Source organism: Xenopus laevis, chromosome 9_10L (genome assembly GCF_017654675.1).
Source record: "Xenopus laevis strain J_2021 chromosome 9_10L, Xenopus_laevis_v10.1, whole genome shotgun sequence".
In the NCBI taxonomy this organism is placed as follows: domain Eukaryota; kingdom Metazoa; phylum Chordata; class Amphibia; order Anura; family Pipidae; genus Xenopus; species Xenopus laevis.
In genome coordinates, this window is record NC_054387.1 from 102,692,410 (window position 1) to 102,980,767 (window position 288,358).

The 288,358-nt window shown below is 37.9% G+C and overlaps 1 protein-coding gene across 2 annotated transcripts; it reads left to right on the top strand.

Annotated features, from left to right (window-relative positions):
• The first annotated feature begins 30,484 nt into the window (after positions 1–30,484).
• On the top strand, positions 30,485–231,195 carry xylt1.L (xylosyltransferase I L homeolog). 2 transcript variants are annotated; one of them, XM_018234364.2, is made up of 11 exons: positions 30,485–30,998; positions 136,514–137,039; positions 165,491–165,663; positions 166,835–167,037; positions 184,727–184,807; positions 200,458–200,674; positions 208,220–208,396; positions 212,800–213,062; positions 220,145–220,340; positions 226,906–227,239; positions 230,742–231,195. In XM_018234364.2, exons 1-11 carry the CDS (start codon positions 30,717–30,719, stop codon positions 231,062–231,064), a joined length of 2,775 nt encoding a protein of 924 aa, XP_018089853.1. In that variant the 5' UTR covers positions 30,485–30,716; the 3' UTR covers positions 231,065–231,195.
• The last annotated feature ends 57,163 nt before the right edge of the window (positions 231,196–288,358 follow it).

Genomic DNA, 288,358 nt, shown 5'->3' on the forward strand with positions numbered 1-288,358 from the left:
CATTATGTCATAATTGGTAAATTGGTCAACATATCTGCAGAGAGGATAAATATTATTAATCCACTAAAAACATACCCAGATCATGAGCCAGTTGTCCTTGGCAAACTCTTCTGTGCTGTATCTGAGGCACAACTTTTATTATAAACAGTAACCTAAGATCACCCACTGCAAAAAAAACATTTATCTCTCTTTCTCCCTTTTACATATTTACATTGAATTATAAAATAGCCTAGAAAGAGAGCAGAACAATGTGAAGGACAGATTTTTTTTCCTCCAGATACAACACTTTTTCCACATATTTATCAAGTCTTTGCAAGGATTCCTTTAGGCAGGTGTGATTATCTCCATCAATTACCCCTTATGTCACATATTTCTGACTATAAAAACAAAAGTACATCTCTTCTTTAGCATTAAAGGAGAAGGAAAGGCTACAATTAAGTAAGCTTTATCAGAAAGGTCTATATAAATACACCAGTAACCCCTCAAAGTAATGCTGCTCTGAGTCCTCTGCCAAAAGAAACACTGCATTTATTTCCTTCTATTGTGTATACATGGGCTTCTGTATCAGACTTCCTGTTTTCAGCATAAACCCCCAGGGCTAGGGCTTGAGCATGCTCAGTTTGCTCCTCTCTCCCTCATCCCCACCCCCTCTCTCCCCCCTCCTCCTCTCCCTGCTGTAATCTGAGCTCAGATCTATGAGTGAGCAGGAAGAGACTCAGGCAGGAACTGATGTCACACCAAGCTAATATGGCAGCTGCTATCCTAAACAAACAGAGAAAGCTTCTAGAGATGTTAACTCTGGTAGAGTAAAGCATTCTGCAACTTCAATTTATTCCTACCAAAGTTCCCTATGTATAGCTCTTTGAGGATGCTAGGAATTGCACTTCAAAAACAACTGATGATCTATAGGTTGAGCAACAATGATACAAAAAGTTGCAGTAACCATCTTTTTTTGTCTACTTTTTGTGTGAGCCAATAAAATCACCATGATTTAAAGTTGATTCATCTACACAGTGTGCTGCAGTTCCTTTTATTTTATCAGTAAAGATCTTGGTCATGGGGCCCAAATCAGCCAACCCTATTTGTAGCCCCCTAAAACAGCTGTGCTTATATATGTGCAAGTGATTAGATTTCCCCATAATCAGCTTTCCAATTCCCAAAGATATTGATATTATGTCCACTCTATAGCAATTGTCTCAGGAACAGCTCAAATGTCCCCATTTTGTCTTCTTTTACATAAGCTAAAATGCTCTATAATGTTTTACATAGTGATAATTAATTGCCATTTGAGAAAGCAGATAGTCTAAAGATATCTTCTGAAAAATCTAATAAACCCAACAATATAATATTTTCTGTAAGAGAATAAGCGGCAAGAGATTTTGCTCTGGGCTAAGTGAATTACTTCATTGTTGGATCGATTGTACCGCTAAGACAAACGAAGACAAACTATGTCACAAGAAGCAGCATTAAGAGGAGAATATCTTCTTTACAATGGTTACATCTCATATCCTCTTATTTACTCCTCAAAATACCACACTAGAAAAGGTTCAGTTAAATCATAACAATTAGGAAGAACATTGATTTCCTACAAAGTGATTTTACAACCCTGGACTTTAAATCTGTGTTATCCTATTCCAATTTTTTAGGAGAATTCAAAATGTTTCTGAAGCATTATTAGTAATTTTAGTTTTTACTTTTACTTCTTCTTGATTTGCTGATTCAGCCTTTCTTATACCTCTCTCTGTTCACTATACGTGTGCATACAAGCTAACCAATCACAATCCTGTTAAAACTTGGTTTATACTTTCTTATGCCCATATTATCCAGCAACACATTAGGTAAATACATGTAGGAGAGTAATCCTATGGACAAAAGTAGCGCTTTATAGGAGGTAGAGCGAAACAATAGGTATTACTTGTCTGTTTAACAGTAATGCAGCACTTGGTGCAGTAGGTCTTTCATCAAGCAATATCTTTGGGTCAGGATACCATGGTCATCACTTTGTTCTTGCCTCTACTTACATTTTCCCTGTCCTCCACATCAGCATCGCCTCGCTGTTTCCATCAGAAGGACCCTGTTTGTCCTTCTGCTTCTGCACCCATTGCAAGCAAGTTGCTTAGCACTGGGGAAGCATAATGCCTGACAAAAAGGCTTTCTACATACAAATTTTGGTCCTTGAGAAATGTTAATCCCACCAACACATTCCCTCATTTGCATGAAGTGTTCAGTGTTTTATCTTCTCTAGGTCAATGCATTTCACCCTACCAATAGAAACAAAGGTCAACACCCTAAGTGGGGAAGGAGGGGTATAAAATACAATAAAGCTCCAAAAGATAAGCTATTTAATATGAAGACCCTACATGGTGACTCCCAGGGAAATTCCAGCAGGCCATAACCTGATCTCTCCAGTCTAACCAGTCTACTGAGAAGTCCCTGATAATGAGCTGCTGAAAGGATGGGGCTTAGAGAGTCTTAGAGTTTGTTCGAAGGCTCAGAAGAATCCATTTCAATGCTTCTATTTATTGTACTCTTATTATTTAGCAAAGGTGTTTTAGGTGTATACTGTCCCTTTAATTTGGGTTGCAAAACAACTGTCCATCATGTTCAGTTTTTCAGTATGTCTCAGGTGAGGCAAAGATATTTTAATCTCTTGAGTCAAAACCTTGCACAATAACATACTTTACATGTCTATTGTTTCTCGTGTTTTGCAGTTTATCACATAAGCCTCCACTGCATGCACAATTTTCTGGTTTAATATCTGAAATACTGTCTGCTTGACTGGCATAGAAATTATTCCCTTTTGGTTTATTTAGAATTTGCAATTGTAAGCAGGTACTATTGTACTATTGTTGTTGCATCAAAGGATCATTTGTGAGACTCTGCCACATGGAGGGGAGGATTAGCTGCAGTAAGGCTCTCACTGGTGCCCATATCCTCCACATACCTGACCCAGCTCCATTCCAATCTGCTCTTGCTCCACCCCTGGTCTTGCCTAATCTCCACCTTTTGATGTGCAGCCTCTTTTGAACCATGAACTCCAGGCAACTGGACAGCAAGGTTGTACTACTAGCAGTTTAAAGTAACATAAACAACATAGAAATGAAATTGTTACCCTTCAATGATAAGTATTGTGTGTTTGCTACAGAAGCACTATTACGTGTAGCCATGGGGGCAGTCATTCAAGCTGAATAGGGCAAAAAAGCCCATAGTAACACAGCAGATAAGAGAGAAACTCTATAGAATACAATGGGTTCAGTTCATACAAAGGAAGATAAACAGGTGTCAAATGCTATTCATGGCTCTACAGAACTATAGAATGAAAACCTCTCATATAAAATAGAACATTTGTAGTTCTAAATCATGTATTGTTAGTTGCCTGATCAACTTATTCAATTTATATTAATGAATTTGGTTGAGCTTTTTTTATTGAAACAGTGGTCATTTATCAACACTGGGCAAATTTGTCCATGGGCAGTTACCTATAACAACCAATCAGCGATTAGCTTTTTAAAGCCAGCTGCAAGTAGAACAATGAATGTAGCAATCTGATTGGTTACCATGGGTTACTGCCCATGGGCAAATTTGCCCAGTGTTGATAAATGACCCCCAGTGAGAGTTTAGCAAATAACATTCCAAAATGTACTTTTAGACATTATTCAGGGGAATGTAATAAAAGTCGCAAAGAGCAAAAAAATTCGCACCAATAAGACTAAAAATCCACATCTCGCAATGTAATATTGTTCCTTAAACTGTTATTGCATTGTGAATTTTAATTGCGCATTGCGAATTTTAATTGCGCACTCATAAGAAGTGCTTGAAGGTGTCGTAATATTTTGGAGCAAACATAACTACTTTTTCAGTAAGAAGTTTTATTACATTGACTGCGCATTGGCGCAAACTATAAAATTCGCAAACGGTCTTTCACTGTCGGAAGTGGTCGCTAAACAGTTTCCGGGCTCGCAAAAGCTATATTAAATTCGCACAAAGCAAAATTTGTTCGCGCAAAGGCATAACTTTTCGCATTGCGAATAGTTTTTCCGTTAGCGATTTTTATTACATTCCCCCGATAGTCTTTTAAAGGTGGTCTTTACATGGGGTCTTGGGCTGTTTTGCAGCATCTGTGACATATAAATAAGTCCTGTTCCATACCTTACCATACCTCAATATAATCCACAATCCAATTCTACTGTGTTTTAGTGTCTATTGAGTTATATCACTACTCATATAGCCAGCAAGAGAGAGGCATTGTGGGCAATCAGTGTTAGTGGGAACACCAGCAGGTATGGTAAATTCTATGCATGCCTCTAATCTAATCAGATACCTGCATGCCTCTATCAGATAACTGCATGTCTGTCTTCCTTTGAGCTCAGTATACTTATTGAACTTATAAAGCTGTAGGCTTCGCTTTGCCCTTCAAAAAGGTTTTATGTGAGCTGGATAAATGTAACTGGCTTACAGTATGTTTGCACATATACAGGGACTGTTTATACAGTAATTTGCTCTTCCTTAGAGTATTTGAATCTTGCCTTCATCCTAGACCTGTCAGCATGCCTTCCCCTATATTTACATGGTCTTATGATGTTTGAATCATATCCACTACTAAATACCAGACCTGGTATAGTTATAAAAGAGCCAGCGCTGAACAGACTGAGTCCTGTATAAGGCAGAAGTGGATGATAAAAGCAATAAGAACACTTGTCTTACACCCAGGAATATATTTCCCAGTTCTCCAAAGGGTAAACAAAATAATTGAAACCTGACAAAGTTACAAAACTGCAGCTAAAATGATGGGGCATATTTACTAAAGCAGTGCTGCCCTACTGCCCCAAGCACTAGAATTTAGGATGCCCCCTCAGCCCTTGGTCAGTGGTTAAGAATCCATGTACTCTAGTCTCTTACCCCTTAGTGCACAATTCTTATTCACTATATAAGCATTAGAGGGACTGCCCCCTTAGGTTGCTGCCATAGACACTGGACCTTGGGTGCCTATAAATAAGGCCTTGCAAATAACCATGTTTCTCCCCAAAAATTCCAGCATAATAACAGGTGCTCACAAAATATCATTACATATTTTGCTCTGGGTTTACGAATGTGGATGCCAATTAGCATTTACTAGGGAACGCTAGACACATACCATGGCCATGTTTTGATGGTTCTATGAGTCTCTCAGAAACAATTAACACACAACACCTACCAATAAGCAAACCTCAAACAAGGTCCACAAGGTCTTGGGCAGTACACGTGCTACCCCACAGGAGAGATCTCAGCTAACCAAATGGAGACTCCAAGTTTTTATGGTCAAAAATAGTGATGGGCGAATTTATTCTGTTTCTTTTCGCCTAAAACTTTGCGAATTTACAACAAAATTGAGAAAATGGACATTTTGCCACCTGTGACAATTTTTATATGCTCATCTATCTTGTCCAAATGCATTAAAGTCAATTGGCATCTGAATAATTTCGACACGCAACAATTTTTATGTACGTGACGTGACTGATGCGTGACAAATTTGTTTTTTGAAATGGTGGATTCTTTGACTCAATTTCACAAATGTTTTTGCTGGCGGGGAAACGTGGAAATTCACCACAAAATTTGCGCCTGCCTAATTTATTTGCCCATCACAACTCAAAAGCAATGAGCTCCTACATTAAACCACTTGGTCAACAACATTTCTTGCTTCCCATGCGCTCATCAGGAGCTGGCCAGGCTCCCAGCAAGCACAGATCTTATCGTTTTTTAGTATTTGAGTACATATTCTGCCCCCAGCAAAAATGAAGGAAGCTTCTATGAGTTCTTTCAGAACTCAGAAACATATAAGGAAGTAAGAGAAGTCATAAACATATTAGGTAATTGACTAATTGAGTTCAATAGTTGCTCTCGCATAAAGCTTCTTTATACAAGATTATAGGTTATAAAACTGTCTTGTATACGATATTGGATTCAGCAGTTGAACAGTTCTTTGTCTTATACTGTATTTCTTATCAAAGTCTTATATTTATATCAAAGTATTACCATGAGCCATCATTGATAAAACTCCACTTATTACATTAAACCCTTTGGCTCTTAATAGTACACATCATAACAAACTCCTTGTTCCCCCCCTTTTTTTAAAGGAAAACTTCTCTTATGCTATGTGCTGGCTGTTGAAAATACATGCTGTGATAATAAATGGAACCATCTGGGCTGTTCGTATCATTATAATAAACAAATGTGTTGTCTTTATAATGACAGAACTTTCCTTGGCCATTATTGACTGCCCTTATAAGAGACAGACATTGCTTGGCTATTAATAGAACATTGTGGGCCCAGGTGTCAGGGGGCCCTCCTGCTTCTAAACATTTGGCATATTTCATTGCCATTCCCTATTTCAAGGGGCTAAATAGATGGAAAATAGATTATAGTATGTAAAGAAAAGAGAATAGGAGAATAGAGGCTGAGTGAGGAGAAGAAAAATAATACTGAATGTGGGCCCCTGGTCTAAGGTTTTTTGGTGGACTCCTGATTTGTTTTTTTTAGTGGGCCCCTGGTGTCCCAGTTCGACACTGGCTGGCAAACATTGTATCATGCAACACATTAAAGCAAACCCTTAATTATAAAAACCCCTACCCCCTACCCTACATAGACCCCCCTCCCTGCTCCCCCCAGTCTAGGTGTTACATCTGGTAAATGCCCCTACCTTTTTACTTACCCCTCAATGCAGATTCTGTGCAGTGGAGTTCACAGGCGCCATCTTCTTCTACATAGATAGATAGATAGATAGATAGATAGATAGATAGATAGATAGATAGATAGATAGATAGATGATAGATGATAGATGATAGATGACAGATAAATAGATAGATGATAGATAGACAGACAGACATTGATCGATCGATAGATAGACAGATAGATACAGATAGAAAGATGTGTTACAGTTAGATAGATTACAATATAACTACATTCATACAAGAACATGAAGTGCAGCTAAGCTAAATTTAATGGTTATTTCTAATATACCCATCAGTGATAAGTGTTGACATCTACAGTGTGTAGCCGAATGAATGTTACGTGCAGCACTTCCCAACCATCTGTATATTCTTAGATTTAAGACTCAGAAGCACTGCAAGTAACAGGAGGGATGCAGTCTGTCTGTGTATTATAAAACTCTAATCCACATAATCTCGATTTCATACAATAGGCCAGATTCAATTCAAAGAGAAAAACATTTTATAGTTTATCACATAAGCACTCCAGTGGGGTCTATAGGAAAATCTGTCATTCAACTAGCGATTTGCGAATCATCATAGAGAGAGTGCAAAGAAGGGAAACTAAGCTATCATAAATTAGGTATGGAAAGTCTCAGCTATTAAGAAAGACTGACCAAATTGGGGGTGTTCATGCTGGAGAAGAGGGATCATATAATAATCTCTCTAATGCTTTATTTACCAGTAGGTGTGTCCAGCCAGAAACAGGGGCACCCATTCCCATTAGAAGAAGGAGGTTCCCTGCTAATATTTGGAAAGGGTGTTACAGTGAGAGCTGTGAAGATGTGGAATTCTCTACCTGAATCAGTTGTACAGGCTGATACATTAGATAGCTTTAAGAAGGGGTTGGATGGCTTTTCTTCCCCAATGAGGCAAATTGGAGAGGTTTCAGATGGGGTTTTTCTCTGGATCAGCTAGCAGTTAGGCAGGTAAAGACATAAAGGTTGAACTTAAGGAACATGTCATTTCTAAGCTAAGTAACTATGATAAATAAAGTTTATCAATGCTACTTTTTCCATGATATATGCAGACAGTATCCTTGCACTAAATGGTGTGAAAGTGATTCTGTAACACCTGGGATGGCATGAAATCTTGGCAGGATTACTGCTGAGCGCTTTGCACCTGGGTAACATCCAACTTCTGCAAAGTGTCAGACTTTAACAGATGAGCAAAATTATTCTAAGCTGTGTTGGTAGCTTGAAAAAGTGACATGCTTTTCTAACTTACACCTAGATTCATTTTAAACAATTATTTTTTGATATTGGACTTATTAGCATACCCAGATGGTTTCTCCCAGAACATATGCTGCAGTGTCAGGCTTCTCTCAGACTGTCAGATCTCTGATTTGTCCATTGTAAGCGCTGCAACTGCCATACACTGCTGTAATGTTCCTTCTTCAATTCAAAGATCACAGCGGCAAAAACGCTTCATTTTATACTGGAAAGTAAGCCAAGTAACAAACAAAAATAATCAGGAGCTTTACAGGGGCTGTTCACCTTTCAGCACTTTTTCCAGTTACTTTCTATTTTCTATTTGTGACTGTTTTTCTAATATTGAAGTTTAATGTTTAATTTTTCACCTTCCGTTGTCTTTCTAAAGCAGCTCTGTGTGGGGAGGGGTCGCCGACTGTAAACTGTTCTAAATGGATACATATAGTTGATACATTTCTTATCTTTGTACCTGCGGAGAATAATCCCTGAGTTTCATTACAGGCAGCTGTTAGAATTGATACAATAGTTGCTAATATTCCAGAGACGCTGCTGAGAAATGTATCAACTAATTGTAGCAAAATTTAGTTGATACAGAACCTGCACCTGAATTGCTGAGCTGCCAGACTCAAACAACAGAATTAGGAAGATTAAATTTTAAATTTTAAAAAATACTGTAAAAAATAAAACAAAAAGGTAAGCAATTGAAAAAAAAAGTCTTTATTCCTGATAAACAATATGAAAACAACTTATATTTACCTCTCCTTAATATAGGCAGGTAGGCTACAGTACTGAACTTCTGGCTTTTGGCCATCCCTGGAAAGTTGCAAGGACTTTTTTTGGGGGGGGGGCTAGTGGGAGTTAATTGAAAGGGAAGTTCGACTGTACGGATAAAAGAGCCAAAAACGTTAAATAAATATTGACTACATATATAATATACAGAAGTGGCTCGTTTTATGTCAGTGTTAAGGAATGTATTGTAGAGAAACCCATAGACTTCTAACGCTAAACTTGTAAGAGAAGTAGGAGAGCCCAGCTAACCCTGGTTTTCTCCAACATAATTTTTGGGCACTTTCTGCTGTGAGATTGATAGGGATCCAACTCACAGCCAAGGTAAGTCCAATTATGCGGTACAAAGGGATCAGGCAAAGTCAATATCCAGGAAAAGGTCAAAGGCATCGCAGATTCATAGTCAGGAACAGTCAGGGTTTGGAAGTCGCAAAAGCCAGGAAGCAAACAAATTAGGAAGGCTTGATCAAGGTCAGGCACTGAACACTAGACACTGAAATTCTATTCACAGAACAATTTATTTTCGCCCAAATTTTCACCCAGGTTTCCTGTGCATCAAAAGGTTTGATTTTTAATGGGAGGCAGGAAGGACCTAGCAGTGCTGAGCTTAGCTACTGGAAGTGCAAATAGTTCATTTTGATGCAAGAACCTTTAATAAATAGGGTTTAATGTGCAAACGTCTGGGGGGAATCTGAGCAAACGCAACTGTGGTAACAGACTTAATGGCCACTAAAGTCTTTTCTTAGCCAAGTCTGTTGATTTTTGTAATGTCATGATTACTGAATAATTGTCCTAACTATTTTCGTACCATGGTGTTGGTCATTTAGTCGATCGGACAATTGCGTAGATTTCTGTTGGATACCGATAATATCTTTGCATGTATTGCCTATCTGTTGATATCCATGGGTGACCTATATAGTATAAACAAAATTCACACACCCGCAGAGGAGGAACCTTATGTACTTTTGAGCATTTGGGGATACGAACGTTCCTACAGTATGAGGAATGAATTAAGCTTTTGCATTTAAAAATCATCTATACAGGATATTTAATAATACACTTTCTTTATAGATGCTTATCAAATATTGACAACCTTTTCAGAATCTCTCATTCTATATGTTACATATGCAATATTATGTTATATGTGTAAAATTAGACAATGAGTATGATTCCGCTAGGATGATAATAATACAGTAAATAAATTTGAAGAAAACAAAAGCAAGCAAATGTTTTTTCCAAGACATAAGTGGCCAGAACATTATCCAATTTGTTACTTTTCTAACTTTAATACTACCATTTAAACCCGATTGTTAGTTTTAGCATGAGCTTCCACCATGTGATTCCTGTCATGTCCAATAAAAGCAGCTATCTGTTGCGAGTTTTACCCTTGGATAACAATTTCAAAGGCACAAATGAGATAAAAGTGAATGTAGGACTCACCACACTAGGGTTGAGTTGCCTTCAGCCTGGCCTAGCCTGTAAAATACTAGTCATGACAAATACATTCTGAACAATGCTTAAAGAATCAAATATCACTCGCACACCGGACACCAAAAATGTTGCTAGACTTCCATGCAATTGCATTTGATTTGTAATAAAATGTGTGCACAGTTGCAGTGATTTTGCCAAATCCCCCCTTTGCCACTGCAATGATGAATTCTGGGAAAGAAACTGCTGCATTTTGGGGGAAAGCATGTCGATTGCACTTAAGATGATGTAATGTATCCAAAAATGTATCCTATTGACTGCCTTTCTCTACTATAAACTACCAAGATACAAATGGTGAAGGCAGCATTTCCCCCAGTAGGTGGCAGTATAATGTAACATCACTGTTGCCTGTATATACATTTGTAGGGTTTAGGTTTCATCCAGAGCAGCATTCCGCATCTCCTGTGTGAGAGAACAGAGTAGCACTTGTGCTCCAATGTTATTCCATCCATTACTGATCGGCAAGCTTGACTCCCAGCCCTATAATTAGCAATTCATGCATGAGGGCTGCTACCAGACACATGAATGTTTGTTTTTTTGTTTTTTAAATGAAATACAGGTTTATCTGTGATTATGAACAAACACGTGCAAGAATATCGACCCTTTCAGCTCTATTAAAATGACATTTTAATGCAACAGGATGTTCTGACTTGGGAAATGAACACCACGCTGACCACGTTTCGTCATGCGTTAATGCACAGTACAGGATTTTTAAATACATTAGCGCTTAGTTAAATTGGTCTGACCCAATAGGTAAATACTATGAATGATTTATGAACATAGGCTTGCCGGTTGCTAATAGCAACCAATCAGCATTTGGTTTTGAAAAGCTTTTTGCACCTGAATACAAACAAATGTGTATTATTTCCATATGGGATCCATGCATTATTGGTCCTTGGTATTTTGCATTACATCTGTTGCACAGTGTTGTCAGGGGTGTCATCTCGCTGCAGTATTTATCGCTAGTGACGGAGATAGACGCTAGCGTTGCTTCGTTGCTTTGCAAGCGATTTTCGCTCTGGCGAACGGACGTAACTCCACAAATTCACTAAGATGCGGATTTTATTGAACGTTACCTCTTGCTCCAGACTTGCCATCGCTACCTCAGACCAGGCGAAGTGCAATTTTTTGTTAAAAACGCTGGCGTCTTTTCTTTTTTTCTGAGTGATAGCCCGCAAAAGACCGTAAATTTTTTTTTGGGTAACCGGGTTCCCCCAACATATGGAACATAAACTATACAGTGGGCTCATGTGCAGGGCATTATAACAACTCTATTTTCTTTTATTAAGGTTCCCTGGGCTTGTGTAATGTAATTTATTTGTTGCAACATATACGTCCATTAAACTTTCACTTCCCGCCGTATGCAAATTAACCAACGCTAGTTCAACTTCACTTTGCTTGCCGAAGTAACCACTAGCACAACTTCGCCAGCGTTCGGCGCCCTGGGCACAACTTCGCATCTTAGGGAATTAGCGTTGTCCTGGCGAATTTGCGCCTGGCGAAGTGGGAGAATCGGTCTCTATCAAATTTGCTCCACTAAGGGAATTTGTCCCTAGGGTTAACGTTGCCGTCAGGCTGGCCTAGCCAGTAAAGTACTAGCCAAGGCCATGGCAAGAAGTAGACATTTACCAGCATTGTACTTACCGGTACATGTGTAATATCCACATTTGCCATTACCTAAACCTGCCAATTCTGATTGTCAGCTGGAATCTCCTTCTCAAGTTTCCCTGCAAGAGTATTAGAATTTACAGGATTAATTCAGTCCTTGTGCTAAAGGCTGGCTGAATACCCTCTGTGTAGCCTGGAACTGCTCAGGTGCATCCAAGCATCCCTGCATTGGAAATACACCAATAATGTTACATTCCTGTTCTGTCACATGTAACAAACATGCAAAAAATACACAGACACTACATTTAGAATTAAATGTATAATGCATGTTATTATATATAAACACTAATATATTAAAACACACAAGAGACACATGGCACCCCACCATTCCAGTAATTGCCCCACACAAGCAAAAGGTAAGGGAAAGAAGTACTTCCTGGTAGATACAGATGGCTGTGCCAGTTTACTACATTTGCCTTGGTTTATGCCGTGCAGTTCACTTGGCAGTGCCAAAGCAGTTTACAGGGCCAATGCATCAAGGGTCGAATATCGAGGGTTAATTAACCCTCGATATTCGACTGGGAATGAAAATCCTTCGACTTCGAATATCGAAGTCGAAGGATTTTGCGCAAAAAAATATGATCGAAGGAATAATCCAACGTTCGAAGGATTATCCTTCGACCAAAAAACGTAGCCAAGCCTATGGGGATCTTCCCCATAGGCTAACATTGGGTTCGGTAGCTTTTAGGTGGCGAACTAGGGGGTCGAAGTTTTTTCTTAAAGAGACAGTACTTCGACTATCGAATGGTCGAATAGTCGAACGATTTTTAGTTCGAATCCTTCGATTCAAAGTCGTAGTTGTAGTCGAAGGTCGAAGTAGCCCATTCGATGGTCGAAGTAGCCCAAAAAACACTTTGAAGTTCGAAGTTTTTTTACTTCGAATCCTTCACTCGAAGTTAATGAATTGGCCCCCTAGTGTTTACTTTCGGTACAAATTCTGATGTAATTATGACATTTGCATGTTTATAGATTGTCACATCGCACCCAAAAGTGTATACATCAGTTTCTGCCAATTGATAATCATGAGAGCATAGCATTTCATTTTCCCAATATCTAATATTAGCAACAAAAATCTGTACACCAGTAATTAGTAGTGCATGCAGAATAGAACAAAATACTGTGTATGCATAAAAAAAGAATTTCGGGATGATAGTCTCCCTTTAAATGGTGCTAAAGAAACTGATGTGGTGCCAATTCAGTTAATGAAACTGGGAATTATTGGGAAATACGTCCATATGGTTCCCTGATTAGATCAGCAGAGAGTCATATCTATGAGCAAACACTGTTTTCTCAACAACTGCATTGTTCTGAGGCTATTTCTCCTTTCCCTAGGAAGAGATAAGTATTGGTTTCCCTTCCCATTCTGTTTATAGTCGCACGCCTTAGTTCCCCTTTATCCATATTATTTATAACACCAGAATGGCCTCATCTTTAATCAATCAGTGACCTTTCACTCTCTTTTGTTATGTTCTCCTCCGAATCCCCTTCTTTTCAGTCCATTCATTCACCATATCTTTTTGTTACAGCCAGTATTCTGCAACGTATTGTTCTAAGGACTGTGGGCATTTGTGGTCAGACTATTTTCACTTCTTTATGAGAATGTTACTGACTTTGTGAAAAGAAATAAACATGCCTTTTTCCCCCTGACCTCTTATGTCACCCAATAGACAAATCACTGGTTTCCTTTCTATTCTAATCTTGGTTTCTCTTTAGATGGAGGTGTTGATTTCCTGTATAAATGATCATTATGGTCACGGAGGAAAAGCAGCACCTTGCTACCAGTTAAATTTAATTTTACAAGTATTTTATCTGCATATTACATAAAAAAATGAGTAGAGGGAGGGTGTCAAGCTTTTGGCGAATTGAATTTGATGGACGTCGATTGTTTAAAACACCATTGTCAAATTCTTCATTTGTTTCTTTTCTTTATCCAAGATTTATATCTTTTCAATAGCTGAATTATCATATTGTTATTATCTGTTATTTATATAGTGCTGACACATTAATACAGGGATTATACATCATTCACATGAATCCCTGCCCCCGTGGATTTTACAATCTAAGGTCCCTATCACAATCTAAGGTCTGATTCACCCTATCAAGGGTTGTCACTTTTCTGCCTCTAAAACTCCAGGCAGGTCGCAGGATGGTGACATCACAGGGGCAAGTAGATGACATCAGAGGGTGATGGGGTGTGATCATAATGTCAGGGGATGGGCTATGTGTAATTCAACGAGAGACTTGGGAAACCCAGACAGTTTTGACCCTTACAGCCCTTTCAAAAACTGGTGGCAACCTTACTAGGGTCAGTTTTATCAGGACCTATTACAGCCTATTATAAAGGAATGCCAGGAACCTATTGATCAAATAATAAATTCCCAGATGGTCTAGGGCTCAGTCCATTTGTATGAGTTTTACCCCCATCATGCAGAGGTTTTTGTAACAGTAATCTTTGTATCACAGTTGGCAAACTTGCCCAGAGATTATGACTATTTGGGGGTCAGGGCCACTCTACTGTGAGGCCAGGTAAAAGCCTTTCCTCGGGTGGCAGCAAGTGGCATTACCAGGGTCGGCAAAAAGCTGCCTCTGGTAACTTTAAGAGCCAAATTTCCATTTTGTAAACCAGAAATTAGGTTCTTCTAGTGCAGAAAGCAAAATGGCGCTAAAACAGCAGCCCCAGAAACAGACTTCTCTATGGTTGCATGCTTAAAGGGTAAGTGCAACGAAGCATGATTGAAAAGTCCCCAGTAACCAATCAGATTTTATCTATTAGACCAGTAAATTCTACTTGTTATAATGGGCTGAAAGATCTCAGCAAACTAAGGTGGCCTTAAACAATTAATTAGCGTAACTGCTACTCCGGCTCACCACATGGATATCTAGCAGCATCAGTCGCCTGACGCATTTCACGTGCATTCTCCTTTAATCATAGTCATGGCATTACTCTATCATCTGACCCATTGGCTGCAGGCCGGACAGACATCTGCTGTACAAGCAGACATAATTCATATTCTGTGCAAGCTGAAAGCCTAGATGGTCAGAAATGGCAGGTCATATCAGTTCTAACCATTCAGTACTTTCACGACTTTCTGACAGCAGATGACATTGTCAAACCTGTCAGACCCTTCTGTTGGATTGCAGGATGGTCTGTGAAACGCTCTGCCAGCCTGGCATATGTGCCTACATAGTACATCAGAAATTAGCCAAACTGCATTAGCAAATTCATGTTTTCACATGAAAGTCACAAGCACTGCCAGTTGGAGCACTAAAATGTCAACTGCATGGAGGTGATGTGCATGGGAAATGGCAGCAAAATGGAAGAAAAAAAACCACTTAGAAAAGTATGTATCAAGCTATATTTCATAATTTTTTGCTGCAGTTATTGGCACCTTGTACAATTTTAATGGAAAAATGTTTGTGCTTGACTAAAATAAATACGTAAGCGCAGGATTACCATTGTACTTTCATGTCCTCTTATTTCTGAGTCTAATCATTTGTTAAAAAAATAAACTAAATAAATAGTCAGAGCTAATCTAATTAACTGAATGTTACACATCATTTTCAGTTTGGTAAATAAATATTTACAATTGAAATCATGCTACAGTGTAAAGTATATATTATATATATATATTTAGTCACTTCACTGTTTCATGTATAAGAGAAATGTAATTAGTTTTAAAGCACAAAGGCAGAAAACAATTTTAGTTTACTTCCAGGAAAATAATCTTTATAGACTGTCTCAGGGGAAGCACCAGGTGATTGTGGTACTAAAAGATTTTTGCTTGGGAATTACTAGCAATGGTTATATATGAATATGAGAATTCTCAACAAGTCATTTAGGAAGGATGTATGAAGAGATAGTAAAAAGCTCTGCAGGACAAGAAAGTGTCCAGAAGGAAGAACCTCAACCAAGGAACACACACAGCTCCTGAAAAATGTAGGGAGTCCACAAATATAATATAAAATATTTTAAATTATATTACAACTTAGCACAAGGATTGGAAGCACATCACTTATAGTTCAAGCTCTTCAAGACAAGGACCATCACCCTCCTGTACACATCATTTTAGTTCCTAAATATATTTATATCTATTTAATGCAATGCTTGTTCCCCTGTTTGTACTATTACTGTTTTATTAGTGATGGGCGAATAAATTTGACAGGCGTGAATTTGCAGCGAATTTCCGCACTTCACGGCCAGCAAATACATTTGCGAAACTGCTGTGAAAATCAAAATCCGCTGCATCAAAAAAATTGAATTTAATGCATTTGGACAAAATAGGTGCGCGTGTAAAAATTGTCACAGGTGTCTAAATTGATGCACATCAAAATAATTTTGACGCCCATTGACTTCAATGCGTATCGCAAAATATTCACCATTTTGCAAATTTCGCAGGAAATTCACAGATTTTATGGCGAATCTAAACAGGACAAATTTGCCCATCACTATTTTTTATACATAGCAACACCTCTTTCTGAGAATGGGTGGGGCATGTTTAGTATGTAACATTTTAAAGGAACAGTAACACCGAAAAAAGCATTTTAAAGTAATTAAAATATAATGTACTGTTGCACAGCATTGGCGCTAATATAGTCACATAGTAGTATATGTGGTGTAACTATTGTGGCAGCCACGCAAACAGACCAGTTTTACTGTGCAGGGCAACAGCACATTATATTTTATAAAACACATACATTTTTTGGGTTTACTGTTCCTTTAAGATTCACTTATAATGATAAAGGGAGAGTATGAAACTCTCTAAAACATTGATAGATGTGGTATAGCTGGATAAAACATAATATGTTTATATTTTGCATACGGCTTGTGCACAGTCCCTTTTGCTGCTCTATGGGGGCTGCTAAGACATTCAGTAGATAACTAAAATAGCACAGACTATTCCTTGTAGGATATTATATAAAATGATTCCTGTTTTTAACCTTGGTTCCCCAGGTATAGTAAATTAGCTGGACTACTACCCCCAGGATTATTTGACATTTAGGGGCATATTTATCAAGGGTCGAATTTCAAATTGAAAAAACTTTGAAATTCGAATTCAAAAAGACCAACCTTAATTAAGTCTAAGGTTTTTTTTTGGTTGAATAGGTCCGTTTTCGATCAAATAGGTCCGTATTCTGCTGAATTAGAATCGTGCGAATCAAAGGAATATTGCGTTTCAAAGTTTTTCCCAAAAAAATGTACATTTTTTACTCCAAATGGATTCTAAGAGGTCCCCCATAGGCCAAAACAGCAATTCGGCAGGTTTTAGATGGCGAATGGTCGAAGTTACATTTTTAAAAAGACAGTACATGATAAATTTCGATATTCAAGTTTTTTAATTTTTACGAATTTGTACTATTCCCTAGACGAAATACACAAAAAATAGCTCAAAATTTGAATTTTTTCATTTGAAAATTCACCTCGACTTTTGATAAATCTGCCCCTTAATGAAGAGGTAAAGCATGCTTGGAGTTGTAGTCCACCAACATATGGGGACCCAAGGTTAAAAAAACCAGAACTGTAGAAACCTATGAAAAAGATACATAGAGTGCTCTAAATTTGAGAAATGCATAAGAAAGAATTGAAATAAAATATTTGTATAGTGTAGATTAAGATACAATAGACTAAAGCCTGGTTTTACATATAGCATTGTTTTTGGAGTTCATTTTGGTTTAAAGGGATGCTGTCATGGTTTTTATGATGTCGTTTTTATTTCTAAATTACACTGTTTATACTGAAAATAATTCACTCTATCATATAACATGTCATTCCTGAACCAGCAAGTGTATTTTTTAGTTGTAATATTGGTGTGTAGGCGCCATCTCAGGTCATTTTGCCTGGCCATGTGCTTTCAGAAAGAGCCAACACTTTAGGATGGAGCTGCTTTCTGACAGGCTGTTGTTTCTCCTACTCAATGTAACTGAATGTGTCACAGTGGGACTTGGATTTTTACTACTGAGTGCTGTTCTTAGGTCTACCAGGGAGCTGTAATCTTGTGTAAGGGAGCTGCTATCTGGTTACCTTCCCATTGTTCTGTTGTTAGGCTGCTGGGGGGGGAAGAAAGGGAGGGGGTGATATCACTCCAACTTGCAGTAAAGTGTGACTGAAGTTTATCAGAGCACAAGTCACATGACTGGGGGCAGCTGGGAAACTGACAATATGTCTAGCCCCATGTCAGATTTTAAAATTAAATATAAAAAAAAAAAAAAAATCTGTTTGTTCTTTTGAGAAACGGATTTCAGTGCAGAATTCTGCTGGAGTAGCACTAGTAACTGATTCATTTTGAAAAAAAAAACGTTTTCCCATGACAGCATCCCTTTAAAATGAAAGTTGTTTGCATAAAGTAGAATGGCAATATCCATTTTAGATGAAACTATACTTGTTCTTAATATTATTCCTTCTCCAAGGGGTATTAATACCAAAAAGATTCAGTGAAGTGTGAGTTATTATGGCTATTTTACAAAGCGAATGGCAGGGCACAAAGTGCATAAAACTGCTGTAAGCTACCTGCATTACGGTTTTTGCACTTGGCACCCTGCCCCTCATATATCACCCAGAGGTGCAGGACTCTTTTTGCACTCCAGAAAGATATCTGTGTCTCCAATAAATATAGTGCTGCCTGCCTGGGGCAATATGTGGGCATCCCCTTGGAGTTATGGAGCATCTATGGGCACCCTGTAATAACCACCTGTCCAGACTGACTACAGCACTGCACCTTCCACCTTGTGCTGAAGAGGAATTATTTGCTTTAGGGATGGATCTCTAATAAGAGCTGAAGCGGTAGTCTTTGCTTTAGGGTGGATCTCTAATAAGAGCTGAAGCGGTAGTCTTTGCTTTAGGGTGGAGCTCTAATAAGAGCTGAAGGGGTAGTCTTTGCTTTAGGGATGGATCTCTAATAAGAGCTGAAGCGGTAGTCTTTGCTTTAGGGATGGATCTCTAATAAGAGCTGAAGCGGTAGTCTTTGCTTTAGGGTGGAGCTCTAATAAGAGCTGAAGGGGTAGTCTTTGCTTTATGGATGGATCTCTAATAAGAGCTGAAGGGGTAGTCTTTGCTTTAGGGATGGAGCTCTAATAAGAGCTGAAGAGTTTGTCTTTGCTTTAGGGTGGAGCTTTAATAAGAGCTGAAGGGGTAATCTTTGGGGGTAGTCTTTGCTTTAAAGATTGAGTTTTAATAAGAGCAGAAGGGGAATTATTTGCTTTAGGGATGGAGCTGTAATAAGAGCAGAAGGGGAATTATTTGCTCAAGGAGTCAGTTATAATTAGAGCAGAAGGGAAATAATTTACTTAGAGATGGCACTGTAATTAGAGCAGAAGGGGTATTCTTGGCTTTAGGGATGGAGCTGTAATATATGATGGTCACCCTATATGGGAGCAGTATCACAAGCACCATATTGTTCTTTTTGACTCTGGCATCACATTTGCTTGGTATCCCATAACTCCTCTGTGACTAGTGCAGAGACCAATTCTGCAATCAGCCCCCACCAATCACATGCTTGTAAGAAACTTACCCTGGTGGTCTAGTGGGCAGGGGGGACCACGCCGCATCCTTGGCGTGGACGCCTGCTGCGCCGCTCCTCTCCTGTCCTTGCCAGGGCCATTTTTGATTCCTAGGGCACGCCTGCACATCTCTTAAAGGCGCAGGTGCGCTGGCGTGACTGCGCCAGCGCGCAACAGCGCGAAATTGGCACGTTTTGGCGCCAATTGGATCCCTATTTAAGGCCCATTCAGACCTGTAGCTAGTGCCTGTTATAGGATCATATCCTGTGGTTTCCTGAGCTTTGTGCTACCTGTTCCTGAATTTGGTATTCTGACTGATTATCCGTGTTTGACCCTGCCTGTTCCTGACTACTCTGCATTCTGTATCCTGACCCTTGCCTGCCTACGACAATGCTTCCTGCTCAACCCTTTGATTGACAACCCGGTTTGACCCTTGCCTGCCTGACAATTCTGATATCCGCCTGCCTCGACCCAGCCTGTCTGACCATCCTTCTGCCTTATCCAGTCTGTCTGATTATCTGGTTTTGACCCCTTGCCTGCCTGACGATTCTGTTATCTGCCTGTCCTGATCCGGTCTGTTCCGTTTCCAACAGATGCCTTGTCCTTGACCTTCTGCCCAAAGACTCTTGCTATCCGGTCGTGCCCCTTTGCCTGCCAGAACTCCTCACCTTGTACCCCTCGTTAAGTCTAGGTGGCACCCAATTAACCTGAGTCCAAAGGTTAGTCACACTACTGGTGAAGCCAAGCCGAGACCAGGGTCCTTGGCATTTGTTCTGGTATTGGGTGCCGGTCGTGACATTGCTATTTTAAATCCATGGAAATTCACATTATATAGTACTGACTGTCCTATGTCAATCTGTTATTAGCCTTTAAACGTAACTTTATTAGGTATAAATAACCTGTGAAAATCAACTCATAATCCTAATTCTCTTTACTCCACAAATCAAACCAGGTTGAACTTCTCTTTAATTAAAGATATGTGGTTCTTACTAAGAGCTATAGATGTGACCTTTTAATGTGGTTATGTACATGTTTCCCATGCCCGTAGTTCTATATTTATATATTTTACCATAGACTCTTTCATGCACTGTAGGAGAAATGCGTATTTTAGTTTTGGTTCCCATTGCCTCATTCATATCAAGATTTGACATCTCTTGGCCTATTTAGTAATTGTTCCTGTTTGGGAAGCACCTTTACAGAAAAATACAAAAACCCTTAGAAATTACAGAGTTTCTATCTTTTCTCAAGTGTAAGTTCCAAGTAATTTCTCCAGCAGTTCTATTTTCTGTGATAATGGTTTCTATTGCTGACATTATTTTTCAGTATCTATTTACATTATTGAGCTCCGGTTTTCTTTTCCCCACTTTGCATTTATTCTTAATTCCTTTTTTAATTTATCATATCATACAATTCTTAAGAGGTACCGTAAGCTTTAGTTTGAAACAGTTTTGATTTAAGCTGTGGCCCTTATACCATGTGTGCTCAGGAAACCTTGTAATGAGATAATGAGATATGCATTTCATAAAAATTTGTTCTGATAAAGTCAGTTTTGTGACCATGAAATAAACTGCATTAATTTGGACTTTACACATTTTTTTCTGATAACAAACAATGGCCCATATAAATAAGCTCTTTGGAGACACCCAGTGCCGTCACAGCAAATAATTGGGTTGGTTTCCACTTATATTATAATATATATATATATATATATATATATATATATAAATATATATATATAAATATATATAACATATAATAAATATATATATTCACAGTTTAACTCATTTTTGTTTATATTCTGCATAGAAATAAACTTAAGACGCAAAACGTCTTCCATATGAAAAAAATTGAATCCTATCAGAATTATGTAGTGGTCTGGGATCCATTATTTGGCAAACCCCCAAACAGAAAGAGAGTCCAAATTAAGCACTACTTTTTAAAAACTATATCTTTTTTCTCTGTAATAATAAAACAGTACCTTGCACTTAACTAAGCTGCATAAATCCATATTGATGGCAAAACAATCCTAGTGGGTTTATTTAATGTTTAAATGGTTTTTGCAGACTTTAGGTATATGGAGATCCAAATTGCAGAAAGGTCCCTCTGGAAAAACCCAGATCTTCGAACATTCTGGATAATAGATCCTATACGTTTAAAACAAAAAAAAAAAAGAGTACATTTGTCTAATAAATATTAAAACCAGGTTGACTTACCCATAGCAACCAATCAGTCCTGTCACCAGTCAACTCTAGATGCAGTATAAAACATTAAATCAACCTCATTTAAAATGATGTTTTTGGGGCATTATTTCTTGATCTGTTATCATACCTTATAATTTTTAGGTTTAAAAAAATGTATAAGCTGCAGTAGATATTCTGGGCTTTATTTACTAACCTAAGCTAAGTGCAAAGTGGAAATAAAGCGCTCCAAGTTTTACAAGACTCACTGTTACTGTGGCTGCTGGAAGTTATTGCATCATTTTGCTCCTGCTGTTAGGCGCAAGCTGTGCTTGAATACAGATAACTTGCTCTTAAGAGTTCTAGCTACTTTGTGCATCAATTTCAAACAATAGGACAATAGAAATCCTGCTGCTTGGGGCACTATAGAATTGGTCCAACCACTTTATGCTTCTTGGCGTCTGTTGTGCAATAAAAAAAAACCCTAGTTGTTTTCATTATGTCAGTGGGACCAACGTGGTCAAAACTAATTACTAGTTGATTCCTATGGTTTACTGCACTTGGACAAATTTGCACCTTCATTAGTAAATCCTGTTGGTTTTAATTATTCCAGCAGCACAAGTGAAATCAATGGCAATTGTTCTAGTTATGGTTTACTGCACTTGGACAAATTTGCACCTGTGTGAAACTGAGCCGGTATTGAGCAGATAATGGCAAATTGACCACTCACACTAAGGGCTCTTACACATGAGCGTTCTGACCTGCGCTCCCCTGCATTCCGTTTTTTGGCGTTCAGCCGCAGGGGAGCGCAGGAATAGACGCAAGTCATTATTTGAAATGGGGCTGTACTCACTCAGGCGCGTGTAGGCGCCGAACGCAGGAAAAATGCAGCATGTTGCGTCTCAACCTGCGTTCGGCACCTACACGCGCCTGAGTGAGTACAGCCCCATTTCAAATAATGACTTGCGTCTATTCCTGCGCTCCCCTGCGGCTGAACGCCAAAAAACGGAATGCAGGGGAGCGCAGGTCAGAACGCTCATGTGTAAGAGCCCTAATACATTCAGTCTGGGCTGCAATGAGGGGGTTACAGGGTTCCCAGTTAAAGTGTCATTTGAGGGTAAAAGAGGCCAACTACTATCTGATACTCCCAAAAGAATAATTTCTGATACTACTTCCCTAGGCGACCATAAACATGATGGTCTGGTAACTAAGCCAATAATATTACTCAGTCATAGCACAATGGTTTTTGATCAGATTCAGAAATGAGTCCATTTAGCTTGTACATATGCAAATAATTATTAGTAAACAGGTATAGCGGAGGCTTGAGATCGTATTGTCCCTATGGGTGATTTTGAAACTTAAAGGGGTTGTTGACATTTAGGGGCAGATTTATCAAGGGTCGAAATGAATTCAAGGGAATTTTAGAAGTAAAAAAATTTGAAATTCGAAGTAATTTTTTGGATACTTGGACCATCGAATAGGATACTATGACTTCGAATTTACTTCGACTTCAATTCGAAATAAAAAACGTTCGAATATTTGACCATTCGATAATCGAAGTACTGTCTCTTTAAAAAAAACTTCGACTTCAATACTTCGCCAAATTAAACCTGCCGAAGTGCTATGTTAGCCTATGGGGACCTTCTAGAGCAGTTTTCTAAGTCTTTAGAGGTCGAAGGAAAATCCTTCGATCGATCACTAAAATAGTTCGATCCGAGCGATTTAATCGTACGTTTGAGCGATTTTACTTCGATCGTTTGATTGCCAAATTCGGTAAAAAATCCTTCGACTTTGATATTCAAAGTATTTTAATTCTATGGTCGAATTTCAGAATATTTTTTACTTCGAAATTCGACCCTTGATAAATCTGCCCCTTAAAGTAATTTTAGTATGATGTAGAGAGTGATATTCTGAGACAATTTGTAATTGGTTTTAATTTTTTATGATTTGTGGTTTTTGAGTTATTTAGCATTTTATTCAGCAGCTCTCCAGTTGGTAATTACCGCAATCTGGTTGCTAGGGTCCAAATTACCCTAGCAACCATGCATTGATTTGAATAGGAGACTGGAATATGAATAGGAGATGGACTGAATAGAAAGACGAGTAATAAAAAGTAGCAATAACTATACATTTGTGACCTTACAGAGCATTTGTTTTGCAGATGGGGTCAGTGACCCCCATATGAAAGCTGCAAAGAGTCAGAAGCAAGAAGGCAAATAATTAAAAACCTGTAAAAAATTTTTTACAAAGTACAAAAAATGGGCACCAGGTTCAGACCACAGACATGATGGGGTAAGATGTGCTTGCTGAATAAAGACTCTCTGAATAAAGCATCTTAAAGTGCTCTGAACAAAGTGCTGAACTTCTGCCTGTTATCCAAAAAGCTACACATTACGTAAAGGCCATTTCCCATAGACTGCATTGTAATGAAATAATTCACATTTTAAAAATGATTTCCCTTTAATAATAAAACAGTTCCTTTTACATGATCCTAACTAAGGTATAATCAATCTTTATTGGAGGTAAAATGGTTCTATTGGGTTTATTTAAGGGGTTATTTATTAAAGGTCTAGTTTGTAAGGTTTGTGAAGTTTTTTTCTACCTCAAATAAACTCACAATTTAAACAACTCGAATGTTTTGCTTATTTATGAAAAAATCCAAATGTGAAAAACGCTTATCTAATGCAATGGGGGAAAAAATAATTGAATACCTCAACTGTATCGACTTTATAGGGTAAAAAAACCTTGAATACAGAGTTTTCTCAAACCAGTGTAAAAACTCCAGAAAATCATGAAAGCAAAAAACATCTTCATATGGTTAAAGGAACAGTAACATCAAAAAATGAAAGTGGTTAAAAGTAAAGAAAATATAATAAACTGGTACCCTGCACTGGTAAAACTGCTGTGTTTGCTTCAGAATCACTACTATCATTTAAATAATAAAGCTGCTGTGTAGCCATGGGGGCAGCTATTCAAATACAGGATACATGGTAGATTCAGATAAGTACTGAAGAATCCCATTGTATACTGCAGAGCTTGTCTGTTATCTGCTGTTTACCCTGAGCCTTTTCAGATTTGAAAGTATGCTCTGTGCACACAGTAAGTTGTATGGCTGAAATATTGTCAGTGAAACCAGGTATGGGATCTGTTATCTCATATCTTTCTGTAATTTGGATCTTCATACCTTAAGTCTACTAAAATATCATGTATACATTGAATAAACCCAATAGGCTGGTTTTGCTTCCAATAAGGATTAATTATATCTTAGCTTGGATCAAGTACAAGGTACAGGTATGGGATTGTTATCCAGAAACCCGTTATCCAGAAAGCTCTGAATTACAGAAAGGCTGTCTCCTATAGACTCCATTATAATCAATCATTTTTGATATAATTAATCCTTATTGGAAGCACAACCAGCGTATTGGGTTTATTTAATGTTTACATGATTTTCTAGTAGACTTAAAGGGGGTTGTTCACCTTCAGAAAAACTAGTTGTTTTCAGATAGATCACCAGAAATAACGACTTTTTCCAATTACTTTCTATTTTCTATGTGTCACCGTTTTTCTAATATTGAAGTGTAAAGTGTAATTGTTCACCTTCTAAAGCAGCTCAGGGGGGTCGCCGACCCTGTAAACTGTTCTAAATTGGTACATTTGGGGGCAGATTTATTAAAGATCGAGGTGAATTTTTGAATGAAAAAAATTAGAATTTCGAGCTAATTTCTGTTTATGGGGGACCTCCTAGAACCTATTTGGAGTCAATAGGTGGACTTTGAAAAATCAAAGTTTTTGGAAAAACTTTGATTTGAATTCGCCCAAATATGGACCTATTCGATTGAAAACTGACCTATTCGACCAAAAAAAAAAAAACTTCGACTTAATTTCAGTTGGTCTTTTTTAATTCGAATTTCGAAGTTTTTTCAATTCGAAACTCGACCCTTGAAAAATATGCCCCTTAGTTGATACATTTCTTATCTTTGTCCCTGCTGAGCAGAATCCCTGAGTTTCATTAATGGCAGCTTTAAACTTAGATTTTGGAAAAACAGTAAAAAATAAACAATGGAAAGTAAATCTTTATTTCTGGGCAACAATTTGAAAACAACTGTAATGAAAAAAGTTTGGAAGGTGAGCAAACCCTTTATGGTATGAAGATCCAAATTACAGAAAGATACGTTATCTGGAAAACCCCAGGTCCCAAGAATTCTGGATAACAGGTCCTATACCTGTACTGTTTTATTATTAGAGAAAAAGGAAATTATTTTAAAAAATTTGGATTATTTGGATAAAATGGAGAGTTACATAAGGATACTTGGAATAGTTGGAAGATTTTAAGCTTAATTGGAATCTTTATCCTTTGACATATGTTTTTACTCTAAAATATATGAACTTTATAGTGTGGAAAGAAGAAAAAAAACTTGACATGGTGTTGCTGGTCTGTGTAGCTCGATGCCTTGGGAATGAATGAAGCCCCCCTGAGGGAATTCCATGGCTCCCATCCTGCCCCGGGAGTTTATGCATTTCTTTCTATGACATCATTGTTTTAATAGAATTCAGCTATAGAACCTGTGTTTGCCTATTGAGCAGTTCACTGTACAGTAACAACGGGACTTCCTCAACGACATACAGCAAGTTTCTCTGTGTTGAAGGGTCACTGAATTTGACACTGTATTGTCTTCCTTCCTATGGAACAGAGTAGCCCTGTTGTGCTTTAGGAATTCAATTTTCCCTTTAAAAAATGCTGCTAGTCACAAAGTCACAGCAACATCTGTTGCATCTACTTTTTTGTTGTTTGCACGGTTGCATTATAAAGAGGCCTTTGGTTGATGGCACGTGGGCATTTCCCCAGCTGAAAAGCACTCGGAACTGTCCTTAGGTTCAGTTGAATGGGAAATTTTTGACAGAGGTAGTACAGGTATGGGACCCGTTATCCAGAAACCCATTATCCACAAAGCTCTGAATTATGTTAACTTAAAGGTGAAACAACCCTTTAATTAAAGGCAGTTTCCAGACTGGCTATGAATGCCATTATCTATATATTATACCTAGTGGCACATTTACTAAGGATCGAATTTCCAAGTGCAAAAAACTTCGAAATTCCACCATCAAATAGGGTAGTTTGACATTCGAAGTCGAAGGATTTTTAAAATCGTACGATTAAATCCTTCGAACCGAACGATTTGAACGATTTAATCGTACGATTTTACCAAAAATCCTTTGATTTCTCAAAACTTGCCCAAAAACTCAAGATAGGTTATAGGAGGTCCCCCATAGGTTAAACAGCAATTCGGCAGGATTAAGATGGTGAAGTGGCAAGTCGAACTTTTTTAAAGAGACAGTACTTTGATTTTCGAAGTCAAAGTTTTTCACTTTGAACCGAAGTCAAAGTCGAATTTGGTCTATTCGATGGTCGAAGTATCCAAAAATTACTTCAAAATTAGTAGCATTTGAAATTCGAAAATTCACTTCGACCCTTAGTAAATGTGCCCCTAAAAGTGTAATTGCTAAGTGAACTTTTCTTTTAAATAATAATAGAATCATTACAACCATAGCACTTTAAAATACACCTTATGTAAACCACCTCCCTCTTACTTATCCAGCCTGGATGGAAAATAAAATTAGAAACAAAGATAAATGTTAAGTATGAATATGACTATTTTCAGAACTATGTTTGCTACCTCTTAGAATTGGCACAAGGGACACAGAGGAAAGAATATAAATGTACGATTCGCAGCAACCAGTACCATGGGCTGGTGCATTTTTTGGATAATAATCTAGCCCTTAGACCCTAGTGCCCCTCTGGTTTGAAGGGGTGTTGCCACACCCTACAATTATGTTACACATCGTACTACTCATATGTCAACTATAAGGTTACTGCCCCATGAGGCTGTTTCACTATAAACACAGCTGGAGAAACAGCAGAACGACTCCCATATCGGCACTGACAGGTCACTGACCAATAGGCCACCAAGAATTTAGTGGCTAAGGCCTAAGTTAAATGCTTCATTTTAGGAGGTGATGTCATTTATTTACTTTTCAAGTTTTGGATACTTTGCCTATCAGAGAATATGTCCTGAGTGCCGTTAGCCTAAAAGATACTATACTTGAACCTTAAGGGAAACTACCTTAATTTGATTCAGAATTCAGTAAATTAAGTTGATTATCAGAATGATTATTTTGTTATATTTTTAACTTGCTCATTTTGCATTTTTTTTGCAGGAACAGAAGAAAAACTAAATGTAGTCAATATTCCCATAAAAAGAGAACTAACACCCAAGTTAACATTTCTATTTAAGTTCTTCTTTTCTGCTTAAACAGAAACTTTTATTTTTCAAAAAAGCCCCAGGGTTTATCAGAAAGGATGTTTTACTTTACACCCAGAACAGCATCACTAACAAATATTGACTATAGAATAGCCAGCAGGGACAGGGATACATAACCAGAGGATAAAGCCACTCAGTGACAAGAATTTGGTGAAGTTGCCTTTTAATCTCCTTATTCCCTATGATACAGTATATATCTGGCATTATTTCCTATATCAGGTATCTGGCAGGCAACTGTATCTTAGCCTGAATCTAGAGCCCATTCAGTTACAGAAATGAGAAATTCTTGTTGAACCCTAGTAAGTGGCTTTATCCTCTGGTTATGTGTCCCTGTCCATGCTGGCTATACTACAGTCAATATTTGTCAGTGGTGCTGTACTGGGTGTAATATAATGTAAAACATCACCTGATAAACCCTGGGGCTGTTTAGAGAAATAAAAGTTTATGTTAATACAGAAAAGGAGACCCTCCTATGTAGAAATGTTAGTTGGGTGTTAGTGCATTGCTCAAAAGTAACAGCTTGCTGACTGTAAACACAGTTCTAACCATTTTTAATCACAGTTTGGCTATGGAAGGCCACTGCTTCTTTGGAGCCTATAATTACAATTTACAGGTTATAATAAAGGTGAAATATACCCCCTTTTTGACATGAGCTTATTCAGTTGGGCTTAATTAAAGAAGGACAGGGGTCTCTGACGGCAGCACCCCAATACTTTGTCAGCTTGTTACCATATGAAATAATACAGGCGGTTTTATCTTTACAAGATGGGAGTGCTGCTATCTTTTGACTTTGAGCACCCCAGTAGTTACCAGGGGTGGCAAGAAGTCACTCCTGGTAACTTTAAGAGCTGAATTTCCCATTATTTAAGCCAAATTCAGCTCTGCACTAGCAATGCATCCCCCCGAAATCCACTCTGGTGCAGGAAAGGTAGGGGGTGGCATCCCAGAAGCCTCCTCAGAGTTGCTCAGACCATAGAATCACCTTTGGAGAAGGTGCATTAACACTATCTGATTTCCACAAATGAATATAAATGTATTTGGTATTTTAAACAGATATACTTGATTCTACAGACTGATAGGAAACCATGATAAGACTCACAGGGACCAATTCCTTAGGCTCACATTGTAATGCAAGCCCCTCCCTCACTTTGTTCCATTGTGAAATGATGGATTCTGGACCTCTGCTATCCAGAGAATTTGTGTACCCTCCACTATGGAAAGCAGGGGGACGTCAAGTCTACATCTCCCCGCCAGCTTTCTGTATGGCCACTCATTTACATAGGAAAGGGCTATGTGCCTGGCTGTGTTTTGGGTGCCTGGAAGTTGGGGGGTAGACATTAGCAATATGGGGGGATGTAGAAATACTGGACCACAGTCTATAGAGATCTCTCTGGAGTCACGCCAGACCCTTTAAAAATGTTGTTGCAGTAAGAACGTTTCCCTGTATACACACAGTCACTATAGAACGCAGTATCTGTCTGGTATTGTCTATATTCATTCCTTCAGTCCTTGCTGTGACTTCAGAAAGAATGTAGCAGAACCAGCTAACAGAGCTCCTCAGGGGCCCACACTCCACTCTCACTCTAGCTGCAACTCAACTCAGCTATAGAGAAAGCAGACCCCACAGTCACAGGGAAGCCTGGGGAACAGGGGCCCCAGACTGTGGGGTCTGCTTTCTCTATACTTAACAAGAAACCCCACAAGTCGGCACGGGGCAGGGAGTGGGTGGCAGTGGGGCTGGAGGCTTGGCAGGATGGGGATCAGCCCCTCTGAAGATTATTTTGCAGGGGGGCCTGGTGCCCTCTAGTTACACCACTGCATCCAAAGTCAATAGGTGCAGCACCTGAAGAACTAGAAGCAGAGTCACTTGCACACCCAACACCAGAAGTGTCGCCAGGTGGACTTCTGTGCAATCACATTCAATTCCCAATAAAACCAATGCCCTGATTTGTATCATTTTGGTACATTTGACCAAATTGCAGCCACAATGACGCTGGAGTTGTGGGGGGAAATGCTGCATTCTGGGTGAAAAACACCAATAGCGATTGAAAAAATTGCAATAGTAAATGAACCCTAATAAGTGAAAAGTCGGTCACATGGTAAAAGTTATGGCAACTGGAATGGGTGATAGTGTTCCTTCTGTCAGGCCCCGAATTGGTGGGTTCTTGCAAATGTCAGAGGGGCTGCTGTAAGATGCCATAAACAGTCGCTTTTTATTGGGCTGGCGGGGGGCTGGTTGGGCCTAGGGTTGCCACCTTTTCTGGAAAGAAATACCAGCCTTCCTATATAAAACTCTTTTTTCCCTATTAATAACATTGGGATCAACCATCATTTTTACTGGCCAGGTGGCAACGCTAGACTTGGGCCTCTGTGTACTTGAAACGCCAGGGCCTATTTTGGCTCCTAGTCCAGACCTGGTCCCTACTATCCTAGTGGGCTGTGAACAAATGGCCATGGGGGGGGGGGTTACCTGTATCAGGGATGCCCAACCTACAAGTCTCCAGCTGTTGTTGTACTACAACTCCCAGCATCAGCCTCCTGTCCTGCCTGCAGTCAAAGCACCTTCTCCCAAATGCAGGTCCCTCTCCCCCCACCGGCAGAAGCAGCAGTAACACCTAAGGGGAAAGGAGGGGGGTCTTTTCCTTCGCCTGCTGCTCCTGCCACATTGCCACAGCCATCCCGGCCTTCCCCTGTTCCCGCAGCCCCGCCCATTCCCGGTGACGTCTCGCCCCCTGCCCGTGTGAGCCGAGACACACACAGAGACACAGCGAGACGGACGATTGTGCTGGGCTGGTGTCTCCGGGCAGTCGGGTGGCGGAGAAGCTGAACATGGTGACTGCTTCAATCCCTCGGCGGCTGGCCAGGCGCTCCCGCACGGCTATAGTGGCGGCTCTCACCGTACTGCTCATCCAGACTCTCATCGTGTGGAATTTTAGCAACCTGGATATCGGGGACGAGCAGCGGGCAGGGGGAGGCGGCGGCGGCGGCAGCCGGGAGAAGAGGGACCGGGGCAGCGACAGAGATGATGTTGGAGGACACGAGCAACGGCAGCAGCAGCAGCAACACCGCAAAGGAGCTGCGCCAGGGGCACAAGAGCACAGCCAGGCTATGGTAAGTACCACTGCACCCGGGCAGCTCCCAGTCTACTCCTGCCTCTGCTCTACACTCAACTCAATGAATGAAACCCCTACTCACCCAAACAGCTACAATATATATATATATCTCCACTTACTTTCCCCTCACCCAGTGTATCAGCTCCCAATGTGCCATGAATACACCCTGCTGTGATGCCAGTAGTACATGACTAGGGCACAGTTACTCTCACAGCTAAACCCACTGCCCAAATCAATCCCCCCCCAATATTACACAAATCAGCCTTTATTTTACATCTGTATTCAGCCTAGTACAAGATCTCATTCATAGCACACAGGCTGGATTTAATGAGCGCCTATTAAAGTGCCATGGCACGCTCACTCATTTATCTATTTATCTATGAAACCTTCTCCTTCACACACAGAAACAGTGGCAAAATTCACCAGCCTTGATACCCAACTGTGACAGGCACTGAAAAGAGTGTTTTGGGGGTACCCTCTCATTAAAGCCTATCCCTCTATATATTTAAATATATGTGCATGAGCAATGTTGTACTTGGCAGTAAGTCTGGCTGGATAGGTTTCTGCCAGATATGAAACAATGTAAGATTCTGTATGTGGTGCTCTGTCCGGAAACTCTGCTGCCTCCAGTCTCAACAATCCATGTATATACAAAAAAAATCAGATGCCACACACTCCAGCGATGGTGCTAAACCATTCTTGTCATTTACTTGAGATCTTCACACAACGTTTCGGAGGTACAACCTCAAAAGAGCACTTGAGAAAGGAGGTTGTACCTCCGAAATGTTGTATGGAGATCTCAAATAAACTAAAAGAATGATTTAGCACTATTACTGGAGTGTGTGCCATCAGATTTTTCCTATATACAAAGTTTCTGCCAGAGCTGCCATAGCGAGTAATGCATCTATTTAAAAAAAAAAAGAAAAGGCAATTGCTTTGCGAAGTTTGGATTTAATACAGATCATTTCCACCCCCATGGAGCACATGTAACAGATTCCTCCCCAAAAGTTTAACCTGTGACCTTGCATCTGTTGTTTCAACTACAACTCCCAGCGGTGGCTGTCTGGGGATCCTGACCCTGCAGTTCCACAAACACTGGAGGGCCGCAGTTCGACATCTATGGCTTACAGGGTGTAAGGAATAGACTGCGTCTCAATACCCCCGAGTGTGTACGTCTGTTTAAAGTTTTCAGCTGGTGGTGATATATTTATTTATGGTAACGGTGTGTATATCCTCAACTGCCAAGAATACACTTCCTATGGCTATAAAGGGATGCAGATGCTGTGCTTGTCTGCAAATCCCCGCATGCCGTTGCCTCGGATCTCATAATAGTGATGGGTAAAATAGGCATCCCTGCCACTTGGCTGAGTCTTAATGCCGAGGGAATTGAGACGGGCTGTCAGTGTGCATCTTGCTTTATTGATACTGGGTCGCATGTGTGGCCTCTTTCTTTTGCTTTTTTGTGGCCATCAGCACGTTGGGGAGACCAGACGCTTCCCTGTGACTTCCCCTGTGTGTAGGGAAGAGCCTGGAACTCACACCTACACATCATTTGTTTGTTTCAGCATGAGAATGAAGTGACACCACCGTGAGACTCCTTGAAACTCCAGCTCAAACAAAGACCCTTGCTTGCCGAATATGCTGTTGGGCATTTGTTCATCTGAAGTTGTTCTATGTGGCTGTGCCAGGAAGGCTTCTGATATTGTCTTTATTATTTCATGGCTTTAATAATATTCACTATCAATGTATTCATCATAATAGAGGTTTTTTTTTGGGGGTGCTGGAATATGGTGGTTCAGCTTACTTTTCCTCTTAAAAAGTTCATGCTCATAGCAATGTAACAATGTGCCTAATACATCATCTTCTATCCATTGGCCACTGTACATGTCACCGCTGTTCTGTCGTCTGAGATCTCTGAAGCCTGTATGTTGCAGCTATGGAATTATAGTTATTGTTGCTGCCTGTCATTTGCAAGGAGTTTATGGTCCAGTACAGACCTTCTTCATATATTCAGTTGCTACCAATGGTTCATGCATGGTCTGAGTTAGCTGAAAAAGAAATGATGTACTCTAGACGCACAGGAAAGGATACTGATCCAATCCTGTGTGTCTAGAGCACTTCAATAAACCTGGGAACACCCCACTTTTGACAGGTATTAGCATAATTTCTTTTTCAGCATACTTGTAACTGGCGAGGGAAGAGGCCAGCATCAATACCTTTATCCCCAATTGACTCATTTTTTTACCAATAAATGTTCTGAGTTAGCAAACATCAAACCCTGACACTATATGGCGCATTATGTAATGGACAGATGGTTCTATAACCACAGAAATACTATTTTAATTGTCATTTAGGCACCAGTTTAAGCAGCACCTTGATGCATGAAAACACTGCTCTGCAAGCGGGTGCCACTGAATATCACAGCCGGATAGGGTGATCACTGCACAAGGAGATTCTAATGAAATGTAATTCCGTCTCCTTTTTCTTTATAGAAATACTTGGTGCTGTGATAGTATCCCCCAGTTGAGGCTGATTTTGATGATCGCAGCATTACACGATTAAATGACTGGCTAGCACGAGAATAACCGAAAACATATGCCTTGCATGTTGCTTTCCAAATATGCAGTTGGAAGCCTGTTTTGCTTTGTGTTCTTTTATTTATACAAAAAAAGGGAAGGGAACAGTGCTCCCCCTTCCTCTAAGTAACATGGGGCTGTCACATTCCTAAGTAAACAATTCAATATTGCCATCCACCCCGCACTGTGAAATATATAGGACACACCTGCCTATACTCCAAACTGCCTCAGTACACGGGGAAAAACTGCAGTTAAGTGTCGATCCCTCCCAGACATTTTTAGCCATTTCCCCCCCTTACATTGTGCATTTGCTTCAAATATATTTATATATTATTGTAGCCCCCCAAAAAAGGATATTTTAGCCATGGAGCATTGTTCTATGTGTCTGTAGCTGTTTCAGTCTATACCATTAACCACAGAGCACTTTTGTTGGAGTGCAATTTTCCAATAGCATCTGACAGATGTTGTCTTGTGAGTGGCTTTGTATTACAGTAATTCTATTTCCTTTGAGAGGATTTAAGATTGCCGTGTTGCTCCTGAAGCCGGTGGCAGTGCCCTTACTTTCTCCGTTGTATAGTGAAAATACAAAATGTTTGTGAAGCGATTGTGTTTCCTTCTGCGGTAATGGTACGCCACTTCCTGAACTCTCTTATACAGGTTATCGTGTTATACAGACCATTCAGGATCTGTGTGATACAATGTATACTCTTCTTTGAATTACGTGGCATTGAGTCTGGCATATTTTTCTGTGTGCTTGATTTGCATTGAGGTATGCCTTTATACAAGGTGTTGTCATCTGCTTTTGGAGGTATTTCAAACACATGTATACATGCAAATGAAATGCAGGTATAGGATCCATTATCCAGAAACTCATTATCCAGAAAGCTCCAAGTTATGACAGCTGTCTCCCATAGACCCCATTATGATCAAATTTTTAAAAATCGTTTCCTTTTTCTCTGTAATAATAAAACAGTAACTTGTACTTGATCCAAACTAAGATATAATTAATCCTCATTGGAAGCAAAACCAGCCTATTGGGTTTAATTAATGATTTCATTATTTTCTGGTAGACTTAAGGTATGAATATCCAAGTTATGGAAAGATCCATTATCCGGAAAACCCCTGGTCCTGAGCATTCTGGATAACAGGTCCCATACCTGTAGTTTGTTTTTGCTGGATCTTTGCAGTTCATGAAGAAAATTGATTGTGGATTGTTGAATCAGGTCTTATGTCTCCCAAGTTGCTGCATAACCTCCAGATTGGGCTTGTGTATGTATCACTAGATGCCAACTGCTGGACATTTATATATTGAGAATTGGGAGGAGCAGTTCAACAACATGTGGGGGGATGCAGCAATCCCTGCGACATACCCCAATGCAGCCTAGGCATGAGTCCTATAAATAAAATGTGTCCATCAATCTGACCAATGAAGGACAGTATGTATAGTAGAACTCCACCCACATACAGTGCACTTAACCTCACCCCTTAAGGTGGTGGCACACCTGAAGATTCAAGGGAAAATCTACTTTTCTTCGGGTGACTAATCTCCTTGAAATGCCTTCCCGCCATCAAGAATGTGAATCACCGGCAGGATGGCATTCGGGTCGCTTCGTTTTCCAAAGTCGCCCAAAGTTGAAACTTTGGGCGACTTCGGAAAACCGAAGCGATCCATATGCTATCCTGCCGGCTATTCACATTCTAGCCGGCGGGAAGGCATTTCAGGGAGATTAGTCACCTGAAGAAGAGGAGATCTGTCGCTGGGCGACTAATCTCCCCCGAAACTTCAGGTGTGCCACCACCCTTATTTTCCCTGACACACAGGGGGGCACAGAGGAAATATGCAGACAAACTCATTGTTCAGCTTGGGATAAATTGACAGCAGGAGTTTAAATGTGTTGGTATCACTTTCTGGTAGACTTACCATTTAAAAAGGGCTACTAACTATGGATCTACTTATGGATCTGTTTTTGAATTTTGCTGTTTTTGTTTTCCTGCTATTTACTGTATTTTATACACTGTTTTTTTTAGGTCTCCTCCACCAGACTGGCACACACACATTTTTTTCTCCTTATTATTATATATAATCACAAACATACCTGGGCAGTTAATTACCCACTTATGACTAGTTCTGAATTTATGATCATATGATATACAGGTACTAAAAAAAAACAAATTAAATGTGTACTTTTTAAAAGATTCTTCCGTAGTAGAACTAAAGATTTCATTATCCATTCAGCATGAATTCTCTCCCCCTTCTAATAACCAATAGAAGCTCTTACAAACTGCTGGAACTGAACATATTTTTTATTCCCTTAAAAACAAGGCACCTTTTATAACTGGCACTCAAGCCTAATCCCAGAAACTGCCGGCCTCCTATAGGAAAACATAGTTATTGTGTACAGACTCCACTTTTTTGACATATTCGCTTTGACTCCTTGTTACTAAAATGGGTATCTTCAATATGTGCAAAGGTTAACATGTCATTAAACACGTAATGGGTTATTGTATCAATCATTCTTTTTATAGTTTTATAGTGTAATTGCTGAATTTCTTTAAGCATTTCAAAATCCCCATACCCTTGATTTATTCTGCTTCATTGATTATGTGATGCAAATTATGCCTCTTACACTTTTTGTGTATCAAATATATAGCAACCTTTTTTTTCCAGTCAATTAAAGGAGCATAATAAGGCTTTTGTGACTATAGAGAAGAATGACATTGTGTATCCTTGAAGAAATATCATGTTATTAATTTGTAGCACAAATGCTGGTAATCAAGCGAGCATATTGTTTTGGTGTAATCATACATGCAGTGGTGCAGTTCTTTATTTGGTAAACTGTAACTGTATAGGTAGAGGCTGAAAATTACTATAAAATATAAGCAATAAAAGTTGGGTGGTATACTGTTCAAAACATGTATTTTGTATGAAGTGCTCATGTTGACTTGTTTTCCTTTTTAGACTTTTTAGATAATTTTTTTGTGCATTTCTGTTTGTGAATACTAAGATATTACGATAAGGTATTAAGGGGGTTATTTATCATAAGTCGAATGTTAGCGGTTTTTATACCCCGAATGAACTCCATTGAACTCACAATTCAAATGGTATCTTATTTAAGAAAAACTAGAAAAGGAAAAAGTCGGTTCTGCGGAACCCTAAAACGTGAATTGATCAAGTTTTCAGTTGGAAAAAACTCAAATTGCTTGAGTCATTTCAGTTTTCAGGCAAAACCCTCCATAAACTCGTACATCATGAAGGCTATTAACATCTTCAAATGGTTCAAGAGACCTCTTCCATTGACTCCTACATGACAGGGGGTTGGGGTATAATAAATCTCCAAAAATTTAGGTTTTTTTTTTAACCCGGAAATGTGAGTCTTTAAGAAATAAACCAACTCGAAAACTTGAATTTTTATTTAAAACACAACTAAATAATCCCCTTAATCCTTTGAAAGATAATAATTCCAGATAATTATTCATTTGCTCCTAATGGTCATATATGTCTTGTTGGATTCTTCAGTTAGGTCATTCTGCCCCAGGTCAAACCAAGATTGTGACACCATGTTTGATACAGCTGAAAAAGAAAATCTATTTGGCTCTTTACCCACCATGGAGAAGAACTGTGGTCAATTTGAGCCACTCATACAATATGGGCAAACTGACAAGCACCTTATTAATGTCTGGCCATTTCATCTGTCTAAATCTAAAGCATCCCATAGTGACTGTTGTCATCACCATTACATTTTTGGATGTGAGGGCTCGTTTACAAATAGTGGGGCAAAGTGAGAGAAACATGGCCATTTGTGCCCTGCCCCACTGTCAGTCCAAGAACCAAATCCTACCCCATGAATGTTACACTGGGAGGCGGGTATGTGGAGGCAAGTAGGTAAGTGTGGTAGCACTTGTGTCTGGGGCATTAATAAATGAGGCCAGTGCCGGATTTGTGCCAGTGGCGCCCCATGGCCACGTGGTCCTACTGCCCGCCATCTGAGGCTTGGTGGTCCTAGTGCCCACGGTCCACGTGCGCCCCCTACACGAGCGCAGAGCAGGAACGATGCGTTCCAAATGTGGTTGGGCGGCATGCCGCCCCTATAACTTCACTGCCCTAGGCTCGGGCCTTTGTGGCCGCACCACAAATCTGGGCCTGAATGAGGCCCATAATCTGCAGCGGTTTGGAATCTGGTGTACAGGTATGAGATCTGTTATCCGGAAACCGGTTATCCAGAAAGCTCCGAATTACGGACAAGCTGTCTCTTATAGTCTGCATTTTATCTAAATAATCTACATTTTTAAATATGGTTTCCTTTCTCTCTGTAATAATAAAACAGTACTTTGTACTTGATCTAAACTAAGATATAATTAATCCTTATTGGAGGAAAAACCAGCCCATTTGGTTTATTTAATATTTACATGATTTTATAGTAGACTTAAGGTATGAAGATCCAAATTGCAGAAAGATCCATTATCCAGAAAATCCCAGGTCCCCAGCATTCTGGATAATAGGTCCCATACCTGCACAGGCACCCAGTAAATAACTGTCTATAACCTGAGATGGCTGAAGGTGAACCCCACTTTCTGTATAACAATATGCTGGGCTGGTCTTAAGCAAATCAGAAACCCCTCAGACATGTTTTCAACCCTCTAATCCGCTATTTGAATATGTCACATAGGATTCAGAACAAATAAGGGCAATGCTTATGCATATGAAGGATAATATATGATTTTTTCAGTTGCTTTTACAAAAGTAGGTTTCAATTAAGTTCAAATAGGAAGAGCTATGTTTTGTTGGAGGCTATTATATATTTGTGGATGGAATTGCAAAGTGAATAAAGAAATGGGGTTGAATTTCATTCACATTCACGTTTTATAAAATGATTTCCATTTGGTTTATTGGATGTTGCTCTAATTTGTTGTTATCTCTTCAGATGTTCCAAATGGCAGGATGAATTGCAATAATGTTCTGCGTAAGCCTGTGTCCACTCTGTAACAAACCATAATTAAAGGGATGCAAATGCAAGCAAAATATACATTGACATTTGTCTGTGTAATATGAAGTTGTTGTTTTTCCAATGTCGAATACAGGCTGGATGAAAGGGGTTAATGGGGACTGTGTCAGAGGTTTGCTTAAAGAGAAAAGATCCCCCTGTTGACATTCATTCAGCTCATTCAGTTGCGGTTATGTAAAAAGGAGCATAACATGTATCTGTGTTGTATTTCAAAAATAGATATAAATGTATTTATTTTGCCTGATTCTACAGATTAACCCTGAGGATATAGTACTGACAGCTCACAGTGTCATGCAACCCTTCCTCACCTTGCTCCACTGTTAAGTGAAAGATTTTGGGACTTCACAGAGTATCTGGAAACAGAGGCAGTTCCCAGAAGTCTGCTTTAGTATACGGATAGGAAATCTGTACTCAATCGGTACTCAAGCAAGTTCAGCGTTGGTTGATGACCCCCACATGCCTAGTTGTGTAATCAGTTGGTTTATTGACCACATTGTTTAGTAGGTGTGTGTATGGCCAGCTTAAAAAGCATAATATACACAATAAAATTATTATTTCATAAATCTTTAACGTTTTCCATCCCATAAAGTTGGTTATATAGAAAGGTGTCAATTGTAATGTAATAATTTTAGCTGACCGTTCCATCCCGCTTAGGAACCTTTATCTAACACAGACTCAGGTGGCAGTCGGCAAGGTGAATGCCACCCATACCCATGCTATCTTCCCATGGCACCTGCAGTTAAATAATCCGTCTGTCGCATCCTTCCTGAGAAGAAGCTGTCTTTCGGTCCATGGGTTCATATTAATGTCATGTGTCATGAATTATCATTGGGTTTTTAGCATTTACTGTAAAAAGTCAATGCACAAATGCCAACACATTTGTTAATATGTCTGCTCAGTGAAATGTAACTCGAGCCTGGTGGCGTTAAATAAGGTTTTTATGCAAGGCACATCTGTCATTTTAGTAGTTCTACAAACATGTATAGCAAAAGCCAGGCATTCACTGCACTCTTTCTAATTAGGACTCACTAATTGCTTTTGTATTAGCAAAATGTCTGAGGGAACGTATTTTTCAAACACTGGATACTTACAAATGAAAGGGAAATATCGGTTTCTCTTTTTGTAGCGCGTTTGCTTAATTTCGCAATTACGGAATGTGAAAACTGAGGCTTGAATGATTCTCACTACCCAAGCAATTTTCGAAATTGACTTTTCAGCAAATGATAATTAATGTTTATTCTAGAACGCTAACTACAGTTACTTTGTTACCATACCCAAAAATTATAGCTTTGAAAACTTATTGTTGGAACCTACATTTAGGAAACGCCACCAATGAGATTTTTCTTTTTAATTCTATTTCTTTTACAATTCATTTGTTATTCTGCTTAAAAGCCCTCTAAAGTTGCAGCAATCTTGTGCATGGATAAGTGTGAGTCAAATGGATACTTTTAGTAGAAACAAACACATTTGTAATATGTTAGAAATGATTGCTTGTTTTTAAATAATTTTAATTGCTAATGTAATGGTACAATCCTCTTGGGGTTGGCACTTTTTTAAAAATGTATTATGCAATTTATATTTGTAATGATCTAAAGCAGCAGCCCCTTTAAAGGGTCTATTCACCTTTAAATTAACTTTTATGGGTTTTTTTTATTAAAGGTCGAGTTCTTTTCTTAAGAAAATTTGAGTTTTGCCAGAAAAATACCCCGAAAACTCTAATTTTTCAGGGGTATTTTTTCTGGCAAAACTCAAATTTTCAAGTTAAAAAACCCCTCAAATATTGTTTTTTTTTTTAAAAAAAAACCTTGAAATTTTCAAGATGTATTATACCTCGAAGGTGGAAAGATCTCTCATCAGGAAATACTCTAAAACGCTAAAACCTGTAGAGGTCATGTAGAAGTCAATGGCAAAGGTCCCTTGAACTATTTGAAGATGTAAATAGCCTTCATGATGTTCGAATTTTTTTTTCTGCATGTTTTGCTTGAAAACTTGGTTGATTCAAGTATTTTTTACCAAAACCTCAGAGTATTCAAGTTTTTCACCCCGAATTCACTGATTCAAGTCTTTCCCATTCAAGTTTTTTCATAAATCAGAAAACATTTGAGATGTGAGTTTATACGAGGTATAAAAAAACCTCCCAAACCTGTAAAACTCGACCTTTGATAACCCCCTAAGTATGTTGTAGAGAGTGATGTTCTGAGACAGTTTGCAATAGGTCTTCCTTTTCTTTAATTTGTGGTTTTTTAAATTATTTAACTTTTTGTTCATCAGCTCTGCAGTTTGGAATTGTACCAGCAATCTGGTTGCTATGGTCCACATTACCCTAACAATAAAGCCTACAAACATATTTAGGTACATTTTGACTTACACGGAGCAAAAGGAATTAGCCATGTGTTCTTTAAAGGCACGCAGATGACACTGTATTTATCCTGCCATGTGTTCTGCTACTATTGCCACTATATTTATCCTGACATGAATTTTGGACTGTTACACTTGGACCTGGCACTTTATTTATCTTGCCATATGTTCTGGAAAGATTATTTATTAAATTCCCATTTCCTTTAAGTTGTCACATTTTTGGAGATTATTCATAGAATTAGCACTACATTTATGCCTCCATTTGTTTTTGGGGATATTATACATGAAACTGCCACTGCATTTATCCTTGCCTTGCTTTCTGGGGTATTATACATGGAAGTGTCTTTAAAAATGTCAACCCAAAATACATTGTAACTATGCAATATACATTTGTTACATTTTTCTATGGTTTTTAAATTATTTGTGTATATAATGCTACTGGAAACAGTGTTTGTCTGTCCCTGTCTATTCCCTTTCCTGGTGGCTCCCTGGTGATACAATGTAAGACAAACAGCTGATTAACAGACCTGACTTTGCAGTGGAACTAAGACTTTTGCAACATTGTTTAAAAAGTAACAACCAGGAGTTGAGCAAATACTGCTTTCAAGAGCAATTGTTTTTACAAATAACTTTAAAAGCAATGAACATTTTTAATGTATATTGGAAAGTTACTTTTTATTAGTCAAAAATAAGAACTAACGTGTCGGCTAGCACTCTAGCCTTTCTCAAGGAGGCGTGTGAGTGTGAGCCTTCTTCTGGTATATACTTATCTTTTTGGGCTTTGTTTGCACCCAGGCAATTTACACCTCTACACGAGTTGTGCCGGCATCCAGACAGCTATAAATAAAAAAATAATAATAAAAAAAAAAATATATATATATATATATATATATATATATATATATACTCTCTATTCCAAAATCGATAGATCGATATGTAGATATTAGAAAGGGTATATTTTGGTTTCCTCTTTCCCATCCCTACCCAAAGCAGCCTAACGTCCTATATCAGATTATACCCATGGTAGTGATAAAGCATATGTAAGGCAAATGTCCAGTAGGTGACCCTTATGCAGCTATCACGTTGCCCCTTTATGGATAGAATAAACCCACCTCTGTACTTAAAGGAGAAAGAAAGTCGTTTACCACTTGGGGGTGCCAAATGTTAGGCACACCCAAGTGAATGTATTTACTTAAAACCCTGGGCCGGTGCTCCTATCAGCAGAAAACCCCGGGGTTATTCCAGTGAGCACCACGGAGAGATCCTCTTCCTCTTAGATTGAAAAGCCGAACTTTAACTAAAAAGTCGGGGTTTTTTTTTCATTCTACTGTGCATGCATCTGCCCCAGGAAATTTGAAGAAAGAAGAAGGCCGAAGAGTAGCGCTCTGTGATGCTTGCTGGAATAACCCCAGGCGAGTGCAGTTTTCTGCTGATAGGAGCACCGGCCCGGGATTTCAGGTAAGTACATTTACTTGGGGGTGCCTAACATTTGGCACCCCCAAGTGGTAAATGACTTTCCTTCTCCTTTAACTGGAGGAAATTTTGGAAAGAAGCCTACTGTAAGTTGATGCTTACCCATTGTGTTTGGAGTAACAGCCAAGGGGTTCCATGTTGAGCAGATCCCTCCCAGAGATTGAGTCAACTATGTGACACTGGCCTAAAAGAGGGTTTTGTTTTTTTATAGTAAATGAAAGAATATTTCCAAAATCATTGGAGTTGAGGCTTACTGACGAATAGCCTATACCTTATAAACCAATTTGGCTTATGTGTTTGTGGTCTAACTTGCTTTACAGCTCTCCCTTTATGTTATTATTTTATTGTTAGAGTCACACAAATCCAGTTAAATATCAACTGTACCCGCTTCTGTCACACAGTGTTCAACAAGGCCTAATCTTTCACAAAATGGATTATAATTAATTGAGAATATTACAGCGTTGGACAATTTGTTTTGTATTTTGTGCGAGAGCCGATTGCAGATGTTCCATTTGCAATGAATGCCTATTCATTCCGCTGTTTTAGCCCCGGCGCCAGCTGTTATAGACAAGGCATATACAGATCCCATTTTCTTGTCATCAAGTATTGCAGATGGCTGCGTTTACAGTATGAAATACCCTCATTACCTGCCATTTGTTTAATTTATATTGAGAACAATTTCCTGCTATGGCTCGTTTTTTTTTTCGTAAAGGAAACAATCTGTATGATGTGTAGCTACCTGCCTAATTTTTCCAAGACAGATGAAAGCTGGGACAAGAGATGAGAAAGCTGTTTGGTAACTCTTGGATGCAAAGATAAGCTTTTCTATCTAGATCTGGCATCTCCGTATTGCTCCTTGCCTGCTGCCATTGAATTGACACTCTCAGTATACTTCAGCAGCTTCCTCCTTGGATTATTAGTCCAGCGAAAAAGGGAAACAATCATTCCCTTATTGGCTCATCCACCATTTAAATCTGCCTGTAAGTGGTGACTTCGGTGATGCATGCTTGCTCTTTTGGATCCCATATATTCCATATTAGTATGCCCTTTCTATAAATACCACAGTGAATTTCATGCCTTCCTAAAAATGCTTCTCTTTGCCTCCCTGGAAATATGTGTAAATGTAATGACAGCAAGCAGGAACTTCAATGTATTCAGTTTCTTCCCTGTTCCCTGCAGCAGTTATGAGCCTACATTTAATTAAAAATGCACCGAGTGTCATTTGGTCCTGTCTCAGGCTTGTGTGCTGAGCTGGGTACATGCTGTTAAATATTGTCAAATTATATCACTGCACACAAAGTTTTAAAGCAAATTAAAAGTGCATTTGATATCGAGGGAGTTGATGTGAGAGAAAAAAAAGGAAAAGGAAATGCGGAAAAGTTCATTCGCTGTCATTTTTGAGAAATATTGAATTTTAAATGGAATGATTCTAGAAGGGTTGACTAATGGTGAGGTTCAGGCTGGTTATTGTATCATAAAGGGCCATTTCCTTGAATTTAAGGGTATGTACATTATCCTTATTCTTGGGGTACAGTTGTTCTGGTGTATTATTAATGGGAGCTAGAAAATGTATAATTAAAGGTACAGTTAATCATTCAGACATGTTTGTCATTCTTGAATCCCTGCAATTCTTCGCAGGAAAATTCACAATTCCTAGAGGGGAGTGTACCAGAAGGTAATGGAGGTTGCCCCTGGTTTTGAAACTGGCCAACTGCACTGATATATATATATAACCAGAAATCTGTGTTCAGTGTCTGCTCTCATTGTTTTACCTATAGTTATTTGAAAGAGATGCTTAAAACACAGATTGAGTCATGTCATATAAGGCAGATGTGCAACTTTATTAGTAATATAATAACAGGTGCAAACTTTGTTCCATTTCTAGTAACCTACAACAACCAATCTTCATTGCTGTTTGAAAGCAAATATTAGTTTGGATGCTGTATAATACTGGGCTCCCGGCAATAACATTTTAAGGGGTCCCCAAAAGTTGACCTGTTTTACCAGTATGTATTGGAACTGTTCATCAATTATTGACCAACTGCAGCTACAGGATCTTCTGTACATCCCTGAAGTTAGGTTAATACATATGCACACACAAAGGATATCATGGGGGCTTTAACCCTCTCTACCCTATGACCCAGGGATATCATGGGTTCAATGTAGTAAAAGACTGAAAATAAAGGGAAAGTACATTTATAACTTGAGCATGGGTTTTAGCCTCCATTGCATCAGTAGTAAAATGTTTTACTTTTTACCATTAGTTTTTGGGGAGCTTTATTTGCCCCTAAAGACATTTTTTTTTTTTAATTCACTTGGATGTATTGTTACAGGTATGGGATCAGTTATCCAGAAACCCATTATCCAGAAAGCTTCGAATTACAGAAAGGCTGTCTCCCATACACTCCATTTTATCCAAATAATCCAAATTTTAAAAATGATTTCCCTTTTCTCTGTAATAATAGAACAGTACCCTGTAATTGATCCAGACTATGATATAATTAATCCTTATTGGAAGCAAAACCGATTGGGTTTCCCTAATGTTTTCATGATTTTGTAGTAGACTTAAGGTATCCAAATTAAAGAAAGATCCCATATCCGGAAAACACTGTTTCCCAAGCATTCTGGATAACAGGTCCCATACCTGTACTATATAAAAACAACATTAACTTTATTCTGATGCAGGTTGTGACATGCACAGAGGAAGAATAGAAACCACAGAAGGTTGTTTGTTAGTGTGGCATTTTAATTACTCGCCAGCATGTAATAAAACAATTAACACAGATGTATTTGGGCTTTGGAGATCAACATAACAGTTAAATGCCAGTGGGATATAAAGACTTTACTGTCTCATTGTATTTATCTGAGGATGGACGGGAATTTAACAGAGACTCTCCTAGCAAGCTTGCTTTTTAACAGCCATGCCCTCTGGTCATTGTATTTCTTATTTTTGTATTTTATTTCATTGAGGACTTGAATTCTACAAAACAATAGAAGTGGGAAATCCTGAAGGGAATATACATTGTTCAGACAACGAGAGGAGATATCTTCTACAGATATAGCAATTGGTGCCTTTTTGATGTGACAGTACAGTTCTGTAATGAGCATTCGTCAGACAGATAACTTCTTATGGATAATTCCTGTTTGATGTCCTATTTTTGGAATATGTGCTGCCGGAAAACAGGGATAACTGGGCTTTCATGTCCGCTCAGGATTAGTTAAACTACTTACTAATGCTGTTTCAGGATTTGCTTCCAAAGACAAAATAGCGCTCTTCTTGAGCCGTGACATAGTCCAGGGAAGCCCAGAAGGGGTTGAGCTTGTGCCGAGGGCCCGATTTTAGATAAACAGATGTTTAGAGCATTTTGCTGTGCTGACGCTACCTGCCTCGCGGCTTGTCCTTTAGCGCCTTTTGCTCTGAAGGACACGGTTAAATAAAGTCAGCCTTGCCTACGAGGAAATAGCAGTAGCTGTAGCTCTGCCATAGAAATCGTTGAGAGGGCTGCTCCAAGACTGCAGACTGAGGGCTGAACAGCTGTTTGCCTATTACAGACTTAGGAGAACACATTTATCTTGACTGCTATGAACCATTAGTATTCCGGCAGTCTCCTCTTGTGCTTCTCATTCCTTGTAGAAGGGATTTACTAGTAGTGCAGGGACGCTTCTGCATAGGAGGGCACATTGTTTCAGCAGATATAGCAATTAGCATTGCTTTATCGCACCCCTCCATATTTTTAATTTGTGGATGCCTCATGCGGCGGCACCATGCCGAAAAATAAATCATGTTGCATTTACAGTTTATGTTATGACTGATAGATATTCCCATGCTTCCTAGCTTCTTAGAAATGTCATTGATAAGCACTGAAGTCTGCTGTACCAGCGAAGCATAGTTATAATATATTCTAACGGGAATGGATTTCAATATACTTTACATTTAGGGTCAGTCCTCAAGGTAATTAAACTTTTTCTGCATTCTTTGGCTGCAGAGGGTATAAAATAAATTGGTGGCAGATAGCTGGTGCAGAACAAAATGGAATGTGCCAATGTCTGTCACCTTCATCCTGTTTGTGCCTCAGTTCTACCAGAGTTTTGAATACCCCCTGTAGCAACAGGGCATCTAGTGATACAAATAGTGTAACAGTAATATAAATTCACTGAAAAGAATTCTTAAAGGTCTTATTCACCTTTCACTGAACTTTTAGGGGGTTATTTATTAATGGTGGAATTCATACCTCTGCCATTGACTCCTACATGACCTCAACAGGTTTTTGATGGGGTGTTTTGTAGGTTCGAGCTATTTCCAGGGTCAGGGTATAATAAATCTAAAATAATTTGAGTTTATTTTAACCCAAAAAAATAAGGAGTTTTGACCAAAAAAACCTGTTGAAAACTTGAATTTTCGTGGAAAACACAATGGAAAACACAATTCTTAAAGGGCTTATTCAACTTTTACTGAACTTTTAGGGGGTTATTTATTAATGGTGGAATTCATACCTCTGCCATTGACTCCTACATGACCTCAACAGGTTTTTGATGGGGTGTTTTGCAGGTTCGAGCTATTTCCAGGGTCAGGGTATAATAAATCTAAAATAATTTGAGTTTATTTTAACCCCAAAAAAATAAGGAGTTTTGACCAAAAAAACCTGTTGAAAACTTGAATTTTCGTGGAAAACACAACTTGAACCTTAATAAATAACCCCTTAGAATGATGTAGAAAGTGATACTATGAAACAATTTACACTTGGTTTTAATTTTTTATATCTGTTTTTTTAGATATTTAGCCTTTTATTCAGTAGATCTCCAGACTGCAATTTCAGCAATCTGGTTGCTAGTATCCAAATGACACTAACAACCATGCGTTGATTTAAATAAGAGACTGAAATATGAATAGAAGAGGGCCTGAAGAGAAAGATGAGTAGTAAAAAGTAGCAATAACAGTACAGTAATAATCAGAGGATTTGAAAGCTGGAAAGAGTCAGATATAAGGCAAATAATTATAAAAAATGAAGACCAATTGAAAAGTTTCATAGAATTAGCCACTCTATAACACCTAAAATTAACTTAAAAGTGAACTACCGCTTTAATGTATTTTGGATGGACCCATAATACATTTAATAATGTGGTTTGACCTAGACTTGTGAGTTACAAAAGAGTCATGAAAATATTATAGTCTCACGGTGACACAAAGGCTTGAGTTGCATTCTCTGGTGTCCTGAGTTTGTTTCTATCCAGCACTCTATCTACAATGAGTGTGTGTGCTGTTGGCTCATATTTGTTTTCTCTCAACCAGCATCCAAAATCATACAGGGAGGTTAATTGGCTTGTGATGAAATTGACCCCAGTCATATGTTAATAGCTACACAGTATAGTTACATAGTTAAATCGAGTTGAAAAAAGACAAAATTCAACCCCTCCAAATGAAAACCCAGCATCCATACCCTTGCATAAATTATAAATGCCCATATCTCTACTATAGCTTTACCCATATCCTACTGTGGTAGGGAAATTACTATGTATGTTCACTTCTATGGGGATGGGACTGAAGTGAATAATTATTAATTCTCTCTCTATAGTCCTACGTATGCTAGTGTATATAGTTCTGTGAGATCAACACTATTATATTATCCCTTTAAATGACATGAAAAACCATAGCCAACTGGGATGACATTAACACCGTTACTGTTATATTACAGGTATAGGACCCGTTATCCAGAAAGCTCCTAATTATGGGCAGGCCATCTCCCATAGACTCCATTTAAATCGAATAATTCTCTATATAATAATGTATAATTTTCTCTATAATGATAAAACAGTAACTTGTACTTTATTCCAACTAAGATATTATTAATTAATCCTTATTGGAGGCAAAACAATCCTAGTGGATTTAAAATGTTCAAATGATTTTTTTGTAGACGCAAGATATGGGGATCCAATTTACGGAAAGACCTGTTGTCTGGAAAAACCTCAGGTCCCGAGCATTCTGTATAATGCATCCCATGCCTGTACTGATCCGAGCAGTTGATCAAAGTAATGGTATTAACTCTTTGTAAGAAAAGAAAGAATACATAACTTGTAATCAATTGTTAATGCAGTGAGACAGCACATCTATAATTTATTGTACCTGAGGTCTGTTTCTAATTGTTTTTTTTTAATCTTATGCCTTCAGAGTAGTGCCATCTTGAGTAGACTTGAATTCTCACAATAACCTCATTATATTACAGAGTTGTCTCTTCTGTGCAAGCGGTACTGTTTCCCATGAGTCATGACCATAAAATATTTAATTGACAGTTAATGACCGTGGTTTTACTCGAGCTTTCAGTTTCACAACAAAAAAAATTATAGCCAGAAGATAAAGTTTTTAGCAACAGGTGTTTCTTCCTCTGCTCATAAATTATTGGTGCGTGCACAGCTCCTGTCAGTGCAATGCGTGATGTATAAACATTATTCTTTCATAAATTATATTATAGTTTGGTATTATACTAGCATCCCTTCTTTGGTATCAGTGATAGGAATTGTAGGAGAATGGGTGGAGTATTAGAAATAGATTGTCTTCCCAAAAAAATAACAACCTCAATATATTGATATTATTTTATGCCTTCTATTATTCCAAATTAGTCAAAATAAATTGGTCTGGGGTACTTGCTAAAGTGCTGACATTTTGACCACAATTGCTGTGCACTCACAGGGCAGAAGTTCAGTTTAGTACTTTAACTAATGTTACTGTACTGCACATACATCTGCCCAGTGGGATGAAGGGAATACAGGTATGGGATCCGTTATCCAGAAAGCTCTGAATTACGGACTCCATTTTATCCAAATTTTTAAAATGTATTTCCCTTTTTGCTGTATTAATAAAACATACGTTGTAATTGATCAGAACTAAGATATATTTAATCCTTATTAGAAGTAAAACCAACCTATTGGGTTTATTTAATGTTTACATGATTTTCTAGTAAATTTAAGGTATGGAGATCCAAATTATGGAAAGATCTGGAAAACCCCAGGTCCCGAGCATTCTAGATAACAAGTCCCATACATGTACTTGGCTAATTGGAGTCAACCCGGCAGCATGGAATTCATCAAGAAAGTACCCCTATAATGTTAGTGATTTGACGTTTGATGCAAGAGGCAAAGTTCAAGGACAGAGACACTCACTCAGATTTCGGGAGATTAGTCACCCGGGTGACAAATGTCTTCTATGGGGCAACTAATCTCTCCCAAAGTTGCCTCATGAGGAACAAGCTCCGATTGCCATCCCACCACGAGATTTACATTCCAGCAGGAAGGCAGGGGAAGACAGTTCGGGGAGAATAGTCACCTCGAAGAAGAAGAGATTTGTTGCCGGGCGACTAATCTTCCTGGATCTGAGAGTGTGTCTGCCCTAAAACACCAAGGAGTCCCAATACTGTTAGCATTATACACAATTACCGACAGGGATTTTATCACCTTCCAACTGTGTATTTTACAACAATCGCTTAAACTTGGGGTTCCCTTTCTCTTTTATGTTATATTGTCAGAGATTCTAATCACATCTCTTTCAAATGTTTGTTCAGCTATATTTGAAGGATATGTACAATTGGATATTGTATTGTAGGGTGAGTGTACGTCCCACTCTCTGTGTGACCAGCACATATGATAATCACATTTTAAAACTAATCCTGTGTAATATGCCAGGACACACACTAAGAGGAGGAACACAAATTAATTTCTAGAAATGAAAAAAAAAGACTTGAAGTCTGTGCAGTTTGGAAAAACGTGTTGTTCTTTGCTTTGTGCTTCTTCCAAATGTGGGAACACGAGTCCCCTTTAAATAGCCAGACTGTTTAAGTACACTCAACTACTGTTTGTTTTCTTGCAGTCACACAGTGCTGCCACTGACTAAACCAAAGCACAACACTGTGTGCCTTTATGCTGGATCAGTGTATCAATCCCTCATTCAGCCCAGGCAGGAGACTGCTAAATACTTCAGAGGGATTGGGCAATAGTATACAACACAGTTAACCTAAAAGAAGACATAAAGGCTAGGCCAGAACGAGGGGTAGGCAGAAGAGGCACATGCTTAAGGTGCAATGGTTGGGGGCGATGGGCACTTACCTCTTCTCTCTACCTTCCCCTAATCTGGGCTATTGTCCCCAGCAGCAGGTAGTCGCCGCGCTCACCCTTCCACCCCTGTGACGCCATTGCACATGCTTGTGCTTGTCCATGCACACACTGGGAGAGGGGGAAGAGCAGGCTGCCCGGGTTGCCTAGGGTGCCCGTCCTGCATAAAGGTGTCTTGCTTACCGATATGTTCTCTGTGTCAACCCCGCCAGGCAAACCCTGGTATTGCTAAGTTGCATATAGCTACATCAATTAGGGCAATAATGAGACAAGTATCCCTTTGTCCCCTTGCATTATTTAAGTAAACAAGACTAGTAAAATTCTTCATTTCCAAAGTTAATGCTATGTAGTTGGCCCGACCATTAACCAGCACTGTAAGCTCTCCCAACTTTAAAGACCTGAATTTGCTACTCAAGGACCATTGTCCTTTACAAGCGTTTCATGTCAACTTATATAGTTTTGATTGCACACAAGCGCTTGTCAGATGCACTTTTCATCCAGGTTGCTGTTTAATACCAATATGTGGCCTTCTATGAACCCTTTAGTCAACCTTTTCTTTGATATCATTGACTTTCAACAACATGATCTAGACATGGCCTTGGTAGTTCTCCAAAATAGATGTAAGGCTTTTGATTTTATTTCTTCTGATCTGTGTCTTTCATCAACTTTGTCCTGGGGTTTGTAGCTCTTCGGTGTGTTCACAGTTGTGTCTCTGCTGTGAATGACTTTAGTGGGAGCCAGTTAAAGTGGTGCTTGTTTTTTAAGATCATTCGTTACTTTTTATCTGTACGAATCAGATCTTTATGTTACAAAGAATGTGTAATATAGAAAGTATTAGAGGAAAAAAAAGCCATCAGTGATTTCCATGTAGCATTATAATTTTGTAGGGTTTTTAATTTAATGTGCCTGCCTATTCATTTATACAGGTTCATTTAAAAGTAGGGGCTTTTGTTCTTGGCTGTACCTCCTTGGAGAAACTGCGATTCTAATTAAAAAAAGAATTATAATGAATGCAGTTAGGTATTGGCAGCGCCTTGTGAATGCGTGCCTGCTGCGCCGAGGATTGAACTTGTGAATCTCCTTGCTGCTGTGTGGCCAGATTTCCTCCAAGTGCTGCCAAGCTTGGGGCAAGGCAACATCTTACTAAACTTTTCAGGAAGCGCAGTAGTTACTGTTGTTTAGGGACTAATCCCAAGCTTTGGTTGCTGGCCAAGGATTCGGGCAGAAGCCTGAAATGTGTTTCTATTGAAGACACCTGTTCTAATTATGATTTCTTTGTGATGCTGCCCGGAAGAGTGTTCTGTAGTTTTGGGCATTTTTTTGCCTTTTTGCTGATAATGGTATTATATGACTCTTCTTTATGATGAGTAAAGGAAAATAAAATGATGCGGGTGCTGTATACAGTTCAGTTGATTTGCCTGTATAACCCAGTGGGGCAGTATGAAAATGTTTGCTCCAGAGCAATAAGTGTAAAACGGTGTGTGTAAACTCTGCTCTAAAAAATTACAAATAATTCAAATAAATAATATGCAGTATGTAAAGCCTTAATGGCAATATAATGGATGGTCTCAGTACATGAACTCCAGTCTATGGGGTACTGGTAATCACCTAGGAGTAAGTGCTCAGTTAGGCACGAAATGCGTTAGGCTGTTTTTGTCCTAATAAATTACTTTTTAACTTTCAAATTACTCTGCATTTTGATGGATCTCACATTTTACTTATTAAAGTTTGATCCAGGTACCCATAGCAGCCAGTCAGTAGAAGTGGTCTTCATGATTTAGAAACATGATGGCCAATTTAGTGCCAACTTCCCAGTTGTAGCTACATTCTGTTGAGAGGGATGTATTAACAAGCACAAAGATTGCTCCCCAATGTAGAAACTGATAGTTATTGATAAGTTATTTGTTTTTTTTAACTAGGGCAGTCCATAAATGCTTATCTTATTGGTTACTAGACTAGAAGCAATCTCTGGTGTCATACATGGTGTTAATTACTGTGTTAAATGTTACTTTAAAGTGCAGTTATGGACAACTATATAATTGTTCAGTTTATAGTCATGCTGTACAATTCTCTGTGTACATAAGCCTAATGAAGTCCTAACCACCCAGAATAGCTCACAACAGTATGGAAGTTGCAAAATGGTACTGCTGATTTGCATTCATTTAGAGCAGTGCAATTAAAGGCATATACCTAGTCCAGATCTAGTAACCCAAAGCAACCAATCAGATGTGTGTTTCTAACAGCTGATTAGTAAATGCTGCCTGCTGAATACTGGACCACTAGCAATGGTCCTGTTTACTTGGTATTGAGGCAGTAATTTGCTTGGAAGCAGAGCTATTCTGTATTCTGATACAGTTACTATTATGAAAATACGCAAAGGGGATGGAGCTTTGGTGTTTTTACTTTGCCTTAACTTGTATGTATATTGTATATTTATAAATGCTAACAGATTTCAAGTCATTTTGTAAATGTTATATTTAAAAATGACATTTGGAAATGTATCCATACCTGGTCATGTGATACTTTTACTATGTAAAATGTTTAGCGCATCTCCCAAATGTATAATTCTTAATCTTATTTCCTAAATTGATTAATATGTGTTCCTTAATATGTGTAAGATGTCCTTATTAGAATTGTTCCACCTGTATTTGCATCTCTTCCAGGTTTCACTCTGGTTACGGTAATACCTAATCCCCTTCCTTTTTTGATATCAGTGTTGCCTTCATTGGGAGAATCTATTGCAGTTGGTTTGAACAGCAGAGTCCAGCAATCTACACACGCATAGAAATCCTATTACTGATAATGGAATTGATTATGCGAATGTGTGACTTTAGCCTTGCTTTGCTGCTTTTAATAACAGAAAACATGAAATTGGAAATACTGGCATAAAAAAAAATCAAATGTCACAAGCGGTTACACTTTTCTAATTAATTATACTTAGCCTTTTTGCTAGCATGTAAGGCGTACGGCTCCAGCTAGAAGACAAATTAGAGACTTTAATCTTTCTTCTGTGGCTGGTTTTGATGTCTGGGTGCAAAGGGAACTGCAGGGAGGTCTAACCTGCATTTCCCTTCTGTTCTTGCTGAACTACATTTCAAAGCATCTTGTGAGGGCCGAAGGCACAAAAAATATATATGTACAAGAATATATAAAAATATATAAAAATGTCAAGCATGCGGCACTGTAAGGATTAGCTGTAAATGCTTCCACACTAGCGCTTAGAACAGCCTGTACTTCTAAAGCTATCACACTCCTATATGTGTGGAGCGAAAATCACCAAAACCCACCTCAAATCTTTCAAAGTGAAAAGGGACTCCTCTCACCACTGTAAGAATTATATGACCTGTCTCTTTTGCATGCCATATGGGACATAACCAGATATGAATATGAAAATGTATTTTTTAATGCCATTACCACCAGGTCATGCCTATAAAGCAGAGGGCCTCAAACTGGTCCACAGCCTGTCAACTGTTCAATCAGTAGCACTGGTGGATCTACCACTAATCCACCTAGACCAGACATCGGTCTGAAAGTCATCTCGGTGATGGAAGCTCATGTAAAAATCATCTGATAAAAGTACACCTCTCTAATATTCACCTAGGGGAGTGACATTAATGTAAACGTTATATACTACCAACCACTGTTTTCAGAACCATCTAGGAGTGCAACACTACTCTATGGACAGATTTAAGAATACACAAGCCTTCGTGGTTGAGCATTCAGGTCCAAAAACCATTCAAGAGTTACTAAATTCTTGAGTGCTTTCTTTCTTGGAATACCTTGGCTGTTTTTTCCAAAAAATAAAAAGCTTGGCACCTAAAACCTTCTGAGCCCCTTATTTTTTTGGTTGGGGAAAAGATACCCCTCTGGGCATGGTATTAGAAGGAATAAACCACGCAAGAGCTTTGGAACTCTTGAGTGTTTTTTTCTGAGTGCTCAAGCATTCTTAAATCGGGCCATAAAAAGTCACCTTATAGGGGTACTACAATTAAAGAGGCAACTTTTAAAGCGGTCTTGGAGAGGCATACTCAGGGAAAACTGTTCTCTGTTGCATTATTTAGACTTAATCATACCCCTTGTATTATACAATTGTCAACTAATTTCTATCTGTATCTTGATTTTCTTTTGCGACTGCATTATATTCTTAGATAATTCCTCTTCTGTTTTTAACCCCATTCCATCCTGTTTTCTTTTCCTATATGGCGTTTGCAGAACTACACATTTTAACTGTTCAGTACAAATAATTTTACCTTATATGGTCAAACCTGTGTGCCATTGGCTTTAATTCACCTGTTCTCTCCATTCTGCTGCTTGATAGAGCTGCAGCGCACCTGACAGGTATAAACTATAAAAACTATAAATCTTTATACAACTACTCAATGAAACTGCTGGGAGAATTTTGTGACTTTCTGTGTTGCAAATATACCTGAAGATACATCTATATCTCAAAGTCAAGACCACTGTACCAATACCTTTTCCTGCTGCAAGAGAAATCATTTTCATAATGTCAAAGTTCAATTTATTCTTTTGTTCCTGGTGTTTATCGCATCACTCAGTCTTTCTCCTTAACATACTTTCACACTTTAACCCTGGTTTTATACAAAATCTCCCACAACACAGGTATGATGTTAAATAATTATACCATACATATTAAAGTACAGACTGTAATAGGCAGGCTACAAATCACTGTGGCATTTCCTGACCTTTGTATCGGCACACATCTCTTGCCTTGTTTCTCCTGATTGTAGCATGACTCCTTACTCACCTCTAATATACTTATCTATAGCAAGAGTATTATCCGTGATACAAACCATCTAATAGGCTGATGTCCCTCTAATCTGTGTACAAATGAACTGCTTTATCTTGTCATGCTGGGGTATGGCCATAAAAATGGCACTGTTTATCATAAATAAATTTTATGCTACTAGTCCTGGGGTGTCTCTAGAGAATGTAGTGGCACATAATGAAGAAAGATGCCATAGATTCAGAGAGAACGCTCTGTGTGCTGTGAGTCTAGACTGAGAATGAACATAAACATATATTGAAAATCTCATTAAGCAATACGTACCGTCTATTTCCTCAAGGGAAAAATAAAGACCAATAAAAGGGACCCGCTGATATTTTTACAATACCATTAATTGGAAAAACAGCTAGGAAAAAAAAAATCCATCCTCAGAAATTATATTTGATAACATTCCACGAAGATTCAGCTGCGGAGGAGAAATCCCTTGAGCGACTATCAATCAAGCACATTGCTGCAAAAATAGGTGTAAATACATGGGTTGTTTTATTGCTGTGTAAAAAATATATTAAATAATTCATTTTTGTGCAGCAAATTGCATAGTTGAGATGATGAAATGGCACCATTCTGTTGCAAACACAACTCACAATTACATGTTGCAAATATTGACCATATTATGCTGTATTTTAATATCAGGCATATATTAGAAGTGTATTCATACACCTTCAATGACTTTTAACAGCTTGGTATACAGTATGTATTGATCTAGTCATCAAAGTCCGTTGGTACAGCTTTTTTGGGTTCAATAAATAGTTTTTCGTCATGTTAAATCTGTATCAACTCGCAGATGGAAATGAATGGAAACAAGCCATACAAATAAATCTGAGCAGCATAATAAATTCAGGGTAAAGTTGGCTAAATTGGTAGAAGTTACAAGTATGATTGTCAGCCATCCATATCACCCGTAGACTCCGGCGAAAAAATCTTCTCACCAATATAATATGTGCTACTTGAAAGATCCAGCCATTGCAAAGTAACTGGCAAGCCTATGGGATCATCTGTCGCTTCAAGTGATTAGGTCAATCAAAAAGTAAAGGTATTGATAGAAGAGCAGACTTGCTCAAGCTGTTTAGTCAATTTTGATCTTACTGTCCAATTATCTGAACATATATGGCCACCTCAGGGGAATGTTTTGACATACTGCTGATCCAGTTGGATCATAGGCAGCCTGTGCAGACTGAAAATATCATCTGGATGCACTGGTGGAACATTGGGAGAATCTAGAAGTGAGAGGAGCCACCAATCACCTATTAAAACAGCCAATGAATCTTAGTGCAATACAGTCAAATAAGACAATACCTGACCATCCGACCCAGGGGGCCAATTAGATGACATCACAGTCTGCTGATGTGTGTCTTAAATTATTATGTGTACCTCCAGGATATCATTAGTAATGCCCCAAGGCCGTTTTTAATGGCCCTCATCCTATTTGCTGGCACATGAGCACAGCAACTTTACAAGGAGCCAATTCAGATCTAATGTAAAGCAGGAGAAAATGCTATTCAGCTGTAGCAGTTTATATATTTGTATGGTTCTTTCCAAACTGAACGAGGTTTCTTGGTGTTTTAGTTTAGAAATTAACCACTGCCCTTGTTCCTTTTTCCAGAATTTTGCTGCTGAAGGCAACCTTTTTTTAGACCTATAACCCTCATTATTTAATGTGGGAGGATGATACTGATATTTTCAATTTCTACGGTTCTACGAATATGGACCATCACGCTAACGCCTTTTGAACTAAGCACTGCTTTGCAACAGGCTGTGATATATGCACAAGTGCTAAGCTTTATTGGTTGTTCTTTAACTAGTTTAGATACTCTTAACATACCTCTCTTGATTTCCAAGCGAGAATGGGTTTATTACGTATTTATCTTGCTAACCTTTTATTATGCATCATTTTCTGCTATACCAACAAATTACTTGCTACATTGTGTACATAAGACTTAATATTGATGTATTAATGTTATTTAGCCACTACTATCTTTTATTTAGCTGCTACTACCTTTTATTTATCGTGATTTAATTTCGTGCACCCCCTTCCCCTACTATGACGTCACCACCACACAGACTGCGATCCTATATATATTTTGTCCTTGACATCTCTGTCCAAATGTGTCCCTTGTCCTCAGAGAAGTGCCCAGTGATCTTTTAGGTGTCCCCCTTATCTCCTTAGCTCCAAATTCACTGCTGAGACACTGCAGCCACCTATAGCATGACTATATTATTTCTTGCTGCTTCACCTTGCTGTTATTTTTATGAAGACCCACCCTGGGTGGCCACGCACTTTCTCCTCTGTGATGTTTATATTCTGTGTTGTTAGACAGTGTTGGTTATCACATTTGCAGCACTTATAGCGTTTTATTGGGTGGTGGGAGTGTAACCATAAATATTCAGGCTTTGCTGTAGATCGCGTTGTTCAGAAAGGCCAGTTTATTGTCTTGTACATCATGGCTTGTAAACTTGATGTTCCCCTTTTGAATTAATGAGTACAGTGAAGGTTTGCGTTTTGTTTGTGTCCTATTTGTTATGTACAAAACTGAGCCATTCTCCTTTCCATTTCCTGTATGTAAAGGCAAGCTATCATGGGTGACACTGGTTAACCGTGCCATATTTTTGTCTATAAAAAATATCCTGATACTTGAAGTAGGTGTTTTTCAGATATATGTCCAGCAAAGACCATATTTGGTATGTTTTCAGCTCCTTTCAGAGTTGTATGCATTGTAGTTGTTTCCTCAGTGCCTGAGTTGCTTCTGTAGTAAGTATGCATAAAAAAACTGCGATGTGACATTATAGACACTGTCATCTCACCTGTCTCTATTTACACCACCCAAAGTTTGACAAGTTGTGCTGTTGAGGGTGGGGATGGTGTACAAGTAGACAGTTGGTCTCAGTAGGACTCCTTCCTTTTTTCATGTTAGAGATTCCATACAAACATTTAGTTTCCTGTTTTTCAAGATGTGAACTATGACTGTAAACAGTCATCAGCCTTTTCCTTGTAACTGCTGGGAAATCAGTCACCCAGTTAAACTAAACAAGCCACTTGGAAAAGCGGTTAAATGTTTTCAAAACTACTCAACAAGTTGGCCATAGATGTTGAGATTTTTAAAAGATCAGATCCTGATCGTTCGAATACCACTAACCGCACGATAATTTCGAAGGATTGTTCGGGCTTCCCTAAAATCGCTCGTTCGGCAAGAAGAATTGTCGCGTCTATGGGGAGCTTTAGACCCAGGAGCCCAAAATCAATGGGGAATCTAACTGGGAAATGGGCGTTGTTCATTATTCTCTCATGACCTGGATGATCTGTAACATATCCTTACAGACACAGGAGGGATACTTGAATTTCTTCTGCTAGAATAGATGAAGATCTGGGGTTTGCTCTTCTTGCATCCATGTATCAACCATGCTAGCCTGTATCTTCATTCTCCATATTTACCTCCCTCCTGTTCCACTCCTTTAAAAGTTGCTCATGTTTTACTGAGCTTTTTCATCTGATGATTGTTAATTAAGACGTTTCCACACTCCTACATTATCTTCATTTAAAATTCACACATTCCATCATTCTGTTCAGGTGCTGATGCACGTATAATTAAACACCAGGTTTCTTGGATAATGTGATTAAAATATTATTTGTGTTGTGCAAACAGGTTTGGATCATTGAGAGGCATAGATAATTATCAATAATGGTCAAGACATTCTGGGTGTCAGAATGTAACATCCTGGATGGAATTCTTATCTATACACTGCACAAGGGACAGGTTTAACACAATTAAATCTTTTACAGATGCATAAATGTGTGATTACAGTCCATGGAGTGCACCACCTTGCTTTACTGTATACTGTTTATGGTTCTGTTTGTTTGGAGCAATACCCTGACCCTGAACAACTGAGCATGTGTCTTTTCCAAATTCTACAGAAGTCAAGGTCAAGACCTATTTTTTCTGCCCCTTGTTGGTCAGTGCAACAGGTCCACATAGGTAGGGATGTAGCGAACGTCGGAAAAAAAGTTCGCGAACATATTCGCGAACTTGCGCAAAAATGCGAGCGGTTCGCGAACGGTTCGCGAACCCCATAGACTTCAATGGGAAGGCGAACTTTAACATCTAGAAAAGACATTTCTGGCCAGAAAAATGATTTTAAAGTTGTTTAAAGGGTGCAACGACCTGGACAGTGGCATGCCAGAGGGGGATCAAGGGCAAAAATGTATCTGAAAAATCTGCCTGTGTGTGCTTGGAAGAGATAGTGTAGGGGGAGAGCTGTTAGTGATTTCAGGGACAGATGATAGTAAGTTTGCTGGCTAGTAATCTGCTTGATACTGCTCTGTATTGGAGGGACAGAAGTCTGCAGGGATTTGAGGGACATTTTAGCTTAGGTAGCTTTGCTGGCTAGTAATCTACTGTTCTCTTTAAACAACTGCCATACGTTGACCTTGTAGGCATTGTTTGCCCAGTTTTTTTGGACGCAGCCACTGAAGCACAGTTGCCAGAAAAAATATGCCATATAAATGCTGAAAATAGTCATTTTTTGCCATACGTTGACCTTGTAGGCATTGTTTGCCCAGTTTTTTTGGTCGCAGCCACTGAAGCACAGTTGCCAGAAAAAATATGCCATATAAATGCTGAAAATAGTAATTTTTTGCCATATACGTTGAGTCAACGTATGGCAAAAAATGACTATTTTCAGCATTTATATGGCATATTTTTTCTGGCCTCTGTGCTTCAGTGGCTGCGGCCAAAAAAACTGGGCAAACAATGCCTACAAGGTCAACGTATACACTACTACAGCGGTGGATACGGATTACGTAAAATATATTATGGCTGCTTGAAAAAAGTCACTCCGGTGTTTTTTCTGGAGACGGTAATATTATGGATATTTAGACAGAATGTGAACAAGGTCACACAGCTAGATGGAGGGTTGAAGAAACAGTGTGCAAATAATGCCTACAGGGCAAATAATGCCTAAAAGGTCAACTTATACACTACTACAGCGGTAGTAAAATAAAAAAAAGTAAAATAAAAAAAAAATGAATATTAAAAAAAAAAATTAAAGTTGGTGCTGCTGAACTACTAGGAGCAGCAGATTAGCACACCAGTCCCACTCCCCAACACTGCTAGACTAATAGCACTGGGCTCTTATAGTAGTAGTAGTAGTAGTAGTAAAACAACAAAAAAATAAATAAAAGCAGTCCTTACAAGGACTACTGTTATTGCAGCAGTCAGCAGATGAGATCAGAAGCAGGACAGCTGCCCACTGCAGCTACATACAGAGCACTGCAGTAGAAGGTAGATTACTAGCCAGCAAAGCTACCTAAGCTTAAATGTCCCTCAAACCCCTGCAGACTTCTGTCCCTCCAATAACAGAGCAGTATCAAAACGATTACTAGCCAGCAAACTTTCAACTGTCCCTGAAATCACTAACAGGCAGCAGCTCTCTCCCTACACTATCTCTTCAGCACACACAGGCAGAGTGAAAAAACGCTGCAGGGCTTCGGTTTTTATAGGGAAGGGGAGTGGTCCAGGGGAGAGCTTCCTGATTGGCTGCCATGTACCTGCTGGTCTGGGGTGAGAGGGCAAAAAAAAGCGCCAACAATGGCGAACCCAAAATGGCGAACGTCGCGCGACGTTCGCGAACTTCCGGCGAGCGCGAACACCCGATGTTCGCGCGAACAAGTTCGCCGGCGAACAGTTCGCGACATCTCTACACATAGGATGAAATTGCAATGTTATTTGGCAGAACTTTATACTGGACAGCTCCATGTGGTAGATAAATGTTGGTGGGCAGAAATTCTTAGCAACCCAGAACTTATACGATTTCATATGCATTTTTCTTTTGCTGGTTTTAAATGCACAACTTGCTTTTTTTTATCTGACTGCTATAGGTTTCCAAAAAATATGCAATTTTATAAAAATATTTTGAATATGTCTTTTTTGTCCTTGGCAGCACCTGTTGAACTTGTGATGGACAATAACATTTACCCTTTGTTTATTGTCTGATCACAAGCCTTAACTCTATAAATAGCTTTCCCAATATATGAGCACGCTACTTATGAAATTCAGCCTGTTCAGCAGCACTTCCTAAAATATTCCTCTTGTGTAACAGCTTTAGGTCACTTGACTCCTGAAGCCCATTCAGTTACTGTCTTCCGTCAATGAAATAACAATCGCCTCACTGCCAGGCAGACCATACACCAATAATAATAACAACGATGAAAAATGTTTAATGCTTCCAATATGGAAAAAATCAAAGCTCTTTGAAATTAATTTGCTCTCTTATATTATAAAATATCATCTTCATGGTTTGGGAACTCAAGAAAAATTGAGGATATTATTTTGATCTGGTTGCAAGTATAAGGCCCAAACAATCAGATAAGTCAGAAATATCTCACCAGACTAGTGGTCATATCTGGTATAACTTCCTACTGTGTTAAAGGGGTGGTTAACTTTTAGTATGCTATAGAATGGCTAATTCTAAGCAACTTTTTAGTTGGCCTTCGTTTTTTCTTTTTTTTTTTTTATAGTTTTTGAATTAGTTCCCTTATTTTTCTGACTCTATGGGGGGTTGCTGACCCTATCTTGCTGACCCTATCTAAAAAAAACAAATGCTCTGTAAGGCTATTGTTAAAGGGATACTGTCATCGGAAAACATGTTTTTTTCAAAACGGATCAGTTAATAGTGCTACTCCAGCAGAATTCTGCACTGAAATCCATTTCTCAAAAGAGCAAACAGATTTTTTTATATTCAATTTTGAAATCTGACATGGGGCTAGACATTTTGTCAATTTCCCAGCTGCCCCCAGTCATGTGACTTGTGCCTGCACTTGAGGAGAGAAATGCTTTCTGGCAGGCTGCTGTTTTTCCATCTCAATGTAACTGAATGTGTCTCAGTGGGACATGGGTTTTTACTATTGAGTGTTGTTCTTAGATCTGCCAGGCAGCTGTTATATTGTGTTAGGGAGCTGTTATCTGGTTACCTTCCCATTGTTCTTTTGTTTGGCTGCTGTGGGGAAAAAGGGAGGGGGGTGATATCACTCTAACTTGCAGTACAGCAGTAAAGAGTGATTGAAGTTTATCAGAGCACAAGCCACATGACTTGGGGCAGCTGGGAAATTGACAATATGTCTAGCCCCATGTCAGATTTCAAAATTGAATGTAAAAAAATCTGTTTTGCTGTTTTCAGTGCAGAATACTGCTGGAGCAGCACTATTAACTGATTCATTTTGAAAAAATGTTTTTTTCCAATGGCAGTATCCCTTTAATGCTACTTTGTATTACTCATCTTTCTATTCAGGTACTCTCCTATTCATATTCAGCCTCTTATTAACATCAATGTGTGCTTGCTAGGGTTATTTAGACCCTGGCAACCAGATTTCTGAAACTGCAAACTGGAGAGCTGCTGAATAAAAAGCTAAATAACTTAAAAACCACAATAAAAATATTAACCAAAAAATAAAAAATGAGAACCAATTGCAAATTGTCTCAGAAAATCACTTGCTACATCATACTAAAAGTTAACTTAAAAGGTGAACAACCCCTTTAACCTCATTGTATTGATACATTTGCAGGGTAGGACTGACCCAACGGGAAACCGAGAAGAAATCGGGTGGGCACCTGGCCCTCATGGGCCCCTGCCAGGCCAGACCCCCTCTCCTGATGTCCTGGCTATACAAAAAGAAAAACAATTTGCGGCTTTGTGCCATCGCAGTGGTGGGGCCAGGGGGTCTGGAGAGGGGCCCTGGACTGTATTCCCGGTGGGCCCCGGGCCCCCCAGTCCAACCCTGCACATTTGTACTCACAGTCAAAAACTTGGGTACTTTTTTTTTTTTAAATCACAAACTTTTATTCATCACATGTTACAAAAGGGTCAGCGTTTCGGTCCACATGGTCTTAGGAAAGAACTGAAATGTTGACCCTTTTTTTAACATGTGATAAATGAAAGTTTGTGATTTAAAAAAAAAAGTACCCAGTGTGCATTTTGCCCTTTCTAGGTATATTTTTGTGTGCAATTTTGTTTGGTAGCACCTGGGTCATTTATCCAATTTTGGTGGAGTGCTGGAATTTTTTGGATTGTTTTATATATACATATACAGTATATGAATACTGTGTGTGTATGTGTGTGTACATGCGATTGTGAGGGATTGGGTAGAAGCTGTATCTCTGCTACAGACAACCCGTTAGTCGATCTCCGTGCAGCAATATTTTGCTAAGGAAAATAATCCTGCAACCAGATACCCAGCTCGTGTGATTTCCTCTTTTGTATGATCATTGCACACTGAGCGTTCCTGTGTTTTGCATTTGTATCGTGATTGTCACAGCACTCCAGCGCAGAATTTAGAGCGGTATTGTGAGAGTGTCATGGCATACCCTCATAGTCTCTTCAAAGAACAATAGCAAATATTGACTCATTCACAGTCGCTCAAAAACAACGTTGTCACAAGTGAATTGTTGCAGTGCGGAGCTATTAAAGGGAATGACAGAAAACAGTCACCTCGGTTGTGTCTGAGAGCCTATTAGTATGCTATCAGCGTGCGCTCTCATTTGAAAACACATCATTATGGGCTAGGAGCAAGCCCAGCTACCAGCAATTGTCGGACTGAAACACTCCATACAACGGGCCTTTTTTTGACACTGTAGCTGTAAAATTTGCACCTTTCAATCTTTCCTTCCCGTATCTTCTCTCTTGGTGCCCCCAATGTGCAAGGTGATTGTGTTGGTGTAAATTAACCCCTCGTGTTACTGCTGGAAACATAGTCATTGATCTGTCATTGATCTGCATAAATGTGTGAGGTCAAGCTGTTTTCTTTAAGGGTAAGGCCACACTAAGCGATAGCGCGGCGATTTGACTCGCCGCGACTATTCGCCGCGACTTTTAATCCTCAATCGCTGGTGAAACTTTGGCGCTGGCGTCTATGGGGAATCGCTGCGTAAAAACACACGCGGCGATCTTTTTTCTATTGTCGCTCGAAATCGCCTCGCTAGGCGATTTCGAGCGACAATAGAAAAAAGATCGCCGCGTGTGTTTTTACGCTGGCGATTTTGCGCGATTTCCCATAGACGCCAGCGCCAAAGTTTCGCCAGCGATTGAGGATTAAAAGTCGCGGCGAATAGTCGCGGCGAGTCAAATCGCCGCGCTATCGCTTAGTGTGGCCTTACCCTAAAGAGATACCCGAATTCAACCCGTTTTTTTTATATTTATCATTTCTTTGCATGCTATTTAAAATGTTGCCAAAAAAGTATTTGTCCTATGCTTTTAACATTAACTATCTGATCCCCCATGTTCCTCTATGAGGAGGCTGCCATATTGTGCAGCTGTGGCCTCTTGGCATAAACTCTAAGACTAAGAAGGGACAGTCAGATTTAAGATATTTAAGTAAGAATTTCTAACAAAAGCAGTCATATCAGCAAAAAACTGTCAACATGACCTATGGGTAATTTTTAGGGGGTTATTTACTAAACTCTGAATGCAAAAATCACAAATAAAAATCGTGATTTTTCTTTTTATAAAATCAGACTTTTTAAAAAAAAAAATCACAAATTTTTCGGAATTTATTAAACTCTGAGGATGGAAAACTCAGAATCTGAATATCCGGCATCTCAGACCTGTTGAGGTCAATGGGAGGAGTCCCAATGATTTTTTGATGTGCGCTGGGTTTCGTAATACCCCGAAGCTTTCAGGCAAAAATCTGATTTGTTCAGTTGAAAAATCCGAAAAAATCATAAAAATCGGGTGGAAAAATGTTGAAAATCGGACTTTTTCCTGCAAAGCAAATTTTCGGGAAAATGTAATAATAAATAAGCATAAAAAAAATGAGGGGATTTGACCGGAGTTTGTAGCAGAAAATATTGAGATAAATTCGGACTTTGAAGAGTCATTTTTTAGCGTCAATATCAGTTTAAGGGTTATATTCTGTTCAAGCATCTCATTACTTTGTGTTTTTAATTGCAGACTTTTTTTATTTAAAACTGTGTGGTAAATTAAATCAGGGAAGTTCAATAGTCCATCCAATCAAACTTTTATGAGACTAACTAGTACTGAACCAACCATTTGCTCCCCGTGGGTTACTATTTCTTTAAATTTGGCCCTATTGGGGTAAAGTGATCTGATTGGCCATGCTACTAGAAAACCTATTCGTTTAAAGGGGTTGTTAAAGGGGCAACAAAAGTATTAAACTGCATCAGTTTTTTGTAGCAGATCAGTAATAGCTCAAGTTAAAGGGATTGTTCACTTTTAAATTAACTTTTAGGCGCCGATTCACTAACTTCGAGTGAAGGATTCGAAGTAAAAAAACGTCGAATTTCGAAGTGTTTTTTGGGCTACTTCGACCATCGAATGGGCTACTACGACCTTCGACTACGACTTCGAATCGAAGGATTCGAACTTAAAATCGTTTGACTATTTGACCATTCAATAGTCGAAGTACTGTCTCTTTAAGAAAAAACTTCGACCCCCTAGTTCGCCATCTAAAAGCTACCGAACTCAATGTTAGCCTATGGGGAAGGTCCCCATAGACTTGCCTAAGTTTTTTTGAATGAAGGATATTCCTTCGATCGTTGGATTTAAATCCTTCGAATCGTTCGATTCGAAGGAATAATCCTTTGATCGTTTGATCAAACTATTTGCGCTAAAATCCTTCGACTTCGATATTCTAAATTGAAGGATTTTAATTCCCAGTCGAATATCGAGGGTTAATTAACCCTCGATATTCGACCCTTTGTGAATCGGCCCCAATGTATGATGTAGGGTGATATTCTGAGACAATCTGCAAATGGTTTTCATTATTTATTATTTGTGTTTTTGAGTTATTTAGCTTTTTATTCAGCAGCTCTCCAGTTTGAAATTTCAGCAATCTGGTTGCCATGCTCTAAATTACCCTAGCAACCATGCATCTATGTAATAAGAGGCTGGAATATGAAGAGGAGAGGGTTTGAATAGAAATATGAGTAATAAAACGTAGCAATAACAATAAATTAGTAGCCTTACAGAGCATTTGTTTTTTGATGGGGTCGGTGACCCCTCATTTGAAAGCTGGAAAGAGTCAGAAGAAGAAGGCAAATCATTTAAAAACTGTAAAAAGAAAAAAATGAAGACCAATTGAAAAGTTGCTTAAAATTAGCTATTCTATAATATAGTAAAAATTAACATAAAGGTGAAGAAAAGAAGGTTTAAATTGAAAAGTTGAGTGGAAATCTGCACAAAATATAATTGATCTGCAAGAGCATGGATGTAACACTATCTTTTTTCAGTACATACTGTGTTTCATACCTAGCATTGAAGAAACATTTCATTGTGTCTGTTACCAAGCTGTAAAATGCCTTAAAAGCTGTTCTTGTTTTTTTTTTGTGGTTAGTTTGTTAGTAGGAAGTATCTTGTGTGACAACCTTCCTGTTTTGTACCAGATACTGATAAATCCAGCCGGGAAATGACCTCTTAAAGGGCAAGTAACTATTACAATTCTTTGCTATATAATCTGATCTAATCTGAAATGAGCACTGGGAACTATGCAAAGATAAGCAATTTATTAAATAAAGATAATTACTGATACCACACTGGCAGCTTTTTTTGCTGGAGGATATTGTGTAATAATGTAACTTGGTTTAGATGATCACTGCATAAAGAGGGATGTAAGGAGATGCTGCATACTTGAGTAAGGGGTTGCTACCCAAGTGCTCAACTAAATTGATTACATGCTGGTCGGGTGTCTGTTATAATGCCTGCTTTACCCCTCAAGACAAATTATCATAGTATAGGTATGGGATCCGTTATCCGGAAACCCATTATCCAGATCGCTCCAATTTACGGAAAGGCCATCTCCCATTATAATTAAGTAATCCAATTTTTTTACAATTATTTCCTTTTTCTCTGTAATAATAAAACAGTGGCTTGTACTTGATCCCAACTAAGATATAGTTCATCCTTATTGGAAGCAGAACCAGCCTATTGGGGTTATTTCATGTTTACATGATTTTCTAGTAGACTTAAGTTATGAAGATCCAAATTGTGGAAAGATTTGTTATCCAGAATACCCCAGGCCCCGAGCATTCTGGATAACAGGTCCCATACCTGTACTCCAGAATTTAGTGAATACTGTAATGAACTGTGTGCCAAGCAGCCTGGGTCTTTTAATTGCAGGTGAGAAATGAAAACAGTCCTATTTTTATATTTCTGGATTGTGAGACAATAGGCTGCTATGTGGGGTCCTTTAGAGTGGTCACACACCGAGCAATGTTTTGGAACCAGTTTTCCTGTATCAGCCAGGTGTTAATACAGTTTTCCATACACATTGACGGCCAAATTGCATTGATCCACCAGATTGGTCAGATCACATAGTAAGTGAATAAAGGTGGCCATACACAGGGAGATCTGCTCATTTGGCGATCTCTCCCCAATATGCCAACATTGAGCTGGGCTCAACGATCGGATCAGAATGGAGGCAATAGGGGCAGTTGGATCGTGGGCCGCATCAACGGACTGATCTGATGGGATTTTTTACCCTGCACGATCAGAATCTGGCCGAATTTCAGCAAGATATGGATCGGGGATGCCCATCAGATGGCCCCACACACGGACCAGTCTGTCGGCAGCTTTTATTGGACCGTGTATGGGGGCCTTAAGGAATGCAGACCCGTGTGTGTGTGTGTGTGTGTATGTGTGTTTAGACTCAGATTGGAATTTGTTGAGGTGGTAATATCACCTTTTCCTCCTGACCAGGTCTAGGCCCGGTGTTGTCCTAGGCAGCACACCTCAGCCTTCCCTCTTCTACTTATGAATGGTCCATGGTGAACCATACAGGCACCTGCACCCATAAAGCTGCCGCTCTAGGCATGGGCCTAATGGTTGCTACATGGTAGGTAAGGTCAACGCTTGATTTTCAATCTGACGCAAGGAGCTTCAGCATTCCCAGGGAGGAAAAGTCTTGTTAGATAAGTACAAAATGAGCCTTTAGTGCTCTAGCACTTGCAACCCAGGGTGTTGCTAATTTTATAGCTATGACCTCATTATATGGAAAGCAAAACATGGAGATAAGGCTATTTTAAATTGAATGAGGTTTATTGAGATTAACAAAGAACATTTAATAGTATACTTTGGGAAAAAGATCATGTTGCACCAAAGTGTCCCATGAGCATTTTGCCAAAGACACTCCCCTTTTCACAAGCTTTTATAGGTCCCTCAGCCTTGCAGTTCTTTATCTGTTAAAGGAGAAGGAAAGGTTAAAACTAAGTAAGCCTTATCAGAAAGGTCCATCTAAATATACCAGTAAACCCTCAAAGTAATGCTGCTCTGAGTCCCCTGTCAAAAGAAACACTGCATTTCTTTCCTTCTATTGTGTACACATGGGCTTCAGTATCAGACTTCCTGCCTTCAGCTTAAACCTCATTGCCCTGGGCAAGAGCATGCTCAGTTTGCTCCTCTTCCCAACCCCCCTCCCTTCTCTACTGTAATCTGAGCCTAGAGCAGGGAGAGACTCAGGCAGGAAGTGATGTCACACCATGTTAATACTGCAGCTCCTATCCTAAACAAACACAGAGTTTCTAGAGCTTTTTACTCAGGTATGGTAAAACATTCTACAGAATAAATATAGCATTCTAGCTTGCACTATTGCAGCTAATCTATTGGCAATAAAATGCCTCCGTAGCTTTCCTTCTCTTTTAAAAACAGACACAGGGAGGAACTCAGTAAATGAAGAAAACACTTCTGTACAAAGGGGCCTCATCTAGTATCTTCTGTCAGTAACTTACAAAGTGGACTCTCATCACTGGGTGTCATTAATAAGAGAATAAATAAATGGGGGAACATCACCCATCCCTTCACCTTTCCTGCCTTGGGCATTTAGTTATTGCACCGTCAGAATGATAGGGGTATTTGTTATTAGACTTTATTATTCTTACACTCTGACACATAACCATTTGTCCGTCATTGGAATAGGCTGTTCTCATATAAATGTGGTCATATAAAAATATATTATCAAGGGAAAAGTAAATGACCCCTGTTTTCCCTTTAATAGCTTGTTTATATCTCTCCTTTTCACCTGTCTCTTGTCCTTTGTTAATATGCATATGATTTTGTAATTGTCATTTTTATTTGTCTGCCACGTTTGTGGAAAAATTACATTCAAGTGTATTTGTGTGTGAATCTTTATGTCTCAGGACCTGGTCAATGGCAGATCATCACTATAGGAGACTGGGCAACATTGTCACTATTGGGCCAAACTAGTAAACCTTGGTTCCATAAATCTTGCCTTGAAACAGATGCCGAAACCATCATCTGGTTTGCCCGGAGTTGTGGTATGTGACTGGCATTAAAGGGGACCTGTCACCCAGACATAAATAGCTGTATAATAAAGTATTTTTCACATTAAATATGGGATCCTAATTTTTTTTTCTAGTAAAACATCCTTGCCTGTTTTTAAAGTCAATCATATATTGCCTGCGCAGACTCCATGACTTTGGCATAAGGGCGGGGCAGGCAATTACTTTCACTTTCCTTTCTGCACTTTCAAGATTTAACTGCTCTCCTCACATTCCCTCTCCCTCCTCTCCAACAATTGTGTAGCATGGGCATCAGGTCCCTTATTCTGGATGAAGCAAAGCGTGTCTTAATAACAATGTCTACAAAATGGCACCTCTCTGCTTGCTCTGATTGTGAATTCCGAGAATAAAGGCGACAAGATATAAATCATTTATATTGTGTAAGAGAAGTTTATTTTTCTTGACAAACCCAATAGGAATGAATTTGGAATTATTATTTTTTATGGTGACAGGTCCTTTTTTAAAAAAACCTATATAACAAATATTTTGCTTATTAGAAATGAATACTGTTCTAGGGTTTACACTGACGGCAGGTATAGTGGTTTTTAAGTTTAGTTTTACCAGTGTGATTATTTATGGGAAATGTACTTGTACTGTCGCCCAGTAGACATTATAAATCAATTGCTGCATTCTTTAGCCTCATAGTAAAGGTGCACCACAGCTTCATATCATTTTCTGTCTACCAAATACTGCTTGTGGAATGTATAATTCCTTCTTCGGTTTAGAGGCCTCTTTAGCAAATGAAATTTTGTATCCCAAAGCGTAGACATAATTTAAACAGGATATGATCAGATCCCGCCAATATTGCTACAACATCAGAGGGATCATTTATGAAGAGTATCTGCAGTTACAGTGATAGTGCAGTTGCATCTGATAAACAGTATATGGAGACAAACAGCTACAAACTATAATTTGCATGTGATATATACTTTTTTGCTAATGTACAACTTTTTTTTTTTTTCCCTAGATATGTTTGTGGCTAACATGCTGATGTCTCGGATATATCTTGTCTGTATGTCTCAAAAAAATTGCCAATTAGAGGCGGGAGTTTAATAATGGCGTTCTGTCTGCACATCCAGATGGGGAGCCTCTGTCATGTGCCTTTATGACATTCAGTTCATCCAACACTTAATTAGAAGAGGCCTGTCAGCCTGGAGGCATTTAGGCTAGATGCTACCCAGTACCTACCATGGGATTACTCCTTAGGGAGCCTTAGACACCTTTGCATGACATTATGATTTTAATATAATTAATCATGTCAGAGAAAACGTCTTAAATAAGATATTCGACTTGCTACGTGGAAAGAGTTGGGTATCACTGAATTAGACAGAACTGTAACAGCACTATAAATGTGTCTGCCCATTGTTGTGCTATATTTTCCATTCTGTGACATGCAGGCATTGGCATGGATAGCTGACTCAATGACATAATTCAGACATAGGCAGTCTGGACCCCCCCAGCTGTTCTAGGATTTTAATTCCTAAGAGTTGAAGCTAAATTCTGGCTATTACTGCATTAGTGCTAGACATTGCCTGTCCTTGTATTTTTATTGGTCTGAGTCCTTACAGATGTCCCATGGCCAGATATTTTTTTTTTCCAAATGGGTCAAATACGCCAGCAGGATATATTCTTTTTCCATGGTCACCTGGCTCTTGTGTTTATGAAAACTGTACATACATTGAACAGTAGGTAATATGGGAACATTTTGCATCATGCTGCCGTTCCCATAAATAATGTCATAGGCCACTGAGTCATCGATGTCTCTGTTGGAAATAATAATCTGCCTGCTTCTAGGTATATTTCCCATTGGCAGGTATCTCTGCACATTTATTGTAGTGTAGCTTGGTTGGACCAGTTGGTAATAAATGGACTTGCTTCATTTAAAAGGCAGAAGTTGGCTGAGTAAGCATTTGGGTAACTTCTTGATGAACAAAACTGCTTCCAAGAAAAACAATCTGCGTTGATCCGCAGGGAAGTGACATATTTGAAACAACCATACCAGCTTTTCTATTATGTCATCCCAGAGAATAAAACTCTTTCACAGTATGTGGATAAGAGCAGGCTGAGCATTAACCTTTTCTGTGCTCTTTGGGCAGAGCACATTCTAGATGTGAATAGTCTTTAAAACGTGCATTAAAATACATGTTATGTAGAAACCCTAGAAAATATACATATACAGGTATGGGATCCGTTATCCGGAAACACGTTCTCCAGGAAGCTTGGCATTATGGAAAAGCTGCCTCTCAAAGATCTCATAGATGCCATTTTATCCAAATAATCCAAACTTTTTCTCTGTAATAATAAAACAGTACAGGTATAGGATCTGTTATCCAGAAACCCAATATCCAGAAAGCTCCAAATTTCGGAAAGGCCATCTCCCATAGACTTAAATTTTATTGTTTACATGATTTTCTAGTAGACTTAAGGCAGTGATCCCCAACCAGTGGCTTGTGAGCAACATGTTGCTCTCCGACCCCTTGGATGTTGCTCCCAGTGGCCTCAAAGCAGGTGCTTATTTTTGAAATCCAGGCTTGGAGGCAAGTTTTGTTGCATAAAAACTGTGTGTTCTGCCAACCAGAAACTCCTGTAGGCTGCCAGTCCACATAGGGGCTATTAAAAGCCAATTACAGCCCATATTTGGCACCCCTGAGAACTTTTTGCATGTTTATGTTGCTCTCCAACTTTTTTTATGTTTGAATGTGGCTCACGTGTAAAAAAGGTTGGGGACCCCTGACTTAAGGTATGAAGATCCAAATTATGGAAAGATCCATTATCCGGAAAACTCCAGGACCCAAGTATTCTGGATAAAAGGTCCCACACCCTTGTACTTGATCCAAACTAAGATATCATTAATCCTTACTGAAAGCAAAAGCAATCTTATTGGGTTTATTTAATATTTAATTGATTTCTTAGTAGACTAAAAGTATGGTGATCCAAATTACGGAAAGATCCCTTAATTGGAAAACCCCAGGTCCCAAGCATTCTGGATAGCAGGTCCCATACATGTATAGTTTTCGATAGAATAAATCAGGGACAGGCAACCTGCAGCTCTCTGTATTTTTTGGACTACAAATTGCAGCAGCTCTGACAGCGTTTGGCCATTGGTGTATAAAGATAGGAGTTGCAATAGCAGGAAGAGGGCTTCGGGGGTCTATCTCTTGATGGATTCATAGGCACCTATTATAAATGCAAGTTAAAGTGTGTTTCCTTGGCTTGAATCAAGTTCTCCATAATTACCTACTGTTTCCTTGCATTGTTTTTCAAGCAGATCTGCTTAAGCAAACTGTCTGCCCCAACGTGACGTGATTGTGTAGGAGACTTGCTCACCAAACATGCGTGAGGTCTAAAACAACAGTAAACATTTAAAGCCTTTGCCCACACATGAAAGAACGCAAAAGAAAATCCTATGTAAATATTTATATATATATATATATATATATATATATATATATATATATATATATATATATATATATATATATATACAGTATTTAGAGCTGTAACCTAAACGTATGGACAAAACATTAAATTTGACTCTGTTGTCTATGGAAGGATGTTGGGAACCCTTTACTTGAGCATATGTTGACAGTGTTAAGCCTGCTGTTCAAAATTGTGAAATTTTAAGTTTGTCCTTTAAATAGATATAATATTGCTGAACTATGAGAAGTCTCCTGAATCTTTCTACAGTACGGTATGGGACCTGTTATCCAGAATGCTCAGGACCTGGGGTTTTCAGGATTAGGGGTCTTTTTGTGATTTGGATCACCATACTTATAGTCTACAGGTATGGCACCTGTTATCCAGAATGCTCGGGACCTAGGGGTTTCCAGATAACGGATTTTTCCATGTCTACTAGAAAATCATATAAACATTGAAAAAAAACCCAATATGCTGGTTCTGCCTTCAATAAGAATTAATTATATCTTAGTTTGGATCAAGTGCAAGTTACTGTTTTATTATTACAGAGAAAAAGGAAATAATTTAAAAAAAATTGGATTATTTGGATAAAACTAACTCTACCGGATACAGCTATTCTGTAATTCGGAGCATTCTGTATAACGGGTTTCCAGATAACGGATCCCATACCTGTACTAAGAAATCATTTAAACATTAAACAAACACAATAGGATTATTTTGCCTCCACTAAGGATTAATTATATCTGATGTGGGATCAAGTACAAGCTACTGTTTTATTATTACAGAGAAAAACGAATTTATTTTTAAAAATTGGCATTATTTGATTAAAATGGAGTCTATAGTAAACGGCCTTCCTGTAAATCGGAGCTTTCCTGATAACGGATACCATACCTGTAAATTTTATTTTGTAGAATTTTGTATATATGGTTTTGCTGAAATGTTACTGTATATCGAATCATCTTGCCATACAGACATAGATTTTATAGATAAATGTGTACATTATATATCGGGTGCCATATAGGGCGTCGTTAAGTCCCAAGGCTTTTACATGTGATGATTGTACGGCACTAAAAAGCAGCAAACCTAGACGGGGTCAGTGCTATATTGCAGAATTTAATTTTAGTTTCCTGGCCTCATTCTGCCTTCATCTTAATTACTAATTTCAGTTGTAGTAATTGGGATCATTAACCTTAGGAACACGTACTCTAAAATATTGTTGACTGTTTAGCACAAGATACGGTATAATGGATGTACACATTCATAAAATGTTTTATGGCTGTTCGTTTTACTGCAAAAAGCCTGGCTGATTAATTCCTGTGAAATATGTGTTTTACTTGTAATAAATAAGAACTACTCCTCATCTCCGGGGGCCCCAAACTTAGAGCATTTTTATACGAGCTGATAAATGAACTGTGTCTTTCGATATCGTATATTACTGTGAATGAAGTCCTTTGTAGCAGCATTACTGCTGCTGTATCAGAATGTTTTTCATCCTATATACTGTATGGACAGAAAGATAATAAAACCACATACTAAAGCAATTGTATTCTAATTAAAGTATCTATTGTTTGTTATATAAAATGAACTCTACAAAATCTATATTGCAGCACCCACAGCTACTGTATATATGAACTTATTTACATTAAAGGTACAGTATTTCCACTTCCAGCCAGTGCCTTATGATTTCATAACTATTTTCGGACTACACAATTCATTTCCTGGCATAGATAAGCTTCCTGTTTTTAACTGTTGTTATTATCAAGTTCTTGTCTCCGTATACACAGAGCTACTGTACTGCTGGATATGTGGCATTTCTATTTGTGCTATATGCAGTTGTGCATCATTAAATTAAAGGGGTGGTTCACCTTTAAGTTAACTTTTATCATGTTATAGAATGACTAATTCTAAACAACTTTTCAATTAGCCTTTATTTTTTTATTTTTTCTAGTTTGTGAATTATTTGTCTTCAGCTTCTGGCCCTTTCCAGCTTGTAGATGGGGGTCACTGACCTCATCTAACAAACAAATGCTCTGTAAGGCTACAAATGTATTGTTATTGCTACTTTTTATTACTCATCCTCTATTCATATTCCAGTCTCTTATTCAAATCAATGCATGGTCGTTAGGGTAATTTGTAGGGATGCACCGAATCCAGGATTCGGTTCGGGGTTCGGCCAGGATTCAGCCTTTTTCAGCAGGATTCGGCTGAATCCTTCTGTTAGGCTGAACCGAATCCAAATTTGCAAATGCAAATTAGGTGGCGGGGAATGAAATTTCGTGACTTTTTGTCTCTAAAGAAGGAAGTAAAAAATGTTTTCCCCTTTTGTATATGCAAATTAGGACTCGGTTCGGTATTCGGCCGAATCTTTCGCGAAGGATTCAGAGGTTCGGCCGAATCCAAAATAGTGGATTTGGTGCATCTCTAGTAATTTGTACTCCAGCAACAAAATAGCCTGAAACTGTGAACTAGAGAGTTGCTAAATAAAAAGCTAAATAACTCAAAAACCACAAATAAAAAATGAAAACCAATTTCAAATTGTCTCAGAATATCACTCTGTACATCATATTAAAAGTTAACTCAACCCCTTCCCGTCTCCCCTTTAGTAATGAGTACTTATTGTTGTTTTTTTTTTATAGAAACCTGGAAGCACTGTAATAAACCATGAATGCCCTACGCTATGCCTTCTTGACCTCATAATATATTGGTTGCTTAAAATACAAGATATGAAAAATAAATCCAAATTATTTTGTTTTTGTTGAGGCTGAGGCTTCCGTATGAATCCCTAAAGGATGAGGAGTTTTCATATAGTACTATATCTCATATTAAAATACCAACATTTGTTACTGGTCTAGTAACCAACCAGGAGATAGCATTTACCATTCAGTTATATCTAACATGATCAGTAATGTTTTACTAAGTGTTAAAAATGACCAAGACATGATAAATTGGCCCCTAAGGCTGACAGTGCTTTATTTGAGTAATGTTCAACTCAACTGAAGTTCATAGTGTGAGATATTTTACTCTATGAAATGTGGTCCAGAGAGGAACACTGCATTATAAATTGGGTGTCAGGTGATGGCTAATGACCACAGGAACCACAGTCCATCAGTTTGACAGCATTGTCTGTTGCTCTTGTCCTGGTATGCCCCTGTATTTTCTGGGACTTGCTTATATTTTATATGTTCTTTGTTCTGCAAAAGATTTGTAATTGGTTATCTCCAAGTGTTTGCTTTTGGGAGGTACTGGAATGAATAGTAAAACCATAGGGCTGAAAGGTGGACATCATTGTTAAATACCGCTGCCTGTATATATCAGTTTTACCATAAACAAAATCATTGTCCTCTTGTCAGTTGTATATTTTAATGAATTCACCTTGACTAGATGCCATTGTCTTGTGCATGACTATGTATAATGGATACGTCATCATCATCATTTATTTATATAGCGCTGTCAAGATACGCAGTGCTTTACTGCAGTTATAGCAAACAGGGAATAAATGGTGGATAACAGACAAGGATTACAGAGTACAATAGGGTTTACAAACTAAAAGGTTAGGGTACAATTGAGACATTAGGATTATATAAACACTTTGTCATTTTTGATACAGCAATGATTAATTAAGGTACATCGAATAGGCCTCTTTAAACAGATGGGTCTTTAAGGAGCGCTTGAAAGTTTGGAAGGAAGGAGAAAGTCTGACAGCTTGTGGCAGAGAGTTCCAGAGAAAAGCAGAAGCCCGAGAGAAGTCTTGTAGATGAGAATGGGCAGAAGTGACCAGAGGAGAAGTGAGGCGAAGATCAGAAGCAGAGCGTAGGTTTCGTGAAGGAGTGTATTTGGAGATTAGAGATGAAATATAGGGAGGGGTTTCATTATTAAGGGCCTTGAATGTGAGTGTAAGTAATTTGAATTTGATTCTAGAAGAGATTGGGAGCCAGTGAAGGGACATGCATATGGGAGCAGCTGATGTTGATCATTGTTAATTTACTCAAGATTATGCCTGGTAGGCTATTTTATTGCTTTGTTGTTTGTAGGCTTTGAGAAAAACATTTCATTACTAAGCCTGAATGTTTTATACTTGAAGGATGGTTTATTAGGTCTCATAGTTAGTGACTTGATGTTCCTCAACAGAGAAGGTGCTCAGTGAGACATAACATGGTTTATTCTCTTATAGGGGTGGTTCACCTATAAGTTAATTTAAGTAAGTTATAGAGTATTTAGTATGTTATAGAGTGGGCAATTCTAAGCAACTTCTCAATTGGTCTTCATTAGTTACTTTTATTTTATTTTATAGTTTTTTTTAACTATTTGCATTCTTCTGAATCTTTCCAGCTTTCAAATAGGGGTCACTGACCCCATCTAAAAACAAATGCTCTGTAAGGCTACAAATGTATTGTAATTGGTACTTGTTTATCTTATTCAGACCCTCTCCTACTCATATTGCAGTCTCTTATTGTAATTAATGCATGGCTGCTAAGTTAATTGGATGAAATACTGTGAAACAATTGATCAGCACTCACCCAAACCCTTTTTAGTTTTCAAAAAGATTGGTGCTCAACTTGAAAAAAGGCTGTGTAAGGCCTGAAACATTGTTCTTTGTTTGAGAGCTGAGCCAATATACCAATAAAGGCTTTTTTAATACTGATCCATGGATGGTGCTGTGACTTCACTTATCAAGCTGCTAGGTTAATTGGACCCTAGCAACCAGTTTGCTAATACCACAGACTGGAGAGATGCCGAATAAAAATTTAAAAAACTCAAAAACCATAAATAATAAATAATTTAAGTCAATTCTGGATTATTTCAGAAAACCACTCTCTGCATCATAGTAAAAGTTAACTGTCATAGATATAGACCACTTATCATAACTAAAACTTTAATAATTACCAAATATGCTAATATGGTATAATAAATCATTAAAAAGTTGTATGAATATTGCACGTGCTAGTCAGTGAGGCAATTATTGTAGCGGATAAGGTCAAGTTGAGCAATTCAACTCTAATGGCTTTGGAGACCTCTGATATTTAAGAGATCCAAAGTTTTACCCTTTTAGACCTATGGAATCTATTCCAGATGGCAAACAGCTGTGGGAGCTTGACATGTGGCACCTTTGACAGGGTGGTATTGCATAGCATAAGTAGTTAGATGGTCATTTTCTCTAGGATCCAATCTGACCTACTCTACAATAGCTAGTAGAGCAGGAATTCTTATGGAGCAATCAAGTTTGATCATTAAATTCAGGCGCCTGGAGAAATATTTAACTGTTACCAAATCCCTTGCAAATTATTGGTTTTTTTTTTAATCAGCCTGGACAACACATCATTGCTGTAACTGTCCACCAGTCAGGGCTGATTACTATCCGCAGTCAACTTTTTGGAAATTAAGCTTATAAAGTTTGAGTCAGACAAGGGACAGCCACATGCACTAAAGGCATACATGCTCTCTTCTTCAGGCAGAAATGCTACCTCTACCACCTGTGGACTGCCCTGAACTCTCCAATTTAGTAAGAGGGAATATGGACATCTAAGCAATAGGGCAGGTAGATTCGGGCTTTACAATGATCCTTTTCCATTAAAGAGACATCCATCCTGAAGCCACAATTTAGAAAGCCTCACCTAAAAACCACATCCTGAAAGCTTTTGTAGTAATAAATTGAGGTTATTTTTAAAGTATATGTCCTTCTATATGTACAGCGCTGTGGAATATGGTGGCATACTGTCAATGCTTTTTAGACAATAATTGATTCCTTAAAAAAAAAAAAAAATGAAAGTAGTCACAGATTATTTAGTAGAATTTTTTTCTTGAAATATTTTTCCCCACACCTCATGGGTAATTATATATATATATATATATATATATATATATATATATATATATATATATATATATATATTAGGGATGCACCGAATCCAGGATTCGGTTCGGGATTCGGCCAGGATTCGACCTTTTTCAGCAGGATTCGGATTCGGCCGAATCGTTCTGTCCGGCTGAATCCGAATCCTAATTTGCATATGCAAATTAGGGGCGGGGAGGGAAATTGCGTGACTTTTTGTCAGAAAACAAGGAAGTAAAAAATGTTTTCCCCTTCCCACCCCTAATTGCATATGCAAATTAGGGTTCGGATTCGGTTCGGTATTCGGCCGAATCCTTCGTGAAGGATTCGGGGGTTCGGCCGAATCCAAAAAAGTGGATCCCTAATATATATATATATATTTATATATAAAGAACGTATATTCCAAAATGGCCTTATACATGACCGATCTGTACATACGTGTGTATCAGGAGAGGAGCCAACCATGAAAGGTTAGAATGGCATTGCATTGTAACGTGTTAATGAACTCGTCTTTCCCAAACTCTTTTATTGATTCTCAGCAGAAAATGGTTTGCTGTTTTATTTTAACAAAGAAATAAATATAAAACTGATGTTTAGGTAACATTTTCTGAATTTCTAGTAATACACCAAATATAATTGGTCAGGTAACAAAACATGATTGAACTCGTTTGACTGTAATGTGCATTTACATTCCTCTCGGTCTAGTCTATGCCATTAGCTGCCATTAGAATACATATTTTATAGACCTCTGAAGTTGGCTCTTCAGGAGCAATTAGTACAAGTTGCAGAGCACTATCTTTGTCTGCTTTTAGCTTTATAACCGTTGTATGTATTTTTCAGCGTGCTGCTTCTATTTGAAATGAGTCCCATAAATGCCCTTGATTTGTTAAGCAGCAGTGAGATGGAATCAAGAATTTTGCACATACAAGTTAGTTTATCTTTCCTTTACTGTTTGTAAACACAGGGACAGATCTCCTTAGGTCTAATAGCTCAAAGCAGCCATCCATGGGTTTCTTTGCTGTAGGTTTCTAGACCTGATGCATACTTTTTATCTTTTTATTTTATTACACCTTGTTTAAAATTGCCAGTGCTGGTGCTTGTCAGATGAGGTATTATTGCTCTTGATTGGCACACAATATTTATACCAATAATAAGGAATAATACAATAATTAACATATGCTTGAATGCTGGGGTTTTCAGATAAGGGGTTTTTCCATAATTTGGATCTCCATACCTTGTCTACTAAAAGATCATTGAAATATTAAATACATCTTATTTGATTGTTTTGCCTCCAATAAGGATTAATTATAACTTAGTTGGGATCATGTACAAAGTACTGTTTTATTATTACAGAGAAAAAGGAAATCATTTAAAAAAAAAAAAAATTGATTAAAGTGGAGTCTATGGGAGATGGCCTTCTTGTATCAGAGCTTTCTGGATAATGGGATTCCAGATAACGGTTCCCAGTGCTGAGCGATATACAAACATTTTATTTGGTGAAAACCATGAAAATGGGCAGGGAGCAGATATTCAGTGTTTGGCAGCCAGGATACCATAAACAATAACCAGTATTTCTCTCTGTGGGCCAGTCCTCCAACACAGCATACAGTAACTGCTTCTCATGGGACAGACCCTGGAAGTTCACCAGTAAGGCAATGCCTCATAGACTAGGGAGCTACTAAAAGGTTGTTGGGCTGCAACTTCCAGAATTCCCCATTAACCAAAGACCATTAGGTAGGGTTTCCATCTTTCCTGGAAAAAAATATTACCTTGCTATATTTTCATATTTCTTCCCTATTAATAACAACTGGCATCAAGCATCAATTTTACCGACCAGGTGGCAACCCTACTTTTTATGGAATCTTGTTGTTTTAGATGAACAAGGAGGCTATGGGTTGCTTGCCACTGCCTCAGATGTTTACTTCACTGCTGAAAATGCTGGAGCTTTATAAATAAAATAATAGTGTCCGAGATCTCTTAAAAGAAATATGACGTTAAGCTCTCTAGACACCTCCTGGAAAATATTGTGGAAGCTTTATACATACGACAGTCGGATTCCTAGTTGCACTTAGTCATGTCTAGTTTATTAAATGAAAGCGTTGCCTCGGGTCATAGTGCTCTTCAAGTTCTTTGCCCTGCAAAATGATGATTAAAGTGCAATATGCCAGGGATCACTAACTCAATGAAGTATTGTCTTTTGTAATTGCTAAAGGAGTTCTTTTTAATGAGTTCATTAACTGTCCTTAAGTAGCTCTTATGTACACAAAATCTGCTGAATATTTTCCAAACCACTGATTAATGAAACTCGAATGTAAATGTGAATGCCAGCACTTGGTCATTCTCTTCCTTGGCTTTAGGAATCTATAATTTAAGAAGACAATTTTATTAGGTACGGTTATGTTACAAAAACAGAGATTTTGTATATTTCTTTTCAGTGATCAAAGACCTAATTTTTCCTCAAGGGAATATAACACTTCTTATTTTACTTTATGAAAAGCAATAGAAAGATGAGCAGTATTTCATACACTTTATAGTCTAGGGGTTGTAGTCCAGCAACATCTGGGATGGATTGTTAAACAGGTAGATCACAGAGACAATTTGCATTTGGTCTTCATTTTTTTTAATATTTTTTGGTTTATGTAGCTGGCTTTCTGTCGTTTGTTAATATGATCATTGCTAGAGGCATTTGACATCTTTTCTAGCACCAAACACCTAAGGGATTATTTACTATTCTGCTACACTGTGGTAGGTACTAAAAAGTCAAAATGTTGCGGCGCATTTCCAAGGCCAAATGATCGCTTCCGTTTTCAGTTACAAAAAATCGCCTTTATTTGTTACATCGATAAAAGAATGGACAACAGCATACAACACTATAAATAAATCTCTTGCTTCTGTGTTTACTTGCACCTGGTGGTTGCGCCTTGAGTCCCAAGAGAGCCCTGTATGTAACATCTGCCTTGACCAGGTTCTAAATACAGGACTTCTTTTGTGCAGGTCACTTCTCTATGCTAAATTTGACCACATTAAATCAGACTCTGTGCATGTCCATATCCTGCCCACTTGCTGTCATGGAAGGCAGAAGTTGCACCAAAATGCAACTGGTGCCAGGCTTATTTGACTATAGGAGACCTGTATAGCTTTGCCATAGAACCCAAATGCATATCTGGTTGTAAGGCTTATGTCACACACAGCAGTTCTCTGCCAACCTATTCCAGCTGAATCTGGGGGGTTGTATTGACATTGTAAAATAATATACTGTATATGTATCACTAGTGAAAATAAATGGAGACCCCTGTGTATAATAAATGTTCTCCCCTCTGAAATCCAGTAGCATGCTTGTACCTTGTTTTGCCTAAAGGAAAATATGCTCTTTATATTTTGGCTTGTCCTCCAGGCCAGCATCATGTCTGTTCTTTAATACAAGATATGCCTTGTTTTGTGGCTCTGAAAAGATTGTAATTTATATACCCCGACAGAGATCAATAGAGAACTAAATGGCACAAATAATTGCAACCTGTAATATTTGATTGTGCACTTATTTCTTTGTTGGTGGATTTAAAAAGCACTGCTGTCACTTCATGAACTGAAATAATTGCAAGTTAAGATCAGCTATGCCTCTGTTTATGCAGCTAATAGCTTGGGGCTCATGCGGTACTTTCCTCCCTTGGTAGAAGACGTAAAAGCAATTTATCATCCTTATATAAGTTTCCGTTATGTCTGCTAGGAGGGGATTGGACGTCATTGTGTTGAAGGGCTAGCACTCTGTCACTGTTTCCCCTCCTACCATAACCATGATGATTGCTACCTTAATTTGTGATATTTGGAATCATATTGTTCCATTTGAGTTTTTTAAGTAGCTGTTGTCTTTTCTCAGCAACAGAATAAGAACCTCAATTTTTGCATCAAAGATTTCTATAGAAGTGAAGATCTGTGCCTCTGAAGATGCCCTCATTAGCTTCCAAACTTCTTTTCTGCTGATTCATACCATATGTTGTGGGCCACTATCTGTTCTCTAAGCTTAGGCACCAACCCACAATATACAGCAAATTAAAAACATAATATTTGCTAAACAAGCCTGTCTAGTAATTAGATCAGATTCACATTGCATGGCAAGATAGAATCCCCTGTATTCTGCATCTGAAATAATTAATCACCCCTGTAGCATAGCTTTTATGACAAATGTAAACTTACTTTCTGCTAACAATTTGATAATTTGTGACGAAAATGAACAGCATCCCAAAGCACACTGAGCATGTGCAGTGCCACTGGCACACACAAGATTCCCTTACAAGATCCAAGATGTGAACAGTTTTTGAAGGCATGGATTATTACTGTTTATAAAGCTGCTGAACCTCTGGACTGGTACAGTAAAGTTCACTGTATAAGATGATGCAGCATTTCTACCCATATTCTTTTTAAGTAGGGATGCACTGAATCCACTAATTTGGGATTTGGCAGAACCCCTGAATCCTTTGTGAAAAATTTGGCTGAATTCCTATCCAAATCCTAATATGCATATGGAAATTGGTGTCAGGAAGGGGAAAAGAGAACCACTGTGTGGCTAAAAAACATTTTTAATTACTTGTTTTATGACAAAAAGTCATGCAATTTTAAGGATTCAGATTTATACGAATCCTGCTGAAAAAGGGCGAATCCTGGCTGAATACGAACTGAATCCTGGATTTGGTGTATCCCTATTTTTAAGTCTTTAGTTTTCTTTTCATGTTATTGTTATTAGCCTGTAACAACTCAATGTCCAACTGTAAGGCTCTAAATAGCAAAATTTAAAATGCACTTGTAGGAAAGTGAAAACATTACAAACTGCCTGCGGTATAATGTGGCTGAGTAGAAGAATGTTCCACGCTTGTCATCACCATATTGAATGACAGTAATCCATGCCCTTCTACATGCAAATAAACCTTACTTCCGAACAAGGTGGTTTCTGTTTAAGCTTGATAGGACAAAAAAAAGAGGATGGGAAAGAATGTCAAAAAAGTTAATGGGAGCAGGGAGACAGTAGAAAAAACTATTTATAACACAGCAGATGCTGGTCTTTACTAGTCATTTGACATATTATGAAAGGTTGAATGTACATAACATTACCAACGTTGCTTTGTTTTGTTTTTAAGCATTCATAGAGGCAACTTGTTTTATTGTACTGCCAGAGGTTGTATATTCTGACTATATATAGCAGGGATTTTTGGATATAATAAACATCTTATCTCTGAAGAAACAAAACACAATATAAAACAATATAATTTTTTCCTTTGAAAGCAGCTTGTAACACGTGGAACATGCTTGAAACTGTACAAAAGTGGTGACCAACGTTTAGTTACTTTCCCTGTCTGATCCTGCTCTGAAGTCATGGGCAGTACTGTACATCAGTTTCAGTTGGCCAGCAGATAACATGTGACTAAATGCAATGTGTGTGTGTATGTTAGACAGACAACCTGATCTTTGTACTATGAATAGTCGGCCAGTGCCTTAAAGGGGTTGTTCAGCTTCAAACAACTAGTTGGTTTCAGATAGATCACCAAAAATAACGACTTTTTCCAATTACTTTCTATTTTCTATGTGTCACCAGTTTTCTAATATTGATGTGTAAAGTGTCATTTTTCACCTTCTAAAGTAGCTCTGGGAGGGGGGGGGGGTTGTCGACCGTGTAAACTGTTCTAAATTGATACATTTAGTTGATCCATTTCTTATCTGTGTCCCTGCTGAGCAGAATCTCTGAGTGTCATTAAAGGCAGCTGTTAGAATTGATACAATAGTTGCTAATACTCCAGAGATGCTGCTGAGAAATGTAATAAATAATGTTGCAAAATTGTAACCGTTCAGAGTCTGCACCTGAATTACTGAGCTGTCAGACTGAAATACCAGAGACAGAGACATTCAACTTTAAACTTGGATTTTGGAAAAACAGTAAAAATTAAATAATGGAAAGTAATTGAAAAAAGTCTTTATTTCTGGGGAACAATCTGAAAACAACTGAACTGAAAAAAAGTGTTTGGAAGGTGAACAACCCCTTAACAGATAAGGAAGTGAAGAAGAGCCGCAGCCTGCAAAGGGTATGACTTTTGGATGTGGGTATAGATGAGAGTTGGTGGGTGTGTGGATTTGCAGTTCTTATCTATAGCACGTTTGCTTAGAATTGGCCGTTCTATAACATACTAAAATTTAACTTAAAGGTGAACCAAAAGCTGAAGATCCTCTGCTAAACCCTGACATATTGAGGAGATTTGTCTGTCAAAGACAGCCTCTGACAGCTGCTTAAGTCATTCCTGAGACTACCCAGTCAGGGGATTTCAACGAAGCTTTTTTTCCTAACTGTTAACCTTAACAACAGATATACTACTTGAGAAATGAAATGGAGCATAGCAAAAACAGTTTATGGTTAGACAGCCTTCGTCTTTGCATTACCAGAACAGAGGCACGTCTCACGTCTCACTCATTGCACATGACAGTTGGTGTGTACTCAAGCTGTGGCCCTTTACCAACACTCTGCTTAGACCTCAGCTACTTGAACACCTTGAGCGGTGAACTATAAGGGGCTCTTTTATAGGTTGTAATATTAGGAAGATATTAGGACATCTATAAATATTAGCTGCTCTGGCTTTGAACTTCATACAATTTACCCCTAATTTTTACTAGTGATGGGCAAATTTGTCCCATTTGCCGAAAAATTTGTGAAATGCAATGAAGTCAATGGGCGTCAAAATAATTTTGACGCACGACAATGTTGACGCCTATTTTGTCCAAATGCATTAAAGTCGATGGACAATTTTTATGCTACTTACTAGTTACTCAAAACATTCAGAAAATTTGCTCTCATTTTGTTTTGGTAAGCCATTTGCCTGCACTTCCAGGTTACAGCAACAACACTTGGGGGCACATTTACTTAGCTCGAATGAAGGAATAGAATAAAAAAAAAACGTTGCATTTCAAATGTTTTTTTTGGCTACTTTGACCATCGAATTGGCTACTTCGACCTTCGACTACGACTTCGAATCGAACGATTCGAACAAAAAATCGTTTGAATATTCGTCCATTCGATATTCGAGGTACTGTCTCTTTAAAAAAAACTTCGACCCCCTACTTCGCCACCTAAAACCTACCAAGGTGCAATGTTAGCCTATAGGGAAGGTTTCCATAGGCTTTTTTTGGTCGTAGAAAAATTGTTCGATCGATGGATTAAAATCCTTCGAATCGTTCGATCTAACTAATTGCAGTAAATCCTTCGACTTTGATATTCGAAGCCGAAGGATTTACCTTCGGCAGTCGAATATCGAGGGTTAATTAACCCTCGATATTCGACCCTATGTAAATCTGCCCCTTGGTGTATATTGGTGGTCAGCTGATTGGGTTGAGTATAAGGCAGTTGCGGGTCCAGGTAGTGGGTCGAAACGGGTATTAAAGCAGTCCAGATGCAGCTTGTGGGATGCAGGTCCAGGTTTCCAAAATTGGTTCCACGCAGGACTCACCATTTGCTGTTTTATATGCAGCAAGTTGTCTTTTAGAAAAGAAAGAACTGGCGATGGCAGTGGCTAATATTTTCTGTGTAAGATAGTCCTAACATAGGAAAAACATTCAGCTATATATGTGCATGAATATACACACAGACATACAGAGATGGAATTTATCTTTGTTAGATGCTTTGATTTCTTGGAACAAAGCCTGTGATGGACAAGATGCTTATCTTAATGCGCAACAGCAAAGATCAGATACATTTGCTGCCTCGCCACGGTCATTAAAGGATACCGTCTGTATGGAAGAAAAGAAATGGAAATGCCTGTTAGCTTGTATTAACTTGTTGAGGAGAGTATCTTAGGAAGTTTCAAGTAGATAAAGAATCTACTGAAGCACAACAAGGGGAAGGCTGTATTAGCAAGCCCGAACAAAAAGGGCATTGTCTCGCTGCAAGGAAAATAGAAAGCATTGGTAAAAGGATGACATGTATATTGTATGCAAGTGCTACTGAGCTCATTTCTTCAGTGTATGATAGAGATCTATAAACTCACAGTGACAGTGTTTTCAGTGCACAACACATCTTTCTTTTTAGCAAGGTGGAGAGTTGAGGAAGGCAATTAACCCCTTTCTATCTTTATATATTACATACTGATGGCACCCCCTTTCTCCTTTGGGCTGGACAGCAAATTTTGGGCTGGACAGCAAATGCATCCCTGTGTTTTCAGAGGAAACAAAGCAGCAATTTGTACTTGCAAAGCAGTTAATAATCCATTCTGTGCTCTGTCTTAGAAAGTAAAGTAGACCCTTGTTTATGAACAGGACTTGTTCTCTCCAAACTATTTATAACGGAACATTTTAATAATTGAATGTAAAGTTTCCATTAGATATAGTAGATTTCCCAGCCAGAGGCTCAGACGTGTGGATAGTTCAAGCCGCTTTACGCTATCTGTAAAATGTTTTACTGTGCATTATTTTATCCATTAACATATTTATTGATTGCCATAACAACCGTGCTCACATCTTCATGTCCAACACACTATGGATGCAACTCATAATAGAAACACATTAATATAATCCGGAAGATTAACAGATGAGCTGTTATATTATATCGACTGGGGAAATCGTCAGAATAACAAGATTTAAAATTCATTTTTCAGCCAAATTTCACGTATCTGGGGTTGGTATTGCTAAGCAAATGTATAAATAATATGAGCCTTAAGTACATAACATGGACCCTGCTGATCTAATCGCAGGTGGTTTTTAGTAGTGTTTGCACTCATCACAGGCAAAATGGGTATTATGCTTCATCTACCAAGTGGGCTATGGAGCATTAATTACCGCACAATTCTTACAGTTACCAGGAAGTGGGAAGCATTTATTAATTAAACCTTAAGGAAAACAGTAGTTTCAGCTCAGGCAGTATTCACTTCATGCTGAACAAGGTATACTTTTCCTTAAGGAATGCTAGTACTTGTTCACCTTTGAGTTAGAGTTTAGTATGATGCAGAGAGTGATATTCTGAGACAATTTGTAACTGGTTTTCATTTTTTATCATTTGTTTTTAGCTTTTTTTTTTCAGCAGCTCTCTGGTTTGCGATTTCAGCAAATGACCCTAACAATCATGCATTGATTTGAATAAGAGACTGGGATATGAATAGGAGAGGACCTGTATAGAAAGATGAATAATAAAAAGTAGTAATAACAATACATTTTTAGCCTTACAGAGCATTTTTTTTTTTTGATTGAGATCAGTGATCTTCATTTGAAAGCTGGAATGCGTCAGAAGAAAAAGGCAAATAACAAAAACTATAAAAAAAAAAAAATTTTTAAAGTTAGCTTAAAGGTGAACCACCCCTTTACAAGCTGAGGATCCTCTGCTAAACATATAGGGGAGATTTTTTCGTCAAAGGCAGCCTCTGACAGCTGCTTAAGCCATTACTGAGACTACCCAGTCAGGGCATCTCAACAAAGCTTTTTTTCCAAACTGTTAACCTTAACACCAGATTTACTGCTTGAGAAATGAAATGAAGCATAGCAAAAACAATCCGTTTATGGTTAGACAGTCTTCGTCTTTGCATTACCAGAACAGAGGCTCATCTCAAGCCTGACTCATTGCACATGACAGTTGTTGTGTACTCAAGCTGTGGCCCTTTGCCTGCTGTGGAGCAACACTCTGCTTAGACCTCAGCTACTCAAACATCTTGAGCGGTGAAATATAAGGGGCACTTTTATAGGTTGCTATATTAGGAATATATTAGGGCATCTATAAATATTACAGCTTATTACAGCTGTATATGTGGATGCAAGTGGTACAATTCTTATTCATGCTCACAGGTAGATAAAACAAAATAACATCAGTTGTACTTTCCCATAAGAAATAACTGCTGGTTGGTTAATTTCCATCACATATTCCCTACAATTCTAAGAAAAATATAGGTAGGAATTTTAACTGACAACTGTCATTGTCCTTTGTAATTTTTATTAAAAGTTCACTGCTGATCCTGACTACATGTACCAATGAAAGAGTGTAGAAGTATTTGGCTCCCCTCCAGCCAAGACCTAATTCCTACAATGCCTTACAAATTGGCACCTTCCAAACACTTTTTTTCAGCTCAGTTGTTATTAGATTGTTCTCCAGAAATAAAGACTTTTTGCAATTACTTTCCATTTCTTATTTTTTTTTACAGTTTTTTCAAAATCTAAGTTTCAATTTATTGTTCCTGTCTCTGGTGTTTCAGTCTGGCAGCTCAGTAATTCAGGTGCAGACACTAAACTATTACAATTTGCTACATTTATTTGCTACATTTCTCAGTAGTAGCTCTGGAGTATTAGCAACTATTGTTTCAAGTCTAAGGGTAAGGGCACACGCTGCTATTTCGGCAGATTAGTTTTCCAGCGACAAATCGATTCTTCTTTTGGCAACTAATCTCCCTGAATTGTCTTCCCACTCTCTAGAATCAAAATCGCCGCGCGGGATGGCACTCAGAGTGCTTAATTTTCCAAAGTCGCCCGAAGTTGTCTCACGAGGAAACTTTGGGCAACTTCAGAAAGCCGAATTGATCTGACTGCCATCCTGCCAGTGATTTACATTCTAACCGACGGGAAGTTCGGGGAGAAATTTGCCCGAGGAAGAAGCGATTTGTCGCTGGGCATCTAATCTCCTGAAATAGCAGCTTGTGCCCTTACCCTAAGGGTAGGACTTCATGGTGCGCGTGGACCCGACAGATATTTTACAGAAAACGGAAGTGAAGGAGAAATCGCAGGAAACAACTACATTCACCCGACTGTCGGATGAAAACGCAGCGCGCTTCTATCTATAATTATGTACATATTGTGGATATGATCTCTGGCTGAAGTCGTTAACCAGCACGAGCAGTTGCAATTTGCGTAATTACAGTCAGAAATCTTGGTTGACCATGTGCATTTTGAGAAATTGATTCTATTTTTTTCATTAAAAGGAATAGTCTTTTTTTTTTTTTAATGACCTTTTGCAGCAAGAGTCTCTCTGGCACTGTAATAACTGTTTCCCAAAGATGAGAATAAATATTTTATTGGTTACCCCATAGTTGCAGTAGGTCATCTCTGTCCCTCAGTGAGTTACAATTCTGCAAAGGGGGTGCATTAATAGAAATGTATTATACAGTTGGGTTTGTGTATCTGAAATGTTGCTTTATTTGCTGCTAATCAGAAGCAGGTGAAGGGCAGCAGAGAAAATGTCAGTGATAAGAAATTACAGACATTTTTTTATTTGAAACAGACTAGGCTGTAAATTGAACAGTGGTAGCCAAACAGCGTGTGATATTTATAAGGAAGCAGAGAGCAGGAAACTCCATTTCTCATTATCATATGCAGAGTCCTTCAGAATCATCTCATGTAAATACAGCTGCAGCGGGGCCACATGAATAAATCTCTGATGGGAAAACCCTAGACTTCTGAACAGGACTTCTGGCAGATAGATGAGTCTTCCAGCGGTAACATTGGCTTGCCTTATATTAATTTGTTCTGACTGCTGCATTCCTCACTGACACCACAGTCTGGCCCCAAACCACTGGAATAAAGGGAATCTGTAGGCAACCATGGCTTATTAACACTTGAGCTTCAGAGTTAAGTTGGTCTAGACTCCTGTCACTGACCTTCAACCTGTGACCTTTTGATACCACTTTTTTTGGCTGAAGGGCAAGTGGTGATCACAGCACCTATGAACTATAAGTTTTAGCTATTCCCCTCTTTCTCTGATATTCCTTGATTCTGCCCTTGTTTTAATTGTATGACATGCCAAAAAGTAGCATCATATTAACTGGGTGTACTTCAGCATTTTTGGTATATATTTATATATATATATATATATATATATATATATATATATATATATATATATATATACTCTGTCCTTGGCGTCCACACTCGCTCATCTGGCCGTTACGATTACCAGGTGCAGTGTCAATGTTGAAACAATGTAAATCCAAATGTTGCAACACGCACTCCGGATATTTTCAATAGATTTTATTAAATATCATCATAAGAAAGGCATCAACGTTTCGGTCCACGGTCTAGGACCATTGTCAAGATGCATATACTCGTACAACAATCACGAAGCAAATACAACATTTATAAAAGTTTAAAATTCCCGCCCTCATGGTGACATCACACTTCCTGTTAATCATATGTAACCATTTAGATGTATAAGGTAAACAATTAAGGGATAAATGATTTGGGAAGTATTGAAGCACATTTATTTTTACATAAAAAGCATTCTTTTATCGTTTTGGGAGAAAGCAACTGTAAGAGCAATATTCATTTAGACCTTTTGGAGATATTGTGTCCAATGTTTTATGTTATATATATATCAAAAATCTTCAGACCAGCACTCCCTTTAAAAGTTTAGTCATTTTATTGTCATTCTGTAGTATCCTATATATATATATATACATAAAATAATTTTTTTTTTAAAATGATTTCCTTTTTCTCTGTAATATTAAAATAGGACCTTATACTTGATCCAAACTAAGATAAAATTCATCCTTATTGCAAGCAAAACCAGTCTAGTGGGTTTAATTAATGATTTTTTTTAGTAGACAAGGTATGGAGGTCCAAACTATGAAAAGTTTCATTATCTGAAAAACCCCAGGTCCCGAACATTCTGGATCACCGGTCCGATACCTGTACTGAACCTATGAGAGCAGGTTTAGAGCACCAGTTACAGCCCAACAGCCCTGTGGAGAGCACTGTTTTCACATCTCTAGCAAGAATTATAAGTAGGGATGCAACGAATCCAGGATTCGGTTCGGGATTCGGCCTTTTTCAGCAGGATTCGGATTCGGCCTAATCCTTCTGTCCGGCCGAACCAAATTCGAATTTGCATATGCAAATTTGGGAGGGAAATCACATGACTTTTGTCATAAAACAAGGACGTAATTTTTTTTTCCCCTTCCCACCTCTAATTTGCATATGCAAATTCAGATTCAGTTCGGTATTCGGCCGAATCTTTCACAAAGGATTCGGGGGTTTGACCGAATCCAAAATAGTGGACTAGTGGTCTAATGTAGGGGTATTGTACAAGTAGCCTTACCCCTACACAATAAGGATAACAGCCCAAACTATTGCAAGAGCAGAAAATGAAGAGGAACATTGGGTCTTGTTGTCTTTCTCAGTTGCCCATATGCCAAGCATTGGCTTCTGATGATTTTAGAACATGTCTAATTGATGAACTGACCCATATCCATGGTATAAAGATATTGGTTGGATCTCACCACCCAACATAAATCAAAAAACAAACATGTAACTAAAACTTGTCAACTGTCTTGATTGTTTGCTCTGCATTGCTCACTATGCAGCCAGTATTCCGTCCAGCTCATTGAATGCTTTGCCAAGTAGAGCTATGAAGCCAGGGTGAAACAGTGACCCTTGCACTGTTCATAGTATGGTTTACCTGTGAACATAAGTCATCGGACTCTTTCTTTGTATTCCACATAAATAAAACAAATATTGTCGCTCAAACTTTTTATAGCAAAGGGATAAAAGAGTGTCCATTACTTTCTCTAAACCACAGCTCCAGGTATCCGTAACTACATGGAATGCTGCAGAACATTTGTAGAAATGTATATCTTATTTGCAGGGTCTATTGTACCCCTGATGTGCTAAAAAAATGTTACCAACATCTAAACTTCTTGTGAAAATTGTGTAACGGGTCTCCTTTAAGACCAGCCATTTTTTAAAAAAATAAATAAAAAAAATAAAGCTCACATTTGCTTCATTTCCCCCTCTAAAATATTATGCTGTAAAAACGGCCTTTGCAGGAAAATTGCATTTTTCTGACCTTTTTTAATAACTTAGAAAAAGTACGTCTCTGTGACTCATCATTTTAAGATTTATGGATTTGTGAAATGGCTCTCTATAGACGTGATGTCACTGTGACTCATGGTGTAAAGGTTGCATAAAACAGCAGCTGGCCTAGAGGTGAGATCTTTTGTTCCATGCCTTATTTATTTATTAATCAAAAAAAAAAAAAAAAAATATATATATATATAACTTTATATGAAGCTTTAATCAAAGAGGGCATCAAAAGAAATCCATTGTAATTTTATACACACATATATATATATATATATAACAAGACAGTTTGATTATTCTCTTTACTATATAAAAACAAAGGTTCCCCATGGTGCACACACACACACACATATATATATATATATATATATATATATGCACCATGGGGAACCTTTGTTTTTATATAGTAAAGAGAATAATCAATCTGTCTTGTTGCTCAAGCAATTTATAGTTTAATATGTCTTCTTGGATATCCAGAGCTGTTCTTTGATCTGATTTATTTTGTCTGGTTCTTTAGCTACATTTATTTCTTATAAAATAATCTATTATTGAACTTAATTTTAGTACTGTATTGAATGCCATGCAATGTGAGCTACACCCCTTTGGGGGTTCAGAACCATGGCTGGGTCCCCAAACTGAATTTTAATTAGGCTAGGGCCAGATGACTGCGGGCGCAGGCCGAGAATCTGCTCCCCCACTGCTTCTCAGCTCCTGCTTCTGGGTGCAAGCAGACACAGCAGTTTTTGGCCTCAAAACACGTAATTTTGCATTTTGCTTCAAAATCCGCCCGCAGTTGGAACACAAGGGAATCATCAGGTCTGTGGAGTATCCACAATGGTATGCATCTTCTGGTCCTAACCTTAGAGTGAGATTGATCAGAAGTCCTTGATGGCCACCTTGAGTTAAGAATTATAAGATTTAAGATTAACACATATTTTGTACTGTAGATACTCTTGCAACTAGAACTGGCCTGTAAAAAGATGTATTCCTTTATCTGTAACCTTTTTTACATACCCAGAAATGTCTGGAAAACACTGCCATAGATCAGGCCAAAGTGAAGAGAAGACTGCCTTCTCTGAATTTTCTTTTATAACTCTTTGGGGGTATGTATTGTAATCTAAAGTATTTTAAGTGGTAATAGGCAGGGTTGAGAATAAATATAAATATGTTGCATTTATTTAAAAAAAAAAAAAAAAAAAGCATTATTTTTGAAAGCTCTTTATACTAAGTCTTTCAAAGCTGTTCCCTCCAGAGTATCTGTATATTCTTCATCAGTCACTCATGTAAGAATAGAATATTGTGGTGGAATGTCAGTAATGTGATCCATGCACGGCCTGAATTACCATAGCTGAGTGTTTCAGCAAGTGCTACTTAATTCAGACTTAAAGTGTTATGTTATGGATATTTGATTATCGTTAAATAAGAGGAAAGGAAATTCACACTAGTCCCTAAGCTAGGGAGAGGATTAAATATTTAAAGGGAAAGTGCCTCCGAGAAACACATGCTCTTCAAGACACTTTCAAGGAGAACTGGGAAATATAATACAGACGTGGACCAACAGGATAAAATCCATCTGTATGTTTTTATTCCACCTGTAGACTTGCAGGTGTCGTATAATAAAAGACATGAAGGATCAGGTGGAATATTGGAGCATGTTTATATTCTCCTAACACCAGAAGCACCAACAAACTGGATATGTGGCAGCCATTGTTAGGTTAAAGGGGGGGGGTTTCTTTGGCATATTATTTTGTGGAAAAGTTACGGTGGACATACATTGACAGGTCTGGAGAGGTCGGAAAACATGCAGAGCTTTCCCCGATATTCCCACCATGAGGTTGTCAGTATTGAGTTGATCACTATGAGGGGTCTACAGGCCATCAGGGCAAGGTTGCCTCAACAAGCTGATGAGATCAAATCTGTCAGATATTGGTCAGGTAGCTCCATTAGAGGACCACACACATGGGCCACTAAGCTGCCAATTTGGTCCATCAGAGGTGGGTGTATGGCCCCCTAAACAGCAGATTGCTGCTGATCTCTTTTTGTTGAGACAGTAGGAACCACTGGAAGAATGGACCTCCGGTGAGATCACTTACTAATAGTCAGCCTTGAGTAATGGAACTGTATAGTACATTAGACATGTAGATTTGAACTCCGATTTCTTATGAAGAAATCTCCTGATAAAGGATAGTGCTGTATTTGGAGAAACATTTATTTTACATTAATTGCATCTGGGGAAATCTTATTCGCTATTTGATTTATTACTATAAAAGTCTCTTTTTTTCCCACACGCAATTCTGGAAAATGTCTGTACGATCACTTTGTACTTTTATATCAGGTACCTGAAAGTCAACATTATGCAAATGTGTGATTAAAAAGGACTAATAGTGTTCTTGAATCCTTCCACTGAAAGCTTTGACATGACTCATTAATCTTTACAACAGAAGTCAACTAACTAGTTAAATGGAGGCTAATGACTTACATAACCGTTATATTGCGTTCTGGCAACTCTATTGACTTCATTGAGAGGTGCATTGTGGTGTTCCTTTGCTGTCTTTTTCACAGAGGTCAGAATGCTACATGTGCCATTGAGTATTAGACATGGGAAGGTTTATTGTATAACATGCACTAACTGCTTGTGCAATTAATTCCCTTAAAAAAATATAGGGGTCGATTTATTGCTTGTTAAATCCCACTAAAAAGAGGTAGAAGTATAATGTAGGTATTATAAGAGGCAGAGGTATTGGCTGGAGCTTTTTTGGATCTATATCTTTAGATTCCTTCCCCCATAATAAAAGTTATAAAAGGCACTAAGTTTGTCCATGAACAGTAACCCATAGCAACCACATGTTTTGCTAAGGTAACCAATAAATCTTACCTGCTGATTGGTTGCTATGAGTTACTGCCCCATGGCAAACTTATGGATTCTGTCATGATTTTTATGGTGTCGTTTTATTTCTTTAGTACACTGTTTGCACTGCAAATAATTCACTCTACCGTGTCAAATTGAATTCCTGAACCAGCAAGTGTATTTTTTTAAATTTATAATATTGGTGTGTAGGCGCCATCTCAGGTCATTTTGCCTGGTCATGTGCTTTCAGAAAGAACCAGCACTTTAGGATGGAACTGCTTTCTGGCAGGCTGTTGTTTCTCCTACTCAATGTAACTGAATGTGTCGCAGTGGGACCTGGATTTTACTATTGAGTGTTGTTCTTAGAACTACCAGGCAGCTGTTATATTGTGTAAGGGAGCTGCTATCTGGTTACCTACCCATTGTTCTGTTGTTAGGCTGCTGGGTGGGGGGGGGTTGAGGGAGGGGTGATATCACTCCAACTTGCAGTGCAGCAGTAAAGAGTGACTGAAGTTTATAAGAGCACAAGTCACATGGCTGGGGGCAGCTGGGAAATTGACAATAAGTCTAGCCCCATGTCACATTTCAAAATTAAATATAAAAAAATCTGTTTGCTCTTTTGAGAAACGGATTTCAGTGCAGAAGTCTGCAGGAGCAGCACTATTAACTGATGCATTTGGAAAAAAACATGTTTTCCCATGGCAGTATCCCTTTAAGGTCTTTTATTACATAACCCCAATAATGTTTCAGAATTAGCAACAGGTAATACCATCAAGAATGAGGTGTCGAGTGGCTACTCCTCTTATAAATAATACTTATGAAAGGAAGGAATATTCTGTGTACATAGTGATCTATGACCTCACACTTTTACTCTCTATTGGGGGGGGGCAGGATTCATCATTTGCCCCTTTAAGTAAAAATAATGGCAAGCCAAGGCATTGTATTGAAGTTTATTGAATCAGATATTGCTGAATTGAATTGGTTTCAAGGATGACCTTCATATGATTGAATAAAATTCTTTATATGTTCTGTCGCTATCTATCTATCTATCTATCTATCTATCATCTATCTATCATTATATCTAATATGTGATAGAGATATATGCCTTACCGTTCCAATATATTTCAGCTAAGAAAGAAAAAAGCAGGCAATGGTACAAAAAGGGAATGTGGAGGATTGTTATTGTGTCCAGTAAAAGTATTGAAATAATATGTGACATGACCCGCAGTAACAGGCGTACAATTCCTGTGGTGCAGTTTTTATAGAAGTACAGTCTTTGCTTGAATGCCTTTTTTGCAGGCGTGCAAGAGGGAGAGAGGAACCGCTGTGTAGATTAGCTGTACCTTTATTTTTGTTCCCCAGTGCCCTCTCTGCTATTAAATCAGTGAGGTTGAAGTAAAGACAAAAGCAGAGAGATCTTTCCTCTGTGCGGAAGGGGCCAGTGAATGGTAACAGCCTATTTGTGTTATAATTTTTTCTGTTTCACTGCCTTATTACTTTACAGATGTTTAATCACTCACATTGGCCCTTGAGCACTAGGAAGATGCCAGGGGCCCACCAGAAAACCATAGACCAGGGGCCCACTTTCCAAACTGTTATTCTTCCTCTCCTCACTCAACCTCTTTATACTCATTCTATTTTATACCTACTTAATATACTTTATTCTTCCATTATTAAGCTTCTTTTTTACTATAAATAAATAGAGAATGACCATGAAATAGGCCAAATGGTTAGAAGCAATAAGGCCCACTGACACCTGGGCCCACCGGGAGTTTTCCTGGTATCCCGGTGGGCCAGTCCGACACTTTACATAATCATTACCTTCACTTTGTTCTTGCAGAATTGTTCAGAAAAAAATATGGGTGGTGCCCTCTCTTTAGAAACCAACTTAGTTATATGTCTATGTTCTGATGTATGGGATTTGACATAAATACATCCTACACACTATATACAAAGGAATTATCTCTAGATTTCAGGGAAATTTGGTTTATTGTGGCCAGACTACCATTAAGGATCTAGACCTGTAAGTATACTTTAAGGAATACTTTAAGAAACTGAGTTGTTGCAAATTAAAGAAAACACACAACTAATTTTCTTAGAATCAGTGGCGTAACTAGATGTTACTGGGCCCCACTGCAAATTAATTTTAGGGCCCCCAACATATTCAGAGATTGTCCTTTTTTATCAATAAATCTTGAAATTGCTCATCAATTAGGGCCTCATGGGGCCCCCTATACCCACTGGGCCCCCCTGCAGCCGCAGGGTCTGCTTCCTCTGTAGTTACACCCTTGCTTAGAATAACAGCCTAGGTAATTTTACTGTCACCCAAATCTAAGCAGCGAATGGACTAATGGGAAAGGATAATGGCAGCCATAGTTTGTATCATTAAAAAAATGAAAATAATATATAAGCTTCCTCATACTGAAGTAAGAAACTTTCTAAATGCAATCAATTAAAAATTCTGCATTGTTTCTGAAATAATCAAGTTTATATTCACAATTCCTCTCTCAGCATCTGTTTCTCTTCATTCTGTCTTCATGCAGCAGTTGGGTGTCAGATGAATGATCCAATATATCTTATAGGGGGGGGGCTCCCTATTAGAGCTCACTCAAATAACTGATTCCAGTACAAACAAAATCGAACAAAATAGCTGCCTTTTGCACAAATTCTGCATGTAGAGAGACATGATTTCTAGTGATTTTAATAGAGTGAGCTCTTATACATCTTCTAGGCAAAAGGAGCCCCCTATAAGATATATTGGATCATTCACCTGACACCCAACTCTTGAATGAAGACTGAGGAGAAACAGATGCTGAGAGAGGAATAGTGAAGATAAACTTGAGTTCTTCACCTCTGATGGTGGCAATGCATATGAGCTAGTGGCCATGTGTTCTCACGTTCTCCCATAGGCTTGGATCATAAAATATTTAAGTCATAAAACTCAGACTGAGCCAGCTAAAACAGGTTGTGTGTTATTTGACCGTCACTTTACTATTGCAGAAGCACAAATGGCAATGTGATACTTAAAGAATTTCAGCCTTGCCTTGTAGACTAGAAGAGTGGTGGGGAAATAAGACCACGGTGGGCATGGTGCACTCTCAATATTTGTCTCTCTAATCTAAATACCCCAATGTACATGCCAGCCTGTTGTTTCCAGAGACATGTATGGAATCTCTTATCCAGAAATTGGATATCCAAAAAGCTCCCAAAATATGGAGATGCCACAAATTTTTTACTGATTTGATTTTTTTTTTTTGAATCCAGCACCTTGTACTTGATGTTAACTAAATTAGCATTAGTCTGTAGATGGCAGCTAATACTGTTGGATTCTTTTTTTTGCATCTGCTGCTGGAACCAGGGAGTTTCTGGGTAAGGGATCTCCCCATAATTTGGATCTCCTTGCCTGATACAAATCATATAAACATTACATACATAAACCTAGCAGGATTGTTCATTTAGCTTGGTTACCATCAAGTTCAAGGCACTGTTTTATTATGAAATAATTAATTGTTAGAATTATTTGCTTAAAATGGACTCTAAGGGAGATGGCCTCCCCATAATCAGAGCTTTCTATGGGTTTCCAGATATGGAATCACCTCTACTTTAAAGTAAATTTAGATTGACTTAACGTTAGACAAGGAACAGTTTTTCTTCTATACAAATTATGTTGCCTGCCTTTTTAACCTATAATTGTGCCATATATATATATGTATATATGTATATATATATATATGTATATATATATATATATATATATGTATATATATATATATACTGAATAAAGTATCCCTCTTGTAAAATGTAAGGATATTATAAGTTACCGAAGCGTTCCATTACCATATAAAAGCTTGAGGATGAAGGCCTGGGGGCAAATTTACTTATGGTCGAATATCAAGGGTTAATTAACCCTCGATATTCGACTGTCGAAGTTAAATCCTTCATATCGAAGTCAAAGGATTTACCGCAATTCGTTTGATCGAACGAAAAATCGTTCGATCGAAAGATTAAATCCTTCAAATCGTTCGATTCGAAGGATTTTAATCCATCGATTGAAAGATTTTTTTCTTCGACCAAAAAAAGATTGCAAAGTCTATGGGGACTTTCACCATAGGCTAACATTGACTTCGGTAGGTTTTAGGTGGCGAACTAAGTTTTTTTTTTAAAGAGACAGTACTTCGACTATTGAATGGTTAAATAGTTGAACGATTTTTAGTTCGAATTGTTCGATTCGAAGTCGAAGTCGTAGTTGAAGGTTCAAAGTTTTTTTTATTCTATTCCTTCACTCGAGCTAAGTAAATGGGCCCCCAAGTGTTTTTATACAGGTCATGGAACTCTGAGGTTACTTTGAATATCCTTATATTTTGCAACAGGGGGTACTTTATTTATTATAATACACCAGTATCAGTGAGTCATGTGACAGAAATGACATCACTAAGTGCCGTTTATAAGGAGATAAACTATAGGATATTCATGGCTCTTGTGTATTATATGGGTATATTGTATAGGCAATGGCATATTACATTTTCAATTAAAAAAACAAATGCGTATAAGTTCAGAATTTTTCAAGTTATGTTGTAAAAGTACTTGATCGTCTCCTGTTTCAAAAGAAATTGCAAAAGAAAGCTATTTTCAAGTACAGCAGAATGGAAATAATTTATCTAGCCAAGGTCAGTGCAATTATTTATGTCCAATAATCCTGTGCTTTTGATATGTTACACTGTACACAAGGCCAGTACTGACTACAAGTAGTTTGCTCACAATAAAGATATAGATGCCTGCATACAGAAAAATATGTAAATATGTACAATATACTGAGTTATATAAGGTTCAGTGTGTCTTTCTCAGACTGTGTATGTTTTGAATATTTATTGGGTATAGGATCTTGTGGTGACCCCATGCTTTTAACAAGGTTACCACTTTATATTTGTTAAAAAAAAATATGTGTGTGTAAATGTCATGCTCCCATAGATAAATGACAATATAATTGAGAAAATTGCTTCCCTAGACATTTCAGGCCTATACTATATAGGGAAATTAGGCAGTGCTACTTACAGCTTTCTAGAAATAGGTTTTATTATTTGTTATGAGGCAGCCAATCTATGATTCCCCCCCCAAATGAAGGTATGTGTACCCAACTACAAGAACGTGAAATTGGTCTTCAGTGGGGAAAGCTTTATAACTGGAGAAGTCTATGACAGGAGCATGAAGATTAGAAGGACCTCATTTCTGTAAGATCAGAGCACAAAAGGCCACTCATTACCCTATGTAAAATTCTCAGTCTTAAAAGTAACAGTAACATCAAAAAATAAAAGTGTTTTAAAGTAATACAAATATAATGCAGTGTTGCTCTGCACTGGAAAAGCTGCTGTGTTTGTTTCAGAAACACTTCTATTGTTTATATAAATAAGCTGCTGTGTAGCAATGGGGGCAGCATTCAAAGGAGAAAAGGCTCAGGTTACACAGCAGATAAGCTCTGTAGAACATAATGGTGTTATCTGTTATCCACTATTTAACCTGTGCCATATAGCCTATTTTCAATTCCATTGCTCCACAGCAGCTTGTTTATATGAACTATAGTAGTGTTTCTGAAGCAAACAGATCAGTTTTACCAGTGCAGGGGCAACAAGTACACAATATTCACTACTTTAAAATACTTTCATTTTTTGGTGTTACTGTTTTTTTTTATCACTTTTTGGTGACACTTTTGGGTACATCTCAAGCCATGATATCACTAGTGCTAAGACAAGAAAAATTTTTATAGGATAAATTAAAAGTTAATACCTTCTCAAATCATAATATCAGCACATTTTAAGCACATCGGTGGTCCTGTCTTCAGAAACAGTAGGTTTTGATTTCATTATGCTGTAGTTGAAATATAGCCAAAAGCTTCAGTTTCTATTTCACACCATCCACGTCCCACGCTGTATTTCATTTTGTTACTGGGCAAAGAAAAGGAAAACAGGATTTCTTACCTGCCCCTAGCTGGCCTTAGTCGGTTTTTAAAGATAGTTTGCAAATTCCTTGTTTCTTTTCATTAAATCAAACAAGACAGTCTTGTCAGAGCCGTGTGCAGCCTATATATTATTTATAATGTGCTTGCCACCTTGGCTTGGATTACAGCCTGACACAGACTTGAATGGAAAGTCTCTTCTGCAAGATGCTCTTGAAAGAAGCTCTTTCTGACCTGGGACACTAACTGCTTTTATTTATACATAGATATAGATTTGGGATGGTGATTTGTGGTCTTCACTTCTGTGTCTGTCAGTTGGGATAAAAAGTAGCCTTGTGATAAGCAAAAACAAAGCCTCATCTAAGCTTGGTTAAATTATTCAGGCAATAGTTTTTGTTGCTGATATATAATATTTAATGCAAAATAAAATATAAAAACACATGGAAGGTCTTCGATGGTTCTTAACCCTCAATGCCTTAGAAATTGATGGAACTCGTGTCAGTAGTTATTATTTTTTGCTGTCATCTAGTGATGCACAGAGCGGAAAAGATGTGTACTTAAAAAAAAATATTGATTCTTTCACATATGACATTAGCAATAGTAGTGGTCAGATAACAAGGTGAATGCACCGTGAACATGCTTTGTAGCAGGGTAATACTGGTACACATTTGTTCAATGAAGAACATGGATTCCTCAAGGGTACACCTTGCCATAAAACCGTTGCTGTGGCTCTAGGTTCCGAAATAAAAATAATGACCAAAAGTAGCCATTTAAAACCTCATTTCTTAATAGAGAAGAAGCTGTTAGCGATGAGTAGGTCAACCAGAAAACTGTCAGACCTAAAGATTTACTGATGAATGGGCTGGGTTTAAAGTATACTTTAATGTTCAGGTGACATGTCCAACTGCACTAATAAGGGAAAGATCACCTAGAACAGGAGTCCTCAAACCTTTTTTTACCTGTGAGCAACGTTCTAATGTAAAAGGAGTTGCGGAGCAACGCAAGCATGAAAAATGTTCCTGGGGTGCCAAATAAGGGCTGTGATTGGCTATTTGGCAGCCTCTATGTGAAATACCAGCATATAGGAGTGTCTGTTTGGCAGTACACCTGGTTTTTCTACAACCAATATTTACGTCCAAGCCTGGAATTTAAAAATAAGCACTAGCTTTGAGGCCACTGAATGCAACATCCAAAGGGGTCGGTGAGCAACATGTTGCTTGCAAGCTACTGGTTGGGGACCACTGACCTAGAAAGTCATTGCGAAAGTAACCCCTTTACCTTTTTTTGCACTTTCCCACTGCTTTCATCTGTGACATTTCTAGCTTGTTTAGTTTAGCCACAAATTACATTAATTTGAGTTTTTCTAATAGGCCGGCTAAGGCCATGTGACGTCCTATGCTTATCATTCTTCATATCACTAGAGTATATCCATAAATATACAATAAAGAAAAAAACTATCAAGCAAGTACAGCTTTATTCCAATTTATTCAGCCCTACTCCATGGTTTGTTCCTCTGCAGATACAGTTGAATTTTTTTTTTTTTTTAGAATAATGTTTACTAAAGCTGACGCACATGAATATGGACATAAGTGTAATAAGGAATACTAGTCGTATTACTACTATGGAAGCCAATCTCAGGCCACTAACACTAAACCCTTTTTAAATTGGATTTCTCTGCTAGCTTGTAAGATTTGGTTGCAGAATTATTTTCCCTTGGTTTCTTAGCTCATTTAAAATGGCACCACAGGACTATAGGATTTTCATTCAATAGGATTTCAAATATTTTACAAGCAGACGCTCTCTTTTAATTTTCTTCTGCTTAGGGCATCGTTATTTTTTGATTAAGAAGTCTGCGATGAGCTGGAAAATAGCCATTCATTCTTCCGTAAGTCTCAGGGGAACATTTCTCCAGCACACTGGATAGAGGGCCAAAAGCATGATCTGCAGTTAGAAACAATAGGATGGTGCACATATCTGCAAGACATTGCTCTTTCAAAGAGATGTTTAGATGAGTGAGATTATGAGTAGGTTAGGGTATGAGTATATGGGTGAGAAAGGTGTGGGCCAAAAAATGATGCAAACCCCATTCCAAGTGGAAGGGGTCCTTTGCTAAGGCTGTTCATACAAAGTATAAGGTCAGTTTGGCACACAACACTGGGGCTGACCAATGAGGCAATAATAAGCTGCTTTTGCAGCTCCACCAATCTAACTTTTTATGGCAAACTTTATTTTGTACTCCACTTCAACTCTTATAAACCACCTAGTGGTGCTAGGCCTTTTATGTTTAGTAGAGCTGGTGGCCTATGCAACACTGGTTATTTTTAATGGTCTTAGTCTCTATTATTCTCATTCTCTGAACTGTGAATATTAAGCCCAGGAAGGGGGGTGGACATAATCTGTTTGTATTATTGTTGAGTGTTCAACTGTGTATGCTGGTGTACTATTGGAAGCATATACCAGCTTATTGAATAGAGTTTTAGAGGTGTATTTAATTAGGGTTTTTAAAGTAGAACTAAAGCTTAACTAAAGAAATAGGCTAGAAATGCTATACATTATGGGGCAGATTTATCAAAGGTCGAAGTGAATTTTCGAATGAAAAAACTTCGAATTTCGAAGTAATTTTTGGATACTTCGGCCATCGAATAGGCCAAATTCAACTTCGGTTCGAATTGAAAAACCTTCGAAAATTCGACCACTCGAAAATCGAAGCACTGTCTCTTTAAAAAACTTCGACTTCAACACTTCACCACCTTAAACCTGCCAAATTACTGTTTAGCCTATCGGGGACCTCCTAAAATCTATCTGAGGCTTTTGGGCAAGTTTTGAGAAGTCAAAGTTTTTTTTTAGAAAACCTTTTGGATTGTTCGATTCGAAGGGTTAAATCGTTCGATCGTATGATTTTACTTTGAACGTACTTCAATTGAATATGGCCGTTTTCGATGGAAAAATTACTTTGACTATCAAAGTACTCAAATTTGATGGTCGAATTTCGAAGTTTTTTCACTTCGAAATTCAATCCTTGATAAATGTGCCCCTATGTTTTGGGCTTCTGTACCAGCCCAAGGCAACCATAGCCTTTTTGCAGTGAATATCTGTATCTCCAAAGATGCCCCAGTAGCTCCCCATCTTCTTTTCTGCTGATTCACTGCACATGCTCTGTGCTGCTGTCACTGAGCTTAGGGACCAACCCAAAATATACAGTACACATAGAATAGAAATGTCACAATATAAGGTTTATTAATAATTAATACAGATATTTACTACATGACAGCACAGAAACCAGTACAACGAACATCAGAATTTAATCAGCCTTGTAGCATCAGCTTATATCACAGTGCAACTTTTTTGCTTGATAATTTGTGACGACCCCTAAAGTTAGCTTCTCAACATCTGCTCAGAGCCCACTGAGCATGTGAGTGTCACAGACACTTTCCAAGATGGTGACCCCCTGTGATAAATTTGATGTTCTGGATCATTTCTGCTATTGACAAGCTGAAACTTTAGGCTGGTGCAATAAATTCAGTATATAAAATATGGCATTTTTAGCTATATTCTTTTTTAGGTTTTAGTTCTCCGTTAATTGCATTGAAAGAATTACCCATACACCTTGAAACAATAGAACCTGATAGCAAATAATTTGTATTAGGGACAAAACATAAAGTAAGACATATACCTAACTGTACAAAACATCAACATATGTAAACCAAAAAATAGTCTGAAAAAAATTTGTGAAGATAAAATTGATTATTTGTATCTCAGAAACATATTTCTGGTGCGTATTGTTTGATAGCGTGTGTTCAATACCACTGTTTCCTTTTCATTACACTTTGTTTTCAGACAATGCCCAGGTGACCTTTGCGAGCTCTGGATCTGATGAGGTTCTTTTTCTTTTCAGTAAGTGGTGAAAGAGGAACTGTAGAGGTCAGTGCAACAGAGTAAGGAATGTCATCTTTGCTTTGATTTGTCTTCTCTTGCCAGTCAGTTGTATTGATTTGTTCCAAATTGATATTTGGTAGCAAAATACGTGCTAAGACGTTTGTCAATCGTGCATTCAGTGGGTTCTACGTATATTCTGAACTCTGATATAAACAGCATTCCTGTATTTATATCCCACTAGTGCTGTTTTATAGCTGTATGAAGAGTCTTTATATACATTGGTACATTAATCTATTCATGGCACCAAATACATTTTGATACCAAACCCTCAGATGATGCCAAAGCACTTCCACCTCAAGAGAACTGTGTTTACTCCTAGGTGCTTAATATATGGCCCAAGATAGACTAACTCTAGCCCCTCTTGTTTTGCTGAATTTGTATACCCAACCTGAATTCTGAACATGGATGCGGAGTACATGACCCTGTTTATCCTATGTTTACTTACATGAGAATTAGGGTTCCTGACCTTTGGATTTTAACTTGGCCTGGGTCTACACTTGTTTGTTTGCTGCTGGTTCATAGCCCAGCCTGTCTCTGACTTTGAATTAGTCCTCTACTTTGTCTACTCAATACTGTTGTACTCTTGTACTTTGTCTGCTCTGTCCAGTCTCTGTAAAGGCCTGTACGTTGTCCATTTCCTTCTGTTTCTATCCTATCCTGTACTTTGTCCGCTCCATCTTGACTAGTCCTGTATTTCATCTGCTCTGTCTTGTTCAAGTCCTGTATTTCACCTGCTCTGTATTGTCTCTGTTTAATTATAAACTTCTCCCACTCTGCTCTGTACTTGTCCTGTCCTGAACTCTGTCCTTCCAAACCCTTTCCCTGGTTCATTTCTGGTCACTTTGTGTCCTTGCCTGAATGACTCCTAATTACACTATTTCTGGGGATTCCCTATTATTCTAAAGGTCATCTGTGACAACAAATTGTTCCTCAGTGAACTCCTTTTCTGTAGTAAGAAGTGACTACTGTATAAACACACCCCACCTAATGGTTGGGATTTGGTCCGGAACTCACTTTGGAGGGCTAGCCCTATGCCAGTAGCACGCAATAAATAGAGTTTTAGTCGCCATTTAGTCATATGGGCCACCTAACATTCTCTGTTCATATAAGGTACGTGACATAGTAGTCTCTAATTTATGTAGCACTGCGTATCTGGACAGCGCTATATAAATAAATGATGACGATGATGATGTTTAAAAGTAAATAAGTTGAGAGTTACTGTTTTCCATACTATGGCATATTTTATTAAAAGGCATCTATAACGTTATTTTCCCAATGGATTTCCTGAAATCTTTTTTATTTTCCATTCTTTGCTTCTGTTGAAGTATTACTGTCCCAGCTTGTAGATCTAGCCGTGCCTAAACAACCAATGTCTCACTGGCAGGCAAGCGTAAAACTTCTTTAATCTTCCTACAGACTTCTTTTTTTGTCTGGAGCCAGAATGGGGTGTGGCCTAGCAGTCCAATTAAACACAAATTTCAGTAAACGAATCGGGATTCAGTGGCCCTTTAAGTCCATAAAAATACATTTGTTAATTATCTAGCATATATTTGCTCTATTGAGTAGGATTTGGGATATTATTGAAATTTAAGTAGTTGGTGAACCATTGATCATTTGAGTTGTAGTTATTCAGTCTGGAGAATATTACTTTACTGCCTGTGCCAGTTGTCATTTTCAGATGTCTCTTAATACCCTGATACCCCCATGAGTCCAACGTATTGTAGTTACTTACTGGGCATCCAGGTCGACCTAAGGAATGCAGCCACTGTGTTTGTAATAAATCTGCAAACCATGCTATCCATCACTCCTTCTGCACTGCCGATTTATTGTAATAAAGATTGTGTTTTCAACAACTTGTTATTGTCATTTACAGTATTTGTCACTGCTGCTTTCCAATCCCCAGGATATTATGCAGAGCCACTGTGAATCTCCTGGCTTGTCAATAAAGTGAAATGACAATTATGAAACTCATTTATAGCGCTGGAATGCGTCCAAGGCCATTTTAATGCTCTGGCACAGTTTCCATGCTTTAACGGCATTAATAGGTTGATTAGAATGCAGCTTAGAAAATATCGCACCTTGATGACAACATGATATTGCCGGGATGTGCTGCTCTCTGGTTCTTTGTATTTTTCTGAAGTGACATAATGGGTTTGGAACTTGATTGCTAATACATTATACGGGCCAGGAAAATCTGATCTTTTCCCCATAGTGCATATAGTTTATTGTTGGTTACAATATATTTCCAAGTATATGATGGAAAATGCAGCTTATTAAGCCCTACTTAAAAATGTCAGTGAAGCAGACTCATTCTCTCTCTCTCTCTCTCTCTCTCTCTCTCTCTCTCTCTCTCTCTCTCTCTCTCTCTCTCTCTCTCTTTCTCTCTTTTTTTAAGTTTTTTAAATCTCACCAATATATAACGCAAAATACATATCCTTGATTTTCCTGGATTTTGGTCCTCTGAAAAATGTAAAATGGGGGTTCTGCTGTATGATGCAAGAGAGTGACAACCTCCTTTTGATTGGTGAAAAGTGCTAAAAGCCTGTCCCAGTCTGTCCCATTCTGCATATTAGCCAGTGACTGCTGTGTGAACTAACTTCATGGATATTTGTGATGGACTGAAATGCAATAGCGAGGATGAGTAGCCCCATCTCTCTATACTTTTCTATGACCGTCAAGTAGAGCCTTACCACAGAAACCATTATGTGTTTTAAGAGACTATGTAACATCTACTGCTATATAAGCAGGGACGTATTTATAGAAAGGCACTTGAGGGTCTGGGCCTAGGATGGCAACTTTGAGAGGGGCGACACTAGAGTGCCTGTGTAACAAATTACAATTTTTTTTGGAGAAAAACAAAATCTCCCCAACTGCTGCCGGAGACTTGCTGAGTAATTCTGTCAGCTAAGCAGCTGGGGGGGGGGGGCTAGGAATATGATTCCGGTTGCCACCTGGCCAGTATTTGACCGCCATTTACAATTAGCCAGATCACATTCTCGAAAGACATGGAAAAAAATTTCTACTTAAAACAATGGTGCAGCTATTTGTTTTTACAAATCCCACAGCTGATTATTCAGGTATTATTTCTTTAGACACTTTTCCTGTTATTAGGTGGCTCTTGGGTCTGCTAATTATTTTCTGAGGCTGACATTTAGTTTCCTAGTGAGACTGCGTCAGTGCTCAATAACCAGTTCCTATGAGCACTAGGCACAGTATTTGTAATTTCTGCAAGCTTTAGCACTTGTAAAAATGATACATTGCAGTGCATAGCCTTCTAAGCAATATTGGATTGGGCTGTCTGGAGAATGGCCAAAGGGCTTTCTGTATAGTAGCACAGGGTTGTGGAATACAAGTGAGAAAGCTGTATGAGCTCTTAGTGGCTGCTGTAATGGCCTGCGTTGCACATGCACGCACATCTGGAAGTCATTCTGCTCTTGGGATTTTTTCGTAATGATTTCCATTCAGCTACTGACAATATTCCCTATATGTAATAGTGGAGCAGTTTGTCTCAGAAGCCAGCATTGTTTGCCTTTCCAGAACTCTGTCTCGCATATTGTTTTGATCTCATATACTGTAGAATTATTCATCCTAAAAATCAGCTTTCTTTCTCACCAAACTTTGCCTATGCTCTACTTTGTGTTTTTTAAAAAAAAAAGCATATGGCATCCTCCCTATTCCAAGGGGAAGGCGAAAGTTGTGCTGAGGAAATCTCTAAAACTCATATAAATCAAAAGAAAATGAGTTAAAGGCGACTGAAACCCCCAAACATCATTTTGCTTGATGAAAGGAAATGTCAAAATAAGCAACTTTCCAATATACATTTCAGTGTACTTTAAATAAACACTTTCACTGGCTGTAAAGTTATTTGTAAATGTAATTACAGCTGACAATCAATAATTTAGTTTTGAAAACTTGACTGCAAGAAAATGAAAACAAAGAGCTGTGGTTGCTACTGGCAGTTGTGCTTGTGTGTATTGGCTTCTTAGTAAATGAACCCTCAATAGCATATATAACATATACATTTGGAATTATTCTGGCGCAGCAATTGCTTTATGTTTTTTGGAGTTTGTTTCTTTAAAGGAGAAGGTAATATATAATCACTAGGTGGTGTCAAATGTTAACTCCCTGCTCCCCCCAGTAGTGATTATATCGGTTACCCGATACCCAAGAACAGTGCTTCTGTTTGATTAAAACTGCATCAGCCTCGGCCAATTCTGTAGGAGCTAATTTGCGCAATATTCTTCTTTTCTCCAGGCCCAGGCAGGCACATACACAATAAAGTAAAAAAGCTGCTTTTTGCTTTGGAGTTTAGCTTACTCTACTTCACAGGCACCTGCTGGAACCGGAACAAACAGATGTAAGAAGTCAAAGACAATGGCAATGACAGTGTTGGACTGGGCCAGTGGGACACCAGGAAAACCCCCAATGGGCCCAGCTGAACTAGGTCCACTCCTCCGCCCAGATCTTGGCCTGCTCATGTCCCCTCTTCCAGCCCAAACCCAGGCTCGCACCTGCGCCCATATTGTCCCCTCCCCTGTCAAGAACTTGCACCTTTCCCTGATCAAAGGCAGAAATGAGGTAAAAATATAAATGGTGCAGTGGGCCTGGGAGCCAATCCCAGTCCAACCCTAGGCAATGATGAGCTTCTAAAGAAATGTCATGGTGACGTTTATAGCAACAGGATTGCCAACCCCGGGTATCAAGTAAGCAATTAGAATAATAATTTTGCACCTCCACTAATTATAATTGTTTTTAATCTTTCAATAACAAGAACTTCCATAATTGCTCTTATCTGACAGCCATTTCATAGTTTGACCTAGACCAGACACTGCCATTGTATGATGTTCCATACTGATACTGATTATAGCTTTACGTTATTGTGTCCATTAATCCAGTGGAATAAATGTCTGTCGTGATGAGCCTTGCTGTTCATTTAGACACTAACATGATAAATACAGCCTATGGTGGTTATTGTGGTGATTCACACCAGAAGTGCTAAACACCACAGGACTTCTAAAGCACTTATCATGCAGCTCAATAAAGACAACTATAATTACAGTTAATTACATTGATTAGGAGATTCTTGCTATGGCTCACATTGATAACAAAACATTGTGGTTTAGACTAATAAAACAATTTCCGGTAATTGGAGCAAGAAAATTTAGTCCGGCGCTACCAAAATAGCTCAGGCCCAGACCAGAAATGTTTAGATGAGGGTATGATATAAGTGCCATCTTTCTGGTTTCTTTTTTTTTTGCCTCCATGAGCTAAAGTATAAAGAGTTCTGCAGTAAAGCACAGAGCTATTTTTATACACTCATTGTAGAACTTCTCTTTATACAGGTCTGACAAATTGTAGGAAACTGGAAGCTACTGCTGCAGGTCATATATTTCTACACGCTGCCCAAGTAACCTAAATATAATTGTGAGTCTAAATCTAAAATTAGATTATTATTCTGACATCATTTTACCACTCACTTCATTAGCTGCTAATTTCAAGTTAGCATCCAAGTTTGATGCTTTTTAATAAAAAAAATAAATGTTATAAAAGGCTGTTACTATAATTTGCGTACAATAAAATGCTCAGCCGTGCAACCCAGCCCATAATAGTCCAAGATGAGATCCATGGTCAATGTTGTCCTGTTCAATACTTGTGTAATATCAACTATAATGTTGCCCTTTTTACATTGTTAACATACAAACAAGATATTTAAAGTGGCCAATATACAGCTTTATGTAACATAAATACCCAATTTGTAAAACAATATTGGTCTCCACCCCCCAACAATACTCCAAAATGACATCTCCTCTCCCAAACCCAGGAAGGGCACATTTACTACATTCTTATTGCTGAGTAACTATACATTCCCATTAATCACTGTCATTTATTATGATTTGATGAACATTGATTGGACCACTTGAAACACCTTTAAAATAGATGTTAGCCGTGGCCATATACTTCTATGGAAATCAACATCCTAACCATTTGGTATTTTGGTCTCTTTGAGATAACAACTACTGAAGGCTTAGGCAATAATAAATATTGAGATTGGTCTTTACTTATCACAATCAAAATAGGCTGTTGAATTGATCGGCTAGTTGGATATCAAATGCCTGGCAATCCTGCAGGAAACCAGAAACCAATACAGGCATAGGATAAGATATTGGGAAACTCATTATCCATAAAACTCTGAATTACAGGAAGGCTGTCTCTCATAGGGGCAAATTCACTAAGCACCGAAAATACGTTAGCAACGCCTTCGCCGCACTTCGCCAGGCGAAGTTTCGCCGGGGCGCTGCTAATTCACTAAAATCCGAAGTTGCGCTCAGGTAGGCGAAAGGCGCCAAGTTAAAGTGCAATGGACGTATATGTAGCAGCAAATACATTACACTATACAAGCCTGGGAAAGCTTTACAAAATAAAATAGAGGTGTTATATTGCCCTATACATGTGCCCACTGTATAGTTTAGGTGCCATATGTTAGGAAATGTAGGGGAAAGGAGGATACCCCTATCACCCTTAAAAAAGTAAAAGACGCTAGCGTTTTTTGGGACTTAGAAAAAATGTCAACTTTTTTTAAGAAAAAATGTTAACTTTTTTTAAAACAAGCCCTATCTACTCTATTGCATTTCGCCTGGTCTGAGGTGGTGAAGGCAAGTCTGGCGCAAGAGGTAACGTTCAGTAAAATGTAGTGAATTAGTGTAGTTATGTCAATTCGCCATAGCGCAACTTCACCTGGCGTAAGGGTGCAAAGTATCGCTAGAGTAGGTCCGCTTCGCTATCGAATTTACGCCAGCACCCGTTAGTAAATCAGTGAAGTAACGAAATTACGTCACGCTGGCAAATTTGCCCTAGCGTTAGCCACCTCGCTCGCGCTTTAGGGAATTTGCCCCATAGACTCCATTTTATCCTAATAATCCGATTTTTAAAAAAAGATTTCCCTCTTCTCAATAATACAATAGTGCCGTGTACTAAGAAATAACTAATCCTTATTGCAAGCAAAAGCAACCTTTTGGGTTAACGTGATTTTCTAGTAGACTTTTGGCATGAAGATCCAAATTACAGAAAGACACGTTATCCGGAATACCTCAGGTCCTGAGCATTCAGGATAACAGGTCCCATACCTGTAAAATTTGATGGGACCTTTAGAACACATGGGTGCAGTATGCTGTTTACATACTAGTAGGAGCCTACTGTACAATAGTTTATAGCTCCTATGTACGTATCTAATCCAAGTATAAATCTTTGGGTCTAACCCATTAGCAGAGGTTTGCAACAAACAAGGTTTCTATTCGCCTTTGATTCCAAAACAATTCGATTATAAATAAAGCAGGTCTCTAAACATGCCTACCATAATTCCCTTTAACTGCGAGTAACACTTGACGCATGCTAAATAGTGAAATGCGAGGCTCCTTGCCCAAAGTGACGGTTCTTTTGTCTGCTAAGCCCCATCACGCAGCAGAGTTTATGGCTTTCCGTTTGTTTTACTGGATGTAATGGAAAGAGGCAAGTGTGAATAATTACAGCCTGCATGTGTTGTTCAACTTGTAAAATATAGTTAGGAAGTAAGAATAAATTAATTATAATAGTTTGCAGGGAACAGTTTTAAATTAATCACAGAAGGGGGAGTTAAAGCATGCGTGTTTGAGCAACTGCTTATTTTGGCAAACTTGTAGAATCAAAGGGAATTGGTTTCCTTAGTTCAGTTCCACCACCCTAGCCTCCTTTGAATCTCCCTCCAAGCACATTCATCAAGCTACATATATATTTCTTTTATTCTGGTCACATGCCGTTATCCTAAAAAGTAATCTGTGTAATATAAGTATACCATATGGAGTTTATTTTATGTTTCTGTAAATGTGTGTAATACATATGGGCAAGGGTTATTAGTACATTGAAGGCACTTAGATGTAGATGTTCTTATAATTACCCTCGTGGTGGCTGCCCGTCGACTGGACTCCATTCCAGCCAAAATCTGCTGTATCCCAATGGAAAGTAAAGCCTTTTACAACCAGGGTGAAAATCAAAGAAAAAACGTTATTACCAAGTAATCATTAAAAACATGAACAGGTATCACTCTAGAGACCTTTAACTAAACCATGTTGTGTCTAGTCACCTGACGCGTTTCATGCCTCACTTTGGCACTTCATCAGAGGTGGAGTTTGGTCAAGGTTTACTTCCTTATATAGTACACTCAATTAAAAACATGTGTCAATTAAAAAATTTGCATATTACACTTGTGGTTCATCACAGGTTGACATATATCAATTTTAAATATTTTAAATGTTTTAAATACAGGGATTTTATATACATATAAATGTTTCACTGTTGCGGTTCTACCCTCTCTGGGCTTTTTTCACCTTTGTTTTCATATCTTTTTTTACTATCTTTTTTACCATGGAATTATAGTGCACATTTGGTTAAAAGAAACAGGAGACCCCCCACTATTTAACCCATGTGGATAGCGGGTTTTTAATGTATATATCCAATAAACCTCTCTCTGGTCAACTGCTCTAAGCAAATCATAGAAAAGTTTCAGCTATAGGTAAACACATCATGCTAAAACACAATGGCAATTTTAGCCAAGTCAAATTTCAAGGTATTGTGAGTATGTTAAATTGGGAGTGAGGGGAGGGGACTTGCTGAGAGCAACTTTGTTGGTACCAAAGTGCCCAAGATTTTCCTTTGTGCCCTTATCCTAAAAGTTTTTATCTTGTATAATAATCTACAAAGCCGTTTTGATTGCAGCTAGCATTACAATCCACAAATTTGATTAATGGTTTCAGCAGCCTAGCTTGTGTTTTCCTTCTCATATACCTTAACATATTGTTTTATTTTCATAACCCCATGCTAATATACTTCAGGACACACACCATATTCTCATTTAGTCTGGCATCAAAACCGTTAAGGGTTTTGCTTGTGAAACTGTTTTGACTTCACATTTTGCCTAGTGAGATGATTTAATTATCTTGATTTAGTAGCTAGTTTGAGAAAGCCAGAGCTGTTTTTTTCCCCTCTAATAATTATTTCTGCACTGAGTTAGGAATTCTCAGGAGTGCAGGCTGGGAAAAAGCCAAAAATATGTGCTATCCTTTAATTAGCCATTGTAATTGTTTCACACTAATCTGTGTGATTAGCTGCAGCATTAAATACAGAAGAAAGAATGGGGCTACCCTTGTAATGGTCATGTACAATATATATTTAATGGGCTCTTCCACTATAGATACTGGAGCTCACTTACTATTACTGGGCAAATTTGTTCAAGGTAGTAAACATTTTTGCTGTTAATTTTTATCTGGTTGAATGATGAAAACAAAACTCAATGGGGCACATGTGCCATTTGTTGGTAAACGAGCCTGTCCTGTATTATTTGGCTTCAATGCCAAGGGAAATTGGCGGAGTTGGTCAGGATATGTTCAGCACAATATGTAGTCATAAGAGGAGATAGGACTGTGGAAGAGCTTTAGCACCATGTATCCTCGTCTACAGCAAGGCAACATGACCCTTTGTATCACTTGGCATCAATTCCAAGGGGCATCAGGGAAGATGGAGTAACAAGAGAAGATAGACGTGTAGTGTAACCAAGAACTTTAGAACTATGTATTCTCTTCTACAGCAAGGCATTATTACCCCCTCGATCACTTGGCATCAATTCCAAGGGGCTGGAAGTTGGCTGGATATGTGCTACAGCAGTGCTGTCAAACTTTTGTGGTACCGAGGGCCGGAATTTTTCTGGCCTACTTGTTGGGGGGTCGACAATGGAAGCCATGTTACCACAAGACCATGTCTACATCAATGGTAGTAGCGCACCAAATAACCAAATGGTCAGTGTTCACTGCAGGGATATCACACATCGCTCATATGTGAAAAAAGTTGTCATATTAAAACATACCCTTAAATCCATATGCCTCATCCTACCCTGTGGATAACTCAGCCTTCCCCCAGCACATGATTAAACACCTTAGGGGCCCCCAACAATAATTTTCAAATGCTAACATACCCCCAGAACAAATACCAGGCTTATGTTCCACAGGCAGAGCAGGACACACAGGAAGCATAGTGCAGGCAGAGTATGGCACACACGGAGCATAGGGAAGGCAGAGTGTGGCACACACAGACAGAGTATGTCAAACCCAAGGACCTTAGGGCAGGCAGCAGAGCCGGGCCAGGGTGGGCAGGCGCCCTAGGCAACCTGGCCGGCTGTGGCGCCGAAGGGGGGCAAGAATAAGTGAATAGATGGTCATGTGCACAGACGCTGATGCGCATGTGCGAATCGACGCTGGCGCACATGCGTGAATCACCGCTTGAGCGTATTAGTGAACTGATGCTAGTGCGCATGTGCCAATCGACGCGGAAGCGCAAATTAACATGAGTGGACAGTCTAGACAGGAGAGAGGGGACCGGACTAGGGGGGTAGGAACCAGATAAGGTACCTTCCATGGCGCCCTCCACAGGTTTGCACCCTAGGCATGTGCCTACTTTGCCTACCCCTACTTCTGGCCCTGGCAGGCAAAGTATGGCACACACAGGGAGTGTAGGTCAGGCAGAGTATGGCACACACAGGAAACATAGGGCAGGCAGAGTACGGCACACACGGAAGGAGCATAGGGCAGTCAGAGTATGACACACACACAGGGGGCATAGGGTAGGCAGAACAGAGCAGGAGACAGGACCACTCTAAGATGTACTACATACAGTGACACAATGCTTGTGCCCCTCCAGCAGTTTGTACGAGTGTGAACAGGAGAACAATGTGGGCAGTTTCAATCTGGGTCTCAGGTGTGAACGGTAAAGGTCTTTAGGGTGTGAACAATAGAGGTGTTACAAGTGTGAACAATGCAGGGGGGATTACATGTGTGAACAATACAGGGATTTACAGTCTGAAATTGAGGGGTAAACAATGCAGGGTTCAGTTACTCTCAGTACTGATACCTTACTGATACCTTGTCTGCTTACACATGGTAAGCAGACACAGCAGGCAGACTTTCATGTGGGGGGCCAACAAGGGGGGCCGCCAGCTGGACAGCCCTGGTCTGTAGCCTATCAAGAGGAGATATGTATGTCTGTAGCATAACCAAGAGTTTAGCACCATGTATCCTCTTCTACAGCAAGGAAATATGGCAAGGAAACCTAGCTCTAGGCCTCAAGGACAGTTTTATTTTAAGGACAGTTATTAGGTTAAGCCTTTATTTAAGTTAGAAGAATTGATTAACTAATGACCTGACTGCATTTAGGCAGGGATATAGTCAGTTCCTGGCATGTTAAGGCCCTTGGGATCTGAGCTGGATGACCCAGTTGGATAATGTGATAATTAAAATAACATTCTGTTTAAAGCATTGTGGTTATTATAAAAGAGGTCAGATAGATTGTTGGTTATTTGTTGTGACATCATTTACCAAATGAGCCAGAACGCCAATCAACAGCTTGACTTGTTAATATTCTGCTCTGCGTTTGATATTCATGTAAATACATTACATAGATTTTACATGCTAAATCACACCTTGCACTATTATTATCCCACTAAATAGCGTAATATTTATAAGACCTTAATGTGCAGTGCAGCTCTGCTGAAGTGGAAGATATTATGAGCGTGGACAATGATGTATCTCAGTGCTTGATACAGACTGGTTTTCAAGAGCACTTCAGAATAAAATGCTTTGAGTTCTTCTAGCACCCAAATGATGTAATGCTTTCTCTGAGAGTTAATCGGAGCAAATTCAGAAACGCCATCTCTTCTTCAATCTATGTGATGCCGCGGAAGGCTCGTATTCACAAACCACAGCTTAATTGTCCTCATTCTACTTGAATCACAAAACCGGGCATCATTTTCTAATTTCACATAGAAAATCGGTCCACATGCCTCTGCTTATGTTCTTGAGTGTCTATGAAGTGCCCAGGCTGTTGCTCCTGGTTACGGAAAGGTATTTCAATGTCATTTTCGTTTTCTGAGCTCTAAGGAAGAGCCGAATTTCAGACAGAAATAATTACACAGCGTTGTGAAATTTACAGAATTTACATATGACGTTAACTCTCTTTTGTCCAATTTCACAACAACTTTTATTTATATATCATTTTGCAACATTGGCATTTGACCTTGTGAAAGTAATTTCACTTCTATTTTTGTAAGCTTTTAGTGAGGATTTGCTGATTAAGCCTTAAATGGACGCAGAGAAGATTTAGCATTGCAAAATACCCATATAAATATTTTTCACATGAGATTAAAATGTGTGTACGCAGTCAAATAAAACTGTGTGTTTATATATATATATTTCTACGGGTTTGGGGATTTTTATTTTGCTGTATTCATGCAAGAAATACAAAGAATGCATTTTTTTGGTATATAGTACAGGTATGGGATCCATTATCCGGATACCCATTATCCATAAAGATCTGAATTACATTTTAAAACAATTAATCCAAATTTTAAAAAAGTGTCTTCCCTTTTCCCTATGATGATAAAACAGTGCCTTGTAATTGATTTATATATAATTAACCCTTATTGGAAGCAAAACCAGCCTATTGGGTTTATTTAATGTTTATGTGATTTTCTAGTAGATCCAAATTAAGGAGAGATCAGATAACCAGAGGTCCTGAGCATTCTGGATAACAGGTCCTGTTCCTGTAATACGTCAATGAGCGATTGAAGTGGGTGTAAATACTATGGGACCTGTCATCCATAATGCTTGGTACCTGGGCTTTTGGGTAATAGACAATCTTTCAATAATATGGATCTCCATACATTAAGACTGCTTAAAAGTAATTTAAACAGTAAATAAACCCAATAGGATTGTTTTGCCTCCAATAAGGATTACAGTATCATAGCTGGGATCAAGTACAAGGTAGTGTTGTATTATTACAGCGAAAAAAGATGTATGTTTTGATTAAAATTTTCAGTTATTTGATGGGAGATGGCCTTCCTGTAATGCAGAACTTTCAGGATAACGGGTTTCCGGATAATGGAGCCATACTTGTGTATAAATCATCCTATCTGGAGGACTTTGTATGCATTGTAAATAGACGTAGGTACAAACCACAGGAGAAAAGAAAAAAGTAAGGGATCTACAATAAATCAATAGAAGACAAACCTAAAATAATAAATATAAAAGTTAGCACTATAATAATATTTATTATACTAAATGTTTGAGCAGTGTTAAGTGATGTGCTAGAGCTGGGTTCTAACAGAGTCCCAAGGAAGGGTTAATGGCAATTGTGGACTATTAATGTAAATATATATTGAAAGAGTAAGAACTGCTAAGACCTTGCGCATATTGATCATCCCTAAGAGACTCGGGATATCTACTGGTAAGACAAACCCAATAACTGTAAATGAGTACAATTTCCAATATTGCTTTTATAAATGTACTGCCCTGTATTGGAAAGTGCAAATGATACACTCAAGTTGGACATAATGCTGTCATAAGTACAATAACCTTGTGTCTTCTGTGAATACTTAATCCTGTTATTTATTTTTATGTTCTAAAAAGTGCAGAGCTAATGAGGAGATGTACCTTTCACCGGGAAATTGTAATTATGCCTGAGAATTACGTAGCTGCAAACTGCTCTGATAGGGTCAAAATGATCTCTGTTCTCCAGTATCTATCTATCTATCTATCTGTCTGTCTGTCTGTCTGTCTGTCTGTCTGTCTGTCTGTCTGTCTATCTAATCATCTATCTATCTATCTATCTATCTATCTATCTATCTATCTATCTATCTATCTATCTATCTATCTATCTATCTGTTATCTATCTGTTATCTATCTGTCTATCTGTTATCTATCTCTCATCTATCTATCTATCTATCTATCTATCATTTATCTATCTATCTGTCTGTCTGTCTGTCTGTCTATCTAATCATCTATCTATCTATCTATCTATCTATCATCTATCTATCTATCTATCTATCTATCTATCATTTATCTATCTATCTGTCTGTCTGTCTGTCTGTCTGTCTGTCTGTCTGTCTATCTATCTATCATCTATCTATCTATCTATCTATCTATCTATCTATCATCTATCATCTATCTATCTATCTATCTATCTATCTATCTATCTATCTATCTATCTATCTATCTGTCTACATCTATCCATCCATCCGTCCATCCAACTGGGCATTCATTTCTTTTAATAATAAGAATTTCCAATAGCACACAGTCAATGATGTGAAATAATAATAAGGCAATGATAGTTTTAAAGAAAGATTTGTTTTCATGGTTAAAGCAGTCTTATTTGGAAGACATTTTTCACAATTTTTTTTCTTTCTGCTCTTTCATAAAATAATGGATTCATTATATTGCTAAGACGAAATGTTTATATATCATTATTTAAAAGATGATTTGGAATGATTTATTGTTCAAAAGATTGTTTTCTAAAAATACATTATTATTATTTTTGTCATTGTTCTTTATTCCTTAAATCCAGTGGAATAATTGAGCAAATTATAAATAACAATGAAACATGTTGTGTGCAGCTATTGAATCAATATAAGTAAATGTATTAAAGATGCGCTTGTTTTTTTAAATGTTACAAATCAATAAGGCTTATTCCCTGCTGAATCTGACATTTGACTAAAAATTGATTGACCATCATATTTTGAGCTGCAGTAAACAAGCCTGGAATATAATACTAGGATTCTTTGTATTTTTCATTTGCCCCTTTTGCAGGGCATTTTTATATTGGAAACTCGGAGTGAACGACTTGCTCACATAAATAAAGCCTTTGGATGATGATGAACAACTAGGTGCTCTTTTTTCCCACCTGACCTCTAAATATAAGCAGATTCGTTGGCTTCTGATGAAACCTACCCTTTTGTGTATTTATGTAATTAAAGGACAATGGCAAGCATGTTTTGTTCCCACCTGGCATGTCAGCATTCCCATTGTTGCCATGTACCATTAACAAAATGAATTGAAAGGTAGCCTCACTATGTTTCTATGGGGTTACTCATTTATGGAGGCCATTTCTAAACTCAATATGTTCTCTTTCAAGTACAGGTATTGGACCTGCTATCCTTAATTCTTGGGATCTGGGGTATACTGGATAAGGGGTCTTTCTGTTATTTGGATAATTATAATTTGTTAGCTAAGAATCATTAAAATATGAAATAACCCCAATAGGATTGTCTTGCCTCCAATAAGGATTCATTATATCTTGGTTTGGATCAAGTGCAAGGTACTGTTTTATTATTACAGAGAAAAAGGAAATCATTTTTAAAAATTTGAGTTATTTGATTAAAATGAAGTACATGGGAGACTCAGAGCTTTCTAGATAACAGGTTTCCGGATAACTCGCCCCAACCTGTACTTTGGAACTGCACAATGCATTTCTTAATGCATTACTGCTTGAAACACTTTGGGGGTTATTTACCAAAGGTCAAGTTGTTTTGCCGAAAAATATTTGTTTTTCAAGGGTAGTTTTCAGTCAAGGCTCGAATTTTCGGGTTAAAAAAAAACTAAAATTTTTTGCGGTTTTAAAATAAAAACTCAAATATTTCAGGATTTATTATATCCTGAAGCTAGAAATAGCTTGAATTAAAAAAATATTACAGCTAAAACCTGTCAATATCATGTAGAAGTCCATGGCAGAGGTCCCTTGAACTATCTGAAGATGTCTGTAGCATTCATGATGTTCTGAGTTTTTTCCGGTGGGTTTCGCTAAAAAACTCGATTAATCTGGGCTTTTAACCCCAAATTCACTGATTCCAGTTCCTTCCATTCAAATTTTTTTCTTAAATTAGAAAACATTTGAGTTGTGAGTTTATTCGAGGTAGAAGAAAAAAAAAACCTTACAAACCTCTAAAATTTACATTTGATAAATCACCCCCATTGTGATAGAAGAACAGATAGTGGATATATACCTAATTTTTCTACCTTCTAATAACACTCGGTGCATTATGCTGTACTACACCTTCACAGGCAAAATAACAACCAATCATTTTGTTTGCCTTCTGTTAATTCATCTTTCGCCTATGAAGGCTGAGTGTATTTACTGACACATTCAACTTTGCTAAACAGTTTTTCTTCTGAAACAATGCGTTGCTTGTCCGAAGTGTTTTTGGCAGCCAACGATGTTTGAGCAGCACATCCTGTTAATCAGAGGCAGCCCTGTGTCCCGCTGCTAACCACAGATGTGGTGCTGAAAGCTGCCCTATGTAATATCACAGGCCCGTTTTGTCTGCATTGTGTCCTATTAGCATCCACAGAGGGTGCTGCTGGTAGAAAAGTAAACTAGCAGATTGATTATTGCCCTCTGCATGTTTGAACAGCCTTCTTTTCTGAATAATACATTCTTTCAGTACATATTCCAACCTCTCGCCTGGGTTTGCTCACTGGCGTCTGTGTACTGCTTTATAGGTAAGCAATGAAGGGAATTACTGTGAACAAACTGAGGCAGGACATCATTTTTTTCTTTCCTAAATCTACACATGGATAAGTGTAGAAAAAGTGTAGAATTGCCAGGCTGACTGAGGCTGCTGGGAGAATATATTCAGCTGGAAGGCAGCAGTTTGCTATTCTAGATACAAAATCTGCATGTCATCGTTATATCTGCCCTATGAATCTTAAAATCAGATTACATCTCTGATAAATGGCTTAGAGATGGCAGCATTTGGTTGACAAATGATCTGGTGTTTAATCTCCATCTCCAGTTCCTCCCCAGATTTATTAAGACACTAATGCCCTATCTATAACATTATGTTTTCAAATCAGGTCATAGGAGTGAGAGAGAGCAGAGTGATAGTAACATAAGGCGGTGCTTTAAAGTAGATTTTTTTTTTTTTGTATCTGCTGTTCCATTGCCAACATATAGCTGCAGGTCTGTATATGAAGACTTTAACCTTGTGTGTGTGTGGGGGGGGGATGAGGCAGAGACGGCCCCCTTGATAGAATGTATTGGCAGGCATATGATTGGACATGACAGCATTCAGTGTGGACCAGCCTGACAATTTCCCTGTACTGAGAGGGAAGACATTCAATAATATAGAGTGAAATATGACATTGAGACATTCCTTGAGCAGGCTGGAGCTTTAAACAGGCAAGTATTGGCTCTGGCAGCTGCTAAACACAGGAATAAGCCTGGGCGGAAGAAGGAGGCATCTTAACTTCTGTTCAAAGACATACGTTACCCTGTTATGTTCAGAGCACCTTAAGCACTTCAGCTCTTGATCTTAAATCCCTGCCACACATTATAAATACCCCCCCCCCATAGCCATCTCCAAATACATAGTAACACATAAACATGAAGCAGGTTCTAAACTGAAGTTGTGTCTGCTGCTTGGGAAGCTCTAATAGCATGTAAATAAATCAGTTCAGTAACAGTGGCAGCAGTCATGTCCATATTGTAAAGCAGATAACAGATAATCTGTTTAGTTTGCATCGGTTTAAGTGCTTAAAGTTAAGTGGTCAAAAACAGGAGTCAAACATCACTCATGCTTCTCTACATACATATAGGATTAAAACCTTTTTAAGACAGAATAAGACTTCCCGCTTAAAGACAATTGTTAGCCGTTACGAATTTTAATGGTACCTGCCCTTCCTCAGGACAACATTGGCCACCAACCTGGCCCAGTGAATCAGTCTCACCATGGATAGCCTTTGCAATATATTGAACTCTCTGTCCATCAGGTTACTGTAGAAAAACCTTTACAGATAAAAGTAAAACTTAAGTTCAACAATGAATTAGTCAAGACATGTTACACCATGTATGTTTTGTACCAGCTCATGGTCACCACAGCCCTTTAGAAGTGAAGATATGTGCCTTCAAAGATACCACTATTATATAATTCTTATTTGTTAATATACAATATCAGAGTGGTTATTAACCTGGCACCCATCTTAAGAAGGTATTTAAGGCCAGAAAACGCTAAAGATAGTTTGACTAGTAATTAACTTTAGTTAATTAGTTTATCTTATTGTTTACTTAAGGATTCTTCAACCTGGGGGCAATAAGCTTTTACTGCAACTTTCAGTGTTCCGCAGGCAAATGATGATTGTAAAGATGGCCATACAAGAGTAGATTTAAGCTGCTGATTCAGGCCCTGCAGACCCAGTCAGCAGCTTATCTGCCTGTGTATGGGGCCTCAGACGAGCCCACCCAACCGATATCTGGACGAAACTCACCCAATGTCTATTGGGCAGACTCAACCCCCCCCCCCCATCGGATCAAGGTCTGCATCTGTGTATTGATGCTGTCCTCTATCTAACTTTCCGGCATTACAGCAATTATGATCAAATAGTTGCCCCAAGGGCCAAACAGTCGGATGAGCCCAATCTTTCCCACCTCAGTGGTGAAAGTGGTGAAAGATCATGGCTAAACTAGTGGATCTGATAATGTATGGTTCTAAAAGTTGTAATACAACAACAACAGCTGAAGACTCAAACTTTCATCTCTCTGCATTGTCCTCTACCCTTCTTCTCTGGTTGAGATTTCATTGTTACATGCAAATGACCATATCCAGGCAGCTAAAGTTGGCCAATTAAGTCTGTGTATGGGGCTCTCTGAACTTCTTGCCTGCCCAATATCTGCATGAAAATCAGATATCTGACAGACAGGTTTGAAAATCCCATCAGGAGTGGATTGCATTGGCACGTTGATATGGTGCACTGTGCTTGTAGGCCTGCAGAATGATCTGATCCTTCTTCATGCTGTTGTTGATCTGCAGTCCCTACTATAAATAAAGAACACAGTTTGGATCCACTGGTGCTTAATCCTGAATTTTAAAGTACAAACACTGTACCCGTTGCCCTTTAGAGTGTGCTTGTACGAGAGGATACATTTAAAATAAAACAAAACCTAGAGAGATCCTATTTGTAAATGTCTAGGAGAATGGATAGTCTCAGCAGTGCAGAAAGTAGTCAGAAAATTGTCCTCCAAATAAAATAAATGGTTCCTGGACACTGAGAAGGCATTTGTGTTCCCAATTTGCTCTGCTGATGTTGTCACAAACTACTAAAAGCCTAAAGGGAAATAAACATGATTTGGGCCCCACTTAACTGCTGTATTGTATTCAAAAGACTTTTCTATACATATCCGTATTTGAAAATTTGAAATAAGCAGAGACTAGTATCTTTATACAGATATATGCTTTATAGGTACTAGTGGATGTTGCGCTTCTATTGCTTACATTTGCCTAGCTTAAAAGTTATATTGTATCATCTGGATCAATAAATAAGGTAGTTCTTATGCATGTAAAATGTCTGCAGGTTTATAACAAAGTTGTCCAGGGAAGTTGGGTATTGTAGTACATAGTCCAAGGGGCGGAAAGCCAGACTTTCCTACCTTTAAAGCAACGAGTACTGCTGTAAAAGGGAAAAGAAGAGTACAGCCTGGTGACAGGTTCACAATATCAGTTGCAGCCCCATGTTGCTTTTATTCCAACTACTCAGTAATGAAATGTGACTTTGCTGTTAGCACACTGGGAACTGACGCATGACTGGTCCCAGCTCAATATCTGCGGGAGCAAATTAACATACCTACACATTAGTGGTGCATTTCCCATGGATTTATAATGGCATCATTTTGTTCTAACCAGAGGTAACCGTGTATACAAATTGTCTGGCCGATGTCCAAATGGGATCTGGAAGTTAAGAAGTGGAGGGAGAGGGAAACCATCAGATCATAGTTGATGCAATATAATATTTAATTAAAACCCATTCTGTTGAGGAATAACATGATAATCTGAAAGTAATGCAATAGAGGCGACAACGATGCTGTGTACACAATTGAATCCCCTTATACACCGTCAGATGATATAGATAGTAAATCAGTTTGTAGGGCATTTATTTTTAACATTTTGTAAAAAAAATTGTAAAAAAGAATTTTTTAAAAATGAATTCTTGGCCCATGAAGCAGATTTTGCTCTCTCGTTTTATATATATATATATATATATATATATATATATATATATATATATATATATATATATATATATATATATATATATATATATATATATATATATAATATATATATAATATATATATATATATATATATATATATATATATATGTCTACAAATGCTTTAATTTATATTCCAAACCCTACTGTTGTATCCCAGAGGTTTAGCAGCCAAAAAGAAAGCAGGAACCCCTAAACTATAAGTAAAGACTCTCTAGTAGAAATGTTGCGTTTGGGTGCCATGCCCCAAACCTTCAGCAAGAGAGAGCAGACCACCTTAATAGCATATGGACTTTCACCCGAAAAAAACGCCAATGTAAAGGCCAAAGTTTTAAAAGTACAAAATGTAGTCTCTGTTCAAATCCCTTATTTATACAGGTATGGGATCCGTTATCCAGAAAGGCTGTCTCTCACAGACTGTATTGTATCCACATAATCCAAATTTTTTAAAAATGATTTCCCTTTTCTCTGTAATAATACAATAGTACTTGATCCAAGGTAAGATGTAATTAATCTTTATTGGAAGCAAAATTGGGTTTATTTAATGTTTACTTGAGTTTCTAGTAGACTTAAGGTAGGAAGGTCCACCGTATATATGTAAATGTATATATGTTAGTTGATTTATTTTTTTTGATATTCAGAATTAGACAGACCTGTAGGGTCTTGCAGAAATGTGTCATGACATCTCATAGTACATATGATTTCTTTCCATGTATATCAGTGGAACAATCTGGTTTTGAGCTTAAATTGTTAAAATATTGTTTGCAGCAATCATTACCTGTCAGCCTAAGGAGATATGTCTGTAAAATGCGGCTATAAATTAAAAGTCTGAAGTCTACATTTGCCTCAAGAGCCTCCTCAATGCAACAAAAAGGAAGACTTAATTGTCTTTGATCCTACGAAATGTGAATAATAACACCGCAACCTTATTTTTCGGTGCAGATAATATAGCAGGGAATTTCCGTCCCTCATGAATGTTATCACCTCTGGGTCAAATATATTAAAATTCACTCTTGTAATAGACTTAGCATTGACTTAACAAGGGCTGCAATGCACTCAGGAAGAGTTGGCTGTGTAACTAAGAGTCATCTTGCTTTCAGCCTTGCTGCCGATGTTTTAAGTGTTCTTGAAGTTTGCCAATGGTTTCCTGATCATTTCCTGAACATTTCTCTCAGATGCTGACCTTGACGGGTCAGTTGTTATTTAGGCTTACATGCCAAATTAATTTGTAGCTTTGGCATGCCTCTACTGCATCTTCAGAAAGTGTAATGTTTTTGTGTGTATAATAGGAAAGGCCTGCCTTTTCCTGGATGTGCTACAAAAAATATGAATTATTAATTTATTTTATGACATATTTTTTTTAGTGGGAAATTGCTACCATGGGTAGTAGCTGCCATTCATTAAGCCAGCAGTTAAAACAGCCACAGTCCATGTACATGGGTTCATCATTCTTCAGTGCCCCTGTGATTGCTTGGTAACATCATCCTCTTGTTAGAGGACTTCATGAAACCTTTAGGCATTATATATTACCTTCAAATACTTGGTTCTTAACTAAAAGTGTGATCTGTTCCTCAGTAGATCTCCACCAGATCCCTGCAACAATACGCAATAAGTGATGACACATCAAAGATGATTTATACTGCTATGGGACCTGTTATCCAGAATACCTGGGGTCTTCCAGTGAAGGGGTCTTTCTGTAATTTGGATCTCCATACCTTAAGTCTTCCAAAAAAAGTAATTTAAACCTTAAATAAACCCAGTAACATTGTTTTTACTCCAATAAAGATAAATTACATCTTAAGCTGGCCATAGACGCAAAGATCTGGTTGTACGAATCATTGTACGATCGGACTTTCCCATCTCCCGACCTGCCACTAACCATTCCGATCAAATAAAGTAGAAAAGAACAGATCAGCCGATGTTCTGCCCCTGACAGTAATTGTACGAAAGTTATGTCTGACCAAAGCTGGTGACAGTCTCCCACTGAAAATCGTACGATCGGCAATACATGCAGAGATATTATCGGCAGCCAACAGAAATCTTTTAACCTGTCCAATCGACTAAACGACCGATCTCCGCCGGACGAAAAATGACGGGACCCTGAAAATCATACGATCAGATCTTTGCGTCTATGGCCAGCTTTAGTTAGGATCAAGTACAAAGTACTGTTTTATTATTACAGAGAAAATGGAAATCATTTTAAAGAAATTAGAATTCTTTGGTTAAAATGGAGTCTATGGGAGATGGCCTTCCGTAATTCAGAGCTTTCTGGTTAATGGGTTTCCAGATGACAGATCCCATACCTGTTCCCCTCTTCAACATTTCTGGGTAAACATTGGCGGTTATTAGGGTTGTCAAGCAGAATGATAATTAGTAGTGATTGCTAGGGTAACCCAAGTGAATGAATGGCAAGCAATACGTTTCCACCTTTTTCAGCAGGATTCGGATTCGGGCAAATCCTTGTGCCTGGCCAAACTGAATCCAAATTCTAATTTGCATATGTAAATTAGGGGCCAGTAGGGAAATCACTTGACTTTTCGTCACAAAAGAAGAATTTTCGCACTTTTTCCTTTCCTGACCCATATGCAAATTAGGATTCGGTTGGGTATTCTGCCGAATCTTTCACCAAGGATTCGGGGATTCAGCCGAATCCCAAATAGTGGATTTGGTACATCCCTAATCTGTACCTGATTTATTTCAATGCTCAGTAAATGGCCTGTTACAATATATAATAACTTTCTTGGTCATACATAGACTTGACAGCTTTCATCCAGTCATCATCTTCACCAATGGCATTGATGCGAGCATGCTCAAAGATCCATTTTGAGATATCAAATGCTAATGCCGTATTAGTATGTATGCCGACAAGTAGATGCCTGCCATAGATATATCTGAGGCACTAAAGAAGAAGGTAGTGTACTGAACAGGGAATATCATTGTAACATAATGTGGAAGAATAATCAATTGAATTTTTTATTTTTCCTGTGAGCACCTTGATGAACATTTTGTGTCTCCTGCTTGATATTGCATGGCGGATTTTCACAGAATCTAAATCCACGCCAACGTTCAATTGGGAAGGAATTCTATTAGACTTTTGCCCTACAGGAAAAATTGTAAAATATTTACTTATTAAAAAGCCTGGATGGATTTTTGACAGGTTGATGGATGAAAGAAGGATTCCTAGCAAACAGTACAAAAGTGCATGACTAATGTATTATATGCTTCCTATTATATGCCTGACTTTCTCCCATAGCTGTTCATGATTTGGGGACAACATTTGACCAGTGCGAGAGGGATCCCTTACCAACCAATCTAAAAGGCCTAGGTGTCCTATGTTTTTTTATGGCTAGAGACAACCTCTCTTGTCTCCTGCTACAGAAGCAGACAGTTTGTACGTTATTATTGGCATCATATCAAGCTTCTTGTGGTGTTAATCACATGTAAGAACTAACAGCTACCATGGCTGAAGACAGAAGGGGGAGCTTCTTGTGGCAATGCTACACTACTTTTGAATGTGCTCGTTTTATACTATACTAGACTATAGACTACAGTAAAATCTCCATTTCTATTTCATTCTCTCATATCTACAGTAAGTCATGCACAGTTTCACCAGCGTGGCTACCGTAAGTCTCGTTGGGTCATTTGAGTCTTGCATCTTTTCTATGAAACCGCTACTTCTCTCATGGATACATGGACATTACATCCTTATTAATAATACAACTTAGCTGTCACATTACATTTTTCTGCCATAAAACAAGATAGAATATTAATTGTGCACAGAGAAACATAAAGTGGCAATTTATTCTCTTCTATTTCTCTTTGTATAACAGTAAAATATTCAAAGTACAACTTATTTATTACAGCCGCACAATAAAACATATGGAAGAGGCAAACTACATTAACATCTGCTGTCTTTTCGCCATCTGCTCCCTTTGGCGCTGTTCGTGCCCAGACTTGCCAAAACTGTTTGTTCTCCAAGGGTCTTATGGCATATTAATTGGTTCTTTTGTTTAATTTCAGATTTTATATGTGCTATCTGTCAGACCAAACCATATCATTCATTGTTGCATTCCAATTTCATTCTAATTCCTCACAATATGCCATGTTCCTTCTGAGCAGACACATGTACTTTATATCAAACGATTCTGGAAGTTTAAAAAGTCTTTCTTTGCATCTCATCATAGATAATGTTTAGTGTTGTGCCTTCCCCTTAAGTGTTTTAGAGAGCTTTATGTATTATTTTTGAGAGATGTCATCAAGAAGATATAATCTCAGCAGTAACAGCTGTTGGCTGTCCATGTGTCTTTAAAGAAAATGCTAAGCATGGGAGGTAGTGTGAAGTAGCCAGAATATGCTTCTTTTTGGAATCCAATAGAATTCTAATGTCTTACAAAAACAAGCATCTACTCTCTTAGTCATGTGGACACAGGGCCGATTTTGGACATTTTGTTTAAATCGTCCCCAACACAATCCTATTATGTTGAATCAGTGTCCATTATGAGGTTTGCCTAAAAAAACAGTGTTTTTCGGACTACAAATGCCTGAAAACTGCCATGGTTGGCAAAACATCAGACACTTGCCCTTTGTGCCTTAGGCCTCATAATGGAGCTTATGCATATTCCTATTTGCAAAGTATTCACAAAAATGGGAGCTAGTGAGTTGTTCAGTATAGCAATTGACAAGTGAAATTTGAAGACATCTAGAGTCATATAAAGTTTGAGAAATGTTTTATTTCACCAGCTAGCTACTGATTGAAGACAAATCTGATTTGCTCTGCTGGTGTGAGCAATGGCAATGTCAAAGCTATCAATCACACATCTATTAGTTGATGTCTGAGCTCTGTGCAGATGTTGGCTCCTCAAGAAAGAGTTATTGGTATTTTTTGACCCATCGGTCATTGTTCTTCTAGACAACTCAGAGCAGTTGTAACCTTGGGATCAGGGATTGCCCATGTGTTTATGGCCATCGACACAAAGGTTTCATCAAACTGATTATAATAATCAGATATAGATTTGAAATCCTGCAATATTTGCATTATAGTTTCCAATCAGTACTGTCTGATCCCTGTAAAAATAACTGCAAGAGATCCTAAAGACAATGTTAGTAAAAGCAGGTGATTATAACTCAAAACAAGCACTGCAACAAGAGACCTTAAAGGGATGATTTATCAACATTCCAATTCAAAAGTTTGCCGTGATTCAAGTTTTGTTGCTAAAATTCATGAATTTCAATCTGAGTTTTCAGAACTCAAACTTTAGAGTCAAGTCAGTTAATCAAGTCAGAAAAACTTGAATGTAAAACTTCTGCGTCTAAAAGCTGAACACTTTTTTTGTTTTCAAACTGAATTTTTCCAATTTTTTTGAGAGTAGGACAACCCATTTAAAATTATGTGAATTTGCCACATTCAACTGTTTTCTGACACACATTCAAGTTTACTAAGCTTTCAAGTCTATTTTAATTTTTAAAAAGAAGTCTAAAATTAACAAATTTGAATTTTGTCTTACTGGGCGATACAAGTAAATATTATCCAGAAAGGTTTTTTTTTAATGTATTATTTTCTAAAATTATATTATTGATAGCCATTATAAGAATCATCAGCATTTATTTGTATACGGCCAGCAAGTTACCCAGCACTTGTAAAACAAATCATTTTCTGAATTTGCCTTCATTGACTCTTATAAACCAAGAATTCTGCTGAAACTTAACATTCCATATGTGCCACATACAGTATACCACTATGGCATAAAAAGTTAAGAATCCTAGAATATTTTTCTCATTGTTTGTGGTCTAAACAAGCAGTGTCTAGTCCAGAACAAGAATATATTGAAATTTCTTAATATTGTCATAATTGTGACCAAGACTGAAAAAACAACCGTGTGTTGTGATGGCAACTACTGTTTCTTTGACTCTTATTTCTGTCTCTTTGATGGCAACCACTGTTTTTTTTACTCTTTCTGGTACTGACAAATATAAACTAATAATGTTTGTACCACCAATATGCTTTTAATGATACATTTAAAAACAACACACATTGTTTTCAGTAACATGTATTTATTGGCATATGCTTAATATAAAATGCGTAATAGCATTTAAATGACATAAAAAGAGCTATATATATGTAATTTCATAGTAAGCAGCTAATATGGGAAATAGATGGTATCTTACTCTCATGTGATGTAAACATAACTGAAAGGTTTGTATGGAAATTGCTTCCAGATCCCGAGCATAGCTCTGAAGCTTTTGAAGAATAGATTTCCCATACAATAACAAACATCACCCCTCCCGTCAACTACAGTAAACAGCATGACATGAAATATCAACGTTCTATATTATATTCTTGGTTCCTTATAATGAAACTTGGCATATACTGCATGAAATAGCACTGATACCTCTCAAGTCAAGCAATGGCTCCAACGCTCGCTCAAGTACAACATGGCCAATACAAGTATAATAGATAGTGAACACTGACCTTGTGCATTAACAGTAGACGTTCACTAGTACTTCTCATGCTATTAACATTGTCATTAGAAATCTTCCTTTGCGCACTTGGTTTCCATATAATTTAGCATCTTCAGTATGTTTGAGATTTTATTTAGAAAGGCTGGCATATCTGCACAGGACTTTGATGTGAAGCCAGCATGAAATGAATTGAGATTCATGCATTTTCAATCTTTCATGGCAGATAAACATTAGTAGAGTGTTAAAGTATCAAGTTTTAACTTCTGCCTAGTATTACACTTAGGGTTGCCACCTTTTTCCAAAAATAAATCCGGGGGAGCCGAGGCCATGACGCAGGGGTGTGGGGCCAGGACACAGTGGGGGCACGGCCATGATGCAGCAGGGGCGGGGCAGTGACATGACAGGGCAAGACAGTGACTTTGGGGCTGTGACATGGCGATTGGCCGATCGTTGTGTCAATCTCTGGAAATCCTTCCCAGTTTTCCTAATTTGGATAACTGAGCAGCCAGTTGTGACTTCAAAAAACTGGGCTGTCTGGGTCAAAACCAGATAGGTGGCAACTCTAATTCCACCCCTCTTGTATCACTTATTCCACTGCTCTTTGCTTCTTCAGCTATTCATCTGGATATATATATTAGAGATGCACCGTATCAACTGTTTTGGGATTCAGCCAAATCCGTTGTGAAAGATTTAGACCAATACCAAACTAATCTTAGTTTGTATCTGCAAATTGGGGTAGGGTGAAAGAGAACCGTGCATGCAGCGAGCAGTTAAAAATTTCTTTACTTTCTCTTTGTGTGACAAAAAGTCATGATTTTAAGGATTTGGATTTAGTTTGGCCAGGCTCGAGGATTCGGTGCATCCCTAATATATACAAAGTATCTCTCCAGGTGATAGGGCTATTATTAGTTTGACTGAAAAGCAGTTTTTGCATACTAAGTTTAGGAAGAGTCCATAGCATAAGCCATTTGATTTAACCATGCAGCAGGAGCTAGCTAAGCACCAAATTCATTTTGGTCAACTTCCTTCCAGATTTGATCTCCATGAGAAAACATCTTATGGGATGCTAATGATGAGATTTATTTTGCTGTGTAAAGAACATAAAGAACCATCAACTATCTTTGAGCGAGACTTTATTTTATGTCAAAAAGTCCCCAGCTTCATAGTTGTTGGTGTCTATAATATTGGTCCAATATCCAATTTAGACATAAAAGCATCCGTGAAGTGGCAGGGATGTGGCATCAGAATATTAGTTCTGAGATCAAATCATATTCTCTCTGTGTTTTATTGCTTTGCATGCATTTGCACGGAATTACCTGTGAGATTAATCAGTTTGTTTAATTGCTGCTAAGTGGAGAGAAGTGCCTCCTTAGTAATCCTCATTCAGATGACTTCAAAAGGATTCTTTCTTTTCTCTCTCATATTTCGCTGAAAGTCAACATTTTGTGCAATGATGTAACCTGTACCCAGAGTGGAAATAGAATTCATGACAGTTTATCCGAGGCGAAGTGTTCTCTTGTATAGGATTTTTAGATGTATATTTATAAAAGAGTGAAGCTAGGAGTTGCTCTATTTTTACTCTTTACAATATGCTTGGAAAATCCTCCCAAGTATAGAGAGAGAGAGCCATGGCAAACCATGCCCCTTTATCTGCAACCTCAATCATAATAAAAGTGTTAAAGCGGTCTTAACCATAAACCTGTCTGTGAGTGAATCTGTATCTAGCTATACAGCTGAATTTAAGGTATGGTTTTTAGATACCATATGACTGTTTTAAAACAGTCATAGTGCTTTGTTTACGGACTGTCCTGTCTTTTATTTCATTACCATAAAAAGAAATGCTTTTTACAAGTGTCCTTCCCTCTGCCCAATATTGTCCTTGGCACATTCTGCTTCCTCCCTGACACTGCAGCTTTCTTTTGTTGGTTAAATGACAAAGGAAGGGATGTTTATGATGGAGTGTGGTGCAACAGGCATGTTGTTATTCTAAAAATACAGCTATATTTATATATGGTTTTTTATAGCAAATCTATGGAGTGCTTGAGGAAAGGGCATTTAGGCTGGTCTAAAAAAATTTAATTAAGCTGCTGCTGACCGAGACCTGAGAATGTTTACAATATTCATCACCATAGTCAAGGAGCCCATTTCAGCTGTGTGGGAGGCCTTGATTTGGGTAGTGCCAGGCAGACCAACATCATGGTTGTTGGTATATATAATTGAATAATGTACATAATGTATATTATATACATTATAGTAATGTACATAACTCAATAAAAGTCATTCAGAAAGGCACCAGATGCAAGTGCAAGAGCACTAATTGCCACTAAATCGCACCCTTTATAGGGGCCTTGCTGTGCTCTGCATTTAAAGTCCATCTTGAGGTGAAGAGCAAAGCGCTGTCTGGAGTAAAACCAAACGGTCCTGTCCATCTGCCATTACATAAAAGTTAGGGGCAGGATATTGGACTTCTATGTGCTTCCTCCCAGTTCACAGTGCTGCAAGCTTGTGCTATGGGTAGAAACCCCCTTTATAGCAGGCTGACATTAAGCATAGAAATTTTTTTGGTGGTGGTGTGGTATCTCAGCCACACAATGTGACTGCATTACTACTGAGCTGCATCTTCTTCATCAGCAATTAGTTACACTCTCAATAATGTTTTTACAGTCAAGGTTTCCTTTTCTATCATTTCTTCAGCGAATTTCTGTGCTCTCAGCTTTTTATCCCTGTCTTCGACCTTTCTCTCCTCTCCCTGTTGCTAAATGTCACAACATTCCATTAAAAAAGATAATTGCTCAGAAACAATTTTTTTTACTCAGTATCATTAAGCATAACTCGTTACTTGGCTTAATACATTTAATCCTGAGCCGTTTTTGGAATGGACAGTGTGTCCAGCATCATGCCAATGCAAGAAGCCACAATAATACTTCCATTATGCTTTCATTTTGCCTTGATTTAAATATTCCTCACCCAATTCTTAGCCATGCACATTTGTTTAGTTTGTCGCTAGCATTAGAACCCTCTGAGAATTGCTGTACATAGAATAAACCTGAGTAACCTCCATTACTGAATCCATGGCATGTCATTTATTTCTTTTGCCTGCAAATGACAGGAACTCTTTTTATATTTCATTTGACCTTTATCGAGGCCGGTTTTCTGCCTAACACATGTTGAATGGCATGCAGGTTTCTTTTATGTTGTCCGTTTTGTGGAACAGGATAAAAAGTCAGGCTTGTTTCCATGGATGTGTTTTGGTATATAGATGACATTAATAATATGTATTTCAATTATACTGGCCTTGTACATCATTTATATACCTTGTTCATTTCAGTTCTTGTCTTGTTTTGTATCAGTTGAGTGCCTGGGTCTGATAAAGCCGGGGTCCGTACCTTAAAACATCTCCCTGCTGCTGTGTTAGACAAAAAGGTTACACACATGGATTATGAGGAATATTGTGGTACAACAGGTAGAGTTCATATAGTTGGTCATTTTGGTGAGAAGTACCTGAGGCATGGTGACACTGGTTATGAATTTGGTGTTCCCAAACTTAACTAGAAATCCTAGTAAAGTTTTAACAGCAGTATTCCAACTAAATCGACCCAGCACATTATATGGGTGAACAAAACAAAAATAGTGTCAGTCGCATTCCAAGAAAATCTTCTGAATGTTCCACACTGAATGTTTCATGAAATTGTCCCCTTTGCAGATTTAACTTCAGAAGTTTAAACATAATTATATACAGTGGTTGTAAATAAACGAGACCAGAGGTTTTCCTTTCTTACCACAAGGAAACCATTTTCGGGAACTCTTTTGGAGGCTATTTCTTACACAACAATTGCTGCAGTTTTAGCTTGGAAATGGCCAAAGGTTTTTGTTTTTTTCCTGGAAACAAACTGAGTAAGGAATTCTCAGTAAGTGCACTAGCATGGCCAAAAGTATGTGGACACCTGTCTGTCCAACATCTCATTCCAAAACCAAGGGTTTAAATATGAAGTTGGTCATCTTGTTGCTTTTAAAATATACTTTATCTTGTACTCCTCTGGGAAGGCTTACACTTGATGTTTATTTCTACATTGTTTGTGGGATTTCTTCCATTCATATGTGAGAGGTTTGGCACTGATATTGAGGATCAGGCCTGGCTCACATCTGTGTTCCACTTTATCCCACGGGTTAAATAAATAGGGTTGATTTACCCTTAAATGTAATAACGTGGGCTTTAGTAGAGTTGGGTGATGTGCTAAATTAATCTCAGGATATTTTATTACTAAATGCGCAACTGCCAAAGTCTACAGAATATGTTCATTCAGAAGCAAGCAGAAAATAAAAAATCTTTGTCATTAACTCTATACTTAATACAAAGAATACAGAGAAATACATGCCAGAGGCAGGTTGGAGACAGATGTTGAAGCTTCACCTGGATAAAAGAAGGAGAGAAAGACTTTAGAAAGTACAGCACTGCTTATGGGCCAAACACATACATTTACATTGCTACTAAGTGACTGGTTTATGAGCATATAACTGACACTATAAAGGTCCCAAACTCTGTTTATATCATCTCTTTAAAGAGAGAGATTTATTTGTGGGTTTTCTACCTCCTAATACTCCATTGCTATTTAAGAATCAACTTCAGAAAGAAAACACTAATTATGATCCTATTACTCAGCAGAGTATTAACATTTAAATCAGCAGTGTAATGCATGCACCGTGAGAAGGCAGCAGATGCCTTTGCGTTTCTCTCTCTCTTAACGTTTCATATTTTCTTTTTCCTACTTGCAGAATGGCTATTTTTCTCACCGGCCCAAAGAGAAACAGCGGACAGACAGCAACAACGAAAACTCCGTCCCTAAAGACTTTGAGAACATTGACAACAGTAATTTTGCCCCAAGGACTCAGCGGCACAAGTACCAAACAGAGCTAATGAAGAAGCCTGTTAGTAAGCAGAAAGAACATATCAAGAGAAAGCTCGCCTTAGAGGGGAAGGTAAAAGAAAACTCTCTGCTGGGCAAAACTTCCAATGAGGTGTTGCAGTATGTTGGCAACGCTTCCAAGAACACCAGCAGCAGCAATCTGAAGGATTCGTATAAAAGCTCCAAGTCGCACCACACCAAGAAAAGTGGCAGCAGCTCCCCTGAAATAAAGTACGAGCTACCTCCCAAATGTGAGATAACTGGCAAAGAGGCAATATCAGCACTTTCACGGGCCAAGTCCAAACAGTGTCGGCAAGAAATTGCAGAGGTCTATTGCCAACATAAGCAGGGGAAGCTCATGCCAGAGAAAGTAACAAGGCTGTGTCCTCTGGAAGGTGAGGTTTTTCCATATTCTCCATATCCTAGAATATATCTATATCCTATCTACAATCTAAAACTATATCATGTTCAATGATAATCTATGGCTTATATTTTCATGTGCTATTTGTTGTATTTTTTTTCATGTCGGACACATTGGAACATTCACATAAAGAATATTTCTGTACATATGTTTTGTTCTAAAGGTTTCCGGGGAAAAAACTAAATGAGTCTTTGCTCTACAGACTGAAAAAATTTCCCGCAGTGCTCTGCCATCTAAGTTAATGTTTCAGGGGAGTTCAGAGAATGGTATAAATGTTACAACAATGCCTGTGCAACAAAAGCACATTGCATTGCTCTTTAAACAAGTACTTTATGGGCTGTCAGAATGGAGAACTTTAACCTCATTTTTAAAGAGAAGCATTTTTAAAGAGAAGCAAGAGGAGGATGCTACCTAATAGAAATCCGACTGAATTATCGAAGAGCTTTGAGGTTTCCAGGTTATTATAAAGCCAATTATTATATTTATGTTCTAGGAAATGTTCCAGTTTTTCCGAACCGACCGTATGCCCACAGGAATTGCAATTTTTGTGACCAGAAGGCAATTCGCAGTGTTTATTTTCACGGTGTGAGCTGTAGCTATTAAAAAGGATGCCTTAATGTCCTATAGAACTTTCATAAGTGCTAGTGTGTGATACAGTAGACCTGAAATGTGAAACAAACTCTCATACCATAATCTGCTCCAAGCACAAACACTAAGGGGCACATTTACGAAGGGTCGAAGTGAATTTTCGAATTCCAAAAACTTCGAATTTCGAAGTAATTTTTGGATGCTTCGACCATTGAATAGGCCAAATTCGACTTCGATTCGAACTTGAAAATCTAAGTACTGTCTCTTTAAAAAAGTTTGACTTCGACACTTCGCCACCTTAAACCTGCCAAATTACTATGTTAGTCTATGGGGACCTCCTAGAACCTATATATACGTTTTGAGAAGTCGAAGTACGATCTTAAAAATCCTTCGACTTCGTCTTCGAATGTCGGACTACCCTTTTCGACGGTCGAATTTCAACGTTTTTTTCACTTCGAAATTCAAACCTTGATAAATCTGCACCTGAGGTTTGAGTTGTTTTTTCCACGAATATAGTATTCGAATTTAAATTTTTGGTCAAAACTCACATTTTCAGGTTAAAAAAAAACCTCAAATCGATCAAGTTTTTAAAAATAAAAAAAATTGAATATTAGAGATTTATTATACCTCCACCCTGGAAATAGCTCGAATACGCAAATACACCACCTAAATCCTGTTGAGGTGCTGTAGAAGTCAATGGCAGAGGTCCCTGGAACCATTTGGAGAGGTTAACAGCCTGCTTGATGTTCGAGTTTTTTTCGTAGGGTTTTGCCTGAAAACTTTTGGGCTAAATCAGTTTGAGTTTTCAGGTTGCTTTTCAGGTACTCACAGAATCAGGTTTTTGCCATTAGAGTTTTTTGAGTAAGATACCATTTGAGTTTCAAGGTCATTTCAGTTCATTCGAGGTAAAAAAGAAAACCTTTGTTAAATCAGACCCTAACTTTGGGCCTTGCAGGAACAGTTCAGTGTAAAATTAAAAATTGGGTAAATAGATAGGCTGTGCAAAATAAAACATGTTTCTAATATAGTTAGTTAGCCAAAAATGTAATGTATAAAGGCTGGAATGACTGGATGTGTAACATAATAGCCAGAACACAACTTCCTGCTTTTCAGCTCTCTAACTCTGAGTTAGTCAGCGACTTGAAGGGGGGCCACATGAGACATAACTGTTAAGTGAGTTTGCAATTAATCCTCAGCATGCAGCTCAGATTCAAAAGCAACCGTTATGACCCATGTGGCCCCCCCTCAAGTCACTGATTGGTTACTGCCTGGTAACCAATCAGTGGAAAGCAGGAAGTAGTGTTCTGGCTACAACCTATCTATTTACCCAGTTTTTATTTTTACCTTGTATTTTACTTATCTTTAAAAAAGTTACATTCCAGATAAGGCGTTATGAGCCTTAGGTTAAGGCCAGACGAGGAGATTCGGGGAGGTTTTGTCGCCTTGCGACTTATCGCCACGTCTTTTGCGCGACTATCTCCAAGAACTGCCTCATTGTTTTTTCCCCATAGGCTACAGCGCAAAACCTCCCCGAATCTCCTTGTCTGGCCTTACCCTTACACCCACTGGTTCAGGCTGTTAAACTTGGCTTGTGAATGCCACACAATTTCCCAGCGATGCCGTTTATCTCCATTGTAGGTAAACATCATCCAGGTGTCGTGCCGGTTCTTATAATGTCTCATGGTAGAGAAGAAAAGATCTGCGGTCTGTTTCCTGATGATGCTTGAACGTTAAATATTTACGCATTAGGTTAACAGATTCATTTATTATGTTTGTGTAAAGAGCTGTGGCTTGCACTGAGATGTCATCCTCTATGTAATTCCCTTGCATTTAGCTACAGATGCACACTAGTTCAAAGCTACACAGACGCTAAATGTGGACATCAATCATGATAAACAATTCCATGGAGGGTGCTTGTCATAAAGTCTTACTGAGGCAGTCACATCTGCTCTTATTGATAGGAATTACCTTCTGCAAATCTATTTCTTTTTATTTATTTTCCTATTGTTTTTTTCCTTCTTTGCCAAGAAAACAGTCTGGTGTGAGATATCTAGAGATAAACATGATTAGATAAAATATTGAAAGCACAGAGCGAAAGCTGTTCCATGCTCTGGAGCTGCCGTGACAAATATTTCCTTCAAACAAATGCTGCCGGTTATTAAAGGAGAAGGAAAGGAATAATAAATATAAATGTTTGCTTGTTCTGACCAAATTTAGGAGTTTAAAGGGGTTGTTCACCTTAACTATTAGTATGATGTAGAGAGTGATATTTTAAGACAATTTGCAGTTGGTTTTCATTTTTTATTTGTGGTTTTTGAGTTTTTAATTTTAGCTTTTTTTTTTAAGAGACTGGAATATGAATAAGGGAGGGCCTCAACAGCACGATAAGTAAAAAAGTAGCAATAACAATAATTCTGTAACCTTTTTTTACATGGGGTCAGTGACCCCATTTGATTTAATTAATAGTTATAGACATAGCAATTGGCACCCAAAAATGGACTTTGCACACTGCACTTCAAAGATGACCCCTAGGGGCACATTTACTTAGGGTCGAATATCGAGGGTTAATTAACCCTCGATATTCGACTGTCGAAGTTAAATCCTTTGACTTTGAATATCGAAGTCGAAGGATTTACCGCAATTTGTTCGATCGAACGATCGAAGGAAAAATCGTTCAATCGAACAATTAAATCCTTCGATCGAACGATTAAATCCTTCAAATCGAACGAATCAAAGGATTTTAATCCATCGATCGAACGATTTTCCTTTGACCAAAAAATTGTTAGAAACCTATGGGGAACCTTCCCCATAGGCAAATATTGAGGTTCAGTAGGTTTTACTTGGCGAAGTAGGGGGTCGAAATTTTTTTTAAAGAGACAGTACTTCGACTATCGAATGGTCGAATAGTTGAACGATTTTTAGTTTGAATCGTTCCATTCGAAGTCGAAGGTTGAAGTAGCCAATTCGATGGTCGAAGTAGCCAAAAAAATCATTCGAAATTTGAAGTTTTTTTTATTCTATTCCTTCACTTGAACTAAGTAAATGTGCCCCCAAGTGTATATAGAATCAGTGTCGGACTGGGGTGCCTGGGGCCCACCAGGAAATAAGCCCACAGCCCTACAGTAAACAAGAATGCCCACAAATAAATATCAAAATTAACATTTTTATTTTAAAAAAAAACAGGAATGAGCGTAACAATATTAAATTAATATATCTTGTTCAACTCTCCAGTTTGACATTTCAGCAGCAACCAGGTTGCTAGGGTCTAAATTACCCTAGCAACCAGGAAGTGGTTTGAGTCAGAAGTAGGGGAAATAAAGTGAAAACTATACGTGCTAAAAGATTACAATTTCAAATTTCATGTATAATACTCCCAGAATTCATAGCAGCATGGCACAGTGGCAATTTCATGTATAAATATCCCCAGAATTCATAGAAGGATGGCAAGGTGGGGGGGGTGAAATCTGGAAAGCAGCCATCCACGTTTCTCAACTTTAGATAAAACCCAACGTAAAGAAATCCTTCCCACACCTCGTCTTCAGGACCCACAAAATGTGGACGGGATATTCAAATAACCGAGTATGTGATTCGACGATGCAGCTCTATTGCTGTTCTTTGAGCTGCCTGCTTGTTCTCTTCTGACGCATGCTGAAGTGAGAGCTACGTTGAACTGCAGGCAGGTGGTGGGCCATGCGATCGGATCCGTGATCTATCAATAGGCGGAAGCAGAGTAAGGGGTGCGGGCAGTGGGCCCATTGGCAATCGTTTACCGGATTACTTCTGATTTTAGTGGGGCCCATTATCCGCTTGTCAAACATGGACTGTATAGTAAAAAAATTATTATTGTGCTAGGGGCTCATCAAGGCTGGGGCCCACCGGGTTTTTTCCCGGGACCCCAGCAGGCCTGTCCGAACCTGTATAGAATTGAATATAGCCAATATGGTCTGGGGTCAACAAAAGCTGAAGTATACAATTTTGTGCAAATATAGTGGTACTCAGTTAGCGAGAACTTTAAATTCATAATTTGTAATCAATGTGTATCGAAAAGCTGTTAAAGGGGTTGCGACAACTTTTAGTATGATCTAGAGAGTGATATCCTTTGACAATTTGCAATTGGTTTTAATTTTTTTGTGTTTTTTGGGTTATTTAGCTTTTTAATCAGCAGCTCTCCAGTTTGTAATGTCAGCAATCTAGTTGCTAGGGTCCAAATTACCCTAGCAGCAATGCATTGATTTGAATAAGAGACTAGAACAGGAATAGGAGAGGGTCTGAACGAAAGATGAGTAAGAAAAATAATACATTTGTAACCTTAAAGAGCACTTCATTTTTAGATGGGGTCAGTGACCCCCATTTGAAAGTTGGAAAGAGTCAGAAGAAGAAGAAGACAAATAGTAAACTATAATAAACTATAAATAAAATGTCTAATGAAGAACAATTGAAAGTTGATTAGAATTGTCCATTCTATAACAAATGAAAAGTTAACTTGAAGATGAACCACCCTAAAATGATCATTTCTTCCATTTTACAGCATTTTGATTTTGGGGTTTATATCCCTTTTAATTTTATGCCAGCTTCAGTACAGCTGCATGAATTTACAAAAGTCAGTCTACAAAGGTTACTGAGTTTTGTTCCATCTTCTTTCTAATGTGATATATTTTAGTCACGTTCTCTGCTCGCATTTATCTGCAGACATTTAATCCATTAGCCGACATGGCAGAAATGTTATGAAAAGCCATAAACAGTCTCGCCCTGGCATTTAAGAGGGAATGCTTTTGCAGACTAAACACCACATCAATTTGATGCTCTATAGACTTTTTCTGTTGTAGTAAATTTACTGTGAATCCACTAATTAGGAATAACCAAAACTAAAACAATATCAAGAGCATTAAGATAGCAGCATGGTCCGGCATGAATAGCGCCAAGGGAACAAGCTGTTTGCTTGTTCTTATAAGAGATTTGTTAATACACCACACCAGGCATATGCAATGTAAAGGCTATAATACCTTAAAGAGATATGGCTGTTAGTGTGTATTGCACAGTGGCTGAGTGAGTAGTACTTCTGCCTTGTAGCACTGGGGTACATGGTTCAATCCCAGCCAAGGAGTTTGTATGTTCATCATGTGTCTGCAGGGGTTCCCCTAGGTACTCCAGTGTCCTCCCATACTCCAAAAACATAAAGGCAAGTTAATTGCCTCCTGATTAGTGTGAGTGAATGTGATAGGGACTTTAGACTGTAAGTGCGACTGAGTCAGGGACTGATGTATCATTTGTATAAATGCATTGGCACTATGTAAATAAGAGATAAATAAATACAGTTGTACTGTAGTCTAACCTATTTTTTTATCTAAACTATATTTTATCAGCAGGAGTTAATTTGCCTTTCCTAAAAAGCTGCTTTTACTGTATCACAGATTCCAACACAGATCTAAAGGAATCTGGGAGCATTTGTCTCTGCCCCTAGCAATGTCCCGATCACATCCCTGATCCACGCAGGCCATGTCCCCTTATCATGATCCCTGCTTTTATACTTTTAACTTTTATGCTTTTCATTGGCAGGGTTAGCAATGGGTTTGGGTGTAAACTACTGATTTTGAGTAACTGGGCTTTTTGGCTCAAGTGCCAGCTCTTATGGCAACACATTTAGTGGGGAGGAGGTAAAGTGCCAGATACAATTATATTGTTTCTTTTTCCCACTATAATACAACTGTACTACAATATGTCCTGACATGGCTAAGAATTACATGGAAAGGTAGAATCACGCGATAAACCCTTCTGAAAATTCAGGTTTAGAATCTGGAAATGGGTAGAATTGAATTTTATTCATTGTGCACATTACATTTTTTGGGGAGCTGCAGCTTTGGAATGCTCTATTTATGTATTACTGCAAGCCACATGAATGTTATCGCTATTTTTTATATACTTATTGTGTTATTCACTGCAACCAATTTAGAGTTCTCTTGCTACGTATAGAAAATATTCTGAATGTACTTCATATTGGGCATAGCCCCCTTGGGAGTACCTGAAACAATGGCAGGGGGAGCTTAGCTTGAAGGCCAGGTAGGGTAAAATTCAACCAAAAGTCCAGCTTGATATTTTAGTTTGAAAATATCTTTGCTGACTTTAATGCCTTTAATGTAATTTTTGTTATGTTATGGAATGGTCAATTCTAAGCAACTTTTCAATTGGTTTTCATTATTTATTTTTTATAGTTATTTGACTTTTTCTTCTGTCTCTTTGCAGTTTTCAAATGGGAATCACTGACTCCCTTCTAAAAAACAAATGCCCTGTAAGGCTACAAATGTATTATTATTGTTACTTTTTATTACAGATTTTTCTATTCAGGCCGTCTCCGATTCATATAGGAGAGTGCCTGATTATTTTGATTTGATGATTCAAATCAATGCATGGTTGCTAGGGTAATTTGGACCCTAGTTACTAGATTGCTTAAGATGCAAACTGGAGATCTTTCCGTAATTTGGATCTTCATACCTAGAAAATCATGTAAACATTAAATAAACCCAATAGGCCAGTTTTGTTTCCAATAAGGATTAATAATATCTTAGTTGGGATCAAGTACAAGGTACTGTTTTATTAATATTTTTTTTTAAAGAAATTTGGATTATTTGGATAAAATCATGTCTATGGGAGATTACCTTTTCGTAATTCAGAGCTTTCTGGATAACTGGCTTCCTGCAAACGGATCTCATACCTGTAATAGTTATCGTCTCTCCCCATCAGTGCATAACAGTACAATGTTTATTGGGAATAAACAGAAAACATGATTTTCATAGGTGTTTGTAGATCGCTTTTAGACAGGAAAAAATAACTTTTCAGCTCCATTAAAAGGACTAGCATTTAAAATAAAATAGTTGAATGGCTGCGAAATGTTCCCTTTTGTATAGTCCAGACAGTCATAAAAATATGTTAAGTTGTATCTTATGGTTTTATAACCTAGAAAAGCTACAGTTCTCTTTCCTTATACTGCAACAACATATTCAGCCAGAATTGAAATGCATTTTCTATGTACCTAAGCAGGCACACTTCTGTGAGTGAAATATAACCTTGCTGCCTACTACTGACGTCATTTCATGTTTCGGCAGCTTATGAGTCACCTAATGTGCCCCTACGCTTGACAGCCCAGCCTAACTACAACAATATCATGCTTCAGTGTGTTCACATAGTCAGAAGCAAGGTCTCCACCCTGTGTCCATCTGCAGACCTAGAAGGTACAATAGCAGCCAAGGCCATAATTACAAATTTACTGGCAATGTACTTGTCAGTAAATTTGTAATACCCTCTGATCTGCCTTAATTACTGCTCAGTCTGACCTTCTCCATCCTGATTCCCCCACCCCAGAATCTACCAAATGGTCTGCCCATTGATCTCACCTCTCTGCTCCTTTATGGCATTGCTCCTCCTCCTTTCTTATGTCACTGTTCTGCACCTCCTACATCACCAGTACACCCAGCATGCCCTGCTGGTATTTTAGGATCCCAAAAGTAGCAACCCCACGGACTGGTCAAAAGTACTCCAGCCAGATGTTTGTAAATTTGCTGAAGTAGATCCAGTACACTGATTTTGCTGGTGACAGTATTTTTATGCTAGGAAAAGACCTGTAATCCAAAGAGCAGAGAGGTTATTATTTACTGAAGAAGGAAGCTGTTTTTGTTTCTGTAAGTAATCTGGGAATAAAAATAACTCTGACCTTGCCGACCACATGCCATTTCCAGTAATCTACAATACAAGTTACCTATGCACGGAAAATAGTCTTGTAATATTAATCAAATTCTGTAAATGTAAGAGCTTTATTCATGTATTTTGGTATTTCTGCCTCTTTACAGGGCCGCTATGCCATCATTTTTTTATTATATTTCTTTTTTATTTATTATTTTTCTCATACACACATGTTCCTTCTGAAGGATTCTGAGATAATGGGCCGAAATGTAAAGGTAATCAAGCCTGTTAAAGAGATACTGACATCAGAAAATAAGCTTTTTTATTATCTATCATAACATTGTCTTTGAATGCCATTTATAATTTTGCCATAAAAGTATTTGCCTGATGATTTTTACATTACTTTTCTTACCCCCATGTTCCTCTATGAGGGGGCTGCCATATTTGTGCAGCAGTAGTCCGTTAGCATTAGAGACTGTAATTGACAGGTTAAGAAGGGACAGTCAGATTTACAAAACAGTCAGATTGACAAATCAGTCAGGTTTAGGAACTTCAAGTGACAATTACTTACAAAAGCAGATATATCCGCAAAAAACGATCAACATGACCTATAGGCAACTTTTAATGTAGATTAATATTTAAAAAAAAACATTTTTAGAGTCAGTATTACTTTAAGCAAAGTGCTGCAACAAATTTGAAGCTACAGTGGCCCTTTAACATGAGGATACCTGTAATGTAATGTTTTTACTTGGTCTCTGAAGCTAATGCAATGAATGAGATGTTTGCTTGCAAGCACCAGACCAATAAATGTTACACACTGATTAATTGCCAAGAGTTACTAGAACTAGAGCAAACTTGGCATTGTGAAAAGTTCACTTCTTATTTAGAGAATCAAGGGAGCAATCACTCTGTGTGGCCTATTATTTAAATCTTATCAATAAGTTTTATAAAGCTAAGTGATTTTACATGGACAAAAAAAAACATTGTGAAGTTTTGTTTCCCAGTTTTAAATGTTTGTTCTGATTTCAGCTTGTATTATATGACTTCTAATAATCAATTGACCACGAGCCACAGAGCCACCCTCAGTCTGCCCTTTATTTATGTAAGGTAACAGATTTAAGTAAGCACTTAACAGAGGGCAGCTGACCTGTAAAGAAAACAGAAACAAAGGGAACATGTACAGGAAGTATGATAGTTTTGTTAACACTGGAACACTTATGTAAGAGGCAGCAAACAGCACAGCAGTATTTAATGACAGACAATTACAATTACATTTGGGGATGAATGGATATATATTCTCTTCAGTATCCCTGGAACAACAGCAGTTATCTTAAACATTGTTATGAGCTAAGGGGGTAAATTTACTTACCTTTGAAGTTTTGCCAGCGTTGGCTTAGCCGCATTTCGCCAGACGAAATTTCGCCAGCTAATTCACTAAAATCTGAAGTTGCGCTCAGGGAGGCGAAAGGTAGGGAAGTTGCGCTAGCGTTACTTCATCAAGCAAATCGAAGTTACGCTAGTGATGCCTAATTTGCATACGGCGCCAAGTTAAAGTATAATGGACGTATATGTAGCAGCAAATACATTACACTACACAAGCCTGGGAAAGCTTCATAAAATGAAATAGAGTTGTTATTTTGCCCTATACATGTGCCCAGTGTATAGTTTAGGTGCCATATGTTAGGAAATGTAGGGGGGAAGGAGGGTACCCCCAAAAACATTTACAAACTTTTTCAGCATATCACCGTTTAAAAAGTAAAAGACGCCAGCATTTTTTGGGACTTAGAAAAAGTTTCAACTTTTTTTGAAGCAAGCCCTAAATACTCTATTGCACTTCGCCTGGTCTGAGGTGGGGAAGGCAGGTCTGGCGCAAGAGGTAACGTTCAGTAAAATGCACAAGTTTGAATTAGCATAGTTACGTCCCATAGTGCAACTTCAAGCGGCATAAGGGTGTGAAGTAGCGCTATAGTAGGTCCACTTCGCTAGCGAATTTACGCCAGCACCCGTTAGTAAATCGGCAAAGTAACAAAATGACGTCACGGTTTTCGCTTTAGTGAGGGTCTGCAAAGTTTTTGACCACAAGGATAAACTGTATAACACAATAAACCCTAGGGGGTACTGTAATCCAACTGGGTACAGCACTTCTATGTGTAACAGTCATTCCAAGCTAAGGGGACTTCTCTTGGTAATCAATATTATTTTCTGTTTTCCGCACCTCCTAACATATCACCATTGGCAAAAATAAGTTGGAGGAAATGGTACAGGGCTGTGAAATATGCTGGCGCTATATAAATAAATAATACTAATAATACAAACACCTCTGCTTTATACTGTTAGGTATCTGCCTATTATTGCATAGTCATATTACTGAAAGAAGCCAAGGGATAATGTAGTATAGGAATCAGTGACCCTAGCAACCATGTCATTTTGATTTTCAGGCTGGAGTGAGCCAGATCATGAAAAGCAAATAACAGTGCTTAATTAATTACTTAGATCTCCATGATAATGAAGGTTCATTTCCCTTTGAATATCAATTTTTTATACAGTGACCCTCCCTATCGGCTGTCTTGTGAACTATTTATTTAATCCATTATCCCAAATGCGGTTGCCATTGATTATGTACCCAGTTTGAGTTGGCAACGATGCATTTACGTCGGGAAGGCAACATTCACCTTGAGGCTGCGTTTGTGCATAGTAATACAGAACTAGAGTCATTTTATATTTCAAGCAGTTTCCTATAATTTACATTTGTTCAGTATCTCCGTCTCCCCAGTACATGGTGCTCTGCCTGTACAGACTGGTTTAATAGAAATCCAATCCCTAAAGTGTGTTGCAGAATATATTTTAGTTAGGTTGGCTATTGCAGCCCGAGTAGCCAAGTGTGGCAGGCCCAGCCAAGAAAAGCTATTTTTTAGTGTTCAATTTCTTTTGTCATTTTGTATAATAAAATATTAGTGGTAGGATCTACAGTACATAAGCACCTAGTTTGGACTTGAATCCATAAATGCAAGCAGTCTTTTAACCCCATATTAAATGTGATCTAGCATGCAGAGCTTGTGTCTTTACATGGTTTTAGAAATCCTTGGTTTCATCCAATATCTTTTTGTTTTCCAATAGAGGATACCTTATTTCTTATATATATACAGCATCATACACAAGAGCCACGAATAACTAGTAAGATACATCTTGCAGAGCAATACCTCTTTATATCTGAATATATCTTCTCTGTTGTATATGCACCCCCTCTGTCCATCTGTGTTCCCCTCCATGTGGGATTATGATGTCTCCTATTAACCCTGCAGTTTTTACTTGTGCTGAAGGATATAATATAAAGGTTTATTTCAATGAGAAAGTTTTAGACCCTTCTATTTACTGCATGTGCCTATTGTAAAATTCCCACATGGACATTCTATACTGGCATCTCTGCATTGTTTTGTATCTTTGTCCCACACAAACCTGCCATGCGATATTAGGCATAAATAATAATCACTATATGACTTCCCGTAACCAATTATCATTAAAAAAATAGGTTCTTTAATCCACATACAGGTATGGGATCCATTAACCCGGAAACCCGTTATCCAGAAATCTCAGAATTATGGAAAGGCCATCCCCCGAAGACTCTGACTGTTGTCATCCTGCTGGGATTCAGATCCATGGAGCAGGGGCACTGAGCAGATCTACTTCTCGCAGGCTGCAAAAATACGCAGGTTGATGGGCTGCGTGCCCATAGCCTTAGACTTCATTTTATACAAATAATCCACATTTTTTAAAATGATTTTGGTTTTCTCTGTAATAATAAAACAGTACCTTGTACTTGATGCTAACTAGGATATCATTTATCCTTATTGGAAGCAAAACCAGCCAATTGGGTTTATTTAATGTTTACATGATTTTCTAGACTTCAGGTATTTTCTAGACTTAAGGTATAAATATCCAAAGTACATAAAGATCCATTCTTTGGAAAAGCACAGGTTCCGAGCATTCTGGATAACAGATCCCATACTTGTTCAAGTAAGACTCTTGCTGGTGTAGAAACATCAGGTCAGACAACCAAGAGTTGGGTCTACCTGGGACAAATAGCAAATGAGAGGGAGTTAATGCATTTATGATAGCTGGCTGTTTAGCATAAGGCTTATTCTTAAACCCCCTGCTCTACTTGCTTGGCAATTCTGAGAAGAATTCGATTTTTGTCAGTCACTGTTTGGCTGTGATACTTTTACTTTAAACTTGCATTGAGTAACAACAAGCAAAAAGTTAGGCTTTATCCAAACCATTAATCTGCAACCACCTTTAAGCTCCAGTCTGCTCTGCTCGATCTTAATACCAAAACGATATATATGTGGTTTATGTTTGTCAGTCAAGTTCAAGTTAATCCAAGCTAGTCTGTAATGTTAAAATGTATTTTCTTAATGGAAGAAAAAACGATGTTCACTTTGGCCTGCACTTTGAATACAAATATAAAGATAACTATAATCACTCTTTATTTTGTGGCATGGAATGTGGAACAACGATTAACAGGGAGATTGTGGGGAGGGATTTCTTTCATTCATGTGGTCTTACAAGTTCTAGACAAGGAAAAAATCATTGTACAGACTTTAGACATTTCCCAGGCTACATGGTGAGTGGAATTCCTGCCTCCTGTTACAAAGGAACGCAGAGGAACCCTGGTGATATTGACACCTCCAGACAGGCGGTAGCTCCAGGGTCCCCTTAGTGTCACACGTCAGTAGGTGCAGGAAAAAAACCTTGTGTCTAAAGAATCGGATGCTGGAATTCAGGGCGGAAAACTCTGCATTACTGGAAAAACTTAGTGCACTTGCAGATGTAAATTAGCCCTACTGTATGTGTAAAGCTTAGATATCAGTTCATTAAGAGAAAGAAAAATTGATTTATTTCCCTGGACTGTAATAGATATTTTCCAACCTTCTGGCTACAACTCCCAGCACCCCAGATTACACTGTTACAAGAATGAATTTAGGGAAACTGACTTGATATCAATGTGTTGTAACCAGGGGTGCTCCGCCAATGAGGCGAGTTGAGGCTGTCGCCTCAGGCAGCAGCGCCCCACTAGGTACCAGGGGCAGCAAAAATGCTGCTCCTGGTACTTTAAGAGCGAATTTCTGGGGGAGGGGGGCAGCAGCAACTGCTGCTGCCTCAGGCGGCAGAGGGGCCAGGATCGCCCCTGGTTGTAACATTCGTCAGGCATAGGGTTGCTGCCTTTCCCCACCGGTAATTCTGGGCGAGAGCAGGAGGATGATGTCACAGCAGCAGGACAGTGACATTGCGGGCGGGTTGATGACATGGTGAGGGTGGGTTGGTGGGCGTGGCTTTGATGTGGCGAATAGTGATTGGTCAATCATTTCATCAATCTTAGGGAATCCTGCTTGATTTTCCAAAATATGAAAACCGGGCAAGCGGATTTGACCCGGACTGCCCTTCTGAAAACTGAGTTGTCGGGTCAAAACTGGACAGATGACAACCCTAGTCAGGCATCCTACTGGCTTGCATCTCATTGTGTACTGTACTGTACTGTACATATGCTTTTAGCTCCCCACATGAGATGGGGGTCAGTGATCTTTTCTAATATGAGCCCACACACTGATATATTTTATCTTGCAACGTTCCTATTTTTTTTTTCTTGAGTTAGCAAAGTCACCCAAGTGAAAAATGTGTCTCCGCAATGTTTCCACTCTTTTCTTTCGATTCAGCTGCAGGTCATTTGGAAACTCTGAATCATCTTTTAAATTAGTTTGGAGATAAAGGTCAGTACATAGTGGCTGCGAGAGCAGTGGAACTTAAATCAAGATCAAATGCAGTTCCCCTAAGCTTGCATGTTCAGGAAATGATGCATGATAACTAACCTCAAACCGAAAATCTCCCACATCTCTAGTAGTTCAAGTGGCCAGTGAGATGGCAGTTGCTTTTTTTTTTGTATGAATGGGCATGCTGTACCATTATCTGTAAAGGCTTTTATAATCCACAAATAAAGAAACTAAGAGATGCAAATAGGGAGAAAACCAAGGGGGCTCCCCCATGTGCGTCTATAACACATTCCAAAGCTTAAGTGCATGATGATGGCAAAGCCCCACACAGTCGGCACTTGTTACAACACACAAGCATCCTTTGTATTTTCCTTGCTGCCGGTACCGTTCACCTGCTGAATTATGAATACCTGGTAATTCCTGTCTGAGCTTTATGTACAAATGTGACATGTGGCGCCTTTATGCATCTGTAACAGCCCTCGTTTGTGAGCGAAATGCTGCCGCTGCTGCTGACAACTGCACAACTGTTTGCTCTTAAAAATCTGAAACATTCAGCAAATTTCATTTTTCAAAGTGCCCATTCTGTCTTGCTTGTATAAATGTAGAACATGATTATGCTGGGTATTATTGTTTTTTTTAACTCTTTATTTAGAATTTTTCCTTTTTTTTTTTTTATAACAAAACATGCATTCACATTATTGGTTCAGAAAAAAGGGTAAAAGCACAGATTTGCATAATAAGAGTACAGCATGGTTTTCTGGTGTCAGTAGTGGGTGGTGTATTATTAAGCGCCCTGCACAGTGGAGAAAGTGGTAGGTTGTGTCAACCACATAAATGAAAAAAGGAAATAGAAATAAAGCAAAAGATTAACCAACGTTTTAACAGCCTGTGCAGTGAGTCCCAAGGTACAATTGGTTTTATGCCTTCTGCACTCTCTAGTGTCTCCCCCCCTGTCTACATAACTCATGTCAGCCAATCCCTACTGACGCGTTTTGCACCATTGGGTGATTCAACTGTAGTAACCCCCTTCCAGGCTGTACCTCCAAAGCAGAGAACTAGGGGATTCATCAATTCTCAAGGACATTTCAGGGTCTTGCAGCCCAGACTGATATTCTCCATTTCCCACTCTGATGTAAAAGTGGCACATTTATAAACACTGGTTAGATTCAGTAATTCGATTTTTTAGCCAGCTGTATGTAGAACAATGGAAGCAAACATCTCATTGGTTATTGCCCTGATGCAAATGTGCCCAGTGTTTATAAATGAGCCATGAGAACCCCCTGCCTATGCTTTCTTTGCTGGATGCCACAGGAATCGGCATCAATTAACAGAGTTCCCTGTAGTTTGTAGGATTTGGCTGCATTGGAATAGGTGTTCCCTGGCAGAACAGGTTGTTAAAATGCCAGCCTGAAAGGGTTATTACATTGTCAAGATCTATAGACCAGCATAGTTATAAATCTATGTCCATCACAAAGTGTTCTGCAAGTTTTAAGGTATAGTCAGCAACTTTATAGGCACCATGTGGCTCGAAAATGTAGTTCATCCATTCAGTTTATGTATTTGCAGAGCTAAATATAAGGGTCACGTAGCTGTCTTAAAGGAGAGCTAAATACTAAAATGAACATGGCTAGAAATGCTGTATTTTATATGCTGAACTTACCAGCAGAAAGGTTTAGCAGCCCTATAACAGTAATGGTCCAAAATTTAAAGCTGCACTCGGCAGCTCGCCATCTTGGATCTTGTTAGGCAATTTTTCAAGCGTCAGTGATGCTGCACATGCTCAGTGAGCTCTGGCCAGAGGTTGAGAAGCTAAGCTTAAAGGTCACTGGAAATCATCCAGAGGAAAATGTAGTTGCATCATTCATAACAGCTGATGCTACAGAGATGGTTATGAAATTCTGTAGCAGAGTAAACTGGTTTCTGAGATGGGATATAAAGGGTGGATTTTCTTGTCTGATTTCATCCTGTTTTAGAATGAGGCACTCGTGTATAAAAACACTTGGTGGTGAAATTGTTGCTAATGTCACTGGTTGATCATATATTGTATAACAGTATCCATCACATAAAGCACAATCACTTGATGTAGGTGAGCATGTCGGCTGCATTTAAATCCATAACATGTTTATAAATACACAGAAAGCAGCAGGGGAGCAGTACTGCCAGTGCAGTGAGGTTTTATGTGTCACATTGTAATAACGATTTGCATGTCTTTCTCAGTGATAAAATAGGCTGCGGATAACTAAGGAAAGCCGTGTTTGTTTTTTTCCCCCTTTTCTACTGTTATTTCAGCATAAGATAAAGCAAGTTCTATCCAAGTGCTGCTTTTCATATAGCAAAATTAACATGGATTTATATGAATTTTGGCCTCTGGTTTAGGGCAGTTGCACACTTGGGGCTATCCCATGGAAAAATAATTTTATTTCGACATGTACAGTATGGCCATCTTTATGGAGGTGTACAAAAGACTGAATGTATGAGAGATACTCAGAGAAGCTAGGAGAGCCAATCAAGTATGAATTATACATTTGTAAAAGATACACATGGTTCTGGGTATAATTATGAAAAGCAGCCGTGTTAAAGGAGAACTAAAGCGTAACAAAGAAATAGGCTAGGAACGCTGCACATTATGTTTGGATATTCTGTACCAGCCGAAAACAACCTCAGCCCTTTAGCAGTGAAGATCTGTGCCCCTTAAAATGCCCCAGTTGCCCACCATCTTTTTTTGCTGCTTCACTGCTCAGGATCTGGGCTGATGTCAGTTGTCTGAGCTTAGGGACCCCCTCACAATATATTGTGTATATATAAAATATAAAGGTCACAATAATAGCTGATTGATAATTGTTTTAGATTCTTGTTACATGGCAACCAAAACATCAGTGCAGTTAGCAGCAGAATTTAATAATTTATTAATCTGCCCTGTAAAATCAGCTTCTATGAAATGTGAACCTTATTTTCTGCTTCATGATTTGGAGCGACCCCTAGGCTTATCTGCCCAGACCACACTGAGCATGTGCAGTGTCACTGACACTCCTAACAAAATCCAAGATGGTGAGCTCCTGTGCTTGCTTTTTATAAAGATTCTGAAACTTAAGGTTAATAAAGTAAGTTCAGTATGGAATAAAAGGACAATTATACCCAATATAAGCCGGGTCAGAGAGAGCTGATGGGACACTAGGAAAAGACATAGTTAGCCCCGACCACCCACACCCACTCTTTGGCTCCCCTGCTGAAAACGGGGTGCTCACCTCGCTCCTCCTGACCTCCCTGTGATTGCGGCTGCAAATGGACAGCAGTAATAAGGTATGAGAGTTGGGGGAGGGCTGTGGCCTCTGGATGAGACAAGACTGGGGCAGGGGTCCCTGAGCTGGCAATCCCAGTGGGCCCCGGACCTCCCGACTTTGAATATTTGTTTTTAAGGTTTAGTTCTGCTCTAAGTTTTCTCCTATGCATGACAGAAAGCCAATTGTAGAATCTGGAATAAAGTACAGTATGAGTGAGAAATCTGTTAGTAACAGCCACAGACAGCTGCACAGTTTGTATTCTTTTTCATTGTTATGCACATTTCACCTAGGTGAAAGGCATGCCCCCTATTGTAGTGCAGTCTTGGCGATAATGCTGTTTTTATTAAAAACTTCCCCTTTAATTAATCATTTTATTATTTGTCAACTTTTTCTCTCTAATGAGTCCTTGACTTGCTGACCCGGCCACCTAATTTTGGCAACTAATGTGAAATTAAATCCAGGTTCACACATTTCTAGAGAGAGGCATTAACAGCGAGCAGTTTCTACATATTAACCTTGACACATGTCCTGTTTGCATATCAACAACCCATTGGGAACTATGACATGGTGCTAACAATCGAGCTCATTAGCAATGCCGAGCACGGGGGAGAAAGGTCAGGGAGGTATATAAACACAGAGTGCACTGTTGCTACTAGAGCTGTGCGGAAAAAAAAAAATATGCCCTGTGGCAAACCAAATATGATGTATGGTGCTATACGTTAACCTGGATAATGGTTGTGACACATGACATGAAGCAAAGCTGAGATCAATGAACCTCTGTAACAGAATGTACATTTCCATTCCCTCGGATATAGAGTGCATAGCCGAGTGGCTCCCATTGGAACTCCATCCTTTCTATTTTTCCTGCTGTTCCATAGATGCTATGCTACCAAAGATGATATCATGTTTAAGGCCCTGAAAGGTATCCTTATTATATGTATATTGGAGGGCAAAGCAGAAGTCATTTCAGTGCGTATTAATAAAATATCACCCATGTCCCCAAGGTTCACGAGACACATTGATTCATTTTAAAAATATGCTTTGCCTTTTAACCTTTGCCATTAATATGCGCCTAGCGAGAAGAAAATGATGGGCTTGCCTGCTTATAAAAAGTCGCTATTTCGTGCTCCAAGCCGATGAAAATTAATTGTATAACAACACAATGTATTCTGTAGAGACATGGCCTAGGGTGAATGAAGAGGCAAGTTTTCTAAATTGAAATATTGATACATGAATTACTTTGAGTATGACATTTGTTTGGGCTCGCTGACCTGTCTGCTGTATTCCTGCCTTGAGTATGGGGCAGCTACATCTCCTAGAAACTCATCAATGTCTATGGTTATCACTGGGAATACTAAGAAATAAATTATAAATAAAATATAAAAATACATTTCTGAAGGGCACATGGTTGCCTGTATTTGCCTCTAGTTAAAGGGGTTGTTCATCTTTGGTTCAACTTTTAGTATGATGTAGATAGAGATTAATTTTCTTAGACAATTTGTAATTGTTTTTCAATTTTTACTATTTGTGGTTTTTGAGTTATTTAGCTTTTTATTCAGCAGTTTGCAGTTTCGGCAATCTGATTGCTAGGGTCCAAATTACCCTTGAAGCCATGCATTGATTTGAATAAGAGACTGGAATATAAATAGGAGAGGGCCAGAATAGAAAGATGAGCAATAAAAAGTAGCAATAACAATAAATGTGCTGCATTACAGAGCAGTTGTTTTTAAATGGAGTCAGTGACCCCCATTTGAAAGCTTAAAAGACTCCCATTACTGGCATCTTTTATTGATATCCTTCTGTCAGCTATTGGAATAGAAGAGGGACTTTGGGAAGCAGCATTGGTGGACAGGAGGAGTCCCGAGCATGACTGGTAAAAGATTGGCAAAAGATTCTAGAACTTGCAGGGATGCAAGTATGGCGTCCGTGCCTAAGACACCAGTCATTAATAGAAAGGAGGCTTCTTATCTAATTATGTCCATTATTGTGCAAAATAGAAGTCATGAGTTATTTCCTGCCCTTCAGTTTTCGTATTATTCTTATCTTTGCTGTTACAGTTTATTTTGATTAATAATGTGAATTCTGTAAGTGCACTATTGGAACCTCTTTTGGGCAGATATCATTTCTAGGAAACCGTACTCGCTCATATTTCCACGGAGTCATGTTCTCCATTGAACTTTTCTCAAGCTACTGTTTTAGTACATCAAGAACTTCTCCTTTCACCACAACGGGGAGATATGTTTTGCTGTGCTGGGGCCCCAAGTATTAGGATGATCAGAGATTTCATCTAAAAATATAGCACTTGTCTGCTGCAGTCTATAAGGCCTGTCTAAAGGCCATAGTTGCTGGGATATAGTCCCCAGTTCACAGGGCACATAAATCAGATACAAAAAATATGTCCCAAAAAACTCTACAATTAAGTTAAAAAGTTAATCTTTATTTAACATAGAATTAAAAGAGTAAGCATACAGACCAATCGATGTTCCGCCTTACGCACTTCATACCCACTGGTACTTATTCATAGGCATTCCGGAATGGAATTAAAGATTACAGGTCTGGACTAAGAATCAAAATAGGCCCTGGCATTTCAGGTACACAGAAGCCCCAACAGGCCACACAGAGGCCCAAACAGCCCCCCCTACCAGCCCACTAAATAGTAATTGTCTATGGCATCTTACAGCAGCCCCTCTGGCATTTGCCAGAACCCACAGATTGCCAGTCCGGCGGGAAACCGGGAAAAAACCCGGTGGGCCCCGGCCCTCTTGGGCCCCCGCCGGCCCAGTCCCGGTCCTAGATTGGCCCCCGAACGGCAATTAAAGTTGATCGGCGCTGTTGCGCATGCGCGCGTTGGGCCTGACGTTCAGGCATGCGCGCATTGGGCCTGACGTTCGTGCATGCGCACTAGTTTTTGCGCATGCGCACGGGGCCCCCGAGGTTCACAACCCGGTGGGCCCCGACTGCGCCAGTCCGACCCTGCTTTTTAACTTAATTGTAGAGTTTTTGGGATATATTTTTTGTATCAGAGATTTCATCTGACTAGATACGGGCTTACACTTCACAAAAAGAACTTCAAAAAATGAATGACTACTGAACCAAGTTAGAGTCATATTATCATTTATACTGACAGTCGTGCCGCGTCGGATCAATGCTGCGACACCATCCGAAAATGTATTGACTTACCTTATTTCCATCACATCCGATTTGACGCCTGCGTTTTTGCGCAGCTCACCGGATCACTACAAAATCGTCCGTGAAGTCCTACCCTAAACTATAAAAAGTGTAGCTTAAAGTGCTTCGTTATCCTTCCTTACCAGGTGTCTTGTATATCTGACGATTCAGCTCTACACGTGTATATTGAAATGAACAATCGTTCTTGGAAAGATCGTAATTGTAGTGTGTATAGCCACCTGCACACATTCCACAGATTGGTCCACAAATCTAATGGGGAGAGTTTGCTTATGTTCAAATCCCCTAAAAACCTATTACCCATAGGTAGTACCCGAGCCGACCCGGATATGGCCTCCCTCCGCCCCAAGCCCGACTTCTGGGTTCTGGGTAAGCGTGCGAGTCCCACAGATATCCAGCCGGCCCGCACATCACTAGACTCAGCAGCTGCCAGGGGGTAGGTACAATGAAAATAATGATATAATACAAAACAATTTGGATGTGACAAGTCACCTACAAAGACAAACAATTGTCACATGCGTAATCTGTCTCACTGGCTTTAATATTGGGATGTCATCATTACTGGATATGCTGTTCACATGAGCTTCAAACATAGCAGTTTGCAGCACATTTCATGAATGTTTACCTTTTATAGATAGGTGTGTGTGTGTACGGTGGTGCAATGTTGCTTCCATACTTCTTGCCTCAGCAGACAATAAGCAAACCACTCACTGTGGCTCTACATGGGATAAGCATGAAGTATCTGTAGATACACCAATGTGACCTTTAGAAGCTCAGTGGGTGTCGTATCATCATTATGCCTGAAAAATAGATTTACTCAGCCATCTCCCATTCACAGGCAATTTATATTTCGTTCACGTTTTCAGAAATATTAATAAGAGCTGGTTATAAAGAACACACTGTTGTGCTTCATATGTCAATGAGCAGAATGTAGTAGCTCAAATCCAGCTGCACGAGGCTTTCTATGGTTCTGCTTGGGTTAAAATAATTGTTAAAATAAATATATATATGTGTCTGTTTGATTTATTATGGAAATATCTTGTTGTTCTCATTATTTAAAATCTCGCCATGGAATAAAAGCCCCAAATTGCTACCTTTAGCACAGAACGTTCCAATCAAGAACCACGACTGAGACTATCTTCTAAACAGCCTGTAATTTACATATTTCAGCACAACTGCTCAGGCATATATATTAAAACCACCATAAAAACAACATGATTTTCTGTGGAAAAAAAAAGTGAATTATGATGCTGCGCGGGGTTATGGGTTATTTATTTCTGCGCACAGGTGCTGCGAGTTTAGAGATGTGAAACCAAAGTAGAAAGATATGTAGAACAGTGTAATTGTTTTGTCCCCTTCTGCAGGTGTTGCTTATTTCTGAGTTAAATTGTGTTCCATGCCTAGAACTGTAGATTTTCTCATTATATGTAAGCGGTGTATATGTTAAGCTCGCTTTGTTATCAGGGCAATCCTGCCATGAGGTTAGGTGAATAACTCTTCAACAGACTCAAACCTACATGAGTCCCCCGGAGAGAATGGAACATTATGAAATGATCATTAAGACTAATGATATTCTATCTTAGGTAGATGCAGCTTTTCTCCAGAAAAGCAACAGCAGCAACACATGCTCAGTCATGTGTATATCTATCTATCTATCTATCTATCTATCTATATATATATACTGTACGTATGTAAGTACAAAGTGCTATGTATAGTTGATAGGGATGCACTGAATCCACTTTTTTGGATTCGGTTGAACCCCCGAATCCTTCGTGAAAGATTCAGCTGAATACTGAACCGAATCCGAACCCTAATTTGCATATGCAAATCAGTGACGAAAAGTCACATGATTTTAAGGATTCGGGTTCTGTTCGGACAGGCACAAGGATTCGACCGAATCCGAATCGTGCTGAAAATGGCCGAATACCGAACCGAATCCTGGATTCGGTGCATCCCTAATAGTTGCATGTGTGTATACTGAGGTACTCTGAAATTGCTCCCAACGTGGACTTGGTGGTAAATCCAAGTTTCACTTAGCAGGTTGTCTCAATAGATTCAACTAATTGGATACAGGTATGGGACCTGTTATCCAGAATGTTTGGAACCTGGGGTTTTCTGAATAAGGGATCTTTTTATAATATGGATCTCCATACTAGTAAAAAATAGGGATGCACCAAATCCGGGATTCGACCTTTTTAAGCAGGATTTGGATTCGGCTGAATCCTCATGCCTGGCTGAACTGAACCTGAATCCTAATTTTCATATGTAAATTAGGCAAGATCAGGGAAATCACTTAACTTCCTGTTATAAAACATGGTAGTAAAAAATGTTTTTTTCACTTTGTCCCATCCCCTACCTAATTGCATATGCAAATTAGGATTCAGTTCAGTAATCGGCCGAATCTTTCATGAAGGATTTGGGGATTCCCAAATAGTGGATTCGGTGCATCCCTACTAAAAATCATTTAAACATTAAATAAACCCAAAAGACTAGTTTTCCTCCAATAAGGATTAATTATATCTTATTTGGGATAAAGTACAAGATACAGTTTTATTAGTACAGAGAAAAAGAAAATTATTTTTGAAAATTAGAATTATTTGCCTAGAATAGAGTGTATTTGAGATGGCCTTCCCGTAATTTGGAGCTTTCAGGATAATGGTAAACTTTGCGCTTGGTTTGTAAATGAGCCTTCAGGTGTTTGCCATGTTTTTTTTTTATCCACAATGCAGTATTTTTTCCCTGTATTTCCAACATTTTGGTTGGTAGGCAGAGTTGCATCTGATTGATGCATCAAAATTGACTCATTTGTGCTAATCACAGAATTGCACAGAATTTTTTATAAATAAAGTTGGTGTAATTTTTGATGTTTACTGGGAGAATGGAGCTTGAGAGTGGTGCATGCGTCCTATAAATAATGTTGTCTGCTGTGGTAACCCGGGAGCTACTGCTTGGTTCGGAGGTGGCAGTAGCTTGAGGGTTCCACTGTGTCAATAGGTGCAATTGTGCTTCATTTGGAACAGGAGGAAGGCAGCAGAACCAAGAGCTACCGGTACTACAGAAATGAAAAGAACACACGATTTTGCAGCTGCAATTGTGGCTCTAAATGACTGCTTTTGCCACATTTTTGTCTCGAATATATTTCTGCAAAAAAGTATATAGCATTTTGGCTACAATGTTGTATTGTGGTTTGAATGCACCAATCTTTTTCACTTGGCACATTTTTAGTACAGGTATGGGATCCATTATCCAGAAAGCTTAGAATTTCGGAAAGCTCAGAATTACAGAAAGGCCATCTCCCATTATAATCAAATCATCCAAATTTTTACAAATTATTTTCTTCCCAACTAAGGGAATTAATTGATTGGAAACAAACTCAACCTATGCTATTAATGTTAGCATGACCTTCTAGTAGACTTAAGGTATGAAGATCCAAATTACGGAAAGATACGTTATCTGGAATACCCCAGATCCCAAACATTCTGGATAACAGGTCCCATACCTGTATATCTTTACTTTGTCTGACTCAGCTGGCAGATATGTATTCGCTAGCGTTCCCTTGAATACAGTAACCGGGTTGGGTGGGTTGAACAGAAAACAGGCAAAACATAGCTGTATATTTGAAACTGATACATTTGTTACAGTAAAACAGAAAAGACATTTTGTGCACAGGATAAAAACAATTAATATATTAAACTGAGATTGATATTTTTATTTGTTAAATGGACAGGGGGTACAGGGTATCATAGGTAGGGTCACCTTGTAGTGTATGTGGCAATAGAGTACCGCTGGAAGAAATACCTTTACTGCAGATCTCTGCTGCCCCCCACCCTTCCTTCCCTAGTCTCTATCTTTGGCCTTTTTTATCTCAATAGCTGTTTCCTATTTATAAAGCCTCGCCACATCCTTCCTTTTAACTTGACACATTCTAGTACCTGCAAAGTACTTTGTCTCTCCCAGTGGCATTCAGTAATAACCAGTGACCTTGCATGTCCTCTGCATGTAAATCACAACAGCACGGTCACTATTTAGAATACTGCAAAGACCATTACAGTTCCTTTTTTCACTGTGTATAAAAGTTATACTTTACCGACATTTTTGTGAATCCTCCCCATGATTCTTCCCCACCCAGCCAACACTTGAACGGGTAAAGGTCAGGTCCATCATAGCGGGGAACCCTTGCTTTTTAAACATTTTGATTTACAGCAATGAAAGGATTCAATTTACTGGTGGTCTTATTATTTTTTTTTATCTTATTAGTGCTTTGGTTCAAGATAGGCCAACGATATCTGGCCTTGAGTGAGCAGCTCATTGTATGTGATAATAAAAGGATTTATATGAAATTTATAAATATGTGTATTAGGGATGCACCAAATCCAGGATTCGGTTCGGGATTCAGCCAGGATTCTGCCTTTTTCAGCAGGATTCGGATTCGGCCGAATCCTTCTGCCGAATCTGAATCCTAATTTGCATATGCAAATTATGGGTGGGGAGGGAAATCGTGTGACTTTTTGTCACAAAACAAGGAAGTAAAAAATGTTTTCCCCTTCACACCCCTAATTTGCATATGCAAATTAGGGTTCGGTTCGGTATTCGGCTGAATCTTTAACTAAGGATTCGGGGGTTCGGCCGAATCCAAAATAGTGGATTCGGTGCATCCCTAATGTGTATATACATTAGTATGTAGAACAATGAGCCCCAACAAGTGGCATGCAAGCAACATGTTGCTCCCAGTGGCCTCAAAGCAGATGCTTCTTTTTGAATTCCTAGCTTGAAGGTGCCCTTTAGTTGCATAAAATGCATAGTTGCATGTGTACTGCCAGAGCCTTCTGTAGGCTGCTAGTCCACGGGCTACTGATAGCTAATCACAGGCCATATTTGGCACCCCCAGGATTGTTGCTCTCTCCAACTTTTTTTTTTTTTTACATTTGTACATTTTGTAGCTCATGGGTGAAAAAAAGGTTGTGGACCCCTGTATTAGAAACATCTTTAAAGGGGAACAAACAGGAAAGAACACCCTGGTTTCACACTTTGTAAGAACTTCTTAGCAACCCAAGGATTTGCAGTAAAAAGGTATCAATATCACCAACTTAGAGAATCCAACTATGGTTAAATTACAAACCCCAGAATCCAGGAACAAGACTCTCTGGAGATGCTGAAAGTTGTTTAGTAACAGCTAAAGAGCCACCCCTTGAAGAATAAATAATGCAACCCCATGTGGGGTATTTTACCTTGAGCTCCACCATCCATAGGGACAGTGTACAGCCTTGCGGCACATATTCTGAATCCTATGAAAGCCGTCATCGTAAAGGTCCAGTGTCAATATATCTTTCCAGTAGTGAAATGATTTACTAGTTAATAGTGTGGCTGGGCTGAAAATTCCCAATCAATATCTTTTTAAAGTCTAAATTGCTCTCGGTCTTTGACCTGTGTTATTGGTCTATGTTTAAAATTCTAACTGCATGCATCATTAATTGCGGTATATATATATGCTTTTGGATGAGAAGAAGCAGTAAATCATATCAAATTGCACTAGGTTAATAAATGAATCTCTGATTTCAGATATCAACATGTATTTGAAAGACTTGTGTGCAATCCTTTTCAATGACTAAACAGGCTGCAGAATATCAGCATTTTTAAGGTGCAAATATTGTTTTTCAGCCAATGACCTTTGCTAACACAATGTATATCATATGTATGTCATGTAACAGAGACCTGTCAACCCATTCTCTTCTCTTTAAAGGAGTAGTATAAAGCCTTCTTTAACATGACTTCAACAAATAGGGATAAAGCATACATTTTCCCTATTGTTTCAATAAAAAAAAAATTTGTGGACTTGGACCCTCATGAATAAAAATGGGTGTTTTAAAACACTTCATATTCTTACAGTATGACTGATTGTATTTACCATATATACTCGAGTATAAGCCGTCCCGAGTATAAGCCGAGGTACCTAATTTTACCTCCAAAAACTGGGAAAGCTTATTGACTCGAGTATAAGCCGAGGGTGAAAAATGCAGCAGCTTCTGGTAAGTTTCAATCAAAAAATTGAGGGTTTCTGCTCCCATTGGAGGTGCCGGCGTCTCGCTTTTGGATGCCGGCGACCATTCTTGGACGCCGGCGAATATTCTTGGAGACTATTCTTGGACGCCGGCGACTATTCTTGGACCCCGGTGACTATTCTTGGGCGCCAGCGATTATTCTTAGACGCCGGCGACCGTTTTTGCGATTGACCCGAGTATAAGCCGAGGTAGAGTTTTTCAGCATATTTTGGGGGCTGAAAAACTCGGCTTATACTAGAGTATATACAGTAAGCCCTCTTAAAGTAATTCATAAATTGTACCTTTCCCTCACTTTTCATTTCTATTCCCCCTCTTTTTTGTAATTGCTTGTATTTTGAAAAATAGAAAAATAACATATAATAAAAAAATTATATTCAACTCTCTTATGGGTTGGGTTTCTGGAAACATACCAGTAAATATAGGCAAGAAATTCCACCACTTTTACTGGCCATAAATTAAATCTGCTACGGGTCTAGGCACAGCCAATCAGCAGTTAGTCTTTACTTATATTGGTTGCTATGGGTTACTGTACCTGTATCTTCAATAAAGCCTGTTTTATATAAAATATAAAACAATGTTTAAGTATATAATTTCTCTTAAGTTTCCATTTAATCGTCTTATCCAGTGACCAAATCAAATGAAATCCCTCCCAATGATTTACATTTTTTATTTTTTAGTAAACCATGAAACTCCTGGATCAAACCTATCTGCAATTTTCCCATCTAGTTTGGGGCATTTATTTGAATTTTTTCACTATTTCAGTTAAAGGCGTTGTTTGCCTTCAATTTAACTTTTAGTATGATGTAGAGAGTGATATTCTGAGACAATTTGCAATTGGCTTTCATTTTTTATTATTTGTGGTTTTTGAGTAATTTATCTTTTTATTCAGTAGCTCTCCAGTTGCTTAGAATTGGCCATTCTTTAACATACTAAAATGTAATGTAAATCTGAACTACCCCTTTAAGTAAAATATATTCCAGAAACACAAGTCTTCCAAATCACTTTTATTGATATCATAACTGTCTTATTTTCATAGGTGAATAGTTATAGAAGAAGCATAGGAATCTAATAGTGTAAGGTTTTCGATCATATCCTAATACAGGTATGGGACCTGTAATCCAGAATGCTCGGGACCTGAGGTTTTCCGGATAATGGATCTCTCCATAATTTGGATCTTCATACCTTAAATCTACTAGAAAATCATGTAAACATTAAATAAGCCCAATAGGCTGGTTTTGCTTCCAATAAGGATTAATTATATCTTAGTTTGAATCAAGTAAAAACTACTGTTTTATTATTACAGAGAAAACGGAAATCATTTTTAAAACATTTTTGGATTATATGGATAAAATTGAGTCTATGGGAGATGGCCTTTCTGTAATTTGGAGCTTTCTGGATAACGGATCCCATACCTGTACTAAAAGTTTTCTATGCTAGCATTAAAAAAAAATGAACAAAAAAAAAAGTTTATATATCTTCTACTTCTAAGCCAGCACACTCTTGGTGAGTCCATGAAGTTGTAAGGCTCATGATAAATGTTTCTTTCCAATTCTTTTCCAAATTGTGTTTTTCATTGTTTTTAAGCTATTTTCCCATCTGTTTGTCAGATTGCTAAATTTGCTTTGAGATGTCCTTTTGAAAAGAACAATAATTTCCTCCAGCGCTTCGGAACATTTGATTTACAATCTCCCAAAGATCTACTTGAGATAACATTGTCTTTTTTATCTGGTTATGGGGAATCAAACTTGTTTATTTTCTTGTTGATTAATCAAATCCATTTATACTGGAAATCTTTAAGATATGTAAATAATGTATTTTACTTTATTTCACTTTGTCAATTTGGTACTAATGAGTGTTTCTTTTATAAAACAGGGAAATCAAGCAACAATGTGCAGTGGGATGATGATTCAGTGGAGTACCCGACTGCGAATCCAGTGAGAATTGCCTTTGTTTTGGTTGTCCATGGCAGAGCCTCCAGACAGCTTCAAAGAATGTTTAAGGCAATTTACCACAAGGACCATTATTATTATATCCATTGTGACAAGGTACAGAACTCACATTTCCTAGTTTTTAGTTAGATGGACATGACCTTATCCTTTTTGGAACCAGCAACATTTCTACCATAGCTACTTGGTGGTTGAACAGCAACATCTGGAACCTTGTCTCCTCAATAATGGGAAGAACATTGGTTTTGTTCTGTGCTCTAGTCCATCCTTAGCTTTCCAGATTGACCCATGGAGGCCCATTTATTAAAGGCCAAATATTAGTGGTATTAAAGATTTTTGAAACCACATTTAAACTCATCTTTCTCTAAAAGATCCTTAGCTTTCCAGATCGACCCATGGAGGCCCATTTATTAAAGGCCAAATATTAGTGGTATTAAAGCTTTTTGAAACCACAATTAAACTCATCTTTCTCTAAAACCACAAATACCAGGAAAGTTATTAAAAGATCTGTATGAAAAAAAATTGAATATCTCTAAAAATTTTAATTTTTCGGACAATTACAAGCGAAAAAATATCTGAAAACCTCTAAAAGTCTGAATGGTTTAAAAAAAGGTCCAATAGGATTATTGCAGCTCCATTGATTTTATGGAACCTCGACTTCTTTTACTTGGTGAAGTTTTGTATTAGAGTTTTTTGTGGTTTTTACATGTAATAAAGCTAGAATTTTTAGAGTTTTAGAGAAAGTTGAAAGAACCACATATTTTGGGGGCAAAAAAATCTGAATTTTAGCAAATCATCCTCTTATTGTGTTATAGAAACATGGAATGGTAAGATGGTATTTCAGTATCAGTATTAAGTTTTAAAAGAATACATAAGTGTACCACATATGGTGCCTGGTCATTTCTTTGTAACATATGGCTCCTCTCTCAGAATTAAATTAAATACAGCCCTCAACCTGTTCTGTATCAACAGTGTAAAGGATCTTATATAATTTAGCCTTTGGGTTCTGTGTCCGATATACAGATCAAGGAACCCGGGACAGTGGAGCAAATATCAGGCCACAACCTGAGAATAAAAGGTACACTTTGGATGCCCAAATCTCTGCTCTCTAGTTGTCAGTGGACTACAATCAATAGAACAATGTTAGCTTTTAAATAGGGATATTAAATAAAAGTTTGACCACTTTTTGGTAAGACACAGAAGTAGACTATGAAAAAGAAAACCCAGAGGGTACAAAAAGTGATTATTTTCTTTCTTTCTTCTTGAACAGCGATCCCATTATCTACACAGACAAGTGTTACAGTTTGCCAGCCAGTATCCCAATGTCCGTGTTACTTCATGGAGAATGTCAACCATTTGGGGGGGAGCAAGTCTGTTGTCTACTTACCTACAAAGTATGAGGGATCTGCTGGAGATGTCTGATTGGTCTTGGGATTTCTTCATTAATCTCAGTGCTGCTGATTATCCAGTCAGGTACGTTATTCTTTATAGAACATTTTATAATTTTACAGTAATGCCCTTGGCTATTGTACTTTGTTTATGCTGAGTAAATAGTTAACATCACTATGTACTTATTATCATTATTATTATTTATATAGCTTCCTGGTTCCATGTAATGTTTGCAACCTGCTTTTACATTGTAAGTGATTTCAAAAGCTTAGAAATATTCTTTACATAACAATACAGAACTTTTAGCCTCTCAGAAAGGCAAAATGAATGATATTGAATGTTTTGTCCTGTTGCTGTTAGTAATGTAAAGTCCAAGAGAAAATGAATTAGTATAGAAGGTAGTGTTGTTATTAAAAAGCATTTATAAAGTGCCAACATATTCTGCACAAAGAGGTATAATAGATGTACTTGAACTAAACAGATTACAGACAAATACTGATAGATACAGGAAGTAAAGTGTAAAAGATAAGCAGGGGAATGTAATAAAAGTCGCAAAGAGCAAAACAATTCGCACCAATAAGACTAAAAATCCACATCTCGCAATGTAATATTGTTCCTTAAACTGTTATTGCATTGCGAATTTTAATTGGGCATTGCGAATTTTAATTGCGCACTCATAAGAAGTGCTTGAAGGTGTCGTAATCTTTTGGAGCAAACATAACGACTTTTTCAGTAAGAAGTTTTATTACATTGACTGCGCATTGGCGCAAACTATAAAATTCACAAACGGTCTTTCACTGTCGGAAGTGGTCGCTAAACAATTTCCCCCAAAGGGATTTAAGTATTGATTGCGTTTGGTCTTTTATGCACTTTATATTCCTAAAAAAAGTTTTATTGGATGAAAAAGGATTTCTATAGTAGTGTATATAAAAACCACCAACGATGCAGGGGAACAGGCTGTTGACTTACAGGGGGTAGGGACTGGGGCAGATGAACATAGCTGGGAAGCTAGTGGCAATTGGATTTAGGGATGAACCTAATCCACTATTTTAGGACCTGACTGAATCCCGAATCCTTCATGAATGATTCACCTAAATCCAGAACCGAATTTGAATCCTAATTTGCATATGCAAATAAGTACCGGGAAGGGCCAAACAGGGTTAAAAAAATGTCACTTCACATGCTTTTAAAGGATAAGTAAACCCCTTATTAAAAAAAACTCTACCCCCCTACCCTACATAGACCCCAGCCTACCTGCCAACCCAGCACCTAACTTTTTACTTATGTATTCTGGAAAAGAAGTTCAGGAATAATTCAAGCAAATATCAAAAAGCTTTATTCCAGGTTGCATTTAAAAACAGTAAACAAGAGACATACTTCCTATATGGTCACCTGACGCGTTTCATGCCTTGTTCTGGCACTTCATCAGAGGTGATGTCAGCAGTTACTCTAGCCTTTTATGACTATGTCAATTAAAAACATCAATTAAGCACAAAAACACTTTTTATGTATACAAACAGGTAATGTAAGTTCAAGCCAAACTGCAATTCATTTATACACATCGTTAATGGCATTTCAAGGTAGGGTAGATAATATTAATCTTATTTTACATTATCCTTATCAGAGAAAACAGGATACCTCCCAATCACTATTTAATCCCAATGGAAATCGTGTTTTGATGGTAAAAATCCAGTATACCTCTCTTTGATCAATAATTCTATGTAGGTCTCCTCCCCTTACCCCTAATTTAATACTTCCAATGCCTTGAAACTTAATATGGTTAAGACATTTTCTTATTATTGGTTAGATTGTTCTGTTCTAATTTTTCTTTATCAATAGGTGTGATAGCTGTCAATATGTGAATGAGCAGTTGCAACTTCTAGACAAGAACTTGTAAAGTCACAGTCTAATAAAGGTAGAAGAAAAAATTGGAGAAAAAAAATCACAAAACATGGAGCAAACACTCTTTATTACACAATACAGCAACCAGGCCTTTAAGATTAGGAAAATAGTCGAAAATAGACTTGACATGTTGAAGATGGATCTTTTACTAGACAAAAGAATGCTTGATAACATAAAGTTTGTATTTAGACAAGGAAGGACAATATCTAATGATGTTTCCCCTAACTTAGATTGTCCTAAAAAAAGAAGGGTCAGGTTGGCTAAAGAAAAATGGGAATTACAGATGTGGAAGTAACAGATGCAAGGTGTATAAACATATACTAGTACAGACCACAACATAACTGGAGGTATTTTCCCAATAAAAAGTTATATTAACTGTAATTCTAGTGGGATTGTATATCTAACCACATGTACTTGTGGCAAACCATATGTGGGGAGAACCTACAGATCTCTCAAAGAATGAGCCAGAGAGCATCTCACACCTATTGATAAAGAAAAATTAGAACAGAACAATCTAACCAATAATAAGAAAATTTCCGCGATAGGAAAACATATTATGCATGCACATAATGGAGATTTTAACCATATTAAGTTTCAAGGCATTGAAAGTGTTAAATTAGGGGTAAGGGGAGGAGACCTACATAGAATGATTGATCAATGGTATACTGGATTGTATCAAGAGGTATACTGGATTTTTACCCTCAAAACATGATTTCCATTGGGATTAAATAGTGATTGGGAGGTATCCTGTTTTCTCTGATGAGGATAATGTAAAATAAGGTTTATATTATGTACCCTACCTTGAAATGCCATTAACGACGTGTATAAAGGAATTGCAGTTTGGATTGAACTTATATTATCTGTTTTTATACAGAAAAAGTGTTTTTATGCTTAATTGATGTTTTTAATTGACATAGTCATAAAAGGCTAGAGTAACTGCTGACATCACCTCTGATGAAGTGCCAGAACGAGGCATGAAACGCGTCAGGTGACCACAGTGTCATAGAACAGGAAGTATGTCTCTTGTGAAGCCCCGTTCACTGTTTTTAAATGCAACCTGGAATAAAGCTTTTTGATTTTAAGGAACCGCTGCTCGAATTATTCCTGAACTTCTATTACTGAATACATGACTGCTAAATGGCTGGAGTGGAGACCAGCGTCTAAAGGAATTAACACCAGCGGGAGGTGCGCCTTAAGTGAGCTAGAGGGAGAACGGACACGTGAGAAGTATAGGAATTAACTTTTTACTTACCCCTTTGTGCGGATTCACGGCATCAGAGTTCACGGGCGCCATCTTCTTTTTCTTCTGTCTTCTTCTGGTGCTTTGGCAATTTTCGTGACTTTCGGCGCATGTGCAGTTAACAAAAACCCGAAGACTGCTTCAACTGCGCATGCGCCGATCCGGAACTTACTTTCCGATGAAGAAAGAAGAGAAGAAGATGGCTGCCGTGAACTCTGATGCTGTCAATCTGCACCGAGGGGTAAGTAAAAAGTTAGGGACATTTGCAGGGTTAGCAGCTAGGCTGGGGGGGAAGGAGGGAGGGGGGTAGGTGTTTTTTAAATAAAGGGTTTACTTCTCCTTTAAGGTTGCAGTTCGGCCAGGCACTTGGACCTTGGTGAATCCTGCTGAAAAAGCCTGAATCCTGAACCAAATCCTGGATTCTGTACATATGTAATTGGATTAGATAAGTGGCATAATGGGACAGGTCTCAGCAACATAACTGACAGATCTGGAGTGTTACTCAGCATCATTATGCTCTGTCCAAGTGCAATGGTACTACATATGTGAACTCGAAAGGAGTTTTGGAACCCAGTAAATACATTGAACACACATCACACATGTGACAGATCACATGTCTCAGGCTCCACACCATAGCAAGTAAGCCACACACAGTTCAGGGGAATATATTACAGCTATGGTGTATGCTTGGGACCCGGTGTTTTCTGGATAAGGAATCTTTCCATTATTCAGATCTCCATACTTCTAGGCTACCAAGGAATCATTTAAATATGAATTAACTCCAATAGTATTGTTCTGTATCCAATAAGGATTAATTATATCTTTTTTTTTATCTATATCATTTTTAAAAATTGTACCGTATATACTCGAGTATAAGCCGAGGTACCTAATTTTACCTATGAAAACTGGGAAAACTTATTGACTCTAGTATAAGCCTAGACACAACTACAGCCCTGTCTCCCAGCAGCGCACATTTCGCCAAAGAGACCCCCCCAGCGATCAACCGGACTTCTTTGCAAAGTTGATGGTGACAGAGAATTGCCAAACGGATTACTGTGTGCATTGTCCCACTGTCCCACTACCATGTGCAGAGGGTGCTGTGTGATATTGCCATCACTGTTAATCTTTCGTATAACCAACAGAGGGCGCTGTGTGATATTACGATCACTGTTAATCCTTCATACAACCAACAGAGGGTGCTGTGTGATATTGCAGTCACTGTTATTCTTTCATATAACCAACAGATGGCGCTGTGTGATATTGCAGTCACTGTTATTCTTTCATATAACCAACAGAGGGTGCACTGTTATTCTTTCATATAACCAACAGAGGGCATTGTGGGATATTGCAGTCTCTCCCCAAGTGAACTGTTGGTATAGGAATGATTAAAAGTGACTGCAATCTCAGCTACTGCCCACTGACCCGAGTATAAGCCGAGGTAGACTTTTTCAGCACATTTTGGATGCTGAAAAACTCGGCTTATACTCGAGTATACGGTCATTATTTTATTTAATTGGAGTCTAAAGGAGATGGCCTTCCCATAATTCAGAGAACAGGTTTCCGGATAACCATACCCATACCTGTGCTATAAAATTTCAGTGACAAATATAATCAGTGGACTGGTCTCCAATAATTTCAACAGTCTTATGTCAATTGATTCTCCTGGAACATCTGGACATGGCCCTGGTTGCCCAGCAACAACATAGGTCTACTGGTTAGACATGTGTTGTTTTTTTACTTGAGCTGCAATATTTACCATGGGGTTTTCTTTTCTTGCTGTTAATGATCACAGATTTAATCTCTGATGCCTCTGCTGGCTCAGTCAAGCTGACAAGTAGAAATATTACGTTATCAGTTACTGCCAGAGGAGCTCTGTGGCTGAGAACGAGGACAGCAGAGGGCTTGTCAAAGAATGGCTTATGCCTTCTAATACTAGGAGAGCAATTGACTCCTAAGGCCTCTGCAGCTAATTGGCATCATCTCAAGATATCAGGATGTTAAAGTCACACACATGCACAAGATAGATTGGCTTATCCTCCCTTGGACAAGTAGTCAAGGACATTGGAATGTGCCAGCAATCAGTGCTTAGATTTATTATACAGTCCCCCGCAGGAGCAGAATACATAATTATCTAATAGTGCCTTTAATACAGTATATCTTTCTTTGTCTCGCTGAATCAATGTAAATAATGTTTTACATACTGACTGACGGGGGCAGAATAGATAAGCGAGATAATATAAAGTGTATGCTATATAAATGCCGGCAGTCCTGGTAACTATGAAAAATCAGCATGTGCCAGTCCGTTTATTCCTCTAGATGCAATTTTATTTAGAATGGAGCACATTTATGATCAGCTTTGATGTTTTTAGACATTTTTTATATGTTATCTATACAAAGTCCCGACCAGTGCTTTGCAATCAGTGACGCTTTAGCCGATACATCCCAGTAAAATGAAATTACAGATAGATAGACAAACAGAGGTATGGGATCCATTATTCGGAAACCCGTTATCCAGAAAGCTCAGAATTACGGAAAGGCCATCTATCAGACTCCATTTTATCCAAATAATCCAATTTTTAAAAATGATTTTGTTTTTCTCTGCAAAAATGAAACAGTACTTTGTACTTGATCCAAAGATATAATTAATCCTTATTGCAAGCAAAACGTATTGGGTTTATTTAAGGTATGAAGCTCCAAATTATGGAAAGATCTGTTATCTGGCAAACCCCAGGTCCTGAAATATATCCAGAAAGCTCAGGACTACAGAAAGCCCATCTCCCATAGAGTTTAGTTTAACCAAATAATTCAAAATTGTAGAAATGATCTCCCTTTTCTCTGTTAGAACAACTAAGATAAAATGAATCCTTATTGGAGGCAAAACAATCCTATTGGGTTTAAATAATGTTTAATTATTTCATACACTTAAGTATGGAGATCCAAATTACGGAAAGACTCCTTATCCAGAAAACCACAGATATAAATGAATTTCCTGATGACTAAGGCTAAAGTGACAAGTGACAATTACTGCTACTAGCACACAGGAATGATCCCTCTAAGATGTGCACTTTTACACTCACACACAAATGACAGCAAAGCAAAGGGCTCCACTTACAAAAAAGTGGATCTTGACCTGCAGCCGCTAGTTATCCTCTGTGATGTTGTGAGCTATACACTGTTCACAGCAATTTCCTATGCAGCTAATGTGAAGCATTACTAAAAACTCCTGTGTGCTGAAGTGCTGTGTGCTGTAGCATTGGATAAGTCTTTTTATTGTATTATTATTAACTATCTAGGGCCAAATAACACCATTAAACATACACACTCACTCTGAAACCCTTATGCCTCATCCTTCATTTTTATGCATAATTCACTTTGCACATGGGTTTCAAATAAAAAGTGTAAACCTGTGAAAAAAAATGATATATAATATTTTAGCACAAATAAAGGGTAAAACTTGGGTAATTATCTTCACAAACCAATATCAGGGGTATCCGCCTTGCCTTACATTTTTTTAGCCTGTCTACCCCTAGAACAGGAATTGATGGTTTGTGTCCCTGTACTGTTAGGTTGGGTGTCCAGGATCCCACTTACTACAGTAATAATGCAGTGACGTGTATTCCTGCAGTGGCAATAATATTCAAAATGAGGTACAGGTATGGGATCTGTTATCTGGATACCCATTATCCAGAAAGCTTGAATTACGGAAAGGCCATCTCCTATAGACTCCATTTTGTCCAAATAATCCAATTTTGATGGGCGCCAATTTTTTTTGACACAGAGGATTTTTTGACATGCTGGATTTTTCACCGGCGAATTTTCGCCTTAATTAATTTGCTTGCAGTGAAATGCAGAAAGTAACCGGTATTAACTTTTCTATCTCAAAAATAGTTGTTTACTCTCTAAACAGCATATGAAGAACATGACCTCATGCGGCGTTGCATTTATGAATTAAGAGTAAAGCAATCACCATCTGGAGGCTGGAACACCTGCTTTATTTTAAATCGTCTCTTATTAAATATGCCCCACAATTATACTTGGGAAGCCAGTGGTGTAACTAGAGTGCGGCTTGCCCCCCTGCAAAAAATCTTCAGAGGGGGCCGGTACACGTCTTGCATCTGCCCTGCCCACTCCCTGCCCTGACTCTGCCCACTCTAACCCACCTTGCATCCCCCTTCCTCGTCTCAGGTAACAGAGCAGCTGGGGAGGATGGTTTTTTATTGGCTATAGAGGAAGCAGACCCCACGGTCCAGGACCCCTTGTTCCCTGGGACCCCCTACAACTTCGGGGTCTGCTTCCTCTATAGTTATGCCACTGTAGGAAGCTTATCAGAAGAAAATGTTTTCTTTCTGTTTGATTTCTCAGGCAATTGCATCTCCTTTGCACTACTGTAACAACCACTTGTGGCCTCCTACTGGCGTTTCGCTTACATTTGGCTGCAGTTCACTTCTGTTTAACTGAAACCAAACTCATAATGAAGTTCATGAAACCAAAAATATTGAATTTAGACTGGGACGCCGGCATTGATCATGCTTGCCTGAAGGTTTGTTACAGGATCTGCTTTGTTTTAGACAATGAGAAAAGTTATTGAACAGGCCTTTGTTATGCAGGTGGATATGTCTTTATAGAGAAGATAATCGTGAATACATGGAGTTTACAACAATGACTGGCATTTAATATGCTCAGTAAAACAAAGCTGGTTTCTGGTATACTATTGCAGGACCCAGCCCACACACTCTGGATAAAACTACGTTTTAAAAAAGGTATTGAAAATGATTTCCTATATTAAGCATTTCTGAATTTTAAAAGAGAAACTTTCACACTGGAGCAACATGTTGTTTTCCTTTGGAATACAAACGGAAGTAAGGAATGCCAGCTATGATTAAAAGCCTGTAGCGGGATATTTTGGGAGTTAAGGAATATGTAAGTTGTAAGTAAAATTAGTTTCCCCCCTCCAGGACAGTACTTTTATACATATCAAACTCTTTACCTTTCCGTTTAGTAAAGAATTGGTTTTAATAAATAGAATATACTTTAAAGGACAAAGAAAGCCTTTTTTTCCACAAGTTAAACATATGAATCCTTTAGCACAACTTAATAACTAAACTTTCCCCCCTGTAATGTGCCTCCTTCTGTAGCTGCAAGCCTCAGAACTTTTAACCGGCACTCTTTAGTAGCCACGACCAGTAAATCAACAATATGGTGGATGCATTCCTACTGCACATGCACCACTATAATCCTGCCCACTGACCAGAGACATCATTTCAGCAATAATGTAGGCATTTGAAAAAGACTGCTAGCACAGGGGTCCCCAAGCTTTTTTTTTTTACCTGTGAGCCACATTCAAATGTAAAAAGAACATCAAAAGCAGGAAAAGATCACTGGGGGTGCCAAATACAGTAAGTGCTGTGATTGGCCAATTGGTAGTAGTCCCTATGTGAACTGCCTGCCTATAGGTAGATCTGCTTAGCAGTGCACCTGGTTTTTAATGCAATCAAAACTTGACTCTAAACGTGGCCATAGATGCAAAGATCAGCTCGTTTGGCCACATCGCCAAACGAGCGGATCTTTCCCCGATATGCCATTAACAAACATGGCTATGTCGGGGGCCAAACGATCCGATTACGATGTGCCATAGGCTCCGGCGGGATCGGTCGGGTCAAAATCAAACCTAACGGATCGATAGACAAAGATAGAGTCCACATTAAGGGGCCTATTCACTAAGCTCGAGTGAAGGATTCGAATGAAAAATACTTCGAATTTCGAAGTATTTTTTGGGTACTTCGACCATCGAATTGGTTAAATTCGTTCGAATTCGAACGAAATCGAACGAATCGAAGTAAAAATCGTTCGACTATTCGACCATTCGATAGTCGAAGTACTTTCCCTTTAAAAAAAACTTCGACCCCCTACTTCGGCAGATAAAACCTACCGAAGTCAATGTTAGCCTATGGGGAAGGTCCCCATAGGTTTGCTAATCTTTTTTTGATCGAAGGATTTTCCTTCGATCGTTGGATTAAAATCGTTCGAATCGTTCGATTCGAAGGATTTAATCGTTCCATCGAACGAAAAATCCTTCGATCGATCGATCGCAGGATTAGCGCTAAATCCTTCGACTTCGATATTCGAAGTCGAAGGATTTCAATTCGAGGGTCGAATTTCGAAGTATTTTTAACTTCGAAATTCGACCCTTAATGAATCTGCCCCTAAATGTATCAGTGGCACGAAGAAAGAGCCCACTGTATACCTGTGGCACAAAGCCAAGATGCATCTGGGCCTGATTTGGCCACCCACACAAATCAGGCTGATCTAATCCCTGAGGGCCAGTGATAGGATCATATAGCAGGGCCTCCAGACCACCAGATGTGGACTGCATGAAAACACTGATCTTCATCAGACAGGAAAATCTAACCTACCCAATTTTTTGCCAGTTGGACAGGTCCGTCAATGGACCCTATACACAATCCCCATACTTGAGCCAATAAGGACCAAGTTGGCAGCTTTTATCGACCTGCATACGGCCAACTTAAGACTTTTTAAAAATGTTTTAGTTATGGGTGACGCTGAAATAGTCATATACAGTAACTGTATAGTAGTACAAGTATCGGGTCCGTTATCCAGAAACCTATTATTCAGAAAGCTATGAATTAAGGGAAGTCCATCCCCCATATAATTCAGATTTTTCAAAAGGATTTCCCTTTTCTCTGTAATAATAAAACAGTACCTTGTATTTGATCCCAACTAATGATTGATCCTTATTGGAGGCAAAACCATCATTAAAATGTTAAAATATTTTTTTGTTTGTAGACTAACAGTATGGAGATCCAAATTACAGAAAGACCCCTTGTCGGAATACCCCAGGTCCCGAACAGTCTGGATAACAGGTCCCATACCTGTATTGCTAGCTAGCTATAAATATGAAGATATGACTATGGTAGTAACAGAAGTATTTTCTGCTCAGCGCCTATATATACTGATAACATTAGGAAGTATAAATGTATTCCAGAATAATTCAGTGGCTGTCAGCATAGTGGCTACGTATAGCAAGTGCCTGTAGTCTGAGATGTTAGTGGTTCTGTCAATATCATTAGACATGCACAGCCCCATTAACAGCAGACTGTGCTCAGCACAGATATAATTATAGAAGCCCTATATTTATATACGGCTACATTTAGCACACTGTAAAATAAACCTAAGCACTGTATATAAGAGCTGCTATCTAATGTTTATAAAACCACAGTCAGCTTTTCCTGATGTGCATACCGGCATTATTTTATTTTACTAGAGCATAAACCTGTCACGGGGCAGCACATTACTAAGTAATGGGAGCAGATAAGCCAGCGGAAGAGGATTTAAACCATTACTTCAAGCAGAGAGAGAGGGAGAGGTGGCAGATTATGTGCTTGTTTACACTGTCTGATCTGTAGCAGCAACTCACTTTCCTAAATTTACAGTAACATCATTTGGAGCTAAAACGAGCAGCAAGAAGCTGGAAATCAGTTGCTCTGCATAGAAAACATGATTCAGATAATACTAACAAATAATAAACACATTTTCTATTCCTGCAATTGCGCTGCTAGTATCCTGATTTGAATATAGCAATATTTCTTTTCCTGCCCCAGACTTGTAAGTTTTTATTTAATGTTATGGCCATCAATGGGTTATTTTTTACTTTATTGGGGGATGAGTTTTAGAACTCATGTTTTAGCATTCACATTTGTGTGGCTTTTTTACTGTGGTGTGCGGGGTGTGGAGGTGCACAGGGTCCGGGCCGGAGCCCAGAAACTTTTGTTTTACAGGGCTCTGTGATTTCTGATAGTGGCCCTGCCTGGCATACTAAAGCTCTGGGTGCAAGAAATGCTTTCAGGGACCAAGTATTTTCCTCCATACCAGTGGTTCCCAAACTGACTAGTCCCTCTAAGGGAGCCCAGAGCAGTGCCTGTTGGGGGGGGGCACAGTTTGATAGACAGTTTATGCAGTAGCGTTCGTTGAGGGGTGCGGGCCCTGGTGCGTGACGCGCAGCCGGGCCCCGCCCCCCTCCGTACGGCTGCATTTGTCCGAGTTTTCAATGGCGAATGGACTGCCGGGGGGCCCTGAGGGGGTGCGGGCCCTGGCCCGCTCGCACCCCCTGCTCCCCCGGTAGTTCCGCCACTGAGTTTATGATTTGGACAGTTCATGATTTGAAATGCCTTTTTTGCAGTTCTAGGTAATCCTGAATTTGCAGCTTGACTTTTAATAGGGGGAATCTTTGAGAAGAACACTAAGGGGCATATTTATCAAGGGTTGAATTTCGAATTTGAAAAATGTCAAAATTCAAATTCAAAAAGACCAACCGAAATAAAGTCAAAGATTTTTTTTGGCTGAATAGGTCCATTTTCAATCTAATAGGTCCGTATTTGGCCGAATTAGAATGGTACGAATTGAAGTAATAGCGTATTCGATTGAATTCGAATCAAAGTTTTTCACCAAAAAAACGTTGATTTTTCAAATTCCACCAATTGACTCCAAATAGGTTCTAGGAGGCCCCCCATAGGCTAAAACAGCAATTCGGCAGGTTTTAGATGGCGAATGGTCGAAGTCGAATTTTTAAAGAGACAGTACATGATAAATTTGGAATTTTTTAATTTTTTTCAAATTCGAATCGAATTTGGACTATTCCCTAGTGGAAGTACACAAAAAATAGCTTGAGATTCGAATTTTTTGAATTCGAAAATTCACCTCGACCTTTGATAAATCTGCCCCTTAATCGTTGAGTAGTTTTCAATATATCTGTATGCTGACTTGATCAATGGTTGGACCTCAATGGGGACTTGAAGCAAAAAGTTTAAATACTGCTGTCCAAATTCAAAATATTGCTGCTTTCAGAGATTTCACATTCAATTTGAGGCAGAAAGGCACACTATCTGGTGATAAAAAAAGTATTCCTTGTGCCATCAGTTTTATAGTTTGCCCTTTATCAATACTCTGCCGGCCACACTATGGCTGCTTTTTATTGTAGGTGTCCTGTAATTGAGTTACTTTATATGTCTGTGTCGTATGAACCATGAAATAAAATACCCTACAAACTTGATCCATTAATTGACAGAATGTGTTCTGTCACTCATACAAAGAGAATGCAATGCTTGTTTTATTAATGGGATAGCAAACAAGATATCTCATACCTTCTGTTTAGTCATTCCATTTTACCTTCCCGTCAAGACTGAACAAATGTAGGAGTATATTAAAGGAGCAGCACAATAGAAACTTTGTTTTAAAAAGAAAAAATGGATGTTGTTACATTTAAATGAGTATAAAAAATGTAGGTTCAAAAGAATATACAGGTACGGGACCTGTTATCCAAAATGTTCAGGAGCTGGTGTTGTCCAAATAACCCCCTTATTCAGAAAACCCAATCTTTCGGTAACTTGGATCTCAATACCATAATACTAAAAAGTCATTAATTAAACTCAATTGGGCTGTTTTGCCTCAAATAAGGATTAATTATATCTTAGTTAGGATCATATTTTTTTTTTTAATTATTTGATTAATATTGAGTCTATGGGAGACAGCCTTCATGTTATTTGGAGCATTCTGGATTATGGGTTTCCTGATAACGCATCCCATACATGTACAATATATGCAGCCTTTCATTATTCACTTCTCCTTTCTACCTGCACTGACATTTCTCAAACTGTAAGCTTTCCCATGTGGGATTGGTAGAAATATGTTAGCTCTTCAACCAACAATTTACAATTCAATTTTATAAATATGCCTCTTTGTGTAAACATGTATTCTGGAGTCATATTGTTGTCACATAGGCAGATATTCTCTTTAAAACACTGATCCAATTTATGTTATTTTTATATATATATATATATATATATATATATATCCATCAACCCTAGAATATAGTGTGATTCTTCAGTATCCACCATGAGTGTAAAATGGGCAGTATATGTAGTTATTTTTTCTTTTTGTGACTTCTATGAATTAGTGCAAAGATTAGCCCTGGTTTAAAAGGATTTTAATGCATTAAAATGAGAATACAAAAAGGAATACAATGCTATATTATGATTAACACAAACAACTGAAGGAGCAATGTTTTGCTTAATGAATAAATGAGGCACAATTTGAAGATTCAGCAAATAAAAAAAAAAAATGTAATGAGCATTTGCCCTTGTGCAGCCATCCCCAGGCTTATTAATACATACTGGTATGGCATTTTTGTTTTCATTAGCTCAAGGCATCTGGTGGTTTCAAGGGATATCGGTGTAAAGCGTTCAAAACAAATGAACATTACATTCTAAACAGTAATGAGATTGTGTTTATAATTTGTGAGGTTGGAGAAACCAATAGCTCTAATTAGATTATGTAATCCTGTCCTGGGGATTTCCATAAATGTCTGCTCGCTGTCATTTCTGCAAGTGTATTTTTTATGTTACTACTACTGTGTTATCTTTCCAGCTGCTATTATTTTTCACACATAATTTCTATTTAATTCCAAATAAAGATAAATGATCTTTGTGGCTAAGGCATACTTAGTCTCCCATTGGGAAAGTGATTAAAGCAAGCTCTGTGTGTCTTGAGCAAGAATCAGAGGCTGTGATCCTGAATCCACCATGGGCTGAACTAATGTACATACCAACACATTTCTGAAAGCAACATTATTCTATGAATTTTGAGAATTCTTCCAATTGAATATAGGTTTTCATGCTCAGTAAGAGAAAGTATCCTTTCATATCTGAAATATGCAGCCTTCAAAACAATCCACTCGTTCAAAGGGATGTATCATTAAAAAACAAAATGTATTAAAGAATTTCTCTCAATTAAGTAGGACACATCATAAATATAATTTACGCTCATCTATAAAATAGGAAACATTCTAAAGGGGTGATTTATAAATGCTTAAATTTGAATTTTTGCCACAATTTGAGTTTATTTTAATCTAAAACTTACAAATTTAGAAATTCGAATTTTAGATATTTATTAAGCACGAAAAACTCAAATTCAAAATAATTGGCATCTAAACGCCGTAGAGTTCATGTATACATTAATGGGAGTTGTCCTAGACAGAATGTGTTTTTCTCAATTCGAGTTTTCTGTATGGTTTTTAAAGGGATACTGTCATGGGAAAAAATTTTTTTTTCAAAATGAATCAGTTAATAGTGCTACACCAGTAGAATTCTGCACTGAAATCCATTTCTCAAAAGAGCAAACAGATTTTTTTTATATTCAATTTTAAAATCTGACATGGGGCTAGACATATTGTCAATTTCCCAGCTGCCCCCAGTCATGTGACTTGTGCCTGCACTTTAGGAGAGAAATGCTTTCTGGCAGGCTGTTGTTTTTCCTTCTCAATGTAACTGAATGTGTCTCAGTGGGACATGGGTTTTTACTATTGAGTGCTGTTCTTAGATCTACCAGACAGCTGTTATTTTGTGTTAGGGAGCTGCTATCTGGTTACCTTCCCATTGTTCTTTTGTTTGGCTGCTGGGGGGGGGAAGGGAGGGGGGTGATATCACTCTAACTTGCAGTACAGCAGTAAAGAGTGATTGAAGTTTATCAGAGCACAAGTCACATGACTTGGGGCAGCTGGGAAATTGACAAAATGTCTAGCCCCATGTCAGATTTTAAAATTGAATATAAAAAAAATCGGTTTGCTCTTTTGAGAAATGGATTTCAGTGCAGAATTCTGCTGGAGCAGCACTATTAACTGATTCATTTTGAAAATATTTTTTTCCCCATGACAGTATCCCTTTAAAGCTCGTAAACTCATGAATTTGAAGTATTCAAGTTTTTCTCACAATTTTATTCAATCAAGTTTTTCATATTTGGATGTTTTTAATTTAAGCAAAATTTGCTTTTTTAAAAACATATGTTTTTTTGAAGTAGAATAAAAAACCCTATAAAATTAGGCGAATTAGGATTTTGATAAGGTACAATCAAACGTTATCGATTGTTTCTGAATTAATCAGGCTCAGGGTGCTCTGTTTATAAAATGTTCAATGCGACAGTTGCCAAAAAAGTATTCACTTTAACTGACATGGTGAAGTGCAGTGAAGTATACTGTATGCAGAAATCAAAGGGTAATTCTCGTAACTGGTGCACTTGAAACTAATGCACTGATGCTTAAGTTTTGTAATAACTTACATATTCCATTTGCTAACTATCAATTGGTTTACTAAACTTGCACAAAATGTTCATGCAGCTTCGCAGCTAATTTAAACTATATTAGATATGGTAGATTTTACCTAGTGATACGACGTGCATAGGAAATTGTCTCTCTGCACAATTTGTAATAAAATATAATAAAATGTGCTATACAAGCAGAAAAGTTTCAATACCAATTTCAAACTTAAAATCTATCACATCTTTTCCAATAAACCATGCTCATTGTTTTTATTGGAAAACATCTTTTCAATTATTTTTACACTGTTCTTTAAGACTTGGAAATGTCACACACACACACACAAAAGATTGCTTTAAAAGTAAAGATCAATAATTAGTTCAACTTATATTTTTAAAGTTCTGCAGTCACCTTTACATTCAAAAGTGATGTTAATATTTCCCCAACAATATATTTTGAGGAGTCCTGTTAAACCCTTAAGCATATTTGAGATTTGCAGAGGTTGATAATTATTTTCAAGTACGGCAATGTTCAGTTCCCTTGATTATAGGGAGGTTAGGGCAGGCTCTGAGTATTTGTGAAGAATATAATTCTCACGTTAAATAATTCAGAATGTACTGTGCAGTATTTGAGCTAAACCTGTTCTTTGATGGCAATAACTTACTACTTTTGAACATTGGAGGCTTAATATTAGTAACATGAATGTGTGGGTACTTGGATAGGCAGTCTGAGACTGCAGCATAAAACCCACTAACCCTAAATACTGATTAATCATAAACCAAATCCAAGATTTCCAGATCCTATACCGAGTCCTAGATTTGATCCATCAGCCCAAAAAAATCTCAACCTTTAAATCCATGCTCTAAACAAATGAATGGACATTATTTTCTTCACAGTTGATGCAATTTCATGATACATCTCCAACTTGAATATGCAAATTAAGGTTTGGATTTGCCCAAATCTTTTGTTGAGGATTTGGTTTTTGGCTAAATACAAAAATAATGGATTCAGTGGACTTCCCCTTGGTGTCAGTAGCCACAACTGACTAGGGCAAGCAGTTGCAATCATGCTGGAATTGACATCATCCCCACTCTACAAATAATGGTAGATTCATGAAAATTCACAAGGTGATTATTGCACATTTTGGGGCATTTCTCACAATTGTGGCAGCCACAATAATTTTCGAATAATGGAGCGGGGATTGTGGGAAAAAAAACATGGTTATTTGTGTACGAAATGTGAACCTAGTCCCATGCAGGTCCTTTGTCACTGGATTTAAAGTTTTAATTTTCCCAATGATTTTCTTCTTGCTAAGTATGGACTTACCGTTGTGTGTTTACTACACCTTGCAGGGAAAAAAATTAGATTTCCCCTTGTCACTGCCCAAAGTCTAAAATGAGTCCAGCTGACCAGAAAAATATTAAAAGATAATGGTATTGCACACATTGGAATTGAAAAAATAAATGACTAAATAAAAAAGTGAATTTTATTGCCTCAAACCATACAAATATAGGTCATCGTTTGGGGCAATTCTAGGCCCTTTGTCAAGGCCAGGTATTTTTTATAAACATATTTCAGTTAAATATTTTCTTTACAAGAATCTTGAAGATAAATCAGTGCAGACCCCCAAATTCCTGTCCTGTAACTGTGCCGTCAATAGAGTACAAAGCTTGGGGTTTTCCTGCTAAGTTCACGAGTAGTGTTGGGCGAATCTGTTTTGCTTCGCCAAAAATGGTGAAAATTCGCCGAAATGCATTGAAGTCTACAGACAACAACATTTTTTTTTGATGTGCAACAAATTCTCTGACAATTTTTTGACGTGCACCACATTTTTTCTATGGGCGCCATTTTCGTGGCGAAACTTGGCAAAAAAATCGCTCATCACTATTCATGAGAACTTATTTAATTTATCTCCTTTAGCTGAAAAGCTTTTACTTCGCTTTGTATACTTTCTGGTCAAAGAATAATGTGGAAATTCTTTTTGAGCTACCCCCAATGCTATCCACATTTCCATCAGACAAAATTGCGTGCCTTAAAGAACTTAGCTATTGAAATGTTTTCATGTGGAAGGATTGCTAAATAAATTCGCTAAATGTCCATTCATCCCACTAAGACAGTGAATCACCCAAGCAGCAAATGTGAAAATCTGCAGTGCTTACTATAGAAAGAAAGATTTTTTCCTATGGCTGCTAGCCTAAGATACAGAACTTCAAGCGAGCTACAGACCCTAACTCTAGACTGTGTTAGCGTACACATGAGTGAACATGGAAACAGGCCTTTGCTTCATTAGACTCTCCAGTTAGGGAATTGTAGCTCAGGGAGATAGACTACTATATTTACCTTTAAGGGTTCAAATTGATTCTTGTTGAGGTTGTTTGGAGGTCATTCGCAAGCTTTCATGGTAAAATACATATTGGGATGCCAATAAGTAGATCAAATATCATTAATGTATTATAATGAAATGTAAAATAAATCTGTAAGGCACTTTGACTGTATTTAATTAATTTCCCCTTTTTTTCTTTCTATAGGACAAATGACCAACTGGTTGCATTCCTCTCTAGATATCGAGACATGAATTTTTTGAAGTCCCATGGGAGAGACAATGCAAGGTAAAGTTAATGAAATAATCATGTTTGTTATTCATGTGTATAGTCCCACTCAAGTTTCATTAAAGGAGAAGGAAAGGCTAAAACTAAGTAAGCTTTATCAGTATGGTCTATATAAATACACCAGTAAACCCTCAAAGTAATGCTGCTTTGAGTCCTCTGTCAAAAGAAACACAGCATTTCTTTCCTTCTTTTGTGTACACATGGGTTTGTGTATCAGACTTCCTGTTTTCATCTTAAACCCCCAGGGCTAGGGATTGAGCATGCTCAGTTTGCTCCTCTCTCCCTCTGCCCCTCCCTCCCCCCCTCGCTGTAATCTGAGCCCAGAGCTATGAGAAAGCAGGGCGAGACTCAGGAGGGAAGTGATGTCACAACAAGCTAATATGGCAGCTGCTATCCTAAACAGAGAGAGCTTCTAGAGCAGTTTATTCAGTCATGGTAAATCATTCTGCAGAATAAATATAGTGTTATATATTTCACTATTGTGGCTAATCTATTGGTAATAAACTGCTTTAGTAGCTTTCCTTCTCCAAAATGTTTAATGTTTGATTCCCCCTTTTATTTAAAGACATTACCATATGCTTTCATTCATAATCATTTGTTTTTTTCATCAGTCAGTGGGCATATAAATATAATGAACCCTGCTTATTTTACACCTATGCACTCTTACCACATTGCCCTGTTAAATATTTGATTTATTTAGTTATACTCAATTAGCAGGTCTTTGGCTAATTAACCATCTCCTGACAAGTCTTTGTCTTTTTTTCTAGCCTTACATTTCATATTATTTCGATTTGCATTAATTTACATTGCTGTCGTCATAACAATGAATAACTTTGCACTCTGTGACAAGTTAATTCGTTATTTTGGGTTTCTTAAATTGATTTGGCAGCTTACCCTAAGAAACACTGTTTATCTAAACATATCAAACAACGGTTAAACTGTAAATTGTAACAATTTATAAAGAACAATTTACTACTAATTGAATAAGGTTGAAAAGAGTATATTTGGAGAAGCGTGCAGATGGAAAAATTGAAGATTCTATCATACCCCATATTCATAAATAGATCAATAAAAGCCATTGAAGGGATTAATCACCTTTTAATTACCTTTTAGTATGATGTTGAGAGTGATATTATCAGACTATTTGCTATTGTTTTTAATTTTTTATTATTTGTGGTTTATTTGTGTTTATTTAGCTATTTATTCAGCCGCTCTCCAGTTTGCAATTTCAGCAATCTGGTTGCTAAGGTTCAAATTACTCTAGCAACCTTTAACTAATTTGAATAAGAGACTGGAATATGAATAGGAGAGGCCTGAATAGAAAGATGAGTAATAAAAAAGTACAATACATTTACAATACATTTGTTGCCCTAAGAAGCAATTGTTTTTAGATTGGGTCAGTGACCCCCATTTGAAAGCTGGAAAGAGTCAGAAGAAGAAGGCATAATCCAAAAGCTATAAAAAAAGAAAAGAATAAAGGGCAATTGAAAACTGCCAGCTGTATTACCCTCAATTCTCTATTTAAAATTCCGATATAATCCAACTGCTTACAGGAGTTGAGTACATTCTAAAATATATGACATTTCTGGGAATCATTCTAGATCCCCTGTTCATTAGTAAGGGCTTATTTTTTGTCATTTGGGGTATGAGGTATTTCAGGTGATATGTTTTAAAAAAAATGTTTGGTCACATTTTCATGCAACAATTGGGAGGCTAATATCTCAAAAACTCAAATGGGTGCCTATTTATTAAAAAGCTTGAATCTGGAAAACTTGATCACCTTACAATTTAAAAATCCCTTTCTACCCATCATTTCAATTTCAAATATAAAAAAAAAATCAAGTTTTTTGTTCTTAATGAATCTAAATTTTGGAAGCTAAAATTAGCTATATTTGCTGTAAAAAAAACTTGAATTGCTGTAAAAATTTGAATTTGATAAATCTGCCCCATATTGTATGTAACTGACTAGTTAAGTGTAATAATGACTGGCCGTACACAGGTGAATTTTGTGAATTTTGTTAACTGTTGCCCAAATAGTATTTATTTGTTTGGTTAGACAGCAGCCAAAAAAAAAAAAACAGCTCAGTTTCAAATGTACCAAAATATTGGTCCAAACAGACTGACTGGGATGTGGTGGTGTTGCATAATAATGGCCTTTTAAAAATAGGTCCCACTCATTAAAGGAACACTACAGTGTAAAAATAAAAACTGGGTAAATAGGTTGTACGAAATAGAAAATGTTTCTAATATAGTTAGTTAGCCAAAAATTTAATGTATAAAGGCTGGAGTGACTGAATGTCTAACATAACAGAACAGAACACTACTTCCTACTTTTCAGCTCTCTAACTCTGAGTTGACTTGACGGGGGACCACATGGGACATAATTGTTCAGTGAGTTTGCAATTGATCCTTAGCATGCAGCTCAGATTCAAAAACAACAGTTATGACCCCTGTGCCCCCCCCCTTGAGACACTGATTGGTTACTGTCTGGTAACCAAACAGTGGAAACAAAGAGAGCTGGAAAACAGGAAGTAGTGTTCTGGCTATTATGTTACACACCCAGTCTCTCTAGCCTTAATTGATTACAAATTTGGCTAACTAACTATATTAGAAACATTTTTTTATTTTCTATCTATTTGCCCAGTTTTTATTTTTACATTGACCAATTCCTTTAAAAGCAATTTCATTTCCAAGTAACATTTGCAAATGTCAACATTTGCAATTAATGTTTATTGGAAAGTTGCTTAGAATTGAATTTTCTTTTCATTATGAAAATGGAAATTTGGGGGGATGATTTTTGTCCCTGATGATGAGTTTTTCCCTAATTGCTATATTAAAACATTTTAAGTAGTGCTCCTCTTTTCAACTTAATTTAGCAATATTTTTCTGAATTCCCTCAATCAATGGTGTATTAATTTAAAGTATATTTCTTTTGAATGGAATCTTTTATTGCACTATAAAGAATCTGAGCCTGTCTCCTTCAATAAGCTTTAATCCCAGTCGTCTGTAAAAAGTCACAGAAAAGCGCACTAAATATTTTAGAGTCTAAAGATAAAAAGAACATAAAGGTGAAAATGGGCCTTCAACTCAGCAGGAGATACATTTATTCCTGGAGATCTGGGATGCATTAACAGAAATTGCATACATGGGTTAGCAGTGGTATTAGTGATCTTCCTTGTCTCCTTGCAGTGTCCCAAGTCATTAAAACCTCAGTGAAATCCCAGTAGTTTTCTGTGGTTAGAAGACAGAACAGAAGTTGTTCTTATCTTAATGGTACCTAAGGCAGCAAAATGGCTCAAATATACCCAATAGTTCATGCAAGACACATTTATTTTCTCTTGTGAGCTCCAGAATGGACCTTGCAGGAGAAGAAGGAGTTGTATTTCCATGTTTATTATCATCATGTCCAAAGTAATAATGTGTTACTGGCCCCAAGGTACTTGTATAGTTGATAAGCATTAATTAGAAAAATAACAGTAATACATCTAATAAACTGAGGCCAAATAGCTGGATATTTGAATATTTGATATTTTCATACTGGAATATTTTACCTCCAGGAATATGCAGGCCGGCTATATCATCTTGTGCTTACTGTTCAACACAATGTCCCAAAATACATTTTCTTTGAGCATAGCTCTTTTCTGTTTGTTCTTAAGTCTAAAAACATTAGTCGCATGAGAGATTTTGTTTGCATCTAAATGATGCTTATGTGTGTGTGTTTATATGTATATTTAATATGCAAAGAGGTCGTGGGAGCAATTAAAGGCAAAATAAATGATGAATAAAGTACATGTTTGATGGAATTGCCAGTGACCTGTCCAAAATGCATCAGATATACAAAAAAAAACAGATTAATTAATGTGGATTCCCTGGCTCCATCTTTAATTAGTAATTCATTCTAAGAAATTGCATACATTTTTTAAAACAGGGGGTTTTAGTTACAACTTAATGATTATATAAAGGCCTAGCCACCATTTCTGTTCCAAGGTAAACCCCATATTTTTACGAATGGCTAGGGAATATGCCTTGAGCCCTAAAAGATATAATTACAGTTATGGGACCTGTTATCCAGAATACTCGGGACCTGGGGGTTTTCAGATAACAGATCTTTCTGTAATTTTGATCTTCATACCTTAAGTCTACTAGAAAATCATTTAAACATTAAATAAACCCACTCACTTCCAGTAAGTATTATTTATATCTTAGTTTGGATCATGTACAAGATACTGTTTACGTTTTGCACAGAAAAATTTAATTGATTTTAAAAATCTGGATTATTTGGATAAAATGGAGTCTATGGAAGATGGCCTTTCCATAATTTGGAGCTTTCTGGATACTAGGTTTGCGGATAATGGATCTCATATCTGTAGTGCCTTGTAAAGTTCTACTCCCTGGCCAAGAGACAATACCTCTAGAAAACACAAGTAAAGTATGAGACATAGACTTGTCTGACCCCACATAGAATTAGAGAGTGACATTTAAACAATCCATTGGAGGTGTCACCATTAGTTCCTAACAAGGTTGCAGATATAGGAAACCATTATTACAGGCAGTCATTCATAGTCCAACAAATATTTTGGCCAGCACATAAATGTCTGCCACAAATTTCACCTTAAATAGCCTTCAACTAGACTAATAACCTTACCCTAATTAGTCTTCAGGCCCCAGAGGGCCAGCCTCACAATTTTGGAACCAAGAAATGAAAGGGATATGGCATCTGCTATGCAGAATGCTGGGGGCCTGGGGTTTTCCAGATAACGGATCTTATCTATCTAATATACTAGAAAGTCATGTAAACATTAAATAAACCCAAAATGCTGGTTTTGCTTCATCAAGAAAAACATATTTCTTGGGGTTTAGGTTATTGACGCAGCATGGCAGAAGGGATACAGAATTTGCCCCAGGTACAGTATAGGAAATTGTGGCTCTTAAAGGAGAAGGAAAGCCCCAGGGCGCAAAACCCCTCCCCCCCTCCCCTGTGTTGCCCCACCTCCCTCCTCCCCCCTGGCCTACCTGTCCCCCTGGGCAAATGCCCCTAACTTGTTACTCACCCCTCTGCGTAGGTCCTGTCCACGGAGTTCACAGTCGCCATCTTCTCCCACGCGCGTCTTCTTCCTGCTCTGACCGGCGTCTTCTGGCGCATGCGCAGTAGGAACAGGAACGGTACAGCTTTATTGCGCATGCGCCGAATGTCACGAAGTGAAATCGGAAAACTTCGTGACATTCGGCGCATGCGCAATAGAGCTGTACCGGTACCTGTTCCTACTGCGCATGCGCCAGAAGACGCCGGTCAGAGCAGGAAGAAGACGCGCGTGGGAGAAGATGGCGACTGTGAACTCCGTGGACAGGACCTGCGCAGAGGGGTGAGTAACAAGTTAGGGGCATTTGCCCAGGGGGACAGGTAGGCCAGGGGGGAGGAGGGAGGGGGGGGCAACACAGGGGAGGGGGGAGGGGTTTTGCGCCCTGGGGCTTTCCTTCTCCTTTAAACAACTTCATTCATGAGAAGTGCCTATCAGGAGAAAGATTTGCATTCCTGAGAAAAACGGTTTATGAACTGTTACAATAACAGTAAGATTCTATTCTAAAGTCTTTATTATATCTTTATTCTTCCTCAACCAAAAAGAGACATGCAGTACCAATAAAATAAAGGCATGTGTGCCAAACATCTCCATGTGCAAGGTACCCAAAACGTTGGTGTCCTTTTGGAGAGCACACAAGTTAGTGCTGGCTGAAATGTTATTTGGTGAAACATCAGGATGCGGTGGGTGTTAGTCAATTCCTAAGAAAGCTATCACTGGTAAGATCTACCCGAGACTTAACCAATGATAGTCTGAGGTTTGACCATCTCAATTGTCCATTATATTCTTCATAGCCTTAGTTATATGTTTTATATATATTATATATATATATATATATATATATATATATATATATATATATATATATATATATATATACACCTAGAAAGGTGATCACTTTCCCTGCAGTGTATGTTGATAAAGGGTTTATATTTTCTATAGAAAGATACGTACAGACTTAGCAGAATCTCATGTACCATAGTAGGGAGGTATGTCTTGCTGAATATGGCTGGATCCTGCCATTGGTTTGATCTGATGCACAGAATTGTCCATCAGAAGGTGTAACATGCTCTGCCAGGGTAAAAAGGTAGTCACATACATAACAGTATCGAGAGGGGCAGAGAGATGTAGGGGAAGGTCAAGTGATGTTTAGAATGACAACTGGAACAAGAAGGATGAACAGCCAAGTACCATAAGGAAAGATGCTGTCTCAGGAATTAGTGAACATCTCAGTCATGTAAAATGGTATTCCAGGCAGCTTTGGACATTTTTTTTAATCTATGTGTGATGTCTACCTCTGTTATGAGAAGCTGTAACTAATCAGGACATTCCATGTGTTCTTCAAAAAAAGTCATGTTGATTATTTTAATGCTGTTTTAATGTGGACGTTAAGGACTTGAATCCCCCTCTTTTTTTGCCTAATAGGCCTCTGGAAAGTAATAATGCATTTATTTAAAGGATAAGTGCGCCTTTTATTTTTAATTCCCCTAAATTACTCTGTACATTTTGCATGCAGATGTATTTAGTTCCTCTATCACATCCAGTTCGACTTTAGCTCTTTTAGTTACTATCTTGGCTATTTTGAAGCTCCACCGCCTTCTGCTTTCTAAACACTCCTTCTCTCTCCGACTATAAAGACCTTAAAGTGCCTGCTGGGCATGCTCACTGGCTCTGCTCCAGTAGAAATCAATTAGGCATGCAGTAGGCACCTCTTTGAGGTCTTCAAAGTCAGTTAGAAACTGCATTATTATGTGACACACAGAACATCATAAAATGGTGTCTCCAAGGAAAAAATGTAACAGGGCAACATTAACGGATTTTCTACTAGGTCACTTATTTTGATAAAACCTACCTGTTGGTTAAATTATAGTTACCTTAAAAATTCTAACAGTTTGGAAAAAACATTATTGTATTAATATTCTATGCAGAATGCTGGGGGCCTGGGGTTTTCCAGATAACGGATCTTATCTATCTAATATACTAGAAAGTCATGTAAACATTAAATAAACCCAAAATGCTGGTTTTGCTTCATCAAGAAAAACATATTTCTTGGGGTTTAGGTTATTGACGCAGCATGGCAGAAGGGATACAGAATTTGCCCCAGGTACAGTATAGGAAATTGTGGCTCTTAAAGGAGAAGGAAAGCCCCAGGGCGCAAAACCCCTCCCCCCTCCCCTGTGTTGCCCCACCTCCCTCCTCCCCCCTGGCCTACCTGTCCCCCTGGGCAAATGCCCCTAACTTGTTACTCACCCCTCTGCGTAGGTCCTGTCCACGGAGTTCACAGTCGCCATCTTCTCCCACGCGCGTCTTCTTCCTGCTCTGACCGGCGTCTTCTGGCGCATGCGCAGTAGGAACAGGAACGGTACAGCTTTATTGCGCATGCGCCGAATGTCACGAAGTGAAATCGGAAAACTTCGTGACATTCGGCGCATGCGCAATAGAGCTGTACCGGTACCTGTTCCTACTGCGCATGCGCCAGAAGACGCCGGTCAGAGCAGGAAGAAGACGCGCGTGGGAGAAGATGGCGACTGTGAACTCCGTGGACAGGACCTGCGCAGAGGGGTGAGTAACAAGTTAGGGGCATTTGCCCAGGGGGACAGGTAGGCCAGGGGGAGGAGGGAGGGGGGGGCAACACAGGGGAGGGGGGGAGGGGTTTTGCGCCCTGGGGCTTTCCTTCTCCTTTAAACAACTTCATTCATGAGAAGTGCCTATCAGGAGAAAGATTTGCATTCCTGAGAAAAACGGTTTATGAACTGTTACAATAACAGTAAGATTCTATTCTAAAGTCTTTATTATATCTTTATTCTTCCTCAACCAAAAAGAGACATGCAGTACCAATAAAATAAAGGCATGTGTGCCAAACATCTCCATGTGCAAGGTACCCAAAACGTTGGTGTCCTTTTGGAGAGCACACAAGTTAGTGCTGGCTGAAATGTTATTTGGTGAAACATCAGGATGCGGTGGGTGTTAGTCAATTCCTAAGAAAGCTATCACTGGTAAGATCTACCCGAGACTTAACCAATGATAGTCTGAGGTTTGACCATCTCAATTGTCCATTATATTCTTCATAGCCTTAGTTATATGTTTTATATATATTATATATATATATATATATATATATATATATATATATATACACCTAGAAAGGTGATCACTTTCCCTGCAGTGTATGTTGATAAAGGGTTTATATTTTCTATAGAAAGATACGTACAGACTTAGCAGAATCTCATGTACCATAGTAGGGAGGTATGTCTTGCTGAATATGGCTGGATCCTGCCATTGGTTTGATCTGATGCACAGAATTGTCCATCAGAAGGTGTAACATGCTCTGCCAGGGTAAAAAGGTAGTCACATACATAACAGTATCGAGAGGGGCAGAGAGATGTAGGGGAAGGTCAAGTGATGTTTAGAATGACAACTGGAACAAGAAGGATGAACAGCCAAGTACCATAAGGAAAGATGCTGTCTCAGGAATTAGTGAACATCTCAGTCATGTAAAATGGTATTCCAGGCAGCTTTGGACATTTTTTTTAATCTATGTGTGATGTCTACCTCTGTTATGAGAAGCTGTAACTAATCAGGACATTCCATGTGTTCTTCAAAAAAAGTCATGTTGATTATTTTAATGCTGTTTTAATGTGGACGTTAAGGACTTGAATCCCCCTCTTTTTTTGCCTAATAGGCCTCTGGAAAGTAATAATGCATTTATTTAAAGGATAAGTGCGCCTTTTATTTTTAATTCCCCTAAATTACTCTGTACATTTTGCATGCAGATGTATTTAGTTCCTCTATCACATCCAGTTCGACTTTAGCTCTTTTAGTTACTATCTTGGCTATTTTGAAGCTCCACCGCCTTCTGCTTTCTAAACACTCCTTCTCTCTCCGACTATAAAGACCTTAAAGTGCCTGCTGGGCATGCTCACTGGCTCTGCTCCAGTAGAAATCAATTAGGCATGCAGTAGGCACCTCTTTGAGGTCTTCAAAGTCAGTTAGAAACTGCATTATTATGTGACACACAGAACATCATAAAATGGTGTCTCCAAGGAAAAAATGTAACAGGGCAACATTAACGGATTTTCTACTAGGTCACTTATTTTGATAAAACCTACCTGTTGGTTAAATTATAGTTACCTTAAAAATTCTAACAGTTTGGAAAAAACATTATTGTATTAATATTCAAGATGTGTTCACGGCCATATCAAACTCTGTCCTGACCTTCTTTTCTGGTGGAGTTATATACACATGAGACCGGACAAAACCAAAGTGGAATTTTTATTGCAGAACTCTCCTTTAATGTAACATCTGTTAGCCTTGTAAATATGAAATTATGTGTAATTATGTTTAATTATGACTGAAATGGCTCCTGCGCGCACAGTATTTAATGCATTATCTGTGTTTAAAAGTCAGTTTAATTAGCAATATTGTAGAGGAAATGATGAGCAGTGAGGTATAGAAGAAAACAGCTTTTTATTCTTACCTGGGTTGTAAATAAAAGAAATGACAGATATTGTGCCGTTAACCTTTCTTTACTTGATTCAATTTTTTTAAACTGATTTTATAGTAAAAATAAACATTATGAATATATGTATTAATGTTTCCCCTATCTGATTTTCTCTGGAGACTGACAAAGTTTAGATTAATCTCAGTTCATTTGTATACTATTTGCTACTCCTACATAACATTTATGTAACTGAGCCACCTGCTTGATCAGCCTCGTCCTTATCACATATAGTACAGTACACAAAACGCCAGGAGATAATTTAACTACGTTTGCAGGCAAACTATTAACCATTAATATCAATTCAAATATGTGTCTATCACATATTAAATGCCTTATAGTGATGGCATTGAAATGGTAAATTATAGTACATATACAATACTTTTATAGGTATGGGACCTGTTATCCAGAATGCTCTGAACCTGGTGTTTTCCAGATAATGGATCTTTTCCGGAATCTAGATCTTAATACCATACGTCTACTAGAAAATCATGTAAACATTAAATAAACCCAACAGGCTTGTTTTGCTTCCAACAAGGAATAATTATATCTTAGTTCAAGTACAAGGAATGGTTTTATGATTACAGAGAAAAAGGGAAATCATTTTTAAAAATTTTTATTTGTATTAAACAGGGTTAATGGGAGGAGGCCTTTCTGTAATTCAGAGCTGTCTGGATAACGGATACCATACCTGTAGTACTTTTAAGTAAAGAATATGTCGCATTCTTTAAAGGAGATGTGAAATAACAGGGGGTTGTCAAAATTTAAGATTATAAATATGTATCACCCCAACTGTTCTCCTGTTAGCTGAAAACAGCACCGGCTCAGGGTACTTCTTAGCAACTACTATGGAGCGATCTTCTTCCTTCATTGTGCCGGGTGCACATGTGCAGTAAAGTGAACAGCCGAATTTTACACAAAAAAAGATGGCCTTTTCACTGAACTGCGCAAGTGCTGGCCCATGCCATTGAAGAATGAAGAAGTAATTCAGTAATCTTTCCTTTCCATTAAAAGGGTGCTTAACCCCCCAAGAATTTGTATAATAAAATAAACTATAATTCTAAGCAACTTTTAAATACTTATTCATTAAATTCTTTTTCAGTTATGTGTAAATGTAATTGATATTGAAAGCAGTCTGACTATTTATATTCTCTGCATTCCTAGATGTGACTATTGTAGCAGAAGCCGGCTGATTAGGGTTGGGTTGGGGGAGAACTAGCTTTCCACATTGTTCCAGGAGTCTAAACCAGAAAAACAGATATACTTAAACCCTGCTTTCAACTACAATTACAGTTAGAAAACTTTTTTAAAAATGATATATACAGGTATAGAATCTATTAACCAGAAACCCGTTATACAGAAAGCTCCGAATTGAGGAATAAATGTCTCCCATAGACCCCATATCCTATGATTAAGTGTTTGTTAAAATGAAACGCGTAAGACTATGGATATAATAAATTATTTTTCACTTTAAAAACTTTTGCCTGGTTGAAGATTGCCTGTTTGAGTGCCTGCTTTAAAATAATTCTGGTTGCCCGCTCCCTATGCGGAGGGCTCAGGGCGGTGCACCTGGGCCACTTTCTAAATGTGGTAAGTTATCATTCTGCTAACTTGGAGACCCCTACCTCATTTATTCTATATGTTAAAAATTATATATACAGGTATAGAATCTATTTTGTACAACGAATCTATCAGGAAACCCGTTATACAGAAAGCTCCAAATTACGGAATGAATGTCTCCCATAGACCCCATTTTATCCAAATAATCAAAATTTTAAAAAAAGATTTGCTTTTTCTCTGTAATAATAAAACAGTACCTTGTACTTGATCCAAACTAAGATATAATTAATTGTTATTGGAAGTAAAAAACAGCTAATTGGGGTTATTTAATGTTTACATCATTTTCTTATAGACTTCAGGTATGAAGCAGGTCAAAAGGTGCGGCATCGCTAGTGTAATGAGCGCGTACTGCGCTTTCTGCACTAGCAGAGCCGAATTTCCGTTTTAAAAAACGGAAATTCAGCTCTTAAAGTTACAGGAGACGACTTTTTGCTGCCCCTTGTAACTGCCAGTTCCCTGCCGCCTGAGGCAAGGTGTTCACCTTGCCTCATGGCAGGAACGGCCCTGATGAAGGGCATCAGTCTGTTCACATCTACTATGTTTTCATCCCCCGAACCCCATCCAAGGAACAATTTAAATGACAAGTTTGCTAGAGGAAAATAGGGTTGCCACCTTAGTTTGTAAATAAAACATTTATTTGGTTTAATAAGAATTATAAAACTTTTATTTTTGACACAAGCACTATATGGCGGGTGCGTGTGCCTTTTTGTACATTTACATTTTTACCCTGGCTGAAATGAAACATCTTGACATTAGCTTTTGCATCCACTAAAGAAACATTGTTCCATTGTAATCATTTCTTCCTATAATATCTTTCACTTCCCTGCATGGCTTGTCTGGAGGCTAAACATGTTGCACTGGACGCAGTTTTTTTATGTTTCTTTGTCTGTTGCTTGGTTACCAGAAACCATTGTATAGTTATAATGAGGATGGCTAATTCCGCCTTTATTTGTTGCTTCTCTTTGTGTCATTGTTTAGACATAACAACGGGAAATCCTCCTCTTTAATGATATTAAATTATTCTTTATAATTTCTATAAACTGAGTCTCTGGGTCATTCTTAATGGTGATTATTGTAGTTGTGCCATCATTATTGTTTATGTAGTTTGCAATAACTGTGGTGGTTCAGACTGCCAATTGGAATTACAGCAGTTGCAGCAAGGTACTAATAACGGCAGTTTGACTCTTTTGATTGCACTTTAAAGGGGTGGTTCACCTAAATACTATGCTACAGGTCCGTAACTAGGGGTAGGCAGGAGAGGCAGGTGTCTAGGGCTCACCTAAAAACTGCTGAAGGCCAGTTTGGTGAAATTTACAGCTTTCCTGAAACCCAGGGTGAGTACAGAAACTTATGGCAGGTTTTATTGATGATTGCTCGAGGCAAAAGATCAATCTTAAATAGGCGCCTAAGTGACATAGATAACATAAATGTATTTAAATGTATATTAATGAAGCTGAAGAGGCCTGTGGACACCATAGGGTTTTCTACATTTTCTGATTGAAAACTTAAGCCCTTTAAAATGCCATACATTTTTGTGTTGCAGGCATCTATACTAGTACCATGCTCCAGTTTGTTAGTTCTTCCTCCTTTGGTGCCCTGTACCTAACACCTACCTTGACCAAATGTTGAGAGCTGGGCACAGATTTTCTTTGCATTCCTTTACTAAATGAGCCCTTTCAATTCGAGTTTATGATGTAATTTATGTTGTGATTCATTAAAACCTGGGTATTTATAATGCCCCCATCTTTCCTTGAAATATAAAGCGTGCCAAATCGATAAAATCCCAGCCCATGTAGGGTCGCTTTAAGTTTATTAGAAATCAACACAGTATCACAGGATATTTATAAAATCACAGAATCGTCATCCTTTTGTCTTTATATGGACATACTACCCTCCATTGACTTCTAATATGCTTTTGGTTTTCAGCAGGGGTAGTACATTATTCACTATATTTCTTTTATAGTCAAAAACTACTGAGAGGCTCTTACTCTGTGTTGGGTATTGCTTTCATTGCCTTGAATATTTAAAGGAGAACGAATCTCTAGTTATAAATACGACAAGAAATGTCATATTTTGTATATTGAACGTGCTGCACCATCCTAGACGTTCAGCAACTCTATAATGATAAAGAACCAGGCCTACAAATTTCTGCACAGAATCACAAACACACACACACTCATAAAGAGGAATCGTCCATATAAAGCGCTTAGTGGAAGTTTAATGAGAAAACATTATCTATAAAGATTAAATAATACATCCTGCTTTTTGTACACAAATTGTTTTTTTTTTTTTATGGCACGCTTCTGATTAATGTATATTTTTAATGTCAGAGGAAGACAGAATGCAGAGCAACTAGAGTGTGGCGTAATGTAAATGCATCACTTTATCTGATGTTCAATAAATTGAAAGCAACGATTTTAAACAGAAAAAAGGGACCAATGCAAACAGAAATTAGAAGTAATTTTGCTTTTGCAATGCGCGCAGATAAGTACATATTATTATAATCGTAATTACGAGGCAGCTACTCTAAAATTATCCATTATTGCCTGAAATTCTACTGGAAGCATTAAAAGCAGCTTGATTCATCCTACACCCTGTGCTGGGAATTGTGACTTTAGAGCCCACCTATTTGAAACTAAAATGATATTTGCTTTAGTGCCAGTGGCAATTCCACAGCAACAATTATGGTTACCTCATGTGGCTACCATGTTATTTTCCTGTCAGTCAGAGATTTTTTTTTTTTTATTTCTAAATCAGAATGCAGTGCACTTTTTGTTTTTGTTTTTCTCTTGCCTGAGTACAGTGATATGAGTTGTCATGGTGTCCGATTCCCTTCCAATCAATATTCTGTTATTTAAACCTGTAGAGTATAAAATGTAAGCACCATTTGTGAAAATACAATATTCTAAGTAAAGGTAACCACAATAATAAAAGAATCACTTGTGTTAATTGTAAATTAGGCTGGGTGTGCACAAATGGTTTCATGATGGAAGAGCAGTGGGGTGGGTACAAACCAATATCATTTGTGCTGCTTAGAGCAGGGGTCCCCAATCTTTTTTCCACATTCAAATTTAAAAAAAAAGCTGGAGAGCAACACAAATATGGGGGTGTCAAATATGGGTTCTGACTGGCTATTGGTAGCCCCCAATTTCCCCTTTTCATTTCCCTACAACAAACCGTATGACAGTAGTATACATGCAGTTGGCCCTACATTTATCCTGCAATGTGCTAAAGGGGTTGTTCACCTTCCAAACACTTTTTTTGATTGTTCTCCAGAAATAAAGACTTTTTTCAATTACTTTCCTTTTTTTACTGTTTTTCCAAAATCTAAGTTTAAAGCTTAATGTTCCTGTCTCTGGTGTTTCAGTCCGGCAGCTCTGTAATTCAGGTGCAGATTCGGAACTGTTACAATTTTGCAACATTTAGGGGCAGATTCATCAAAGGTCGGGGTGAATTTTCGAATGAAAGAAATACAAATTTCGAGCTATTTATTGTGTACTTCGACTAGGGAAGAGTCCAAATTCTATTCGAATTTGAAAAAAATTTGAAAATTCAAATATCAAAATTTATCATGTACGGTCTCTTTAAAAATTCGACTTCGACCATTTGCCATCTAAAACCGGACGAATTGGTGTTTTAGCCTATGGGGGACCTCCTACAACCTATTTGGAGTCAATTGGTGGACTTTGAAAAATCAAAAGTTTTTTTGGGGAAAAACTTCTAATCAAATTCGATCGAATGTGCTATTCCTTCGAATCGAATTCGGCCAAATGCGGACATATTCGATTGAAAACTGACCTTTTAGACCAAAAAAAAAAAACAGACTTAATTTCGGTTGGTCTTTTTGAATTCGAATTTCGAAGTTTTTTCAATTCGAAATTCGACCCTTGATAAATATGCCCCTAAATTGATACATTTCTCAGCAGCATCTCTGGAATGTGTTCTGAGGGTATTAAATATTGAATTGGCACTGTAATGATCCTACCATAAGTTCTGGAATATTATTTATGAAAACTGCAGTGTTTCTTTTTTTTTCCGCCTACCTTGGTGTCTATATGTAGTTATGAATAATGTCAGTTGTAGGAAGACAGTGAAACCTCCTAGATAATGCAAATGCTTGTACAGTAGAACCCCTTTTTTATGTTTTTCAGGGAACCAGAAAAAATGGTGTAAAATTCAAGAAAATGGAAAATCAGGGAAATGTATTATGCACAATATATAGGTGGGACCAAACAAAAGTGGTGTAAAATGATGGGAAACTTAAAATCAGGGGATGTAAAATTGAGATTTTACTGTATTCGTCTTTATTTTGTTTTCTGCCTTTGAGACTAAGAAGTCACATGCTAACTTTTTACTGTGAAAATATGCATCTGATACTTTCATATGATTATTATCATTATTTATATCCAAGTATTGTGATGGTAAAATAACACTATACTTATCTCCCCCATTAGATTCATCAGAAAACAAGGTTTGGATCGGCTCTTTCTCGAATGTGACACGCATATGTGGCGACTTGGGGATAGAAAGATCCCAGAAGGCATTAATGTTGATGGTGGCTCTGATTGGTTTCTGCTAAATAGAAAGTTTGTGGAGTATGTCACCCTCTCCAATGATGATCTGGTTACGAAGATGAAGCAGTTTTATTCCTACACCCTTCTTCCAGCGGAGGTATGATGACTAGATCAGCTACGATTATTTACTTCTTCTGGGCATATGATCCCCCACCTATCCTATACAACTATCTTTATGTCGGTCTATTTGTTATAAAGGTCTGTGGGGTTTATATAATTTATTTTACAAATATACAAACACTTTTTAGAATCTTATACACATCTATACTTTGCTTTACTTTTGTTTACTCTGTAAGATCTCCTTGTTTTGGTGAGATCACCAAATGAGCAGATCTCTACCCACTTTGGTTACCAGTGTGCCAGGCCAAATCTGATGATGATGAGGATGCTTTGGTGCATGAGATGACAATTCGTCTCCAATCGGCTATCGGGAGGAACCCTTCGCTTTGTGTTTTCAGATATTTTCCTGAAAAAGTAGCATGTGCCATAAATCATAATTTCCTGTTGGAATGCTACAGCAATATGTGATGGGATTTTAGGAGCATGGTGGGATGGCACTGCAGCTAGGGACAATCAAAACAAGCACCTGTGAGAGTCGAAAGCAAGGAGAGCTAAAACATAAAGTAGTATGGTACAAATGCTGCACATTATGTTTTGGGTTCTTGTACCAGCCCATGGCAACCACAACCCTTTGGCATGAAGATCTGTGCCTCCCAAAATGCCCATCACAATATAGATAGATAGATACAAGGCCGATTAGTAGTTAATTCAGACTCTCATTACATAGTAGCTCAGACACCAGTGCAATTAGCATCAGAATTTAATAATTAGCCCTGTAGCATCAGCTTCTATGACAGACGCACCTTATTTTACTGCTTGATGATTTGCATCATCTCCTAAGCTTAACTTCACAATAGCTGCTCAGAGCACAAGATGGTAAACTCCTGTGCACAACTCTGAAGGCTTGGATCATTACTATTATTTAAATACTGAACCTGTAGGCTAGTTCATGAAGTTCAGTATAAAAAAAAGCTGGAATTTCTACCCATATTCCTTTTTAGGGTTTATTTTTCCTTTAACTGGAAAGATAGACAAATGATCTTAACTTGGCTTATAGCCTATCCAGCGACTGAATGTAAAAACTATGTCTGACATGTTCATGTACTCGACATAATTAAGCAGAGCACATGTAAGTGCCTTAAAGGAAAACTATACCCCCAAACAATGTAGGTCTCTATAAAAAGATATTGCATAAAACAGCTCATATGTTAAATCCTGCTTCGTGTAAATAAACCATTTTCATAATAATATACTTTTCTAGTAGTATGTGCCAATGGGTTACAATAAATAGAAAACTACCATTTTAAAAAATAAGGGCCGCCCCCTGGGATCGTATGATTCACTGTGCACACAAACATACCAAACAAACTATACGTGTTAGGTCACATAACAGACAGAGTTCTGTCTTTTGCTTCCACACTTCTTCCTGTTACAGTTAGAGTTGTAGTATTTCTGGTCATGTGATCTGAGGCAGCACACAGACCATCACAAAATGGTGGCTCAAGGCAAGAGATGTAAAAGGGCAATATTTACTTACATATATATTCCAGTTTGATTAGATTCTTTAATATGCCACTTAATTTTATATAAACTATCTGTTGCTTAAGTGTTCATTTTGGGGGTATAGTTTTCCAGCTCGTTATTTTTGTGTTTTTGTTAAAACTGTAACCTGGATCTCCAAAGCTTGAACAATACTACAACTCCCATCTAATATCTAAGTCGCACTGTGACAGCAGCTATAGTTCCATACAAGAAAAAGTAACAAAATGTGCCTACAGAACAATATGTATAGGCATTGTCGCCCATTCAAAATTTGGATATTATAGATACAGGGAGAAATCTAATGTATAGACACTGGCTTAATTTAAAGTCTTGTCTGTCACATTTTCCATTTGAAAATAGCAGAAAACACTACAAAAGCCATTCTTTAAAGTAAATTAAATGTACCAAGACCATTTAAATGTCAGTGAATCAAGTCCAGTGTATCAGCAAACCTATAATTATTTCCATTCTCTCAGCAAAAGGGTTTAAATGGCATAACTCTAAAATGTTTCATTTTCTTTCTTTTTTCTATTTTTTTATACTTTCAAATTGAACAGATTTCTGGAACAAAAAAATCTGCATTAATATAATTGTATAATTTGCCAAGCAGCAGTTGCAGTGCGGGGGTTTATCAGATACATGTCTATAATAACTGAGACACACAGGGCTTAAGTGCACTGAGACTGCTGGGGACTCTGGGCAATGTCTTATACATGTTTATGGGGGCCTACAGTCTTCTAGTTTTATAGAAGAGAAGGCTGAACATGGTTCCAAAGTAGTAAGATATCCAAAACGCACTGCCAACTCAATTCAGGAAAAGAGTGCAACTTTCCAACGGTCAGGTCACCAATATCCTGATACATATACTTCAGATTATTGAGAAATGAGGAGAGCACTTAACGTATCAATGCTGTGGTTATTCTTTTATTTGCCCACTATTAGTACTGTAGTATACAGTAGCGTACTAGTAGTCGGCAAATAAAAGAACCACCACAGCATTGATATGTTTGTTAAGTGCTCTCCTCATTTCTCAATAATCAGAACGCTGAGCATGCCGGGTCATGAGATGGTTCACTTTAAATTAAGTATGCACCAAGTCCACTATTTTGGGATTCGGCTGAACCCCCAGATCCTTTTTGAAAGATGCGGGCGAATACCGAACCAAATCCAAAACCTAATTTGCATAGTCACAGGATAATGCAGGATTGGGTTTGGCCAAGCACAAAGATTTGACCAAATCCTAATCCTACTGAGAAAGGCTGAATGCCAAACTGAATCCTGGATTCGTTGCATCCCTACATTAAATACTCTTTCTTGCATGGAAAGATAAATGACCAGACTTGAAAATGGCTGATGTGGACTCCTTTGTTTAGCTGAAAATGGCCCTAGAAAGAAACTAAGCTTTTTTTTTTTCATAGCCCAAGACAGAGACCAATAACTAACATACGTTTGTCCAAATTCCCATTCTGGTGAATAGAAAAATGGCTGCCCTTTGGCACACTCCATTCCATTAAGCATGTATTGCTTCAGAACATAACAGTCAACATTTACAACAAGAATTGGCTGCCTTTAGGGGAGACACTCTTGGCCACTGCTGTTCTCCCTCAGACTGTGATAATTAAAACAACCTATGTGCAACCCTAGTTGTAGCCCCACTACCTCAATAACCTCGAATTTTGCATAATACTAAACTGACTTCTCGTGTTCTCTATGATAAATACTTATGTAGATCATTTAAGGCAAAAGATACAATATACATGTGAGAACCTGGCTCACTGTGCCAGGTGGAATGGAACGTAGATGAAGTGGTCTCTGTTTGAATTTTGAAGTAAGGGGAACTTGATGGACAAATCATAAGACTGATTTTTGTCTGAATCACCTTTTCATCTCATAAATTCATTCACCTCTTTAATATACAGTATATGAGAGACTCACAGTTGAGTGGGTGATTTTAGAACAAAGCCAAACCCAGCGTAGTTGATACAATCGAGGCAGGGAAATTTAAATATCTTGCAGTGGAATCATAATGGTCTCTTTTCAAGCGGAAGTCATTGGAAAAATCGGCCTTGTAAAATCACACTATACATAGAAGCGTTTTCCACAGAGATTTGCCTTCACCGGCGTTTCATCCATCTTGTTTCTTGTACTTGTACCAAGGTTGTCATAATACGACTGGTTGCGTTCAGCGCACATCATCCCTTTTAATTCCATCCCAGTTACAATCACCTTTTCCTCTCAACTCCGATAACCTTTTGGTCCATTATCTCTAAGAGAATTTCTGTATCATTATGAAAGGACACAGGGCAATGGGTAATTGGGTCGTTTTGCATCGCTTGAGTGAAAATGGATGCCTTTATAGATTTAACTAGCCAATTCAAGCATTAAATCCATATTCACTAAATATTACAAGGTGACAGGGGCTTATTGAGAAAAATCTACTCATTAGAATTCCATGCCGTTTATTTTTAGACCATGGTGTTTTTACATCATTTGACATTTCTGTTTTGCTTTTAGAGCTTTCTGTTATTTATGCTCATTACATATTCAGATTTTTGCTTCATGGCATTGTCAACCAGAGGGGACATTCTATTATCTCTGTAATTACCAAAATTAATATGTTCTGCCCTAAAAACCTAGATTGAGAAGTGAGTTCCGATGGCAGCGCGAGCGCTGTGGGGCAGAATGAATTGTTTTCATTAAATTTATAATAACCCAAATTTTTATGTTGTGTCCTCAAAATCTGCATTACATTCTGGACCAATGGTCTGAAGTCATTGGGAAACATGCCAAGCATTTAATGTCTTGAAGATTTTTAAATGGCAGCCTAGAGGTAATAAGCACCCAAGGCACAGTATTGCAGTAAATTCTAGCAAGTTTGTTCTGCGTCTAGCATAGCAACCTTAGATCATAGTCCCATGCATCTCCAATTAACTTAAGCCTTTTTATCCTTTTTTCAAGTGCACAGCATGAAACATTTAAGAAATAATTTTCTGTTCTGCCAAGGTTATAATGTCCATGATAATCATATATTTCATAGATAGACTTTTAGCCTCCTTACAGATTGATGAATAAAAGGAAACCATTAGCAATCAGCTATATTTATAAGCCCTGGGCATCAAAATCAGATTCACTGTAAGATAAGAAAGACGTAGGAAGTGAATGGGTATTTGCCATGCAATATATAAGCATATTGGTGGATAGTAGAGCAACATCAGACTTCCATTAATTCACTTTTCTAGCATATTGACTTGTTAAAGGAGAACAAGAGCCTTTTTAAACTCTAGGCCCCTTGCAGACCTTCCTCCCAGATGCCAAATACTGCCCTGGTTGTCATACCTATTTATAAGAAGCATAGTAGTGCTGAAGAGTTGGTGGGAACCATCCACTGAACCACCTGCCATTGATGTTCTATTCTTGGCATTTGCCAAAAAAAGGATAAAGGGAGTGTGTCACAGTTACTTGTGTCTGCATTCAGTGAGTTACTGCTTTTTGTAAAGATATGACTGCTTATTAAGTGCGTAACCGTCGGAGAATCTAATCCGGCAGTGGCATTTGTTATCCCAGTTGAGTGTTGATGCTGGCTTACCACCTTGACCTGTCCAGTGTATCATTTTGGCTTCCGAGATGTGATAAGTTCTATATGGCTGATGCTGTCTTCTCCATATGGCCCTACATCCTTTTATTTGAACCGTTTTAGTTCCCAAATGAGTTTTAACTGTCTGCAAATGTGAGTGTGAACATTTATTTACTAAATTGGATGTCCCTGTAACTATTGGTAAATGACAGATACAACATTGGTTTCATAGTTCAGTATCCTTGATGTGCGTTAAGGAGAGTAACAGTCCAATTGTTGAGGCCTGACTTCTGGTTATAGATTAAGCACATAAACTGGTGAAATTGTTTCAGTTATCTGATGCCCAGAAAATACATAATAAATAAGTAAAGAACTGGCAGCTGACTAGCTACAGGTGAATATGGGGACCTTCTGGAAACAGTAATACGGATTAAATGTATCTTAATCCCCTTAAGGAAATAAAATAGTCTGCTATGCTATCACTTATTGAAGGAAAATTTTTTTTTACACAGTTTTCACAAAAAATAATTTCCAAATAAGTGCTAGAGTCTAGACCATACAACAAAATTTGGTTGCGCTCAAACTCTATTCCCCCTTCTGTGAAACTGATTAATTCGGGCTAATAATTGCCACAGCTCACCCTGTAACTTGGTGGGCCCAGGTGCAGATGCCCCGGACCTTTCGCTTATTCAATGTATATTCACAGGCATTCAGTATATACAGGTCACTCAACGCTTGAAGTTTCTGGTCCGGGTGCAGCGCCCCGAACTCGCAGCTTTGGGAGACCCATCAGTCTGTAAAATCCAATATTGCACGCAGTTTCACGTATCAACAGACAGCGGTGGTTTTAAAAGGCTTTATTTCCCCAACAATTCACCTAACGCATTTCATTTGTCATCACACGCACTCATAGGCCTATGAGTTTGTGTGATGACACACAAAACCAGTTAGGTGAAATGTTGGAGAAATAAATAAGAATATATTTTTGATCTTGTTTATAATAAAAGTCTGCTTTAAAATGTCTAATATCTTGTTAAAAATTCCAGCGGTGTAAGGAGTAGTCCCAATTCTCAGAGTAAAAGGACCATACAAGACCTTCATAAATAACCATGGTTATACATGCCAAACTCAGCAGTGAGTTTTAACGCAAATTACACTCTTTTCTATGTACAATACACTGACACATGCTTTCCTTGAAGCGAGAACCAACAAATAGAAGTATATCCCCTTAAGTCAGCACACAACAGATGCACGCTAATTTGAATAGAGTTACAGCAGGCTGAATTTCCTTCTGGCATATGAGAAATGTGGCATATACATGCATTGTCATCAGAATTTAAACACATTACAATAATCAATTTTGATGCAGTATTCAAAACATATATTGCATAGAAGAAGGGTATTTTCTGTGCGACCATATAGTGTGTTGTGTAACTATTACGCCTTATATAATATATGTTATATGGTATGAAAGGAAAAGTACATTTTTAGAATTGTCACAATTTGTAACTATAATTACCTATTGCTTTAAGCTTGGACCTTAGGCGCAAGCTGCAACTAGCATGAGATTGTGAGCAGGTAAAGGAACATGTGTCATAAGCCATACTTTCTAGTTTGGATATCTGGGCCAAACCACTTATCACAGTTCCTACGGTAAATGTATATGCATCATTTGTGGTAACAATAATGTTACTGGATTTTCCAATTAAAATCCAGGGATAGAACCACTCCCATTTTATTTTAGCTATGTCTATTCGGGGTCACAAGGACACATATTTTTCCCCTTCTATCCTAAAAATGTAGGGCCGATTTACAGTTAAAATACAAAAGGGGGATTGTGGGAGCACCCGCATTGCTAAGTAGAAATGTATATAAGTATAAGGGAAGTGCTACTGGCATATCCAAATGGGTCAGTGCACATTCCCTGGGTCCCTGTCTAAGTAATTCAGTATATATACAAGTGCATGTGTTCATAAAGACAGGGGTTTTTAGTTACAAAGTTATGATCATAAAGTTGAAAAGCCACCATACCACGTCAAGGTAAACCCCATATGGCGGTCCCTAACTTGTTTACCTACCAGTCATAGTATTGAGGATCCGATTTACAGTTTAACAAGGGATACAATTTTGAAAAAAAAAAAAAAAATATGAATAAGAAATGAATGACATTTCATATATAACAATTTGCAATTTTGTTAAAACTTCTGCTTGCTATTTGCATCAAGCATTAAGGATTCAGAGGAATTTTAGAGCCCAACACTACTGCTAAACTCGTTGTAACCTAAAAAAGGGCTTCCCCCACCACCTTAAAAATATGCTGTTTGTATACTTCCAACTGATCACATACACAGTTTAATACAATAGACTTAATATTAACTTATTTACATATGTAGTTATATATTTGTATTTATTTAACACTAATTGTTTATGCAGCAATGTACTTATATTTTTGCCTTTTTGCTTCAGTCCTTCTTTCATACAGTACTGGAAAACAGTCCATATTGTGACACCATGATTGACAATAATCTCCGGATCACAAACTGGAATCGTAAATTAGGCTGCAAATGCCAGTATAAACACATAGTCGACTGGTGTGGATGCTCTCCCAATGACTTCAAGCCATCTGATTTCCATAGATTTCAGGTAAGTGATCAGTATGCATGTTTAGAATGATGAGCCCTCATTTATTAAAGGGAAAAAGTGTTTGGGGTTTGTTCTTCTAATGCAGTGGGATTCCAGTGGGTGTTTTGGTCACTACACTACTGATAAAAAAAGATAACATACATCATACGTACATTTACAGATGTGAAACTCATTTTTAGATATACTGTATTCTATTATATTTTTAGATATACTGTATTCTATTATATTCTACTTCCTTAGAATAAGTCTTTTATGCTTTGATATACGCTGTGAATCTGCTCCAAGATGAGCTGTGTTCAGAATTGATTGTTGTGCCGTTGAGGTGTCTTTCCCTATGTTTTGGTTTTCTAAAATCGCCCAAACTTGAGCAGGAACATTGATGTATGCAAATAAGTGTCATTTATATTCAGAGAAGCTTTGTAAAGGAATGAATTAATGGTGCTGCTTAATGGATGTTGTGACAACTACAGACTGAAGTAGGAGGAGTCCAGTCTACAGCATTTATCTTTTCACTAAGATGTATCTACGGAGAAGCCGTTTGGGCTGTGACTTTGATTTGCTCTTTACCTACAATGCATGTGACGGGAGTGAAGATTTTGCACCAACTCACTTGGCGGATGTTTAGGGTTAATGTATCGTTGTTGCTATGTGTTTGCACCAGCAACACATAGCAACAAGTAATTACATGATTTTAATCATATAACCAACAAATGCTGCCAGCTGATGGTTGCTAGATTCTGTCAAAGACCTGGTGGCGACTTTATCTACATTGGCCTATTAGTTTGACACAAGTTTATGATTATTTCATTCATATTTCATTCTAAATAGATGCTTTGTAGTAGAACTTTGCAGATTGGAAAATTGCCCCACAATGGAAACAGAAATGTGATGGGTAACTGTCCAAGTGCAAATGTACCCAGTGTTGATAAGAGAACCCCATTATTAACTGGCTACTTACATGTTGACCATCTTTATAGACCATGGGAATAACAACTAGTAGCACAAGGGTGTAAATACTTCAAAAAACTCAATTGCTTATTTACAGTATACGTAGGAGGATGTTCTTCTGTGTTGTAAGTCCATAATTGATTGGCAGAATTCTATCTTCTCTTGCTGGCCTTTGACTTTTAAGGTGATTATGGTTTGGATTAAACCATAATCACCTTAAAAGTCAAAGGCCAGCAAGAGAAGATAGAATTCTGCCAATCAATCAAAGAAAGTTATTAATATTACTTGAATCCCTGAATACCTTTGTTTTTTAAAAGTGTATCTATACAAATATGGACTTACAACACACAAGAACATCCTCCTACGTATACTGTAAATAAGCAATTGAGTTTTTTGAAGTATTTACACCCTTGTGCTACTAGTTGTTATTCCCATGGTCTATAAAGATGGTCAACATGTAAGTAGCCAGTTAATAATGGGGTTCTCTTATCAACACTGGGTACATTTGCACTTGGACAGTTACCCATCACATTTCTGTTTCCATTGTTCTACCAGCAATTGGCTTGAAAAAAAGTGCTGTTCTTATATCTACCAGGCAGCTGTTATCTTGTGTTAAACTGCTATCTGGTTACCTTCCCATTGTTCTGTTTTTAGGCTGTTGGGGAGGGGGGGTGAAATCACTCGAACTAGCAGTACAGCAGTAAAGAGTGACTGAAGTTTATCAGAGCTGAAATCACATGACTTGGCAGCTGGGAAACGGACAGTATGTCTAGCCCCATGTCAGGTTTCAAACTTGTATATAAAAAAATCTGTTTGCTCTTTTTGAGAAACTGATTTCAATGCACAATTCTGCTGGGGCAGCACTATTAATTGATGTGTTTAAAAAAAAAAAAAAAAAATCCCATGACAGTATCCCTTTAAGCTCTAAACAAGTAATGTTTTACTGTGTGTTTTGTATTCAGACACTGCGATGTTCACATGGGAAGAGACGTTGATTTTGGCCAACGTATAATTGCTGTAAACAGTATCCACTTCTCTGAAAGGCCAATGGATTCAACAGAAATCAATGCTTCCCTCAGTGCAGTATTTGGCTTTGTCTAGACATAATTAACAGCTATATGTTGAGCAATGCATTTTGTACTCATTACACTGTAAAAGAGTGTCACATTTACTAGGTGCTGAAGCATACATAAAATGGGCATTATGACCCAATATGCAATCATTTGGGTGCCATTTATAAAGAACAGGGGTAAAAGGCAGTGTTATGAACATGTAGTGGATTGGCTTATAAAGAGACTAAATAGGATAGATGAGAGAGAGAGAGAGAGAGAGACGCAATATGTTGGCGCTATATAAATACAAAAAATATAAATTCATGTTAATAATAATAGTAGATAGAGATAGATAGATAGATAGATAGATAGATACTTCGAGAGGGAGAGAGATAGATGATAGATAGATGATAGATAGATACATAGAGAGAGAGATAGAGGGAGAGATAGTTAGATTGATAGATACTTGTATAGAGAGAGATTGAGGGAGAGACAGATGATAGATAGATAGAGAGATAGAGAGATAGAGGGAGAGATAGTTGATAGAAAGATAGCGATAGATAGATAAATAGTCTGATAGAGAGCGATAGCGGGAGAGATAGATAGATAGATAGATAGATAGATAGATAGATAGATAGATAGATAGATAGATAGATAGATAGATACTTAGAGAGAGATTGAGGGAGAGATAGTTGATAGATAAATAGTCGGATAGAGAGCGATAGCGGGATAGATAGAGCACTAAGTTTGCCCAGGTGCAATAATAAATGTAAGCAAGTAGGAAATGCTACTTGCTGATTGATTGGTGTAGGTAATAAGAAGAGTAGCAAGCTTTGCACAGTTACTACATAACCCCCAATATATGTGCCTAATGTCGAGGATGGAACTGGAATTAGTCAAGAGGTTTTGGAGCTGCAGAATTGTTTGGCCCTATGAGTAATAAGGAATGTTACTTGCTTAATGTAAATTAGTGAGGCAAACAGGGGCAGGAGGGGATACAGCCCTGTTATGTGTGACTTTGATCATAGTCACCCTATTATGTCTGGGAGTAGCATCAGTGCCATTTGTGAGTGGAGGTAATGATTCTGGGTGGAGGCAACGCAACAGAAGAGGAGCAGCAGCGGGGCAACAGATTCTCTGCTTTTCATCTCCTTAACTTGAATGGTTCAGTTATAGACATTACAGATAGCATCTAGAAAGCAGGATATTTTCAGGCCTAATTTAGGCCGAGATTTACTTTGTAGATGGCGTTGATGTTTAATATCAAACCATGCCAGCAAGAAATGTTATTACTCTTCATAACTCACAGGTGTCTTAGAAAACACATAATATTAATATCTCATACAAATTGTTAAGAACAGATCAAAACTGCATAGCATAAAGATACAAATCTGTAAAGTAATTGCGGTTATAGGTTCTGTTCCAGCAGTGCCTAAACACTGCTGTATAAGGGGCTTTTATATAACAGCTTGGTGTAAGCAACAAGTATGTAACAGTGCCGTGCTAGACATAATACCTAGATGTGGTTTCACACAGTAACACACAAACAACATGGGCCCTGTACCGTCTCCTAAGAGGAATGTGAGATTAAACCTTTATGGTTTTACTGTAAATGGTCTGTTGGTTTTCAGCTTTAGTCATCAGTAAGTAACACTGTTTTATCCTATAAACCCTCTGTCTGAACGGAGTCATTTCTTGCAGCATAGACACCGAATAATGTAATAAATGGTAGTAGGAAAAGAGAATTGCAGTATAATCACGGCTCCGCACACACTTCATGTGTGCGGAGCCGTGATTATACTGCAATTTGTTGAGGGGCCTTGCCGGGCCTGCGGTGAACCAGCACCACTTGTGCAGGAAAGTGGACAAGGAGAGGGTGCGGTAAATATAACACTGGACTTAGTAGGAAAAGAGAAGACATTCTTACATAAAGTAGTAACTAGCAAATGGGGCCCTTTACTAAATACATCACAGATCAGTTGTACCAAAGCTGATGTGTATAAATGTCCTTAACTTAAAGTTTTGGCAGCTTTGGAACTTCATGGGGTCAATTGTGCATAAATCAGCATTAAATTGTGGCTGTTTTATAATTAAAGGGCATGCTAACATTTATATTAACATTAATGGGCAGAATTATCAAAATGTGAGCTTAATTAATAAAAGCTCACCCACGTTCTTTTCATTCCTGTGGGATTTTTAGAATTATGTTCATCATTAGGTGAACTTCTCATTTTAGAAATACGGTGTGTTGGCACTTAGAAGAAAATATAAAAATATAATTAACATTGTTAATCTTTAGTTGTTAATCGGCTTTAATGAGTATAAAATACTTGCCTGTATGGTGCAGAATAACCTGCTTTTCTAAGAGTGGCTACTGAATTAGAGATCTTCTTTTGTATTTAGCAGACATCAAGGCCGACCTTTTTTGCTCGTAAATTCGAAGCTGCGGTGAGCCAAGAAATCATCGGCCAGTTGGATTATTATTTGTACGGTAACTTCCCCTCGGGCACACCAGGACTTCGCTCGTACTGGGAGAATCTGTATGATGAGCCCGATGGCATTCACAGTATTTCTGATGTCATGCTGACCATGTTCCATGCATTTTCCCGCATGGGCTTGAAAAGAGCAGAGTCTTCGCTCCATACTGACGGGGAAAACACCTGCCGGTAGGTTGACTTTGTTTTTATACATCCTTTACATTGCCATTTGTTAATGATAATGCAGTGCTGATATGTAATCAACAATTACGGATGGGCGAATTTGACCTGTTTCGCGTCACCGGCAAAAATGCCCCAAGTCTGGGAATTTTTCTTGACGTGCATCATTTTTTTTGACACGCCACACCATTCAAGTCTATGGGCTTCATTTCCATGGTAAAAGAGGGCGAAAAAAATCGCCCATCCCTGTCCACAATGTATATGTGGAATACTACTGCCCATTGTGCTTCTTAACTAGAGAAGTGAAATGGGGACATTAGTAAAATATTTTTAATGCAAAGGGGAAAGAGGTAGAGCCTTATTGATCATTCAAGGGTAAGGGAACAAAAGGCACGGAGCCACGGGATGTGACACAAAGGAAAAAAAAAGGTAAGTTCTGAGCGACTTGGGGCAGGCCAAGGGCTTTTTTTTTTTATTAAGGGTATTACAAATTACCGGTACATTTGTAATACGGGCACTGGCTTTGCCAGGTGTTTTACCAGCTAGGCCAGTAAAATACCGGCTGGGTGGCAACCCTAACTCCATGTCGAACTTCAGGCTCGTAGGCTCACAGAACCCTCCCCCCCTGGGCTCCCCTACCTCTGTCACCACCCCACTAAAAGCCCCCTGCCCCAAACTCCTCCGGGCCCCACTCTGCAGAAGATGTGGCCACCATCTGGGCTGAGGGGGATGCAATCAGGGGTCAGCAGGGAATGTAGGCAGGTTCGGGTCTGGGCCGGCGGGGCCCATGAGAGCTGAGGGCCTACCAGGATTTTACCTAGTGTCCCGCCGACCCAGTCTGACCTTGCACTCACTGCTTTAATAAATGAGTGATATTGTGTGTACTGTAAGTAGAAAGTATATCCTAACCAACCCAAACATGCAGTTTAGTATGTCTAGCTGGTTCCCAAGTCTTATAAAATCCAATAATTTCCATTTTGATTGGATAGAAAAATTTGCACCAAAGTAGCAATTTAAATACATTTTCTGTAATAACATTTCAAATCAGAAAGCTGTTTCCTCCATGATGTTTTTTTTTTTGTTCTGAAATGAAATAAAAGGGACCCTTAGACAAATTGCACATTTGGCCAAAAGGGCAAGAGAGAAATCTAAACAATTGTTTAGATTTATAGCCATTTTGACAATATCATCCGGCACAGCAATTAGAAGAACAGTCCCAGCCCTGTAATTTCACTACAAAAGCCCAGTCGTCTGGCTGAATATCTTAAAGTGCAGATCACAGTGAGTCGATACAGTGCTGTTTTCAAGATCAAATTCCTTTCCCATTTCTGAAGCCAAGTTTGGAATCAATGCTCGCATGCCTACAATTCCTTAATGATCCGAAATATTTCTCCTGCAAAAAGGGGGAAAACTAGGGGAGCCAGGATATTGGGTTGCAGCCTGAGCATAAGCCATTTTCTTGTAACTCCTGTTGCTCCAATGCTTTGGTGAGTAAATGTTTACTGCGGCACAGGCACAACAAGCCGTTTTAGTATTCCGCACAGCAGGTGGGATTTTGCTTATATTGGCTGCAGTGATTTGTTTGCAGCGACATTGCAGAGTCCATCAATGTCAGCCTTGTTTGTATTCTGACTACTCGACATTATTAACGGGCAGAGAGAAAATCTTTCCAGATGTTCTATATCTCTACAGAATTATTTAACTCTCTACCTTGCAGCTTTGACTAGCTGCTGTTTAATATGTAGCTCACATTGCCCATCCTGATCTAATCCTGGGTGGGGATTGCAAGCGGACATTATCAGTCCCACAGAATAGGGCGGCCAATATGGAGAATACAGGATTTATTTTGCAAAGATGTTCTTTTGATTACAACTTTTACCCTGTTTTTATTCCAGTAAATAATTTTACACCCCCATGCTTTTTATGTGTTATCATGCACCCATGTTTGCAAGGAATGTATGTGCTGTACATGGAGAGCTCCCCAACCTTCTGTGAGTCCTTTTGACAGTGAGGCTCAGTCCTGTCAGTTTTGCACAAACTGGCTTTTTTTGATGCGAAAATATTATATATATTATATATATATTTTTTAACAGGTTTGCAGGTTACTATCACCCCTGCACCGATGCTTTGACATCTGAGGGTCTTAAAAACATAAGGGTGGTCATTTACTTACTGCAAACGCAGTGTTCAGGCATAATCACAATTTTTCCCAGAATTCCAGCACTATTGGGGTTGCTAGGGGTAGTTGTTTCTGATACAATTGCGGTTGATGCATTAAAATTTACACATTTGCACTCATACTTCAACATGAATCAGACGCAATTTCACAGAAAATTTTCCAAGTCTGGTAGATGCAATTTCCAGCATAAGACAGAGTGATGTGTGCGCCTGTTCCTTTTTGCACATCTGCCCTGTGCTTATAGATCAGGTTGCGGTGGGAACCTGGAAATTTGTGGGCCTGCAACATCAGTGTGGTACATGATCCCTAAGATCTTTCACCATAAATGAATAGGAATTCCAGTGTAAAGGTGGCCATAGATGCAAAGATCCGCTCGTTTGGCGATGTTGCCAAACGAGCGGATCTTTCCCCGATATGCCATTAACAGGCATGGCTATATCGGGGGTAATCTGATTGTTCGGCCGTAAGGCCGAACGATCAGATTACGATGTGCCATGAGCTACGGCGGGATCGGTCGGGTCAAAATCAAACCTGACCGATCGACCAAACGACCGATCTCCGCCAGGCGAAAGATGTCGGCACACGCCACACACAATCCGAAAATCGTACGAATCCTCGATTTGTACGATAGGATCTGTGTGTCTATGGCCACCTTAAAGGTGCGAATAAACAATCCCACATGCAAGGGGAGAGATATACATCTGTGGATAGAACAGGGTGGATTAAATGGCACCTGTCGGGCGAATAGGTCCCCCTCGCCGGGAGGGAGCTCCCGGTAAGAGCGGCCATGTTGGGGCACACGCATGATGTGACACTCATAATGACAATGTGACGTCAGAAGTTCATTTTGCACATGTGCTCTGCACAACATAGCCTTTTGCACCGCGAGCTCACCCCTGACTTCAGGTGTCCTAGCACTGGCTGGATCTATTAGCCTGCACCTTTGGTTGGGGAAAATATTTCCACTCAACAGGTGCCCTTTAATGACTGAAACATGTCTTGGGGGCATTAGGGGCTTTAAGACTTGCATCCAATCCCTGTTAATTAATACATTTATCTCTCTTCATTTTATTTCTAGAGTTGTTTATTTAAAGTGTAGCAAGATGATTTTTTGAACCTGTATCAATATACCAGCAATAGATATATGGTATTCTTGTGCTTCCGAAGATATGGAACCAGAAAGAATTTTCTAAGGGCATGCAAGAGTGGGGGGCTGTCTGGGATGCAATAGGATGGGGGTGCAGTACACTAGCAACCAGCAGGGGGAGGCGGGTGAGTGACAAGTGGTGGAGGAGATATGGAGGTGTGTACGAGTGACAAGTGTGTACGACAGACCTTTGGTGCCAATGCAAGTTAGCCCAGATTTCATTGGAGCAATCTTTTGCACTTTAAAGGAGAATTCAACCCTAAAGTAAAAAAAAAAACCTACCCCCCCAACCTACATAGAATCCCCTCCCTCCTCCTCTCCCAGCCTAGCTGCTACGCCAGGCAAATGACCCTATCTCTTTACTTACCCCTCAGTGCAGATTCTGTCCAGCGGAGTTCATGGCAACCATCTTCTTCTCTTCGGTAATCTTCGGGAAGTGCTGTATCGGCGCATGCATAGTTGGAGCATTTTTCTGGTTCTGCGTCTTATAAATTCATGGGATGTAGTCTCTTAGCTATGGATATTCAGTTTTTTCCTTACCATTGTGCCAACTGGATTTTGGGCAAAGTGCTCTCCATATGCCTATATAACTTTAATCTACAAGAGGATCACTGCCAGCTGATCTGCTATACAACTTGTGTGCAGCACCATACATTAATGTAAATGTCAGCGAGTTATGTATCCGGCTATTAAACTGGGTAGAACTTTCTTGAAGTTGTCTCACCTAAAGACGCACATATATGGAAACCTTTTTATTGGAGGATTAACTGGAAAATGTAATTTTTCGGCTTAAGTGTGATGGTAAAGCCTTGCGTTGTCTGCCAAAGCAGCACAGCTGTGTCTTTCAGTAGGGTTACGTTGGGGCTTAACTCAATGTTAAGCCACTGCTCTTGCCAAGACAAGGACTTAAAATTCAAGGACAAATATCATCTCTTGCTTTAAAATGTTTTTCGTGTTTTGTTTAAACACAATTATTGTGTGAGGCTAATCTTAACTGATGTCTGCCTTTGCCAGGAGATGTCTTTAAAATTTTAGATGTGTTATTTGCATTGGCCATGCAGAGTTGGAACTAGGGGTAGGCAGAGTAGGCACGTGACTATGTTGCAAAGCTGGACACCAGTCTGCCTCATACCCTAGTCCAGTCTCTTTGCACCACTCTGGCCAGTGTGTGGGTGTTGCCTAGGGTGCCTGGCCCGGTGCTGCATACATGCAGAGATACACTCGTTTGGTGAGGTTGCAAATTGAGAGGATCTCTCCGAGGTGAGAGATGAGGTGGACAATATCGGACTCATCGGACAGTGGACCCTAGGGCTGAATGATCAGAAAGCAGAGAATACAGGCACTCAGACAGATGACCGCATCAACTAAGCAATGCTGTCCTCGTTCTGATGTTATTTTTAAACCTGGCTGATCGACATCTGGCTGATTCTCGGCCAGATATCAATCTGGGGAAGCCCCTCGGAGGACCCCATACAATGCCCATATCAGCCTGTGTATCGCCACCTTTATTTGTGACCTGAAGTTGGTAGAACCACACCACTGTCTATGAATTGGTGTCCCTTAAAAATAGTTGTAAGCTTATCCATGGGATACAAAAAGCACTGCAGGTAGCACATGGTTATAAAGTGCTTGCGATGGTGGCTCTATACTGGCCTTGCTTCTTTCTTAGGTTAAAGGAGAAGGAATCCATTTTCTACTTGGGGTGCCAAAAGTTAGGCACCCCCAAGTGATTGTATTTTACTTACCTGACACCCCTTCTTCTTCTAGTAAGCACCATGGAGTGATCCTCGTCCTGCTTCTTCGGTTTTTAAATTTCTCAAGGCAGACACATGCACAGTAGAGCAAAATAGCCGGCTTTTCCATTAAAGACCCAAAGAAGCAGGTAGAGGATCTCTCCGTGGTACTGGCTAGAAGAACTCCGGGGTGTCAGGTAAGTAAAATTAGTCACTTTAGGGATGCCTAACTAAATAACGCCTAATGGAATTCCTTCTCCTTAAAATATTCAGAAGCTTTGTACTTGAATGACTTTTGTCTTTTTCTATCCTAACTTACTATGCAACTTTCCCTTTCTTTTGTTTCTCCATCATTCATATTAGGCAGTATGTGCACTATTTCCAGGCAGAGCATTCTAATTTGAACTTTCCCTACAGCTTACTGAGCAAATGAAATGCCCAAATGAGCACAAGGCATTTCTTTCACATGAACCAGTGTTCAGACACTAACTCTGGAAATAGCATTATTTGGAGAATAAAGATAGTTGAAACCTAATTGCTTCATTTGCAGATGTTTTGCAAGAAATGTGCTCTAAGATAATATCATCAGCCAGAAGCCAAAGAGGCATTGAAATTATTACATTAATAGAAATGCCATTTTGCAGTAGCTGAAAGTTTTGTCAATTAATTTGTATGAAAGTAATTCCCTTCGGAAATTTTACTTTTGGTTAACTTTGTACATTCATCTACTCTAATGTTCAAAGGATAGTGGTGCACCAGATTCTCCACTGGCCATGCGGCATGTTATTGACTTCAGTGGCAACTGCCTGTCACCGGACAGATTTTGACAGACATTTGCCAATCAAGTCAATGGCATGCTACACCACCAGCGACAGATGTTTGTCCGCCTAGAAGCCATTAGCCTAGAGGTACGAGGTCACGTCACTATCCATTGAATGGTGTATAGCTATTCAAATGTTGAGTCATATACTAAAACCTTCAGAAAATGTCTCCGTACAGGTATGGGACCGGTTATCCAGAATCCATTTAACATGAAAATGCATTTGTATTAATTTTTTGTGATACAGATGAGCAGAATAATGCTGAGGAAACAGTCAGAACAGATGGCATTTTAGAAACAAGTAGAATTTTACTATTTAAAAAATGTTTTGATTATTTTGAAACATAAAATGAGGTTTTATTTTTGTACATGAAAATAATTTGAACCTTATAGTCTGTCTTCCTGTAGAAGGAATAAAATACAGGTATGGGATCCGTTATCCAGAATTATGGAAAGGCCATCTCCCAAAGACTCCATTTTATCCAAATATTCCATATTTCCCTTTTCTCTGTAACTTGATCCAAACAAAGATATAATTAATCCTTACTGGAAGCAAACCCAGCCTATTGGGTTTATTTAATGTTTCAATGATTTTCTAGTAGATTTAAGGTATGAAGATCCATATTTTTGATATGCAGATCCAATTATTGAAAAATCAGTTATCCGGAAAAACCCTAGGTCCCCAACATTCTGGATAACCGGTCCCATACCTGTACATTAATTTGATAACAATCTGTCCAATAAAATGGGTGTGCAGGAACATTCTTACTATAATCATGTTACTCTTCAGTCTGTCTTTACCTGCAGGCTTTGTGTCAGAGTCGAATATTTTAAAAGACAGTTAAGCTCTAATACATTGTCTAGGAACTGGAGCACAGACCAAAGGTGTTTTAAAAATTGAACAGATTTATTATGTGTTGAAAGTCTTCTGCTGGTGGAACAAGACAGGGTTATGTGTGGCAGCTCTGTATTTTATACACTTCTCCTATGCCCGATAGGTACGTGAATAGTTTTAGCTATTTTGGGAGTTTAGTTTGGCAATCTGTCCATCATGTAACTATTTTTATAGACCTGTCTGAACTTATTATTAAGTGCATATCAGCAAACCTCTGCCCTTGGCATTTTGCTGGATCCATTCTAAGCACTAACATATATGCAGAAGTCTTGCCTGTTTTTTCAGCCATCTAGTTTCAATCCAATCTTGTATTTCAGGTACTATCCCATGGGGCATCCAGTGTCAGTCCATCTTTATTTCCTCGCTGATCGCTTTCAGGGCTTTCTCATTAAACATCATGCCACTAATCTAGCCGTCAGTAAACTGGAGACTTTGGAGACTTGGGTTATGCCAAAGAAAGTTTTCAAGATTGCAAATCCCACAAGTGACTTCGGAAGGCTGCAGTTTTCCGAGGTAAGTTATTAAGTCTAGATTTTCTTTAGCTTCCATTGAAGAAAGAGAACCTTGCTAGTGGTTTCCTATAAGGTAATAATAGTTTTTGTAATAAACAATACTTATTCATATTCTTATTTCATATGTTTTGTGAATACTCAAAATTCTTATGAATTAAAATCCCATATTTTAAAGTAAAGGTTCTATTTTTAAAACCTCACAGTCAGCGCCCTATTGTAATCCACTGCTGTCCAACTGGTAGCACTTAGCTGGCCTTGTGTGTCTGGCCTTGAAGTCTGCTTCCTGTTTGTGCCATACTCTGCCTGGCCTATGTGGGTGCCATACTGGCTTAAAGCATCACTTAAGGTTTCTGCAGACCATGCACATTGTTTTTTGTCTCCAAAGACAAAACATCATATATAGCTGTTTATTCAGCAGCTCTACAGCTTGCAATTTCCATGCATTGATTTGAATAGGAGATTGGAATATGAATAGGAGAGGCCTGAATAGAAAGATGAGTAATAAAAAGTAGCAATAACAAGTAGCAACAACAATACATTTGTAGCCTTATAGAGCATTTGTTTTTTAGATGGGGTCAGTAACCCCCATTTGAAAGCTGGAGTCAGAAGAAGAAGAAGGCAAATAATTAAAAAATTATTAAAAAAAAACTAAAAAAAAAAAAAAACATGAAGACCAATTAAAAAGTTGCTTAGGGTTATGCATTCTATAACATACTAAAAGTTAACGTAAAGGTGAACCACCCATTTAAAGCTAATGTTCGCGGTTGTACACCAACAAAAACTTTAATGAACAATAATATAAGAAGAACAAATGCATTGCATAGATACAAAAAAAAGCAGACCGCAAGAAATATACAGCCTTTATCTTTTGATGCAGAGGCTGTAGATTCTACCTTGTATGACTAAAAGGGTTAGTAGTTGCAATTATAGGTGTGTTTCAAGTTGATGTTCATCAAAAGTAATTTCATTATGATTTAGACAATGGTATTCAGAGACAATGTGCAGTTGTTCTAGCTGAATTTGAACAAAACTTTAATTATAAAGTGCAAATTGGGCAGCATCTGCCTCTCGTATATATTTATCAATTATCATTTTCATTACATGTTTTCTATACAAATACCCTCCTATGCTGAGGGCCAGATTTCCACCTGAAGCTTTTATTTGAGTTACATCAGTACTTTATCAATAATATACAGCCTTGCAACACAAGTTGCGTCTTTGAGAGAACAGGTTCTGAAGTACGGGGAGGCCATCTCCTATAGACTCCATTTTAATCAAATAGTTCAAATTTTTAAAAATGATTTCCTTTTTCTCTGTAATAATAAAACAGTATCTTGTACTTGATCCAAACTAAGATATAATTAATCCTTATTGGAAGCAAAACCAGCCTATTGGGTTTATTTAATGTTTAAATGATTTTCTAGTAGACTTAAGGTAGAAAGATCCAGTTTATGAAAAGATCCATTATCTGGAAATCCCCTTAGCATTCTGGATAACAGGTCCCATACCTGCATTCTATGTAAAACACGGTGTATAATTAATGCAGCTATACAAGAAACAGAAATACCAATAGCATAGTAACAATGTATGCTACAGAAACAGTTTATAGAGATTAGTATTCCATTCTATCCTCCAATTAATAGGGCACATTCTTGTTTTTTTTTTTATTGTGGCCAACATAATAAATGGCGGTCATGATCGGGCAATTAAGAAAGACCAATGTAGATTTCAGTCTTTTGGTGTGTGTGGCAAATCCCAGACATTAATGTCCCATTAAGGAGATTAATGCCTGGTTACAGCAGTTTATCAGAATGTCGGCCGGTTGACTTTTAATTCCCTAAAGTGATAAGTTATCACAGCTTTATTTATTTATTTTCCCAAAGTTTTGTTTACTTGTAGCATTTGGTTTGATTCTCTTCCTTAAGGGAAGGAACAACTTTAGCTGAAAATTGCATAAATCCTAAATTGATTTTATATTTTCTGAACATTTCGTTTCCAAAATTGATTCCTTAAGTGTGAAAATTAGAGTACTTGAGGGAACCAGATATAATGTTTCATAAACATTTAGTATTACAGATCTGCTTTAAATACAATATATGCTTTTTGCATTCTTGTTAACTTGGTTTCTTGTTCTTCGGAAGGAAATGCAGGACTCCTGACCACCCATCAACAGCAACTTAGGGCATCAAGGGACCCTTTATTGGTACTGGTGCCATTCAATGCATCCACCTTTAAAGCTTTGCAGGGTGAATCCCTTTAAAGAGCTAGAAAAGCCTTATTCGCTGAGTTTTGCTGAAATATTAGGCACTTTCCAGTTTGTTGGGGGACCAGTGCTCCTGTTAGAAAAGAACTTCACCAACTGTGCAGGTTTGAATCACAGTGCCTTAGCACCATCTTACCTTGGTTAACCAGTTCCCAATTAGACTTATCGGCTTATTTATCAAAATTCCAATTTATGAGGTTTTAGCGTTTTTTTCTTATACCACAAATAAACTTGATTGGGTACAATCATGGAAATAAAATTCTAATACCTCAAATTACAAGTACAAATTTAAAAAATGGCTTGAATTTTGCCTAGGACAACTCCCATTGACTTCTACATGAACTCGCAAGCAAGATGCTGAAGTTTTACATTCAAGTTTTTCTAGCTTAATAAATACCAAGAATTTGAGTTTTTAAAAATATAATTAGAATGAGAGTTTTTGTGCAAAATAAATATAAATTAATACCTTCACAAATCACCCCCTTTAGACTTCAACTTTGAGCTGTAGCAGTGATTTGGAATCCAACCTTTTGTATTTAGCATTATTTTCAATTTCATTATCAAATCAAGTTTTAAACATACAACAAAAATGTGCAGATCATACAATTCATTTGATTTCTTCCAATTATTGGCACCCAGGATTAGTTTAAGTAATAAAGTGGTGATGCTATAATTCTTTTCAATTGTACAATATATCTATTGATATTTAAAGCAGACCATAATAATATAGCAACCCCATACAAAATGATAAGCCCATGCATTATTCATTTTAGACACATTGTACTTGGCATAATGTATTGTTTGAAAGTCACATAACTGACATTGCTTGGTCACATTACTCATTCTTTGAATTTCTATCCTGAATAGATCTGATAGACTTAAAGAATGTTATTATATCATTAGATATACACAGTATAATAATCCAACGATTGAAGCCTGACACATAATGCTCGTCTTGATCTGATCACTTGGATTCTGTTATGTTCTGTCCCTGAATGTCTTCAACAAAAAAACATATTTAAAGCATAATAGAACCAGAAAGACTGGTGAGTTATCCCTGGTTTGCTTTGCCAGCATACAGCTCTACTTGTTTAGTTACAAACAGACCATGGAGCATCACATCATACATCCCAATGGTCCTGATTTAGACAGGAGCGTTCAATATCACAGACCAACCCCCCAATGGAGTGATGCCTTCTGGTTAAATGGGGCAACCCCCCAATGGAGTGATGCCTTCTAGTTAAATGGGCAGTGGTTTCGTTTATCGTGCTCTGACTTTGATTTGAAAACGTTAAGTCAATGTTTCTTCAGCAGTAAAATCTGCCCTGCTTAGGAGTGGATAGAATATGAAGAGTCCAATGGGAATTTCCAAGGCTGGGGCGCATTAGGGTCTGGGCCCACAGGGACATGCTCTGGTACACTCGCAAGGCTAGTCCAAAATTAAGCATATTATTTACTTTGGCAGATATATTCTTTGTAGGCCTTAGCAAAATAATGGCATCCGTATAAGAACCGCAAGGCAGAACTGAATTCTGATATTGCCTTAATAAACACTAGTATGGTAATCACTACTCATCAACGGAAATATATAGAGAACCCCCATAAGCAACGTTCTTGTCTTTTACTTTTATCTAAATAATAGACACTAAGGGGTATATTTATCAAAGAGTGAAGTTAAAGTTCGCTACAGTCTTCTACAGTGAAATGAATGGAGAGTGGCAGAATTTCACTCTAAAGGACTGTGGCGATCTCTAACCTCACTCTTTGATAGGTATACCCCTTAAAGGCCAATTTATGAAAGATCGTAGAACGTTCGTTTCTCAGAATCGTACTTTTCAGCTCAAACAAATATTTTGTATAGTTAAATCCACTATAACCATTAAATCCACAATTTTTTCATAATTAATCAAGTATAAAAGCCATAAAATCTACGCATACAAAAGTACGGCAAGTATAAGCTGTCGAGGTCATGTAGAAGAAGTCAGTTCCCTTTCTTTTCTTGCAACGATCAGCCTTTTGTTCATAGTTTTAGAGGTTGAGCAAAACGCTCATTATAATACACATTTTTCTTGTGGAAAATTCAGAGTTTAAGAATTTTTTTTACAGCTGTTTACTTTTTTTTTTATTTGGATCTTTTCATGGCATTTGTGATTTTAGAGTTTAATAGTGGTTTCAAAATGCCCCTAAAATTTGAACTTTAGTAAATCGGCCTCTAACTTTTTTAATTTGCCTATCTTTCCCTTTTTTAACATAAAGCAAAAACTCTGGGCCAAGTCATACCATAAAGATCCATCCATGAATGCTGCTGGGTGAACAGTCACAGCAAGACTATTTCTTGAAATACCTTGTTTGCCAGTTTACAAGTCATATTGTCACACAAAGCAATGATGTGTGACAAGCAGCCAAGCAAGTGACTGTTACAAAGGGACAGAGCATTGCCACTTGTGCTAATCGTTTGCCGACATAAGAAACCAGGGGGCTCTGTAATAATCAATGGAGCTGGTAATATGTATGCTGCAATATAATTTACAATATACTCCTTTATAAGTAGGTCAGTATTTAATCAATGTGATTCAAGGTTAAATCTCAGCACAGTGTTGCCTTTAATAACATGTTGTGTTTAATTTTATACAGTCCAAAGAGCAGTTTCTCACCAGCCACGTATTACGCTTGGGACCACAACTAGGTGTATATATCCATTTGCAGGTTTCCAGGTCATTTACAATTCACAATCCATTATTTAATTATCAGGAAAAAAGTAGAAAAGCCTCTTCTCTACACAAAGCCAATGAGAGTACATCAGAAAACCTGTACCTTGCTAGTGGTTGATGAGCTTATAGGGGGGATACCCGCATAAAGCCAAAAAGCCATTACATTTTTTGAAATCCTGCTCTTATCTCAAGACATAAAAAAGGGTAAATTGTTTCTATGAAACAAGTGGTTGAGAACATTGGGGAACATTTTCCCACTTAAACAAAGCTACTTGATATTTTGCAATTTAATATACAGGTACGCCCACAGGTATGGTTTCCAACTGTAATTGTATTATTATACTTTGCTCAGAGTAATTCATTTTAATGAGTGGGCCTACATAGTAAAATTAGCTTCATTTTATCTAACATGATGGATCTTTTGAGTCATCACTTGTCCTTGTTATTTCTCTATTGCATCAGCCATCTATGTCATCAGTTTCCCCTCCTGTCCTTGACTGTTGCCCATTTTGGCATACTCAAAACCTTCCCTACCAAATCATATTTTTTGCCATGGTACATAAATTAACTGCCATGTCTTCTTTTTGACATTTATATACAACCATACCAGCATCCTTTGCAAAGCTAAAATCCTAATTAAGCCCGTTTGCAATCTGGTTTAAAAAACACCATCTACATCCTACAAATGGTTGCCCTGTGACAACAGTGTGATTCTTGGTGATTGTCCAAATAATTAAAACTTTTAAAAATGATTTCCTTTTTTTTCTAGAATAATAAAAACCATGACTTGTACTTGATCCAAATGAAGATATAATTAATCCTTATTGTAAGCAAAACCATCCTATTTGGTTTATTTATTGTTTAAATGATTTTCTAGTAGACTTAAGATATGAAGACCCAAATTAAGGAAACCTGCAGGTCCCAAGCATTCTGTATAGCAGGTCCCATACCTGTAACATATATAGCCAAATACACTATTTGGGTAACTTTTTATACCACATATTTTAAGATGTAGTCATGGGACCATTGAAGTTTTGTGGCAGCAAAGATCTTTGAACCTCTTGTAAGATATAAGATAATAGATACTCTTGTAACTATGCCAACATTCTGTCTGTGGCTTATCACAGATGGTTTCTCATGTCTGGACAACTAATAGGAGCTTTTAAATATAGAGAGTTTGAGGTTTGGCTAACTCTGCAGGCCTTTTCTCTCATCTATAAAGTCATGTCAGTAATATGAGTAGTACTTATTATGATAAAAGCGATGACTGGAATACAGGCGTGTTGGTGAAAGACAGGCTAACAAACTGAAATGATTGTTATTATTGACTATAATATTTCAATGGGCAAAGAGAATTGTATTTTAAGAATGTATCCTACTGGGCTGTATTACTTTAGAGAAAAGGAAACTGATGAAGGAACTGTCAAACTGTTAGCAACAGTATAAAGAAAAATGAATTTCAATGAAAAGCTGGTGTAAGTTTTTGTTGTAAATGATAAATTAAATTGATACAGCATTACAAATCAAAATATGATTGAAATAGAGAACAATTGTCCTTGTTTTTTTACTTACTATGTACATTGGTATTTCAGGTTGGAACAGAGTGGGATGCCAAAGAGAGAATATTTAGGAACTTTGGAGGTCTTATGGGACCTATGGATGAACCGATTGCTATGCAGAAGTGGGGGAAAGGACCTAATATAACCGTGACTGTTGTGTGGATCGATCCAATTAATGTCATTGCAGCCACATACGATATTCTTATCGAGTCCACAGCTGAATTCACCCACTACAAACCACCTCTGAACTTGCCACTCAGACCAGGAGTTTGGACTATTCGTATTTTACATCACTGGGTTCCAGTAGCGGAAACAAAATTCTTGGTTACTCCTCTCGTGTTTTCTAATCGACAACCTATCAAGCAAGGTAAGTGTAGGATTTCCCTACAGGTAGAAAACAAAGAAGACCTGAAATGGAAACCTTTGTTTTCCTAGGAAGTTCAATATAATAATTCTTTAGTTATAGAAGAAGGAAAGTGTTCTTGCACTTGGGGGTGCCAAATGTTATTTACTTACCTAAAAACCCGGGCCGGTGCTCCTATCAGCAGAAAACTGCACCAGCCGGAGTTATACCAGTGAGCACCACGGAGTGCTTCTCTTCTGTCTTCCTCTTTCTTTGTGCAGCTGTGCATGCGCAGTAGAGCATATGCCAAACTTCAACTAAAAAGTCGACTATTTCGTTCTACTGTGAATACGTCTGCCCCAGGAAATTTGAAGAAAGAAGAAGCTGGTTGAGAAGGGCTCCATGGTGCTCACTGGTATTACCCTGGGGCTGCAGTTTTCTGGGTTTCAGGTAACTAAATACAATCACTTGGGGTACCTAACATTTTGCACCCCCAAGTGCAAAAAGCCTTTTTTTCTCCTTTATATGTAGGTAAAATATTCTTCAGTATATATATATATATATATATATATATATATATATATATATATATATATATATATATATATATATATATATATATATATATATATATATATAAAAACACACACACACACACATCATTTTTATATTCTGCATTTGTCTAGCAAGCAATGCAGTATAAATGAGTTCCCTCTCGTTCTAGAATAGATTTTATGTTGTGTTGGGAGTCAGATATTGTACATTATTCATAGAGGAATAAAAGCTATAAATATTTAGTAAGATGTTCCACTCTGTAAGATTCCTTGATCTATTAAAACAAACCTATAAAAAGAAGATTTTCAATAGTATACAGAACTGGCTGGAAAAATTCATATTGCTAAAGCCTTACACTGGCACCACTTAGTTTTTATCAGATAAGGCAGATCAGGCTTATACTTATTTAAACATTGTTTTTTACACATTCATTTAAAGATATTCTTCGGCAGGTACAATAAAACAGCATCCATTTTCTCATGGTCTGTCTATTAATTAACACTGGAAAGATTCTATTAATTAACACTGTAAAGATATTGTTCCACAGTGTGCAATACAGAAGGCTAGGCAAAAGCTTTCGAGCTATAGGGATGTGCCACTTGACTTGAATGAACAATAATCATAGCTACTTATATTGGCTTGTTGCCCTTGTAACCCTACTTTTTCATAATAATGTAAGCAACAGAAGTTGTGATTCTGGTTTTAATTCATTTGAGACGATTTGCAGACTCAGGAAAGAAATAGACCAAGTGTTTTCGCCCACAAGCACTTTCGTACATAACATTTTGAACAATTGAAACATTTTATTGAATGTAGGTTGGAAAGCTGCTTAAAATTAAGCTTTATTTCATAATGGGAAAAAAAACAGATTGGGTGGAGGACCCCTCTAACAGGAACTTGAACTGAGGTCAGACCTAATTCCATTTTGTCTCTGAGTTTTGTCCTTTAAAGGATGTTGATCCTAATAATTATAGTCAAACAGCAACTGGAATTATTTTACCCAAGGCATTCTCATTAAAGAGTGGAGGCACCTTTAAGTTGTCATACAATGACTAATTCTCAGCAACTTTTCAATTGGTCATCATTATTTCTATTTTTTTTTTTTTTATATATAGTTTTTGAATTATTTGCCTTCTTCCGATTCTTTGCAGCTTCAAATGGGGATCACTGACCCCATCTAAAAACAAAATGCTACAAATTTATTGTTATTGCTACTTTTTATTACTCATCTTTCTATTCAGGCCTCTCCTATTCATATTCCAGTCTCTTATTCAAATCAATGCATGGTTGCTAGGGGAATTTGGACCCTAGATTGCCGACACTGCAAACTTGAGAGCTGCTTGAAAAAAAAGCTAAATAATTCAAAAACCACAAATAATAAAAAATGAAAATCAATTGCAAATTGTCTCAGAATATCACGCTCTATGTCATACTAAAAGTTAATTCTAAAGGTGGCCATACACTAAGGCTTGAACCCAGATCCTAAAACATATTCTGTATATAGTTGAATAATTAACACACAAAAGTCCCTCAAGTTCAACCCTTTCAGATTAACCCCATTTATATAAAACAACCCCATCTTTGACAGTCTGCCCACATAGTTTAATTGTTCCATTGCTATTACCAGTTTAGTTGCACATTGCTGCGCTTTTCTCCAGCTCATTAATATCCTCCTTAAGGGATTCAGCCCAGAACTATACTGCATACTCAAGGGAATCTTGAAGAGATCTATAAAGAGGCAAAACTGTGTTTTCATCCCTCGAGTTATTACCTGTTTATTTACTGTATGTAAGACAGTAGACTGAAGGGTAGAGCATTGCCAAGCAAGCTTCTGGTAAATAGTACTTTGTACAATATCTGCTCAGATAATATGTTCTACCTTTCTTTCTGGCTATTGGTATCTACAGGGTTTGATTCAAAATGAAGCAGCCAATTGTGCAGGGTAGGGGAACTCCCTTCTCATACCCATTTCTCTTTACATATTGTTCTTTACCCCTTGAAGTATGCAGTTTTACCATATACTTGGCATACATCCTTCTACATATATCACTGAATTTATCAAGGGATTCACAGCATTTATGCAAAAATGTAATTATGTCCTAGGACTTTGAGTTGTGTAAAGGTCTAGGTATCTGGCATGGAGGATGGTAAATGGATGACTTTAACTGCTTAATTGCTGCTATTGTCCCACATTCCATGTATGAAAGGAAGGCTAATGTATCTCAAAACATATGGGTACATGCCATTGAGAGCCCTGCAGTTGTAAGGAATTCTTGACCCTTTAGCCATATCTAAAAATTAAAGAAGGGGTGCTTTTCTGTCCTTAGATGAAATTAAATGTCTCCTTTGTTGCCTAGGAAATGTGTATCTTCGACTTGCAAATTTATCAGTTTAATGCCAACTGTCAACATAAAATAAATGGACAGTTGTGAAGAAAGTATGAGTGTGTGTTTAGGAAGACTTCACACCTTTAAGCTATTCTGAAATCCCTATGATCCCACCAACTGAATGTAACAGATAGGCAGTGCTGAAAGTTGACATTTTCCCCATACGGTTCAATAAATACAAAACCTATTCACTATTGATTTGGTCACTTACAGGGCTCTTATAAACACTGGACTCCCTTATCACAATACACATATTAATTACCACCTAGTTTTTCATGTTAATAATATAAAATAACCCTCTCACTTTATACATATCATATATGTCAGAATAAAAAATGAATTGAATGTTTTTTCATGATGACACAAAAAAACTGCAATGAGACTTTTTGAAGAGAGATTGTTTCTCGTACAAATTAAATGGGACAACCTCAAACAACATAGACTGTGAATGATTGAGAATGTTTTTGTTTTATAGCCTCCTCGATGTATTTACTATATGTTTTTATTATACATGAATATATGTCAAGTTTAGGAATAGTGTTTTATGAGCATAGTTCACTCATATCTATTTCTTTTGTCTTCAGAGGAGCTAGCCAAGTTCCATGGAGGACCTCCAAAAAATGCCTACATGGAGCAGAGTTTCCAAGGCCTAAATCCTGTTTTGAACATACCAATTAATACAGTGCAGGTGGAAGAGGCAAGGAAAAATGCAGCTCTTTTAGGAGCCAACCTGGAAAACTTAGTTGACAACCTGACAAGCAGCATGTGGTCAGCGGTGGATATCTGCACGACTGGGCTATCCTCTTGTCCAGTAATGCAGTCATGTGCTCAGACTGCCTGGAGTTCACTCAGCCCTGACCCCAAATCAGAACTTGGACTTGTGAAACATGATGGGCGGTTGAGGTAGCATCTGTTACACCCTTCCATGGCATGGGAACTAAAAGGGAAAATTCACCATTTCGTACATCAGTTGAGCAAAAAAAACAAAAAAACAAAAAAAAAAAAATCAAATTTCTGAAAGAGTTTTACTTTATCCCCTTTTTATACTTTCTATTGTCAAGGGGCGTTTCAAAACATCTTGCCATTGTAGGCTCTTCTTCTTCTGACTTACAGATATAGCACTTCCCTACAATTGGCTCATCCACAATTGGTATTGACCAAGGGCTTAGGTGTGCAGGTATAAATCAGAGGATTGATTCATGAACATCCCCGTTTCCTTTGCACAAATGTTTTCTATTTTTCTACTCTCATCTATTTTAGTGTTTGTTAGTATTAATCTTGAAAAAAAACCCAAATCAAATTATTTATTGAATTTGTGAAAGGTGGCCTTTAAAGAAATAATATTTTGCTGAAGAAGTCTTATATTGGAAAGGATCATGGTATCAAGGCAGATATTGCCTAAAATATTTTGAGTTTTCCATAAGGATTTGATCAAATGATTTATTAAACGTATGATTTTTTTTTTTCCCAACCAAGTTATTACTAAAGTAAAATATTTAACAGTTTAGAAAATCTGGTCCAGTAAGTTGACTTGGGGCAGATGACAGACCTTATTCAGTTGTCCTAGATTCTAGCCCAGGCACATCCATTACCATGATATTGCCACTAACTGAGTCACTCTTAAAATGTTCTGTCTTTAGAACAATGTCCAATATGACTTTAATTTACCTGGACTATTATTAAGGATTTAAAGGATTTGTTCACTAAACTTTAACTTTTAGTATGATATTCTGAGTCAATTTGCAATTGGGTTTAATTTTTTATTATATGTTTGTTTTTAATTCAGCAGCTCTCCAGTTTGTAATTTCAGCAATCTGGTCGCTAGGCCCAAATTAACCTGGCAACCATGCACTAATTTGAATAAGAGACTGGAATATGAATAGGAGAGGACCTGAATAGAAACATGAGTAATAGAGAAATAGAAAGTAGCCTTATAGAGCATTTGTTTTTAGATGGGGCCAGTGGCCCCTATTTGAAAGCTGAAGTCAGAAGGCAAATAATTAAAAAAAATAGTTGTTTAGAATTAGATGTTCTATAACACACTAAAAGTTAACTTAAAGGTGAACCATCCCTTTAAAAAAAAAATAGTCACCTGAAAAAACAAACATTGTGAGTCGTTCTGGAAAAAAATTTCTGCAAACTTCTGTGTAGGGTCAGACTGGCCTACCAGAGGGTTTCTTAGTGGTCCCTGAATATTGTGGGCCCAGGATTATTCTCACTATCTTATATTTATTTCCACTATAGGCCATTATAGAACCTATACATTTTGACAGTATCTATATCTATTTGCAGTTAGAGTTAGCCCATGGTTAGGGTTGCCATCTTTTCTACAAAAAATACTGGCCTTCTTATATAGTTTTAGCTTTCTTTCTGTTAATAAAATTGGCATCAAGCATTATTTTTAGGTAGCCATCCTAACGGCACTGTTGGATTCTCTAGTCAACCCGAGGAGACCCAGTCTGACTACTCTGAACTTTAAAATGGTGGCAATGCAAACATTAAAGGTACATTGACTTTCAATGAGCATAAAATACAGGAAATGTCTTCCTTGTGCTGTCACCCATTCTTTTATGTCTTTTACCGCATAGGCTTCTCTACTTCCCGTTTCTGTTGGGCTTCCATCAACTAAATATTCACCTCTCCATAGCCAGAGGTGCAATCTGATCAGTTAGTGGCTATATTCTTAATGGAATGGCAAAGTCCTATTCTTGTAAAAACACAGTGAGTTACTGAAACTCACACCTTTGTTTATTTTAGGCAAGTTATGCCATTACAATAAACAAGATGGAAAGAGTGAACCATAACAAACAATGTTCTACCAAGAAAAGCACAGGTATATAAATAAGACATGCGCATGCCAGCATGTCTTATTTATAATATGGTTTGTGGTGTCCTCACATTCCAGGCCTTTTTATTAATTCATTTAAAGTTATATTCACATTTTTCCATAACTTGCCCACCAAGTTTATTGTAACAAAAATTCTTGTTTTTGTTTTATTTTAGAGATTAACCCCGTCAGTGCTTGATACGTTTACTTTTGTTGCTTTGCAACACAGAAGACAAACAAGCCGACGGTAGCCGAAGATGACCTTGTCAGCAGAGCTGACATTTAGCTTTTTAAAATTCAGAGAGGGACCATGGTGCATTGCAGGCCCCCTTTGGCAGCAGAAGGCTGGAGGCAGAATCCTCTTGGAGAAATAATGAGAAATATATACTAGATATTTATTATTTATATTTTTAGTCAGTGACTAATTAGCAAATGCTGCTTTTGCAGCTTGAAATTTATCTTACTAACTACAGTTGCCTTTCTTCAGCAAAGGCCTCTCGCTCTGCATTTTAATGAGTATCTATCAGGAATAGGAGGCTTGTAACGTTAGCGTCTAGATCAACATCCTCAACTTGTTATTTTGTTTAAATGTCTCATCACAGAATACTGCAGTTCATATTTTATATATACAGCTCAAAGGTCTTAATATTTATTCAGTCGTTTTCCATTCATCTCTGAACAAGGCGTATGTTTGCAAATATTTTGTTGCCAATTTTGTATCACAGCAGAAACCTTTTGGAATTTCAGTGTTAACAAACATCTAATTATCGGAGAGTGCACATCTGCTTATACAGAAACAGTGGAAAAACACTCCCAGCTGCAGATCTGGCCAAAGGTAGTTAAAAGGTTAGGTTCAAATCAACCAACAGCAAATTTAAAATAGATAATAGATTATCATAGGATGTTGGGGCAGAGTTCTCTTAAACTTCAAAAAATGTTGGGGAAGTGTTCTCTTAAACGAGTTGATTTAAAGGATTTATACCTTCTAAAATAGTGTTGCTTTAGTCAAATAATGATGGACTATAACTCCTACCATACTCCACCATATTGTCAAGAATGAAAGCATGTTGAGTTTTGTCCTTCAGCAATACTAGTGGATTCTAAAAGCAACTGTTTGATAATGCCCATAGTTCCCTGTTGTCCACCAGTTTAAGTGGAACATCTAGTAAGAATCTTGGTACACCCTGGTTTTTGATCATGGGAGGCATTAAATTGTTTCTAGAACAACTAAACTAAATAAGGGAAGACACAAATTGCATAATGTTTATATGTTAGGAATCAGTAGGATGACGGACGTAGCTGTGCTAGGGAGGATTCACATTGGCGGTTCCTCTGAAATTAATTGTAGACTGATTATTTAGAGAACTACAGGCAATGGGTGTTTTTAGTGGAAGATTTACACCCCTTTTAAGCTTTTGACTGCCACACTGGCAGCTATTGGTTTTATCATTTATATGTAGTAAAACATGTAATAAAACACAGTTCTGCATTATTATGTGTGTTTGAAAATGGACTACCCTCAAACAGAACTATAACGATTATAAAGAGGTAATAGATGTTGGTAGCATTGAGCTCTGTTGTTGCAAGTTTTCCCAGAATGTTACATTTTAAATTTGTATCTATTGGTTTTACGTTTTTTTCAAATCATTTATATTTGATTATTTTGAATCCCTGGTCTGACTAAAGCAAGTCATGAGTACAATTTCCAAAAGCAGTCCTGGTTTTAGACAAATATTGTACTGAAGTTGCATCTAAGCAGTTACAACGGAACTAAAGGTATATGGCTTGACCAGATGTTCTCAGCCTGAGATCCTTCTGGTGAACTTTAGGTCCAATAGTCAATTATGCCAAAGCCTGAGAGCTGTAATTTAATAATAGATTGATGGACTTAGATTTGGACATCAGAGCTAGACAGCATCAAACTTTAAATATTGAGATGGTACTTGTATTCAGTAGTCAATATCACTCAATATACCATTTTTAATGCACATAGGGCTACAAATATACTACTCATTTCAGCACATAATATATGCATAATAATTTCACTTGTCCCAACATTTTGCATACCGAACCTTACCCAAAATTCATTACAGTTAAAATAATAAACAGGATTCCGTTTGATATAAAAAAAAAATCCTTAAATCCAAATTCTATTCTAGACTTGAGGCTGATGTCTTTACCTCCCATGACTGTCTGCATTTAATGCCATTGAGTACAACAATGCACACACAGGATTTTGGTCTGAAAAATGCGAAGATTAGATTAACCTTAGTTCTATCGGCAGTACATTGGTGAACTAAAAGCTCTGTAAGCTTCCATTTTTATTATGGGTTGTGAACAAAAAGCATTGTAAATGTGCACATATTTTAGGTTTAGTGAAAGGTGCACTTTAATATTAAAAAGCAGTTTGTCGTGATGTTGGGTTGACTGGGTTGATTTAGGAAGTTATGATGGAGAGACCATGTAAGATGGATCTGAAATGCAACGATACAAACAATTCTTAAGAATACTTGTTTTTGCCTTTAGGGTAAAGGAACAATTGGCATTTTGGAGCTCAGCTATTTTGCGGCTCTGTGGATCGGGACAAACACTCCAAAACGCCCCTAAATTAATAAATATACAGTGCAGTTTCATGCCAATAATCTCTTGCATCACTGCAACTGTAGTTTTTTTTATATTTTCAGCCTATTTTGATTCAAATTCAATGTAGGTTAGAGGGGCTAATGTTTGGGTTTTGTTCTAAACCCATGAAACTACAAAACACCTGGGAGACAACAGTTTTTCTTATAACACATTTTTTTCTAATTCAAACGAATACATGACCAGCCATTGTATAGTGTACTTAGACTTCATTAAACCAGAAAGAGTATGTCTTAACCTTCAAACTCTTTTAGAAACAAATCCTGTATCTGTTAAAATAAAATGTAATTGTAATATTTATTTCGTTATTTTTTAGCATAGTGGTGGAAGAAATGTGCCTTCTTAGTCATAAGAATATAATGTATTGTACTTTCCACACTGAAAGGGGAAAAAACATCTCAATTTGCCTGTTAAAATAACTTACAAAATGATGTACTTGTTTGTGAAAGTGCTACAATTGTAAGTTATTTAGTATTTTAAAAATATTGTCCCTGATATAATTAAATGAAAAAAAATAAATAAAAAAACATACATCTATGGAAAAATCTGCAACTGAATTAGTAAGTTTTTTCCTTGATTAAATGTAGCTTAGAGGTTTTAGGGCTCATTTGCTCAACGTGCAAAAAGTAGGCACAAAAAGGCCTGTTTTTTGCACTTTGTTCTGCACACTGCCCTGTGGTTTGCACCCGGAGGCGCAGCACTTGCATTTGTACATCTTGTGCATATTAACTCAATTCCAAATTTCTCCATAGACTTCTGTTGAGTTATCATAAGTTCTTCTCATTAAATTGAATATGGCCTAAAGTCTGAGATGTCCAATCTCGAAACCTCTAGCTACAATCCCCAGAATCCCTTGACAGCCTCCAATTCATCTCTAACCAAAGTCATAGTGGCTTCAAGAACATGAGAAACCAAGATTGATGACAATGATTATAGGTTTTACAGTGATGCCTTTTTTTGTTTTGTGATTCAAGCTTTTGGTAACAGTGATGCTTAGGCTAATGGTGCAAAAGTTTTTTTTCAGCTCGATGCTTTTCAGCTGGCTCAAAAACGCACAGAATCACTTCCTGCGGCTCATGTTGACCCGAATAGGAAATTGTTAGGCGTTTCCCATTTAAGTCAAAAGACTGAAAAGAGCCAGCTAAAAATGATGGACTGAAAAACACGTGCCATCAGCCTTTAAAGCGTTGCTCGCAAATATTTAATTTGAAGTCTGACATTTTTGTACTGAAATGTACATTATTTTGCTTAAGGGTGCTTCCACAGCTGCTACCTCACTTTGCATAATCAAATTGATCTGGTAAGAGAATATCCTAAATTATGAAAACCATATGTTGAATGTACAAACTATGCAAACTGTATTTTGTGAACTTCACACACATTTCATTTTATTTAAGCTTGGAAGTATTAAATGTTACTTTGCCAAATTCCTTGGCAAGGTACTGTACAGGCTTCTCTGATAACAGAGTAATAATAATGTTTGGCGCTGTTAATGGTGCTGTATTTGTATATTGTTCTAATAATGTTGTAAACCATCGACCCTAGAAAATGATCAAAACAAGATTTAGGGTGTTGACCTTTGTAGATGCTTTGTTATAATAAATATGTATTACTTGCTTTTCTATATGTATGTCAATAAATTTCTTCATCAAAGAAGTAGATTTTTATTTTTTAACTTTTTTTTCTATTTCAAATAACTTTTGCTTTGCTCTTGTGAAAAGTTTTTTTTTTTTTTGAAGCTTTTAAAAAAAGGAAAATGCTCTGTGAATGAGTGTGGTTTACGTGAGATATGTTTCTCTTTCACAGACAAATATGAGGACTTCGATTATTGTGTACGCAGGACATTCATTATATTTGTGTTCAGACGCATAAGATAGTTGCCTTATTGTTTGCCTCTACCGAGGGCTTCTCCAAACGCTTTCAATATGTAAGCATCATCTGTATTTTATAACTAGATACTGCTATCTATGTCAGGCAACCAGTAGGGCAGACTGCACATAGACAATACATTGATGATAAATCGGACGATACATAGACGATATATCAATTATAAAAAAAATACGCAAACAGGATGATAAATAGGTTACAGCTTTCATTTATCTTTTAAGGTTTATTTGGATGGTTGATTCTTCTTATGACTTATGCATATTTATGGATTTGTGTAAAAAAAAAAATTTAACATTTGATGTAAAATAAATGGCATATTTATAAAGCTCTGTTGTTGTCCTTAAATGTGAATTTCAGAAATAACATGTAGAAAGATCACTGGCACACTCCCCTTTGTCAAGCAAAGGGGAGTGTCCCCAAAACGTTGCACCATGTATTAAATAAAATTGCAAGGGCTCGCCCTGCAAAACACTTATCTTGTGTGCTAGTGATATTTCTACACATTTGACTGGAGGTTGCCGATTCCCATTTCAAAGAGCACCAAGAGGAGATAATTGGGAATGTAGGGTGTGCTGTAATTCCACATTCTTTGGAATTCCAAAAATAAGTCATTACAAAGAGGTTATCTTGGTATCTGTAAGGGTTTGTATCCTCTTTGATGTCAGATGAACGGTGAAAATAGAAACATTCTTTAAACTGTTCATACCAATAGAAGATGTTAAAATGAAGAAACATTTCTGGATTGAAAACTTCTGTAGAATTCCCTTAAAAAATCATGGACGGCTTTATAAATCCTTGCGGTTTTACACATTGTATTGAGCATAAAGTGACAATGTTTGGAGTATTTCAACATAATTTTTTTTTAATTCATATCTATAAATATGTCCCTCATTGTGAGTTTCTCACAAATTCTGCTAGAATGGCAGAAATCATTTTGTGTTTAGCAGCTATGTAGCATATGCCATGCTTTTTCATTTGACAGCAAGATAAAATGCCCTCCAACAAAATCCTGGAAATGCTCATGCACGTCACTGGAAATGTAAGGTTTTATATGGGATGATCTCCCCCGGCATTTAAAGAAAACATCAAAGAGATAGAAAGATCAAAAAATCATTTGTATTGGAGGAAATGCCTGGCATTTGGTAAAGTAAGCATAACAACAAGTGATCGATCTACAAAAATTCAATGACATGATAATGGGTGTGTTTTTCTGGAGAATTTGTAAGTATTTTTCTTACCCCAACTGTCTGAAAGTGATTTCAAATCATATGCAACTCTGTAATTTAAATGTTTAGAAAAAAAATACAGAAAATAATTGTATAAGGCATTTGAGTCAAAACCAGATATAAAAGTATGTGCTGTTAAAATTTAAACATTTTTATACATTAGATATAGCCTACGCAGTTTGAAGCCGAATTTAGGAAAAAAAAGTTTTTACTTTGTTTTTCTGTTCTACAATGTGACACTGTAAATATGACGTCATTTTATTTCAAATAAAGGCAAATTTTATCTTTATAACAAATGGCTTGTGCTCTTACACTTTGTGACTGCTAAAGAAGAATCCAAATACAAGGTTGAATGATTGAGAGTGTGTCTTGTTTGAGAGTGTGTCCTGTTTGGCTTCATTAGTGGCTGGTTAGAGGCTTCTATGGAATAGAATAACTGCGCATGTAGGTACACAGTCCTGCTAAAGTAATGTGGTAATCTAGCCAAATGATCCATTCTAAAAAAGCATCTTATTTTGGTTTTGTTCTTCTGTGGGCATTGGCTTCTGTGGGAGAAGTGGATTTGCCATACTGTATGGTATAAGTATCTTAGTGTGTGTGTTCCTAAAAAAGAACTCACTGGCTAAGCACACGGGCCTTACTGTATACAGAAACATGTACAGTATGTCTACATTAAAGGGGTACTGTCATGGGAAAAAAAATTTTTCAAAATGAATCAATCAGTTAATAGTGCTGCTCCAGCAGAATTCTGCACTGAAATTCATTTCTCAAAAGAGCAGATTTTTTTATATTCAATTTTGAAATCTGACATGAGACTAGACATATTGTCAAATTCCCAGCTGCCCCAAGTCATGAGACTTGTGCTCTAATAAACTTCAATCACTCTTTACTGCTGTACTGCAAGTTGGAGTGATATCACCCCCCTCCCTTTTTCCTCCCAGCAGCCAAACAAAAGAACAATAGGAAGGTAACCAGATAACAGCTCCCTAACACAAGATAACAGCTGCCTGGTAGATCCAAGAACAACACTCAATAGTAAAAACCCATGTCCCACTGAGACACATTCAGTTACATTGAGAAGGAAAAACAGCAGCCTGCCAGAAAGCATTTCTCTCCTAAAGTGTAGGAGTCACATGACCAGGGGCAGCTGGGAAATTGACAAAATGTCTAGCTCCATGTCAGATTTCAAAATTGAATATAAAAAAATCTGTTTGCTCTTTTGAGAAATGGATTTCAGTACAGAATTCTGCTGGAGCAGCACTATTAACGGATTCATTTTGAAAAAAATGTTTTTTCCCATGACCGCATCCCTTTAAGGGGATGGCAGATATGCTCATATACTAAAGGAACTATAATTTAAATAGATAATATATGGCATTGGTTATTGATGTTTTGCAACAAACATGAACACACTAGAAAGGTTCCTGCACATTAGTGGAGGTATACTCTATCAAGAGATCTAAAAAAAAAAAAGCCAATTTCATAGTTTTACTGTGTTTTTAAAAGCCATTTAATTTGTTATGTAATATTTAAAAGACATTTAATTTGTTATGTAATATTAATTTGGATTAGTCATTCTTAGTTTCCCATATTTAGGGGGTTATTTATAAAAGTCTGAATTTATCTCTATATTTTCTGAAAAATACAGACCAAATCCGCACAGGTTTTTTTTTTAATTTATTATTACACTTTCCCAAAAATTTTGTTTGCGGGGAAAAAAATCCGAATTTTTCACTTAAACTCCAAATTTTGCCCGAAAACTTCGGGGTATTGCCAAAAACCCAGCGCACATCAAAAAATCATTGGCACTTCTCCCATTTACTTATATGCAACCTCGACAGGCCTGAGATGCCGGATTTTCAGATTCTGACTTTTATATCCTCTGGGTCTAATAAATCCCGAAAAATTCATGATTTTTTTTGAAAAGTCAGATTTTATTAAAAAAAAAAAAAAACACAATTTTTTCATGTTTTTTGTATTCGGAGTTTAGTAAATAACCCCCTTAATGTTTGTAAGAAAAGGACACCAGTACTTTAGGACTCATTTGCCAACTCATGGAGTAAGTAGTGTGGGTGTTAATGGCAGAGAATGGCACCTGTCAGCACAGAATACATTTTGGAGGTTGCACTGGTTGAAACTGGTGCAGAGAAACTGCACTCTACAGGGCAGATTTATCAAAATGTGAGTTTAGAGTATTCTATTCATTCCTATGGGATTTTTAGAATTGTATTTATCAATGGGTGAAAGTTAGAACTCACCATTTGATAAATACTATTAAAATTCAATAGGAATGAATAGAACGCAGGTGATTTTTTTTTTTATGTATTAAGCTCTAAACTCACAATTTGATATATCTGCCCCTAAGTCTTTGTGATCCCAGGTGCAAAGGAATTAATCACAAATCCCTTGAGTCTTTGGTCACAAACTTTAATATCCAATTGATAGATCTGAATTTAAATATATATTAGCGGATATTTTTAAATCCCGTTTGTGAACCAAAACCTTTTTTTTTTAATTCTATTTTATAGTAGCAGGTTGCCAGAGGAGCATAATATTCAGTTAGGACATTTGTTTTAGCACCAAAACCAAGACATTAGTAGGCACGCAAGTGCATAAAAGAAATGATAGTTTCCATTCTGAATTCAGGTCTGGAAATGGTAAAGACAGTAAGTAAAATACATTCTTGTTTAAAACAGCATGCACAGCTTGTTAATATTTGAATCATGATTTGCATTTTTTGAGGAAATGCTTTTCATTCTAGAACATGCATTAAATAGGTGCTGCTGGAATTACACTTGCAGGATAAATTGAAAATGCCAGATAACCAGAATTTAATTTTGAAGTTTGTATTACGCAGCGGTTTCTATTAAAGGGTTACTATCTTCATTCAGCATTCTTTTTTTCTTTAAACTTGCAGAAAATGTCACCGAGTCATAGCTTCCTGCTTTGAAATCTCAACTGAAAAATGAAACCATAATTAATAAGATATGTTTCTCCATCACGGAATTCATTTTACAAATATTCAAAGTTTATAGGATTTAATTACATTCAACACTACTGAATCCATAATTTAATAAAGTGTGTGCAAAAATGTATCTTTCCTCCTGTCGTATTAAATTTAATCAACCATTGCAGAATATTTGGCTTACTCAAAAGAAATGTATATATACTCATTAAAAAATGGAAAAGGTTATGTCTTAATGATTTACAAAATTATGTTAAAAACTATTTCCTTTGTAAATTATGAGAATCAATGAAAATTCAAAATCAAGTTTTTATCTGAATTTAAGGTTTTTGCTGCAAAATTCACAAATTCAAATCTCAAACTTGCAAGATGAGTAATAAAGCTCAAACATCAAAATCTTAAATCTAAAAGCTGGCAAGTTCATGTAAGGTCAGTGGAAGTTGTATTACAAAAATTCAAGCTATTTTTAAATTCAAGTTTTCGAGAAGAATTAGAAATTTTCAAATCAGGCTACACTACAGTATTTGGGGAAATATAACATTTTAGAATTTAAAGATAATGACTGTGTACTTAGTACTTCATCCTTCCAATAGTAAAATATATGTGAAACATTTTTTGTTCTCTCTAGAGGATTTTAAAATATATATTTTTTTAAATTAGCAATGTATTAACCACCCACTCAGAAATGTTAATATAAAATATATAGAGGAGGAATGTATGCTCATAGCCCAGATTCAATTTGATGAGAAAAATCTATGTTTTAATTCAGTGCGATCAATAGACTTCTACAGGTACTTAGTGGGCAGATTTATCAAGAGGCAAATTGAAAAATCAAATTTTTAAATTCGAATTTTGAGCTAACTTAAGGGGAATATTTATCAAGGGTCGAATTTCGAAGTAAAAAATACTTCGAAATTCAAACATCGAATTAAAATACTTCGAATATCATATGTCTAAGGATTTCTTACCGAATTTGGCAATCGAACGATCGAAGGAAAATCGTTCTATCGTATGATTAAATCAAATATTGAAATGTAACGTACCATCTCTTTAAAAATTTGACAGACTATTCACCATCTAAAACCTGACGAATTGCTGTTTTAGCCTATGGGGGACCTCCTAGAACCAATTTGAAGTCATTTGGTCGACTTTGAAAAAAGTTTTTTTTATTGAAAATACTTTGAATCGAATTTGATTGAATACGATCCATATTCACTCAAAGTAAAAAATTCAATTTTTTTTAATATATTTCAGTTTTTTTTTATTCGAATTTCGAGTTGACAGGAGTTAGAAAAAAGAAAAAAAAAAACTCCCATCATCTCGAAATTCGACCCTTGATAAGTCTGCCCCTTATTTTTCATGACACAATCCACTGCAGTTGATCTCACGAACAATCTGGAAATTATTCATTTTCTATGAAAAATATATTTTCCAAAATTGGTTCAAATGTTCCCCATAAACTTTAATGACGTTTTCAGGCCAGATTCAATTCAATAAGATAAACTTATATCTTGGTTTATCCTGTGAAAATTCAAAAGAAGTCTAAAGCTTGGAATTGAATTAGGCCCTATGGGCTAGATACTGTTCAAGAAGAACAACTTTGATGCCAGATTTTCTCAAACTTTAGTGTTGGTTTCAGGATCTAAATTATGAGATACGTTTTTCTTAGCTAATTGAATGTGGCCCAATATGTGTATCTGGAAATAGAAATGGGATATAAAGCCTACTAAATATGTTCTTCATTTCCATTGAGTAGAGATTGAACAGCACCATCATTCTTGAGTAGTTTAAAAAGCCTTTATTTGTGCTTTTGTGGGCATCACCGCAACGTTTCAGGCCATGCGGCCTTTTATAAAGCTTGATAAAAGGCCGCATGGCCTGAAACGTTGCGGTGATGCCCACAAAAGCATCCGAGAATCCGTGTGCTGACTACTCTTTTTCTACTTCATTTCCATTGAAACATACACTCTCACTTTTGACCAATGGGTACTCCAATGAAGTTGTTTCCCTATCTATAATGGTCTAAGCTTTTATTTCTAAATGGCGGTTTCATTACTCATCAGTTAAATCATTCTGACTGTCCCAAGGAAAACCGACACATTCTTAATTCAACTTGTAAGGTTGCCATGGCTTATATAGAATGTATATTATAGAATATCTGCATACAATGTGACACTCCTTTTCCTCTAGCTAAATATACTATTTATACTACAGGACTTACAAGTTTTTCTAGACAATACAAAACAACACTGTGCAATATGTTAGCACTCTAATACATATTAATAAAAATAACAATAAAGTGTTTTTAAAGGAAAGACCTCCGTGTCATTCAATTGGATAGCTGCTTGTCAATTTAACACATTTGTATAGAAGATTTGAGTTAAGATTCCTTTGTTTAAAACCTAAAATGTTGATTTTCGAATATATATTCTGATGCCATTTGTTGAAAAATCCTGTCTATTTTGTTACAAATCATTGTGGTTAAAAACTAACTGTACAGTAATTTGTATTGACTCAAACACATGTAAATAATGATGTCTAAAGCAAAGGCAAAATACTTAAGTGGCATACACTGAAAGATGCAGATATGTTGCGATTTATTTTGAATAAATATTTTATACAGTGAAAAAATTAATTTAGGAAATTGAAGGTTTGAAATCATTTTTTTATTTGTACCTGTAGAAATTGTTTTTTTTTAATGCCTATTGCACTACCCCAATGTTTTTTATTTTAACTTAATAAATTGTGCCTTAGTTGTATTTTTGTCTAGGAATGTGTTTTTATGTCTGACATGACAAGGTGTTGGGATAATAGATGTATGGTAAGGAAGTGCTCTCTGTCATACTGTGTTTTCAGATGCAAACTTTCTCTAATAAAAGGATTATAAAAAGTCTTAATACTTTTTATAAAAGATCTGCTTTGGTCTGCGGACACAATCAGGTATACCTTTACATTTGTGTCTATTTACAGGAAAAAGATGCACCATAAAGAAAATCTAAGTAGGGTATTAGAATTTCCTTTCAAGCATGAAGGCAATGTAGCCAAAGCAGGATTGATTACACTTGGCGACATGACAGCTGAAGTACGATGTATTGTAGACCACTTTACTTGTCATGACCTTTCTACCAGCGCTGTTCTGCAAAGGGGTACAGAGAAGACCCATGGGTATCCATTTAGAGAGCAGAAAAGAACATTTCAGATAGGTTTCTGTTAAGTGTAGGTATATGGTTTCTTTACTGTAAAGGTAGCCCTGTGCTTTGAAATCTAATGAAACGGGGAAGCAGATTCAGTTTTATTAAAAAATAATGTAATATCCGGTTTCATTTTCAGGGTAAATGTTACAGGCATTCTAGGCTGGTCTGTACAGAAAGGACATGAATTACTAGAATTGTTTGCATTGTACCTTAATGTACGTCCCACAATAAAGAAACCGGTAATGAAAGTTTGACGGAGCTCACCCTTGCGTGTAGCGTGTTGGCCGCAGCTCTCGCGATAATCCGGCAACTCCAAGCCGGGATCTGCAAGACAGTCTCTGCGTATCGCCGTCCAGCGCTGGCCCATTCTCCACATCAGGAATCGCTACACAAATTCTTTGAAAAAGTGTCTTTATTCATGCTCCATAAGTGATAACAGGCAGTGGGTAAGTGGTACAAACTTGTACAAAGTTGTGGAGAATGGGCCAGTGCTGAACGGCGATACACAGAGACTACCTTAATGTATGGCAGTGGTTTGACTGGTGCACCTTGTTATCTGGTGACAAAGAACATATGCCACTGATTCCAGGTTGGAAACATGCATTACATTTTTACCTTCACTTATACACAGAGAAGCATCTGCTTCTGCAGGAGACTTATTCACTAGTGTCTACCACTTAAAAAGAAAATCGGACATTCAAAAAGCTCTTACAGTTACCAGGGGCAGTTTCATAGCTTTCCTAATGGCTGAAACAGCACATATAGGCTATTTAGATATGGGGCAGATTTATCAAGGGTCGAATTTCAAGTTTATGGGAGTGTAACAACTCACCCTGGTGGTCTAGTGGTTTGCCGCCACAATGGCGCAAAATTCAAGATTTTTTTTAAAGGGACTTGACGTTTGATTCATTGCCTGTTATTGGTTCATCCTAGTGAGTTCCCGGGTGCTATCTTCGTGTATTCTTGTTATCTGAATCCTGTTTGACCCCTGCCTGATTGACCATTCTGACTTCTGTGATCCTGACCCCTGCCTTGTAATTTGACTATTCTGATATCTGTATTCCGACCCTTGCCTGTCTTGACTATTCTGATTGAACTCCCGGCTTTTACCCTTGCCTGTCTGACTTCGCTTAAATCCTGCCCGCACCGACCCGGCCTGTTTGACTACACTTTCTGTTTGCTCCTTGAACTGTGACCTTCTGCCCAAAAGACTTTTGCATAACAATCGAGCCCTTCTGCTCGTCCAGAACCCTTAGCTTGGCTCCTCTCTTTATAAGACCCGGCGGCATCCGATAAGCCGAGGGCTCCTCCCGAGGTGAAAGGCGGCTGTTAAAAGGCAAAAGCAAGAGCCGAGACCAGGGAGCCTAGCATTGGTTCTGGATTTTGGGTGCTGATTCTAAAAACTCCCATCAACTCCCACAAACTCGGGAAAAAAAAAAAACAACCAATCAATTGAATTTGATTTGAGTTTTTTCACCAAAAAAAAACAAAAAAAAACAACTTTTTTTTTCAAAAGTCTACCAAACGACCCCAAATTGATTGTAGGATGTCCCCCATAGGCTAAAACACCAATTCGGCAGGTTTTAGATGGCATATGGTCTAATTAAAATTCTCAAGGAACAGTACATAATACATTTCAAATTTCTTTTAAACTCTAATCGAATTTGGACTATCCCCTAGTTGAATTACACTAAAATAAACTCTAAATTAAAATTTAAAAATTTGAATTTGTAATTCGACCCTTGATAAATCTGCCCCATACAGTACAGAACAGTTCAGACACATTGGTAGCTGCTTTAAATATTCTGCAAAGAGAATTTTTGAGGTATAGGTACAGGCATAAAGGTGGCCATACACGGGCAGATTAAAGCTGTCGATATCGGTCCTTTAGACCAATTTGGCATCTGTCCATGTATGGGGGCTTCCGATGGGTCTTCCCGATATCTGGCCAGGTTTAATTTTTCAGGCGATCGACCCGTCTGAGCCCATTGCTCCTTGTTGCAATCCGATCATTCGGCCCTAGGGCCTGTAGACTTTATGGTATTTAATGTTTCAATTTGTGACATTAGCAGTAAATCTAAGAACAATGAATCGGCTTGCATGGCTGGTGCTTCAATCCAAAGGGACTTCTAATTGATGAATTGCCCTTGGCTTGGTTTATTTACTTGGCAGTCCACCAACAAGACACCATTTGAGGGGGAAAAAAATAGTAATTGTCTTGCATATGTGTGTGTTTATTTACAATGCATTACAAATGTATACCAGTTCAGTGGCATAACTATAGAGGAAGCAGACCCCATGGCCATGGGGGGGGTCTGTTACCGCTATAATTACAAGAAACACCCCTCCCTAGATGCTCTCTTAACTACGCCGGCATTGGGGGGTAGGCAATGCAAGCTGGTGGACGGTTGGAGGAAGGTTCGGGTTGGGACTGCTATGCATGCTGGGCCCCTAAAAGTTTTTTTGCAGGGGGCCCAGGGTGTTCCTGTTTTTTTTGCTGCACCATTTTCAAATAGTGGTGCATGGGCCAGCCCAATATGGGTTTACCCAGGTGCCTCCTCCCCACTGTTCACTCATCCAGCCCTCACCAGCAAACTACTCCAGTCACATGCCACTACTACTCTTAATTTACATACTTGTGCCAGCCCCACCCTCTTTATTGAAGTCAGAGGGGGTTGAGTGAGGCGCAGGTATGTGAAACCAGTCTAAATGGGTTGGGAAAGGGTTGGCACAGGTCACTAATTTGTCAATCATCACTAGTTTCAACCCTGCAACTTAAAAGTATTGGAAGAATATCATAATTCACTAGGTGCAAGTCAGCTACGTATGTTACAATGGAGCCCTCAATGTAGGCGTTTTCCAGGCAGGTGTTAATTCTGGGGGTCTCTTGCATCTATGTTCCCTATACTTTGCACCTTGAACCATCCGTTAATTAGCATTCAATGAATTGGTGTTTGGATTAATTTCCTATGTGCATTGTGTGCAATTCTGCGTGCATCTTTGTGCTTGTGTTCATATACAAATACAATTGTCAATTTGGGACATGCACTAAGCTCTGTCTTTAATGGTGGGCATTGCATTATGGAAAATATGGCCATGTTGAGCTCATAAAGGGAAAATGATTTGTTTGCATATATATTGCTTGATTATATATTGTAACAACAACATCATTCTCTTGGTTTCCAAAACTACATTATCCGTCTCAACATTATTTTTTTTTCAAGCATAATATAGACATTATATGTAACAGATTGCAAATAATTCTGTTCTTTGAAACACTCTAGAGCAGAGGGATGAACAGAGTGAAAGCAACAAGCCAAAGCCTCTGAACTGACCTTAACAATAAAATGAAATCTCGAGGCTGCAACTGCAATTAGTAGTACATCTTCTGAGCCTCATTCTAGCACTAGTTATTAATCTGCATTTGACAACGTACAACTGGTTAACATCTGGCCACGATTAAAATGCATCCTCAGTACATTAATACGGCTACAGAACATCTAAATTATTGCGGAGATGCCGAAAGAGTACCTAAGCAAACCAGGCTAATTCATGTTTAAAGCAAGCGCTCCCATGCTACCTGGAAAATCAAAGCATCTGGCTCCCTTTCAGCTGCAAACCTTCCAATGTCTACAATGAAAGAACATTTATTCAGGAGAGTTGACAGTTACTTGTGACTGCTTCGTCCAAACCTGGAAAAACGATATTCAGATTTTCCATGACCCACTGGAATAGTCCAGTGAATGAGGTTCTTTAACGATAGTATAACTGTGAATATGAATATTTCCACTTTCCCACTACAGACATCTATACAGATAAAATGGAAGCCACTGGTTTCACTGAATATACAGAGTTTGCTTTTTTATTTTAATTGAATGACCTTTTGTAGAAAGATATAAGATGAGTAATAAGATAAAGAGTGAGTAAGAGATAAAGTAATGCTGTTCCATGTGAGTGAAGTGGCTGCTCTTTGCTTACTCATTACTGGTATAAGAGTAAAGCTGGCCATAGATGCAAAGATTCGATCGTTTGAATCCTCAAACAATCGGACTTCCCCATCTTCCGACCTGCCACTAACCTTTTAGATCAAATAAAGTAGTAAAAGAACAGATCTGCCCCTACAGCAATCGTACGAAAGTTATGTCTGACAAAAGCTGGTGACAGTCTTCCACTGAAAATCATCCGATCTTCAATACATGCAGAGATATTATCAGCAGCCGACAGAAATCTTTTAACCTGTCCGATCGTCTGAACGACCGATCTCCATGGGACGAAAAATGTCGGGACTCTCCACACACGGTCCATAAATCGTCTGATCTTTGTGTCTATGGCCAGCTTAAGGAGAGGGCAGTTGCCAACTTTTCACAGACATTTATTCATTTCTGTCTTACTGAATCAACAAATTAAAATGTATATTTCATTAGCTAATGTTTGGATGAAAGCTCAAAGCAGAAACAAAAACATAATTATAATGTATTTTTGTAGGTGGCATGAAAACAGAGCTGGCAGTGTGCATTTTGTAATGTAATGCTCGTTCCATCCCTTATGTCCCATCCTAAGGTTACGTGGTACTTCCAACCTAGTAGCATATCGTATTACATAAATAATATGGAGATAAAAGATTTTATATTGAAATAGGAGTCTGTGTGGTAATACACCTCCCCCCACCTTTTCTCACATAGGGCTGCAGGAGGATCAGGTATTCCTAGGTCAGTCATCCCCAACCAGTGGCTTGTGAGCAACATGTTGTTCACCAACTGATTTGATGTTGCTCCCATGGGCCTCAAGGCAGGAGCTTATTTTTGAATGCCTGGCTTGGTGGCATGTTTTTGGGGCATAAAGGCCATGTGCTCTACCAAGCATAGCCTCCTGCAGGCAGCCAGTCCACATGGTGCTACCAAATAGCCGACCAATGCCCTTATTTGTCACTGCTTATTAGTTTTTTGATGCTTGGGTTGCTCCCAAACTTTTTTTTTTTATCTGAATCTAGCTCACCGGTAAAAAGGTTGGGGATTCCTGCCCCTGGTAATTTCTGCTAGGACTTCCCCATCAGCATTTTTAGCCTCTGCTTCCAACACTGCCCTCCATTGTTTGGCTTCTTTATCACTGTTTTCTTGGTCTGGAGTGGGGACATTACAAAGGATGCATGGGGAAGTCCAGAGCTCTCCAAATTAATACCCTGATCTTCTGTGGGCTTTATTAAAATTCTTTAATGGAGGGCAAGTGTACCTCACCAAGTAGCAGATATTAAAGTTAGGCAAGTCTTCCACAAATCTAGTGATGGAGACAGCCTAAAGAAGTACATTTTAAATTAATTTTGCTAATTTTACTTTTGATACACTCAAGAAATTTGGTGATTATGGGGCTGATTTATCAACATTTGGGTTAGAATTTTTATGGCAACAAAAATTGTGCGCTAAACTTTTACAAATTCAAATTAGAGTTTCTAAAACTTGAAGGTCCGTTATTTCCTAAGCACCAAAAATGTTAAAACCTTAAATGTAAAGCTTTGGCATCTTGCAAGTTAATGTTGAAGCCAGTTTGGAGTTGTCCTATGCAGTTTTTTTGAACATTTGTTAAATTTTAAAAAATGTTTTAGAATTTTGATAAATAGGCCTCCCCATATAAAAAAACAGACAATACTCATAAGTGACATATACTGAATCCTAGACAAAGGTTTATTAATTCAATTAAAATCTAACCAACCCCTATGAGCAATATGGTTTGACCTTAAGTGCCTTGTGAGTTAAAAACAGAAAGCTAAATCCTGAGGTTTAACTGCATTATTGAGAATTAAGGAATTTATTATCGATATCGATACAAGTTATCGATCACAAGAGTGAGAATAAAATAGTTTTATTGGTTGCAAAACTCTAATTTCACAGTGGCATCAATATAGGGAATCTGATATTTTAATTAATAAGAACTCCTGGGTTTATGAGAAGGTTCTTATGAAATGAGGCCGTCCTAGAGAAGTAGAGCAAGGGGGATTTCACCTTGAGTAATGATAACGGTTATTTACAGAAGAGCAGCCAAATGATGGGATTCTCTGTCCATGGAGGTTGTGTTAGCAGATCTATTCAAATCCTTGCAAGTCATACCAGGTCAGAAGAAATATTTTAAACCGAGCAGAAATAGGATATAGTTAGAAATCCAGTTGCTGTCTGGTTAAAATAATGAATAATTTATTTCTAAAGTAACCTGAAATCTATGTTTACTATATCTATCTATATTGGATATAGATTTTTGTTTTTAGAGCCCATGGTTTTATAGTTAATTTAGGTAGCAAAAATCAATTCAGCCCTTACAAATGACCCCCAGTGAATATATATTCGCTCACATATGTAAACTATATATATCAATATCTGTACTAACTAACTGTAGATCTTCAGATCACAATAGCCTTTGATATTATGTCTGTCCAAGAAATCACCCAAGCCACTCGTAAGGCATTAACAGAATCAGCATCACAACATCACCCGGCAGTGCATTCCACAACCTCACTGTCCTGACTGTGAAGAACCCCCTACGTTGCTTCAAATGAAAGTTCTTTTCTTCTAGTCTAAAGGGGTGGCCTCTGGTACATTGATCCCCTGCTATTTGTCTATAATATACTATAATGTTTTGTACAGAGTAAGCATGTCCCAATGCTCCTTTTCTCATAGTTTCAATTGTTCTACCCCATTTGCACTCTCTCCAGCTCATTTATATCCCTCTTAAGGACTGGAGTCCAAAACTGCACTGCATACTCCAGATGAGGCTTCACCAGGGACCTATAAAGAGGTATAATTATGTTTTCATCCCTTGAGTTAATGGCCTTTTTTATGCAAGACTGTATTTGCTTTAGTAGCCACTGAGTGACACTGCCTACAATTACACTAAAAAAGTGGACATATTCACATTTACAAATGGACAGGATATTTGAAGAAAAAAAAAATATAACACTGCGGCTGATTTACCTTCAGTGTATCTGGACTGAGAACTGCTGCTTTAAAGGGCAAGTCAAGCCCAACATAAAACATTGCCTAATAAAAGAAAACATAATTCTAAGCAACTTTCCAATATACATTTATTAAAAAAATTCAGTGCTCTTGATGTTATTTGTAAAAACAATTGCTATTAAAAACAGCATTTACTTAGCTCCTGGTTGTTACTTTTTAAACAATGTTGCTAAAGTCTGAGCCACCAGGATATAGAATAGAGAGGGATAGACAGACACTGCTTTCAATAGCAAATCATAAATATTTGCGGTAAAATGTTGAACATCAAAGGTTTCTATACATGTTCATTGCGGCTGAAAAATGCCCAATGTTGTGTGGCTTGTCCATCCATTATCAAAGAGCTGTTTTTCGTAGTCTTTTTCTTTAAGAAATCTCAGCTATTTGAAGTTTCAGTTAGGGATGTACCGAATCTATTTTTTTGGATTAGACCGAACTCCCGAATCCTTCGTGAAAGATTCTGCCGAATACCGAACCCTAATTTGCCTATGCAAATTAGGGGTGGGAAGTGGAAAAAAATGTTTTACTTCCTTGTTTTCTGACAAAAAGACACGCAATTTCCCTCCCACCCCTAATTTGCATATGCAAATTAGGATTCGGAATCCTACTGAAAAAGGCCAAATCCTGGCCGAATCCCGAACCGACTCCTGGATTTGGTGCATCCCTAGTTTCAGCAAACACCAACGCTTATTTTTCACATCCACCTTTTTCTTGAATCGAGATAAAATCGCAAATCTAATTTTGATAAATCGTCCATATAGTATACTGGCAGCGCTGTTGAAATAAAGTTATAAATGAATGGGGGAATCTGTGTGTGTCAACTGATAACGTGTCCATTGTCTTAAAGGGGTTGTTCATCTTGAGAAAACTTTTAGTATGATGTAGAGAGTGATACGAGACATTTTGCAATCAGTTCTCATTTCATTAGTTAGCGGTTTATTTAGCCACTCTCCTGTCTGCAGTTTCAGCAATGTGGTAGCTAGGGTCCAAGCTACCCTAGCAACCATTTGAACAAGAGACTGCAATATGAATAGGCCTGGGCCCTAGTAATAAAAAGTAGCAATTTGTTTTTTAGATGGAGTCAGTGATCCCCATTTGAAAGCTGGACAGAGTCAGAAGAAGAATGCAAATAATTCAAATATCAATTGATAAAAGTTGATTACAACTGGTCATTCTATAACATACGAAAAGTTAACTTAATGGTGAACTACTCCTATTAATACATTAAGATTGGGGTGGGGATGTGATGTTAAACTCCTGCCTTCCTAAATAGAACATTTTTAAATTAAAGGATCAAGAACATAATCATTGTAAGGGAAACAATGTTTCTTTGCAACCCTCAGTGCTTCTTAAGGCTTACCCCTTATCCCAGGCTGGGGTTTGTATTCTTCATAAAACCCAACATGGAAATGTTTGAGGATCACCATGCTGCAATCCTCTTCCTCCTCTCTGAGCCTACCCTTTAGTTAGCGGGGTGAATGCACAGTACAGAGTTCTGCTCCGCACATGCACACTACAGAATTGCAAAACGGGGCCAGGGAGAAGATGGCGACAATTTGCTCCCCAATCAAACCCTAGGTTAGTGCATTATTTGAAGAGGAGCAGCACCAGCCTAGAACAGCAGTTAAGTAACTACTGTCACTGGTGGGTGACTGCTTGGCACCCCCTATTGATTTAACCTTTCCTCTCCTTTAACGCTGATCCAGAAACTGAATGTGGATATGCATAGGATTTTTACACTAAAAAAAACATTTAAAAAAAAAAAAATATAGGGGGAGGGGGACTTGGCCAACCTGGCATCCAAATGTGGCCTATTTGCTCCTAGGGTGCATAATGCACTAAAAGACCTTTAAATACCTTCTACCTCTAAAAAAGAAGGTTTGTTTCTTATTAGAAACATTCTCCCTTCTTTAAATATAAGGCACTATGCTCAGAGTAAACGCAGCCCATACAAACTAAACAAAAATTGCAGTGACACCCTTATCAGACCGTGACACCCACCTGCATTGGCAAGTTGTCATGGCAGCAGCAACAGAGACCCAGAATAACTGCATTTTGGGAGATTTTATAGTCTTAGAAATGGCATGCGCTGATTGCTGTTTATTCTATGAATTGTGTCCAGCTGACTATAAGTACTAAAAGCCTGCCATGCTTGGTGTTTTATTCTATCATAACATTTGTTATTCAAATCCTCCTCTGGCAATATAGTTATGCTATAATACACAAGAAACCTCTGTGATTTTTGTTTCAACCTCATTAAATAAAGCACCTCTGGACTAAATGTTGCCGTGTCTGTAATAATTCCTGGAGCAGTTTGATCTCAGGCATCAATCTGTCAGCGCAGTTTATGGAAATGCCAACTGGTTGTCTCTGTAGCATCTCAGTGTGTGGCCTGATGCATATTAATTAGAGCAGCTCGGATGGAAATCAAAGGATGTTTGCGCTCTCGTTGCTACAAGGAGTGAATATACTGTCGCTGGTGCATCAGGTCTACTGACGGGCTCAGCAGATATCGTAGTCTGCGACACTGGAGCCTCTAAACTGGGTTGGTTTTAGTGAAGGGCAAAGATGATCGTGGACCCTCTGTGTCAAAGAGTGTTCTTTGAAAAGAAAATGCCATTAAAGGACAAACTACATATGAATACTATGTGTAATAATTGTCAGATTATTAATACAGAGGGGCAACCCTTGCTAAATAACATTCTTCAGTATCCCTAAAGGCAGCCATACACTGACCAATGCTAGACAGTAACTGATTGATCAGCCCAAGGACCAAATGTACAAATACTGTACCATGGGCCATCTTTTTCGCTTCTGTTTATTCCGCTCAACAGAGTAAACGATTGGCACAATAAAAGTGGAGGCACTGCCTATGCACTCGCTGGAGCTGCTTCTGCAGATGAAACCAATTCATGAACCAATGGATATCCACAGTTCATAGATTGGGATCACTGGGCCAGAATACATCAATCCCATGAGGACCACAAGTTCAATATTAGCTATAAGTAAATTTTTCTATGTAGTATGGTTGTTATGTTTTGGGTAGCCGAGGATGAGTAGAGTATAACAGTGCTTTATTAGTAGAATCATGCAGCCATTACACAACAGTAACTTTCTCTTTTAAGCTGTCCAGGAAGTAGGCACAGATAAGTCTGAGCACAGAAACAGCTGCAGGCCATTTGTATAAACACCGCAATGGTGATCTTTCATTTGTGCAGGGACCTCAATAACTCCCATTACTGCTGACAACATTCCTTTTTGATAGAGTAAAGCACTGCGTATCTTGACAGCGCTATATAAATAAATGATGATGATGATGATGAGAGATTTCAGGCACCTGATCTAAAGAATATTTTGTTTGTTTTTAGTTATAAAATATTTCATCTCATCTCCATCAGTCTCTTTGGTAAGACCTAGCCACTTGCTGCAAGTCACTTGAGCTTTGCAACTCTGCATGACAATATGAAACTTAAGGGTTAATTTACATCCACTGACGCAGTTGAATTCTTGCAAATCTCCCCATAGCTAGCTGCGCATTTAACCCGATTATTTAAAAGGTACGTGTGTCAAAATGCACTTTTTTTGTGTAAGGTGCAATGTCGTGATGTGATTGCAACAACTTTTTCAGGGGAAAATGCTGCATTGTAGGGAAAAACACAGCAACTGGTCTTTAAACTGCACTTGTGGTATTAAATGACCCCTTTTGTGTTTAACTAAGAGGCAGCACAAGACCATGGTTAATAAACCAAGTGTGCAGAGGCCACAGATTTGTCAGTATTTCAAACAAACAACAATATTTTCCAATAGTCCCCTGCACATCCAAACAAACCTGCACATTCTGCTCAAATAAACAATTTGTACACATGCCTTTTATATTTTAGTTGTTGCAAAATACACGTACTTTTGGGAAATGAAAATTATATTTTTAGTTATACCATATGACAACATATCTATCAGTCTTATCATGGCAGCATTTATTTGGTAATTACTAACCACTTGCAATATCACAAGCAGCTGCTTTATACAACTCTCTGCTACAGCCTGCATATGGAAATGATACTTTCCTCTTACAGCAGCACAAATATACTCCATAATTAATTGTGTATGGGTGCCAGAAGCACAGTTATTCTCCAAATAAATATACGAGTAAGTGACCCAAACTGGCTCACACTTTGAAATGTGTTTATTTGGAGTGCTTTTCATGTCACAAAATTAATGCATGCCTGTACTTAATTAATAGGAAAAAAAACAAGATTTTTAATACCATGGGGGTCCATTTACTTAGGTCGAGTGAAGGAATAGAATTAAAAAAAACTTTGAATTTCGATTTTTTTTTTGGCTACTTGGACCATCAAATGGGCTACTTTGACCGTCGACTCGAACTAAAAATCGTTCGACTATTCGATAGTCGAAGTACTGTCTCTTTAAAAAAAACAAAAAACTTCAACCCCCTTGTCCGCCATCTTAAACCCACCGAAGTCAATGTTAGCTTATGGGGAAGGTCCCCATAGGCTTTCTAAGCATTTTTTGGATCGAAGAAAAATTGTTAGATCGATGGATTAAAATCCTTTGAATCGAACGTTTCGAAGGATTTAATCGTTCGATCAAACGATTTTTCGTTCGATCGAACTAATTGCGGTAAATCCTTCGACTTCGATATTCGAAGTCGAAGGGTTTCCATTTGGCAGTCGAATATCGAGGGTTAATTAACCCTCGATATTCGACCCTATGTAAATCTGCCCCTATATGTTTATAATGTAGCCAGTCATTAAACTGAACATTTTGTTAAGCAACACATTGTTTTGCTCGCCTTTACTTCATGCAATCCCCAAAAGGGTTAATCCTGAGGCTGGGTCTGTTTTGGGATGTGGGAGAGGTTTCTCTTTCCAGGGCAAAGTGCTAGTTCAGTATTTGGCATGGGATATCACATGTCCCTAATCTTTAAAAACACCATGTGCTGGGTCTCTTTGGACCCACTAACTGGCGCAGGCGTAACTTCACTAGCAAAAGAGACAGACGCTAGCGGTGATTCACACTCTATTGCCAGGCGAATTGTCGTTCTGGCGAATGGACGTTACTCCGCAAATTCACTAAGATGCAGATTTTACTGAGCGTTACCTCTTTCGTCAGACTTGCCTTTGGCAACTCAGACCAGGCAAAGTGCAATGGAGTGCATAGATCTTCCTCATTCTTCTGTTACTTACATCATATTTTTAGTGGAAAAAGTTACTAAGTCCCAAAAAATGCTGGCGTCTTTTCCTTGTTTCAGAGTGATAGCCTGCAAAAGTAAATTTTTTTTGGGTAACCGGGTTCCCCCATACATTTTCTAACATATGGCACATAAACTATACAGTGGGCTCATGTGTAGGGCAATATAACAACTCTATTTTATTTTATTAAGGTTCCCGCCATATGCAAATTAGTCTGAGCAAAGACCTCTAACGAAGTTGAGCTAGGCATAATTGAATGCCAACGCATCTACGCTTTAAATGCCGAAGTAACGCTAGCAAAAATTTGCCAGCGTTCAGCACCCTGGACGCAACTTTGCATTTTAGTAAATTAGCGTTGTCTGAACGAATTTTTGCCTGGCGAAGTGTTGAGATGGCTGTCAAAGCCGTCTCTGGCGCATTTTCGCCGCTTAGTAAACTTACCCCTTAATCTCCTTATTTAAGGGAGGAAGTATTGAACTGGGGACTTCTCCCCACAAAAATACACAGGCACCTGGAGCTGTCTACTAACCGAATTGTGATGAGTTGTGATATGGACAACACTGCTAGAGCAAGGGCACATACAATAGGTTTCCCCCCCCAAGGCTCTAGATGGGGCAGGGAGGTGGCAGAAGAAATGTATTGATATAAAGTAGATCATCAAGTGCACGTGTTTTAAAGCATTGGCTGCAGTTAAGTCAGGTTCAGGCACATCTACAGCAGCTTCTTTTTGCTGCATTTCAGCAAGGAGAAAAAGGTATGGGACAACAGAATTTTGAATAGGGTTGATATTCACCCTTGAATGTGGTTTGCTAACTGACAATACATTTTCCCTCTGTATAAACGTTGCTCATATTTAATTCAGTGCATTTGCATTGGAAAAAAACATTGCACAGTGTACAGTATGCAATAAAAAGGGATTACCAAACAAGGTTTTTCCCACCTTTAATAAGCTCTTAAAAATGTGTTCTAAATAATACCATTTCCCCACGTAGTAACCAATATAATGAAGAATCTTACTTTGTGAAATGTTCATTATTTGCCCTTATTTATTGCAATTTTATTAACAGTTACGACTTTTATGTATTACATTTACCCCATTAGTCTGAGAAGGTAGAGATTAGATTTGATTAAATGTACAACCTGTGTCTAATGGGTTCACTGGGGAAATATGCTTTTAAAGGAACAGTTCAGTATATAAATAAATATGGGGTAAATAGATAGGCTGTGCAAAATAAAAAATGTTTTCTAATATATTTAGTGAAAAATGAAATGTATAAAGACTGGAGTGAGTGGATGTTTAACATAATAGCCGGAACACTACCTGTTCAGCTCTCTTGGTTTCCACTGATTGGTTACCAGGTATTAACCAATCAGAGACTTGAGGGGGGGCGCATGGGTCATAACTGTTGCTTTTGAATCTGAGCTGAATTCTAAGGATCAGTTGCAAACTCACTGAACTGTTTTGTCCCATGTGGCTCCCATTTAAGTCGCTGACTAACTCAGGGTTAGAGAGCTGAAAACAGGAAGTAGAGTTCTGGCTATTATGTTAGACATCCAGTCACTCCAGCCTTTATACATTACATTTTTGGCTAACTTACTATATTAGAAACATTTTTTACACATACTATTTACCGAGTTTTATTTTTACACTTGTTCCTTTAAGTTTTAATGGATTGTCGCTGGAGGCATGAAACACTGTGTTCTGGTGCTGAACATCTACCTATCATCTGATATCTGACTGTGTTGTGATATCCAAAAGCCAAAACTAAACACTAATCTCCCAGTGTTATTGGTCGGATTCTCACTTTTTCTGTAATCAAAGGTGAAGGCAAGTGTCATTCATTGGGGACCTGGACATCCAATGGGAACTTACAGAAGATGGTCAACCAGGGACCAAGTTAAATGAACAACATGACAGATGTATTACGCTGATAATACTACAGTCCCCCCATGATATTCTGTCTAAAATCCGTCAAAATTAATATTACTTTGCAAAGTGTGAATTTGTACTCGTATTAGTGATGAGTGAAATTGTCCCATTTCGCTGCTTCAATGGGTGTGTTTTTTTCACAAATGAATAGACTTTTTTTCATGCATTTCTGGCAAAATGATACACTGAGGGAACTAGATAGATGGAGTTTACTGAACTCACGAGACATAGGCCAAGGTGCACATGCTCCAAACCTTGACCCTACATGAGGTTATAAAGACTACTACACCATAGTTGCATAGGCGGGCATAAACCAGGCCATCCATAACAAAAAGGATGTCGCAGTTGAAAAATGTTAATTTGAAGAAAAAGCATTGCACAATAATAGCCTTAAGCATTTCATGCCAAAAGGGGCCATTTAACTAGTTTAAACAAAACAGATAGTGAGCACAGATTCATAAACATTTTCACTACATGGAAATGTTACTGCAAAAAAAAAAAAAAAAAAAATGTACTTTAACCCTAGTTCCATGTTTTTCTTGTTTTTGATTTTTATGATATATAGATATAGATATATACACACACACACACACACACACACACACATATACATCTTGACACATAGTGCCAAGACCGATAAAAAGCCGCTGGCAAATATAGATAAGAAAGAGCGGACCAGTATTTCCACTCTCTAGACGAGTCTCTAAAAATAACCAGAATTGGCATTCTATTTATAAATGGACTTATCTCATCCTCTGCTTTATATAATAGGTGCACAGATGTAGCTCAAGGACCTTTTTGTCTCGGAAAGAAAGTGAGCATTTCATTGGAGGGGCTCCCAGTACCTGTGGGATTAGAGAGGGACAGCATCTGTATGTACCGGCAGCTGCTTCTCAGCAATGTAATCATATAAAAGCATCTTGTACTTTATTTCTGTATTTATCCCCCCCCCCTTTTATTTATTTATTTATTTTTTAATAGGAACCCAGAGTTTCCCATGAACACATTTTAATATTTGCGTTGTTGTGTATGGAGGATAATATGCAAACATTTAAGCATCTGCCTATAGTAGAACTCACAGTCACATGTAACGACTAAAATCAGATTCTCCCAACTCACTTTAGCAGAAAGAATCACTGTAAATCTGCATATGTTTAACCTCAGGGAGCTACTGTGCCTATTGATTGATTCAAGCTTTGCTGCAAATCTTTATGTATAGTGACTCTTAGCCAGGGAACTGAAGCACCATGAAACACTGGCGGAAGAGATATCACGGTCAACATGTGTAAATATATTCATATGTGTTTACACATGGACATTATTAGCCCAGAAAATGCTTCTTTAAGTACAAGTATGGGGCCTGTTATCCGGAGTTCTCGGGACTTGGGAGTTTTCTGGATAATGGATCTTTCTGTAGTTTAGATCTTCATGTAAACATTAAATAACTCCATTAGGCTGTTTTAATTTCCAATAAGGATTAATTAAATCTTAATATGGGGGGGTTTGTGGATGCACACCTAAGGCCAATTTCAAAAAGTATAATTTCAAAAAGTATAAAGCCCTGTCTAAGTAATTCAAGTAAATATGCCAGTGCATTTAATTTTGAGATGTTTATACAAAGAATTGCTACTACAGAGAGGTAATGTACCTTGTTTACTATGACTAAAGATAAATAAGTTAGGGACCACCATGTGGGGTTTTACCTTGACGTGGTATGGTGGCTTATCAATATTATGATCATAACTTTGTAACAAAAAAAACCCTGTTTCAAAATTAAATGCACTGGCATATTTACTTGAATTACTTAGACAGGGCTTTATACTTTTTGAAATTATACTTTTTGAAATTGGCCTTAGGTGTGCATCCACAAACCCCCCCATATTAATTAAATCTTAGATTGGATCAAGTACAAGGTACTTACCGTACTTACTCGAGTATAAGCCGACCCGAGTATAAGCCGAGGTACCTAATTTTACCTATGAAAACTGGGAAAACTTATTGACTCTAGTATAAGCCTAGACACAACTACAGCCCCGTCTCCCAGCACCGCACATTCTGCCAAAGCGACCCCCCCAGCGATCAACCGGACTTCTTTGCAAAGTTGATGGTGACAGAGAATTGCCAAACGGATTACTGTGTGCATTGTCCCACTGTCCCACTACCATGTGCAGAGGGTGCTGTTTGATATTGCCATCACTGTTAATCTTTCGTATAACCAACAGAGGGCGCTGTGTGATATTGCAGTCACTGTTATTCTTTCATATAACCAACAGAGGGCGCTGTGTGATATTGCAGTCACTGTTATTCTTTCATATAACCAACAGAGGGCGCTGTGTGATATTGCAGTCACTGTTATTCTTTCATATAACAAACAGATGGCTCTGTGTGATATTGCAGTCACTGTTATTCTTTCATATAACAAACAGATGGCGCTGTGTGATATTGCAGTCACTGTTATTCTTTCATATAACCAACAGAGGGCGCACTGTTATTCTTTCATATAACCAACAGAGGGCATTGTGGGATATTGCAGTCTCTCCCCAAGTGTACTGTTGGTATAGGAAGTGACTGTAATCTCAGCTACTCGGGTCGGGTACCCGGGTATAAGCCGAGGTAGACTTTTTCAGCACATTTTGGATGCTGAAAAACTCGGCTTATACTCGGGTTTATACGGTATTTATTATTACAAAGAAAAGGGAAATTGTTTTTCAAAAATTTGGATAAAATGTAGTATATGGGAGACCTCCTTTCCGTAATTCGGAGCCTTCTGGATACTGGATTTTTGGATACCAGATCCCATACCTGTACTTTGGTGCATATAGCTATTTGGGGCAAGCAAAACACTCTTTCATAGCAATAATTCAAAGGCGAGTTAAATGATTCACTGCTGAATTGAGGTTGAGTAAATCTTTGATTGATTTTAAAATGCATTAATCCTCCCAAGTCATGTTTAATTAACTGTAGGGTAAAGGTTAAACCAAACTTTAATTTTTAAGTTTCCCCAGGAGGGTTCTCAGCCAGCTAGATTGGGCTTTTATTAGAGTTGTGAGGAGGAGGAGGAGGAGGAGGAGGAGGAGGAGAAGTTCTCTGGCAGGTGTCTGGTTTCCGCTAGGTTGTAAAAAGGGAAGCACACATGTGCTCGGTCTAGGTGTGCTCCATAGGACGTGGGATGGAGGTGGGTTCCAGAAGAAGAAGTGCCAGGCAAGATTTGTAATAGTTCACTCAAAGAGGCAAGATCAGGGTAGATAGTAGAGCAGTTAGAGGCTCCAAGGAGGAGGCTAGTAAAGGTTAGTAGCCTGCAGTTTCAATGCTGCCAGTTCAGAGACTCAAGCAGTTAGGCTCAGGCATAGAGAGATTCCTGGAGTAATACCCAACTGTGAGCTTCACCTAGCGCTGGGGATTGTTCACCAAGGTAGGCAATACAACCTTTGGGTGTTGTGATCTATAACGGAGTGAGTAACTGTTTGAGAAAGTGTATGAATCATTTACAGATTAGATTGTTGTACTAAATCAGCACCCACTCAGGAAAGTCTGTGCAGTATCCATCAATAAAGATATAAATCTGTTTATAAAACCACTGCCACTCAAGTTATCCATTCCTCCAAAAGCACAGCAAGGGCCTGAGAGAGAAGAGTCACATGTAACACGTTCTCTACCAGGAGTTGATCACAATCTGACTGGGTATGGGGTAATCCAATTGTGATCTTAGCTACTCACCATTCCAAACGCCTGTTACATAATTTTAGCTGCTTTTTCTAACCCTTTCCAACCACTAATTTCTAAGATGCATAAAAAGAAAGGCAAAAAATTAAATGCCTTAACATTTAAAAAAAAAAAAAAAAAAGAGGATGACTTGAAAAAGTTGCTAGTTAAGAATACTTAAGTCTATTACATATTAAAAATGCATTTAAAGGAATGGCTCACCTTTAAGTAAAGATTTGAAACAACTGGCCTTCATTTTATCTTTTTTATAGTTTTTGAATTATATGTCACCTTCTTCTAACTCTTTCCAGCTTTCAAATGGGGGTCATGGACCCCACTAAATAACAAATGCTCTGTAAAGCTACAATTGTTTTGTTATTGCTACTTGTTATTACTCATTTGTATACAGGCCCTCTGCTATTCATAGTCCAATCTTTTATTCAAATCAATGCATGGTTACTAGGGTAATATGGACCCTAGCAATCAGATTGCTGAAATTGCAAACTGGAGAGTACATAAAAAGCTAAATAACTTAAAAACCACAAATAATACAAAATGAAAAGCAATTACAAATTGTAACTCTACATCACACTTAATTTAAAGGTGAACAATCCCTTAAAGGTTTTCTTTTATTTCCAGCGACCCAGGAAGCTATTGTGTACTTCAGCTCAAAAAAAGATTCTCCAGCCATATTGTTACTGATAACTAAAAAAAACAATGTCAGACAGGGGAATCACAGAAGTAATGATGAGCAAAAAAAAAAAAAAAATTCACAAAACCACAGGAAAATTGAGAAATGCGCTGAAATCAATGGAAGTTTTTTTTACGGCAACTTTTTCCATACAACATACATTGGAGGCTTGCAACTTTTTTCCACAGCAACTTTTTCCAAGCGTCTAATGTATTTTTTTTTTTTGCACAGAATAGATTGAAGTCGATGGGCCTTTTGTCGCTACGTTTTTTTCATGGCAAAATTTTGCAAAGGCTTTATGATAGCAAAAAGCAGAGTTGCTCCACAAATCCATACCTGCCAAAAACAAATTTAGTTCCTCACTACTCAGAAGTAAGTGTAGCCCAGTATAGTGTTACGTTCTGTGGGCTGGTACAGTAAAGTAAGGCAGGCTGCTGCTCTCATTACTGACATGACCTATACCCTTTAAAATTGTTGACAATTTTACAGTTTCTTGAAACTCTATCTATGTAAAGCAGATATTATTTCAGCTACCACCCAGCTTACACAACCACCCATGGGCGTCTCCTTATCCATAGAGAACATCAGTTCAATTCAGAGTTCATCCCAAGAACAGACTTGTGATTTATTGTTAAGAGTCTTAATTCATTAATTCTTCTTTGGCATCTTCCAGTTTCAGCAGTGAAGGCATATAGGGAAAAGCTAAGCAACAGTTTATCTTTTCATGCATAGAGATAAAGACAATCTTGAGAAACAGAAGAGACTGCACTAGCTTTTAAAGTGGCCATATGGCTAGTAATTCTTTAAAGAAAACTTTTATACACAATATAATAAGCTAACCAGAAAATAAATGACTGAGGAATTAGAGATTCTAATTCTGAAATCCTAAAGGGAATGCATTTATTAGCATTGCTGCCTGTTTATAAAAACCCGTCTCGCCTTTATTCACTTAAGGGAAAAATCAGCAGATATTTTCAGGCCTTTGTAAAATTATCATATTTAGTCAACATTTTGGTTGGCTGTAGAACAATCTTGGTTCATTAGCATTAATGCAAAATGAAATACTTTCTGCATTGCTGGAATAAAACAAAAACAATATATAAATAATATATATCAAAAACTATTTGTGCAGATTTCATTAAAACAAAGAATAATTAATGGAAATGCAAAATATTTCGGCACTGTTGGGAGTATGTGAAAATATAATTTACATTCTGAAAATATTCACTGGATATTGCAGAAAAGCAGCTTGTTGCTTTGGTAAATAGGATTTTGAGAATCTGACCATGATCTAATCCTGCCCATATATGGAGTAAGTTACAAATGAGTTTCCCATTGGTCAATGAGCTGAGTTGGAGTCCAATATGGCATGGCAAGATGGAAGCACGAGTCCATGTAATAACATTTGCACAATGACCCCAAATGTGTAGCACATTTAATCATTATTTTTTTCCATTTTGGCTGGCAAAATGTAAAGGAATACACTCATCAGCTTTTATCTTTGAGCCCCATGCCCTTGGGCACCAAATGTATTTTTCCACTCAGGACTAGCTCCCACTTATCTGATGTAGAGCACCCTCTGTCTCAGCTGGGCCCTTGCATACATGTGTGGAGGAAGGGAGAGGTGTTGCAGAACTATACCTTTAAGCTGTTCAAACAATAAATGCTTATTTAGCAAAACAGAATCAATATGTATGCAGTACCAAGTAGTAACTGAGGTAAAGTGGTTACAACTTTATATATTGACAGAGCATATCATACACCATCACTCCCTTGGAAACAGACTTGGCAGGGTCCCACCACAGAGGTCTTGGATTACCAGTGGAGCCTCAGAAAAACTTCTAAACTGAATCCCTTTCCATTATGATCCCTGCAGGTAGTAGGAGAGTATCTATAGGAGAGATACTTCCAATCCAACACTGTTCTTCCTTGCTCAACCTGTCTGCCCTAAACACCTAGGGGCACATTTACTAATGGTCGAATATCGAGGGTTAATTAACCCTCGATATTCGACTGTCGAAGTAAAATCCTTCGACTTCGAATATCGAAGTAGAAGGATTTACCAATTTCCTGCGAATATTATTATTATTCGATCGAACGGCTAAATCCTTCGAATCGAACGATTCCATGGATCGAACGATTTTCCTTAGATCACAAATTTGTTAGAAAGCCTATTGGGACCTTCTCCATAGGCTAACATTGATGTTCGGTAGGTTTTAGGTGGCGAAGTAGTTGGTCGAAGTTTTTTTTTTTAAAGAGACAGTACTTCGACTGGTCGACTAGTCGAACGATTTTAAGTTCAAATCGTTCGATTCAAAGTCGTAGTCAAATTAGCCAAAAAAAACATTTGAAATTTGAAGTATTTCTTCTTCTATTCCTTCACTCGGGCTAAGTAAATGTGCCCCCTAGAGTGTACTATAATAGGAGCTCACATTATATACTACCTCATTCACAGGGTCCCTGTTCTAAGGGCTCGTCTCCTTTAACGCCTTTCTTTCCTGGGCCTTGGTCCCAGACTCTCCAGCATCATCCATGCCCTCCTGTAGCAGAATTCCAGAGCGATAGAGCCATGAACTCCCAGTCGTCATATTAAAGGAGAACTTAATTCCCCCAATAAGAAAAGCCCCTAACTACTACCCTAGGTAGTCCCCCTCCCTTCTTCCCCACCTCATAGATCATAAACCCCAGGAAGTGTCCTGAAAACATTGCTCATGCATCAATGCAGAGTAAGCACAGCAGAGCTCATGGGCGCTATCTTCTGGATCTTCGGCCTTCCTCTGTAAGGGAGCACAATATTGGCGAAGGCACAGTTGGGGCAGTTTTACAGTTTGTAGCAAATGTGCATGTGGCAAAAAGTGCTGTGAGATGCCAAAGGGAAGAGCACCTGAAGAAAACCGAAGATCCGGAAGATGGAGCCTATGAGCTCCCCTGCACTGATATGTGAGCAATCTATTCGAGACAGTGTTGGTAATGGTAGTGGTAGGTAGGAGCTTTTCTTCTTGGAGGGGTTAAGTTCTCCTTTAAGCCATCACAGGAAGTAGTCATAACCATCCTGGGCCTATAGGGACTACTGTACCCACCCAGGTATCCAAGTTTCAGGCACCGGGACTTTCAGACAACAGAGGGAAATAATTCCAGTAGGGATGTAACCATATGGGTCCTTACACAAGCCAAAATAATTAATGCAAAAAGCTCTTTCTTCAGATAAAGTTTGCAACATTTCAAACTCATTTAAAGTTTCCATACAACGTAATTTAAACAAAAGGTTTGCTCCCCAGTACAATCTATAGAGCTGACAAGGATTCTAGTGGGTGGGAGTCAGATTTAAGGAAGGTTTACAAGCGATTAAAAGCTTAGCTTACACTGAGCCCCTGAAGTCTGCCTGCAGTGAACTGATGAGCAAGTTGCCTACTAGTGATACAATACTCACTTCTCTATGTCAACAAAAAGACTCCAACATGCAGCTTGCAGGACCATGTGGTCTGTGGCCTTATCGCTAAACAACATATCATGTCTGCCCTGCTCCCTCCAGCTCCTGTTAGATCCTTCCCAATCTAGTCTTCTTCCCTTGTCTAGCCTTTAGGATTTAGCTTTCCCATTCCTAATAGTACAGAAAATATATATATATATATATATATTAAATCTGAAAAAAAAAAGTGCTGGCAGCTAGGACTGAGACGCAACTTTACACAAGATGCAAGTAGCCTCATCTTAGATCTGTAATTTATGTTCCATCTTGTCTGTCCCAACCTTGAAATTATTTACAGTATTTACTCTAAGGTGAATAGCGTACAGGTTTCTCAACTGGCAGGCAAGTAGGTTATGTGGAATGCGACACATAATATACATTGCATTTATTCGGTTGCTTAATAATGCTAAACTTGGTTTATCCTTTTATTTTGAAGTCACGGACAACTGTGAAAAAAAGCGCTTACAAAGATTAAACCTACTCTTTTGGAGAATGCTCTTTCTGACCTACACCAAAAAGAAAAGAAGAAAAAAAACAATAATAACAAAGGATTTCAGAGGAGAAGATAAATCAAAACCTGCCTATTTCAAGGTCAAACAAGATGTGTTTTTATAATTCCCAAAGATTCAAGGCTCTGAACTCATTATACATAAATCCTTAATCCTTTTAATAAAGACTTTGGAACATCCAAAACTGGCCAGTGTTTGCTGAGCAAATCCTATGATATTTTGCAGAAAACCTTAGCAGTGATGATAGGCAGGGATTATTAAATATCACCTCGAGTTTTATGGCTTTTCATATCTTCTTTTATCATATATATATATATATTATATATATATTATATATTATATATTTATATATATATATTTATATATATATATATATATATATATATATATATATATATATATATATATATATATATATATATATATATATATATATATATATATATATATATATATATATATATATATATATATATATATATATATATATATATATATATATATATATATATATTTCCTTGTGAAACTTTCGAAACCTCCGCAGATTCTCATCTTGCACGCGCTTACTGAATTTCTATATCAAATTCTTCTTTATTTCATTTGTTACCTGTGTGGCCCCTAAGGGGAAACATTCTACTAAGAAAGTATTGTGCGCACTGGGGATCAGTGCAATAAAGTCATATTTGTTCTATTGGTTTACTCTGTATAGACTAATATGCTAATCACTTCTAAATTAATCTAGATTTCTATCTGTTAATATCTATACAGGTTTGCATAACAGCAGGTTATCTTACTACATTATGTATGAGAGAAATAGAAGCTACTTGTATTATACCTGAGAATGCCAAGAAATCCCCCCCCCCCCAGAGATAACACATTTGCAAGCAAATACTGGTCTCTAGGGACAGAAAGCTTTTAATGTCTGAGCATTCCCCTACAGCAGTGGTCCCCAACCAGTAGCTCGCGAGCAACATGTTGCTCTCCAACCACTTGGATGTTGCTCTTAGTGGCCTCAAAGCAGGTGCTTATTTTTTAATTCCAGGCTTGGAGGCAACATTTTGCTGCATAACAACCAGGTGTACTGCCAAACAGAGCCTCAATGTAGGTTGACAATACACATATGGGCTACTTAATGGCCAATCACAGCCCTTATTTGGCACCCCAGGAACATATTTCATGCTAGTGTTGCTCCCAAACTCCTTTTACTTCTCAATGTTGCTCACGGGTTCTAAAGGTTGGGGATCCCTGCCCTACAGTATAACCAAGCCTATTGTACTCAGGACATCCCCAGTGACCATAACAGGGTAAGAATGAGCTCTCTCCATCAGGAAACTTTTATATACCTCCCATTCAAAAATGGAAGAATATGAATAGCACGTGTAGAGAACAATCCATACACCGCACAATAAGTCAATGGAGCCCTGGAAATGAGCAGAATACAATAGACAAGAACTTGTCAAACAATGAAGTTCTTTAAAAAAAATTCAGAGTTTGCTTACACCTAAACATAAGTGATAAATTTGCCTGCGAAATTCATGAAACGACTAAAAAATTTGCGCCTGCATCAATTCTGATGCTCACGTCAATTTTGACACCGGCGGTAAAGTAAATGGGCATCCAAATAATGTTTATGTGCTGTGGTTTTGACGTGAGCGACTTTTCTGATGCGGGTCCAAAATCGTTTTACTTCGCCTGCGAATTTTCTAGGCAGTTTTGTGAATTTATTTGCCGCGAAAATTCGCACCTGCCTAATTTATTCGCCCATCATTACTAAACATATTATCGGTATGGGGTCGGGCAATCCTGGTCTCATTATCAACCTGAGGTTGCTTTCATTATCCAACCAACCACCGCCCACAATCCACAATCCACTTGTCACTAGTGCAAAGGACGCAATTGTGGTCTCGGCACTAGAACAGCTGAATTACTGGATGAAAACTGGAAATTCGACTTTAAACATTACCAGGAGGGTTTTTTTCCACAAGTCCTGGTAACTAGTGAGTGAATCTGACCAGTTTCACTTGCCAAAAATTTGCAAAACAGCATTGAAATTAATAGGCGTTTTTTTTGTGCTTACAACAAGTTCTGAAACCGTGCAACATTTTTTATCATCCATTTGTTGGGTCGAAACATTTCGCTCATCCCTTCTGGTAACTTGTTGGGTGGTGCTGCCTGAGGAGTTTTTCTCAAATTGCTTCATTGGTGCAGCGGCCCTCTATGGACTTCATTATCTGGAAACCCATTATCCAGAAAACCCATCTCCCATAGATTCCATTTTAATTCAATAATTCAAGTTTTTAAAAATGTTTTCCTTAATCTCAGTAATAAGACAGTGCCTTCTAATTGATCCTAACTAAAATATAATTCATCTTATTAGGTTTAAGATATCTTTTAGTATATTTTAGCTATGGAGTTCCAAATTGTAAAGACCCCTTTATCCAGAAAGTCCCAGGTCCAGATCATTTTGCATAACAGGTCCCATACCTGTACTAGGGTTTTTTTTAGTAAAGTTACACCCAGCAAAATGGTTGTGTTGTTTGGCTGGTGCTGCCCATTTGCTCAGACATTGTTTTATTTTGTGGTCCTAGTAGAGGCAGTTTCAGCAAACAGTTCTCCAAGAACCTTCTACCCAGACAGAAAATGTCAGCTTTTGATGCTTCACCTGCATGGTGCACATTTTGGGGACACACTACTTATCCTGAAATACCAGGAGCTTTATTTCCAGTCAGTTGTCTATTCACAGCTGTAGGTTATTTGAAAACTGTGGCGTGTGTTGCAGCCGTCATATAGGTTATGAATCACTATAGATTGTTTGAAAGAAAAATGTGCGCAATCGAGGTCAGTGAAATATTCAGATTGGTTGTATGGATTTACAAAGAATATCCTAATATGATAATTAATCTAGATTTATACAGTGTCTGTTTGCATAACAGCAGGTTATCTTACTACATTATGTATGATCCAGAAATAGAAGCAAAGTTACTTGCATTATACCCGAGAATGCTAAGGAACCCCCCCCCCCCCAGAGATAACACATTTGCAAGCAAATAACTGGTCTCCAGGGACAGAAATGCTTTTAATGCCTGAGAATTCCATATATTATAGTATAACAGTATAGCCAAGCCTGTTGTGCTCAAGACATCCCCAGTGACTATAACAGGGTAAGAATGAGCTCTCTCCATCAGGAAACTTTTATTTACCTCCCATTCTGAAATGGAAGAATATGAATAACACGTGTGGAAAACAATCCACATCCTACACAACAAGTTACGGTAGCCCAGGAAATTAACAATACATTTGACAGAAACTTTGGGAAACAATTACAGTAGGTCACCTCACTTATTGAATGGCGAGAATTACCTGTTTAATATAGATTGAGTGTTTGTTTACACCTAAACACACGACAGGTATGGGCTCCATTATCTGGAAACACGTTATCTAGAAAGGAAGGCCATCTCCCATAGACTCCATTTTAATCCAATAATTTAAAGGAGACATAGCATAGCTAAAAACCCTTCCTAATATTGTAGGCTATATTGAATAATGTATGGTGCTGGTTTTGCTTTGGGCTAAAAGTTAATATCTTTAAAAAAAAGCCCCTTTATTGTAGATCCCTATAGATCCTGTCCGTGAAGGGTGAGCATGTCCCAATGGTCGCTGCCAGAAGCACAGTAGGAGGGGGGGACAACCAATCACAGCTCTGCAGTCACACAAATAACCGCAGACTTCAGTTCCCTATCAGGTCGGCCTTGCTGCTGATTGGTTCCTGTCCTACAGTGCCCGATCTGGGAAAGAAGGCGGCAGCAGGAAGTGGAATGGATGGGTTAAATAAGTACTTTTTTTTTTTAAATGTTTAATAAAGTAACCAGAAACACCACTTTGTTTTTAGAACATTCCTTCTATATTTAAAAAAGTATAAGAAACTGGCACTTTGTTTTTACATAATATGCCTCCTTTAAAATGATTTCCTTTTTCTCCGTAAGACAGTATCTTCTACTTGATCCCTACCAAGATATAATTAATCCTTATATGAGGCAGAATACTCCTATTGGGTTTATTTAATGTAAATAATTTTTTAGTAGACAAAGTAATGGTGATCAAATTATGGAAAGATCACTTGTCCAGAAAACCCCGTGTTCCCAAGCATTCTGGATAACAGGTCCCATACCTGTACTAGGGTTTATTTTAGTAAAGTTACACCCAGCAATAAGGTTGTGTTGTTTAGCCGGTACTCCCCATTTGTTCAGATGTCATTGCATTTTGTGGTCCAAAATGGAGTTTCAGCAAATAGTTAACAACTCTGGCCATATTGTATGTTATCTAAAGGCTGGACAGATAATTTAAACATTTTAGTGTGAGTGTTGCAGCCTTCATATTGGTTATGAATCATTGCAGAGCTATAGGCTGTTTGAAAGAAACCGGTGAGCAATAGAGATCAGTAAAATGAAGTCATATTAGCTGTATGGATCTACAATGAAAATCCTAATATGCTAATCACTGCCAAATTAATCTACATTTATATCTGCTAATATCTATACACTTTTTCATAGCAGCAGGTCATCTTACTACATTATGTATGTTCCAGAAATAGAAGCTACTTGCATTATACCCGAGAATGCTAAGAAATCCCCCCAGAGATAACACATTTGCAAGCAAATAACTGGTCTCCGGGGGAAGAAGCTTTTCCTGTCTATAATGGCTGAGAATTCCGTAACAGTAGAGTTGAGGCTATTGTGTTCAGGACGTCCCCAGTGACCATAACAGTGTACAAATGAGCTCTATCCAACAGGATCTACCTCTCATTTCAGAAATGAAAGAATATGAATAGCACGTGTGGCAAACAGTTCCCATCCCGCACAACGAGCCAACACAGGTCTCCAGGAAAAGCAAGCATTATTTATTTTTTTGAAATAATTAGGCTGCTTTCATGGACAGCAGCTGGGACACTTGTGTTTACATCAGAGCAATGGGAATCTGCAGCCCTGGAAATTACCAAAATTTAGGTATGGTAATGTTGAATTATGGCCATCTCCCATAGACTTCATTTTTCACCTTTTTGAATAAAGTTTTAAAGGGGTTGTTCACCTTTAAAAGTAACCTTTAGATGCAAAGTGATATTCTGGGACAATTCGCTATTGGTTTTAATGTTTTATGGCTTTTAGTAACTTAGCTTTTTATTTAGCAGCTCTCTAGTTTGTATTCCAGCAATCTGATTGATAGGGTCCAAATTACCCTAGCAACTGTGCACTGGTTTATATAAGCGACTGGAATAGGAAAGGGCCGAATAGAATGAGGAATAATAAAAAGTAGCAACAGCAATGCATTTGTAGCTTTACAGAGCATTTGTTATTTTAAGATGGGGTCAGTGACCCCTATTTGAAAGCTGGAGAGAGTCAGAAGAAGAAGGCAAATAATTCAAAAACTATAATAAAAAAAAATAAAGACCAGTTGGAAATTTGCTTAGAATTAGTTATTCTATAACATATTAAAAGCTATTTAGATGGTTAGTAACATCCTATAGCCTGTGCAGTCCCAGCTTACTGTATAGCTGAACTTAGGCAGTAGTTACTGTAGGTAGACCACATATTTGATACCGCCTTAAGCTGAAGGCTTATTTTCTATAATCTGCAACAACCAATCACACATTAAATTAATTTATTCTAATAGCTTTAAAGGATAAGTAAACCTTTAAAATAAGTGAATGTAAAATTTATGAGGGGGCTATTCTAAGCATTTTTGCAATGTACTTTATTTATTTTTAATTCCAAGATATGAAGGGATACATGTGCTGTTATTATGAATGAATTTTGTTACAACAGCGCCACCTGTTGGTCAGTTTCCCACCAGTCTGACCACCAAGTAGTCAAGAAGTAGCCAGGAGAAAGAAAGAAAGGCTGCTCTGATGTTCTTCTGCTTAGGAAAATAATTAGAAACCTTTCTCAAATCTTTCCTAAGCAGAAGAACATCCGAGCAGCCTTTCTTTCTTTCTCCTGGCTACTTCTTGACTACTTGGTGGTCAGACTGGTGGGAAACTGACCAGCAGGTGGCGCCGTTGTATCAAAATACGTTCATATTAACAGTACATGTATCCCTTAATATCTTGGAATTAAAAATAAATAATGAATGTACATTGCAAAAGTGCTTAGAAAAACCCCCTCATTAATTTTACACACACTTATTTTAAAGGTTTACTTATCCTTTAAGATGAAGAGTGAATTTCTGACTACATGCTGGCAGTTAATGCATTAGGGCTCTTTCACAGGAGCATTTCTTTAAATGCATGCTGAGCGTGAAAACGCATATTTTGCGTTTAAACTCGTTTTTTTTTTCCATTCCAAACACAACCCTCTGTTCTATTGATAGCTAAATGTGCAAGAGAATGCAACAAACTGCAACTTAAATGATATAAAACGCAAACGGAGTAAAGCGCAACTGCTCAAGAGAACAACCAGGTAGAATATAATAGAAGCAAATAAGCAAATGTGTTTATTTGAACTCAAACCTGCATTTAAAAGTGCATTAAATGCAGAAAAAACAGTGTGTAAGAGCCCTTAGAGTAAATCCGCATTTGTGCATTGTTTTTGTACTACTAAAAGCCAATTTATTAGGAACTTTGAAGAAAATCATGACCACAGAATTTATAATAAATATGGCCCTAAGCAAACTTTGATTCCACTCCACCCTAAATGTAGCAGACACCAATGCTACAGGCATGAAAATAACCCTTTAAGTCTCCTACAGATATATGCCCTAATTATACAGAAACATTTAAATGTAGTCTTAGTAAGTGGTAATAGAGATGCATAATCACAGCATGAAAATAATACATTCTCCTTTTGATAAATAATCTTCTGTTACTGACATCATGCCGTTAAACAGGCTTGTATATTATGAATTACTGATTTCTTTAGCAGAATGTTAGTTTAAACTCCAGTACAAGGTCCCTCTGGTAATTTATAGATATTCTTGGCAACCCAACATAATTGCTTGTAATCTACTTTTACAAAATCTATTAGATTTTACTATACTCTGCATGTCACTTGTTTGACGTTTATAAACCAACAGGGAGTATTTAGCAACATAACTATTTGTGAATGAACTGGGAATGTAAAGTGAATGTACTTGCATAGAAATGGGGGGTCAAAAAAGAATCTAATACACACTAACCTATGTGACTACATATAGCTTGGCTGCTGTCAAGTGTAAATGAACATTGTTATTATTTATTTAGTGCCATCATTCCCTGTAGAGTTTTACAGAGGAAAGGGTTAGACGTATAAGGCCAAACAGCTTACATATAAAGACAGAGCATTTCACCAAAATTGATTCACAGTTACAACTGGATATTGTTAGGAGAGAGTAGATGGAGGGCCTTGCTCACAAGAGCAAGATCCTGTTGGATACTAATGGTGAGTACATAGTGAGAGATGAATACCAGTAGTTAGTGTGTGTGTATGAACAGAGAGTGGGGGGGCTCGGTGGGTGGTCAATTTGCTGAGGCTTAGGCAGGGTCAGACTGGGTCGTCCATGGCCCATTAGGACTGAAATATTAAGGGCTTGGGTTAGCAGAGGAAAAGAAGCACACCATTCTTCGGCTCCTGCCTTTAAAGCATTTTATTGCAGCAGAGATGTGTCACAAGATTTTCCCCTCTGCTGCAATAAAATGCTTTAAAGGCAGGAGCCGAAGTATGGTGTGCTTCTTTTCCCAAGAGATTACTGGGTTGGGCTTGAATGCACCCTATAAAGTCTCAAGTAAGTGGTGTGCCGAAGACAAATTTTTTTGGGTTAGCAGGGCCCATCAGGTTTTTTCCTGGTGTTCCGCCTGCCTATGAGAGTTTCTAATGGGATGGGGCAGAGCAGTCCTAAGGATGGGTGCAGGAAGAGGAGAGAAGGGAGTCATGTGCAGATTGAAGGTTATATCTAGAGCTGTACATATGAGTGATTTGTTAGCAAGTACAGGAATCCTGAATTGAATCCAATATATGATAGTTATCTAGTGCAGGGACTGGCAGAGAGGAGAGGAGTCTGGCAGCAATGATCATGATGGACTGGAGAGGGGTCAGTTTAGAGTCCACGGAGCACCGAGTTACAGTAATCAAAGAGGGATATGACAAAGGCATGAATGAGAATTTTGATAAGTCTTTGGTGTGAGGAAAGATCGAATGTGAGAGATGTTCCCTTGGTGAGAGCAGCATGATTTAGTTAGTGATTGAATGTGGGGAATGAATGAGAGGGGAGAATCTAATGCGACTCCTAGGCAGTGAATTTGTGAAACTGTGGTTACATTGTTTTCTTTTCTACACGGATAATGATGTTAGATTTTCAGATGACCAATTCAGTTTTTAACAATTTGAACTACAAAGAAACAGGTCAAACTTTTACATCTTTGTATTTTACAACATGCGTGGGGATAGAACACCACCAGGCTATATGAAATGAAATGAAATGAGACATATATCCTCAGATTTGAGAAATAAGAAGTGGGGGAATCAGTGTTTTTCCTATCAACTTATTCAGGTGACTATTTGGCAGCCTTGTTTGTAGTTTACTATAAATTGGAGTTCTGTTTCTCCGCTCTGCAGTGAGATGGGCTCATGGGTTACTTCTCATGATGTGGAGGTGTAACATGCAGAAGGCATCACTTTAGTCTCCACTATGCAAAACAATTTAAATGGCTCACTGTAATAACTCATTCACTATCCTGATGTACATATTGGGCAATACAAAACCTATACATTTCAATATCTATTGAACAACCAATGATTCGCGACTGTGCATGTGCCTTGTGGCTGCTCAAGAATCTGCAAAGAGAAACAATAAGCAACTGATGAACATGTTTATTGACTGAAGCTAAAGAGGGAACCAGATGGGAAAGGAATACAGGCTAGAATAGGATCTGGACATCATTAATAATACTCTGCCTGCCTAAATTGTGTATTCTAATAAATAATTGACCCTCTATTGTAGAGGATATTAGTCACCTCAGTGTTCTACGGAGTCATGGAACTCTTCAATGATTTATCATATATAGGAATCACTGTTTATGTAGTTGCAGCAGTTCCTTTCACACAGCTAAGAGACAGGTACACACAGGGTTTCCAACTGAACTTTGCTTGTGTATATACTGTATTTATCACACCATCTGAAATATGAAATGAGAGTTCGTGCATTGAGTTCTCACTGTAAAGCAAAACAGTAACAGTCTTGCTGATAAGAAAACTGCCCTTCCCAAAGGACCCACACTTGGCAAATTAATCCAATATAAGCAAATGAACATTTCACTCACAGTACTCTGAAGATTCCCAGTACATTATCTGAAGCAGTTGCAGCTCACTCTTGAGTCTCTATGGCAGCAGATAATAGCCAGTCCTTGCTACCAGAGAACTTGCCTCTCTGAGAATATATTTCCCCAGTTGTCCAGCAAGTAATTCTTATGCCAAAACAACAAACTGTTGCTTTTCTCTCTCCCAGAACAGAACAACCCAGTCACTCTGGGCCACACCTTTTAACTCCAGGTGAGGTCAATCAGACTGCAGATCTGATCAAACCCTGATTTTCACAGCCCTCTGTGCTGCCTCATAGAGGATTCTGGGGGGTGGGATATATAGTCTGTCTGTGGGGTATATTTATCAAAAAGTCAAGTTAGAGATCACCATAGTGAAAAGTGAAACATCGTCTCTCCATTCATTTCTGTGGGATTATAAAGGTGTATTTATCAAAGGGTGAACTTTTACTTTCGCCCTTAAAAAATTCACTTTTAAAAATCCCATAGAAATGAATGGAGAGACAGTGTTTCACTTTAGTGGACTATGGTGAGCTCTAACTTCACTCTTATAAATATACCCCTATGATTTTTCCAGCCATGCTAATATATATATACTGTATATATATATATATATATATATATATATATATATATATATATATATATATATATATATATATATATATATATATATAATCATTGTATAAGGACCCGCACTCCATGTTTCGTGAAAAAAAGGTTTTTATTTCAACTTGTGCATCCAACGTTTCGGCCCATGCCTGGGCCTTTATCAAGGATAAAATACAAGTGTTAGTAGGTGCATTTTTATACACATGTGTATGTGTGCCATGTGTATAAAAATGCACCTACTAACACTTGTATTTTATCCTTGATAAAGGCCCAGGCATGGGCCGAAACGTTGGATGCACAAGTTTAAATAAAAACTTTTTTTTCACGAAACATTGGAGTGCGGGTCCTTATCCAATGATTGTATGCTGAAGCTTTGACCCAGCACCCACAGTATCTCCAAGACTGGATCAGAATGCGAGCGTTTTTCTATATATATATATATTATATATATATTACTGTATACTCGGGACCTGGGGACTTTCCAGTTGCCCCCCCCCTTAAAGATTAATGAATAACGATATCTTATTTGGGATCAATTACAAGGTACTATTTTACTATTACAGAGAAAAAGGAAATCATATTTAAATTATTTGATTACAATGAAGTCTATGGCAGATGGAGCTTTCTGGATAAAAGACTCCATACCTGTATATGCAGAATAAAGAGAAGTGAATTGTGAACTGACTTCATGTCCGTAGGTTGATAATGATCGATTTGTTGCATTTTTGAGACCTTATGACCTTATTTAATGTACCAGTGAAATTACTTTTTTTTAAAAATCCAGGGCTGGTTAAGTTCACATTTCTGAGAACAACCTATGTTACCCAATCATTTTAACTTACAGAATAAGTATTAAATAAAATATAAATCCTAGTGACCCTGGGCCCTACAAATATTGCAGCATTATAACACTTTTTTTAATGGGAGAGTAGACATTTTACTATGCAGGTGTCATCTAGTTGTACAATATTTGTTCTTTACAATTAGGGGGTTATTTTCATTTTTTATTAGAACAAAGTCGACCAAAAGTCAGGTGTCAATTCAAATTGTACGTTGGGCACGCTTAAACCCCGACTTTATCGGATTACTCAGAGCAAATCACGATGTGACAACTTCAGGGACATCTGACATCTGCATAACGTCGACAGGTTTGAGATGGAGTATTTTCAGATTCAGATATTTAGCAGCAATGGGGTATAAAAAATCTCTAAAATTTTTAGTTTTTTCTTTCCACAAAATACTCAACTTTTCCCCTTTAAAAACCTGACCAGATAAATTTGAGGCTTAATAAATGGGCCCCTTACATTTCCGGGGCAGTAGCTTGGCTTTGGTTCTGACACTTTTACATCAGCCGGATACACTATGATGTAAGTACAGAAAGACTGTAATTGTGTGGTTGAATCTCATGAGAACATAGAACAATGATGTTTGTCTTAAGTTGATCCTCACACAGAACGGAATGTTGTTCCTGTATCTCTACAGTTTGTGAAAGCATCAATCAAGGATATGCTTGCCCTTTAAACTTCCTTCAATATACATTTAGCGTGTGCACTGCAGGGCTATACAGAAAATGCAGAGGGAAAAGGAAAAAAGCATGTTACATTGAATGCCAATTCTTCCTTTTAAAACTATATTTGTTTCACATAATTTAGATATATAGAAATATATATATATATATATATATATATATATATATATATATATATATATATATATATATATATATATATATATATACACACACGCACACACACACACACACACACACACACACACACACACACAGGTATGGGATCCGTTATCCAGAAACCCATTATCCAGAAAGTTCCGAATTACAGAACGGCCGTCTCCCATAGACTCCATTATAATAAAATAATCCATATTTTTAAAAATTATTTTCTTTTTCACTATAGTAATAAAACAGTAGTTTGTACTTGATCCAAACTAAGATATAATTAATCTTTATTGGAATCAAAACCAGCCTATTGGGTTTATTTAATGTTTACATGATTTTCTAGTAGTCTTAAGGTGTGAAGATCCAAATCACGGAAAGACCCATTATCCAGAAAGCCCCAGGTCCCAAGCCTTCTGGATAATGGGTCCCATACCTGTATGTGTGTGTGTATATATATATATATATATATCTTGGACATTTGATTTGTTTCATTTTAATAGTACATTCTGGCACAGGTTATTCTGCAAACACAACCTGATTTATCTAATACTGTACATACATTTGCTTTTTGTCATATGAGCCCTTTGTATATAATGAAAGCTCACATCAGCAAAGAAGCCTACAGCATCATTCATTTTTATCATTTGATAAATATAGAACTGCACAGTGTAGTACTGTAGTTTATTAATAAATTGACCTATTGTACAACAAACACATTGATGTGCAGAAATTGAGTTGAACAATGTTGTATTTACATACATTCCAGGGTCAGGAGACAACACATTCTAGAAATGCATTTGATTATCATTAACAATGTCAAACTTAATGCATTTGTAAAACATAATAAAGTAGGGTTATGCCAAAAGTTGGAAAGCTATAATGATGACATAAAAATATATTTTTAGAAATGCAGTGATGCCTAATTTATCTTTGAATACCACTGAACAACAGATGGTTCAGGGGTGGAATAGAGCACAGAAATAGTGAGCATCATACATCATAAATAAACATACTACCCAGTCCTAAGGGCTATCTCATTTACACTACTATATCCTGTGGGGCAGATCCAGCTCTAGGCTTCCAGGTATAAACACTCTGATGTTCTTTGGTGCTCTCTCTGCTCTTACTGTGCTTCACTGCATTAGAGTATTGGTTCATTTCCATGGAACGAAAGGCACATAGGAATATTCTGAAAAATGGCTGAAAAGCATCATGGGAAATCTGCATTCATGGAGTTAGATTTATCAAAGATTGTGAAAATCTGCATTGTGAAAACTTGTCACAGCTTTTCTCAAGACTTCACTAAATAATACAAGAGTCAGGTTTTTAAAATTCAGTTGAAGGTCATAAAGAAATTTTAACCAGAATTCATGCTAAAAATTTTATTGTAGCTTGAATTTGTCCTATTGACTTCAACATACCTGTTGTCTGCGTGGCAGCAATGGGGGCCCCTGAGGGGGGTGTGGGGGCCCCTGAGATGGACCCCCCAGTCCGACCCTGGTGTATTATTAGTCAAGCATAACACCACTATAAATTCACAGATTCGATTTTTGTAATGGAGTATTCCTTTAGTCATGATTCTGCTTAAACCACAAAATGCTGTGTGTAATGTCAGCACGTAGTTTGCTCTATTGCAAAGTCTGATTGTGTACTTTAGTGTTAATATAAAAAAAGATCTCTTAATCGAATGTACGTAGCAAGAACAGCTAAAAATCCAAGAGAGAAAGTATACTCATTGACCAAGTTTTGGGGTTTTCAGAATAGAGTCCTTTTAAGTAAATAATTTAAAAAAAAAAAATGATTTCCTTTTTCCCTGTAATAATAAAACAATAACTTGTACTTGATGGTACCTAAGATGTGTGAATCCACATTGGTGATAAAACCATTCTGTTGGTTTTAAATTTAAAATGACATATATTGGCATATAAAAACAGCTAGCGTTTGTTTGCACTCTATCACCAGGCAACTTTTCACTCTGGCCAATCGTCTTTACTCTGCAAATTCACTAAAGTGCGAATTTTACTGAACGTTACCTCTTTCGCCAGAGTTTCCTTCGCCACCTCAGACCAGGTGAACTGCTAAAATAAAGCTACATCTTCCTCAGTCTTAACTCATATCCTGTCTGCCGGCAATGCATTAAAGTTGTAAAAACGTTGTAAAAACGCTGGCGACTTGTCCTTTTTTTTAAGTGGGATTGCCTGCAAAAGACCTAACTATTCAAGTTTTTTGTGTTAACATTTTTCCCCAGACATTTTAGATGCATGAAACATTTGTTTTAGGGTGGGCTCTTTTGTCTTTATTCAGGTTTCCTGGACATTTGTAATAAAACGTGGCCACTTCAAGCATTTGCACCAACATCTCCAATAAAGACATCCAGACTTTAATGTACCCGCCCTCCCCTATTCAAATTGACGTAAGCACAAGAGGATTAATGAAGCTTCGCTAGACAGATGCGTCACTGCCGAAATAACGATAGCAAAAAGTCGCCAGTGATGGTGACCTGGACGCAAGTTCGCATTTTAGTGAATTAAAGTAGTGGGAACTAATTTTCACCTGGCGAAGTGGCATGAAGTGTGATAAAGCATTCGCTGGTGAAAATTTGCCCTTTAGTGAATTTGCCCTAATGATGGAAATAGTCCATACCCTGAAAACGCCAGGTCCCAAAAACTCCAGATAATAGATCCCATATGTGTGCAGCTAAGTTACCTGCCTTTCTACCTGTCCCTTCCACTTGATTTTTTTTATCAGTGCAGAAGTGCTCTGAGCATGACCATTGAAGAGCATGCTCTTGTGCCCTTTAGAGCACTTGCCCTTCTGCTCTGGGTCTTGTTAATAATCCCTATTGTGTATTATGTGCAGATTCTCTGTATGTTTTCTTGCTGTGCCTAAGTGTGGCCCTTGCCGTAGGCTGGAAAATAAACAGTTAACTGGATTCCCATTTAGCATGAATTTAAAGTGGCTACCAAATGTGCAACTTGAAAATTGTTTATTGAATGTAAATCTAAATATGAAATGCTTCATTAGATGTGACGGCCAATACAATGGGATGAACTTTCCATAACTAATATGAGAAATGTATAAATACAGTTTAGAAGTTCTGCGGAACGAAGATAAAACCTTCCCCTAACTGTTTTCTGTAAATAAATCAATTAGCTTCCATGAATATCCTCGCTTTACTGTTTGGAAGTGTTTCAGGAAAACAAAGGCACGTTACTTGTCATTGTGTCACAGAATCTAGCTACAAAAAGCAAAACGTTTTTAAACTTTTAACGGAGGTTTGGAAAACACAGCAAATATTTTTTTTTTTAAATGTCCCTATTAATATGATTACTGAGGGACCCTGTTAATACCTTTCTCATCCCTTTGTTATCAAGCCCCAGATGTAACCCAGATGTTAAATTTTGAATTACATTTGAATTTGACACAATTCTCCATGTATCTCTATGTTTAAATATATATTTTACCTTCTCCTTTACTTGATTTCTGAAGCGTAGAGTTTGCCAGATTTCGTAGAAACCTACAGCTCTGTAAAAGGTCTGTTTCACAAACATAAAGGGATGAGTTTCCAGTCTTTTAAATGGATACACAAGAGCTAATTTGCAGAATGCCACCACAGTGAATTCAGACCAAAATGGACACAGTTGTTGCTTCCAAAGCTGCTCCTTATACTTCTGCATAGTTTTGGATCTGTCCCACGTCCTGCTGTGAATTGTGCACAACTGCACCTAGTAACGCATGGGAACCCTGGAGCTACTGCTACATTAAAGGTGCTGTCACATTCTTGCACCTTAAAGGAATAATAACACCAAAAATAATTAAAGCCTTTTAAATAATTAAAATATAATGTACTGTTGCCCTGCATTGATAAAAGTTATGTGGTTGCTTTAGAAAGACTACTATAGTTTATATAAACAAGCTTCTGTGTAGCCATGGGGGCAGCCATTTAAATGAAAAATGGAGAAAAGACACAGGTTACTTAACAGATACCCGATAAGCTCTGTAATAGAATACAATGTATTCTACAGAGTGCATCTGTTATCTGCTATGTTACCTGAGTCTTGAATGGCTGCTCCCATGGCTATATAGCATCTTGTTTATAGAAACTATACTAGGCTTCCTAAATCAAACACACCAGTTTTACAATTGCAGTAAACAGTACATTATATTTTAATCACTTTGGAACACTTTCATTTTTTTGTGTCACCGTTTCTTTAAGAATCACTTTCAGATGTTATTTTCATGGCAAGTGTCAGAAAATATGAAATCCCTACAGTGCTTTCAGTCTCTATTTGCTTCAAAGTGCAATTGTGTTGGGAAATTTGCACATAGGCAGCAAACCCATAGCAACCAATCAGTGATTAGCTTTTTTTCCTGCAGGTTGAACAGTGGATGCAAACATTTCCCCAGGTGCAAATTTGCCCAGTTTTTATAAATGAGCTCCACTGTTATAGACAATGGGGCTCTTTTATAAACAACAGCCAAATTTGCAACTGGGCAGTAGCTTAACTGGAGCACAAGGACCTCTTGACGCGTTTCGAGCCATTGGGTTCTTCATCAGAGGAGGTGTGTCTGTCTTAGGTCACATCTCATATACCTGCACGTTTGTCCCCATACATATTCTGGGTTAAGCTATTCGTAAATTTATATTGATATAACATATTCTAACCATATCCCGGGGAAGCTAAAAGTACTCAGATTATTTGTTACATATAAGGGATGTGATCTAAGACAGCCACGCCTCCTCTGATGAAGCATGGTGATTGCTGCAGTGATTTTGCACTAATAAATGTCTGAAGTGAGTCACTTTGGATATGTTATTGATTATTTGCCGTGTGCTATCGGAGCCTTGCATAGTGCTCACTCTTAGATGGCAGATATCCAAAGTGTAAAGATTATTTATTCTAGAATTGATATGCAAGTAATCACTTTAAAAGGTAACAATATGAGGGGAAATTAGCAAAAGTGGTGATAACGAGACAAAATATGTGGAGATAGAATTGTCTGATTTTCTGCCACAAACTGCTCCACTTCTGTGAATTTGCCTTGTAAAAAGTTTTCAGATTTTGTCTTTCGCATAACATTTTTAATAAAAAGTTTTCTGAATTTGTCTTTACTTCCTCTTAAACCCTAAACCTGTCAGTCAGCCATCAGGTGATTCTTAGGTGTACCTGTGCCTTCTACAAATGATTGTGCCTTTAAGAGAGCCTCTATTAAAGGCCTGAATGTGAGAAGAATGCAGCACCACACGGTGACCTTGTAATTTGTTTTTATTTAGTGATACTAAATTGTGCAAAATTATCATTTCCATGCAAGATACTGCCACATTGCAGAGCGTCTGGACTGAATTGGAAAACCGGGCAGCAAACTGAAAAATGAGGTTCAATGATAATAAATACCAGGGTTTGCAAGTGGGTAACAAATAAAATAAGTACTACGAAATGGTAGTGTGTTAGGGTTCATTAATTTAGCCTGAACACGATTTGAGGATTTTTGTGGATAAAAAGCTGTGTAACTCTAGGATGTGTCATTTGGTGGCTACTAAAGCAAATCAAGTATAGATATGGGACCTGTTATTCAGAACGCTCAGGACCTGGGGTTTTCCAGAAAAGGAATCTTTCCATAATTGGATGTTCATACCTAATCTACTTAAAATAACATATTAATAAGAATACAATGTAGCTTAGTTCGGATGAAGTACAATGCACTGTTTGATTATTACAGAATAAAAGGAAATTTTTTTTTTTTTAAAAAAAAACAAGTTATTTGCATAAATTCCTGTAATTCAGAGCTTTCTGGAAAATGGGTTTCTGGATAACAGATCCCGTACCTGTACTGTCTTGCATAAAAAGGTCATTTACTCAAAGGATGAAAGTATAATTGTGCCTTTTTATAGGTCCTTGGTAAGGCCTCACCCGGAGTATGCAGTGCAGTTTTGGGCTCCATTCCGTAAGAAGGAAATTAATGAGCTGGAGAGAGTGTAGAGGAACTGAAGTATTAAAAGGAATTGAAGTATTAGAGTATCAAGTCTATAAGGTTTGAGTTGTTTTTCTCGAGTAAAAAAAACTTGCAAGGGGAAATGATTACTCTTTACAAGTAAATTAGAGGACATTACAGCTGATAGTGGGGTATCCAATAGAAAAGGCCAAAGAACCAGAGGTAACTCTTTAGACTTAGAAATGATAGTCCTTCACAGTGAGGGAAGTGAGGTTGTGGAATAACCTACCAGGTGATGTTGTGATGGCAGATTCAAACTAAATTAACTGTGTAACTATATGTTTAATAATGCAGGTCCCACCCTGATAGCAACATTGTGTAGTTAATGTTAATCATCACTTTATGTTATAGTTAAAGTGAATAAACATATTCCACAGCATTGTACAATACATGTAGAGGTCTACATTAAATATACAAGAAAACAACAGTGACAAATACAAGCAATAACCAATACAAGAGATAAAGAGGACCCTGCCCAAAAGAGCTTACAATTTAAAAATGAGATTTGTCTATGTGCACAAGATGGGCGATGTCCAGCTTAAAAGACAAACCCTAATTTGTTGCTCTGTATGTTCTTGGAACTGTGGTTGAATGACTGATAAAGCAGTATGGAACCTTGTTATGAGCTAAACAAGTAAGTGGTACCCTGACCAAATTTTGCATCTTAGAGTGGGGCTTTAAATCAGATTTATCTAAGAGACATGGCTATCATAGTAAATGTCAACAGCATCAAAAGCTATCCCAGTCTGTATATCCCCAAGGAACCGAAACCCAAATTCCCAACTTTAACACAAGCACCAAAGTACACACACTCATAGTTAGGCCCTTCTAGTTCCACTCTATTTAACTGCCCACATGACTAGATATTATGCCTTCTGTTTGCTATCAGTTTAAAGGGAAAAATATTAAGATTTAACTGAGTTAAAGTCAAGGCAGCTGTTATGGTACGGATTATATTTTTATTTTATTTCATCCTGTGAGATGTAGGTTTTACCAGGTTGAGAGCTTTCAACAAAGAAAAGAGAGCAATGGAAATTAGCATGTTTATAGCACATGCAAGAAACAGTAATTGCTGCAGAACAGAGGTTTTTATTACTCACTGTCAGTTGAATTATAAACCGTAACTTCTGCACAAAGTAAAAACTATGAGCTGATATAAATATAAATACCCACTACCACTTTTACAGGTACTCTGTGAGTATCTAAAATTACAATAGGAAAATTGCTAGATTGCTAATAAATACAAACCCTTACATCTTATAACAATTCAAAATGCTTATAAATATTTGGAATAATTCATATTTTCACAGTTGGTTAAAACTCAAAACAAAGATGCTTCATTCAGTCTTTGCTTAGGCAGCACACTTATTACAGGTATACAATCCATTATCCTGAAACCTCTTATGCAGAAAGCTCAGAATTATGGGAAGGCCATCTCCCATAGATTTAAGATTTTAAGCAAATAATTCACATTTTTAAAAATCATCTCCTTTTTCTCTGTAATAATAAAACAGTACCTGCACTTAATCCTTAACCCTTATTAGAAAGCAACACAATCCTATTAGGTTTATTTCATGTTTAAATTCTTTTTTTTAGTTGACTTAAAGCATGGAGATCAAGCTTATGGAAAGATCCCTTATCTGGAAAATCCCAGGTCCCAATCATTCTGGAAAACAGGTTCCATTCCTGCGCACAAAAGAAAATAAAAAGGTGCTCTTTTGAGCTATTGCTCAGTAAAATAATATTAATTGTAAACACAGATAATCAGATAAAAGGGAGGAGATGGGGGGAAGAAGGAGAAGTTGTCACAAATCAAAATTGCATTACTGAGGAGTTTCACTGTGCCATTCTGACTAATGCACAAACAGTAGGGGTATGTATTTGGTGACCGATAGGTCAGCAGGTACAATGGGTATGTTTCACTATGATTATACCTGTAGGGAGATTAAGCATTAATCCTATCCCTACTGTGAGTGATTGCCTAGTACAGACAAGCCCTGTTTGAGCTAGGAGATGTCTATTGGCCCAGGGGAGTTACAAGTATTCCTTAGTGCACAATAAATAAGAAAAAGCAATAATATATGTCTTTGGGCTCTTTTTGGAAGATGATAGATGGTACCCGGAAGCCTAAAGCAGATCTTAGTAGGAGTCATGAGTGGAAGGACTCCCTCTCTCATGTCAGTGGTAATATTATGTGACCAGAACCAGAGTGTGTTTGTGAATTCTTGTCATAGCTTTGTGATATCATGATGCCTGGGGTTTTCTTGATGACAAATCTTTCCATAATTTGGATCATACCATAAGTCTACTAGAAGGATTAAATAATTAATAAGGATTAATTATATCTTAGTTTAGACCAAGTACAAGGTACAGAGAAAAAGTAAAACATTTTTAAAAATGTGGACTATTTGGATAAAATGGAGCTTATAGGAGACAGCCTTCCTGTAAATCACAGCTTTCTGGATAACTGGCTTCCAAATAACGGGTTCTCATACCTGTACAATGGAAACTAAAAACATGATGAAGTAGATGTTGTGAAGTTTTAAAGTCCATGTGGGCAGCACTCCACTCTTTTTGTTTCAACTTGGGTGCAAGGTAAGGAAATCAGATATAGGAAAGAATGACCAGCAGCACCGAGATATTTTGTGAATAATCAAAGTGTATTAGAATAATCACATCACAGATTATTCTAATACACTTTGATTATTCAAGAAATATCTCAGTGCTGCTGGTCATTCTTATATAATATTATATATATTATATATATATATATATATATATATATATATATATATATATATATATATATATATATATATATATAGGCAAAAATGGCTGCACTATATATCCTCATTTTGGTTCAAGCATTCAGGCATTTCAGCTGACTGGTGGAGGTGTGCACTGGGGGTTAACACACACAACAACCGTTGTATCTATTGTAACCCCCCCCCCCCCACAAGGCTAAAACAAAGAAAGGGGATACCCATATTGCAAAAGGAAGGGCAAACACTTCCATAAGAATTACCTGTTGATATACTGAGTGATACCCTTGATTTTATAAATATATTACACTATATTGGCTTCTAAATTTCCATTGCCTTAGGCACTGATCTCTATAAAAGAAATTCCTTTTCTTTTTTCTGGGACTTGTATGTGCAGCAGAGAGACTGCGAAGGACACCATCGGGACCAACATTTTTATATCTTTGACATTTGTAACTGTCTGTCATTTCTTTTACACCTTTTTATTGAGTGCACATGGGTAAGGCTGTATATGTATATCAAGCCTTACCCATGGGCACCCAATAAAAAGCGATGAGCGGGATTTCAGTGTATGTATCTATATATATATATATATATATATATATATATATATATATATATATATAT

What these genes read in the sequence shown, in the direction of transcription:
- xylt1.L (XM_018234364.2), top strand. Translation starts at nt 30,717, where the DNA reads ATGGTGACTGCTTCAATCCCTCGGCGGCTGGCCAGGCGCTCCCGCACG. An exon ending in CATGGGAGAGACAATGCAAG is followed by an intron (nt 184,808 to 200,457) that starts GTAAAGTTAATG and finishes CTCCCCCATTAG; the next exon opens with ATTCATCAGAAAACAAGGTT. An exon ending in GAAGGCTGCAGTTTTCCGAG is followed by an intron (nt 220,341 to 226,905) that starts GTAAGTTATTAA and finishes TTGGTATTTCAG; the next exon opens with GTTGGAACAGAGTGGGATGC.